General features: G+C 43.4%; 1 protein-coding gene across 3 annotated transcripts; it reads left to right on the top strand.

The window, feature by feature from the left end:
• The first annotated feature begins 116,441 nt into the window (after nucleotides 1–116,441).
• Nucleotides 116,442–243,528, top strand: LOC133018343 (receptor-type tyrosine-protein phosphatase F). Of its 3 annotated transcripts, XM_061084691.1 has the most exons (34): nucleotides 116,442–116,758; nucleotides 132,659–132,833; nucleotides 144,323–144,468; nucleotides 145,410–145,551; nucleotides 165,356–165,544; nucleotides 169,680–169,790; nucleotides 177,303–177,572; nucleotides 179,352–179,933; nucleotides 180,379–180,512; nucleotides 181,925–182,069; nucleotides 185,404–185,709; nucleotides 187,798–187,991; nucleotides 193,507–193,533; nucleotides 196,649–196,766; nucleotides 197,481–198,053; nucleotides 198,750–198,850; nucleotides 199,959–200,206; nucleotides 201,878–201,956; nucleotides 203,159–203,383; nucleotides 210,025–210,170; nucleotides 214,138–214,250; nucleotides 217,960–217,992; nucleotides 219,403–219,500; nucleotides 222,975–223,098; nucleotides 223,383–223,558; nucleotides 228,829–228,948; nucleotides 229,705–229,859; nucleotides 230,396–230,681; nucleotides 232,447–232,625; nucleotides 238,169–238,295; nucleotides 239,433–239,558; nucleotides 240,560–240,714; nucleotides 241,839–241,974; nucleotides 242,891–243,528. In XM_061084691.1, the coding sequence occupies exons 2-34, from the start codon at nucleotides 132,734–132,736 to the stop codon at nucleotides 242,957–242,959; spliced, it is 5,733 nt and encodes a 1,910-aa protein (XP_060940674.1). In that variant the 5' UTR covers nucleotides 116,442–116,758; nucleotides 132,659–132,733; the 3' UTR covers nucleotides 242,960–243,528. The 3 variants fall into 3 exon arrangements, with proteins under 3 accessions (XP_060940674.1, XP_060940672.1, XP_060940673.1); XM_061084689.1 differs by lacking the exon at nucleotides 217,960–217,992 and having other exon boundaries at nucleotides 222,975–223,110; XM_061084690.1 differs by lacking the exon at nucleotides 217,960–217,992.
• Nucleotides 243,529–251,973: the final 8,445 nt, after the last annotated feature.

The raw sequence follows: 251,973 nt of genomic DNA on the forward strand, positions 1-251,973 counted from the left end.
CTCAACAATATGTTTCTTCCGCCCGGGTGGAATTACACTGGCGACTCGGAGCTTTTAATAAGAACTTGATAAAAAAGGGGACGCTGGTCACGGCGCTGAAGGCGGAACAGCTAAATCTCAGATAAAGCGTATATTCAAATCCCAACCCCTGTTCTCGCCTTTCTTCCCATCAGGAAAACAATATTATGTTAAATCATTGAATTTTATGATTACACATAACAACTGGCCAGATAGGAGAATATAAGAGCAGACAGCGAACCCAATTACCGTGGACCGACACCTACGTTTGTTTGCTTTAATTTATGGTCTGGGTGGTGAGCTGGTGACGGTGGAGCTCCAAAGGCCACCAGCTGATTTATGGAATAATACCTGAAGTCAGATGACAGGGCGCTGTGGGGTTTAATTCATATCTCTGACCAGCCCCCTTTTGTTTTACCCTCATGTATACATTAGGTATTAGCCTCACACAGGCTTTAGATAGTGGCTGCTGTAGGATACACTCATATATTTCCCTCTAAGAGCCAGTAGCTGAGGGCTTTTGCGTCCATATGGAAATAATTTTACCTTTTTCACTTTTAGATAAGAGCTCAAATTAGCAGATTTAGCAGAGAGCCGTCTGGTCCAGCTGCCTAATCTCGTCCCTTGTCAGGGAAAGTAGAAGCTGAGCCTCCGGGTTACCAGGGCTTTAACCTCAAGGGCAACGAACCTTTTTTGGGGGTTTGGGTCTCATATCGCGGCGGATTAAAATTGTGTCCCGTATCATTTCAGAAATTTGTCTCACACTTAAATTAGACACCTGTAATCGCAGCTCCGTCACATTCCCCGGGCGTCCCAGTGGCGCGCGGCAAACCGTTTGCACTCCTAAAACGGGTCCGGGGGGCTCGGGGGGGCTCGGGGAGGGTGTGCGGTGCGTGATGAGCGAGAGGAAAAAGTGAAAAGGAATTCGGAACATCCTCTCGACACTGCAGGCCTTCATGCAAAGTACATGCTGCGCACCGGGTGGAGACAGTCACGCACCGGGTGGAGACAGTCACGCACACGGCCACACGGCACACACACGGACACAGAGGCTCCCGGTGGAATGCGGTGACCTTTGACCTCGATACTTCCAGACAGTAATTAAAGGCAGACAGTGTATTATGTGACAGTGTGCAGTTGGTCAGATGGAGATAGAAAGACACGGAGGGTAAAGGGGCCTCGGGACCGATGGGACGTCCGAAATAGACCTTGGAGATTAGGGGCCATGCGGAAAAGCACCCACACTTGTGCAGGAATGTAACAGCTTGCCACATTTCTCTTTCTTTTTTTTTTTTTTTTATGAAGGCAGCTAGCATCATTTTCCATAACGACTAAATTCCTGTGACCGTGAAGGCGAACAGGCAACTGCCACCGGCCGGCCCCTCCCTGAGAGTGGAGCACATTCCTCTGGATTCATCTCAATTGGCTCTGAAGGCTTTTCAGTGACTCTCGGTCTCGTCAGCGATCTGGAGGAACACGTGTGTCGTGTAACTTTTACTAACTTTCCCTTTTCTCCTCATTAACACATATTTTATATTTAATTATATAATATTATATTATACTGTATTACATTGCATATTGCAATTTGACATCTTTTGTCTTTTATATATTTTTATATAGATATGTTTATGTCTAATAAATGCTACCTTGTATAAATATTAGAAAAAGTGAGTAAATAAGAAGTAAATAGTGAGTAAATATATATTGTTTTTTTTTATTGTTATTATTGTTTTTCTTCTGTGTGGTGTATTTATTGTGTTTTTATGTTTCTATGTTCATTGTATGCACCAATAACCAGAGCAAATTCCAGGTAGGTGTTAACCTACTTGGCAATAAATAAATACCTTCTGATTCTGATTCTGAAAAGACATAAATACAATGTATGGACGTTATGCTTCAGATGCACAAGCTACTGGAGGATCTGCTCATTATTGGCTCCGACAAGGAGGCTTGTACTTTCGTCTGCATTTGTTTGTATCTAAATTTGCAGGATTACACATAAATTACCACTCAGATTCCTATGAAACTAGTCAATGATTCAGTCAAGAACTAATTACATTTGTTTTACCTTCTTTTAGGCGCTAATTTTACATTTTCTCTTATTTCCAAGGGAATAATTCAAAGAACTTGATGAAAAGGCTAAGGTACATTTATTGATATGTGCAATTTGGTGCAAAACTATTGAATGGTTCAGTCAATAATTATTAGGGCCTGAGCACTGATCAAAGTTCAGGTGAGACCCTATTGAAATTGTAAGGATTATTATTATTATTCAGGCAAATTAATTGGCTTTTTGAGGGCTTTACCAAGCTCAAATTCCTACCAAAATTTGCAGAAAGTGGTGAAAATGTACGTATTCTGAAGGAATTTTCAATAAGCGTCGCAAAATGGCTCAACGGTGCCCCCCGAGACCCCTGGAACGTGTTCACATTGACCGGTCTTCACAAAAATCAATATACAGGTGTATCATGACCAGACAAACAAAAAAAGTACTCAGGTGCAATTGGAAAAACACAACAGGAAGCCTGCTATTGTGCATTTAGTGGCCATTTTGGCCATATTCCACATTTTTACTTTGATGTACTTGTACCAGGGCTTTCATTACATTTGTTTTACCTTCTTTAAGGCGCTAATTTGAAATTTTCTCTTATTTCCCAGGGAATAATTCATGGAACTTGATGATAAAAGACCAGGTACATTTATTGATATGTGCAATTTGGTGGAGCTTGATTGATTTTAAGGGCCTCGGTGTAGGTCTGTAACCTACCGAGTGTCATTCTAGTCCAGAGAAGTGTTGCAGATCCTAATTGTCCTAGTTGCACAACCGAGGAGGATACTAGGAGTATACCCACTGTGCAAACCAGAGCATTTCTGCTTCAGGTCACCCGCTCCTGTGCATACAATGAGCTTCATTATAACAAAGTGCGTTGTTATATCTTTCACTGCTCCTTTGACTCGCGTTTGCCGGCGAGCATTATTAAAACTTGCAGCTGTTCATCTATTTGGCAGACAAAGAGTCATTTTGGGTGCATTGTTTCAGAGGGAAAAAAGACGCGTGGCTCCTGTTGGAGGATAATACAGAGCAGGATTGTATTGGCACAAGGGAGTGTGGTTAACTTCTGAGTCATGCTGCAGATTTGGAGGATTAGCGGGGGAACAATGAGAATCTTTCAAGGACTGAGATAAGCATATTGTGAAAATAGATGGGCAGCGATGGTGCCAGAAACGTTTATTTTTTTTGTCTTCCTTTTTTTAGGGACTGACGGATAAAAGACAAAGATATGGTCTAAGAATTTGTGTGACGAGAAAAATTAATTAAACACTGAGTGTGTAAAAGTCCTCTGAAGATGAAAAAACCTCTAAATGAAGCTAAAAAAAAATCTGATAACGACATCAGAATATTCGGCTGTGCAATCAAAGCAGAAGGCAGTAACTTTTCTTTCCTTTAAAGCAGCAGTCGTTTCCACTGCAGTGTCCAGGCTGAGTTTAAATGAGACAAGGAGCAGTCTGCCTGTCTCGCGGTGCACTGTGCACAGTATGCAGTCAAATACATCATCTGCGAGCAGCTCCCTGGGAAATGATATTCATTACGCGTGAGCTCTTCCTGGCACCAGATACATCTCTGTGTCTCACAAATTAACTGTGCTCCGGCCTACAGACTTGTTTTGACGCAATTTGTCATGCCAGTTTCATTTGCCCTGTTTAAAGGCGGCAATTAGAAATTGGCAGCACCGGGCGGAGCCATGGGGTAAGTCACACGGATCCAGTTCTTGACCTTCGCACCCGCCAGTGCTCGGTTCGCCCGGTGGCCTTGTTGATGATCAAGAGCGTTGCATTCGTGCACCCTGAAGGACGCTTCAACATGTGAGTCCCTCAGGTGCAATCCGGTGATGCATTCTGCTTCATTACCATCTCGAAAAAATGCAGAATTACCTGTCAGGGCTCTATAGGGAGCCAGTGTTGCAAGCACCCGCACACCCACAGTAACAAAGGGTACTGCCTCTTAACACATAGATTGTCATTAAACGAAACTGGAGCTATTTGTAGGTTCATTAATTACACCCTTTCACACACCGCTTCCCTTTCCCGGGAACAAAGGGAAGGTGAACGAGGACTTCCATTTTTTTCGCTGTACATCAATGTCAGATTACGGCCGTCCCGGCTTCGACTTGCTTCCCCCAGCCCTCTGTGTGTGTGTGTGCCCCAGAGATATGCGATTAATTATAACGAAATGTGGGGGTGGGGGGGAAAGTGACACTGATGTCAGCGTGTACACACTGTCACCTCAAACTTTATGCAAGAGTCACGGCCGTGAAATTGGGGTTTACTGACTCAGACTTTTTATGATTGTCTCGTCCCGAACTCGAGCACGAGGAGGTTTCCTGCAGACGCCCGGACGCGGCGACATTAGTCTCGTTGAGTCCTGGTTCCGGGATGGTTTGGCTCTAATGAGTAACGGGAACATGTCTGGTTGTTTGCCATGGAACGTGATACTTTACATTGCATTGCATTAATGTGCATTACTGTGCATTAGAAGATCAAACACTGCAACGTAAGGCTGTGAAATGGGCTCTTGAGGGGGAAAAGCCCTCCTCCCCCATCTTTAAAATTAACCAGAATTTCAATTAGATGATGCAACTGAATCACATATATTAATTGTGAAGTGATCCGTGACCAAACTTGACCAAATATCTTAAACTTAACTCTCAGGAGTAGCCACGCCGTCATTGGTCAAATCCCAGGAATGTTTCAGGACATCAAAGTGTGAAAACAAAACTTAATCATCTGTTAATAAAGGCAATATTGTGTAAAAAAATAAAAAAGATACCAAACAATAGCATGGTAAATCATTATCTATCTTTAAAAACAGTCATAATAGCCCAGAACTCATCAGGATTCAACTTGTGTCGGATTGTAGAAATGTTCTTATTTAGAACTAACGGGCACATGTAGAGTTGTGGTTTCATATTTACTTATTAGCTACTGTTAACTGGTCAGCTGTCGCTTTCAGAGCAGACTGTAGGGAAGATTTTCCCTTTTTTATTGGGAAATATCTGGGTGTTTGCCATGGAACGTGATACTTTACATTGCATTGCATTAATGTGCATTACCGTGCATTAGAAGATCAAACTCTGCACCGTAAGGCTGTGAAATGGGGTGAGGAGGGCTCTTCCCCTCTCTTCATAAATGTAAACTAACGAGCCTCTGAGAGTTGGCGAGTCAACAACAGCCTCAGCTCCGTGTCTTTGTTCAGATTGACTTCCTGTTTGCAGTGTGAAGCGTTCGGTTTGCTTTTTAAAACGCGACCGTTTGATACCGCCACACACATGCACACAGGAACATGCATCCCTGGAACCAATCCGCCCACTTTACATATGTTGGAATCGGCGTGTAATGGCCATGACAAATCTGTCACGTTTAAGATCTTAATTAAAACAATAAATCATAATACCCCCATGTGTCACAGTCTCTATTACCACTTGAATCCGCCCTCCTGTGAAACGAATCACAAAGCCAACACGGCTAATGAAAGTCTATCAAACTCCGTCCCCCTTGTTGAATGAGACAAATGTGATCCGTATCTTTCAACATGTGCCGGCTGTCTAGATATATCTGGGAGGTGTCACGGCCCCTTAATAGGAATCACAGAAGACAGGAAACCCTCGAATGGAATAAACATAGTTAAAAATCTGCGGTGTGTTTACACGGATAATAGCTTCTTTTGCTTGATCATAAACACGCCGGGCGTTTCAGAGGTCCTCACCCCAGATGCATTATGGGGGAAGTGCTCTGCCGGAGTAATGAACTTCGCTGTGTCTCTATCAGATAAGAACTGCGGTTTTACACTCGATTTATGGCTGTATTAATCTGTGAGCCTGGTTTTTTTTTGCCAGCCTTGTTAGATCTCGCAGAGTTATCTCGGAGGTGCAGATGTGCATTTAAACGATTCTTGATCCGTCTTCACTCAAGCTAAAGAACAAATAATCACATCAAGCTGTTGCGTAACAGCGTCGTGACCCGCAGCCAAACAGGGAGATGCTGCTGATTCAAATTCATTTCATACCTCAGTACTTACTGACACTGGCTTGCTGCAGGACAGAAACCTCCACAACCAGAGAGCAATCCTATTATTTTTTATGCTCTGATTAAATGATGGTTTATCAGCAGCATGGTCATACCCCGTGGTGTGAGAATTGGAAATGACATGAGAATCGCTGTGCTCCTGTCTTTCTCATCATCCCCACTAATAGGATGGATTTCAGAACCGCCAAACAGTAGTAATAATATTTATTCATAAATCGCTTTTACTGCAAAGTTTTGGAGAAGTGTTTTTCGCAGCAGATGCAGACAACACGACATCAGTGAAACAACAAAACAGCAGCACTGAAATAGGAACACAACTGAACTAGAAAAAAAACAAAAAAACCTGAAAGAAAATAAATCTTCTAAGATGGGACTTAAAACAAGGATCTCAGTGTTTCATCCTCTGATCTCCCCCCCGGTTTGTTGCTTCAAAGTCTTGCTGCTCTGGTTCTGCAACCAGGGTCACTTTTATTCTTCAAACACAGATGTTTGAATGACCAGTACGGCCCCATCTGAGGATCTTGGTGTGTGTGTGTGTGTGTGTGTGTGTGTGTGTGCGCGTACGTGTGTGTGTGTGTGTGAGCAGCTTTGCACTGGATCATATTGAGTTCAATATTCAGTCATATTATAGCTCGGAGATAAACTCTAACCCCGTTAAAATCACTCCACAATAAAAAAGGGAAAATCTGCCCTCAAGTCTGCTCTGAAACCGACAGCTGACCAGTGAACAGTAGTTTATAAGTAGATATGAAACCACAACTCTACATCTGCTTGTTAGTACTAAATAGGAAGATTTTTACAACCCGCCACAAGTTGATCCTTATGAGTTCTGGGCTATTATGATTGTTTTTAAAGATAGATAATGATTTACCATGCTATTGTTTGGTATCTTTTTTTTTTTACACAATATTGCCTTTATTACCAGATGATTAAGTTTTGTTTTCACATTTTGATGTCCTGAAACATTCGACAACAGCGACTCCTGAGAGTTATGTTTAAGATATTTGGTCAAGTATGGTCACGGATCACTTCACAATTAATAAGGTAATTCAGTTTGCATCATCAAATTAAAATTCTGGTTATGTTTAAAAGATCAGGAAGCAAAGATACATTAATATTGGGGGACTTCAGTAATGTTCTTTCAAAAACATCTTTCCTGCCTTTCCACACAATTCAAGGAACAACCGCCTGCACGAGTCTGGATCAGTTTGATCGATGGTGATTGCATCAACAACAGCACATATGGAAAAGCACATTTTCAGACGTTTAATATTCAAATTACATTCATCATGTCTCCTAATGTTCATTACAGCCCTGGAGGCAAAACATTTTAATAGAGATATTACAAAATGTGTTTTCCCTCCCTGATGTCAATCCTGATACCTGCACTTTGTGTATCTGTACGCACTTTACCAGTGCATTAACACAAATAACAACTTATATAAGGTGTTTTAACAGCTCTATGATACCAACCCTGTATGGAAGTGATGAATACTGTCAGTGTTGTGTGACCCTGCTCAGGTTTAACCCTTTGAAAAACAAACACACACACAGAGGATGAAGGTCGTAGAACTTCTTTTACAATCAAGTTTGAGTCGCATTAAATGTAAGCAACAATTTTCTTTCAAATTGCTGTTAAAGTGCACTCAGGCTAATGCTTCACCAGCAGAAATCACTTCTTCCTCACAGCTCTGGAAACGGTGCCTGTCAGTGGCAGTGCAGCACGACGGCTGTTTTTTGGAGCAGCGATGAAGAAGTGATTCCCTGGGGAAAAGGAAATTGCAGCTTTATCAGGGTGAAACTAATGTGCTTTAAAGACATGGCATCGGATCGGTACATCTACATCAGTGTAGGTGTTGTTTCCGATGCTGGAATCGCAAAATCTTAACCTATATCATCTCATATTTTAAATGCTCAACTCAGAAGGTGACTCTTGCTCCTCAGTATTTTCTCGGTTGAGGACTATAGAGTAAACCTGCACCTCTGGTTCACACATGAGCATGAGAATATGAGAGAGTGTTCTTAATAAATAAAAGCCCAGAGCTGAGCAGCTGGATGAACTGAGACGGATCATTGCACGGAGCGATACGTCTTCATATTTAAAGATTACTTAAATCCAAAGTCTGAGTGAAACTGGAACTACAACAAACGAGTGTGTAGAAGTTAAGACGAGTTGCTTTCCAACGACAAACAATTGACTGTTAATTTAGAGAGGGTATGGTTGCTGAATATAGGAAATCAAATAATTAATATAAATCTATTGTGGAGACTTTATGCTGATTTGTTTATTTTCATGAAGACAAAACACAGTCTGTGGTTTCAAAATTACAAACCTGCTTCCCCCTAAGTGAATAATGGGGACACATTTTACACCACTTGCTCTATTGCTCTGGCACCTATGAATATAAATACCTAAGAACTTAATGAAAGCACGTTTTTTTAAAGTTCACATAAGTTTAGCGAACTAAATCATGTGTGAAATTGATGTACAAGATGTTCCAATTGAATCCGAAGACTGTTTAGCACACGCAGAAGATAAACAGAGTCAAACAGAATGTACCTCCACTGCTCTGTGGGACAATTACAGCCTCAGATAATTTAGCAGAATTGTTGAATTTAAGTTGTCACAGAATATTACAGGCTTTTAAAAACTGATTCACTTTTCAGAGACATTTACGTCGAGGGATTGATGATGAATTGCATCAAAAAGACCTGAAACTTCAAGCAGCAACAAAGATTCAGCTGGAAGAACTTAACCAAATCCCCTAAATGTTACAGAGAATGAATCAGTTTAAAGTGACAGGAAAAAGAAAAAAATTTATGAAATGACCATCTTTATCTCCCAGTCACCTCCTGTTCTACATCAACCCCAACGCGACCTTATTTATAACCTGAAGCTAAATGTCCTCTCTTCAATCTGGGAGCAGCAGTGTCTCAGGTGTCCACGTGCAGGATTGTCCCGAGGTGCTACCGCTGGCAGGAACTTGCGTTGGCGTTCCATTCCCTCTCGCCGATGAATATCCCAAACGAATGTGACCCGCCCGTGACACATGACCTGAGTGTTGGTGCAGACGCCAACACTCGGCCGTCTTGTCTCATCTTCCATCGGGACCTTTCCTTCCTGCCTACAAGTCGTCCGCCTGCAATTTCCAACCTTGATCTTTGCTATCCGCCTCTCATCTTATGAGGTGAGTCTGCGGCGGGATGGAAGGTGATGGGGTGAATACTAGAGGCTGACATTTCTCTGTCATCTGACATCACAGGCAGCAGGTTTCTGTGTTGACGGTTCAGGTGTCGTCTGGTCCACGGCTCCTCTGCTCAGACCTTGAGGGACGGCGCAGGACTTTCATAAAAATTATTTTTTTTCCAGAGTTGTGATTAATTATTCATTGATGGATTCATCATTTAGTCTATAAAATGTCAGAAAATAGTAAAATAGCAGCAACGCATTGAACGATTAGTCAGTGAAGGTGTGAGCCAATAAAACTAGAATGACTTAGAACAATGACAACAGAGCTAATCAAACTGTTCAACCCTGTGATACGACCCGTAGAGGAATCTTCTGAATCATCGTCCCAGTGGCTGACATAAAGAAAATGATTTTGAAAAGATATGCAGGCTTTTACACTGTACAGCACCTGGCTCATGTCATAACTACTATGGCCACTAGGGGCCAGCTAACAAATACACCTAACTATCGTAAAAATGATTTTTTTCCCGAGTTGAGATTAATTATTCATTGATGGATTAATCATTTAGTCTATAAAATGTCAGAAAATAGTAAAATAGCAGCAACGCATTGAACGATTGTAGTCAGTGAAGGTGTGAGCCAATAAAACTAGAATGACTTCATCGGTAAAAGATTATTACATTTCATCAGTCAGCTTCATCTCTTACATGGTCATTAATTAATGTTATTATAGAACAATGACAACAAAGCTAATCAAACTGTTCAACCCTGTGATACGACCCGTAGAGGAATCTTCTGAATCAGGTCCCAGTGGCTGACATAAAGAAAATGATTTTGAAAAGATATTCAGGCTTTTACACTGTACGGCACCTGATTCATGTCATAACTACTATGGCCACTAGGGGCCAGCTAACAAATACACCTAACTATCGGCTTCACAGACAACCTGAGAGGCAATTTCTGTTTTCATTTACCAGAGAATAGTGTCAAAAATAAACATACTATGTTATGTGTGGGTGAAACCTAACAGAATGATTTACAGTCACACAGAGAACCTGGATTAAATGGCTGTAATTGAATGTGTCTCTCTAGAGCTTCATTTAATGGATGCTTCCCTCACTGATTGAGGTTTGGAGAAATTAAACCACAGGTTGTTTAAACTTTGCCAGGACAAATAAAGAAGCAGCTCTGTCACACATAAGACTGGCTGTTATTCAGCATTACCCCCCCTCCGTAATGACCCCTAAACCAGGGCCATTCCTCTTGTCACCTTTATCTAGTGCACCTCCTCTTTTTCCTCCTCCTTTTAATCTCTCACTAAACCAAAACTGACCCTCTCGGGATTTCCCCTGCATGCTGGAGGATTCAGATTTGTGTCTTGTCATCTAAAATGGAGATGTATGGGCTCCTGTCGCCGGCCTCGATCGAGCCTTGACGTGCAGCAGGGTCTCAGGTGTCAGGAGCCATTTCCCGGCCAGGGTCCCGACCAGAACGAGATTAGGTCCATTTATCTGATTCCAGATTGCGCTAAACCCATTTCAGCAGTCATTTACTCTCATTAGACCTACATCTGGTTTGTTTTGTGCAGAGGCCTGTGGCTCTGCGTGTGTGTGTGTGTGTGTTTGTCTGTGTGTGTGTGTGTGTGTGTGTGTGTGTGTGTGTGTGTGCTTGTGTGTGTGTGTGTGTGTGTGTTTGAGCTGATAATACTGAGCAGCAACATATGAACAACATGTTCTGGTCGTATTCTCACCGAGCTGAAGCCGGGGACGACTTTAATTGCAGCAATCACTGACTTCTGTGTGATTGCCATTGGGAAAATAAACCTGTATTTGAAGAGCTTTGGCAAAACAACTTTTGTCAGGTTTTCATACAGTAAAATAACAGTAAACATTGTGGTATTGTGATATTTTCCGCCGGTGATATTAGCGATTGTGTAGAACCAAATGAAAAGGTTGGGTCGTGGTGGATGTCACCTTTCTGATTCATCTTCCGTCTCCTTTTGTCATTTGTTGAATGACAAACAACACGCAGGCTGTGAAGTGAAAAGCTGATCTGCAGTTTAATCAAACCTGAGTGAAAAGTTTCTGCTCTGACCCGGCGATGCAAACACAACGGCATCTTTTCTACTCCAGCGATTCTTTTTTTGGAAGCGGCGAAGATTGAACTCAAGGCCGCCGAAGAAAAAACAACATATTCCCTCACTTTGGATCCAAAACATAATAAAAATCCACTGGAAATCACATTGATTTCTTCAGCTGGAGCCGGATTGATCAGCAGCAGAATTCAATTTTGTGAGGAACGAAACCTCCTCGCTGTTGTTTTAGATTTTCTTTTAAAAGATTACAATGACTGAGGCTTTTACAAACGACTGTGGATGGGTTTCCGCTCCGTAAAGTGGTATTGAACTTCTTTGTTTATTCTGTCACATCCTGTCATCCTGCATTAGCCTCACATTTTGATGATGGGCTTCAATCCAAATCTAACTCAAATGCTAATGGTAAACAGCTATTGTTTTTAGGGCCGCCCGCCTCCCATACTGATTAATCTGACAGGACTTTGCCGGTGGGATAACAGCAAGCCACCTCTCCTCCGATGATTATAGCATTATCTGTTTTTAGCCGGCAATTACCTTTCCCTGTGGATGACGTAACGCCGGGAGTCTGCCAGAAAGAATCATCCTTTATTCAAAAACCAGGGTGCATACGTTACTGGCAAACAGGCGGATAATCTGCCAGTGTGAGCGAGAAACAAACAAACAGACGTCACGGGAGCAACTATGACCAATCTCAAAGAAACGTGTCGACAAGTTGATGAATGTGGTGCAGAGAGACCAAACTTGTGAGGGAGAGAGGAGGAGGAGGAGGAGGAGGAGGAGGAGGAGGAGGAGGAGGAGGAGGAGGAGGAGGAGGAGGAGGAGGAAGCCAATGCGATGTGGGTTTTAAACAACCACCAAATCTAATGTTTCCAGAATGGACTGGCTCATTGTTCCTGTCTCGTGCAAACCAGTGAGATGGGCTGTTTCCACCAGGAACCGCAGAACATTATAATGACATATATTCTCACAGTGTGGGAGAGAAACCAAGGCACAATAATCACATGCAACCTAGATATAAAACAAGGGATGGGATCTGCCAGGAGATCTCTGCAGCAGGTCCAGATCCAAAAGAGACCAAAGAGGAAAAACCTGCATGAAAGTGAAGTGTCTGTTCAAAGGGAGCTAACAGGGTTCTAAGATTTGATTTAGATGCGGTTGATGAGAAACGATTTAAAGAGATTGAATCCGTCAGCAGCTCCGACTTCGATTCGATTCCACTGAATACAAAAAAAAGCCTCTTTTCCACTGGTCACAAAACCCAAGCACGCCCACTAACGAAGAACCAGAAGTTAACCTGTGTTTAAAGGCCCACGTCTACCTGCTGATTTTGGTATAAAAGAGTTATTATATCGTTCGGAGCCGTTATCCCCGGGTCACGGCTCGGCTGCTAATGAATGATCTGATTCTATTTGAACGTCTCTTTGGTAGCAGCGTGTCGTGGGCCACTTGAGCTGTTCCTTTTATAATTGGGCCCAGATTTCGCTGCCCTGAAGCCACGCTGCTGCCTTTCATCTGAACAGTGACAACACCAGACCCCCCCCCCCACCCACCACCGCCTCATCTATTACATTGAGATGGCATCACCTTGTGTAATTCCCATGCAGACAGTTGACATTAGGTCTAGCAATACAACTCAATTAGTGCTGTTTCACCAAGTCCTTGCATCAAGATATTGGTGGGATTGACTGATTTTCCTCCAATTCTTACCCTATCGTGATCATTTCACACATTAACACAGCAAACTGAAAAGTATGAGCCACATTTTTATTTTTTATCGGCTCTTGAAAGGCCCACGAAGTTTAGCCATAAGTTCCGGCTCCCATCACTATCAGCTGTGAGGAACCAGGACACTAACCTCCAATATGAGCTTTATCCTACACAGCCCTAGAATGGTTGTGTTGAGACTAGTTGTGTTGTATTTTGGATGTGTTTCGAGTAATTTGGTAATGTTGTGATTATTTGGTTGTGTTGTCAGTGTTTGGTTAGGTTGTGGGGTTGTGGTTGTGTTGTAAGTATTTAGTTGTTTTGTGTGTATTTGGTTGTGTTTGGAGTATTTCTGTTGTGAGTAATTTGGTCAGGTTGTGATTACTTAGGTGTGTTGTCAGTATTTGGTTGTGTTATTGGTTACTAGTTGAGTGGTGAGTGTTTAGATGTGTTGTGAATATTTTATTATGTGGTGAGTATTTAGTTGTTTTGTGTGTATTTGGTTGTGTTGAGAGTATTTCTGTTTTGAATAATTTGGTCAGGTTGTGATTACTTAGGTGTGTTGTCAGTGTTTGATTGTTTTGTGGGTTTCTAGTCGTGTTGTAAGTATTGTCAGATTGATGATTGTTTCCTCCATTTGTGTGTTGTGTGTATTTCCTTGTGTTTTCTTGAAAGGCCCTCGAAGTTTAGCCATAAGATCCGGCTCCCATCACTATCAGCTGTAAGGAACCAGGACACTAACCTCCAATATGAGCTTTATCCTAAATGTGTCCAGGGACAGAAAGAAGTTTATCAATAATCAATATCGTTTGATCCTTAGATTGAATCAAATGTTCACATGAATTGTATCACTTGTTGATTTCCAGCCTCTCTCAGCTCATTGCTGTAGTTTCCTGGCTCACGCACCCTGACCTGTCTCCCCTGTTTCCTGCACGAGGCGTCAGGTTTTATTTCACGCTGCCAAATTTCCCAGCTGAGACTCTCTGATAAACCCACAGCCGGCGACACGCGTGTTAGTTAGCGACCGGTTGGCAAACACAGTGAAGGGTTAGCTGCTGAAGAGCCAGATGTTCACCTCAAGAGTTGTTGGAAACCGGAGAAATGGTTAGATTAAAGAGAAAACTTAAAGGAATGAAGCTAATGCTGCTCCTGAAATTTGAGAAGCTGGAACACCAAAACCTTTTAAAGCAACGTGGATTAAAAGTTATTTTAGGATTATTGAAATATATACATCTCTGTTTCTTGACCAATCAATCAGGTTGTTGCAGCTCCAAGTGATTTTACAGTTATACGGCTGATGGAGGAACATTTTAAAACCATGATGCTTAACTCTGAGAGGACGGCTGCTGTAAATCTTCCCTTGGCTGTGGATATATGGGCAAATCGTTATATATGCAGTATTATACGTTAATGTACAGTACTGCAGATTCCAACATGGCTGGCTGAGAGCCGGCTGCTGCACGTACGCTTTTGTCCCGACTGCTGATAGTGTCCAATAAAACAAAAGTGATTCTGCACTAAAATGATTCCCACATTGATTTAGGTGAGAAGAGTGAACCGGAGAGCAAAGCAAGCTGGAGCATTGATGTCACTTTAACGATGCAAGTCAGTGCTTTGTTGAATATCACTCTGCCAAAGCTTGTTTTTTTGCCTTTGTTCTAACCGGAGAATGTGAATCCAGAGTTTCCGCTGTGGCTCCTCTCCCCTGCTGCTGCTTTCCAAGTTCCAGGTTTACAGTGACAGAGAACTAGTTTACTGTTACTGCGTCTGAGCCGATTTGGGTTCATGCCGATTTAGCCTCATTTCCGGATATGAGCAGATGTCGGTGCTTTACTTAGAAGCGATTCATCCGGGAGCTAAGGTCCCCGAGCTTGCCAAAGCCTATAAGGGCTTTTTTTTATTTCCCCCTTTATGTAGCTCTTCAAAGGGCAGCTGATTGTTTTGTAGGATTTTCTCGAGTTTTGTAAGAAAACTTTAAAGCTGCGAGAGACGTACTTGTGTTGCTCCTTTGCCTTTATTTTAATCTGTCGTCTAAATACGATATGTTAAATGTGAGAAAGAAGTAGTGTGGGAGTGGGAACAGGATTTTCCATTCAGTAATTGCAAACGAATATATATTACAACTTGTCTGCAGTCTCGTTCATTGTTCCAGTGTCCAGCTTGCACTTTCGCTTACTCCCCCCAATCCCCCCCCGCACACACACACACACACACTGAAGCCCCCAGTCTGTCCCTGTAATGAGGACATTCTTCCTGTTGGAAGGTTAATGGCAGACAGAGCGAAGAACCTGACAAATCCAAAACCTCCTGACTCCTCAGGCAATTTCACACAGAATCCGTCTTTTTTCTTTTTTTTCCCACTGGCGGCTTGAGTCCATTCAGCGTGTGAATGAGTCAGGTAAATCCAATTCCAAAAGGCAATGGGATTTGAGATGGGGAGCAAATTGCAGCAAGGTGATGCCGGACTGGTCAAGAGACCCTTGAGGAATAGGAGAGAAAAAAGTTGGCTGGTTCCAACACAATAGAGGACACTGCCGTTATCTTTGCTGTTAGTCGTGTTTTTATAATTGATTTCCCCCTTCGGCACAATGGCCGGGCAATAATGAAAGCTCTGTCATTCCTGTTTCTTTGTGTCGTACGCTGATGAGGTCATCGGTTCAAGGTGGCCGGCTCGGTGAACTGCGGCGTCCACATTGAAAGACGGTCAAAGGGTTGAGGGCATACAGGCAATCTAAATTCATAAAGAAATATATTTAGCTGAGGTAAGAATACTGTGAATTCTAAACATGTAGAAGAATGAGCAGTGGAGTATTTCCCAGTTCTGCAGACCTCAGCTTCACACTGTTACAGTTACACAGAGCCGAAGGGTTTTTGGGGTTTGTCCTTGTTGCCAAATGCTCTTGAATCTTGTTGTGTTTTGTAGTTGACATCTTCTTTGCTGACTTCATGTATGACACCTCTTTTTCATCCTGAGATATTTGTATGCTTTTCAAAGCACCCACTCACTCTCAGTGCATGTCACCTTCCTCCCTTTGCACATACAGCGTTTCTATACGCATCATTTTGACAGAACAACTGCTCAGACAGTTTGACGTGCAGACTGAAAGAGCTGGGGATTGAACCATTGACCTTCTGGTCAGTGGACGATCCGCTCTACCTCCAGCCTACATGCATCAAACTAATCATACTCTGAGCCACAGCTGCCCACGGTGTATTATGAGAGGGGTTGAAAGATGACCCCGGTCATGGTCTCACAAGCAGATTTCTGACAGAGTCGTTTGAAATCTTGTTTGATGATCATCTCACTCTGTGACTGCTGCACTAACCGACCAATAGGAGCGCACCTGGAAATGAAAAGACTCACTGTCAAACCCATGTGTAACATACGGAGCTTAATGTTCAGGATTCCAACAATCTCGATGCTTTGTGATCCAGATCCGTACTAACATGAAAAGATCTTTTCCCTGACACATGACTAGGGTTGCAAAATTCCGGGAATATTCAAAGTTGGAAACTTTCCACCCCTTTGCAACCCTACACATGACTCATCTCTCCACAGAGTCTCAAGGAAATCCATCCTGTAGCTCTTGCGTAATCCTACCAACTAAAAAATACACAAACCATCTAACACACTGACAAGAGGGGAAAAACAAACACTTTGGCCGAGGTAATCATAACCTTTTGTTTGATTGATTTTACCTTCAACAGACATTAAAGATTAATTAATAACCGCACCTCACCCGATGAACAATTCATTATTATTCTATGTTTTCCTCCACGGTCGGTTAATGTTTTAATTGATCAAATCATGAGTGTAAATTGATAATTTATAAATCTTTGACATCCCAGGTGTCTGTGTAATATGACGAGGTTTTCCCAGGATGAGGAACCGGACCCACAATGCATCAGTCAGACCCGACAGATGTATTTTTAAGGTTTACCACATCCGGCTTAGTGGCAACATCCAGGGATTCTGTTACCGCCACAGTAATACAGCATCAGGTGAAAGGCTACTTTATCTTTGTTAGTGTTGTTGCCTGTGTGTGTGTGCGTGTGTGCATGTGTGCGCCTGTGTGTGTGTGAGTGTGTGTGTGTGTGTGTGTTATCAAGAGCTCTGAAATTCAAAGGCATGAAAACACGGTGAACAGTCTCTGCGCCTGTGTGAGTTCAGCCCCTGTTCACCTCTGGGGTCGACGTGTCGCTGAGATTATCAGTGAAGTGAAATGATTGCAGCAAAACTCAATACAACAACAACAACACAACAGAAATAAGTGTAAAGTTTGTATCAAACCTTTTTCCATCTGATCGACTGAGCCCATCGCTGGAATCCTGCAGAAACCTTGTGACTGACAAGCAGAAGAGTGGATGTGACTCAGACTCAGATGCACAGTGCACAGTCCCGTGGGAACCTGAGAGGTCAATGCACGGCAATGTAAGGAAACACAACGCAAGTAGACAAAATGCACGCACATAGAGAAAACATCTTCATCAGTTTGACAACACATAGAAAACGTGGTGCAAATACATACAACCAAAATACTCTCAATACAGCCAATTACTCCCAACGCAACCAAATGCATCCACACAACCAAGACCAGTACCATCACAGCCCTAGAATGGTTGTGTAGAGACTAGTTGTGTTGTATTTTGGATGTGTTGTGAGCATTTAGTAGTTTTGTGTGTATTTGCTTGTGTTGTGAGTATTTGTGTTTTGAGTAATTTGGTCATGTTGTGATTACTTAGGTGTGTTGTCAGTATTTGGTTGTGTTGTTGGTTACTAGTTGAGTGGTGTGTGTTTAGATGTGTTGTGACTATTGTATTGTGTGGTGAGTTTTTTGTTAGTTTTGTGTGTATTTGGTAGTTTTGTGAGAATTTCTGTTATGAATAATTTGGTCAGGTTGTGATTACTTAGGTGTGTTGTCAGTGTTTGATTGTTTTGTGGGTTTCTAGTAGTGTTATGATTATTTGGTAGTGTTGTGAGTATTCTCAGATTGATGATGTTTCCTCCATTTGTGTGTTGTGTGTATTTCCTTGTGTTTTCTTCAGCGGCAGCACACTGTTCCCAGGGACACAGTCTGTGCACCTTGCTGCCTCCACTCAATGGGTTTGTCATAAAGTCACAACACAGGGATGAAGGAGAGCAGCTCTGATTTGCTGAGGAATCACACAGACGCAGGGTTTTGATCCACGGTCCTGCTCGGGATGCACCTGATGATGCACAGATTTGGGGAAGTGATAGGTTTTTCCTGGAGGTTTATATCTCCTTCCACCTCTATCTAATCTTTGCACGTAATCACTCTGGCCCGCTGAGCAGCAGCACATTCCACGGGTACTGTACATGAAAAACGAGGAGGTAAAACCGTGGTGACAGCTTGCAGCTCACTTGTGTGCACGGCGGCGCTGTACAACCCCGGCAAGCACGCCGGCTCCATATATTCATCTCTTTCTCAGCGTGACTCACATCTCTCCTCCGAACCAACACATGCATCGCCGGCCGTCTGCGAGTCGCAACCCGAGGTGACAAGGGGGGTGAAAGTGGTCCAGACGAGAGCAAAATTGCACTTTCTCCACTGGCAGCTAAAGTTCATTTGAATTCAGTTACACATGTAACGTAATAACTCAGCGGGCTCCAGCCGAGCTCTCGCCCGCCCCAGATCGGTGGTGTCGACCCGGGCGCCACCTCCCTCCCTTCGGAATTGAAACCTAGTCGTGGAAGGAGGTCGGTTCTGGGACAGAGCGGGCTGGCGTTCTTCTATGTGTGCTGGTTCATGGCTGCTTTGATTAATCGTGGGAGAACATACGTCTTGTTGAAACAGAGCGTGTGAAATTAACTATCCACTCAGGGTCTGCACTGAAATTAATAGCTGTGATGTTTAATCAAAATTTACATCAAACAGCAGGAAATGCCGCATGACTATTTGCTCATTCTGTGCCCTATCACCTTGACAACAGACTATACTCACCATTATTTCCCCCCGGTAGCGATAATACTCAAAACCACGGAAATAAGCTGAACCTGATCGGCTCTATGTGGTTTCAACACCTACCTCTGAGGTACACACTCTTTAATTAATTGAACAGTAATTAACAGTTAAAGTCGGGATCCTGAGAGAAAGTGAACTTGAAAGGCAAATCTGAACTAATGAGGTTCTACTTTGAAGTAATGAACTCTCCGGGTTCGGGGTAATCACAGGCTTCTGGGCTTTAGTCAATTCATCTGTGAGACAGCGAGCTATACGGGGATGCTCAGTGTTGTTCTGCTCTTGAACTTTCCACACACGACTTTTAGTTGCAACTTCACTCTTTTATTTACCGAGACGTCGCAGTTGAAGGAGGTTTCAGAACTCTGGGGAATTCTGTGTAACCTCTACAAACCATAGACTGTATATAATGATGGACGAGCCCCAAAAGTGAACTTGATCGCCCTCTGGTGGCTTGCTGCAGTATAAGTCTCCTCCATGTTAACAGATGGGACATTGCCTGTAGGTCACTTTAGATGAATCTTTCTCCAAGTTGGAATTAGGTGGCTCTTATCACGGTGATCTATTTTTCAACAGTTTTTTTTCCAGATAAGCTTGGTTTTAATCCGTTAAGATTTATGATGCAATAAAAACGTGTTGAATCGTCATGATTGACAGCTGAGACTGACTCCCAAGGAAGGTAACCTGAAGGTTGGCAGTTCGATCCCTGTCTCCCCCAATTCCATGAGCTGAAGTGTCCTTGGGCAAGATACTGGACCCCAGAATTGCTCCTGACGGCTGAACCAGCGGTGAATGACTGATGTATGATGGAGAAAGTGCTTCAATATGCACTTGATGATACGGTGGATGGCAAAGCTGTCCTGTAAAGATCTTTGAGAGGTCGTCAAGACTTCATCTCTGGATCGGAGGTGGAATGCCTCATGCAGATTTATCCACAGTACACGTGTCCAACAGTCGCTTCTACAGGAAATTTAAATATTTAATATCATTTGAGTGTTTTTTGAATATTTCATTCATTTTCAAAGCCTCCATAAACCTAAGTGACCTCAGAATGTGTTTTCTCAAAGCAACAGATCATTTACAATCTGGGTCAAGTGGTGGTGTTTTGTCTAATTAGCACCAGTAGGTTAGAAAAGCCTGGTGCTCCCCTCCTGGAAGCAGCTTCACAGCCGAGGCCAAGGAAACGTCGACTGTATCTACCCAACAATCAAAGACTGTAATTTGCAGGTCGATGGCAACGTTAAACGTTATCACTCCAATAATTGGTGTAATTAATAATGTTGGACATGACCTGGATGTGACACCTCAGAGGTCAAATAAAATTAGCCACATAATCTTTTTCCTCTTTTCTCACTTTTAGTATCTTGTGTTCTCATCAGGCCTGAGCGGAAATCATGTGCAAATGATAAGTAATAATAATGCAGCTAAAAGTGTAAAGTCATGTGAAAGGTCTGAGGTGTGAGATCAGACTCCTGGATCTCGGGAAAGAAAATGTGAGAGTGACGGGCCGGTCGTCAACAGCTGCTTCTGAATGTGATTGAAGAATCATCCAGAGACTCAGGCAGGAGGATTTGTGTTTTTGTATTTCAACTGCAAGGCCATTCAAAGAGCTGGTATCAAGACACAAAGACACACAAACCACCGATGACGATTCAAAATAAACAGCATTTAGATCAAGGGCATACAGAGATCTTTATTGTTGCTGTAAAAGTGCAATGACATGTTGTGAGGAGCAGACTGTAGATGCTCATTAGTAACATATGAATAAAGACTTTAAAGTAAAAAAATGGAATTTACAGGACAAGCTTAGACTAAAAAAACAGTGAAATAGAAAAATTAATATATAATATATCTAGATACAGGGAATTCAAACTAGGAAAAAACTATTCAAAATCGAAACAATAGATGGTACTTTAAAAAATAGATGGTACTTTAAAAAATACTATGAATTAAAACAATATTTAATACAGGAATAAAAAAAGGTACCTGATTTAATTTAATTTGAAGAATTGAGAGTCTGCAGTTCTCTGGAAGTTTGTTCCAAATGTGTGAAGCAAGAAACTAGAAGCAGTGAGTGATGCTTTTTTCAAATAAAATCTCAGTTTTCATATCGATACAAAAAATATAGAAAAATTCTCCCGTGCCAACAAAAATAAAAAATAGTGAGCACATCTGCCATCAGGGAGGAAACACACACACACACACACACACGCACACACACACACACACACACACACACACACAAACACACACACACACACACTCAGTACTCATACCAGCAGCCTGTCCACTCGACTTTCTCCAGACAGAGAAGTGAGAGAGGCACCAGTGGTTATTATAGCTCTGCTGTCATTAATACCAGTGTTACTGGGGGCTTAGTCATTGATGGTGGCGTCTCCACAGCTTGCCGGCTCTCCTCCTCTCACGTCTCTGCTTCAACAGGACACTAACAAACCTGCAGCCTCCGGTGAAGCATCCAGCACTGACGCCACAGCCAAGGAAGTAGTTAGTTACTGTGCCAGTCACCTGTGTGTGTGTGTGTGACACGGCCGAGCTCCACCGGGACAGAATGAACAGCCCCCTCCCTCCTGAAACATGAATGATGGTTATTAGCTCGGCTTCCGCCATGGGACCCGCACTTTGTGGTCATTACTTGTGATGATACGACCATAAACAATGGCAGCGTGTCGCGAGGCTAACTGTGACCGATAAATGTTTATGTACAACAGCATCTGTATTGGTCTGTTGTAGCTCAGTGGGCAGGGACGAGTTTACCGAAACCAGCAGGTTCAGACCACGGCCTGTGGATGGAGATGGACGACATGACGTCTAAAGTGAAGCCACGCCCCTGGTGGCTGGCTGCGGTACAGGTCATAAACTCTGCCTCATCCATGTTAGTTTACAGGATATGTTATTTTAAGTAGTTTGTTCAGGTGGTCATTTTTTCGGATAGTTTGGTTTTAATAAGTTATTTGATGTTTTTCAAAAATGCATTTCTAATTTATAGGAAAGCATTATATTAAGGTCACATGTTTGAGTGCATTACACTGAGTGATAAACAAGAAATCCATCATAGACTTAGTGTTTATAGATCATTTAAACCTTAATGTTACGATTTCATAGTCAGTGAATTGACCCAAATCGTTCCACTTGAAATATCCATAGCAAAAATATCCAAACATTGCATCCAGATAACATGTAGAACACATACATCCATCCAGACCCAACTGCCCCCTTAAATTTAAACCAACCTTGGGCCACATTTCACATCAATACTATGCAAAAATATATGAATAAATATTTATATTGCTTCTAACAAAAGGGTCAGTTTTCTTTTTAGATTGATCTTATTCATAGCGTTTTATTTTCACTTCAAAGGGTCGTTATAGGTTGTTCTTTGCCAAACTTCTAAGTTCCAGTAAATAATTGTTTTCACTTTTATTCAAAACAGTTGTCAGGGTCAGTCAGAAGAACAATCACATGAATATTAGTGTGTAGTAGTGGATTATAATGTTCTCACTCAAAAAACGTAAACAGCCCTCATTCTTACTTATGGTGAGTTAATGTAACGTGTGTAGATCATAAAGTGTTGTGCTGCTCTGCTGCCTCACAAACAAACACTGATGAAAACCTTCCTCCTTTAGGCGATAATTAATTCAGAGTTTTTGAATATGATCCCTATTCCACTCAAATGTGTTTAAAGCAGGTTTATATGATGCTATAAACTACAGAACAGTTACAAGTGATGAAAATAAAGCACCGCTCATGTCACAATGATGTTTACCTCCTCTCACACACTGACCCCCGCCTCCCGATGTGGCGCGGCCCAGTCCGGCACTTCATTGCAGGGACAGCAGTTTAATGGCCGGCGGACAGATTGCGTGGACTGGCGGTTTGCTGAGGAAGGCGAGGGGCGGTATTAGTCTCCATCCCCTTACGTCAGTGGTCATAACGTTTGCCATTACTTCCCCTGCAAGATTCAATCACCAGCGCACAAAGCCATGCTTCACGCGCACTGAAAGGCGAGCGCTTTTTTTCTGTCAGGCGTTCTGCAGAGTGAATCGCATGTAGAGTGACTCCGAGATAGCATTGTTTCTGGCTGCCATAAAAAATCTATTTAAGGCAAATCTAATCTTCATAATAATCTTCTCTCCCTCAGAGGTGGTGAACGGTGATGGGAGAGATTTCCATCCCAGTGCTGGGCGTCTGCTTGTCAGTGCACGGGACTCAAGGAAGTAGGAAATTGCCGGGAGCAAAAGGATATTAAACTTCAATTTGAGAACACTGATAAGGAGGGATTTGGTGATTTATTTGGGGCGTATTGTCATCTTTAACCACTGGACACAAGTATATTCATAAACACAACTCTTCTGCTTGCTTTACAATTCTTTTTTTCTACCTTTATATCTGCCATCTGAACTGCAGGGGTAAATACCGTATGTCCTCACACGAGTTAGAGATAGAGGTTTTTGAGCAGAGATAATTTTCCTAGCGATTAGTTGTGGTGTAGCCTAGCAACTATGCACGAGTATGTGTGTGTGTGTGTGTGAGAAGGGAGATGGAGACAGAAGACGGAGGAGCTTCCTATCTTTTCTCCACTCTCCTTTCTTTCTCCCGGCTTAAATGCTGTGGCCACTAAAGCGGCTCCGCACATCACCGCGCCCCGTGCGTCATCCTGAAGCGTGTAAATGGGCCGGTGTGGTTCAGGAAGAGAAAGGGAGGCCCTTCCTGAGTCCACAGCAGTGGATGAATTATTAATGGGTATAAATCCCAAACAGAGGGATGGGGCCGAGACTAATGTCCACTGGCGAGAGCTCTGTGGAGATGGGCAGCGTCTCAAGGATAAAGCTGAGCAGCCTGGCAGCCTCAAACCACTTGGAGCACTCGATCACTGCGGTGGAAGGGACGCTCGGCGAAGATCGTCCTCAGCGCCCGGGCCGTCCCCAATATCGTATTTGGGGCTCTGAAGCTGAAACAAGAATCTCCGGCGGGAGCCAAACTCATTGTAGATGTGTGATATGCCCGTTTTTGGATCATCTGGGGGTCAGCCTCACAAGTTCACACCCAGATGCTTGACTTTTTGCACATCTTGCTAACGCTGCTTTCGTTACTAAGCCAAGTGTCAAATGGTGGGGTGACTCACAAACAAGCAAGTGCTAAAATAAACATGTCCATGTGTTAGAATACATGCTAATAACTTTAAATTCAATATGAAATGTAAAACTATGAAATATTAAAACGACAGAATACTATAAAAACAATAAATATTGTAAACCTTTACATTCACACACTCAAAAATATCAGTTCCCTACATAAACCTCTGCTGGGGGGAAACTGAAAATGTGAAAGAACAACTTGTCTCCAAATGTTTAAGGAAGTGAAAACCAATTCCTGGATCGGCACCAACATTTAACAGGTTCTTTTCCCACCTTCTACAAAATCTCATCAGACAGGGGTGAAAACCTTACCTCCCTGGTGGAAGTAATTAATGTTGATGCATAATTAATAATGTTGAATAACTCCCTCTGCGTGTGGGACTCGTGCTAGTGCATATACAATGATAATAAGTATTACTGCATATTATTAAAGTATGTGAATACTGATTCGGGCATCGATTACCGTGGCAACGCAAGCTTCGAGGCACTCTGGTCATTCTGGTCCTTTCTCACTGCCAAGCTGCATTAGCATCACAGTGTATGAACGTGTGTGTGTGAGTGTGTGTGTGTGTGAGAGAGGAAGAGTGTGTTTGCGCTCTTATTTTTCTTCTGGCGAGCTTCAAGTGTCCTCTCAGGGATTCTTTGAGGGATTAGTTTATGCTCAGGATTTAGGTTTAAGGTTAACTTCAGAGGAAGGATTTATTTGAGTTTAAGAGGTGGTTGAGAGGTCGGGGAGTGAATCGAAGCAATTCATCTATAGAAGTGTAGTAACACGGCATATGATCGCAAACAGTTATTAATTGCTGATGCGTGGTTTGACTGTACACGAGCAGCTATACGTCTGGTTCTGCCTTCTTCAGTTTGCGTCTGGGTTTTTCTTAGAATCTCATCTGTGCCGAGGGAGTGGGAAGTGGAGAGAAAAACATTTTTTTTGAAGAAGAAGAATCTGCTAAAATAAAGGGGAAAAGGGAATTTTGCTACACCTGCTGTTTCTGTTAGCCGAGAAAAGCTCTCATATCCTCATGAAATGTCTCAGCACCTCAGGCGACCATTTACAACCCGTCCTCATGACTCATCATAATGAAAAATCTTCACGCCAAAAAAGTCTGTGCGGTATTGAAAAGAGGAAAGTTTCATTACAGAAGTGAAATACCACTCGGAACAGTGGGCTCGGTTTTTTTTACACAATAATAGTCGGAATAAAAGTTCAAAATGTGGATTGAAATGAAGTAATTAGCCAGGTCGCGAACTCTGGTGTGAAGATAGCGTTTGTGAGAATGGGATCATTTCATCATTAGTTTCAGGAAAATGAATGAAGGCAATTTAAGAATTAAAATCTTTTACTGCAGTTTGTATCTGCTGCTTAATTAAACAACTGTTAATGACTTAAATTCGTTTTAAATACAGATCCTCATTAAGTGAGTAATGACACTTGTAGATAACCCTGGTTCATTACAACGTAAACAAACAGTTCTATTATGACAACAGGTGTTATACATGTGTGGTGCTACACATTAAACTGTCATCGCACAACACAAACAAACACAAACAAGGGAAATACATACAATTGTAAACATTTTATAATTGTTTTCAGTAGAAATGACAAACTCACGCCTGCTGCTCTTTATCAACATGAGTCACTGCAGATTCTGAGAGAGACTTGGCGATCGTCAGAGGTTTTAATCAGATAAAATAAAAAAGTTTGAATTGGCGTCACTGAGGATGACGAAGAGGATGACGAAGCAGCTGACTGAAAGTTCAGATGAGACCAAGTTAGGAACAGATGGGGCGATAGGACTTCAGATCAATATCACGATATGATGAATCTGCTATAAACCTGATGTCCTGTCTGTGTGTCACGTTACATCTCGTGTTGATTACAGACTAAAATAATAATTTTGGTCCATTTCCTTTAAACTTTGTCCAAACATGTAGAGTCTCCACAGGAGGAATCCCAGTGACTTTATCGTGCGGTTTGTCTAAACTGGGATTTGTTAATTGCCTCCCATCTGCCTCAGCTGTTTACTTAGTGCCACTCAGCAAACGTTAGCATTGCCGAAAGTGCCAAACTAACAGTGAGTGTGGTAAATCTTACCTTCCACACCTCAGCATATTCACAGCGTTATCAAGTTAGCATGCTGACACAAGCAATTAGTTTCAAACCCTGCTGCACAGCCTCACAGAACCGGGACGTGCATTTAATTAACTTCTATATTATATCTGTTTGCCTCTTGCACGGTACAGTATGTGTACAGTTTGCAGTATATTGCAGTATACGTGCAATCAGAATCCCTGCGCTGTGCATTGTGCATCCTGGCCACTCCATTAGGTTTAGTATTGACAGGACAGACCTTGGTAACGAGGCGACTACAGGAGCCCGCTGTGCCTGTGGGGAGGTTTGCTTATTATCAGGCAGGGAGTCGAAACTCCCGGAGACAGGGATCAGTGAGGAGCTGTCCGTCATCAGGGAAATTGGTGCTGTCCGTATAACGCAAAAAAAAAATTCATCTCCACCAACGATTTCCTCATTTCATCAGTTGTAAGAATCAGAGCTGAGCGGGTGGGACCACCTGAGGAGAGGGCGACTCTCCACTCTTCTGTTCGTTGGTTCTTTCTTCTCTTTGTCCATCTGTTCATCGTGAAGATCTCAACCGCTCAGTTGCTTTGACTCGTTCTCGGGGAACTGACTCATCACGAAAATACATATTCATGTGTGTTATATTGAGTAAAATAGCACCTGCAAAACTGCCAATTTTCTAAATTACAGGTTTACTTTTACCTAATTTATCGTTGTGTTAACTTCACCCGCTGCCGTCAACACAGGTTCACTTCATCAGCTCTCGGTGCTTTTGACGTTCTAATCTATGAAAACAAATCTCTAATTGATTTTCTCTCAATTAGCGCTTTCTTCGCGTACATTTTTTCCATATAACGCAAAAAAAAATGCATCTCCACCAACGATTTCCTCATTTCATCAGTTGTAAGAATCAGCGCTCAGCGAGTGGGACCACCTGAGGAGAGGGCGACTCTCCATTTGTCTGTTCGCTGGGTTCTTTCTTCTCTTTGTCTATCTGTTCATCGTGACTCGTGTGCTTTGACTCGTTCTCTGGGAACTGACTCATCACGAAAATACATATTCATGCGTGTTATATTGAGTAAAATAGCACCTCCAAAACTGCCAATTTTCTAAATTACAGGTTTACTTTTACCTCATTTATTGTTGTGTTAACTTCACCCGCTGCCGTCAACACAGGTTCACTTCATCAGCTCTCTTGGTGCTTTTCGACGATCACATCTATGAAAACAAAGCGCTAATTGATTTTCTCTCAATTAGCGCTTTCTTCGCATAAATTAGATCATCGTTTAAAAAGAGCAGGTAAGTTGTACTTGCAGTGTTTATTTCCACAGAATGATTTGACATCAGTCATCACAGTAAACCTGCATCACAGGAGGAGAATAAAGAATGTTTGCTCCTCTTTCAGCTGCTGAGGATGCTGACGCCCGGGAGGAGTCTGAGGGTTTCGTGCCTCCACTGTCAGAACAGGCTTTAGAGATTAAGTCATGTGAAGATCCGGCTTCTTTTCCTTTTCCTGTTTTGAAGTGAAGTTATATAAGAACTCGAGGGTCAACACACACGTCATCAGGCTGCAATTATTTCCATGAAGCTGCTCGTCTGAAATGTGCAATGACGTACTAGGGCCATTGTAGGTTAAACTCACAAATATACAAAACAAATTGAAATTACAAATGTCTGAGATTTTATGCAACACAATGAACAGATTTAAAGATGGCGCTGGTTAATCTAGGGCCAATCAAACTTGGATTTGTTGATAACCCTTTAGCGTCAGGATCACCTCATGTCTCTCTAACCAGCTCCACTGATCTCCAGCTTCCCTCGGCCCACGCCGCCCCCCCCAGCTCGCTCCCCAGCTCGTCCAGTCACCCGGCCTCACTGGGAGCTCGGCCTGCGGGCCTCTCTGCTCCCGGCCGACCAGTCAGTCATCCGGTCTCGCTCACAGCTCGCAGCTCAGCCGACTCGCTGCAAACCGCCTCTCTCTCTTTCCCCTCGGCCTATCAGAGCCCTCGTGTCTCCCAGGAAGTCTTCACTTATTAACTCTCTGCTCTGTTTTAATAAGTGAAACAAAATGCAAAGCAGATTCTGGGACGATCCCCAGTGGTTTGGCTCTATTCCTTATATATCTAACGTTGAGCATCACCAATGGCCGTAATGCGCCATCGTAGAAATGGACCGTTGGACTGTAATGAAGTGTAAAGTGGCATCGACTCAGTAAAGTGATAATCACAGTTCAATAAATGTAACAATTACAATTAGGATGTTTTCATTGGGAAAAATTAATAATGCCATTATCGCAGTGAGTAATAAGGATGTGTGGTTTAATCCCGTTTTCACTCTGAAACTCAGACCAGGGAAGCAGCCAGTGATTATTTCTATTGTAAATTGATCGCTTCAACAAATTGAAAATATATATACATATATATATATATATATACGTATAAACTAATCACAAATCAACTCCCGGAGCCCAGAGGGGACATTTTGGAATTACTTGTTTTGCCTGACATTTAAAGAGCTGGAACCAACTAACATGTGCTGCTTTATATCATTTATATTATAAATTACAAGGAGCAGGGCTGCACGTTCCTAGAAGCTTTTCCTGGGAAACAGCTGTTCAATTATAACCTCGACCTGCTTCACGAGAGTCGAACTGCAAATTCACTCAGTAGTTGTTTTTTACATTTGAGACTTTAATGTTTGTTAAATTGTTTATGTGCGTGTGGAAATGTCCAATTCCTGTGTTTTCAGTGAACCTGTTAAAAATGAAGGATAAGGAAATAATTAATTGGAAATAATTAATCTAGATTTGCTAAATGAACTCTGTTTTCTAACAAGACCAAATAACACAGTTCTCTCCTGGTACATTTTTGGAAAGTACACAGGAAATTATGTTAAAAACTTTATATTTTGCATTTTTCCGGCATATTGCACAAGGTCGTCTCCTCCTTTTATTTGTCTTCTATCAAGAATATTTTCCGACTCGTGGGATCTGACTCTAACTATAAAGCTACATCGGCTAATAGAGGTCTTACCACGTTAAACCCGGGGTCTTCTGATTCTAAAATGACTTTCAGATGTGAGAGCTTCAGATTAGCGAGGTTTCTGCGCCTGGGAAACCGGGATAATGTCTCTAAAGGTTAACTTTTTTATGTAGGTCTAGGTTTCGCCGGCCTCTGAGCCGGAACAATGCGAGACCCAGCTTTGTCACTCTCATGGTTTTGTCTGCTCCCAGTGAGGCCCTAGGTGCACAGTGAAATGAATCTTGGGTAAAGGCTCAATTAAAAGGCGGGATCCCTCGGCATGCCTGAGGCGCTCCGCGGCCTCTCTGGTCTGAAAAGAAAGTGTCAGGAGGCACTAAAGCATTGAGCGGTGACCGTCAACTCGGACTGACAGCATGTCATCTCTCCTCTTTCAGCTTCACCAAGCAGGGCCCCCCTTCCCGACGCCCCCACTAATACAAACACACACACACGCACACTAATTCACATAACACACATTCCACATCCCTATCTGTACATACTGTACATACCAAACACACACAAGTGGAGCCGCCCACGCTTTAGCTGTAAGGCTTTAAGTAACTCTGGTGAGTAACTCATTGACTCAGACAAATATTATCATATTCTTCTCTCTCCTCTCTCTCTCTCTCACACACACACACACACACTTGTCCATGTTGCTCAGTGCACGTAGTGGCATGCACACACACACACGTGCGCTCGCTCAGGAATGCACATTCACACAGATGCATGCGTGCACACACTCCCAAAGTAATTAGTGGCTAGGAGTTCAGAGTCCCGGTGGTTTGTGGTCTGGTCGCAATAAAAAAAAAAAAAGAAGAGAAGCTCCAGTCAGCCTCAGTAATCTCGGTATCTGCACAGGGGAAGTTAAACCACCATCGTTTCTTTTCCCCTCACTGGCACCGGGTGAACGAAGCAGCATCCACAGCACAAACCATTGAATATCCACAAGAGAACTCAATAATGTCATCGTTGTGTGATGACTTGCAGCCGCACGTCCCGATCTAAAGTAACGGCCCCACGATTTTCATCAGCCTCTCTCTCGAATTTGGTTGCTGGAAGAAACAGAAGTGCTTTGTTCCCTTCCGCTCATTCATCGGGGTGAAAAGTGTTTTAAACGGTTGACCCAAATGTGTCCAACGAAAAGCTCAATTAGAAAGCAAAGTGGATCTGGTCGGGGTAAATAGCACAATCCTCTGTGATGCGCAGACGTTGGGTGCGGTGGCACGCTGCCGAGCCGGGGCCGTTTCTATTCAAACCGCCGGGAGTCACGTGTTCCCGGCCGTTTGCGCTTGGCTGAGCCCCGGAACCCTGGATTGGATCACCAATTGAAGGGCCCTGATTAGAATGCCGTAGTGGATCAGCGGATGATTCACCTTCCCCTGGCTCCAGCCTCTCGCTCTCCACGTGTCTGCGTCTCTCTCAACCCACTGAGCTCGGAGCAATAGCTTTACAGTACATATTGTGTCGGGGAGAGCTTCTGCGTCCGGGTGCAACGTGGTAATGAACTTGTTTGTTTTCATTATGGTGACACATTTGGTGATAAGCCATCGTTGCTCTGGTGCTTCTGCTCTGCGGTTTCCCTTTGGTGAATGAACCGAATATCTATGTCTGGTTTGCTCTGTTTCCTACATGATGACACTGATGCTTAGTAGGAGAAATGCATTCATCTTGTGTTTTTAGATCTGGGCTTCAGCTGCTGAAGAGCCTGACGTTGTGTCTTCGGTTTATATGCAACATGGGTAGAAATTCATTTTGATGCTGTGTATTTCCTCTGAAGTTTCTTGAGACAGTTATTTGAGTGGAGTTGAGATAATAAGCAGCTGCTGAATCCACTTGTAGATCCTCCTGCTCACTGAGGATCATCTCACTGTATCAGCACCTCACACTGATCCATCGACTACTTCCAAAAATCTCTGTGTGTATGTCGAGAGCAGCTCATCTTATCGACTTCATTCTCAGCATGTGTATTGTTAAGAGCAGAAAGAAGTTCAGTGTCGAATTTGAAATTTGGACATGTGACAAGTTCAATAGTAATAAACTTTGAATAGAGAGGTGACCAGGGGAGGCTTGGTCTTTCCTCACCACGGCTCAGTGGCTGCAGGTCACTTTTATAGTTTCAGAATAAAGCAGCATCACCACAGGCAAAGCAAACAGCCCATTGCAAACAGGCTTGTTTGCTCCAGTCACAGTTAATGCATTTAATGTTAAAGGATAAAAACCCCTGGGATGTATCTCTATCTGATCTGTTTTAAACTACAAGGCTGAGTAAAAAAGGATAAAAGCAGCAACATATCATTCAATAGAAACATCTATTTCATCTTGAAATTGGTTAGTCACTTAAATACATAAATGGGATTGATGAAGTCTTCTTCATAAAATACTTTTATCATGTGTCTATTCCATTATTACAAATGTTTCTGAATTTATATTGTAAAGCACTTTGATTGAATTACGGAAACCCTCATTTCCTGCAGTTGGTACCTGAACAGTTGAATCCTCGTTCTACCATCTGTCAGGTTTCTACATATCTATCAGTGCTGGAGAGAAAGGGCTAATGTGCATTTATTCACACGGAGAGATCGCACAGCGTCACCTGAATAAAGGTAGATCACCTCAACCCGATTACATCGTCCAATGAACTGAGGGAAGCTACAGGAATCTATTCTGTCAAAGCTCGGAGCTGTGAAATGTATTTTAGAAAAGGGAGATTTCACTCGCTCGTGTTTTGTCAGACTTTTTCCGATTCAGCCCTGTAATTGTAGACGTGCATTGTGAACGCCAGGATTATTCAGCTGGTTCTGACCCGACCAGCAGGAACGCATTGTCAATAATTGATGCCCTCAGAGTTGTATTAGTATAATCACTGACACAGTATTGCATTTTATCCAAGTTTATTTAAGGGCATCAGTTGTTATCTTTCTCTGACACAGCTCAACATGTGTTAACCAGCTCGGAGATGGACGACTGCCAAGCTCTCGTATCTCTGCTGGATTGAGTGGACGGGAAAACTGGTTTAATGCTGATTCGCTGCTGTTTATAAACCGAATAACAGCAACATCTTTTCTGGATATATTTCAATTCCGATGACAAGAGGTACTTGAATGTGTGATTCATAGAATAAACACAGAATCTTTTTCCATTTTGTTCAGGTTTTATGTTCCTGTCTTATTTCTTGTCACCGGAATGACAGTCCAGGTTGTGGAAGGAGCAGGAGTTGAGCAGCCGCGACCCCGGGGTCGGCCGACAGCTCGGACTCCACGGCAGCAGAGGGACCGAGCCAGGGAAGCGTGGTGTTATTCCGCGGTCAGCGAGTCCTGGAGTCGCTCAGGTTGGATGATCTGACTTTCAAGTTGGGGGATTTCTGTTCACTCAGCTGACAGCCTCCAGGGCAGAGGAGAGGTGAGAAGTGGTACTGATATAAAACTACAGAGTTGGTTGTGGTAACGGAAACACAGAGTCTGGCTTCACTCTGAATAAGTTCAAATTCAGGACACTTTCACACCTGAAAGTCTGAAGCAAGGTTCATGTCTTTTGTTGCATTGTTGACATTTGATGCAGGTTTGGTTTCAAATTGTAATTGATGCAGAACTAAGGACTCTTGTGTCCTGTGGTCATTGATTGGTTAACAGATGGCTGTGTGTCTTTTATCGGCCTGTTGATAGTGTGGTGAAACTTTTTTAAATAAAGTGCTTGGAAAAAAATGTGCTTTTCATTCAAACTTTATATTGTTGAGGTGAAGACAACAAACAATCCTGCTGCTTCCTCTTGTTCTCCTATTGTTTAAGGAATCTTCCTGCAGTTGAATTTAAGGTCTTAACTGTTCAAAAGAAAGTTTATCATCTCGAAACCGAACCGAACTATGGTTCAGTTTGATTCTGCACCGGCACTTGTGGGTCTGGGTTGTCTTTTTAAAGTTTATATAATATATAACAGTGAGTTAAACAAGCCGGCTCTAAAAAGTGTAATGTTAAAATTTGGCTTAAAATTGGAGGAAAGATTATTTGAGGACATAGTTCTGGGCGAACATGTTTCATTTGGTGCCTGTTGATTTGGAACATGCATTCACCGAACTTTATTTTTATGATTTCCCACATGCACAGTGAAGAAGAATCCACAGACATGGACGTTTCAAGAGGTGAGAGGTGAGCTGGGACAGAAGATCTGTAGAAATACAGTTCTTCTATAAAGGTGAAACCTTGATGACTGTCAAATGTTAAATATACAAGATCATCATAAAGTACAATCAAAGCACATGTGCCACAGTTCAGTGTTGCGACCTGACCCACGTCTGTCGAGACCCGTTGAGACACGTCGGGTTGAGTTTGGTCAGAAATGTTGATGTTATTTTGAACGTTCATATTGGCTGGTGATGGAAAACATTCGGCGCTGGTCGGGTTCGGACAGAACGCCGGATGGGTTGGAGTCAATTCATCTTTTTAAATTGCCTCCGGAGCCGAGCTCTAATGCGACTTCTCCGAACCGAACTATGGTTCAGTTTGATTCTGCACCGGCACTCGTGGGTCTGGGTTATCTTTTTAAAGTTTATAATATATAACAGTGAGTTAAACAAGCCGGCTCTAAAAAGTGTAATTTGGCTTAAAACTGGATGAAAGATTAATTGAGTACATAGTTCTGGGCGATCATGCTTCCTTTGGGGCCTGTTGATTTGGAACATGCATTCACCGAACTAATCAGAAATATCAGTGTATCGTTACAATCACAAGTTCACTATTAACACGTCTCTGCTCCAGAACCAGCTGCATCAGGTGGGAGCCACATGTTATCGAGAGCTGGGTTTCATATCCCTCCTTCCGCTCGGAGGGCTGAATAGTTCTTGTTGGTATTCAACTGATAATTTCTCTGACCCACAATCCTCTCTGGTTACCCGGCAACAGGCTGACCGACCACGTCCCCCAGGAGGGAGATTTGGTTTAGGAAGCAGGAGAAACAGGAGGAGGCTGGCCCGTGGCGAGAGACTGAGCGGAAAAGAGAGAGACGCTATCTTTTATCAAGTGTGGCCTGTGTGAGCCGACCAGCACCGGCTTTATCTGGCAGGGCCGCCGCAGGATGCCTCCCGGTCAGCTGCTGCACCGGCAGAAAGAAATGCATAACAGGAATCAAAGGTGCAGGGAACCGACTAGACAAAAAAAATATATATTGAAAGCAGCTTGGCAACGGGCGGCTGTGGCCTTCACTGGCTCCATAAACATTCCACAGCTCAATATGCTTTGTACAGTCATTTTCCTGTTGTTATGAAGAAGTTTTTCATGCAGTACACCTGTAATTTGTCTTCCTACCCCTACGGTAATTTTGCTGCATCACCTGATGTGTCTTGGAACAGAGTGAGAGCAGACTGTGATCTGGAGGGAGCTCGGCTCTCTGTACCTCTGAGTACCTGTGAACAACAAGCCACTGCTGCACATTGATCTGTTGTATGGAAATAGTGCCGAGCGTGATCGATTGGCTGAAGTCGTCGGCGCTGGGCTCATCATGTGCGGCTGAGCAGAGCCGGGGAGGTGTGATGGCTCTGTGAGTCAGCAGAGGCTGACTTTTATCACGTTGACCTTGACTGGGAGGAAGCAGCGTGTCCCACGGTGGAAGACAAATGGTCGACATCATTTAGTTAATTAAAAGTGGAAGCAGCACACTCTGGACAAACTCTGCTGCAGGTGGAAAGTCTTGCAAAGGTCTAAGTGCAGAAGCTTTATCTGCAATTTGTAGCTACGTTTTAAAGGGAATCAAATCTGGTTGACATTTTTCTTTGCAATAGCCACTTTCTTTTTATGATTTCCCACATGCACAGTGAAGAAGAATCCACAGACTTGGTGACTTGTCGACTTTCCTGCTCTTCGATGATGCTTTAATCTTTATAACGTTCACTGATCAAGTGATTAAAACACAACATGGACGTCTCAAGAGGTGAGAGGTGAGCAGGACAGAAGAGCTGTAGAAATACAGTTCTTCTATAAAGGTGAAACCTTGATGACAGTCAAATGTTTAATATACAAGATCATCATAGTACAACCAGAGCACATGTGCCACAATTCAGCGTTGGGACCTGACCCGAGTCTGTCAGGACCTGTTGAGACACGTCGGGTTGAGTTTGGTCAGAAATGTTGATGTCATTTTTAACGTTCATATTGGCTGGTGGAAAACATTCTTCTCAGGTCGGGTTCAGACAGAACGCCTGACGGGTTTGAGTCAATTAATCTTTTTAAATTGCCTCCGGAGCCGAGCTGTAATGCAGCTTCTCCCTCAGCAGAGAATGGATAGTCTGGTGAATTGCAGGTATTAATACTTTACCTGCCGTACATTTAATTGTTTGCTGAGAAGACTCCGCTATACCTGTGGTGGATTCAAATTGTCATTCCACTCACACACACACACACACACACACACACACACACACACAAACACACACACGAGGGTCGACGCGTATTCATAATCCAGCATCACTGTTTTTAATTTTCTCTCAGGTGTAAGCGCCTCAGTGTTCACTGCTCATTTCACTAACACCCGATCAGAGCAGTGAGAAGTTACAGCCGAACATTTCCTTCTCCTGCCGCTTTGCATCGAGAGCGTTCAACTGGTGAAAGAGCTCATTACCGAGCCGAGCAGCTTCCGTCTATGTTTGGTGATTGTATATTATTGGATTGTTATTGTTGTGTGAGCTGGTTTTTACTGCTACGGCCACGTTACAGGCTGTTGGGTAGTTTAACCCGCAGCGCTGAATCGTTTTTATAGCCACTAGTATGTTCTGTATGTGGAATTATATTCTGCAACGTGACTATTAACCACGGCTGTCAGATGAAAGCGGTGGAGCAGAGAGTGCAGTGCTTCCTTCTGAGATATAGTGTAGTAGAAGTAGGAGTACAGCACTTGGGTTTAACTTTAGTTCCTTTAATTGCACGTATACAGTCTCTCAGTGTCTTTATGGAAATTGAAAACATACAGCGCTCCGGGTCGGTGCAAACACAGCGATTGATTCCAAGTCACTTTGCACACATGAAGAAAAGCCCAAAACACGGCGTTTGATAATGATTGGATCCACAGGAATTCACCAGCAGACATCTTTATTGACGTGTGCACCTTTTCCCACTGTTACAGCCTTCCCCCAGAACAGACATTGATTCTAAATTCACCCTGCAGACAACTGAGAATCGATCTCTTTGTGTGTGTGTGTGTGTGTGTGTCTGTGTGTGTGTGTGTGTGTGTGTGTGTGTGTGTGTGTGTGTGTGTGTGTGTGTCGCCTAGATCTTCTGCCAACCTGGAAAATGTCTCCCTTTCAGATGAGAGAAAGCGACGTGTTCTGAGAGAAGAGAATCACAGCCGCCCCGATGTTTTCTCTCGTCTACGGTTCAGCGCCCTAATTGATTTCTTTAATAACGCTCACCAGAACGAGGAGAAGGTGGTTCGCCCCCCCCCTCAGCCGAGCCTCACTTCTGGATTTACAAGGCATTAACATTCTGGAAAGAATGGGCCGTTCTCCGTTGAGACGAAGAGGGGGGAAGAAAAACATTGTCAGGAAGCAATTGTCTGTAAATGAATGGCAGGGTCACCCACCACAGTGAAATGCTAATGAGGAACAGTGCAGAACGCAGGAGGGCTGGAAAGAGGAAGTCTTGAATGCAGCACGCCGCAGTAATTGAGGCGTCTGCTGAAAACAAGTAATATCCAAACATATGTCAATGTGAACCCAGTTTGACAAACCTTCTCCTCAAGGAGTCACTTTCCTAATAAGGTTCGACAATTCACATTTCTATATTCCAGCGTTTCAACTTTGGCTCTCGTGGGGAGTCGCTCGCTGAGGCCGGAGCAGAAAGGTCTGAATCTCAGATTAAAACACAGCAGCGAACACAGAGGTCAGAGCCACTGAGCTCCAACAGAAGATGTAAACAGGTATTTCTTGTGTATCCAGAATATTTATATATGTGTGACCAAAATACCTTAGAAGAATACCTACTGAAAATGAGACTTTAGCCTCGGAGGTGGGGTTAGAGATGCTGGGGAACGACTCTTGACTTTTGAACTTACACTCCACCCCTTGTTAGCAGAAAGGAAAGAACACAACACTGACCAATTGTAAGTGAGAAGAAGAGAATCAGAGAAACCTCTTCATCCCTTCTCGTCCGGGTCAACTCTCGGTGGTCTCTCCACGGTTGAAACGCTTCAACGTTTACGTGGGTCTTTGCCCTTTTGCTATTACGTTATATTATTTTGAGAACGTTTGTGAAAAAAGTATTTTCAGGGGCTAACAGTAGTTGTTGCATTTTGGATAAGACAGTTATTTGAGGACACTTTCTCCTGGTTGGGGGTTCAGCATCTTGCCCAAGGACACTTTGTCAGGTGGAATAGGTGAGACGGGGATTGAACCGCCGACCCTCTGGTTAGTGAAAGGCCGAGAAATTATAAACTCGTTTAAAATGTGACTGTTGGCATAAAGTGTCTATGACTGTAACTTTGGAGCTATTACCAGAATTTGCCAAAAATATCAATAAACAATCATTTTTGTTTTTGTAGCGCATTTAAGAGAATAATTACAATGTGCTCTAGAAGTTAAAAAGGAAAGATTGAAGGCAAACAGTAGGAAAAAGTTGAACAGCAAACAATTAGAAACAGTGGAAAGCAATTTGAAGATCACACAGCACAGATACAGAAATAAAAAAAATATTACAGATGAGAAAAGAGTAAAAACTAAAATAAAACATAATAAAATGATTAAAATAGGTGGTAAAATCAGAGTGAAGAGAAAGCACAGCTATTAAAAATTTGTCTTTAAGAGATTAAAAAGAGGATTGGGAGTTTGCCAGATGGAGCTGGATCACAGGCTGAGGACCTCAGATGACCACGAGCACATGTGGTGTCATAAGATCTGAAATAAAATGAGGTCCAGTCCAGAAGGATAGTTAAAAGTCAGCAATAAAATCTTTAAATCAATTTTAAAAGTTACTGGGAAAAGTTAGCAGAATCAGAAATAGCTTGACCCACCTTTTAGAATGTGTAATGCACAACGCGCTCATTACATGCACACAGCTTATATGTCTCCATTCTATAGAGTCTCTATGATGTACAGCTCTCACGTGCAGGTCGTGGGCTGTGAAGGACAAACGTCTCCTCTCGTCTCCGTCACTCTGCAGCAGGTGAGGAAGTGTCACTGCCACTGGTTTGATGGACACGTTACAGAAGCAGCGTCCTGGTGCTTCCATCAGCAGTTTGTGGAGATGCAAGCTAACGCTCTGCAAGATGCAGACGCCCCCCCCCCGAGCCGCGTCACCTCCGAGTGACCTGAATTTCAGTTTCACGTCAGGATAAAGTTAGATTCTCCTTGATGATGTGATCAGACGAATTGAAAACGAACTAAGGATCAACATCAACGATATTTTGGACCGAGTATAATTAGGGAGGAAGATAAAAGCTGGTGGCTCATAACAGGAAGTTCACATTTTTCAGCCTGTAACAGAGAATAGGAGCAAACCACAGGTGATCACAAGAGTGGGGGTGTTTTGAATTTGATCAGTGAAAGATCAATGACAGAAAAAAATCATTAGTAGAAGCTTATTTCTAAAAAATACTGAATTAATGACTACATACAGATGAGACTCTGATCCAGCAAATGATACATTTGTCATTACATATCTGTGGATCAATATACTACCTGACATATGACTTTCTGTTTTGTTTAAAATCTAGATCCCTGAAAATGACAATGAAAAAAACAAGGTAGAAGCTCTTGGGCAAAGCAGTGAGATACTTTATATTGAAAGCATTCATTTAGTCAGGGGACATTAGTTGAAGAAACCAGATGGTTTTTCCTCATCAGGGCAGAAACAGGTTGACTTAATCTATATCAGCTGTATTAGAATGTATGTTCCCTACTTTTCGTTTCATAAAAAGGTTAAAAGTTGCCCTCATTTGAGATGAAGTACATTTCTCCTTTTACAGCTTTTCAGTAATAGCCCACATGGATCCATATTTGCAGAAATATTTCCTTCACATTAAATCTGGACGTGTGAAGTCTAAGCCCGGCCAAAAGAAACCAGGGAAACAAATCCTTCTTCTGCTTCTAGTTCCTGTTGAGATGTTTTCGACTCTTCCATGTCTCTTTGGCCTTTCGGCTGAGATTCCTTCCACCAGGAAAACCGTGTTTTGAACTTCAAACTAAAAGCCCTTCCACCATATGCAGCACTTACCTCAGGGGTCAGTGGCTTCGTCGAACACTGTTCCTGGACAAGTGACGTGTGAGATCAACACACATGAGCGACGCTCCTGCAAACCGACCAAAGTAGCAGCTGAAGTCTCCCGACCTGCCTCGGATCCGTAAGTCTTTTTGTGAGAAGTAAGGTTGCAAAGGGGCGGAAACTTTCCGGTAAATTTCCGGAAACTTTCCATGGGAAGTTTAGCTCGGGAATTTTGGGAATTTTGAAAAAAAAAAATAGTACGCAAATTAAACACTGAGCAATAAAAACATCATTCAAAACTCTATTTTAAAGATGTATGGAATGCAGCACACACTGCATGTTGAGTTTCAACCCTCTACTGTGCATTCTTCCATCACATGCACAGATAACTCCCAGCATCCTTCACTCTACAGCAGGGCTGATTGAGGCCTGCTGTAGTGTGCAGGACTAGTCAGGTAAGTTTCAATGATATTACTGGGGAAATATATGAGCATGCTGATTGAGGATTGTTCATCTGTTCATCTAGCCTATTTCCATTCATTTATCCATCAATTGTAAAATATGTTTACAGACGATTCCAATTGTTTGGCTAACTATTTATATCTCTGGCATTGCATTAGTGTTTTTTTACAAACTTTTTTCTCATCTTATTCTACAGAACAATGCCACGTGCACTATCTCATGTGTGGAGACATTTCACCCCATCCAATGTAGAAGGAAAGGCTGTGTACATTTGCAAATACTGTGCAAAGACCTATGTTAAGAATGACACAAAGATGCAGAAGCATTTAGTCAAGTGCCCAAAGTTTCCTCAGGGCTCAAATCAGCCTATGACACAACAAAATGTTTATATTTATGTCTGTATATGACAAGAGAAATACAGTTAGTATAAATTACCCACAACATTTCCAGTTTATTCCCGTATATTCCCGTTTATTCCCGTTAATTCCAATGGAACGTTTCCAACTTTGAATATTCCTGGAATTTTGCAACCCTAGTGAGAGGTAACAAACGTCGGTCCGGCTCCAGTTCGATGTTCGTCGTGACTCTTCCACCGCTTCAGGCCCCTTTCCCTTAAATCCGTCTGCTCCTGAACAGACACTGTGCTTCGCCGAATCCCTCCACCTGCCTCACAGCTACCAGGGTCGAGAATTCCTCTTATAGCGATAGACTTCCTCGGGTGAACTCAGCCAATAACTGTAAAACGCTCTCCAAGGTGCAGTATATTGCATCCTAATTGTAAAACCCTGAGGTGGAGGTTTCTTTTCCGAGCGAAATCAATCATTTTCAAAAAACGAGTTATTCCGATGTGCTTGCTCTTAATGAACGCAATATCTATCATCTGTGGCTCATTAGGTTCCACATAAGCACAGTCCATCATGGACTCGTATTCAGATGATTCATGTCCTCATGAGAGGGGCAGTGCATCGTTATCTTTGCAGGATACTTTTCTTCACTTTTCTGCACAAACGACATCGTCCCCAAATTAGATCCAATTGAGTCGGAGGCTGTCTCTCTCTGTATCTGGATAATTATCATCATCAAGAGCCGAAAATCAAAAGCTCTGCATCATTTTCATAATTGCATGTTTTCTAACTGTCATCATTAAAAAACTTCTTTAAGAAACAACAACACTTGTCTCTGATGGAAATTGGTACAACTTCATGATAAACGATTTGAATGTCTTTAAATTATTCATGTAGATAAGTGTTTTTTCATCTGCGGAGTAAATATCCTGGTGGTTTTCCAGGCTGCAACTTTTCTGCTTTGTTCCATTGATCTCGTGGCACATTGGGATAAAAATAATAGAATCACACGATAAAAGCTTTTTTAGAGAGATGTGACCTAATAAGAGAAATAAAACAGGTTACTGATTCTGCTGGTTTAATCTCGTCTGGTCGATTGTTCCAAAGTGAAGGGGCCCTCAGGGCAAAGGCTCCTGGCTCGTAGGGAGATTAAAGATATCCGAAATATAGGGAAGGGCCTTTACAAAGTAATTAAAATAATTTAAAAATCAATCCTTAAACCAGGAAGTTAAAACATGGTTTACGTGACTAAATTGTGTTTGGTAGATTGTGTCCGTTCTGGAGCAACTGTTGTCGGTGGATTGATTTCTGAGTAAGACCACTAAAAGGCAGCTAAAGTAGTCGAGATGAGAGGAAATCAGGTCGTGAGTAGAGTGCGCTCGCTAAATGTGAAATAACAACAAACCCGATCACATGTAAACACAGTGATAAAGACAAGAGATGTGGAAATGCACCTGCACTGAGGCTAGCGGAGCATTTAGCAGCCGGACCGATTCTGTATTTTCCTCAGGAGTTAAAAAGCTAAATGAAAAAGAACAAAATATTGGACATTCACTATATCAACTTAAAAAGGTGAAACAAATTTAAAAAAAGTTGTGTTTACAACTTGTTATGCTGCTCCAGAGATGTCAAAAATAATAAATGAATGCAGGTTTGAGAAATTTTAACAGCACAAACTCCCCCCTTATGCCCACCAATCATTTTTACATGAGTCTGAGCGCTGGTTTGAAAACCAATGAGCTGCTGGGACGTGTCCGGCTGCAGTTTGGTTTGGAAAGAGCCAAACTCTCCGTTTCACTGCAAATATGCGAAGACTGAGTGATGTCAAACTCACACGTCTGAGATCATGCAGCTTTATTACCCTGAGGAGGTGAGCCAACTTTGATTTATACATTACAGAGGGTCAAGCGGGTTCGGTGGGTCCACACCTGTGTACAGTCGGTGTTGTCGGCGACACCGGGAGAGAGCCAGTCAGCTTTTAAGTGGTTTGGTCTGTAGTGTGTGCCATGACCCCTGGCTGGGCCTATTAGAGGAAATGTCTCTGTGGTCTACATGCCTCCAACCTCTCTGGCAGTCACCTAGCAACATCAATTACACCCGCAGCAGCCCCAGCCTATAGCTACACTAGTATATTGCCATCACCACAGGGGTAATTGGTCCACTATACACTTCCAATTCCGAGCAAGTCGGAGCCTATTTTTCAGTCAGTCGACATTGGTCCATGTTAAAATTGCTATTACCGCCTGTAGCTTCGCTGTGGGGTCCTGAGATTGAGCAGGACGGGGGGAGGAGCCCGGCCCCTCGCTCCGCTGGGAGATATCGATGCATGGAGGACTGATGCACTTTCTGTTTTGAGTCCTGAAAAGCTTTTTTATCGGCAGCGAATACAGAGCAGCCGAGTCGAGTAATTGAGAAGCGTCCTCGGAGATGGTTGTACATGCATGATGCGTCTCCAGGCCCCCCCGCGGCGAGAACGACTCCGATGTCCTCCTCTGCAGTGATGCACGCATAAACTGTTGTTGGTATTGGACCTGTGACCTTTTCATTCACGAGACAGTTTCTCTCCCCGCCGCGCCAACGCCGCTGCATAAAGCGAGCGGGCAGTTCTGTAACAGACAGGATGACAACAATAATTAACTCCATTTATTACAGAGTCCAGGATAATGTAAATGCCTCGTGTCATATCTGCTTATAATCCTTAAGTTGACTGATATTAGTTATGACAGCGAGTGTGCGTGCAGATACACACACACGCATGAACACACACACACACACACTCTAATGCCACAGCCAGACACTTGAATGCGTAATGTTTTATGCACATGCAGGGAAATTATGCACACGCTCTCTTTTTAATTCATTTTAATTCAATGAAGCTTTGTTGGCGCGACATTTTGTTGCTACAGCTTATACATACATTAATGAGAGTGACGGCAAAGGGAGATAAATAATAAATAAATCCAATAAATACTCATAATATGCAAACACATACTTGTATGTATATTAAATATGCATATTTACATGCGTATGTGTGTGTGTCTGTGTGTGTGTGTGCAGTCAAAGTCTATTTACACAGTCACATATGGGGACTTGTCTTCCTTATGGAGACAAAGAGCATGTCCCCTATAACATGCATTTTAAGACATGTTTAGGTTAAGGTGAGAATAAGGGTTCAGGTTGGGTGAGAAGTAACTATGGTCAAAGTTGGAGTAAGTCTCCAGGGTATCAATGTAAGACAATGTTATGTCCTCTAAACTCATAGAGACGTGTGTGTGTCTGTGTGTGTTTGCGTGTCCACCGCAAGTTGTGCAGCATTTAAAAGGTCAGTGGAGGTACGCCACAGCCCAAAGCATTCTATGTGGTATACATTCAAAAAGACAGGGACAGCAAGCGCCCCAAACACACACACACACACACACACACACACACACACACACACACACACACACACACACACACACACACACACACACACACACACACACACTTGAACACAACCATTTTTACACATTGAAAATACTAACATCCAGAGTGCAGATGTGCACCACACACACAGACAGATGCTCTCGGAGAAGCGAATATAAACACAGCGCTGAGTGCACCATGAGAACACAAAGGCTGACACATGTAGGAACTAGCATTGGCCACACACACATCCACAAAACGCCAGGGCCCCTGGCTAAGGCACTGGGGCCAATTAGGATGCCAAGGCCAATGCATCATGTGTGGGAGCCAGCTGTCGGAGGGCGGCCCTGGTGTGCCTGTCGTCACCGGCTCTGTGAGCCCTCTGCTCCTGGGGTCCTGGACCAGATCTGACACTCAGGCAATCTCCTCCCGTCCCTCAGCAAACAGGAGACGTGTGACAAGCAACAGGAGAGCAGGTCGTGCTCAAACAGCCTCTGCTGTGTGATTCAGTGTTTTAGTTTGAATCGCTATATGTTTGAACATTAAATAAGAGCGTGTTCAATATGATCCAGTATCTCCCTCCTCAAACTGCAGTGCTGGTGCTGGTGGGGATGTTTTTTCAAAAGCACGACCTTACTGTTGAGAATATTTGTTTTTCTCCATCTTCCTTGACTTTGCTTTGTTTTCATTTTACCACTGTTGGAAAATCTTGAAATCTGACCCACCGGCACATGAAGTAAAATGAAAAAGAACAAAGATGCCGGAAGAATCTGCCAGTACAACAGATTTGTTTGCTTTCGTCCTTCTAAAGTCTCAAGATGTGTCTCGAAACAACAATTTAAGGAAACTGTGAGTTCAACGCTTTATAATTGAAGAGGAATTCTGCCTAAATAAGTCAGATAGGAAACCTATTCTACTATTTCTCAAAGAGAGGCTGTGATATGGTGTCTCTATTTTCAGGATGAAGACACGGCTCAGAGTGGTGTTAGGGGCTCGACCTTGACCATCTGCTGGGTGAGAGAAGAGCTGATGTCTCCCAGAGGACGGAGGTGCTGCTGGGGGTGAAGGGGAGAGAACAAGCAAACACACCAACAAAGAACAGAGGACAAATGTGATTTGATATTAAAGACACTTTGAAATGAAACAAGTTAGATATTGGATTCATTTGATTTGATTCTTTGAAACTATAGATGTAGAGGAGCGAGGATTAAATGGACTGTTGCTGCAAAAATTCAGGTTTAAATAAAAGCTGACTAGTTACATCTTGTTCATTAGAAATAACCTGATAATAGATTTTAAGATGAGACAGACTTATCACTAGCTGGGTGATCTGAGAGCACATACTGCCCGAGGCCAATCACCTGCCTCCCCCTGTCAAAGCAGAGTTTCCCATTAATTAAGAAGACTGGCCGCTCTCCATATTCTCATTTGTCCTGCCATAGTTTCATAATTAACAGAAACATTTTCTTCTCATAAAAACATAAGCGCTCTCTTACTAAGTGATTTGCAACGTTGCTGCATTGAATAGCTATTTGCCACCTGCTTGCTCGCGCCATCATCCGTGAAGTCGTTACCGTCCACGCAGACAGTCAGACCTCGTGGTGCCTGCAAGTGGCATCAATGCAGTTCTCTCTCTCTCTCTCTCGCTCACGTGAGAACTTGTCTTCTACTCTTTAGCCTGCACCCGTAGCCCAGAATCTGTTGCACATGAGAGCCATGTTTGTGTTAGTCCACATGCACCCCCATCATGGCCCTAATTTGAATATAGTCAGTGGGAAACACTCCAGAGAAAGTCAAACAAAACTCCTGGGTCTATTCATTTATTCATATCCGTGCCCGAATTAAATGGGTTCTTTCCTGACTCGTACCACATCCTTCCACCGAGTTTCGGGATTTATTTGTCCAGTAACCATCTTGGCGGAGGTGACTATCGCAGTAAAACTACCAAACCTCAGCCAAACAGTATTTAAATCTCTGCCGGACGAAAAGTACTCACAAGTTGAGACAGTCGCAGTAAAAATGTATTAATCGAAAGTGAAGTACAGTGTTAAATCACACCTGTCAGCTTCTCAGCACGTACACATTCACCTGCAGAGTATATCTTCACCTGAGGGGTCACGTGGTGCAGTCATTAGCTGTGTGGCCTCACAGAAAGAAATCCAGTTTGAATCCTGCCTGGGTCCTTCCTCTGTGGAGTTTGCATGTTCTCCCTGTGTCTGTTCTTCCTCCCACAGTCCAAAGACATGCAGATTGGACTCTAAAGGGATGGAAGGTGTGAATGTGAGTGGGAATAGTTACTGGCCCCGTGATACGCTAGCGTCCTGTCCAGGCTGTGCTCCGCCTCTCGCCTAATTCAGCTGGGATCTGCGCTCGTTAAAACATATAGATAATGAGTGGATAGACATAATTCACATGGCAAACAAAGTCCTGCTGGAAAGAGATGGATGAATCTGCTTATGAGACAATTATTTTAATAAACAATGGAGATTCTGTTCATTGTGCAGCATGAGAGAGAGAGAGAGAGAAATGGACATCTCACAGCGACTACGGAGGCGAGTTCACAGTTACCACGATGCCACCCGGGGTTGCTATGATGGGAAATGGGCACATTCTCCTGTTATGAGCCCTTAGCTCTGCAGTGAAGTTGTCTGGGTGTAAAAAGCTCAGACTGGCGTTGTGTGAGCCAACAAACTGCAGGCACCAATTAATTGTCAATGGAAAAGCTCCAACTTTTGCCGCAGATCACAGACTTTCTCGTCCAGTTGGTTTCGGTAATTAAATCTCAAACTCCCACATCGTACAACGGATACATTCACGGGCAAATTGTGTTTTTTTTCTTGTATGTTTTTATTTTATACGAGAGAAAATCAGTTTAAAGGCTCATTTAGTGACACGACGCCGGGAGACGAGTTCCTCTCGAGGGCGAGCAGCACAGGGGATGATATCTGGCTGATAACTGGATGAAATAGAGATCGGGTCGGAAGCTCCTGTCACTGCCGGGCACGTCGGCAGGTTGACGGCTCGTCGCCCCGGGCCCTCAGGGTCTGGCTGGTGAGAAGGTAACAGCCCGTTTGGATGGCTGTGCGCCTTTTTGCCTGTAAACTGTCAGAGCAGGTGGGTTGTAACTTCACGTCGTCTTTTTACTCAAACACCTGTGTGCAATCTTTACTTCTTTTTCTATTTTTTCCCCCGACTCGCAAATATGCAGATACTCACACAAATTGGAGCTTCTAGCTGAATACAATTACACACACACACACACAGACACACATATACACACACTGAGCAGAAACAAAGGGGGGAATGAGAACCCTTTCAGTTTTAATTAGTCACTTCTGCTGTGTTTTGGAGGCGGGGCAAGGGTCAACAGTAATTGGGTTGTTTTCATATTGAGGCATTCAGAGCAGAACGGAGGGATATGGGTCACAGTGAAGTGATCCCTGAATCCTATTGCCTGCTTTCCACCATCTCTTCCTCCTCCTCCTCCTCCTCCTCCTCCCTCCTCCTCCTCCTCCTCCTCCTCCTCCTCCTCCTCCTCCTCCTCCTCCTCCTCCTCCTCCTCCTTCCACCCCCCATCCACCCTGGCACCAGCACGTTCACTGGGAGGACTTGTGGATCCTGGCAGGCCCGGCACCTGGAGAGGGGCCACGGCGCCGCCCTCCCAGCGCAGCTCCGAGTCACTTCTCATCAACACCAAATGGAGGAATCTGGAGAGCCCGGTCCCGGCTGTGCCTTGGAAGAACGGGCTTATGGGAACATGTCAAAAAATGTGAGGGGGGGGGGGGGGGGCGAGGGGCTCAGAGGGAGGAGGGAGGAGGGAGGAATCACAGTCCCTGGAAGTTATGCCAGGATTTTCTTCCCGATGCAGAACCAGGAGCGCCAAAGTGCGGCGTGCCAAGCCAAACCCCGAGAACAGCCAGCGTATGAACATAGAGAGGGAGATGATAGGAATGGTAAGACGGCGGAAAGGATTCGGTTAAGAGCGCCGCTGTGGAGGACACACACCATCCAGATGGTCAGCTCAGTGGCTTTCAATAAATTATTTATCAGCCTCTTTCCGTCCTGTGTGACGCCCGGAGCATAAAACTTTTCTTTTTTTTTTTTTGCTCAGTATTCACGGATCAAACGTGCAGCATACGTGAGCTCGCTTTGCTTTATGACAATTGCCCCACATTAATATGGAGAGTTAGCATCAGTTACAGGCAAATACATAATGAATGCGCATGGGCTCTACAAGCGGTGAAGTGTCTTCGAGGGGTAATATGATACAGCAGGACAATGACAGTAGAGTTACTGAGCTGATTGCACTAGGCGGCTTTGAGTGCTATCGAAATGATGTTGGAAGTACCACTTTCTGACAGACGCACATTAAGATGAAATGGCCTTGAAGGACTCGGATATTGCGAAGCTGGCCGGGATAAATTATAAAAACCAAGAAGCTGCCAGGTTTAGATCTGAGCCGAGGTACCACTCATGTACAGTAGGCGACTGCAATTTGTCTTTTCACGGACAGAATAGAGAATATTCTTTATTCTCTTTTGGGGGGTGGGGGTTCCTGAGCTTTTCAAAAGGAGCATACCGGTTCAAACTAATATTTACCCAGATTTTATGTCCCCAGGCACCGGAGCTTGATTGTGCAAAAGCCAGAAGGTGCTGAAAGTAAACAAGGCAAAACCAATTCAGTAGATCTTCTTTTCAATTACCGGAGCTCAATTTAAAGAAAGTGAAAGTGAGGAGAGAGGAAAAAGAAAAGAAAGTGTGTGTGAGCGTCTCACTGACCGTTTGTGATAATCCCTTCACCGAACAGCAATTGTTCAGTCGTAGCATAGCAGCTGTAACCAGGAGCGACAGGCCTGTCAAGCTTAGCTCTCCTCCACATGTCTAAGTGCTGTGGAGCTGCAGTGAGAAAAAAATACTTGGGAACTTAAGATGTCTTTTTATTCTTTTTTTTTTCACCTGTTCAAATCCAAAAATACAAGATGTCTGCTCGAGCCGGAGCCGCTAACGTGAGGTTGCTGGAGGCAGAGTTAGCAGATCTCTAGCTGACTGCTGCACTGTTGTGGGTGAGGAGGTTACTTTGGAAAAACTTCATTCTGGACCAACACGTTGCCGGGAGTGTTACACCAGTCCTGTAGGATTCAACTGTTATATCAGAGGTCACGATAACCAGACATTTTACCTGGTTTGACTTTCCCGAAACTTCAGTTTTTCCTCGTCCTCGGTTGCTTACAGACATCTCTGAAAACAGTTTTCTGTTTTCTTAATATTTAAATACTTTAATACACAGAAAGTATTTTAGCCTTATCCTCAGTCGTGGGTGGGACATGTGTCCGGAGGAGTTAAGGTTCATATAAGCTCCCTTTACAAGGTTCATATAAGCTGCCTCTTTCTTAAAGAGATATGAGATATGTCTGTTTCAATGTCCATTTCACACCAGGGATGGCGACATTCACTAGATCTCCATTATTATAATTCTTAATCTCAAGGCACTCATGTGTGTTTCTCTTTTTAAAACCATTCAAATGGAAATAATACAAGTTTAGAACCAATTATTAACCAACTCACAGAGTAAATGTCAACTGCTTCGACAGTGATTGGCTAAAAGTCAGCTTCTGCCATGAATCACCACAAATTATGTGCCACCGTTTTGTTCTGTTAACTGTGTATAAACACAGTCAAAAACTTGACATTGTTGCTATAGCGACTATAGCGACAGGAGGGTCAGTGCTGGACCAATTTGAATTGTCCCTCAAAGCAAGTTTAAAAAAGCAAGGTCAAAGTAAGATTGGCTGTGTTACGAATAAAGAAAATCGGATTTTCCTCATGAGTTTTGTGTAGTTGATGTTTCTACAGTTATTCTTAACTATTAAAACATACTTTTCATTTATTCTTTAATATTCTATCAGCACCAAAAAGCAAAAACAATGGATCTGCCTCTGAAAATAGATAAATAAATAAATGCCCTTTTATGTGATAGTTTTAAATGAAAAATAGATATAAATGTTTTATAAATAAATAACCCAGTTTTACTAGCACACAACGGTAAACACACGCCGCTTCCACTTCCCGATCAGAGAGCGGCGCTCGCCACAGCACAGCGGCGTCCTCGGCGAGCTGCAGCTGGAAAAGTTTGTGCCAGGGATTTTAACATCTTTCCACTCGCTGGTTCTCCTCTCTAATTCAAAGCCAAACTGCCACCGCGATATCCTCACATCTCTCAACAGCCCTGCATGCTGTATTTCACTTCCAGCATCCACATCAAATTATTTAAAGTATTATGTTTGCCGGAATTCACTGAGAGGAAAAGCCCGATGCAGATGGAGAGATTTCAGTTTTCGCAGAGGAAGGAGAGGAAGTTGTTTCCACTTGGCGCAGTGGCGAACGCTTTGAATTGTCATTAGCGTGATTCATTCTCCCTCCTGTCCTACAAACCTCATTGGTGATTCCCCTCCGACACTTTGGCCACGCTCTGCACAAGTGACAAATGTGTTCCCATGGAAACAGACCTGTCACGCCGTTGTCACCGCTGGCCTGTCACATGAAATCCAGCTCTGCCAGAGAGGAACCAGCTGGCGACCTGACTGATCCCACATCAGTGCACCAGTGTGAGTTTTGACAACCGAGTTGTATTTAAAACAATGTTTGAGTTCCTCTCCTCTCTCATTGTTAGACACACGGGTAACAGGCTCTTTGTCTCCTAGCCTCCCTTCTCCTGCGTTGTCTCCATCCGTCGCTCATCACACGTCCGTCTTTCTCTCACTGGGCCGAGGTTTGTCTTCTACAGAGGCTCAGCACACATCAGTTTGATGAGACTGGCCAGTTGAAATGCAGCCGCCTCAATAGTCCAGGCAAAGTAGCCCATTTTGGAGCCAAAAATAGAAGTAATTGTAAAAGAATTTTTTTCAGCATAGATTATTTCTATGAGGTGTCCAGAACAACATACTAAAAGTCCTAAGAAATCCTAGTTGAGGAAATATGTTTAATTCTCATCAATGTGTGCCAATAAGGCCCGGCAACAATACACTTTACAATACAATTTATGTATGTATTTGTAATACATATGAATGGTGTTTGCCTATGCAAATTAGGACATATTCAATAAGTGTGGAGCTCATGTGCTTGTCAAATTCATTTCAAAAGAAACTTGTAATACAAAAAATGTTACGTTTCATGGTTACTTTCATTGTGTAAAGTTTTATTTTGATTGGAGTAAAGGAAAAAAATAGTCTTTTTGGGGTGTATTGTTGCCGGGCCTTATTGGCACACATTGCTGAGAATTAAACATATTTCCTCAACTAGGATTTCTTAGGACTTTTAGTATGTTGTTCTGGACACCTCATACAAATGATCTATGCTGAAAAAAATTCTTTTACAATTAGTCGGTCGTAAAACGCTACTTTGCCTGGACTACAAGGGGAGAAGAGGGTTTTTCGATCATATCCGTCCAGAATGGTCAGGAAATGACTTTGCTCACAAGGCTCAAAAATACAGAAAAAATAAGGCCCAGAAAGTTCCCAGCAATCAGGAAGAAGGTACAATGTTATGACAGACAAATAAATCTTTCACTTTGTTGAAATTGTCTGACCCCACTGGAGGGGAAAAGTAATTATCTTACAAGCGAGTCACTGTGGCAACTATTGGTATTAATTATAGAGCAGTTGTGATTCACAACTTTCTCCCCTCTCAGTGCGACTGAGTAATGTGACTTCACACTGAAAAACAATCTCGATTTTAATTTAAATAAATCACCATCACTATTCATCATCACTCGAGGTAACACGATGGTGATTGAGCACATTTCTTTTGGCGGAATTTTAGTGTCAATGTTCCTGGAGGAAAATGCTGCAGTAATTTGCTGCTCATGTAAGAATGTCCTGCTGCTGCAGCTTCACATTAAAAGTGCTGAACAAGTGAAAGACCTTTAGACTTTTATTATGAAGTAGTGTCAGGAAATGCAGCGGGTTAGCAGTTGCTGCTGTCGAGCAATCAGATCACAGTTGTCCACAGAATGATGGAAACGAGCTGCGGTTACTGGCATCGCTAAATCAACCAGGGTTTAAATCTTTGGGGTTCTATCATTATAAGAGAAGAAGTAAAGCTCTGTCGTCGTTGTGGTGCAGGACTGAATTGTTTGATAAGTTATCGTTACCTGAAAGTGGCAGTTTTATAGAAGCAATATAGAAGGAAAACCTCAATAACCTTTTAAATACTAAGTCTTCTGCGTTGTTTCTTATCTTTTGAGACTATTGAACTTGCTTCCGGGGAATTAGCTTAGCTTAGCATTAAGACTGAACAAAGAACTACCATTGCTATGTCCAAAGTTACAAAAATCTATTTTAAAATCTCTATAAATTACAAATCTGAATTAGAAGTAGAAGCAGAAGTTATGTGCTGATATGTGCTAGTTCTTGGTGATTGACAGTTGGCTGTGACTCCCCAGAGTTTTGTTCACGTATATACTCCACAAAGACTTATAAAGTGTCCATCAAGGAAAAGTTACAGTGAGTCACCTATTCTGAAACATAAATACATAAAATACATAAATTATATACAATGTCCTATAAATTCTCCAACCGAAACAACTATCAGATACAACTCACATAACCTACCTGCGTTAATCAGACTAACCCTTTGTCATCCTAGTACACATTCCCCCTATTACAGGCCTGTGGAGCATAAAACATCAGGCTGATAGTCTTGTCAATGTGACCGAGCCTAGACCTCCGGAAGATACTGAATATACAAAGTGTAAAAGTTGAGGATCTGGAGGAAGCTGGAACGTTTACTGCTCAGTTTTGATATGAGTCAGTCTGTCACACACACACACACACACACACAAAAAGAGCTTTCATTTTACAGCTATCATAGTTTAACTGTTCCCTTTGGCAACAGTTGCTAAGAACCCAATGTCTTTATAGTCAAGGGGTAAAAATCCCTCTGATTGTTAAGTCCCTGTTTTTCTACCACCAACACTTCAGTGGTTAAAATCATGGCAACAACACAATGGCAAAAAAAAACAACATTAATATTCAAACAGAGCACATCTTAAGATTCTGACCAAACAGCCGATGCTAGTTGTTTTCTGCACACAGCAGCTGATCCTTGAATATATCTTTGAATATATCATACACTGGAAACACAACACAGCCACGTCTGTTTAAACCCAACGCAGTGCAGCGCCGTGGTAAATGTGATTAAGGCGTAATGAAAGTAGCGGCAGTGTTTCTCGTGTGTTCCCTGCTTCGCTGAGCAGGTACGGATCGGCTTCATCTTCCTGTGTTTGTTGCCATCGCGGCAGTGGGCAGCGGTTTAAGCGCCGAAGAATGCCGGCCGTGATGTGAACACCTCTCTCCATCTGCTTCTGTTCTAATCAGTCTCATTGTGCACCGTCTGTAGGCTGTTTATCTGAGTCTACCCACCGCTCGGCTCAGTGGAGTGCATCCAACACGTCGACCTGGCGTCTTAATCCAGCCCCACGGTGAACGTTCCCCCCCCGATTAGACACGGCTCTCAACATGTGTGTCTTTGCCTTCATGAGGTGGGAGGAGGTAAATCAATAGATTCCCAAAAAACTGTTTCTGGATTTGAGAAATAATGGCTCCTGTGTTTTGTGTGTGTGTTTGCGTGTGTCTCTTGTGAAACGTCTTTTCCACGATGTTCAGACCGAGTCCGGCTTCATGTCCATGTTAGCATCTTACAACCAGACAAATATTGATGAAAGAGTTACATAACACTTTCCCTCCTCTCCCTCAGCTCGCTCTCATCTTTTACTCTTTTCCCAAAACAGTTCATTAAAAGAGGCACAAAAGAGGAAGGCAGCAATTTCTCAGACGAAAAACCACGGGGCTACTGACACTGGTGAGATCCTGCTTTTAATTCTAATGCATGTGCTGTATGCGCAGGCTCACGTCTGCCAGACCTCAGCTCTGCAGTGTGTGATGAACTGATTAGGAATATCTGCATGAATTATTAATGAGACGTATTTAGGAGATTGTTCATATTTGAGGGGTCATGAAGCTCCAGGAGTGGTTTGACAAATAATCATGTGGCAAATTTGAATATGTCTCTAAAAATTTTTTACTGCAGCACAGAAGAGAAAATTGACTCCAGGAGCTGCGGAACGAACCAATTCGGGGCCGATGTAAATCTTTATAAGATGCATAAAATGAGAGAAAACCATCACACGGGTGCAAGTTCTACAACTTTGACAAATTATTTTCTGGGCTGTATGTCCTCACGGTGATGGAGGGCTGGAGGTCAGAGTTTACACCCCATTATATTGCTCCTACATGACTTGGAAAAGATGGATGCAGCTTGACAGTGGCTATCAGGGCTCCCTGTGTGTGAACTGTTGCGAACGCGGCCACAGAGAGCGGACACGGAACATATTGCTTTGGTTAATGACTGGTGACACTTGCAAAGATTTGTGATCTTTGAAGGTCGTGGCCCCTGCTGGAGTCACACGAGGAGGGGAATAAGTCGTGGGCCGATCCCCGCTGAAAGCTGCAGGAATGGACATAGGCCGTGATTCATCTCTGTCTCATCGCCCCTGCTGCTCCGAGCCTCCGTGGTCGCTCGCGCTCTGTGACACTTTCCTTCGCTGGCCAACTCTCAGCCAGTGACAGGAGCCATGTGCTAAAATGCGAGCAAGTGTGGTGGAAATGGAAGCCGTCTGTCTCGCCCGCTCAGCGTAGTGTTCTAATAAAGGCCGAGCATAAAAAATCATTTCACCATTTCCTTCTATCGCTATTTAGTTTTAGTTTTCTTATTTAGCTAGCTCCTAAATGGTGGAATGAGCTCCCACTAGACATCCGTACATCTGAAAGTTTACACATCTTCCGCCGAAAACTAAAAACACACCTCTTCTGACTGTACCTTGAATAATAAAAAAAAAACAAAAAAACAATAACCACTTTTGAAACTAACTCTTTGGTATTACTAAAATGGCACTTACTTATAGCACTTTGTAGTTTTGCTTTATTTCGAAGAAATTGTACTGTCTTGATTCTTGTTGTTCTTGGTTTGTACCCTTGGGGTTGAATGCACTTATTGTAAGTCGCTTTGGATAAAAGCGTCAGCTAAATGAAATGTAATGTAATGTAATTTTGAACAACATTCTTATTGGTCGTAAGAGCATTAAAATCGATTGAACGTCAAGCAACAAATGAGTATGTTTGGGTGATGCTTAATATTTTCCTTAGTGTCGATCAAATCAATCCCACGAACCAACAATCTACTGATTGTATTGATTGTGTCCGCTTATGTTCAGAACAATTATTGTGCAAAACACATCAATGATCAACTCATTTTAAAGGTTTATGCAAAGAGCATATTTCTACATACATAATGCTCATTCATTTTTCCACCTCTACTGTACCAAGCACCATTTAAAATTAAAAATCGATAAACTATTTTACGAGAAATCAAGGACAATTTTGGAGATCTTGATCATGTTAAAGAAAGTAAAACTAAATATTAATCCTGGAGCCGCCCATTGATCCAGATCCACACCATAATGTAATGGTCCAACTCTACCCCTCCGCTTAATTTCATGGATATCGATTGAGTTGTTTTCCATAATCCTGTCAACTAACAAACAAACACAGTCGAAAACTTCTCGGTGGAGGTACAAATTTACATTTTATTTCTTAACCTAATATTTAGTGTATTGCACTCGCTTCAGGTCTCATCTCCAGCTACAGTGGTTTGGATAATCTAGTTTTAAAGTGATTCTGACTCATTTACGACCCCTGTGATTACCTCATGTTTACACAGTTACTTTTTTACTACTGTATTACCCCGCCTATTGTGTATTCATATTTATATATATTTATATTTTACCCTGCTCATAGTGTATTCATCGTCCTCATATCCTACAATTCCTGTTAATACTGTTATATTCCATATATATTTCTTACTGTACAGATCTTATTTATTTACATTTTTCACTTTAATATGCACTTTACTCTGCACTTTTACTGCCTTTTTTTTGCACTTCTGGTTAGACGCTAAACTGCATTTCGTTGTATAAGTGCTTGTACTGTGCAATGACAATAAAGTTGAATCTAATCTAATCTAATCTCTGCAGTTGCTCTGGTCATGAATCCAGTGTTTCTATAACACAGAGAAACACAATCAAAAAGACATTGAGCAAAGTGGACTCCTCCTTTAATCCGACTTCAACTGCAGCATTAGATAGAAAACATGATCAATATGTGCCAGCCACTTCCCATTTGCAGTTCTCCCTCATAGACAGAAATGTCTGTCTTTTATAATAGTCACTCATCCATGCACGGTGAAAGAATTAAGATTCACGCTGGGATTCCAAGGAATTAACCATGGTGGATTTAAACAGCCTATCTCTTGTGTGCTTTGTCTTCATTAACCCAAAGATCAATATGTCATTGGCTCAATTATGGCAGACATTGATGACATTGAGCCCGCCATCCTATTTGTTCCGAGTCACTTCATCCCGCCCTTAACCCCGCGGTAGGGCCTTCGTACAGCGGCTCGACATGCAGCCGCTCCCGCCATCTTGGCTCTCGCCTCCTGCAAGCCAATTTTCATAATAGTGTTTGTAGAGGAAACAGAGCTTGTTACGACCGCCTGTGCAAAATTCATACACGGACCCCCCTGGGAGAGGGGTTATAGAGATTAAAGGGTGGTAAAGGGAAAACTAAAATGTCAAGAAAACAAGCAGAAGGTATAACGAAGCCGGAGCTCGGAGAAAAGTGCTGCAGGCGGAGAGATGTGATAAATTGGGCGAGTTCGAGGTTCTTCAGTCCAGCGGATTCTTCTCCATGTACCTTGATGTCACGCTAATTCAGAGGCTGTGCTGTGTTATGCAAAGGATTTTTTAAATGTGCTCTCCTAAAAAAAAGGAAGGTCCTTGATGGAAGTGCGTTTTCTAAAGAAGAATCACAAAAAAGGACTCAGGGCTGTTCTTAAACTTTTTGATGACGCCTTTTTGGATGATTTCATGCGTTTCAAAGCTTTTTTTTTAGCTTTTGCTTTTTGCAGTTTCTCTTTTTTCTTTCAGTGTAGAACCATTTCAGCCTTACTTCCATAAAGACCCATTTCAAAGGGGCTTAACAATAGCCCATTAGATTTTTCAATTTCATCATACAGGCGCAGACAGAGAAAGGCTCTGATGTGGGATCAGGAAAGTGCAGAGCAGCGCCCCTGATGAAATACTGGCTTTAGCTGCTCTGTGCTCGTCCGGCACGTTCCGCACGCTGCTCTTCATCTGCGGTTCAACGGCACGAGACAAAACTCTTCCGGCGCGTGTGATGGAGATGCAGGTCAGCAGAGCCAGTCGTTTCCTGGTCGGAGCCGAGAGGAGCAGGTGACACCAAGCCGTGTTTAATAGGATCTCCACAAGCCTCTTAGACCCACTTTCTGAATAACATTACCCCTGGTATAAGCACGTTGAGAAATATTCCACTGTAATATTTTGTATCGAAAGCAGAGAGGCCCGGGCCATAGCAGGAATACAATTATTTTAAACAGGGATTTACTCACTTCTCGCTTAACGTTATAGATATATTTAATTAAAAGTCTCCCTGCGCTTCTTATCTGCTTTTCAACCCCTCACTTTTAAAATAGCGGCAGCCTGAGACTGTAGCTACCTGCCGCACATAAACAACAACAAAAGGCAGGCGAGCTATTCCCAGGGCAGGACCTCGGGAGACACACAAACAAAACCCTAAAACACACATGGCTGCCCGGCTCGCGACCTGCTCAGACGACCTGGCACAGCAGCCGTCTGCGGGTTGTACGGTCAGCTGCTCATCACAAAGCCTCTTGACAGCTTTCGTCTTTATTTAGCTCCGTCACCTAACTGGCTGTGAGTCAGCTCTGGCTCGCAGAAGGGGCTTATTTCCTTACTTAGGTTGCCACGGCTCGCATCCCCGGAGAGACAAAAAGCCATTGTAGACTTTCTGTCTTCGCCGCTCACCGGGGCTGCCCGCTGCGTCCGGGAGCCTCGGCTGCTGGGTTGGCAGTTGTGGCGGAGAGGCAGAGATCAAGGTTTGGCTGTGGTTAAATTTAGATATTAAAGTCATGGGGCCTCTGTTGTTTTTTACCTGAAGCTCGTCAGAAGGCCAGAGTGGACTATCTGAAATGCCCTTGGAGATAACTGTGCGATTTTTATAGATTTTAAAAGAACAGCTTGAACTTTCGGGGACTGCAGTCATTTCTTTTTGTTTGTAAGAGTTTAATTAGAAGTTTGACACCAGTGTAATATTTCTGCTTCAAGTTTTGGAGCTGGATCAATCTCAGAGCCCAATGGGTTGCAACACGTTACCCTCTGGGGGCAACGGCTAATATTTTGGGGCTTCACACACAAGCTGAGATACTATTCTTAGGCCCAGAAGACATTAGCCAAATTTATTATGTACAGCTATGAAGCAAAAAGCCGACAGCCGATGCATCTCGGTTCTTATTTTCCGCCTCTTTTGCTTGTCACACAAACTTTTAACCTGCCTTATAGATTCAGCATATTCATACACAGTGCAGAATCTGTTTTCCTGAAATGTGAGCTGGAGCTGAGAGTTGATTACATAAAGATAAAATAATACGACCACCAACTGCTCAGAAGTTCATCAATTGACACATCGTATCTCTTATGTTTGAATCGTACGCTAGTTATTTCATACGCTTTCAGTGTTTATGCTAAGCTAATCCAAGCTAATAGCCTCCTGATTCTTCCTCTCTACAGATATGAGAGGGGTAAGAAAATGATTAAATGTCAGAAAAAGTCAGGGCAACTTTTCACATATACAATTTCTTGAACTGTTTTTCTTTCAAATTGCATATATGTATGTAATGGCATTGATAGATGAAACTTATGTTGACTCTGCCGACTGTGTTCTGTAAAAATAATAGTGGGGAATGCAGTAATTACTCATGATGATGGGATTCCTATACACGGTGCATATACAGTATGTAACCTAATAGTTGCAGAACCCTGACTAGCTCCATATAGCACTTACTGTGGAAGCGTCTCACCCCGGCATTAACCCCCGCTCGGCTGCCACCGGGGCGAGCATGGAGATTGTTATTTTCAAGGCAAACACAATTAAACCTGTGGGTTGATATACATCACCAGAGGCGATGTGAGGGAGATGCGAGCATCTGTGTCCTGACATGTTGCTCGGCTTCCTGCCTCCTCTCACATAATGCTGCACATTTGTCACCCCCGCTGCCGCCTACACGCCGGGCCGCTGATGTGCAGGAGGGTTCACGCTCTCTGGAGTGGCAGCCGCACTTTTATAGCAGCAAGGTGGTGCAGGCCGGGCGCGCTCGCTGGTCCAAGCATTCGTTATTCAATAAACACTTTTTACATATTCCCAGTTATGGAAAGCAAAACATCGGTTTGGGTGCGATTATCCTTTGTGGCTGCGCACTCCAGGACTTCAGGAGAAACAAACCAGCGATCAATGGCTCCCAGGAAGGGCAGTAATGATCTGTTAAGTAGGAGTCAACAGAGGGAGGTTTTGAATATTCTGTCAGTTCTTTTAAAGTCTTAAAGTTTCAGCCGACCTCAGATCGATGTTGGACTGGAGTGCACATTATTTATTTTTAACAACATTGATTTGACCCGTTTTAACCCTTGTTTTGTGTCGACTTTAATTTAAAAAAAATAAGAATTGTTACCACAAACAGCAGATTACATCAGGAAAGGAATACTAAAGGCACACACATTTTACATGTAATAGGCTTACAATCATTACAATCAGGTCACTGCCAGCAGGAATACTGTGCAGTGGGTGGTTTCACAGTAGAATTGGGTTAGGGGTTAAAGTAAAGGGTTAACCATGTAATACTGAGGCTGTTAATGCATGAACACACACCACCGGGCTATCTTTACACTCAGTGGCTTTGTGTATGTGTGCATGTGTTTATTTTGTGCACGTGCATCTTTATCTCTCTCTGCAGCGCTACGCTATATTGAAAAGATTATCTGTGTTTTTGTGCCATTGCTGCCAAAAACTGTAGACTGATAACCTGATTTGCTAGTAACCTTACACTTGGGGGACACTGATGACAAATACCTTCCTGGGAGGCCTTGACAGCCGCAGCCCATATATTACTGAAGGGTCACCTTGGCCCGGTCCCCATCTCATCACAAAACAGCGCTCAGTGCCTCCTCACTATGGACAAAGCCATACTTCATGTAGCCATATATCACACCTGCTGCAGCATCTCGGGGTGTATCAATATAAATAGCAGAAAACTGATAAACTCAGTGCGGATCCTTGCAGTGTTCTGCAAAAAAAACGATAATATTTTCTCCAACGTTCCCGGAGATAAAGAACTGCCTGCTTCCTGTTTCACATGAGAGATTGGACTCTCCGTCTGCACCACGCACACATCTGCATGGAGCCAGGCTTACAAACAGACATGGGAACAGCCATGCAGAGGATCATCTGCGACAAGTATAATGTAAGATTAAGTATTGATGTGTCACAGCACCATAGCCTGAAGTGTGCAACCGTATCTGGCATGCGTTTCAGTAACGACAAAAGACAATGTTCCGAATGTGGAACAGGCCTTGTAGCGATTGTGGGATGCAGCAACTTAATACATGTACAAAAAAGTACAATAAGAGAAAAGGGGGGCTGATAAGTGCCGGTTACCTAGCAACAAGCGGCTTAGAGAGAGCTCAAACAATAGCTGCGGCCTGGCTTCTGTGGGCAAGTGTCATGTCATTTGTTATGATTAAGCACAGAGAGGCAAGTCAGATTCAGAGACAAACAATCATGGTGGTGTTAATGGCTCAGCTGTTTCTGCCAGACCATTAGCCCAGGCTGAAACTGTGAGTTATTGTTGTGTTGGAGCAGCTCCAGATACACAATAATCTTTTTTTGAAAACTTTTGAAAACTAACACTTTGGTAGCACTAAAATGGCACTTACTTATAGCACTCTGTATTTTTGCTTTATTTCGAAGAAATTTTACTGTCTTGATTCTTGTTGTTCTTGGTTTGTACCCTCAGGGTTGAATGCACTTATTGTAAGTCGCTTTGGATAAAAGCGTCAGCTAAATGAAATGTAATGTAATGTAATGTAATGTAATGTAATAATCAAAAGATTGTTACAAATGGTTATTGATTTGCGTTGTTAGGGGTGTTGGTGAATGTGTCGCCTGTGACAAAATATGTAGTAAAGCCACACATCTACATTCACGGACATGCGATCATAAGAACAGTGTGTGTGTTTGTGTCTGTGTGTGTGTGTGTGTGTCTGCATCTATGAGTGTGTGTCTGTGTGTGTTGCTGAGTAGGAGGAAAAGTTTAAGGACTTGAATGCCAATAAGTGTGTGTTAACAGCTTTTATGAGTAAACTTTGGTTTCCTTGTGTGTGTGTGCGTGTGTGTGTGTGTGCGTGTGTGTGTGTGTGTGTGTGTGTGCGCGTGTGTGTGTGTGTGTGTGTGTGATGTGTGTGTAGAATCTGATAGTTACCTCCTTCTCCCTCAGTGTTTCACCTCCGATCAATGCCCTCCCACAGGAGACCCTATGACTTCACTTACAAAGAGATTCTGTTACCTTCTCCACCCCCCCCCCTTTGTCTCGGAAACAAGACCCTCGGAAAAGTCTCCTGAAGCCAAAGAGGCTTTTTTTTCAGCCATTTTCCTTTTTTGGGGAGCCTCCATTTCATTATCCAGTCCTTTGTGTCGGCCGCTTATCTGTTGGAAGGCCCGACTGATAATGCACACAGAGGAAAGAGAGGAACACAGGAAATCACACCCGATGAAAGGTGCACTTGTCCCCCTGCTAAATGATTCCCATCCGAACCGTGGGGCCTTTCTACCCTTTAACTCCAATCTGAAATCTTTAACATTTTAATTAATGTGTCGTTATTGTGTCCTTCTGTTTGCCGGCCGGCTGCTGCTGCTCCTCCTGTGCAGCTGTAAAAATATCGATCAGGTTTTCACGAGTTGAATGGAAACTGACGTCTAATTTCATCACTTTATCTCCAAATGACACGTTTGAATTAACATGACGCGGCCGGTCGATGGTGTTGTCGCTTCGCACTAACGGCAACAAGGTGGAGTAGAAGCAGGTTGTGTCATGCTGTGTCATGTGCAGCGGTGGAAGTTGTGTGAGACATGGAAACAGCGACTCAGACGTATTAACAGTAATTTTTATGCATGGTTTCCAAACCACTATACTACTTATCCTCACAGGGAGCTTGAGCCAATCCCAGCTGACAGTGGGCGAGAGGTGGGGGGGGGGGCACCACAGGGCAAAGACAAACAACCGTTCACACCTACAGACAAAACCAACTCACATGCAAACTCTACATAGAAAGACCCGGGTCGGCCGTGAGCTGCTAACCACCATGATATCTTTCCAATTCATACAGTGTAATGAAGAGTTTTCTCTATAGGCTTAATGCATCATTAGCCTACGATAATGTTATCTGAGTGCATATTTGTTTTTTTTAACATAATGACTGGGAGATGAAGATAATTATCCACCCATCCATTATCTGTTCCGACAACCAATCACCCTCCTATGGACAATTTCGATTCTCCATTAACCCCAATCTGTGTGTCTTTGTACTGGAAAACTCCACAAAGAAAGAACCTGATTTGAACCTAAAACGTTCTTGCTGTGAGGCGCCAGTGCTGTACACTGCAATTATGAAATATACAAAATTTACAATCAGCATTTTCGGTAATAAATACTTTATTCTCCTATTCTCATCGAAATGAATACGGCTAACTTAGCTTTCTATTTAAATCAGTCTGATCTTTAAACTATTCATTTGTTGACCTGTTAAACTTATGATATCAGCAATTAACTCAATATGTGTATTGTTATTAACACTAATAGGATGATCCATGACGGCCTAAACTGTACAAAAGAATAACATGCCTGTTTTAATCACACAGAATTATCCCCTTAAGGTGCCATCACATTATTAGAATCTGTATACCAGTACTTTTACAGGTTACTAGTGGGAGTCAACCAGCTACTCTGAATTATTACAAGCACCTCGTTCAGCTCAGCCCTCTGTATGGGAGCAGCTAGGCTATAGATATATTTATACCCAGTTACATAAAGGGAAAAACGGTCTGTTTTATCACTTTTTCCAGTGTGTTAATGTTAAAGCCCTGACGACTGTATAAGTAACAATGGAGGCAACCCGTGCACAAAACCAGGTCAGAGAGCAGGAGGGTTCTGGACACTGTTTCCATGACCGGGTGGAGTGGCAGGTCGCGAGGCTTTGTTTCGCTCCGGCGCTGAAATATTCAGGCTGACTGTAAAAAAAACTGCAGTTCAACAAGTTTGTGCTTACAGTAGCATTTTTAAGGGACTTCTGAAAGTGGCTGGCGACTGCAGCGGGAGCAGGTTGACAGATTGATGATTCCCAGCCTCTCAGTGCTTAGCAAATACAGATGGTGCAGTGTGTAAACGGAGGCTCGGGGTTGGCGACACACAGAGGGAGAGAGAGAGGAGCGAGCGACGCAATGAGACGTGTTCGTCCAAATTGAGATCGCGAGCGGAGCCGAATGAAAACGGAGTGTGTTGGAATTAAAGGGGGGGATAATGGGACAGAACGAGGGAAAGGCGATGAAGAGCGGCAATCGAGGTGGAGTGAGAGTACATGGGGAAGATACAGTGGATGGGCAGAGAGTGGGCCGCGCCGAGAGAAAAGAGCTGTTTACCAGAGAGGGGAAGGCAGCGAGCGAGCAAGAGTCTGCAATAGAAGAGAGATAGATAATCGACGTGGGTGAGAGGGAATGAGAGAAGGGGCGGTCGAGAGTGAAACAGACAGTGACAGAGTGCACAACGGGTGGAGAATAAGATAAAGGTAAGCAGGGGGCGGAGGTTGTGAGGGAGAGGTTTCCAACAAATGGCCGACAGCTGTAGAGAAAATAAAAAAAATATTTAAAAAAAGGTAAGGAGGGCTCCTGTCTCTCCTTGTGGGTGCAGCCTCTCCAGCCGACCCTTGCTGGGGCGACCCGGTCGAGGGAATCGGGCGAGACGAGCACTCGCAACGGGCGACATTAACAAAGCGTGAAATTAAAACTGCCACGCTGCCGGGCCCCGGGTCCTTCACCCCTGTGAGGTCTGCTCGGAGGCTGGCGGGAGGCGGTGGCGATGGGGCAGTGCCGGGCTGCGGAGGGGTAATAGAGCCTGCTGTATTACTGTAATGATGTGTGGAGAAAGGACAGAGGAGGGAGATTATAGAAGGAGGCTCTAATCACCTCTGCGTGACTGCATGGCTCTATCTGGAACCACAGGCTGGCACACACAGGTGGCCTGTTCATGGAGTGACAAGCACCTCGCTGCTGTGTGTAGGGGTGCGAATTAAAAAAATGCTGACGAGGCCTGTGTGTGTGTGTGTGTGTGTGTGTGTGTGTGTGTGTGTGTGTGTGTGTGTGTGTTTCCCAATTGGAACAGCCGTGCACCTTGCCACTCTCAATTACACCTGCATGTCTGTTTTCCTCGGCGGACTTCAGCTGACAGGATAAGGTGACATCCTGGCGAACGCATTATTTGGCATTTCGATTTGTAGCTGACACCCTGACATGAAACGGCCGTGGACACAACCACAGGTTTCCACTGCAGTTGTCACCAAAGTTTCTTTCTCCTTTTTTAAGCTAGTTATTCTTCTGCAGTTTCCCTGCAGCTCACAGCTTCTCTCTCTCTCTGCGGTGTGTTGTTGTTTGACCAAACATCACAACAAATTCTCTGGAGGATTAATTTAGATGATGCTGTCGTCCTGTATTTTTGAGTCCTTTAACATTTTGTCAGTGAAGATGTAATATAATTAGGGTTGCAAAATTCCGGGAATATTCAAAGTTGGAAACTTTCCATGGGAATTATCGGGAATTAACGGGAATATACGGGAATTAACGGGAATTAACAGGAATTAACAGGAAAAAACTGGAAATGTTGTGGGTGATTTATACCAAATGTATTTACCTTGTCATAAACAGACATGAATATAAACATTTTGTTTTGTTATAGGCTGATTTGAGCCCTGAGGAAACTTTGGGCACTTGACTATATGCTTCTGCATCGTTGTGTCATTCTTAACATAGGTCTTTGCACAGTATTTGCAAATGTACACAGCCTTTCCTTCTACATTGGATGGGGTGAAATGTCTCCACACATGAGAGAGTGCACGTGGCATTGTTCTGTAGAATAAGATGAGAAAAAAGTTTGTAAAAAAACACTGATGCAATGGCAGAGATATAAATAGTTAGCCAAACAATTGGAATCGTCTGTAAAAATATTTTACAATTGATGGATAAATGAATGGAAATAGGCTAGATGAACAGATGAACAATCCTCAATCAGCACGCTAATGTATTTTCCCCAGTAATATCATGGAAACTTACCTGACTAGTCCTGAACACTACAGCAGGCCTCAGTAGCCCTGCTGTAGAGTGAAGGATGCTGGGAGTTATCTGCATGTGATGGAAGAATGCAGAGTGGAGGGTTGAAACTCAACGTGCAGCTTGTGCTGCATTCCATACATCTTTAAAATAGAGTTTTGAATGATGTTTTTATTGCTCAGCGTTTAATTTGCGTAGTTTTTTACTTTCCGCCCCTTTGCAACCCTAAATATAATAGAGTATTGGCTTCATTGTCCATGATTTGTCTTGTTTACTAAAAGTCACGCACAATTCCAGTTGCAGCTTTTTGCAAAAATATATTTTATTACCATTTCATTCACTGATTGAATATCTTTCGTCACCTTGGGCTCAGTCGAGCATTTCTCACAATTATATCTCACATTTTATAGACTAAACAATTAATTGTTTCATTAAAAAGTTTATCGACGAATGAATCTAAGATAAAAAGTAATTGTTAATTGCAGACCAATAAGAGTTTATGCGAACGCCGTTTCCATTCTCTCTCCGTCACCTCATTTCCGCAGGTAAGATGTGCATCTAAATAGATGTTTTCCATCCATTTGTATTGCTAAAGAAAGTGATGTGGCAGTTTGAACAGGAGACAACAACAGAGGAGGGAACAGATTTCAGCAGAGCAACACATGCTATTCATCATAATTGCACTGACTTGACGTTCCCAGTGAAGGGAGTCAACACGCTTTCTCACAGATCTCAGTTAATTTCTGTCTTTAAACCTCCTTTGAATTCCAAAATGCCGTCATCAGTCCTCTGCTCTCACCCCCGCTCCGTTGGGAGATGAGAGGGACCCGAGGACCGTGTTATATTTCATTCATGTACGTGTCACTGTCAGGGGGGGGGGGGGGGGGGAGGGGTGTGCTGGTGCTGTGCAGCGGTGGCGGACAGTTAATAACCCCGGTGTGAGGTCTGGTGACGGGGTATCATCAGCCGGCTCTGTGCTGTTGTCAGGAGCCATTTACCCCAAGCAGCTCCTCGGCTAATGGAACATCAGAGTCAATAAAAACAATCATCACTGCCAATCCTCCTGAAAGCAAGGAAATTATTTTAGGTGGTCAAGGAAAACACGGCTGAAGCATTTCAATCTATCTGTCCAGAGAGTGTCTTGATGTGCATTTAGCCCCACAGCCTATTACAGTGGCAATCTTCTGTGTTTATGCCGCTGCAAATACGCCGATGATCACAGCGGGGGGGCTGTTCTCCTGCAAAAACAGTGATCCAGCCATTGTATTACCACACAGATCCTTCATTTTGATCTCTCTTGGTGGGCCCGGGCAGTGGGTTGGTGGGAAACAGAAATCTATCTCCGGCTGCGTTGGGATTGGGCACAGACCTTATCAACAACAGTGTTTTTTACTCCCACCGTGGCTTAATGAACCGCTCCCAGCATCCACTCAATATCTCTCCAGTGGGGACCTCCATTGTGCCTCTGAAAGGTCAATAGCTGGACAGTGTGTCTTTGAGAGGCTTTCTTCCTTACTCCGAGACTCCTAATGGTGTTCAATGGAGAGAGCCACACTGCATTCCCGTGGGTCTGTTCCCAGATATCCGCCCGTGATACCTAATCCGGGACCATTAGCTCTCCTCCCAGCCATGAAAGAGCGCGGCTCCCTTTGCATCCCAGGAATTAAAAATTAACCAGCTAATATCCATTTGTCTGATGGGATGCTCTGCGAGGTTGAAACAGCAGATTCCCCCAGCGCTGCTCTGTGAGGGATGACTGGTGGAACCCAATCTGCTGCAGGGAAAACGCTGACAGGGACGGCAGGAAGAGACGGAGGGATACTGTCCGTCCATCACATCCATCACCACTGACTCACGTCTCTAACAGCTGGCTACCGCGAGATGACCTCCTCCATAAAAACTGGAGTCTATTCCTGTGCTGTCATGTAGCAGCACACATTACTCTGTGCCGCATTCGGAGCAGCACTGCATCACGACCTTGCCGTTAGTGTCCTTACATGTGCTCCCATGACACGACACACACCTCACGCAACACGCTACATGTTCTGCCGTGTCATGCAACATATAGATATATTTAGCATTTCATGAATAATTAGGGAGGGAACACACGGAATGACATGTTTGTGGCCTCTCCACGTGCAAGGGAGCCGCCGCCGTCGTGTCAGCAGCGTTCAATCCTCCACATTGCAGAATAAAAAAACAAATTTGTGCTGTGTCGTCTCCTGTTCCTTCTCAGATCTTCGTGCTCAAGGGCCTGGGCAACCTGCTGGCTACCGTAGTGGAGGGAAGAAAGAAACAAAGAGGGAGAGGACAGGCTTGTTTCTCTGCCCCCGTCCCTCTGCAGGAATTTTCCTGCCTTTGATTCCTTCCTTTTTTTCAATAACCAAGGGCTCTTTTCACTGTTGCCAACTCAATGAGAGCTTACGTGTCCTTCATCCATTTCCAGCCCACCACTCTCTTTCTCCCTCTCTCTCTCTTTCTCTCTCTCGGCCTCTCTTACCGCTGCTGTCTCTTCCTCTTCGTTTCTCCGCATGCCCCTTTTTAAATATAGCTTCTTTGAAAATGCTGTGTGTTTCTTGTAGCTCCAGTCTTTGAAGGAGTGTTTCAGATCATTCATGTCTCTCTCCCTCCCTCTCTCTCTCTCTCTCTCTCTCTCGTGGCTTAAGAGGTGCGCTTGTGATGCAGTGAAATGTTGTCTTAGCTGATCACTTCATATATAATAGCGCTCTTAAAGGGAATTCATATTATCTCAAGCCTTCAGCTGATAAATCAGTACGGTGGATATCAGACAGGAATATATTATAGATATTGGACGTGAGTAGCATGAAAGAGAGAGGAGGAGCTTTTTGAAATCGGTGGGATCACTAAGAGAAAAACATAAAGCTCACATCTCCTCCTCTGATGGTAAAATGATATCGATTTATGAAGAGTGAATATTAGGAGGTTATGTTTTCACCCATGTCCGTTAGTTCTTTTTACAGACACTCTAGTCTTGTATTTTAATTTTAACTGTTGCACTGTTCTCACTATTTTTAAATACTCTTACATCTGCTCTACCGTAATTTTACAAGCTATGTTCGTCTAATGCACAACATTGTATAGCTTCAGGTATTTATCTTTAAAGCTGTATTTAGATTTGGTTTCAATACTCTGCCTCGGTTACTTGTGTGTTTCAATCTCCATTTATTTAAAACATCTGTATTGTCGATATCTCCATTAGCACATCGTTCTCTCCAGTGACAGCTTTGTAGTGGTTCTGGTGGCTATGGAGACTCTCATCTCACTGCAGTGAACTTATTCTTGACTAATTTTGACCTTTTATCATTCTTATGCTCTTGTGTTTTATGTGTTTTGTGTGCTACTGGAAGCCTAAATTTCCCTCAGGACCTGTAGAATATCTATCTCTCTATATATCTATCTATCTTTACCAATTTAAGGTGACTACTGGGCCTTTGCGGGGGTTTTTCTAGTTAAAAATGTCTCATTATTGTTATTTTTTCTATATTACTGCTGCTCTGAGAAATAAATCGTGCACCTTTATCACCATAATGTCACTGTTTGTTCAATAGTGGTTGTAGTAGTAGTAGTATTTCATCATCAACAGTCGTCAGCCTTACAGAGGATCTGTAGCATCAGCTGATCAAAGATGAATGAAATGTGCAGCAACACAGACTGAATTCAAAGCTTTGATCTGTTAAGAGACAACTATTTAACTGTGTTAATATCACGCAGATACACCAGGAATATTCCAATGTTCATATCTCCTGCTCATTTGTGTTGCTGCTGCATCACAGGCATCGACCTCACGCCCCCCCGACTGTGAGACTGAAACCACATTATCGTGTCCAGTTATCAAGCTGCTCGATACAATTTGCAACAGAGTGCGAGTGTGACTTTTATTCCTCCGACCATTTCCTCTCAGGAAGGGAGGTTCAGCAGCGGCTCGACGAGTGCTCGCCTCAAATTGGGTCTTCATTCTGTCCGACTGCTGAGACGGTAACCGCAATCATTACCATGTCTCACTGCGTGTTGGTTAATGATACAAAGCTCTGTGTGATCTCATCATTAACTTCCATTAACTGTTTTCCTGCCTCATTGAATCCTGCGTTAATTGTGCAACAGTTGTAAGATGAAAGCATCCTGCTCTGGAGACTGGGTTCGGTCCCTTGATCATTGTGTATCAACAACATTTCTGACTTTTGTGTTTAACCTCTGAGCAAAACACCTTTGATGAAAAATCCAATTAATAATACATGAAGTATGCTTAGAAAAATATCAGCACGGCCTTTATTACAGATTGTGTTTTTTGGGAAAAGGTTTGATCGTGTGGCAAAAGATAGAGGTTTTTATTTTGTATTTATTATATTCTTGAATATATTGATGAACTGTCCTATTCGTGAATGTTAAATCAATTATTAACTACATTTTACCACTTTAGAATTCATTTATATTCTAAGAGAGGACAAAATACATTTATGAGGTTAACAACATGGTAGTTAAACTGACATATTTGTTTCCAATAAATGTTTTTAAACCATAAATATTGTAAATAATAATAATAATACTAAAATGAACGTTTGTGCTGGGCTCAAATTGGCCAGTTTTTACCAGCTAACAGTCAGATTCAAGTTTCACATCAAATCCAAGATGTTTGTTTTGCTCAGAGCTGTTTCCCTAGATTCAAATTTTCCCTGATAACCACGGCCAGACGTGTAAGTGTACGTCTGCTGAGTCTGAGATTTCATTTATTAGATTAAACCGGGGAGACCAAATGTTTTCTGATGAAATGCAGATGGGCTGCAACACGGTAACACGCTAACGACTGCAGGCGGTCTCCTGGGTTTACCATTTTCTGGTAAAAATCAAGGAGGAAGCAGCATTTAACTCGGTTTAATCAACTGATTAAAACCAAAGATGCACCACCAACAAAATACAAATAAAGGATTGGCAGAGACGGCTGAGAAACAAAGATTTCCCTGAGCTGAAATGAGCTAAATTCCACTTCTGAGAAAAAACATGAACGAGAAAAAATACCACCCATCTCACCAAAAGGGATAAATTGAAAAGGCTAGTTAATGGGAATCCTAGGGCAAAGGGGAGATTAACCGAGGACATCTTTCAACAGTTGCTCTTTTTCCTTTGTAGAACAGATTGCAATGATAAAAATATTGTTCAAATATTGAAAAATAAATATTTTTTCTCTTTAATGAAGACCATGAAAACTGAATATGTTTACTTAAAAGCCTTAAAATCATTAATGCATGGTAACAATACATTATTATTCTGCCCATTATGCAGCAGGACACATTTGTTATTACATGAAAACTACTGGTTGTCATTTCTGTTGTGAAATACAACATGACGCTGGAGCCAGCTTCTATAGATAAATGTTAGAAAGCCTGTAACTTATCATCGTGTTGATTGAACTGGCGAAACAACTGGCAAACATCTTCACACTAGTAATTTTCTTGCATGTGCTATGCAATTTGGTTTCAGAACAAACCACAGGAGCAGCCGCTTGGTAATATATGTTGTTGTTGTATGTTGGACAGCAGAATATCACTCCAGTGTTGTTTTACATATTTCGCGACATGAATCTACATCACGTATTTCAATCATTTCTCATTGTTCAGATTTCAATATTAGTCGATTTCAGCTCAGTCTCCACAGGTGCAGATCTCTGTGTGCTCTCTGGTTCTCTTCCTTTTGTCTTACTTTGAAGCAGATTAAACCGTGAATAATGACACAATTATTATACAGCTCATGACTCAAGTGTAAACAAAAGACTTGGCCCCGCCGCTCAACGTTAAAACACAAGGTTGGAACCCTTGACTCCCAAATGTTTGATGGACAAGCCTTTTTAAACGTGGACTAGTTGAGAGAAAGGACTAAATAGAAGTCAGTAATCCTTTCTGATGCAGTGAAAGACAGTTTTAATAAAAATGCAGCATTTTCACCACTAATTAGATTCCTCAGGTTTCATTAAAATTTCTTAAATTTCTCATGGCAGTACACGAAACCTGTGTATGTAATATTTATCTTTTGGTAATAAGGTACACAATATCATCACCACACTAAATACCACAGGTAATGACTTCCTCTGCCGGTGAATTTCACAAGTAAACGATAATCTGAACACCAATCAACACTGACTTCTGCTGCTTGTGTATGTTCTGGTTTCACTGGACTTCAATGCTGTGTCTCAATTCAGGGACCAGATATTTTGGAGGACCTGGTCTGAAGAGCGGTGAATCATGGTATATGTTGGGTCTGGAGGGATCCACCTGGTAGAACCTTCATCGCTCTGGGGTAGATGGGGGCATTGGTCTGGAGGAGCCTTTGAAATGGGTCTCGCTGCACCACTGTGACGCAATCGGTATTGAAAATGTATCCTCTGAATGAGTATTGATGCCATATTACGAGAATAATGTCAAAATCGAAAGTTGTAATAATACAAGAATAAAGTCGTATATTAATGGGCAAAAAAGTTTAGGTAATATATTCCACTCCCTCTTCTTCCAAGTATTGTTATGCTACTATGGTCCACATTCCTCATTTGATATATGATGATATATGACATATGATATCCCCCCTCAAAAGTTACATGTACCAGATAATCCATTCAAAATTACAACTATATATAATACACAAAATGTCACTATAAGCAAGTGTTCTCATCATTTCTCTGCATCACCTTTGGTTTCCTACTCAGTATATATGCTTTTTTAATGACACTGTAATGTAGACCACGCTATAGTTTCTGCTTTATGTATTTTCTTGTGTCAACAACCTCTCAAAGCCATGAATCCCATTCACACACATTCTCTACAGCGATTGCAGTGTTTTGACAGAGGAAACTTAGATGGGAGGAGCTGGAGATTGAACCACCGAGCACTTAGTGGACGACCCGCTCTACCTCCCAAGCCACAGCCGCCCCACGACTCAGCAGGAAAGTAAATGCACCAGTATTAAATCCGCCTTCAAACCATCAAGTACTAACTGAGGGGCTTCTCGATAGAAATGAATCTCTTTACAAGTAATTTCTCTCGGCTGATTTCCCCATAGAGTTCAGTATAAAAAATTAATAAGCAGGAACAGCTGATAAAGGGACCCATGTATGAGGCTTCATTCCAGGAGTGTTATGGTTAGAGGATGATTCGGTGCTGTAGACTCTTTTTGATTTGCAGTAATTTAGCCGACCGTTTATTCCAAGTTACGGCAATAATTAATAACAGGGAAAAGTTAAAAGTGCGAGTATTGTTCCAATACTCAGATGGATATAATTTGTTAAATTGGCTGAAGAAAATATGATTCATTATTCTATATGTCATTCATTCCTTAATGAAACATCCCTGCTCAGGAAGAAGCATATCTCCTGTGTTACATTCAATACGAGGATAGTTCTGTGAAACCTGATTGGACGAAGTTTATTCGATGTCTGGAAAAGACAAAGCCCGGTGGCCCTCGAAGGACTCTTTATCGCCATGACTGCCAATGTCATATGATGTGTGAAGCTGAAAAACCGGCTCGGTTCGGGCCACCAGAGATGCAAAACAGCGTTATTGAGCACATGCGCCAATTTCTCTGTCTGGCACCTACATATTGACGATCGTTTTATCAAAACAATGGCCTCCCGCTAAGTGTAACAGTGCTGCCTCGGCCTCTTATTTGTCTGAGAGGATCCTATTCCTGGATCATTGTGCCCTGCACAAGGTTATCGTTTGTCCATACTCAAAGAAAAAGAAGACTCCTGCAGGCTGTCGCTCGATAAAGAACATTTTATACAAGGCTCTGGTCAAAGACCTTCTGTACACATAATTGTGTACATTACAATCTCTTTCATTCACTTTGAGGTGGCATAGCAACTCTTTTTGTGACATGAATTAGGGGTTTATGTGTCCCTGTGTGTGTGTGTGTGTGTGTGTGTGTGTGTGTGTGTGTGTGTGTGTGTGTGTGTGTGTGTGTGTGTGTGTGTGTGTGTGTGTGTGTGTGTGTGTGTGTGTGTGTTGAATGGAGGACCTACCTGGTTGCCCAAATGCAGGAGACATTAACGACAGGGTGAAACCTTGTGTAAATGTAATTTGTCCCCGTTATTATGGAAGGTGTGGTGGAAAGTCGGGCGACAGTTCAGAGAGGGGGCTCTGCCAAGCTAACGATTGATCATGGAGAGGTTAGAAGGCGGAGTAGATGGGTTGTCAGAATCCTAAAGATATTCAGGTCCTCATTACCCGGGGTCACAGTGTCCATGCCCTGCACGTTCAGCCGAGTCGCTTGAGTGCTCATGCACTAACAGTCAAGCTGCACTGTAAGCAGAGCTCTCTCTCTCTGTCCCCATTACACTGCTTCACTTGTGTATTCTGCAGTTACTGGACTCCGGCCTTGGATGCCAGTGTGTTGTGATTCAGCTGGACATGTCAAATCTAGATTTGTAGGTATTGATACCTTCTTCAAATTTCAAAATTGCATTTTCGCTGCAGGGGCTGTGCAGCAAATGGTCTCTGGTCGTACTTTTCTTAACATTTGAACGTGAGCAAACTGCAAAGTCGTTGCACTTCTCCCTGTAAAAACACAGCTTGTTAACATGTTGGTGTTGGTCACTGAACAGCGGGGGAATATTTCCTGCAACCGTCTCCCAAGGCTGTCTTAAAAAACAATTTCAAGTCCAGGTGAAAGAGCCAGAAAGTTGGCCTGCACTTATAAATTATAGATTACAGTCTTGTCCAGAGCCTTCACAAGGTGAGAGCAAGGATGAGGGTGAGGACTGGGGGCTGGATGCGTTTTATTTGCTCTAGAAAATGAGGATAATAGGGCAGTATTTATAAATGTTCTATTCTCAGGGATGATACATGAAGTTGCTTATTGCAGAGGTTGCTAGTGGGGCCCGGGGAGCACCTGGACGAGCTGGAGGGGCTCCCCAGGAAAACCAGGAATATTTTAATTCCACTATTTTAATGAGAGAACGTTTTTAACAATTCTGTATTTAATCTTCCCTATTTGCCATCATAACTCCATGACCATTCTTTTTTATTCAATCACAGTATATTAAATAAATAGTTTTTGCAATTTAAACAGCAGATATTGACTCACACAATCTGGAGGGAGTGGTGGTACATGATGGTTTAAGATACATTTACACACACAGGCATCCAGAGCCACAGATGCATGCATGATACATCAATTCATTATCTATACTGCTTATCTTTGTGAGGGTCGTTAGGGGAGCTGGAGCCCGTCCAGGCTGACATTGGACAGGTGGCGAGCATATTGCAGGGCCAGCAAAGAGAGACAAACAACCCCTCACACTTACATTCACACGCCACTGTCAGTTTAGAATCTCCAATTAACCAAACCCCGATGTGCACTCCCAAATGTCTTTGGACTGTGGGAGGAAGCAGGAGGACTCGGAGAAAACCTGGGTAGGAACATGCAAACTCCATAGAAAGACCCAGAACGACCTGGGATTAGAACCAGGAACCAAGTGACCCCTGAATCACTGTGTTGCCCATGATACATGTATGTGACTATATTCAATTGCACACACACATAATAGTGTACATGAAAGTGGGAACAACAACATGCATGCTACCGTAAATCTCAAGAATCTCCTGACAATGTCCCAGTGATCAAAGTCTTTCAGGATAAGCCAGGTCCTCAACACAATAAGTATATGTTGACCTTTAGACAACATATTTAATACATACACAGATAATACAAACAGAACAAGTGAAATTAAAAAGAATAAAGATAAATGAATAAAATGGATCAGTACAGATATTATACAACATCATCATACTTTTTATTATAGGGGGCATTAGGTAGTCCTATAATAAGAAGACAAGGCATTTTTTGAACACATGGAAAGATGATATGGAGGAAATATTCGCTGGTATATTAGAAGGAGCTTTTAACATAAATGCTTTCCTGGATATTGGCTGAAAGACTGAGGGAACAGAGAAGAAGAGCTGCATAGAGTGTCTCAATAGATAATTGGATGAGTAAGGCCCCATCGATAAGTGAAATGTACATGATTAAGGGTTTTGTACATTATACAGTGGTGCATTGTAATGGGCCAATAACAAATCTACATGGTCGATTATAGGAAATGTCTAGAGGAGGAAGATGAATTTTAGATGCAGTCTGATGAACAACATCAGCAGAATGAAAAATGTTGGTAAAACAAGTTTATTTCTTAGAGCGAATGGAGAATAGTGTCTTGATCGAAAAAGAACACTTATACTAGAGTTCTTCACAATTTGGTCAATATGTGATCAGTAAGTTTTCAGAATGGATCTTTAGATGATTGTATTGCAACACATGGATTATTGAAGAATTTCTGTATCGTAATGTTATCGTTATCCCAGGCCATGTATCGTAATGTTATCGTTATTCTGGGTCATGTATCGTAATGTTATCGTTATCCTGTGACATGTATTGTATGTTATCGTTATCCTGGGACATGTATTGTAATGTTATCGCAATGCATTGCATGGTATCTTTGTCCTTGGACATTTATCGTAATGTAATCGTTAAGCTGGCCCATGTATCGTAATGCTATCGTTATCCCGGGTCATGTATCGTAATGTTACTGTTATCCTGGGTAATGTATTGTTATGTAATCGTTATCCTGGACCATGTATCGTAATGTTATCGTTATCCTTGTTCATGTATTGTAATGTTATTGTTATCCTGGGTCATGTATCGTAATGTTATCGTTATTCTTGGCCATGTATCTTAATGTTATCGTTATCCTGGGTCATGTATTGTAATGTTATTGTTATCCTGGGTCATGTATTGTAATGTTATCGTTATCCTGGGACATGTATCGTAATGTTATCGTTATTCTGGGTCATGTGTTGTAAAGTTATCGTTATCTTTTGCCATGTATAGTAACATTATTGTTATCCTGGCTCATGTATGGTAATGTAATTGTTATCCTGGGACATTTATCGTAATGTTAACAATATCCTGGATTATTTATCGTAACATTATCGTTATCTGGATCATGTATCGTAATGTTATTGTTATCCTGGGACATTTATCGTAATGTTATCAATATCCTGGATTATCTATCGTAACATTATCGCTATCCTGTATCATGAAGTGATTGAATCGTGAGTCCTGGGACATGTATTGTATCATTATAATTAGCCTGGATCATGTATTGTATCGTTATCCTGGATCATGTATCGTAATGTTATCGTATCCTGGGACATGTATCGTAATATTATCGTTATCCTGGATTATTTGTAGTAACATTATCGTTATCTGGATCATGTATCGTAATGTTATTGTTATCCTGGGACATTTTTCGTAATGTTATCAATATCCTGGATTATTTATCGTAACATTATCGCTATCCTGTATCATGTAGTGATTGAATCGTGAGTCGTGGGACATGTATTGTATCATTATAATTAGCCTGGATCATGTATTGTATCGTTATCCTGGATCATGTATTGTATCGTTATCCTGGGACATGTATAGTAACGTTATCGTTATCTGGATCATGTATCGTAATGTTATCGTATCCTGGGACATGTATCGTAATATTATCGTTATCCTGGATCATTTATCGTAACATAATCGTTATCTGGATCATGTATCGTAATGTTATTGTTATCCTGGGACATTTATCGTAGTGTTATTAATATCCTGGATTATTTATCGTAACATTATCGCTATCCTGTATCATGTAGTGATTGAATCGTGAGTCGTGGGACATGTATTGTATCATTATCATTAGCCTTGATCATGTATTGTATCGTTATCCTGGGACATGTATAGTAACGTTATCGTTATTTGGATCATGTATCCGATACATAATGTTATCGTATCCTGGGACATGTATCGTAATGTTATCGTTATCCTGGATCATGTATCGTAATGTATCGTTATCCTGGGACATGTATTGTAACATTATCGTTATCCTGGATCATGTATTGTAACATTATCGTTATCCTGGATCATGTATTGTATCGTGAGTCGTGGGACATGTTGCTTTATGCTTTTCAACTAAATTATCTCTGGCAGTGTTTCCTCAAGAAAAGAAAAAAAACGTGCACACGCGGTTCCAGTGCCTCTCTCCAGCAGGTGCTTGGTGTGAAATCAGAAATAAGAAAACGACAGGTCCGAGTCCCCCAGGTTCCGGCTGAGTCGAAGGGGCCACGGCATCGAACACATCCGAGTGAACCCGACAAAAATCCCGCTGATCGACCTGTGTTTGTTGTGTCCACAGAGGGAGAGAGAAGCGTGACTGCGAGGGGGGAGAACCGGAGAGAGAGACAGAGGCAGAGAGAGAGAGACACACACACAGGGAGAGAGAGAGAGAGAGAGAGAGGGAGAGAGAGAGAGAGCAGAAGTGAGCTCTCTCCTCCTTTCTGGGTCTGTCGTGTTTTCTTCTTCTCGCTCCCGCCGCCACACGCAGCTCTCGGATCACCGAGGAGCTTCCACGAATAGATCCGGGATCCAGAGCCCGGAGCAGGGTAAGGACCTCGTGTTCCTCCGGCGGCTGGACTCGTATCTTTCCACCTCTCCTTTCCACCTCTTCTCTCTCTACCCGGGGACTGTTTTTTCCTTCTCACCCCCTTTTTTGGTTTCTTCTTCTTCTTCTTCTTTTTGTTAAACACGAAGTGGATTTCTACAAGCTGCAGCCGGGACTCCACGCAGCGGGACCGGGGGAAGGAGAGACATGCCCACGGCGGAGACACGGAGGACACTGAGTGAGTTGCACCCGGTTCTCCGCTTCCCATGTCCCCCATTGAACTTGAGACAGCAGCTAACTTTGTGTGACACCGGGGTTAGCTAACGGTGTGTGTCCGTGTGCGTGTGCGTGTGTGTGTCGTTGAGACACTTTGAATGAGACATTTATTTTTTAAAACGTGTGAGAGACATGGAAGCCAGGTCCCCGGGTCGGTGTCTGTGGCTGCACCGGGCTGTGGGTGACGTCAAGGCGGCGGACACTGTCCGGAGGAGCCGCTGCTGATATCTTTTTTAAAAATACAACACAAAATTGCGGTAACTCTTGAATGCGCAGCTAGCAACTTTTATTTGCGAATGAGAGCAGATTCTAAGGAGGCTCAAAACACACACACACACACGCACGCACACACACACACACACACACACACACACAAAACACACACATAGCCTTTTTTTCAACATGAAGGTGTGTGTGTGTGTGTGTGTGTGAGGAAGATGATGAAGATGAAGATGCTGAGTCTTCGTCACTTCTTTCTCAAGTGTTTTTTTTTTAAACCTCCATCATGCAGCAGAATCTGTGCAGAATTAAAAACACAAATCCACAGGAGCAGGTGGTGTTGGTCCGTGACGTCCATGTTCTTTTATTTTGTATTTTAATTGCATTGTTATAATTTCCTCTTCCATTTGTGGCCTTGCATTGGAAAAAACAAGTCGCCATAAAGGTACCACAGCTCCCCCCCCCCCCTCTCAGGAAACATGCAGGCTTTGCAGTGTCTTTATTAATCAGCACCACACACACACATGCATCCTGAGTTTCTCTGAGCACACACACACACACACACACACACACTCCTATGTGGTGCATGTGTCATTCATCTGCCCTCGGACATCCACCACTGCTGCTGCAGCACCGGCTGCGCACACAGGTTCGATGCCATGACTGGGCTCCTTGCAGCTGAGAGGCTAGAAAAGACAGAAAAGGGTCAGACATTTTTTTTCCAGCAATCATCGGCAAAGAGAACTCAATTGCCAAACAGTTTCCTGTGAAAGGTGTGTCACTTCACTGAATAGCAATAAATCCCTCTTGAGGTATTGAACGGATCTGAAAGGGTGCTGGTGCATGGGAAGGGGGGTGTAGGTGGGGGGGTCTTTCACTTGGTGGATACACAGAAAAGGTTTCCAGCGTTGCATCCAGCCCCTGCAGCCCTGTCGAGTTTATTTAAAGAAAGGATTGGAAGCAATTTTGCAGGGTGAGTGACATGCCGAAGTAGCCTCATGGCCATCCTTTATCAATACACGAATCCGATTATGGCTGTCACAGGCACAATGAAGAGACCTTCACCACGAGCCAAACTGTAACAGGATGATGCAGGGTGGGTTAGTTTCTTGGAATTGCATCAGAAGCTTTTCTGCAAATAAACCCCCGGCCCGGCTGCATGTTTGGGTTTTTAACCTTAAGCTCCTGCAAGTTGAAAAGAAGGTGTCATGGTGTATTTCTAGTCCAGATTGAGGGTAATTTGATATTAAACTGTCCTGTAGGCTGAAGCCCCCACTGTGCTACTACTGTATGTGAGTGTCAGTCTACTGTAAAGCATTGTGGGTTTTACATGCAATTTCATCAACACTAAACAATGAATGCTGATTAGTGGAAATATGCTGATTTATTCCCTAAGCAGGCACCTCTCTCTGGTGCTTTGTGAATCAAGAATTCATGGTTACCTGTGGAAAGGATATTTTCAGCTTATGAAGATCAGATCCACTATCGTATATTGTCAATACTCAAGTATATCAACCACACACTGATCCAGATTCCATAGTCTGATGTTTAATTCAATCATAGATGTATACAAATAAAATGTAAGCAAAATTAAACACAAATTGATTGAACTTGATTAACTACTCAGTAATTAAACTGTGCTACAAGGACCCAGGGGCTTCCATTTTCTTAGTGCTTATGAACTCATGCATGGAAATCTACTATTTATGCACTTGATTTGTTCAAGTCTATATATTGAATGAGTTGCCATATTATTTTGCATATATTTCATATATATTTTGCTGTTGTGTAATTATCTACAGCCTCATGTAACTATATATAATACCAACAACAAATGTTAATCATATTAATAATACTATAACATTTGACAGTATTGGAGTCTGCACCAGTTGTGTCAGATATACAAACTCAGGTATTGGAATTGGATTTGAAGGAGAAAAATTAAAAGTGGATCTGTACACGTAGAAGAAGTTTTATCACTAAAACCTGTGTGGACAGGCCTGCTCGGTGCCATGCTGCTGAAGCATTATGGTTATCTTCAATCATGTCGGCCATGTACTGCAGGGAAGCTCCAGGGTTTCCTTACTGTGTTCATTCTGCTTTATCTCCCTGTTTATTCTCCATTTTAGTGGGCTGTGAAAGACATTATAGAAAGAATCACATTTTTTCTTTGACTGTTTTGTAAAAAGAGAATATTTCTCACCATGTTAAGCACTCGTGTTTATTTACTGAATTTTGGCACATTATCTCAAGCTATGCGGCCTACTTTACACTGAAGCCACTTCAAAACCAAAATGATTCACGAAAATGTATTTGATTTACTTGACCTAATCCCCACGAACCCTGGGGGATTATAGGGTGGCCCACAATGGATCAGTGCATATTTATTCTTTTTGTTTCTTGCCGAATGAGTCAACAGTTAATTTGGAGTTTAAAACAGTTCCTGGGCCTGTTGCTGGTGACGTCATCTGCTTGGCATACATACTGGGAAAAGCTCGGTTACACAGAAACAATAACCAATCGTCAGCAGAGAGACATGTATGGACTGTGGTGGTTTAATTCTGGCAAACATAGAAACTCAAGTTTAATTTTCAACAGATTGTTCATTGTTAAAATGCTAATAAACCAAGATATTGGCCTTATTACTATATCTTCTTTTTACAGCAATTCTGATGTGAATAAACCTCAAACAGCTTAAGAAACCATCCTTGTTTCCTTGTTGGTTGTTGTTCCATATTCTGAAAGATTTGTTAGATAGGTAACACATTTAACCAGATCATTCTCATTGTTTTATGCTGAATCTGTTATGAATCTGTTGATCTGGGTGAGCCTTTGTATGTATTTGTTGATGGTATTTCCTAGCAGGTTGTGGTCTAGGGAAAGTATCCAGGGCATCTGCCTCAGCTTCCTCATTTGTCTGCGTTCCCTGGCAAGGGCCGGGGTGAATGGCACTGTTAAAGGGCTCCAGCTCCTCTGTGGCCACACGCTGAAAAACCACTCGGCACAACCCTTTCCCAGCTGACGCTTTCTCATGCTTTCCATATGGGTAAATTCTTAGTAATTTCAGGGCCCTGGAGTTCTAATGAGAGGTTATGCCCACAGTGTGCTGGTCTGTGGTGGGCGGGATCTACGTTTCTCTGCTTTATGGGGGATTATAACTGCTCTTGAGATGCCTCGCATTGGCCCGCTGTCAGGGCGTTGGCACAGAGAAACCAGAACTCTTTTTAACAATCTGGCTCATACTGGTTTTCATGGGGGGTTACAGGACCCAGGCATGAGGGTTACATGGGACCCGGGCTATAAGCTGATCTCAAGCATGTAAATCTGTTAGTAAGTGTAGGTTTCAAGATCAAATTCTGCTACAGATGCAAAATATGCTGACTTTGTGCTGAGACATCAGGATGTTTCTCATGTTCATCTTTGGGCCTGGAGCAACGGCTATTGTCCTGTTTACCAACCCATCCCCACTCGGAGACAGGGTGCTCTTAGCCGCACGCTTGGTGGAGTTTTAACAATGCTTGTTCCTTAACGTCAGCAGCGTAGAGGCAAGGAGTGATTTACTACTCTGTCTACGAGGGTAATATAGGAGCAATTTGACTGCTGATTGAAACCAGGTCTCTCATTTCAGAGTCCACTGGTGGCATTATAAACCATTTACACCAGTGTTTTATAGGACAACCCTGCTATGGGCAAAGTGGAAACAGACGCAGCCTAAAAATGGCCTACGCTAACACGCGAGGCCTATTTTTACCCGTTCCTTGTGTGATTTGTTGTTTTACCTCAAAGAGTGTTAGTGCTGCTGAGTGAAGTAGTGAATATGGATGAAACTGAAAGGTCATGTGTTAGGTTAATCAGTTCTGTCTGGTTTTCATTTAAGCACAAGGACCTCCTAGATATAGGAGACCTTCTGCTTTGAATTATACAACCTTCTCTGCAAGTGTTAAAGCGTTTTCAGTACATCTGAATCAGAACTATCGCCCTGGTTCTGTGAAAATTGCCTCAGGCAAATTGCTGTGTCTGCTTGGGACATTTTTGCACTTGATCTCTATCAACATTTGTTAGGAGGCAGCCATTAGGCAAATGGACCGAGCAGCCTTAATTATGTTTTTACCACCTAAGTCTTGCAAACACACACAACTCGTCAGTGTCAAAAGGTTGGCAGACTTCTCTAGAAGAAAGCTGTAAAAGACTAATGGGCGAAGGGTTTTGTAATTTGAAGGCTGTTTTAGTTTTAGGAAGTCAGTACCAGCCACTGTTATTGACTAAAACTCAACATTAGCTAGCTGCAGCTGCTTTACAGTAAAAGCTTTCTGGCAAACATAATTGACCATGGCTTTATTGTGAAGCAATATAAGTATGTAATGTAATAAGCTATGGCCCTTAGTGGCGCCACATCATTTTTATTAGGTTTGGAATAGTGTTGGTTTGGTAAAGAAAGATTTTTTGTCTCCATTTGGATTTCTTCACTTTTTAGTTTTGTGAACTGATAACCACTTTGTAAGTGCAGATCCCATTGTCAATATAACAGCAGCCGGCATTAGAAAGAATTCATGTTTGCATAATTAAATTGGGTTTTTCTCACACGTTCACAGTATAAAAATCGGAGATGAAAAAGTAAGTAGTTTCAAGTCCTCAGTTTATTATTTGCCGACAGCTCAAACAAAGCGCTGCGCTCACTCTTTTTTTTGCCGTTGAGAGATTTTTTGATGTGAGAAATGGAACTTTCAGACAACTGTGGAATATCATGCACTCAATGTGCAGTTAGCCGCCCATTGGTATTCATAACAAAGTCTGGAGTGAGATCTAGAGTTTGTTGCTATTCGTCTGTCGTGCCTGTGATCTCAGATGGCCCAAGATGGCTTTGCATTCTTACCACAGACACCATCTAATTAAAAAAAGCACCAAATAGTCCACAAAGTAGTCAATTCTTTAAGGTGTCGTAGTTTTATAATACTATTTCTCCTTGTTTTCCAGATTTGGATGCATACATGTCTTACTGTGGTATTTCTCTCCACTGGCATTTAAAAGTAATTATGTGAATCATTTCATTCAGCTGCAGCTGGTATAATTATCTTTTATTATTATTTTTCTATTGTCAGTGATTACAGAGGCCTAAATAGTTAAGTATCAATAACAATGTGTTTAGCAAACCAATATTAACATCAATGGCATTGCTAGCTCAACCATGTGAACATAAATGATTGTTTTTGTCCAAACATGGTAATTGCAGGTTTGAGGGGCTCTGATGAGTTGGGTGCTTACTCATAACATGGCTGCTGGTGGTGTAGGGAAATATTTTTTCATATGTTTCTATTACATACAATTAAAATGAAATAAAATGTAGAGCGTAAATAACTGGGGAAGTAGTTGATTGACATTTAATGAACAGAAAAGCTTAAATAATTGATAAAAAGTTCTTACTTTGCTGCTGAGTAATATCTTATTGTGTAGTGAATATTTTGGCAATATTTTGAAATTGGTTGGGCCTTAACTTGATTTGCTTGATCTGGTAAATCTGATGAATCCAACAATTGACCATTCCATTTACTCAATATCTGCTCAACAATGAAGTCACGTGATCGTTCTGCTGGAGTGATGTCTCCTGTTTTGACACCACGTCGGGCGGCTTTTGTTGCATTGTAAAGCACCGCTTTTGTGTTGTGTCATCCTGCTGGGAAACCACTTGAAATGGGACAAACATCCATTGTTTAATTTGTTGCTCTCGAAAGTTGTACTTTTATACTTTCAGAAAATTGAGTGTTATAGTGAATTTAAAAAAGAAGGAAATGTGAGGATCGTGTCACGCTGTTCTTATTTCTGCACCGCCGGAAATATGTGAAACTGTGATGCCACTGTAATGCATCAGATCCAACTGTGAATTTTATGAATCATTAGATCCCAAATAGCTTCATGTCCTCTACAGTTGTCTAATGTGTGTGATTTAATCTTCCGTTTATGGACCTCACATAGATTCTGTATGGATGCTCATCCCAGGTTATGGCACATACGACAGTTTTATCACATCTTGTGTATTGGCAAATTTACCAGCGAGTTGATGGGTGTGAACATGTGACATACATGTAAGACCTTGGCGCCTTCGCCGTGCATTTGTCCAGTCAGCACATGTGCACAGATGACGTACTCTTTCATTACGGTCGATTGGAGCGTCAGCAACCATCATTCATTTTCCTTGGCATTGTCAACCTATCCTTTTCAGGTTCCCATCTAATTAAAACACGCTTACACACGTGCACACACACACACACACACAAACGTGCACACACAGAGACACAAGCTCTGCCTGAATTGATGCAGACCATTACATGAAGGTCGAACAGTCAGACGTCTTATCAGGCTAGACTTAAATGTCACACACTCCATGCTTCAAAATGGAAGGAAAATGACAAATTCACATAGGTTATGTAGATTAAACATTGCCTGCAGTGAACAAAGAGACAGTCTTCACATAGTTTGACCTGGGTGGTTATCAGGAGTCATTTATACTAGCAGGGTATGCTAAGAAAAATATCCTCGGGAAACATGTTGTTCTAATCTAACATACCCTATTACTCACTGATTGTGACATACGTGCATAACATAACTGTTGCATAATTGATGATGGGATGGAAATGTTTGCAATGTGACAGCCATATAGTTATTCTTTATTTTTTTAGGAGAAAGAATCATGACCTTTGCCTGATTTAGCGTCTTTCATTGGAACGATGTCAGCACCCCATAGCCTTTCCCAGTTTTATTTTTTTCTCTTTCTAAAAAAGCTCCTGTCCTAGAGGGAATATCTGTCCGAGCCATTAACGGTTTTGGCGAGAAGACAGTCATACAAGCAACTGGAGTGAGGTTCTCGTGAGTACTTTCAGGTGCAAAAAATCTTGCTGACTGAAACGGATTTGAAATTGGCATCGAGACATTTTTTTCGGGGACCCTCCACCAGGTGGCTTTCAGCTTGTGGAAGCGGTGCAAGGTAGTTCATGCCTGGCAGCTGGAGCACTTAAGTTTGGCAGCATTATGATAACTGAAGACGGCCTAAATTCAATTTTATGCATGGAGGAAAAAAAAAACAACAATGACAGCTCATGTGTTGATTGTAGCCAGCGAAGACTGTGACACAGGAACCGTGGCTGCCAGTAGCTGGGTGTGCTAAAGCGGAACAGTGAATGGCAGAAAAGTGCAACGCTTGCACTCTGTCTGCCCTGCTGGTATGGCAGATGGATGGGGTTTTAGCAAGTGGGGGGGGCAGGAGGGGGGGCTTTTGGTAGTGAGGGACGGATATGACAGCTCTTCCTCCATGGAGGGCTACTGATGGCCTTGGCTCTGAGCGCCTAGCGTGTCGTCAGAGCCTTGACGCCATCAGAGACCATTAGGGTTGACAGCATGTCATTGTGTCACACTAGACCTCATGGACAAGCAACAAATGAGTCAGAAGAGTAAATAAAGATAGCCCACTTAGAAATGAACGGGAGTTTGTTAATGGAAGTCGAAAGATCTCTGCCCTCTTGTCGAGAGCAGTTTTACATATGTGCTGTAGAGATGATGCTTCATTTGTGATATTTTCCCTGCTGTCCAAGTGCTTTCATGGCCTGTGGCCTTTGCTTTCAGCAGAGAGCCTTCACAGTTTGTGTTGGGAATGTTTTTCAAGATGGCGTGATTTGATTAAACCCAAATATATGACACAAGTGAAGATGAGTGACTCCAATATAGCCATGTAATGCAATCATGCTGTGACTGATTTAAGGTTGAGCAAAGCCAAAAAGAGTGCGGCTTCCGCGGCACTCTTTTAAGCATTGCTCACCCTTAGATGAGTGACTCTATTAAAGCCAAGTAATGCAATAATTCAGCGGCTGATTTAAGGGTAAGCAAGGCTGAAAAGAGTGGTGCTCTCACAGATGGGCTCAGATTGCACAAAAATTTGAGGAGTTTAGTGTGAGGCTACTTATTGTAAATAATTTACTCTGTGGGCTCCGGTCGAGCTAGTGCCTTTCAAATGCTGAAATGTGTGAAAAATGCCCACATGGACTCCAAAGAGGACTATCGTGTACCTTCACACTCTGTGGTCTTATCAGGTTAACTTCAATTTTACTCAGTAGACCAGACAAATTTGCCCCAAACATGCATGTTGGTTTTATTCTCTTCTCCTTGATGACATAGATATTTAAAACATTTCATCAAACAAAATAGTGAAGAATTTGACTCAAAGGAATGTGTATGCAAATATTTTGTTGTAAATTGAGATTATGAATGCTTAAACTAACACTGAATTTAATTTGTTACACTCATTATCTCAAATAATGTTGGACATTAAGCCCAACAATATTTGAGATATATCCCCTCTTGCATGCTTTTTTTTTTATACCTTTCTCTGAATAAGACACTATACTCCAGTTATATGTCAAGCCAAAGTGATATTACTTAGAAAACTGCCAAGAGATAAGGCTGAAATCCCTATTATTTTCCATTGGGTCATGGTTTTACTGCCCCACTCTCGTATCTCTGAGAGTAAATGAAGCAACGGCGAACGAAGGAGCACTGAAACTTTTGAACTTGCTGTAATGGAATGTCCGTGCAGTGACCGAAATGATAAGTTGGTTCCCGTATCCTGTTTGTATATAAATATGGGCTATGATAATATAAATGACCCAATATGCAGTCGCACATAAGCAGCATTCATCAGGCTGACAATAAGTGGGTTTCAAGGTTACACACCATGGTGCAGAGCTGAGATCATGTGGAATTTTCCCGACTGTAGTCAGAAAGTAATGGAATATCACAGCATGAGGTCATGGAGTCGCTTTGGTGGTGGAGGGAGGGAAACTCATTTGGCTCTTACTGTAATAAATGGAATTTATTATATGTTTAATGTTTATGGACACTGGATAAATGGCTGTTTTCCATTCCAACAGCGTCTACACTGTATTTTCCATGGCCACACATGAATGAATGTGATGAATCCTCCATAGAAATATACATGTTTTCATTTTTATGTTTATTTTTATTGCGACAGATGAATAATTAAGGAACTTCCATTAAAAAATGGCTAATACCACATATCACAGCATTTACAGCCTGAGCTAATTTGTAATGTTTATTGCTGAATTTCTAGTAAAAGAAAATACATAAACAGAGCCTGACAAATAATATATGCCACTATAAACATAAACATAAAATACATCAAATAAATGTGTTATAAACGCTTTTAAAATTGTAAGGGATGACACCTGATCATTCATAACTGTTTGACTGATCCGATTCAGAGACGTGGAATTAAAATGATCCCAGGTTTGAAGTTATGCAGGTGAGGAATTTCCACATATTAAAACCCTGAAGAAACAAGCTGTCTGTCCAAAGGACTGTTATATGAAAGGATATTTTACAAGTCCCCTCAGATCAACCTAGAATAAGTGAGTCTGAAATGCTGAGATGTTAAACTGTATCACCACACCGTAGGCAATCCTTGTCACGTGCACATTTATAGTCTGCAAGTCTGCATTTGTAATTTTAATGATAGTATAAAAAAGGAATGTATATAATGTCGTTAGACCGAGGCCATAGTGACATATTACAAACTCTCAGTTCCAAAACCACATGGTTATATAGCATCTTAAAAAGCTGTATGCAGCCATTTAATTTTTGCAAAATAGTTTTAGATTTACAGTCAATATATATATTAGATAATAAAGTTAGTCTGGAGTTAAAAACTTGAATAGGAATATAAAGATACAACAGAAAGAAGCATATTTAATAAATGTCTCTTAAACAATTTTTATAGACTGAGCTTAACAGTTTTGGTTATTAACTTGTCGGGGCTACATCCTTACTTATCATGGATGCACTTTTTGTGAGGTTTGAGATAAAGTACTTCCCCTTAAGTTATTTGGCGATTTTGCATTTTTATCGTGTATACTAACTATAGTTGACTTACAGTTGGCAGTGTGAGAAACTAAAACCTGAACCTGGTTATTGACAGCGCCTTTTGGAAGTACTTCTTCAGAGTTCAAACATTTTCCGTCACTTCCTTTGTGTCTGCCTACCAGGGAGAGTCAGGAGAACCCTATGGACGCAGCAAGGTGAGATCCGTGCTGCTGCTCCTCTAAAAGGGCAATGATTCATGAGGCTGGCCCCCCCGTCCCTGGGGCTGGGAGGAATAGCTGGCATTATCTTCTGCAAATGGGTTTGAAAATGCTCTTGGCCAGGTTGACCAAGGCACTGATTTATAGCTCAAGATGCACTGAGCAGTTACGCTCTCTTTCCAAGCATAGGTATGAGCCCCCCCCCCCAACACCGCAGCATGCCTGAACATGCACACAAACTCACATGTGAGCTCAAACCTCCCTACTTCACTGCTCACAATCTGTGCATCATCAGTTTAACTTTGTCCTGGCCATGTATTAAGAAGAAAAAGAAAGACTAAAATTGATGACACCAAAGTTGCAGAGTGAAAGAAGTAGCCCTATTGTTCTTAATGTGTCACGCCCAAGGATAAGCAGTTTTTCCCCCTTTATCTTTCTTTGTCAAGGCTTATATATAGATATGAGCCTTATCCGTGACTTGAAGAAGAACCACTGTCAGAAAAATAGGAACTGCCTCCTGAAAATTGTTCCTTTTAATCTTGAATCTGAGGAGAAAAGTCCTCCCTCTGAAATAGTGTGAAATAGTGTGGTCAAGTCCTGCTGGATACTTAAATCTTCAGAAAGCCTGCTGATTGCTTTGTCTGTCTTCCTCCCTAATAAGCTCTCTATCCCTGTCTGAGCTCCCGAGCCTCCCAGCAGCTCTGAATTTCCACTTTCAGGAAGGTAATATGGCCCACAATTTTGGAATTAATTAATTGACAGAGATTTATTTAAAGCCTTCGATTGTCACGAAGCAATTAACACGGCAAACAATTTCACTGAGCCTGTCAGAGGGGCTGAGAATCTTCTAGTCCTTTTTAAATCAGACAAACTCCTGATTCCCACGCTGGTTCCTGCGCATTACTCATTGATGGTCTCGTGCTTCCCATGCAAGCAGGTACCAGGCTCATTATTAAATCAACAAGGATTTACTAGCGGACGAAGTGTAAGCAATAGAGTGTAAGCAATGACGGAAATGCCGGTATGTTTTCACATCAAGCATGATCTCCTGGTGATTGTGCTTAGCTTGTTCTCATCAGAATTGCACAGCCTGGCGGAACAAGGGGGTGGGAAAGTCAGACTGCAAACAAGGGTTGCACAAACCGGTTTGGACGTACTTTGTGAAGCGGTTAAAATGCAAAGTGACAGGGAATGTTTTAGCCAACATCACCTGCTTCTAGTATTGCAGTCCATCCCATTAGCAAATACCCTTTTCCGTCTCACCATTGTTACGTAAGATCTGAAGAGAGGCAGCCTGCGTCCCGTCGTTCCAAGGATCCGCTGGAGCTCCTTAGAGGATCAGCAGTTGCTTTGGGTTTTAATGAGTGGCATCTACAGCCTGTGTGTCTCGTAGGTCTCCACATGGTGTCTGTACACACTATCATCCATCTTTGAAACATTCTGCGCCCCCAACCAGAAAATCTCCTCTCCCAAGATGGATGTTAATGTTTCTGAAGGGTGTATTTAAAAGTGGATTATTTAAAGGCAACATGTCAGATTGATCTTTATCTGATGGCTTTGCAGCTTGACTCGAACTCACTTGGTTATTCTGTCTTTGCATGATGATTAGCTTGTTTTTCTCTGCTTTCCTTGCTTTAGCTGTTCGGTCTTCTGTGCTAACTTACCTCATGTGATTTAGGTAGAGAACTCCCAGGGAATGGTTAATCCCTTTAAGTCTCGTATGGGAGTGAATGCAATAGAGTAACGACTAGCCGCATGTTGTGTTCACAAATTAGAGAAAAGAATGATCTTTTTGTATTTGTCTCTGCAGAGGGTATACTCTTTTTTTCTACCCTTTTGAGGTGTTTAATTTGTATTTACATTGTCACTTTTTGTGGTTATTGTTCAGGCTATCTTCCATTTCACGTTTGATCACTTTGAACCTTTTAATGAGCCTGCTGTGGCTTGGCAAGACAATAATTGGCAACTCCACCCTCGAGTATGGTGATTTGGAGATAAGACAAAGCTACGTGATAATTGGCAGAAAAAAAAGTGCATTCAGCGATATTCAGGTATTAAAACTTTTTAAGAATACCACATCACGGAGTCTCTGTGCTACATTTTTGCTTTCATTGAACATTTTCAAAGTAGACGGAAAGGTGCATTGGTAGTGGTATTCGAGATTGCTTCTCATATCTGAAACTCTGAAGTAATAGAGTGAAAAGTCGAGACTTGCCCACTCATACAAAGCTTAAAAGATGGGGTTTGAAGTGAAAAGCAAGAGACAGAACCAAGGCAAACAAAGAAAGCTGTTGAAGTTTTCGTTATCCTCCCCTCTCACAGGGTGAAGATCATCAATCTTTGATTTCACAAAAAACAATGTAATATTTCAACGGCATTTACAAATGTTTTCTAGGATTTTGTCCTTGTCTCTTTATTTCGCGGTGACTGTCATGACACAGGTTTTGTTTTGTATTAATGTCTTTGTTCTAAAAACCGGAGAACACACATACGGCAAAGCAAAGTACAGCTGCTTAACAACAAGACAATTTCTCACTTTTGTTTACTGCAAGTCTTATCTATGCTTTTATATCTTCACAAAGCCAGGTCACTTTGATTTGATCTGAAAGTAACGCGAAGGCAAACTTTATCTGCAGAAGGAAGCAGCACAACCCAACAAACATACATCAAGGTAAAGTTTAGCTGGCTGGGAAATAACAAAGATTATTTTAATTGAAATATTAATTGGTGTTCTAATTGAGTCCTAATGAGGTGAACCTTTGGTTGATATCTGATTAGAAAGCAGGAAACCCATTACGACACAGAACAGTCACTAACTGATAAAAGTGCTACAGCTTTAAACATGTTAATCAGGTTCCTAATTGATATAAAACATGATGATTACAGGACTGCATTTACGTTTTGTACCAAGTCTAATCCTATGATTTTATACCACTTATTCTTGTCTTTGTCCTCGGACAATGCAACACGATACAAAACTCCAATCAACAAACAACCTCCTGTATCCAGAAATCCAAGTTGGTCTGTTTGGAATCAGTAAAAACTAAATTATTCAGAACTTTCATGCTGCCAATTTAAGTAAGTACAACTGGAACGGGTATTAATTCACAGTTAGTGTACAAGAAACACTGAAAAGAGTGAAAATGTATATATTTTTTACATAACTAATATTGACCTATCTATAAAAAATGGCTGGATAGGCCTTGATCCCAACTCCGGGCATTGGTCTAGCCACAGAGGAAATCCTGACTGCGTCTGAAAGCAGCTGGAGTGGTCTGAACCTAACCCCAGTTGTGATGTATTAGGAAACTTTCCAGTCATGAATGGGAACAAGGTCGTAGACACAGGAACTTTCCACGTCTTGGGGTTAAGTGAATTAAGGAGGTTTTGGTTGAGAATTAAACCGTCTCCTCGGAAATGCAAACAGACAAAATATAGTTTTATAAGATAAGCAAAAATAATTTGTCATCGTCTGCAAATTCATTGCTGACTTGTCCCATCGTTCAGAGGTTCATTTACATTTTAAGCAGCATATCATGGTCAAGGACTGTGTATACCTCCACCCAACAGCATCTGTAGCATTCCAATGAGTCTCTGCAGCAGGAGATGAGCCACTTGATTAGAGAAAGCCTGACCTGTGGTGGTAGCAGATGAGCAGTCACTTAGTTCTAAAGCTTCAAAGAGAACCACGGCAGAGATTGACCTTGTTCTAAATTAGGACAACAAACACCTTTGTGTCTATTTTGTAATCAGCGCTTAATATGCATTAATAACCTAATTGGATTTGTCAGATCAATGGATTTATTATTCTTTGAAGTTTGAAGGAAAAGCAAGCCTTTTGACTTGCGATGTGAGTCTTGCCAATTAGCTGTCTCCCTCAGGCTTTCCGTATGCAGGATTTTTTCTTTGTGTCACAGATTTTAAGTGCAAGTAAATGTTTGTCAATAATATGTCAGTCCATCTGGGTTGATGAATGTACGGCATGTGTCGCTCTGCATGTGTGACAACGTAGATATCAGCATCAAGTGTCACCGGCATAAACTGTGAAATGTCTAAGTGATTGGTTTTTAGCCAAGGAGAAAAAATATATATGTGCATTGCTTTAATATATACTGTAGATTCTAGCTCAATCCTTGTATCTCCAGAGAGGCTTCGATATGTTAGAGATAGCTTGAACATCCATATATATATATGTGTAACATGGGAAAGAAAAAGCAATAAATTATCCACAAAGGAAATCCACATGAAAATGTAATTACCAACATATTATTTTTCCAATTATTCAATTTCAGCAGGTAATTGCAACCAATGGGATGATATCCGGTTGTTTTGATTGAGGTTTTTTTTTTTCTCTCACTATGTTAAGCAGTTCCTGTGACTAGAGAAACACTTTATTGTATTTTTCATTGGGAAATGCTGACGTGAATGTGGTACTCAACATTTTGGGTGAGTGCACCCCTCTCTGGTGCTGCTGAGCACCCCAGGCTACAGAATGATAAATTCATTGTTTCTTCTACTTCTTCTTCACTGTTGCATCTTTAATAACAGTGCTCAGAGATCACACTGATGTTTTTGTTTAAAACCCGCTCTAAAATGTTTTTCAGCAGTATACTCATTATAGAGTATATATTCCTGCAATCATCGAGTAACAAATAAGCTGTTTTCCAAATAAACCCATTCAGTGAAATAGTTATATCCATCGAAGGGAGTTGAAATTCATAAATCATATTACCCAGCATTTTCTCTGGCGCTGGCTGCAATTCATCTGAATATATCCAAAAATGAACTGAATACAAATCCTGTAAAGCCTGTTGAGCACCAGACAAATTGCCCATATCCAAATTAGAGAGGAAAAGCCGTGAAATTAAACAGTTCCTCGTCTGTGCGATACATTCCAAGGTTATCTCCGTCATTAAACGACAGGAGAGTGACACTTCAGGGTTCAGGCTGGATATGAAAGAGCGCTGCGGCAGCCACGGGACCAGAGCTCAGTAGGTGTCCGACCTGAGGCTCCTCTCCCCTCTGGTGCACTGCTCTCATGTGAGCATGTGCTTCTTCCCATTAGCAAGAGCAACGCTGCAGCTGCCATTTGACTGAACTGTTTAACAGGCCAACACAGTGTTTGTGTGTGATGCTGACACAGGGCGACAACAGCACACGAGACCAGATCCTCCAGCACAAGTCAATAAACAGCCGGAAAAGACGAGGATTATATTGCTCGTGTCAATCTAGAAAGATAGGAAAAATAGCAGCGTTGCCCGAGGCCAAACTCCAAAGAATACGTTACAATTTGGCTGCTATATATGTTATTGATCTTCATAATAGGGATTAGACTCAACGGCAGTGTGTGACAGGTAGAATGGTCCTGTCGCTCGGGGGACAGTTGCTCCAGGTTTTATGGTTTTAATATTTTGCCCAGTGATAAACCTGTTTTCCTCTCTGCTCTGCTATAATCCCACTCACTCCTCGTATCCTTTGTCAAAACACTGCATCAATTCATAATGCAATTGTCTTAAAGGTTAAATTTGACCATGAACTGACTGAAATTGTGATATTCATGTGCTCACTATTGTCATTTTTGTGTCAGAAATTCACAACAGTGCAAAGTAATGGATGATTATTTTGTTCCCAGGAGGAATTTCTCAGATAAAACATAATTTTTTTTTGTGTAATTTATGTTCCTTTCAACCACCTAAATCAAAGAGACACGCGGTTTGGCCTCTTATTTTATCGCTGCAAATCTTCTCATGCCCTCACCTCATTTTTCATCGAGCTAGAAGCATGAGTTCAAATCGACAGGTCGTGCTCCTGCTACTCAGATGAAGTCACTTAAAACTTGTGTCAGACCTTTTATTGATTATAATTTGTAGAGTTTAGTGAGGCAGTAATTAGATAGCTGTCCATTTACACAGAATTATATGTAGAGATATTTTATACATTTAATTACTATTTTTGGGATGAGCATTTAACATATTTTACACGGCCATTGAAATCTATATAACATCCATATGAAATTACATATATTTACAAATAAACCATTGAGGTAAATGAGTTGATGCTATCCACAGTTATAATTATCTTATCTGTCCATGGTCACCCTGCATAATGATAATCCACACATCCCTCTTGGTTTCAATTATGAATATTCATTATTAAGTAGATTTTAATTATGGTTCTGTTGTGGGTGTTGCAATCAAAGCCCCACACCGACCTACTTTTAAAGTTGAAAGAATATCCACTGAAGCTCAATTATTCTTTAACTTTAATAAATAATTACTCTGGTAAATGGTAGGTTATGCAATTCCATGTGCTGTGTGAGCACTGATGATTTGTTGCATGATCAAAAAACGGGTTTGCAGGCTTACAGGCTTATTTTGTCACTGAAATTAATAAGGAACAAATTCAGTATCTTGCATGAAATGAAATTTATAATGTTTTTCATTTGTGGATGAAACTCATGCAAGCTGCTTTGGACTTAATGTCCCTTAGCTAGTGATGCATTGAAGCAAGACACAATGAATGTTTAACGTGTTATAAATAGAGTTGATTCTGCACACTCGACCTTCCACAGTTTATTTTCATGAAAGGTTTTAAATTTGTATAACGTTACTTTGCCTTCTACAGCGGAAGGGACATTTTTGTTACTTAGAAACAGATTGTGTTATTGCAAGAGAACCAGGAGCAGGATGTGCATAAAATAAATAAAAGAGCTCCAATTAATATTGAGATGGTTTAATATGACGTGTTTTCACATCAGACTCAGATTTAAATAGTAAAATTGGTTCTGACAGCCTCTCTGGATGCCACCTCGGAGTGAGTCAGAGCAGCACTTGATGATACGTCAGGAAGCAACTTTGACACACAAAGAACTAGCGTGTGTTGTTTGTTCCATTGTGTAACCACGAGTCAGGTTTAAAATGATAACCATCACCGTCTTCACATTATGTAAGGGAGGTATCATGTACATTTTAGAAAAACGACTACAAACACAGATTAAATGGCCACGGTGTAATGAGAGCCAGCAGCACTGAGTGTGTTAGTTTGGCAACGGAGCTCTGACGCACAGACTCACACCCATTAATGTTGTGGCAAAAATGGATGTGAAGACTAACCACCCGCCTGAATAGCTATTCTCTGTGGTTTCTTTCCATGTTAGTGCTGATTACATTTAGAGAAAGGCTTCTTTCTATTAGGTAAGAGGGCTCACTCATGAATACAAAATGTTCTGCAAGGGGCCAATTAATATTATGGAGTTGTTAAAAATAATACATTTTAAATTATTCAGAGTCAGTTAGAGGAACACTAAGGGATTTTCCCAGGGATTTTCCCCCAAAGGCTTTGCTTTGCCCTGTAAAACAGCTAATGTTAAGCAGAATGGTAATTAATGAAAAGATAAATCTGGTAGGACAAAATAATGAATTCAGTTTGTAGCCTGTCCGACCCAAAACACCCAAAAGTTAAAATTTGAGGGTTTTTTTTCAACCCTAAGAGCTCTCCATCATAAATGTTTTTGTCAAAGTATTTTTACATTTGTTGTTCTCCTTTCGGGAGCAAAATTCTCACACTCACCCATTCTGTCAACCAGTAAGATATAATTATCCTGCAGAGCTGACCCAGCTAACACACTGAAAGCATTTTAATCCCCCACTTGACATTCACAAAAGTTTGTTTTCCTTTATTATTATTCTTTTTTTCTCTTTGAGTCGTTGCTAAGCTTCTTTTCATGTCCACTGTCGCTCCACTTCGCACTCATCCCGAGTCGCTTTCGCATTTCAATAAAGAAATGAGAATGTTTTGCAGCATTAAACACAAGAAAATTATTGTTATCCGCTGGGGACAAATAAAACTGAAACTCATGACAGTTCCTAATGGGCTTCTCATGGTTGAATGGCAAAAAAGAAAAACCTTCATCTACAACGAAACAAGCAACAGATACACGCTCTGACACAGATTGAGGTTAAAGGCCTGTTTTCAAGTGCTTTCTGACATCAGAAATTTTTTTTATGGTATGTTCGTCTCGATATGGGGACGCCTCATGAACCGCCCCAAGATTTGTCCCATCAATCTGCGATGAGAGAGAGTGGGCTTCTTCTAATGTATCACACTCTGCCATTCTTTCATTCTGGCCCTGTTGGGAATGGTGATTGGATCCCAGTCAACCAGCAATAGATGGATTGGCCCTCAACCAGGATGATGGAGTGGCTCGGCTGTCTATGCACGTGTATATAGATTCATGTGTGGTGGTGTGCGGTTGTGCGTGCTTACCCTGTGTGCATGCTGCTCTCGGCGAACAACGGCACATCTGTTTCACTCCATCTCCTCTCTCTCTCTCTCTCTTATTTGAATTGTGAGTTCTCTCAATCATTGCCAGTGCTGCTGTGCTCACTTCCCAGCTTCTGGGCTGCAGAGGAGGACGCTGTTCCTGTGAACAAGTACTCTTGACATGGCCATCAAATTATTATCAAGGCACAGCGAAACGTAATCCCAGTGGAAATGAGCATTCAAGCCGGCACCATTAGAGCATATGTGGTGTGAGACGAGGTAACGTAGGAAATGTGAAGTAGCAGGCTAACTTTGTTTCACACTTGAAAGTAGAACAGCACTCAGTAGAGCGCAAACCACCACCAAGGTCCAACAGGCCCCTTATATTCAATCAAGCTGCAACAAATTGCACTGACTCATTGATATCAGTCCCCGCATTTTCCTGATTTTTTTTCCATCAAGATCCATGCATCCGTGAAAATGTCACAAAGAAAAATCCTTTCTTGCATTTTTAAAGAAAATCATATACAAATTCATGTATCTGCTCTAAAATTGAATGGGTTCTTTCCCCTGTCACATCATTCCACCAAGTTTTGTGGATATCCATTCGGTAGCTCAATCTAATCTAACCGGACAGGGGCAAAAATGTGACCTCCTTGGCGTAGGTGATATCAGTGCAAATGTTCATACAGTATGCACAGATAATAAGCAATTATCTAAAGTAAATCCACATAGTTAGTACACACAAGTAAACACTTTTTATGAAAGTTAAATATTCACACAGGCGGATCTCAAGGCACGTCACTCATACTTGTGTGCACCATGTTTTATTAGTCTGTTCTCTTTTTTTTTAACGACTTGTTAATTGCTTTGTCCCTGGTTATTGAGATGACTGCCATGCACTATTACACCAGTTTAATGGCGTGTAACTATTCCTCTTAACAAAGCCATCAATCACAGGTGTTGCTATGGTAACAGCATTAGCCATTATGCAGATGTTGTAGTCAAATGTATGTCACACCTAGAGAGGTCGCACTAATACCACACACGGGTTCCAGGATCTGTGGAAATCAGTCTTTGTGTAAATAGCAACTATACAATTTCTGTGAAAGTCCTATACATTCTATGGATGCTATTTATAAATGGTAATTTTCACGCACGGTTTGCAGAGCAATCATCAGAAATCCAATCATCTTTTGTTGTGTAGAAGGGCCAAGTTATTACAATCAGAGCAGCTCTTTTCTTTTTTACTTCACACTGTACTTAATTTCCATCTAAACTCCTAGCGCCTGTTTGTTGGCCTTGAAGCTGCAGAACGAAAAATAGAATATGCTAACACAGATGTTCTATTTGTCCTTTGGACAGACGAATGGCCGCTGGAGACGACTTGGATCTCACACTGTGCATGGTCAGGTAAAAGCACTGTGTGGTATTGAACCCTCTGGTGATAATAGTCATGACAAAGGTCTAGTCGAGTGTCTCTGCTTCAAAAGAGGTTGTTCAAGATGTTTTCATTCAGAGTCGTAGCCTCAAGCCTGCGAAGGTGAGTGAGAGTCCAGCAGGCTATTTACGGCTAGTACCCACTCCTCTGCCTTGTTAACGGAAGGTCTCTGTGAAATGTGAATATAATCCAAGCATCCTATAGAACAGGGCCATGGGAGGTTTGACTTCACAGGAATCCTTGGGCAACTTTATCCATTCTCCAAAACCAATCAATGCACATTGTGTTCCACCGCGGCCCCGAAGTCGTTCATCCATATGATTACAGCAGTGGTAAGATCGTAAATGGTGACCTCCACATCCCCAATAAGATGTATGTTTAAACAACCTGAACGATTTTCAGTACAAGCAAAACTAAACAAACACAAATATGAAACAAAACCAAACCACCACCAATGACATTAAATAAACAGTTTGTTTATTATTCCCAAAGAATTCAGTTCAGCTTGGTTTGGTGAAGTATTCTTGTGGTTACACCAAATAATGATCTATATTGTGGAACACAAATCAGAGACAGAGATCCACTCAGACTGTTTGCAGTGGTTCAGTTCTCTTACAGTATATTTACGCCATGCTAGTAGCTAGTTGGGTCAGATGTAACTGTAGCTTATACAGTGCAGGGTTTCCCCCCCCGCCAGGCTAAGCGAGCATCCGTCACTCGCGCACATCAACAACACTTCACTTTCTCATTGAGCCCCGATCACAGACATGGCCCCGATCCCCAAGCAACCATCCTATTGGTCCAAATAGTCACATGTCCCACCCAGACGCCTTCACTGACCCTCGGACAACAGAATGCTCCTTCAACACAGTGTTTTACTGAACATACGTCGCCTTCACTGATCCTCAGACATCAGAACGCTCCTTCAACACAGTGTTTTACTGAACATAAGTCAAAACCGAACATAAACATAAACCTAGTCCGTTACACGATTAGGCTGCAGCTATTTGGTTTTATTTATTTAAAAATAGGGTACTTCTTATTTCATACATTTTCCACAAATATGAGGAGGACTCAAATAGCCCTACAAAGTTCTGTGTTTAATTTATTTCAAAGTAGGCCGACACTTGCCTGTGTATTTTGTTTGTTTGTTATTTTGTTGCTTGTCTGTTTGAGTAGCTGGCTGAAAGCAAAGAAGTAGTACGCTTATCTTTTATTGGTAACCAAACTGTTACGGTTCATTGTTTCTGAAATAAGAGGCCTGACTGCTATGTTCACAGCAAACTTGAATTTTTTTTAATATTAAGTAGGGCTGCCACTAACGACTATTTTTCTATCGATTAATCTGACGACTATTTTATCGATTAGTCGATTAATCTAAACGATTAATTTTCCTCCCAAAAAATCAAATTGACCATTTCAATTCAGTTAATTTTATTTTGATAACAACAAACTGTATGTCACCATATAATGCAGCACAAAACAAAATGTAAACAAAGGCTCAAATATTAAAGTGCAAAACTGTAGGTTTAAACTAGCAACTCCAACGTGATAAAAATAAATAAAAAAGAGGGCTTATAAGTTAAGTCAGCAGTGCAACTCAAAAAGATATCAAAGTTTCTATTTAACCCCTTATCAAAATTAAAAAGTTCGGTGTGCATATTAAACAAAGTGCAACATGTTTAGAGTATAAGAAACAATGGTGTCCAGCTCAAAATCCGACTCAACCCCCCCCCCCCCCGCGGGTGCCTTCCAGCAGCCCTACCACCAGGCTTAGCAAGTTTTCTGGGGGAAACCCTGCAGTGAGTGTCATTGGTGTGATTAACGCCCGAGGGAAACCAGAGCTGGAAGAGCCTCCAGTGTCACTTTGGAGCGCTGTGGTTTCCCAGTATGCTACGGCTACTGGGGCAAGACTGATAGACCGAAACCGTCCGTCCACAATGTTGAAAGGAGGCTGGGCACATGTCTCGAAACACTAGCAATCAAAATGCTCAACTGCCAGATTTGTGGCCGGTGAGTCATCATTACATGTTTAAAAAAAAGTCAGATTCTATGATTCCTTTGTTTTCCCTGCAGTGTTAAAACTGCGTCCGACTGTGACCCCAAATCTGATGAACCGTGAAATCTGTGTGGCGTTAACAACACTGCAACACATTCATTCAGCATAAACTGTTGAATTTAGAAAATCAGCAAAGCCTTCCCTTAAACAAACGGCACATTGTCGTTCTAGCTCGTGAGTAAGAGTTGTCTTTTGAAGTGGCTCGTTGGGGAGAAAGCTTTCCCACCCGTCATGTATATATTGAAAATCTACTACGGTGCTATGTGACGGGTGATCTGGCGGCCTTGGAAGTTCTTCGGCTTTGGCATTATGACAGCGTTGGCTTTGCCCCACTTACCTCCCACCCCCCATCCCTTGACCTCTCCATTAGATAAATAGGGCAGCCTATTCTCTGGCCTTCACTTGTGATGGACAGCATCTGGCTGTTTCCGATACCCACCGTGAGAAATGGGGAGACAAAAGCCTCCCTCTCCTTCCCTTTCTCACAGTTTCCTCCTCTTCTCTTGCCCCCTTGCTCAAGTGTCTCAAAACTGAGCATTGTATGATATCATATGTCCTTGAATGGTCCGCAGATATGAGAGAGGGCGGGACACAGCAGATGCCCATTTTCCCCACTCGCCGTGTTGTTTTTCAGGCGGAAGTTAAATCGATTGGTCACGCTTTGCACAAGGACGACGGTAATACGTCCTCCTACGGAAACAATGCAGCACTGGGTGCCATTTTTTTCTCAGACATATCGTCATGCATTCCTTTGTGGATTTAGACACATTAAGAGATTTATTTGGCGTGTCAAGTCAACGCACCAGTAACAGCTCCTCAGCTGATGCTCTCACCACATCCTATACCCCTTCTTTGCCTTATGCTTCCTCTTCAATTTAGTTTTAAGAAGAACTGAAAGTGCAACTGCTGACTGAGAGGATGACTAATTCTAAGTCTGGGAAAGAACTTGGAAGAGAACAAGCTGTAAGTTGCATCATCCACCATGTTGGGAACGCAGGCACTTACACTTTTTCAGGATGGGTGCAGGGAACAGTGAAGTGTGTGTGTGTGTGTGTGTGTGTGTGTGTATGTGTGTGGAGGGGGGGGGGGGTCATTGGGCTGCAACTAATGATTCATTTCCTTGTCAATTCATCTATTGATAATTCTTACAACACATCCATTAACTGATCAATAGTTTATTGAATAAAATGTCAAGAAATCCTGAAATATGCCAAACATCACCATCTGTGGCATGTTTTGTTCTTTCAAGCCCAGAAAAAAAACATTCTCACTTGTATGAAGATCAAACCAATACATATTTAGCAGCTTACCTTTATAACTGACTTCGCAGTGATCATAACCTCCAACAGTACTTAAGATCTCAGACTGTCTGGCCTTTAACAACCAAGACAGAAAAGTAAAAACCTTCATTTCTAATGTTTGAAGCTGCATTTTTCTTTTAAACACAAACTTGATTCATTTTGAGTTTCTGAAATGTTGAAGAAAGTGACAAACTGGGCCTGCGTGTTCTAATGTGTCTGAAAGCCAAGCAGAAAAACATTTTATCAGCACTTTGTCTCCTTACCGTGTGTGCACTAGTGCAGGCAGACAGGCAATCCATCATCAGGCAAATATAGTGTGTGTCACTGAGGAAAGTACTCCGACAGCAGAGTGAGTGCCACACACATCCATATTTTTTTATGTCCACATGCAACGTTAGGTCTTCCTGGCTTGAAATTCAAAACCTTGCCTCTCTCCTTCCAAGCTTAATATGTCATGAAGTGAAAGCTTTTACCACTGAACAGCATTTCACTGTTGTTATTAGACATTTTTAATTACTTAATTAATCATTTCTTTATTCTTCGATTCTAGAAATGGGTGTTTGAAAGCATACCTATTGTGATACGTGGGACCATAATTGCTTTTATAGTTTTCTCTCTGATTCGTGTCACACTTTTCACAGTTGGATGATAATTTATAGGGCACGGCATTTCAAAAAATACATTAATAAAAACTGAATTTTCCTTTTTTCCGTATTCAACCAGCTTCACTAAGATGGCAGATTACCAAATGAGGCTTATGCTTATTGTTAGATTAGAAGTGCTTTCTGAAAGAATGTTTGCGCCCTCCTCCTTTGCAGCTCATTTGGTGCAGGGCAGGCTGACAGCTCTGCAAGAACAAGCCGGGGGGAATGCAGTGCGCACGTCTGATGTCGTATCTCCTCGGTCCAGCACTTGTTCTTTTGGAGCTCTGCTGAACCAATCCTGCTCCCAGTACTCACCAGACCCCCAGGCCCCACTTTGATCTCCCTTAACAACCAGGACAGCAGTTCAAGCATCGTGTTATATTTGACTGTTTAATCCATCAAATGTGTTTGTCTCAGCAATAGGCTAATGAACATCTCTATCTAGGCCTCGCTTCTGTTGAATAACTCCTGTGATAACAACTGCATGTAGGATAAACTTGCATGAAAATTGAAATGGGTTATGGCTTCTATCTGGACATTGCTAGTGTCCTATTGGTAGGTTTGATGCTTATTTTACACCTTGATTAAAAATACAATGACTATGCGTAAAGAATGGACATTTACTCTGCTTTGGCAAAGTTTTGCACAGGTTTAGTAGAGCAGAGCTTTAGTCGAGGATTTGGACCTGAATCAGCCGTTCAGGTTGTGTCCTTCTGCTAGCATGTCCAATACAATCTCCTGTATCAGCCCCCCCCCGTGGCTGAAATGCCAAGCCACTAAGCAAAATGTCTCAACTCATTAGGAGCTTAAGAGTAAAGCTGTGGAAACCTTTTTTTTCCAGTCCCACTGTATTCTCTCATATTTTACGCTTTACGTTTCACTAAAAGCCTTAAATGTTTTTATCTTAAGTTAACTCCAGCTGAAAGGCTTTGCTTATTTTGTATGATTACAGGTAATGTCTCCAATTGTAGTCTCATACTTTGCAAAATGAACAAATGGAGAATGTTTGGTCCTCGGAAATGTTTGAACATTTTATGCCTCAGAAATACAAACCTTAATACATTAGGTTAGTCACATAATGCAAAAAGCAAAGAAACCCCACATAATATTAATTATATCTGTAATTTAAGTGTAGTGTTCATGAGTTTCCTTGGTAACATACGGCTGGACAATCTGCTGGGCTTCACAAGGAGACATGTTGGACTATCAGCGGGAGAAGACAAATCTTGAATTAATGTGTTTGAACTCAAGTGAACCAATATCGACTCGTGTTTGCCCAGATTCAAAATTTGCTCAGATTTCTACCATTATTTAATTTTGTATACTAAAAAATGATCTGCTCTTTTAACTGCACAAATTTACATTTTTATTGCATTTGACCTTGGCACCTCCACCAGGAGGCCTTGGTACTAATAAAAATGACTTCTAAAGTAATTTTCATTTTTAATGTGAAGTTTTTTCAAATGAATATCACATGGGTTGCCCCCAATCAGGCAGAATAGTATTACATTATTTTTACTTCGAGATTTTCAGACAAATATATCTGGTCTGGGTGCGGCAGTTTACTTAATCATCTTCTGGACGTAATGATGTAAACAGTGTCATGATAGATAGGTCGGTAGATACATAGATACATAGATACAAAGATACATAGATACTTTAATGATCCCCAGGGAAATCTAGGCCTCCAGTAGCACCACTGGGCTGTTTTATCACTCTCATTCAAAGTGCAGTAGATTACCAGTACAGATAAATGCATTTTGTAGCACATCCTTGCTCTCTCCCACACTTCTGTTGTAAAATCCCACTGGAAGCTGCACGTTTTTGCAGCTTGTACAGTTTCTGCACTCTTCAAGGTCTGTTTCAACTCCTTACAGACATTGTATTGCTTCAAGTTCTCCGTGCCACACTCCCAGATGCTCAGTGCATCGGATCTGTATTTCATAGTCGTTCACACAACTCAAAGGACTCTCAATTAGCGCTAACTATTTTTATATATCTTCTGGGTGGTGCTTCTTTCATGTCTTTTATTGTATGAAATGGAGCCAACCAGATTGCATGTAAAAAAATCTATAAGGGGTGGACAGCGTGGACAAGGATGTGTCCTGTTCAGGAGGATGTATGAACTATCACAAGGCTTGTCAGTTTTCATTTGTTTATTTCATGGCAAGCAGTCTGGTGACACAAACTGACTGGTTCTCCTTGAGAGTATCTTGTGCACGTCAGTCCGTATTATTGATGCAGCGAAACATGTAGAAAGATTCGGCCTCAAGGATTTTGGTCTCTTGTAGGAAAAACCTCCGTTGCCCTTATTTTCTATCCTTTTTCCAAGTAACAAGGACGGAGCAGGTAGGTAGACACTTCTATGCAATTCCCAGTTTGCATCAAGTGTTACGAACATTTACATCTGGAAGTAGGGATCCTAATGCTAATTACAACACATACAATGAGATTCCAAAAGGTTATCTAACACCATTGCTCATCCTTTATCTTTAAGATAAGTTCATTTCACATTGTGATACTCCCTCATTATTTAACTTTGAGTAAAAAATGATCAAGCAACAAAAAACAAGTGTTTATTGAGTAATCATGTGATTATTTATCTTAGTATTGCATGAACTCAAAGATATTCACTTAACAATAATATATTGGAAGGAATGGCCACAGAAATGATTTGAATAATACAATTTCAGGAATAAAATTAACGTTATATTACTTTCTGGCCAGGAAACAGTATTTACAGGAGGTTCGTTTTCTCTGATTGTTAAATACCAGCATTAATTCGGTTGCTATCAGTGCCGATCCGGTGCATAGCTATCTGTAATTGTAGTTTTCCTCTGTTGACAGTAATCAGTTCAAATGAAATGAATAAGGTTAAAGACTTCCTCCTGCAGATTTCTGTAGCTAGCATTCAGACCAGTACAGCATACATAACCTCTATTAGACGCTTTCAGTGCGTGTTTCACTGCCTATTATATTCAGGACTGACACTAAGCTTGCTGTGGCTGGTGGTGCATGCATATAATGCTGCTATAAGGGGAGATTGATAAGTTTGTGGCCTAAGGTAGAAGGAGATGAGTTATACCCCTCCCGTTACATGCACTCGCAATTCAACTCTTTGAGTGATTGTGCAGAAAGTTTGAAGTTAATAACTTTTGTGGTATTTCTGTTTCGAGTAATTGAAGATTGCAAGTCAGCACTGTCTGAGGAAATGGACAACATCGGCCTTCGTGCAGTCATCCATTCGGTCTCAAGGGCTTATCACCCGAGGAGGTCTGTGAGGACATGGTGGAAACACAAAGGGGGGGGGGGGGTGCCCCATCTTACAGCTCAGTGAAATAGTGGCCTCCACTTTCTGGAGGTTCAAGATGGCAACTTCTACACAGATGAGATCCATATGCTCCTTGACATCTTGAGTACATGTGTAAATTACAGAACAAACTATGGGAAATAAATGCTAGGATTTCTAAAATTGTGTCCTTCTACCTTCTATGAATTTATCATCACCCCTCGTACTCATAATTTCAATGTGGAGGCTTGTTACCTTGGCCTCACACAACCCTTAAATTATGTTATAATATTTAATATATATAATAAAATTCAATATACGAGCTAGCGAGGCATATTTTCACACGCTGGATTTCATGCCCCTTAAGTTAGGACTTGTCTATCGTCTGTAGACTCGGTTTTACTTTGATTCTTCTTCCTCTCTCCACCTCCGCCGTTTGTGTCGAGCTTTGATAAACCTGACACCAGGAGATGGATTTCCCAGCCAACCTAGCTCTAAAGTAATGGGAACCCAGAGCGTAACAAATGGTGGTGCCAGTACAGAGCTGGCTCCACTGGTTGTGCAGGTGGTCCGCCATTCCCCTTGTCAAACCCCCCACTGCTCCCCCAAAGTGGCCATGGAGACTTGGGCAAGATTATTTTAGAGTTCAGGTTACAGTCCAGCTCTTTCACTAACCATTAGTCACACTCCAATTTCTGTGATGGGAATTTTTTTTTTTTTACTGTCCCCTCACATTTTGTAAACGTATACACAGCCTTTCCCCCTCAGACTTGAAAGGTCACAGCTTGTTTTTGTAATTTCATGTCTGCTCTGATTATTTTCACCTCAACTGGGGTGCAGCGCCTGTGGAAAGCAGATGTCATTTAGCTTTTACACTTGGAAAATGTAGTGCGGGCTCCACTTGACATGAATGATAAATAGAAGGTGTGCACTCAAGTGACCAGGAAATGTTCATTTTAAATATCAAGTTAAAAGGGTTTGAAGGATTTCCCCCCCCTCCCGACCCGTCAGACTGGGTCTTTGTTTTCTAACAAATCCTGGCCGTTGCTGAGCCAATAATGGGTATTGATTGGATTTTACTGACCTGTTTGCTCTTGCAAATGTGTGTTGTTTTATTCAGGAGAAACTAGAGGGTTTTGAATCTGTCAGCATATTCAGAAAGGAGAATGTGTGAATCACGTGGGAATAGAAATAAATTGCACACAGAAGGAACCCATAAATCTGGGTTAAAAGAAACATTGATTTAACCTGGATCATATCCTACGAAATAGCTGGTTGAATAATACAAGCTAATAGTTTACCCTTGAAATGAATATATTAACTTAATGCGACTCCCTTGTCAGTTTTAGTTGTTAAAATTTGATGTGACCAACTTGCTACTCAAAATTTGAGTCATACTTTGCCCCGGAGACTGTTCTCATTCCCCCACTTGTATTATTTAGTTACAGTTTAGCTGCTTGATTTAAATTGCCAATTTAGTCTAGGGTATTTGACATGTAGACTAATTTGCATAGTCAATTTAGGGACACAGGGTTAGTTTAATTCTGCAGTGAACATATTTCGCTGCCATGGTGGCTTGTCCGCCCACAAGCATTGGCCATCTGGTGATACAATTTTGGAACTGCTCCCCAGGAAAATTAGGCTTAGGGTTTCCAAAGGAGTTATTTTCCTCAAGAAGCCATTTGTATCGCCATGGTGCTCTAGAGGGGGTGGACACCAGAACATAAACACCTGTATAGTGTAATTGAGATTCACACAATAGCCCTAAAGTAAACACTGTTATCATGGTCCAAATTAGCTGCGGTTTTCATGTGTGCATGTCAGTCGTGTGAAGGATATTCACTTTATTTATCCCTCTGCATGTTTATGACGGGAGGACGAAGAAGCATTTATTATTCTAGTCGGCTGCACTGGAAAATATGATTCTATGCTGAGCCCTCCAGCACGAGAACAGCATAGCAAAATATTGATCATTTCTTTATTTTATATTCCTCTGGTGGTTGTTACCTTCTTAGCAAGTTGCCCGTATTTCTAAAATCTTTAAAAGGGGGTGCTGAAATTGGGTTTTTGGAATAAAGTAAATAAATAAAATATGCTCTATATACAGATAATGTACAAATTTGTACTGGGGTTGTTACATTTGTATTTTTGTCATTAGCTACCACACTATGTTTTATTAATGTGTGTTGTTGAGAGTCTAGAAGTGGCAAGTATTTGTATTTAGGACAGATCGCATTATAAATCCTCATGCTGAGTTCACATTAGCATATCAAAGCTATTATCAGACGAGTTTCCAAACCCAAAGGCCACGTTGATGGAAAGGTGGCATTTGTCCACGGCAGCACTGTTCCCTAATTTTGTCAGAAATATAACTGCAGTGGCAAAACCAGTTACTGAGATCAGAAGTGATGTGAACATTTTCCTGGTGGGAAGCCTCTTCATAGGTGAACACCGGGCGAAACGCATCGGGAGATGCTGGAGGAAATTACATCACGGTTCACCGACCATTTCAGTTGGGGTCTGTCCGATGGGATCAGCCACATGGCTCAGAGCAGGGGCAACGACTGGTGGAACAAGTAGGCGCCTTACCTTTCTGGACAGTCTAACTTTAAACATGCAGCACCTCTTAAAAGCTGACCTGTGATCATGAAGGCATGCTGTGTTTACTGGCTCGCAGCCCCCCTAGCGTGACCTAGAGTATTGCTCTGACCTCAGTCTGAAATATTTGATAACTGTGGGAAGAGGGGGGGATTGTACTGGGATGCTTCAGTGTTAGCAGCATGGTGGCCCCATTAATGCCATGCTGGTGGGTCAGACAGTAGGGAGCCTTAATGGAATTTAGTAACTCTGAGAATGCTGATCCCTCAGCCGCACCCACTGCGAACACTCGGCTATAAAACCTCCGATAAAAACGAACCTACTTAATTTTAGTTTAAAGTTTAGTTTCATAAAGTCTCCTGAAGATCATTAAAATGTTGAATTTGTTTAATATTTCTGTCCTCAGGAATTTAACTGAGATCTTGACTCACAGTGGATTTAAATGGTGTTGTATCTCTAGTTTTTTTTCTAAATATTAACCTCACTATACACAAAGTTAGATTCTGAAAGAGAAACAAAAGGATACAATGTAAGTGAACCAGTAATTTGAACATAAGATAGTTTTGAGTGTTGCCTTTCTTTAACTTTGTTTTGGGTTGCTGATCACATCCCTAGGTCCCCCCCGACATGATCCACTGGTGAAGAGTGAGCTGACAGTTGTCCTCACTCTGCTGTCAATGTCCCAGAGCTCTTTGTAAGCCGGGACACTTTGCTAAAAGCAAGAGAAGCCAAACATATAGGGGGACAAAACCTGCAAGGAGGTCTTTGATACCATGATAAATTTGCCAATGAAATGATGTGAAAGCTGTCAAGTATTAGTAGAGGGATATGCCTACGGTGTTTAAAAAATGGAAATCCTTAAAAGCTTGATGGTTGGAATTCTCTTGCTAAGTAAGGCAGGGATGTGCAGGTTTTTTTCCCAGACGAGGTTTCCAGGGACAAAACTGTCTCTGAGGTACACAGTTCTTTTTTTTCTTTCTATTTGCGCCTCAAAGAGCACTGCACTTTAGCACTTTACATTTAGCAAAACTTCCCCATCAAGAGGTAAAAATGGCACCGAGATCTCTGAACTATTTGAAAGAAAAATGTTCTTCCCTCCTGGAGCACTCATGCTCACATCTTTTTTCATTATTAGCTTGCTTCTTTAGCCACAGAATTCTCTCTTTTATAACCATGGAGACCAATGCTCTGAATCGAGTTCTCCTGATCTGTCACGCTGCAGAAATCCCTGAGATAAGAAAGAGAAGGTGTAACTCTTCAAGGGCTAAATGAAGTTGAATGGGTGGAAAGGGAAATTACTGTCTTTCTTCTCCATTAGCACTCAAATTAATCCACTCGTTTCTTCTCTATAAATTTATGAGGCACCGATGCTATAATAAGAAGTTTATGTTGAATATTTAATTTCCTTAATTATTTTGGGCTAGCTTTCTAGTCAGCCAGTTGAAGTCCATTTGTTACGCCCTGCTATGAATGGTTAATGAAGAGCAAAGCACCAACATTTCCAGTAAAGCTGTGGTCAGCTCGAATTTCTGTTTAGCCGAAGCTATTTAGTCATTATTGAGTGTATTTAAACTTTGTGCTTTCCTTTTTTCAGGAAACTTATTCCCTAATGCTTATCATTTAATATCGGAAATAGAAACTATCCAGTCTCACCAATAAGTACCATGAATTATACTCAAAATTAAGACTCAACATTTTGGCAGGAAGGAAAGCAGTTAAAAAATCACCATTCTTTCTGTTAATTGGTTGTTTTCTACCACTAGTCGTTATAAAGTTGGATGCATAATATTCATTTACATGCAAAACGTCATATAATTTTAGTTTCCCTGTGCCGTAGAATGATGACTCTGCCATTGTTCCCCCATGTGTCGACTGTTTTGGTCAACAGAGGGCCCTTATCTTTCCCTGTCAGTCAAGCCATTGTTGAAGAGAAGGACCCTGCAAATGCAAAATGGCACCAGTGATGGATTACTCTTTTATTTGGCAGGCTTTTCATCTGTTGAAATGGTTTGTGTGTGTGTGTGTGTGTGTGTGTGTGTGTGTGTGTGTGTGTGTGTGTGTGTGTGTGTGTGTGTGTGTGTGTGTGCGCGCTCAGGCATGCCTTATTTGTGTTTGTTTGGGAGAATTTGTTGGTGCAGTGTATCCCTCAGATTTTTTTCTTCTTGTTTGGAAGAACAGAACTGTTGCTGAGGTTGCAAAAAAAACAACAAGAAAACTCTATTGTTTACTTTTAAATTATATAACGATTAATTGATAAACAAGGTAGGAATACCATGTGACAGAAAATCTCGATGTTATTGAGAGCAGTCTCTTCTATTCATTGTATGTAAATTATCATAATTTATTTCAATATATTTATTTTACAGTTGGATAGTCTAACGATTTTGGTATATTTTCAAGCTTTTAAAATATTTATCTAGTAGGGATTTGTGTGATTATTTAGCTAAACAATTAAAATTTGCTTATCTGGCCAGTCAAACTAGAAATACTGGTCAAATAAACTAATCATCAACGTTTTATTCCTGCAGATGCCAGTGAACTGTTGTGTTTTATTTATTACACATCTGCCTGCCATTAGGCGGGGCTCTCTCACCGCACTAAACATATCCCATAAAACAAAGTGGTTTGGCAGGATTTTCATTAATTAAGTTTCTCTGCTGGCTCTGTCAAAATAAACTTGTGTAATTAGTAACCACATTCAGCACATTCATGTTGACCAGCAAGGAAACAAGACTGCTGATGCTAGCAATGCTAGCATTAGCCACACTCAGCAAGCCGATTTAAAATTGTTGACCTAATTATTTTCCGTTAATTACCGAGACGTTATTGGCCTGCCACTGTGGACGATCTAATTTGTCCCACCACGGTTTCATAATGAACAGAAAACATTTATACACCTCTCATAATAATATACAAGTTGTATGGCTAAGTAGTTTGCACCATTGCTTCGCTCAGTCCCTCCTTGCCCATTTCGGAAATCGTCTAAATTTATATTTATGTTTAGTTGAAATTAGTGGTTATGAATATCCCTATTATTTACACAGCCCAAGCCATAGAGCATGCAGCCCATCTTCAGTTATTCATGCAAGAGGCTAGCTCGTAATTTGTGGTTTATTTCCTTTTAGCTGTGGAAGTAGCCTTCTCCAACAGAGGGAATAATTTCATATCCCTTTCCTTTTGATTGCAGTAAAGTGAGGCACTCTGGTGCAAAGCTTGGGGAGATTTCCTAATGAGAGCCATTAACAATGCTAAAGTTGATTTGTGTGTTTTTGAATGCATCCCTTTGTGTCCGAGTGTTTTTTTTCTGAATGCCACTGGGACTTTATTATTATATTATAACTTTTTATGATAACTGCACCAGTTTGTTCTGCCAGAAGAAAAAAATAATTCCTAACAATTTCGAAAAGCTCTTCACAGACTCGTACTTTGTTGTTTTTGTGTGGTTGAAGTATAATACATATTGACACTGAACATCCGTGAAGCTTAGAGTGTATTTGAAAAGCAGTTGACACTTTTCACTATAGCCGGTCAGGCTACTTATCTTCCTGAGTGCTAGCACCTTATCCTCTGTGTGAGGCAGAATGTATTGAGGGAAAGCATCTGGAGGGCTGTCTTGTCAGAGACAAAGTGTAGCCTTGGTTCTGTGGGGCTTTTATTAGGAACCTCCATGAAAGTTTTTCAGATTTATCAAAGTCTCCTCAGTACATTCTTACTTACTCTGTTTGAGGCACTGCACAAAGTAGTGGCCCCTGTTTACATCCACTATTTTCTGTACAGGTTTCAGGTTTGCTGCTGGTATCTGAGTCATATCCACCTCGAGTCCAATCTGCCTCAGAGTCAAATCCCCCTGAAAACACTTGTGTTGTGAATTGCGTTGTTAATCATTTCTTTCTGTTTGGTCGTGACTGTTTTCATTTTCTCGAGATCCCTGGAAAAATGTAAATTATAGATGTCATATAACAAACTGCTTATTTGTAGCAGACAATTTCAAACACTGGATGAAGACGAGGTTTTGCAAACATTCGGGAATAAATACATTCAGAAGGATGCGGTGGTATCAATTTCCTCTCTGAAAATAGCCTCTCAAAACAGGATGCATTGTAGAAACAGCTTGCTTCTTTGCAGGTCTGTTGACAGTAGCCTGTGAAATGTAACACTGCTCAACAGCTGCTCTGTGGCTTTTCCTTGATTGGAGAACTAACTAGGCTGCTTTCGCTATCACTCTTTTCGCTCCCACAGAAGGTGAGATGTTTTATGTTATCCTAGTCTCGGAGCACTTTTAGTCAACTTGAAGGGGGGTGCAGATGAATGAGATTTGTGTTGTGTGCCGGTGCTGTCAAGCTGTCAGCTCAGAAATAAAAAAAAAAAAATGCTCCTGACAGGAATCTCTGCGGATTGATCATTGATCAAGAAAAAACAAAGCGAGATCTCGGTAAATAGAGCAGAGGAAGACATATTCAGGTGAGAGAAGAAGTGGGCTGATCCACGGAGGCTGGAGAGGAGGGCGAGGATGACATTGAAGGTCAACTGCTAAGACATGTTTGGATAAATGGAGCCAGCATCCATATCATCGATTGTCAGCTCGCCCTTTTGAAGTTGCACAGAGTTGCGTTGAGTCCCCTTGTCTCACTCGCTGCTCTTGACCCGGTTCTATGCGTTGCCATAGAGCACCCTGGGGATCGCCACAGTGCCGGAGCGCTGACTCCCACTCCACTGTAGGAGTCTGCAAAGAATTAGCCATGCAAGATGGAACAAAACAAAAATGATGCCACTTCACTAGTGCTTGCCTCTTATGAACATTGCCACCCCCTGGTTTTTGCATATTTCAGCTCAAAGCGACTTTGCTGAGCCACCCGCTTCTTTGCATTCATTGTCACCCCGTGCCCATCACCGAGTGCAGTATGCAAGGAAGTCTCTCTCTGGAGAGGTCCAGGGAGCGCGGGGGGCTAGAGGGTAGAGAAGGGGGCACAATGCTGTAAAGTGCCTCAGTGTCGCTTCATTTCCCCATTTTAATTGGGCTATCTAAATGCATCCCCGGTTTGTCAATACCCGCCGGGGTCCCAGATAAAAATGATTTGTCTCATGCATTCTGCGGCATGCTCTGCTGTTCCCCTCAGAGAGCGTGCCCTGCCAGTTGTCAGCAACAGAGTGTAATGGGGAGCGCTCGTTGTTTTAGACTTTCAATGAGTCTATGAACAAAAATAGGCACCTGCTCGATCACTGGTTTTCTTGTTACCAGCGTGTAACTAACATGTCAATACAGGCACAGAAGCACGTCCACCTGAACGGACGTATATAGCGTCTGAGGCCTCAGGACACGGCCACATATCTGAACAGGCACGTACACATGCCAGCACTCGCTGAAGGTCAACACCGTGAAGCCAATCTTATCTGTGTTTTTATGTGCTCGGTTTCCCACTCTCCTTGTCGTTTTCACACCCCCTGTCGCCATGTTCCATCCCCTTCCCTCTCGGTGCTGGAGCCAGTGTTATCTGCAGTCCTGAGAAAAATTCATGGCCTAAAGTGTGCTGCTCGTGTTTGGAATGTGGAGCTCAAGTATGATGTGCACAGTGTTTGACATTTTCATTAATTCTGCACAGGGATGCATTACTCTGCATGTTTAAAGGTTCTTATCTCTCACTAGAGTGCTGCTCTTTTTATATTGTAATGGATGCTAATGTTGTTCGTTAGGGTAAAATAAGTGAGAAACCATTTAAATGTTTAATTGCTCCCTCCAATCCCTGTAACGTGTGCTTCTCCAACCTATATCAGTCATAACATGCCCCATGCATGAGAAATAAATAACAGCCCGATTACAATCTGGAAGTAAATTAGTTAACAAACAGACAACAGCAGCAGCCAAGTCTCGATAAATTGTTGGCTGGGAATTGGGAGCTAACAGGTGTTGCCCAGCTGTGCTTTTGGACACGATGACATAGTGCAAGTCTTAAGAGCCCATCAGCAGCAGCACACTGACTTTCACAGCTCAGTGTTTACGACACAGGTCAGCATTTTTTCACTGGCCTGCAGCCAGGATTGTGTTTATCAGTGACCCATCTGAATGGGGAGATAAAACACATCTATCTGGATGCCATTTAAAGGAGGCCTTTTCTAATTTCATCGTTATAGATAATAGACAATAGACAATTGGGCGCTGAGATGTGGTCCTTCTAGACAACTGCAGACTGCAGGGTTTCAAACTATAAAAAACAAAGTATGTTCCCGGTAACTCGTATATATCATTCAGTCGATGGGCTTGTCTGTCCCTGCACCAAAAAACGCACTTTCTTACCTCAATGCTGTAACTTTCTAAAATGTGTTTGGCAGACTTGTTCGATGGTGCAGACAGTTATATTGATAAAATCCAGGGCCGGTATGATTCATCTTCAGGAGCCGGTGCACTCTCCCAGCGGATGATGACTGTTGGTGTCTGGCTTGATCAAGGTGCTCTACACCTGCAGAAAACCCTGGGGCTGCACAAGTGATTTTGTTTTCGTGCAATAACTCAGAGAAATAAAGCTAGAAAAACATTGATCGCACCAAATCAAAGCTTTCACTAGAATCCATTAACTGTGTATTGTTAGCACACTGGCTTAAGTCTGGGAGAGGCCGGCTGCTGCAGATTGAAGAGGTTGTCAACCTTTTTTAAGTCTAATGAAATTAGTGGGGGATGGGTGGTTGTCACAGTGTTATAAATTCTCAGACTTGGCAGGGGGGGTGTTTTCAACTCTTTTCAAGCATGTGGGGGGTGGGGCAAAAGATAAGTCTTAAAACTGCCAGGGCTTGAAGAAGTGGCTCGCGGCAACAGTTTATAATCTTGCACAGGGGGTGACTGCTCAATTCCATCTGTGTTTTGAACTTAACAGCAGTAAAAATTAAGGAAATCGTGTCGTGCAACTGACACATTACACACGAACATTACTGTATCCAACTGTTCATGTTTCTCTTCCCCTCTGCTATTAAGACTCCGAGTCAATAATCTTTACTTCTACCTATTAGTACCGTGCAATTTGTTCAGCAATTTGATTTTCAAATGAATGTGACATTTGAGCTGGTGCAGACTGGTTCCACCCACAAAAATACGTTTTCTCCTCTCCTCAGCGGCGTGTAGGTGAAATAATTATTCTCCTGAAGGTTCCCTCAAAATCTCATTAGTTTGCAAAGGATGATTGGTTTTAGAAATGTCCAGATTGGTTGTCCCCTCCTTTTTATTTTTACTTTTGGATGTTTGTGTCAATGGTGGTTACGTACTATTCCATTTGTACTGGTAAGAGTATTGCAGGACAGCTGGAATATATCTCATTTATATTTAAGGGTGTTAAAATTGAATTACTTTTTTATAAGATGACCCAAATCCCATTTGTGCTAAACTAGAATGAAAGTTAAAGATAAAGCTGTTCTTTTTCTTGCTGAAAAGTCTGTTGTGTGCACAGATCTGTAGCCTCCAGTAAAATGTCTCCCATTGTTAACAACAAAGAAAAATGTACTAACACATTGCACTTTGCTATTTTCTATTTCCTAGTTTAAGCCAATAATACATTCAACAGTGTAGTAATGCTGAAATATTATTTCCCCGTTCAGAAAGCACCAACATATTATGATATAGTTGTTATGTATAATTTAATTATTAATGCAACACAACAATACGAAGTATGGCTTCATCTAAGAACATTGGTCTCGGTCTGGGTCATTGCTTGCAGCGTCAGCAACGCCACTGATATATTTAAAGTAACATTGTTATGTGGAGGGCGAGTTACAGTCCACACAATATTATTGGGATAAATGAGCAAACCTCTCCCCAAGGTCCCGCGGCTCTGTGATCTATTAAGGCGCTGTCGTCTCGGATGGTGAATCTCAGAGAGTGAGGGTATTTTTTTGGGGAAGAGAATGGTTGTGCTGACATCCTCTCTCAGTGCAATCCCTTGTCCTTATAGAGCGGAAGAAAAAAACAGCACCAGAGGCTGACTTGGCTGTTCCTCTGAGCTCCGTCATAAATCCGACCGAACATTTCTGAACATCTGTTGTGGATGATTAGCTCCATGGCTAGCTAGTTTGACCGCAGGGAGTGAGAAGCAGTGTGTGTGTGTGTGTGTCTTTGTGTGTGCGTGAGCGTGTGCATACTCAACGCCTTTCTGATTTAAGAATGAGAATTTTCTCCTGCTTATTTTCTTCAAACCTCTTTCGGGAAGAGAGCGCGAAGGCCAAATTATTTCTTGAAACTGTTTCATTAGCAAACTAAATGTGGTGCTGGACATGTGTTAAATTGTCACGGCCCCTTGGGAATACTTGAATGTTTCAAGGTCAAACTTTGTTAACCCGTTTGTTTCTGCGATAATGACATGGCAAATTGATTTTGAAATACATGCAGGAGTTCCATTTAAAATCTGAATTAGAGAAGTGGGCGATGTCAGCCAGCCGTCAGGTTTCTGATTAGACGGCATATGAGCCCACATAAGGTCGTATTCCTCCCCTGGAAGGTGGTCAATAGATAAGCCCTAATGTAGTCTCTAAGCAGCGGGAATACATAACATCACGTGTCCCTTTTTTTTTCAGCATGCAGGTGAACTGCATAGTTATCTTTCATTGGTCAAGGTTCAAAAGGTAAGGCCCCTCAGCCTCCTCCCTCTCCACTCTGAAATTTGACTCCTGTGACATCACACGGTGGGTTTGGCTTCTTGCAGGCAGTCCCCGAACACCCGCTCAGTGTGTGAACAAGCTCTGCCTCTGAAGGATCTCTCCCCAAGCCATATCACTCTCCAGCCACAGCTGGAAACATATTGCTGTGGGAGCCAAACGATAGTTCCTGAAACGCTGAAAATGGAATAACTGAGCAGGAACCGGAGACTACTTCCTCTTAAAACTCTTTTTTTTATAAGACTTCGTTCAGGGATAAACTTTCTTGGATCCCGCTGGATTGTCTTTTCTAGGATTTGGATACTGCTTCTCTCTCTCTCTCCCTCTCTGGAATAAGAGCCTCACACTAAAAAGGAATAGGAGGATTTATTTATAAGTGGACCTAATTGATATGCATTGGTAAGTGTGAATTTTGCACCACAGCAATATTGCAATGTGCCAAAAAAATTTAAGTCATTGCTGCTCAAAAAGCAAATGAGGCATGGGACATTCTTGGAAATTGACGGAGTTGCCCTCGACTCTGAACTTAATCTGTCTTTATCTGCCGCTGTGTTTTATTTCATCTCGGGATACACCTTTCTCTCCTCTCACAATAAGAGTAACAAAGTAAGTTGATGTGTTACACTTAAATGGTCAGGTATTTTCTTACTATTCTTTTGTCCCCTGGTCTTTTGTCCGTGCTCACTCTTGCTTGTTAAGCCAAAACAATAGTTTAACCTCGTCTAGGCTTAGCTCTATTGGCTGGCTCTCTGGCAAATTGCCCTGTCTGGTGCAAGCCCTCCCCTACGTATTCAGAGGACTTTGAATAGAAGGGCCATAGAATGTCCCCTAGCTACCGCTGCTAAGGTGAGGCTCCCTGCCGTTCTACTGCATTAGGCCTACACTAAGGCCAAACAACCTGTTTTTCCAGTTGTCTTTATCTCCCTGGGCAATCTGGAGGGTAAAGTTTCAGCGACAAGAATTCCAGCTCGAAGGAGACACTGAAAGGCTTTGAAATCCCAGATAATTGTAGAGCACAACTTTTGGAAGTCACAAATTATGATTTTCGGGGAAATGTTTGTGCCTTTCCCAAGTACAAGTAGAACTTGCAAGTCCTGTTTCTTGAACTATCGAAAGGTTTAAAGTTGTTTTTCTGTTACTGGAATGATCAGACGACTCCACCTAAGACACGTAAAAACCTTCAAGACTAACCAGCTCTAAATGTCTCCTTCGGCTTTAATGAAGTCTTAAATCCAATGCATCTTCTTTTACTACGACATAAATCTTTAGCTATGAGAACATTTTGCACAGAGTTCATCTCACTCGTAGACACAATAAATATGCACAGAACAAAGTACAAGCAGCCATTGTCAGCTCGAGCAATATTCTTTTAGCAATTTTGCTCTTTCCCATCAAAGGCGTCTCAAGTTTTCAAAGAGCTTATTGTAGCCAACATATCTGTCTGGTTTTGTTTGGCTGTTGAAATTACAAGACTTCCCCACAGGTCTGTCTCACTGCCATGAGAACTTTGTATTTTCTCTTCCAGTCAAACCAAAGCATTCTTTCTTTACTGTTTATATATATATATATTCCTTTTGAGTTAAGTTTCAGTTTTTCAAACCTCACTGTCGAACACACCCTTTCATGTCTTGACTTGAAGGGGGAACCCAGACTTGATTTTTAAGTAAAGTAATCTTGAGATAAAATTATTATGGACTCAAGTGTTAAGATGTCTGCTCAGCTGCTCGGCAGAGTAAACAAACGAGACAAAAGACGGTCGGCCACGGCTATTTGTTCAAATAAAGCCAACTCCTGTCCACACTTGCTGACCTGTAGGTCGCCCTCCTTCACCTCTACCATGCAGGCCACTGACCCTCCATTCCACTTTTATGACTGTGCCTCAGTCCCTTCGTCACTGGCAACAATCCAGAGAAGCATTAAGTGATTTCTACGATGTGACCTGAGGAAATAACCATGGCCATTTGTGTACCACTGCTCTTTATTATAGTCACTCACCAAACATACAAATGGACGTTCTCTTTAATGACTACTTTGGCTAAAGTCTTTCCTATTGAATTACCCTGTATGGAACAGTCAATCACTCACTCTTCCCCCCATCGGATTGCTCAAAAGTAATTATAGGCTGAACATATGGATCTTTCCATAGAACTTGATTTCTCATCATTGCTGAATTGGGCGATGTGTAATGGCCTGTTAATGCATGATGGATCTTCTTAATCACTCTCGTCTCAGCCGGGACATGAAAGAGGTTGCTTACAATCACCGATCAATGTCTGTGAAGGCGATTGTGTCAGAGGAGCCAGACATTTTGTCTATGACTCATACTGTAAGCAGACAAAAAACCCCTCCAGCTTGTGTGGCGATATTAAAGTTCAAAGCTTGGTCGTTGTAGTGACGTGTTTTTAAGAAAGTACCAGGAGAGTGGGACCTTTTAAACTCTCTCTTCATTTGTCCGACTGTCAGGAGATGTTGCCTGATGGGGACAAGGTCGCGAGTAGATGTTTTATGATGACACGGTCTAATTGTCACTCCCCTGTTCTGTGCTAAATAACATGTTTATGCAGCGCTGGGTGAGTGAGCAAGTCTCGTCCCTTGTAATGTGCAATGTCACTCAGCGGCCACGGCCTGTGTGAAGTGCTGGCTGCGCTGATCGTCACTTTCTGGGCTCAGTTGTGACACTTCTGTCTCAAAGACAGTCCATCATTCATTGTGACAGGTGCTGAGGAGACGGATTAGAAAATGGGGCTTTTATTTCCAAAGCACTGTTGTTTTGACAATAACACTTTTCCTCAGCCGCCCCGAGCACAGAGCACATTTGATAGAACTAGGTCTGTGCTTTGACATCTACACCAGCTTGTTTAACACGGGTTAGGGCTTCGGCTTGAGATCATATCCAAACAGCTAGACAGGTTTATTTAAAGGTATGTTATGTTATTTTTGCTGCCAATTAGGGATGATTGGAAATTGTCTCGTGAAAACCTACGATATCAGCGGGAGTGCAGCTTCAGCTCCCGTCTCTTACAAGTGATATGAAAATAAGTGGATCATAGTGCTCAGGCTTAGATCATCTTCAGCTCTTACTTTCCTACAGCCCTCTTCATTTTTCTATTCTCCTACTACACGTTCTATTCTTCTCTTTAAAAAGTTTCTGTCTGCATTTTATGCCTGGTTCTAGCCCGGCCATCAGAGGTCTGTTATTTGCTCACAGCCTTGCACCTTCCATTTAAAATCTTAGCTCTATGCATTACAGCCATGAGTTCCTCAATGGGAACACAAATCCGCTTTGTCAGAGAGGACATTTCCCTCCTTGCACAAAACTCATTTCAATTCCACATCATCCCATTACGCCTCCACATTGATTGAAACAGCCTCCATTTTCAGGGGCAGCTGCATTTTTATGTGCTCTGTATGTATGACAAGACCAAAGCTTGTGCTTGTGTGTGTGAAATGTGCAGTGATGCAGGTTGGACACAAACAGGGACCATGACAAATAATTCACAAGTTCTGCTTTGCTTTAAAGTATTTTCTGAGCACCGGAGAAGTCTTTGGGTCACTGCTCAGTGGTCACTTGCATGACCCTGTTTACCTCCTTGGTGTTATATAAGTAAATGACTGTAAGGCACCAGGCTAATATCTTATACCTTAACAGTTTACTTATGCAGAAATACAAGGTCAGCGTGTTTGTGTGTGGGCTGGTGTTACAGTAGAATTAAAGGTTGCTGCTTTACCTTGGTCTTTAGTGTGAGGGTATAACTGTGATGCTAAACTGCAGTAAAGCAAATAAAATGGAATGTAGGCATGATTTATTTGGTGCTTCGTTCTGGGAGCATCATCGTGTGGTTGATTTATACTTCTCCTTTCGCCAGCACCCTTGTTTGCTCAGCTTCCCTATTTTTTTCAAATGTCTGGCTTAAACATGACATTCTATGTGATTACTTTACCCGCTTTCCTCTGAGTTTCTCCTGGATTATGACTTTTTCTGCTTCTCGCTGTCCATAAGATGGCATCAACTGGTCTTGCTATACACAGGCTTCTATGTAGTCATACTAGCACCTGAGAGTACAGCACGCGTGTCGCATGTTTCAGACCGTGACGTTCAGCATCAGCTTAACATTTAGCTTGCGTTCGTCTTGCTCTTCCTCCTGAATCACAGACAATGACTTTACCTCCTTCAGAGGTCCCTGGCTTGTTTTGGGAAGATGGATGGAGATTCATTTTGTTTCATTATAATGCCTGACTTATTTATAGCCTGCCTTTGCAGCGCCTGTTTGGCCCACTGTGGCCCTGTAAGGATGCTGGGGGCCGAGGCGTTGATGAAACATTCCTGTGTCCAGGGGGTATTCTCTGAGGAGAGCACTGCTTGTTTAAGGGAGGGCAGCCGGGTGACAATGTAAGAACCACGGGCAAGGCCAGTGAAATCTAATTCTACCAGCCCTGCCCTAGCTACAGCATTCCTCTTTGAGAGCTGTACCCTACCAAAAGTCTGGCACTGTGGGGGTGTCATGCCATGTAATGATACTTAACACCCCAGCAACACGGGAGGAACTATATAATTTTATCCTGTCCTATGAATGTCGTTATCACAAAAATAGCATAAGGAAGAATTTGATTTGAAAAAAATAAAAGACACTTTCATATTTTACTTGTGCACAGTTTGGAGTTTGGAGTGCCACAGCACCAATCCCAAACCTTTATCTGGATCTCCCGCTTCAGCCTCAGAGATTACTGCCTCACAACCCTGGAGCAGGGATGCTGTCTGCCTGGTAATTTGATGGCTAATCCCCTGCCTCTTCCCTACAAATCTCTTCCCTGATAAAGGGGTTGCTTCTACATTAGTAAACATGGGAGACTTGGCTGCCTTGGCTGACTGTCAGACAAGGGGAATGGTTAAGGGAAGGAGAGAGATCACCAGTTGCCCCTTTTAAGTTAATAGGACAGGCCCTTTACTTATTGTCCAGTAAACACATGAAGTCGATTTCTTTATACAAATGAGGTAAATAATGTTTTTCTGCACGTGTTGGTTTTAGCATGACAAAAATAATCCTCTTGCTGAGTACCTTTACGGGGATGGTATTTATTTTTTATGGATTTTAAGTGAGCTGCCAGTGTCTCAAAGTTTTACAGAGTCCATTGTTAATGCACATTCATTCTCTTTTCGACCCAAATATTTGATCCTAATGATCAGTGTGCTACTGTCACGGCTAGACACGATGGCTCACTTAAAAGGAATTCCCTTCCTCAGATCTTTCTTCACAGGCTCACACTGGGCTGTAGGGACTGGCTACATGACTGAGCACCGATAGATTCCCGCCTGTAGTCCTCATAAGACTTTTATTAGGAAATGTTAGCCTATGCCCCTCACATGGTTTCTGTTTTCTGGCTGTCTGCTCCCCTCCTGTGATGGTGCATCAACAAAACACGAAGCCCGAGAATCAAAACTGATGCCTTGTGCCCAAACATGCTCAGCCAGGTTTAACTGCACCTGGCAAGACAGCGTAGAACCAATCTCTGAAATAACTTCAACTTGATGACTACAACAGTGGCTGTGATGGCTTCTCATTTGTCGAGCTGACAGAGGCATTTTAGGCTTCAGGGTGGATCTGGTTAGGTGAGTGACGGGTCCTGTCCCTGCGTGTCTTTCTGTGTGTGTAACGGCCTGGTGTTCACTCTAATCAGTGTCAGGGAGTTAGATGATATGTCAGGAAGAATTTGGTGAGATCTCTGTTTTCAGCACATTGCAGACCAGTCAAACATCGCAACTAATCAAATGAGTTGCGGTGAGGATGCCAAGTTTTGCACGCTTGTCCTTTTTTTATTTTGTAATCAATTTTGCCGAATGCGAGCGCCACGCTTTCCCGACTCTTCTAAGACGTCCTTGAACAACTTATGTATATTTGTGGGTCCCAGCACAAGTTGATTTATTATTGAGGATTCATAATTAACATTTCAACATGTGCTTTTATTGCTTCAAGTGACCCAATTTTTGAGTGTTACTGATTTTCCTTGAATGCCACTTGTTTTTATTTTTCGAAGATTAAATCTCTTGAATTGTTAAAAAATGGCAGATTTCCTGATTGGATGAATTTTTTCACCGGCACTGAATCACTAAAGAAGCTCTTATGTAGATTTTGGATGAAGTGGATTTTCATCTAACTATTTGATTAGTCAGTAAAATCCTATGACTCACAATCAACCAAGAATTTCTCTAACTGAATGTGTCGAAGAGATTTATGTGTGCACGCGTGTGCATGTACACTGTGAGAGAGTGTCTGTGTGTGTGTGTGTGTGTGTGTGTGTGTGTGTGTGTGTGACTGTCTTGTTAGCCGAGCTACAGAAAAGCGACTCTACACTGGTGGTAATTGATAGTCTGGAGGCTGTCTCAGCTGCAGGTAAATCCTATCTGCAGCTGTACTGTGAGGCAGAGGGGTGGGGAAGGGAAGGGAGTATAAATAAGTCTTTCAAGGACTAAGGATTTCAGAATAACTAGAGGGATGCTAGGGGGGTAGGACAAGAAGAGCAGATAGCATAGCTGAAAGACAGAGAGATAGTGGGAGAAATGTTTAATATGAGGTTGTCGTAGGCAGTTAAAACTTCTTCCGAGATAGCACCGGCTTAAATGTACATTGGGGCTGTAGTTTCTCAAGAACACCGCTCTCAAGAACAGCGTATTAGCCCAGGTCTTCTTTGTTCTGTATCCACTGCTTGCCTACACACAAAGCAAAGTGCAGGAGCTTAGAGGTGGCTTTTGTTTCCACCAGATTCTTGGAGTAAAATTAAGTCCCCTGCTTTGTCAGGGGGATGTACAGTTGAGAGAAATCAAGAGGAAGCCAAAAAGAGGAGAGCCCGATGGAGAGAGATTGGCCACGCTGAGAGATTCATAGGTAGTAATGAGGCCGTTGGAGGAGTGCAGGTCGTCGTGTTGTGGCTCCGGCCTGTCAGTATAATGGACCTCGCTAGTCAGCTGGCAATCGATTGTATTGCTCACAACCTTGTCCTCCTGTTGTTCCTCGCTCCCGCTGTCTGTCAACCTGCCAGGCTGAGATTGAGGACGAAGCAGAATCGTCTCCCAGACGACAGATACAGTGTGCAGTTACTTTCTCATTACCTGTGAGGTGGCCTGGGGTAAGATGTGGAGGGAGGCAGGCCTGACTCCACATTTACAGCCGATGTAACATTGACAGAAAGCCACCGGAGTAGCATCCTAATTGATTCCTTATTGTTTATTTATTTTCCGTTTTGCCCATGGCCAGTTACTATCAGCATTAGCGATGTTTTGAGAACCGATACATCTACACCAAGTTGATGCTTAAATTCTACGTCACAAAGGGGGGGGGGGCTTGCACTCGAGGAAATATAGGTGTTAGTACATTGTGTTTGTAGCCCCTGCTATTTTCTTACAGTCATTTTTGCAGGCTTCCCAGGGGATAATTCTTGGATCTTAAAGTTTTAAATAGAGAACTGATATTTATGAATGTGTGCAATTTGGTGCAGATTGAAATCAAATTCCTAATCTGGTGAATTTAAATGTGATTTCATGAGGGGACTGTCGGGCCCTGGTGGAAGTATGCGCTCTACTGAATGACATTTTGCTCTTGTATCCAATTTGGTTTTTGACTATCATAGAATTTCAATGGTATTTGTACCAACCACCAAATTTCTGAAATTTTGACATCCCAGTCATTTCCCCCCCAGTAAACATCAGTTGATGATAAATTAGTTGTTGTTGGAATTTTCGATCCACAGCACCAGAGAATTATTGAATGAATTCCATTACTAGCAAAATACAGTTTTCTGCGGATGGTCAGCGAGGACAGAAACGCCAAGTTAAGAGTCTGCATCTTTAGTTTATTTCTCTTTGGGCACATGTGCAGTCGTTAGAGGCATTGTACTCGTCTGATGAACGTGGTCGAAGCAGAGTCACCCAGCTTCTCGTGCCCTTCATCCACTGGCCCCTGCCTATGCCGCACTCATCTCTTTTACATTTTAAATCCTCAGGCCTCCGGAGAGCGATGGGGATATATGGTTCCATCTGCTCCAACAGACTGGCTCATGGCTCACACAAAGAGAAAGAGACAGAGAAGGAGACATGGCCAGAGAGAGAGAGAGGAGGAAACAGGGGGGATGGAGAGAAACACTGTCAGAAAGACAGAACAGCTTATTAGAATCAGCCTTTTTTCTCTAGTTAGACAGGGACTGAGAGGATAACTGCCTGGAATAGAAGGCAGGGAAGGAGTTGGATTAGGGCCTCAGGGATTCTCTTTTTCTACATTTGCAAAAGCAACTAACCCATGTTAAATCTCTTAGGACTTAACTGTTTCAGTTACACTAGTGCTCTCTTTTCTTTGTGTAATACATCAGGTTTTTTTTTTATTGTCTCGCAACAGCATTTGTTTGTGTACCTTTTTTAATTCCTCCAAACACGTTTCGCGTCGAGGGGTCCTCCTTTCTAAATCCGACCGTATGCTTTGCCTCAGACACCATCAGGCAGACTGTTTCTGTTTCTCACCGCAGATGCCTGATTATAGAGGAAGTGCTTTTCTCAGCCCTGCCTGCTCTTAGTTCATCCCTTCCCTGTGTAAACACTAGGTTTATTCCTCTGTAGCCTTAAACCAGGGCGGATTTGGCCCTATATTTATCCACTTCATCTCTAACGGAAGACAAACAATCCTGTGTAGTATAAAAAATGCATTCTGTCATAAAGTGAATGTAAGCTAGTTACATGACGTCGCCTCTGTGTTTAGTGGTTGAAGGGAATACGATTTGTGTAAAAGGATGAAGTGAGATAGTGAGCTGCTTTCAAGATTACAGGACAAGCACAGACATTCCGCCCAGTGCTCATGAATGAGTGAATCATCTCGACTATCTGACAAATAGTTAATAGTTGCGCTCTGGCGAATCCATTCATGAAACATTTGAAGGTCAACGGTAATGGGTTCTAATCTCTGTAGAAATATAATAATGCACATGTCAAGGTATAAAGTATATTTCTGTCAAAATAACTGAAATCAAATGGCATAGCCCACTGGACATGTGGCAGAAGGCTATGCTATTTCATTTGCATCATTTTCTTGCAATGACTATGCATATTAAAGGAATAGAAAGGCCACAGGGAAAAATGTCTAACACTCTTACAATATACATCCTGAAATAGCCCAAGCCCCAGTGCAAAGTACCGTGGCAAACAATCACAGGAGTTGCTGCTTTGTCACCGAGCACTGAGGCCACAGCTTCTTTCACATGTCAGCCTCTGCAGGGTCCCTGCTGGCCAAAGAGCTTCTGTCCCAGGCCGTTACAGTCACTAATCTGGCCTGACACCAAGCTGATTTATAATACCCCCTACCCTAAGCACTGGCTGACTAGAGGTAATTGATTTAGAACAGTGTAGACACCTGCTGAAGAGTATGAAGCCCTCCGAAGCCCCATCCCATGCTCCCTCACAAAGTTAGGCTCGAAACTCTCACCTCGATGCTACCTGTGAGAAATATACGCTTAAAAACCGAAGATAAAGGGAAAGCTTTCACTCAAGTTGGGCAATACCACCGAGAGAGCATACTTGCACAGTGTGTTTACAGTTTGTATTGTATTCCATATCTTCCCATGCTCCGTTGTAGTTCTCCTGTGCCTAATTTTTCTAATACGTCAGCTCTCTCCTGCTGCTGAAAATCCACCCGTGATAGATCAGCGGATTGAGCTGAGCCCGAACAACTACCTGTGTTTGGCCAGCTATTGATCTATGAAGCCCTGTATTTGCCAGTCTCTCTGCTCACATACCTTCACTGTTTGTCTTCTACTGCAGAGACGAGGCTTTCTGCCCAGGAGGTGGCGAGGGAGGGGGGGGGCTGAGGTCCTCTCTTTGGTGTAAGGGGGGGGGGAGTCAGTGCCTTCTGTGTTGCCTGCCTAGTCATTTTATGGCACCATCTGTCCATGAGCAAACTGTCGAGTGGCGACGTCTTAGCCCATATCTCTTGCTTGACAGTGTGAATTTCCTTTAGATATATATATATATATATATATATATATATATATATATATATATATATATATATATATGCACATCTGCTGTTGAGAGTGCATCTTGGTTTATATTGCTAATTTAATATTGCGCCATAGGACATAACCATCCTTATGCATTTATTCATTTTAAAAATTCTGTCAAATTAAAGCAAAAATTGAATAAATAGGTTTAATCTTTTTCTCCAGTCTGTGAACTAGGACCGAGCTGTTGGCTTTTAGAGAAACTGAACTTCACTTAATACAAGGCTTTGTTGTTTTGTAATTGTCTCCATTTGTTTTATTTAGGCTCTAGTTTTGAGGAATTAAACGTCAGCTTGAATAATAACATAAAAAGACAGATACGTTATAACAAAAAATGTGTATATACAGTAATGATAATTCCTATGAATATAAGTAGATGTGTCAAAGCAGTCCTGTACACATGTCAACAAATAGGATGAATTGTATAAGCAACATTCCTATTCCATACAAAAACCATTGGAATTTAAGTATTCTTTAACCAAACTGGTTTATATTCCGTCGACATGGCTTCTAAGATTGGTATCACTTCACAATGAGCAGTTTCATACAGTCGATTGTTCCAGGTTTACACAGCATTGCTTTTATTTGACGAATGTCTGTTTTGCATTGAGTCTGCTTTTTGATTTATTGCCGGCCCTTTGCCCAGCACTTTGTAGTGCAAGCCATTTTCTCGTTGCTCCGCAGCTCGACAACTCCAATAATCACTCTCCAATAAATTCAAATGGAAGTGGCACTCTGGTATGTCTCTTCTACTCTGTGTAATACACATCAGAGTAATACATATCACCTTTCATTCCCAGATTGTTTTGTAGCCGCAAAGATTGGTAGCCCCCCCAGAGGTGATTGTAAATCCCCCAGTTCAGTTCAGAGGTAATTTATGAAGGTGCTTGAGTTTTGTTAAATGTTCACTCGACCAGACTAAATGCTGATTGACGTCGAATCACGTGGTTTTGAGCCAAAAAGCCACGGTCTTTTCTTCCTGTTGAGAGGCAAGTTGTTGCCTGTATCAGGAGATTATCAGGAGCATGGAGCATGACGACTAAACCCTCAAGCGTCACAGTTGACGTCACAGTGCGTCATGTTGACTCGGTCATTTCTTCTAAATACATGCTTACATTTCAAATGGCAGTTGTAAGTTATACGTAATTATTGACGTGTCCTATTTTAACAACCTGATGGATTTCTCTGAGTCATCCACACAGACAGACACTCTACCCGTGTGATTTATAACCTGAGAGCTTTCATTGTAGGTCACCATAATCAGCACTCCCTACTTTCTATTGCTCAACTTGAGGATGTGCACTCGCCTGTTACGGGCGTCTTTCAGTTTCTCAATCTTCCTCTCGGCATTAAAGCGTTAACAATTAACTCGGTGGAATCAGCTTGTAAACAGAAGTGCTCTAGAAGTCAATAGGTCTCAGGACATTACCCTTTGTTAGGTGGATTTCAGCGTAGCTCTGTAAAAAATTCATGCACCACTGAGTATATGTGGATAGAGCTAGGCTTTTCAGAGTAAGAGTGAAAACCTAATTTGGTTACTTAACACATTTCATTTTACAGTATGTGGCTCACTAGTTTGCAGCTATTCTCATGGGGTCTTGGGGTGTGCATTCGCGTAGACTTGTGAGGCTGAGCCTTCCAGGGCATGGGGAACTAATCAAGGGCCAAAACACTGCTGTCGAAATTCAGCTTGTAACTGTGTTTATGGAGCCGTTGCCGTCTGTGCCAACACAGACCTCGCTGGTCTTGGTTTATCACCTCCAGAGATGGCCGTGATTAGCTCCACACACTGCCAGCCATATATCTCCGCTGTCCCACCTCCCCACGCCCAGGATGACCCATTAAATGGAGATGGAGAAAGAGAGACAACGTGAGTAGGAGGGATGGGAACTGTGGAGAGCAGAGATACTACCTGTAGTTAGTGTAATAGTAGTGTTTACTCAGCTTCGGCGTGCTCTGTGCGCAGCTCTGTTGCATTGTTTGTAGCCTACCACCTCCAGTTGGGTGGCCACTCCCTTGCCTCGCGCAAACACAGGGTAATAACTTGAATGACAGGCACCAGATGTTTGTGGCAAACAAGCAAATGGCATAGGTGTGTACTTTTCATTACACTCCCCACAAAAGCTCCATTGTCCTCTAAAGTTCACCGTTGGAAATGTTCACAATCCATTGTTCTGCTTTTAATTTGCTCACTAAACCTCTTCTGCCTGTTATGCTGTATATATAGAGCTTGTATGTTTTGCTCTGCAATACTGAGACTCCCCAGACACTCGAGTCTCCAAAGCCTCTTCTCAAAGGACTTGGAGAGTGGATGCCCTCCAGTGACTGGACATTTAGGGTTATTTCCTATTTACCTTCTTATCTCTTCCACAGTGTCTTTGTGTTTAGATTAAACACTGCCACCACAGAATTCTCTCTCTCTTTCTCTTTCTCTTTCTCTTTCTCTCTCTCTCTCTCTCTCTGTATATATATCTATATGGTTAGGATATATGATCTTGACATCTTGACAAATTGGACTGAAGCCCCTGAGCTACACCATAAATTGTTTTTAGCCTGGTTGCAAACCTCTGAAACACCACATACATCTCACATTTTTTTTGTATGGCAATTCAGAGTAATGATTTCGGTGCTGCTGGTTGTGAATGGCTGTTCCTCAACAGCGGTTAGCGGGGCTACGAAGCTCCAGGCTTGAATTTATTAAACACATCCTCCCCCTTTGTTTCGTCAATACATGTCCAAGGCTTAAGTGATAATGAGGTGGATGGATCAAACTAATCTGTGACCTTGCCTTTTCTTATTTTCCTATATTAGGGCCCTCTAACCTGGGTAACCATCTAATTGGGTTTGCATAAATAAAATATATGAAAAATTCAGTTTTCCCCAAACTTAGAATGCCATAATTTCTGCTGTTCTCTGATCTTTGGCAGATGTTGTGAAGAATAAATTATTAGTTGAGTTTGTGCACTACAGTTTTAAACTATTAATTAAGATCATCCTCTGAAGCTGTAAAATAATTTAGCTCCTGAATTCATCCTGACTAATTATTCATTGGGGTCTGAGTCTCTGCAAGATAATCAGGAAGATCGTTTTAGCCATAATTATACTGGGGTAACTCTTTATCTCACACACACTTCCTTCTCTTACTCTTACACATAAAGACAGTTTTCAGAATAAATCATTTACAAAACATCAGCATACGCATGCAATTTCCCGAGGGCAGACATCCACCCCTACGTGATCTTGCTGTTTTTCTCTCGCTCTCCCACATAATGGCAAACAGTGTCTTCCTGTGCTCTGAGCCACTTGCTCCGATTCTTTGGATCAAACTGCACCATTTCCACGTTGATGCCCTGTCCTTCCCTCCCCAGCTCCTCCACCGCAACACAAATGCACATTGGGGCTCGCATTGTCCCGTGTAGTGTGTTTGTGTGGGACTGGGAGGCACCGAGCTGCACTGGGATGAATAAGTAGCTAAATAAATAAAGAATGAAACCTCGCTCTAGGAATTTGTCTCATTGAAGATGAAAAGCATCTCCCTCTCTCTGGCATCTGCTGTGAAAGATATCCCTCCACCGCCAAGGGTTTGGAGCACGGCAAGTAGCCAGCTCTATCAGCCTCGCTCACTCTATCTACCCACCGACGTGAACCAACGCTACACTGGCATACATAGAAATGAGTGTCAAAACACATTTGTCAGCCAACAAACTTGATGTGAGTTGTGCTCATTTTGCAGCGCGAACTTAGGGCATAAACGTTAAATAAAAACGGGGCCTGAATGTCTTTAAGATCTGGCTGCAGAGTGGGGGTGTGATCCAGTTCTCTGGCACCCTGGCCGGGGTTTTGTTTATCTCTTTCTCCAACAGACTGCTACAGCTTAACACACCAACAATGAGCTGCAGTCTCATTATCAGTGAAGGTGAAGACACGGATGGAAGGTTTTTATCTGTGGGTTTTAAATTATTAGTACTTCCTGAAAAATCATGCAGGGAAGAGTGTAATACTGATTGATACAATCCTAGCATGAACCTTCACTGACAATTGATGATGTTGGCTGCATTCACCGTTTTAAATTCATTAGATGCAAGGCAGGTTGCTTTGGAAATAGATCCGGTAGACCTGAAGCCTAGAGGCCCATTCCTGTGAGGATCAAACAGTGATGAAGACGTAGCCGGCGATGATACCTGTCTGCAGCTGCTCATGTGAGGAATTCTCATCATCTCAGCCATGCCTGTCTCTTCCTTTGCCAAGTCACTGAAGTAACTTCTCTTCAGATGGAGACAATGAAACACGGAACGGTACATTGTTACATAGCCAATGTCAGCCAACACACTACCGGATTCATGGGGAGTTTAGCATCAACTTCAGCAACAGCAGTTTAATTTCTTCATTCTCCAAGATCTGTTTCTAGAGGCCTAAAGCTAAGTCACTGTTGCCCCGGGTTTTGCTTCTATTTCCATCACTTCTTTTATTCTACTTCGGCTAGCGTGCTAACCGGTTAGCCCTGGCGCATCTTGTCACTTTCTGATAGTGAGTCACCGCAGCAGCCAGTCCGCCCTGAAGAAGAAACGATGCTCAGAGGGCGTGTTGTATCCTCTCTGCCTTTAAACACAGAGACTGCTGAAGCTAATGGCAAGTGACCATCACCACCATCCTCTCCCGGCAGAAACACACACATTTGGCGCAGGAGAAAACGAACATACAGCGCCTTTAAGACTTTGCTCTCCCCCAGAACTATGCCTCACAGAGTGTTTTCTTCATTTCACAAAGAGGGTGGTCGAAGAGGTGCTCGGTGTGTTTCCACATCACGCATTGAAAAACACCACGTGAGTAATGGGCTGCTCAACACCTCCACAGGCTTAAGAATGGAAAGGTCTTTTTCCACCAGATACTGGAGGCATTGTGTTCCTGACACTCCAACTTATTTAGCCGAATTGAATAGACCAAAGCTGACCGGCCACCCAGCAAGCCTGGAGATATTGCACATTGTGAGCGCCTCTCTTTCTCTTTTCACAAATATCAGTATTGTTCAGGCAGCCACTATAAACTGGGCAGTGAAACTGAACAGATGAGCTGAGAAAGTCTTCAATTCCATTCCAAAAGGCCTCTTGTAAAAGCTCTGTACAGAATCATTGTCGGGGAGCCCTTGAAGACAAAAGTAGGGCTACTTTAAAACTTTTGAAACTTTTCTCATTTTGGTTCGTTTTTTTTCTGTTGACTTCTGGAGATACTGATTTAATTCCATCAAAAGAGAGATCTCTATCTTTACCATACAGCGGCCTGCTTGACTGTGTTATGATGACTCATCACAGATGGCCATGGGCTAGAGGGTCGGGATAAGAAATTTAGTTAGCTGAATTTATGGGGATGCACAGTTACTTTGTTTGTAACAGTATTAGACATCTCAACTGCAGGCTATAACAAACTGGAGGTAATTGATCTAAATCTCATCAGTGGGCTTCGTCATTTCCTACATTAAATCCAATTTCTTAAAAGACACAGCGTCAGTGCGTGTGCTGTCTGTTTTGAAGGATGGCCTTTTTTGTTTTTGTCTCCACCTCCTACTTACAGTGATGGAGTTGTGCTCTCTGTTTTATGGTTTGGTCAGTTATGGTTCATTTGTCGTACACCTGCTCCTCCTTTGTTGACCAGTCGTGTGTGTGTCCCCTGGGCTGTGTTGCGTGCTTGTTTATGTATGCATACATGTTGTCATTGAATGAGATCATGGCACTCTGTTGATTCGAGCCCATCTGGAAGACACAGTTTCAATTTCTTAATGGGGAACATTAAGTGGGCGGCGGTCCCGTGGGACTAATGTTCAGGAGGTCCTCTGGGTTTTTGACTGATCCTCACCGGGAGAGGAGGACTGAGAAGCTTAATCCCGCGTCCTGACCTCCCCCTTTGTCCCTGTTATTTCTTCCCATGAATTCTCGCTGCGGCGCTGCCCTGCGTTTCTTCTCGAACTCTTCTGCTGATGTAGTCTTTGCGTGTTACATTCGCTCCACTTGTATTTTCCTCTGCCCCGAGCAGGGTTTTGTTGTGGTTATTGGGCGCCTTGTTTATCGGGACCAAAGATCCCCAGTGTTGTGCGCTGTTGTTGTCTTTACAAGTATACAAAATTCCAGTCTGCTTTGGTTCTGCCTTGCGACTTGTTTTTGATATTTTCTGCTTTACCGTGTTATTATGTTCATTCAAATATATGCAAATGTACGGTGAGTCTGAATACTAATGTTTTCTCTCCTTCTCTGCCTGTGTTTGCTCTCGCAGGTGTTAGTCTTTGATCCTGTCGGAGTGGGACGCATCGAGCAAGGGACTGAGGAGGGAGCAGTGCCGACTTGGAACATGGTGCCTAATATTCACCTGGCAGTGCCCCTCCTGCCCAGAGGGGCGTTGCTGTTCCTGCTTCTCTTCAGCTGCATGGTCTTCTCATCTGTGGCAGAGAGTAAGTCAATTCACACAGGAAATCCTTAATAGGCTTAATAGGCTTAATAAATTGCACTTTGCACTAGTTCCTTTTAACAGGGACCAACATTATCAAAGCTAAACTTAACCCACTACATCATATTAATAAGTTGCCAACGACAATCAGGTTTGTTCATCTACTTGTTTGTTTATAAATTAGGAGGATTACGCCAAAAACGACTGAAGGGATTTCTGTAAAAACTGTTGGTGCAGATAAAGAGGAAGGATCCTTTATTTGCTTTCACTTTCTTTAACATCATGAGATATGAGACATAACATTGTTCTCAGAGAATAATTCTAGGATCTTAATGTATTTACTAGTGTGGGCACTTTGGTGCAGATGCAAATAAGATATGCCCTTTAATGAGCACCATCCTTGGGTTTTCACTGTTTGTTAGCTCGCAGGATTACTCAAAAACGACCAAATCCATGACATTTTGTGAAGGGATACAACTCAAGGAAGAAACTGTATAATTTTTGAGTGGATCTGAATAAACAGGCAGATGCAGGATTTATTTTTACTTTATTTAATATTGAGAGATAGGTATGCACTCTCCGATTGCCATTCTAGTCGTGGATTCATGCAAATTCTAAATAAAATACAGATTCTATTTAAATTAGGTGTCTTTGGTGGATTCCAGGCGAACAGAAATATCTCCCCCTCCAATGCATGCCCCAGAGTATAGAGAGCCTTAGCATGTGCTCCACCGGCCTCTGTGCTCGCCTGTCAATCTGAATGAAGCTTTTGGCTGGAAGGAGTACTCTCAGAAAGATGTCTCGCCATTCCCGTGCCTTTGGGTCCCGGGGGTAGACAAGAGGCACTGCCCTGCCTGAGACGGGGTCAGGGACTGAATTAATTCAACACATGACCTCACCTATAGTGCTGTCACTGGGTCACTGTAATTCAATTATACTCCAACCCCTCCCATTCCTGCACCCGGCCACGCCAACTGCCCTGTCCTCTCGTACATGGGCCCAATAGGATTTGTTTTCCCGTACCCTTTGCCTTCTCTCACTCAGCCCCTTGTCTCTCGCAGTGAGTCTGGAGTTTTGCACAGTTGAGAGTTGTGAACCTGACCTTGTAGAAATGTTTTGCTCTCCTGTCTTTGTTCTGCTGGTTCAGCGAGACTGTCTTTGTACTGCTCTAAATGGGATTAGACCAAATCCGACCTTGACTGGAGTAGTAGTGGTCAAGTAAGACGAGGAGATTTGCCCTGAGATTACTTCATACCTAGAGTTGAAAGTGCCATGTATCTGACTCATGTACACGGGCAGTGCCTTTCCCTGTGCACTCAAAACCACAGTGGTGTGTTGCTAAACCTCTGATTCTTCCCTGATTCAAAATAACAAACTCTGAATTGCTTTAAAATTCACATTAAGAATAAATTGCTGATGATTAATAATCTTTAACAAAGAAATTGATTATCTGCAAGGTATTCTTTGGGCTATGAATAAGTGGCATCCAACTTCTCTTGACAAAGCAAATAATCTGCAAAAAGATCTGCTTAGTCAGTTATTCATTTATTTATTCATTCACTCACCATATTTATTGTCATGTTATGATGTGTACCTGTGCTCCTCTTTACCTTCATTTTAATTGCCACCAAGGGAGGAAACAAAATTGATTCAGCTGCATTTGCTGTGTAGAGATTGTGGAGGAAAAGGTACTGTCGGGGGCATAGAAGGTTCCAATACATTATTTAAAAGTGCTGAGTCTGTCAGATGCACAGTGCACAGTTTGGATGCGACCTTGATTATGTAGCTGTAATGCTATTGGGCTGTTTTTAATCTTTATTGTGCAGATATGTCCAAAGTCAATTATTTAGCAAGAATGCAGGACTGCTGAAGTCATTTAAATTATGAGGACATGTTTTGTGACAGTATGTTGTGCCTTCAGGACATTTTGAATATATATACACTTCATTTCCAGAGTTAAATATACACATACACCTGAACATGCAGGAGTTTGCTGGACAAAATGTTTACGTGTGTTCAGCTTTTGAACAATGGCTTCGTGTGGACAATGTTTTACTCAATCCTTTGCTCTCTGTCTCCGTGAGAGCAAAGTCCCCCCCCCCACGGTCTCTAATTTCAGTAATCGTATCATATACCCATAAAAACACAGAACCAGGTCTCTTCATTAACAGATAGAGATACTCTGCTGTGTCGTGCTGTGACAAGCCGGGACGAGCCTTTTTTCTGAGGAACCACCCGGACACTGATACGTGGATGCGGGCTAGAAGAAAAGGAATTTCATCTTAAAAGGAAGATAAAAGAAATAATAAGTTGGTAAAAAAGCCTGGCTCTGGTCTGAGGTTAAACTAGGGTTGTAGTTTAATGAAAGCACACGTTGGAAAAGATGTAAACCTGCCATTATGATAAAGGAGTCTGTCTCTAAAGCCAACAGACATAGAATTAAAATAAGACAGTTGGGGGGCAAAAATAACACCCACCACTAATGGCAGGGTTGTGTGCGTTTGGTGTCTGTAATTTGTATTCAACTTAGTTATGTGAACTTGATAGTTCTGGTTTGGATTTCCTGTATTACAGGGCAGACACCAGACAGATATTATGGGCGGACTGTGCCTGGCAAGGCTCTGATTACATGGGTTCGGTCTGGTGTCCTTGTCTCCCCGTAGCAAAAGCTGTCACAGATGGCAAATGTGCGAGCAGGGTTGAGCCATCTCCTCTCATAAAAACGAAAGGTTATTCCATTTACAGTGCAATGTTTGCTGATTTAGGATGGCCACATTTCAGAGGCTGTTGTCTTACTGTTTGTTAGGCACGATTCCCCAGCTGCGACAATTCATAATGATTAACACCACGAATACAGAACGTCCGCGACCAGCAGCACCAGTGACGCTCTGTGACATCATTGATCCTCTATCGCCATTAAGTCAGCACAGAATACAGTGTGATTACTGCGAGTGCTGATCGCAGACGTCTCATCGATCCCGGGGGAGCTCGGCCTAATCAACCAGCTCTCTATACACATGGTACACAATAGGCCACTGGCCCCCAAGGTCAGTCTCAAAGTCACACAGAGCCAGCACTTAAATGAAATGGTTATCTTTTTGTAGTGCTGTCATTGTGAGTTATTCCATCGGCTTTAATAAGCTTTTGATGAATGTGGCGCCTTCCCGTGCCTCACATGTTGTGATGTCGGGCGGCTTTTCATGTGAGGTGCAGCAAGGCCGTCTTAGGTTTAAAGTGACTTTTCGTATCAAACCACACTAAGACTCTCTATTAGCATATTATTTGTGTTTCCCTATGTACCACAAATAGACTACTGGCAGTTTCTTTCTTCTTTTTTTTACTTCTATAGACAATATCTTAGCCTTTGTGTTTCTTTATCCAATCACTAGCCCACAAAGAGGTGTCCCATGGGGATGCTATGCTAAATATAAATGTCTGTAAACGGAAATATCCCCAAATAACTAATAAAGTTTCCATTACGAGAATTCTAACAAGAAAAAAGGGCTTTAAACACCTTGAATCCTAAAAACTGCCATGTACTACACAAACCCACAAAACAAGGTTCATGGATTGATCTGGCAATTTCTAAAGTGACTTCGCCGGACTGGTGTGATGGACGTGCCAAAGCGGTTTGGAAAGCAGCGGACAGACGGGGGGGGACTGGGTGGCTGCAAATTGGATTGTATTTTTAAGTGTCCATATGGTCACCCAGTTCAGAAAAACTGAAAGGAAAGGAATTGATTCTTTTTTAATTAAAAGTAACCATATCCACCTTGGAGAGCCACTCGGAGACTAATACAGTTAACACACAGCTGTGGTCCACACACGTCATACAGACAGTAGCACAGAGGGAGGCTGAGGAGGAGATAAAGCTAAACAAAGGAAGATGTTCTCCTCGGGAGCAGCGGGAGAAAGCAATATATGTTTAAAGGAAACATCTGCAAGATAATGTTTTGGAGGAATGCAATTTAGAGGCTGGAGAGATTTGATGGGAAGTTGTTTTCATAAGCCAGTGCAGCAATGTCGGAATAGAAGGAGGGAGGGGTCACAGGGGGTTAATGATGTGAGATTAATAGTTTAATTAGGGAGCTCAGTGGCACGGCCGGAGGCACTCACCCAAACCCTCGGCTGGGTCCTGTTTTCGGCGATGCCACAGGACAACAAGAAGCGCCCGGTGTCCTTCCAGAAAAGGGCAGATGGGGAAAGACATTTTAATTTTCTGCTCATACTGACGGCGTTATTGACAAAACACGACTAAATCCCTCACTGCTAATTATAAGTTATTGTTTATTACAAGCTCACTTAATCTCGGGGTATATGTATTGGTATAATCCAGTATTAGCAGAGATTTGGAAGAACTGATTTTGATTTAATTTGGGTTGAGAGATATTATGTGGGAAATGTTAGAAGCACTAAATGATGCCCATACGCTTCCCGATGTGTGATCAGACTTCAAGATAGCTGCAGTTAAATAGGGCATAATTGAATATCCTTTTGGAACAAAGCACCCATGTATTGTTTACTTTTGCAGTTTCCTCTTAGGTACTTTTAAGGCAGTTAACTCAACCCAAACAGCCTGAGGACACGGTGCAGTATAAAACGTAGTTTGGTCTCTAGTGGGATCTCCTGCATTTCACGGATAAATGGTCACCTTAACTTTTTTTGAAGCTCCAAATCGTAAGGGGAGCTACAAAGAGCCCTTTGGCGCCTGTAAAGATGGAATTCCATTGTTGTTTTATGTCCCTACAGTAGCATAATTTAATTTCCTCCTCAATTTTAGCTTGCGGAGAGTAGAATTACTTAAGGCCTCTGCGCTGTGTGGGTGAGAAGATGAGAACAATGGTGGGGCTTCTTTGTGGTCTCGGAGGGAGGGGTAATCAAGGGGAGGTAAATTAATGAGGTTAGAGGGGTCACAGGGGGGTGCGTGGTGATGGATGATGAGCTAACCCCAAAATGGAAGCTAGGAGAAGAAGAAGGGAAGCATCTCCGCAGCTTAGCCCCTAACCCGCCCCCTCCCGGGATCGCTTAGCACACTTAACATTTTGCCTACTCTGGTTTATTAATGTCAGAGTCCGAGCTGGGGTGACCATTGGTCTTGGCGCTGCACCATTAACAAACCCCCCCCCCCCCACCAGTTGCCTGAGTCTTCCTTCCAACTCCCACCGCAGCTTTACAGAGTGGTTTGGATTTCCATTATAATGCTGCCACACTATATTCTTTATTCCATATTCAAGCCGCATTGAAAATGCACTTCTTCCCCCTCTTCGCAGTTTTTTGTTTTGCATGCAAGTGTCCCCAGATTGACATGCAAATAGCCGCCCACACATGCCTTCAAATGCGGCAGTCATTCAGTCCTTCAGTTTCTAGATGGAGAAAACACTTAGTATCACGACGGCGCAAATGAGAACGTTTCATCAAGCGAGCTAAATGAACATCGGAGGTGACGTAGCCCCGGGGTTATGCAGATGAGCTCCGCAGCTTTGGCGACACATTAGCAGCCTTTCTTGGAGGTTCGGGTCACATACAGTACGGATTTGGTTTTGCATTTCGCATTTACATTCTCCACATTGTGTTTCAGACTTCACAGCGGTTGTTTTTCAGTTAATTATATGGTGGGGCTCCAACCAGCAGGCAATTATGGTGGATGCATCGAGAAAAGGAAACCCGTAAAATGTAAAGTATGGTTTGCCCTCATTTTATTACCATAATTTCAAAACAGTATGAAGTTGTATATTTTTCAATATTTAATACAACAACACAAGCAGTGGTTTTCTCTTAAGAGCGGACAACAAAGACAACCCTGAGCCGTGTCTGCCTTTATCTAATGGCTGTTGAGACTTTCCCTTAAGGAATGAGGTGGGTTGAAAGCAGCCACAGGTAGTGAGTCATCTTTGAATAGATCTAGGTAGGGCGCCAGTTTAAATACCACAGGTAATATAAAACCTCAGACTCCCAATCGTGTGATACCAGGAACACCCACAATCCGCGCCATCAAAAAAAAGTACACAATGAGGCGTTTGTTCTTCGCGTGTTTGTTAAACAGTCGTATTAAATGTTCCAGGCTCAGGTCACCGAAAGCACATTGTGGTTTTCAAAAAAAATAAAAGTCATACACTGACTGACAGACGAGAGGAGAGAGAGAGAGTGCAGAGTTGAGAGATGCCTCCCTCTTTCATAATCGGCTTGAGAAGATGAAAGCCATTACATTAATGTTGCTCACAGTGGGAAGAGAGGAGTGAAGGGTAATTGCACTTAGAGTTCCTGTTCTTCTCCACTGTCTTGAATAATTCACACAGGGCTTGAAGGCCTGATAGAAAGCTCGTCTTCGAGGTCTACGGGGTATTGAAAGTTTCATGTTTTTCTTTTTTTTTAATTTTCCTTTACAGGTTTAGACATTTTGTCTTAAGTACAGTATCCCAGTGCTGATTAATCACATTGCTCTTGTGATTTCACCCCAAGTTCCGATCAAACTTCAAATATTTAGACTGAAGTTATTTTCTCAATCACCTTTCATCTTGTACGCTCAGCTAGTTCACAACGAGGCTGACTCAGCGAAAAGCAAGCGGAGGAGTTGATGGACTACGGTGAATGGGCGGCTCATTGCAATTGCATCGCTCTTTATGACTCTTTAGAAGGTGATATCAATTTAACAGATTTAAGAGATTAAAATTTAAAAACTGGATAATAAAAATAAATCACCTTGACCTGAAATCCCTCAACTAAAGTGAGATGAGTGTGTGAAACCCTCCCTCAAATGATTCAGTCCTTTGCTCGCTCTACAAAAATTAGTGCACATACACGAGTGTTTTGGAAAACAAAAAATAATAACAATGCTCCATGGTGTAAAACAGAAGTTCAGATAGCAAACATGATGTTTATTGGTTTAAACAAACAGCCTGAAGTGCAGTTGACTTTACCGGGGTAAATAACTCGCAGTGGAGGCAGCTTTATACGGAATTAATTGCAAACAAGTTGCATGCTAATGGCCTGAAAAGGCGTTAATGGAAGGGTTCCATTAAAACAACCACTGCTGATGCCATCAGACAAATTCCCTCTAAGTGTTGCCTCGTGAAAATGATAACTTGCTGATTCATTATTAATAAGAATTAATGGTTTTCTCTCTGCCCCGTGTGTATCGATCCCTGATACTCTACACTCACACAGTAGCTCTCACCGGGCACTGTGGCGGGCCTGGGAATACACTAATTGTGAGCCACACAAGAGCTATTTGTTTGGCTCTCCCTGCTGTCTCTGCATTTATTACGAGCCTCGCTTTGAGGCCCAAACACACACACACACACACACACACACATACACACACACACACACACACACACACACACACACACACACACACACACACACACGCACACACACACACACACACACAGAGACGTGAGGTACTCATCGCAGAATAACAACCAAAGACAGAAGAAGAATAGAAGTAGGATGGTCTCGTCTTCACTTCATTCTCGAGTGAATGACGTCCACAGCAGAGCAGCAAGCAGAGAGACCTGATTCCTGTGTTTACTGGCTAACGGCTGCTAGCTCCTTTACCTGGAACAGTCCCATGTTGTCGTGTGTGGACTGAAAACATCATTACACAAGGCCAGTTTATTTGCCCTTGACAAAGTCATCTACTGTTTACAGTGCAGGAACAGTTTGTCCTGACCATCTGTCCTGCCTGTCTAGTGCAGTGTCTGTCTGTCTGTTAGAAGAAAAGCACACCTGTATCAACGCTGGAGTTTGGGAATCCCCCCCCACATCTTTTCATCGCTCTAATGATCTGAAACCCCACAGATAGAGCTGAAGGCATGAGGTTAACTGGGAGAATCTGTTTAATCCCACACATGGAGCAGTCAGCCGCTCTGTAGTCTCCTTCAGTTTCGGTCTAAACCAGAATCTATACACACTTGTCAATACCGTGCCCTCAAGGTCAAATTTGAATTCCATGTCAACAAAGCACACGTATGCATATTTGTGATGTGGGATATTACTCCTGCCTCATGCACGCACACTAAACCGTCTCATTTTGTACTACGTTTTTTAAACATTAAGCATTAACATGGGTTAGAATTAATTTCCCTATTTACTCTATAATTAGCTTGAGAATCAGGATCTGTAGCCTACAAGAAACACCTTATTAGTCCCACCCAAAAAATTGGGTTTTCACTCTGTATTATTTTTGCCTAGATTAAAACAATCATTTCATTAGTTTTAACATGAAAGCCTTTTTGCTCGTGTTAAAAATGTGTTTGTGTTTTTTTTTTCTACTCCAGCAGCCATGCTGCAGTTTGTGTACTGTTTTGCATGTGGATCACTTTTTGATCTTTCTGGTGCATTAATTTGTTAATTAAAACCAGTCGTTTCAATGATTGAGTTGTAATTCAGACATGTTTATCTGCTTTGATAGTGATGAAGATAACCCAGTTTAGGTGTTTACGTGCTAGTTGCTGTAATTAGAGTGATCCCTTGATCTGGTTGGTGTGAATAAATTACTCTGGTGAGCAGGAGGCACTCACGTGTCGATAACCTCAGCCCTGAAATCCATAGCACCTCGCAACCAGCGCTGGGCCTGACAGATGTGGCAGCGCCTTCCACACTCTGCCAGCGAGAGGAGAGCGTGCGTTCAAGCTTTGTGTGTCAAGACAGGAGTTTTCAATGTGACGTATCAAAGCTTGGGAGTGTGGCTCAAAGCTTGCAGTCGGTGGTAGGGAGAGGGATTTGCATAGGTTGGGCTGATGTGTTTTCCACCTCGTCCCTGCCATTGTTTTCATGTGACAACTGCCTGACAGCCAGGAAAATGGGACACAGGCAGAGAAAAGAAGGCAAGAGCCTGGATTTTGTCTCTCTAAGAAAAGAAACTGACAAACCCAACAGTTCACTATCCTCACCCACCAGTGGTGGTGGCACAGTGATGGAGGAACTCAGCCGAGTCTCTGTCGAAAAAATAAGTACCCCTGCCCTTCCACTCAAGTGTGTGAGGACATTATTAACCCTGTCCACAAGTCTGGGGTTTGGGGTCAGCGCAGACCTTTTTGAGATCGTGTGATTTGAGGCCTGGCAGTTCCTGTATTAACAACGGACAGCTCAGAATGTGCCACATTTTCGCCTCAGAGTCATAGGTCAACTATCAAAATGCAGGGGAAGCTTGTTTAAGAGGATTAATACAGGAAAGGCTCAGCAAGGGCCGGTTTGCCCCTTTTCCTCCACTTATCCCTAAAATCCTGACAATTCCTAACATCCACTGGTTCCTCAGTTAAATGTTTGTGGCAGTACATGAGTCTGCATCCTTTAATTTGAAGCATGTGCTGAGAACTGTTTAATGCTGCTTGATCCCCTCGCTTAGGGGCAGATGTTAGCAGGAACTACTGCTGATAATCAGGTCTCTGGGATTCCAACTCACCATCCATGCATGCACTGATGCATTCTCAGGCACACACTCTTAAAAGCTTATCAGGCCTGAATCATTAGCAATGCTGCCGGCTGTGTGCGCGCCCCAGTCACATTTTGACGTTGTAGAAAAGGATTCATTACTGTGCTTTTGCAGTTTTAATCTGGTCCCTGGGAGAAGCAGAGGTAAAATATCATTCAAATGTCAGGTGGGATTAGGTACTACAACGGGGTCACAGGTCACAGATGGGTCGATGAACGTGTTGGGTTACTGAGCACCGCCAGGCTCGTCTAACTGCACTGCAACACACTACAACTTATCACCGTGGTGTACGATGACGTAGATTTGATGGTGTTTTTGTTTGTCATGGTTAGCTTATCGTGATTGGTTTTAAAAAGACCCCATTAGCTTTAATCTGTTTTTCTAATATGACACTTATTTGACAGTGGCTCTGACACATAAAACAGATTATAAACAGAATGAATAATGCCAGATAGATGCTTTCATTTTACTTTTTAAAACTGGGAGGAGGTGGTGTATCACAGTGCATCCCTGCTGTTACGTGTATTATCTTTAATCACATGTGACAACAGACCTGTCCAGATACTTGTGTATGTAATTAATGTGGCTTTAGATGTAAGACAACTGCCAAAAATGTTGTGCTTTGCAAGACTGTGTATGTGTGTATGTGCGACAGAGCTTTAGGACCATTTAAAGGGAAAATAGTCTCATATTTCGACACTAAGGTCGTACGAAAATGAAACTGTAATTTTGGGCTAGCTGCTATTCTAGAGAGGGAACATGAGGGAACAACCTGTTTCATACCTCTGTTAGTACATCTGTCCATCTATCCAGTTGCATTCATAGATCTTCAAGCATTTCACATGAAAAGAGGGTTACGTACGTGCACAATCCTCACTGCCTGCACCCCCCCCTCCCTTTTGTTGTCCACTGAAAGCTCCTCTTCAGAGAAGTCCTTAAGCAAAGACAGCAAGCACCGCCACTCTCTCTACAGCCAACCAAGGGCAGAGAGGGATAATATAAGACCTGGAGAATGAGCTCACTAACAGTCCCATCTATACCACAACCTGGTACAGTGTTATCCCAACTAGATATTGACCCGACACCCCACCTCTACCCGATGTTATAGTAGAGGACATAAAAAAGAAAAGAATGGTGGCAGCCATTGCTGGTTTTTCCCCAGCGTGTGCTCAGCGAGGGAAGGCTGGCGTCTCCTCTGTGTACACAGCATAATGATTCACCCGTTTGTGCATGTCTCTACGGGGCGGTCTGTTCGTCATAACTGCGGGTTAGGTGTTCCCCACCTCCCTCTTTAATGACTCTGGAGATGAAACACAAGCTGACAGAGCTGGTAATAAGGACACCGAGTTATGTTTTTGAAGCCTGGCTTGTATAATGCACATCTGAGGGTGTAAATACAACATAAAGCATTGAAGCCACAGCCTGGCGCATAGGTGTGCTTATTGTAGCCTCATGTCATCTAAGACAGGGGCTGTCACTGAAACACGCACGCCATTGTCCCGTGAACAATGGCGTTGGGTGTGGTGCCGGGTAGAATCACCCTAAAGGCAAACACAGGAACCACGGTTCACCAAGGTAATCTATAGTGTTTTTTATAAACAAACATTACCTAGAGTAAACTAATAGACATTTCAGAACCAAAACACAATAGATGCCTTAATTGGATCCTAGGACACCACGTCAAATAACCTGGTTAACTCTGAAAATGTCGAATTAACAAGCAGTTTTTATATTTCGGGGAAGAGTATTATCTGATTATTTAACGTGTTTTAAATGGTGCTGAAGCGAGAGTAAGAGATTCATGGTGATACAGTGACAGGCGGGAACACAGAGACACCAAAGGCGTGTGAAACAACAAAACCTGCGTAGGTTGCCTCATTTGTGCGGAGAAAGCGTTACCCACAGATAACCAAGTTTTTATATAATGACGTGACTAACATCACCTTCACCTCTCCCCCTCCCTTCTGCTCTCCTTTGTCCTTCCCTCTCTCCCCTCTCATTGACTTCTTTCCCTCCCTCTCCAATTCCCTCTGCCCCCGTTTCTCCATCCTCCTCAGGCATGCCGAGTTTCGTGAAATCCCCGGAGGACCAGACGGGTATCTCGGGCGGAGTTGCATCGTTTGTGTGCCAGGCCACTGGGGACCCCAAACCCAGAATCACCTGGATGAAGAAAGGCAAGAAAGTCAGCTCCCAGCGCTTTGAGGTGAGCACTCATGCGTGATTCTCAGATCTCTGAACACTCCCGGTGCTCAAGTAAACACGGACACGCACAATCACAACTCACGTGACAAAACATTGTACAGACGGGGGCGTCAGACAGCCTCGGTAACCCTCTCTCATTAATGACTCGTCCACATGTTCATCTACACATGCACATGCGCTCGCAGCGTGCACACAGAGTCTCCTCTCCCTCAACACACACACTCAATCGCCCGGTTATTGAGCATCATACCTCTTCTTCTTCTCTTCTCTAAGCAAGAATAGACAGGCCTCCCTTCTCCACCATCTCCTCCCATCTTGATTTATAAAGTCCGCTTCATCTCTTTCAATCTTTCCACACCCTCACCCTTCCCCTTCTGTTCCTCGGCTCCACCATCTCTGGCCTTGCGCCCCCCTTGATGTATTACCTGATGTATTTTCCCTCCCCCTTTTGAACCCGTAGGAAGAGCCTTGGTGGGATCTCACACTGCTTCTGACCAGTGTTTCCTCTGTAATGTAATGTAGCCATGGCAGCTGGGAGGACTATTGGTTTAAGCCCCTGGTTGGTTTTCCTGGATATGATCTAACTTGTGGCTCTGCTGTGCATCGATATTTTCGAATTCGATTTCATATCATCGTTCACTCTACATATCACAATTGATTCCCACTTGTATTCAAGATGAATGTTTTTGGGAAAAACATAATTTCGTTTGCCATTTTTTCTATGGGAAGAGACAGACTCCACTCTCTGCTTGAAAAATCTAATTCTGCAGCAGGAAATGAAAACAGGCCTTTAAGAAACTGGTCAAGCCGAAACACATGCAAACCATAATATCAGTAACACGGTCACATGAGGTTAGAAATGAATGTTATCTACATTTTGCAATGATGCGATATTCTTGGAAAATAAATAACATGCCTGCCTGTTTCCTCTGGTTCTCCTAGGTGATTGAGTTTGACGACGGTTCGGGCTCCGTGCTCCGGATCCAGCCGCTGCGCACACACCGAGATGAAGCCATTTACGAGTGCACATCCACCAACAGCGCCGGCGAGATCAACACCAGCGCTAAGCTCACAGTGCTTGAAGGTAAGATAAGCCTTTATTTTTTCGTCTTTCTCCATCTTGCTTTCAGTCTCACTCTTTTCTTTAACTCCTTCTTCTCTCTCTCTCTCGCTGCTGCTGCTGCAAAGTTCTCATTCCACTATATTCAAAAGCTAATGTTGGCGTTTGCCTTATGATACACACATAAACATTTGCTAACTCTGAGGATTCCTGGTATTGGCGGTGTCTTAGAGGAGCAGATATATCTTAATGTTAACTCTACAAGGTGAGAAACATGTATGGAATGGGTTTTTAAACTATATTTACTATATGAAGCATTTTGGGGGAATATATTGGCTCATATAAATCCTTATAGTAACATATGAGAGTCAGTGTCACTGAGAGCTTAAAGAAAAATGCACTTCTTCGCCATATAAACAATTCTTATAGTGTTTCCCCCCCCCATGCCTGCAGGCTGCTTTGACATCTTTAGACCTTCATCCTCATCCCACCCATAATAAGTTAATGTGTGTGATTCATGTGGACAGGGGTTCTGCACCTCTCCCTGCTCAGCCTTCCATATCACTGAGCCGTGGACAGGAATTTCCCCTTTAATTGATTGTAATTTTGTCATGTGGGCGCCAGTCACCACAGGAGTTGATTCCATTAGAAACTTTCAGGAAAGGACTCTCCAGAGCCGGCCAGGGGGAGGATTACAGCTGTCCATAGCCATTACACTGGTATTAAAGCAGATCCCCCCCTCATTCAGATACAGCCTTTCTGTCCCCAGTTTGAATTCTGTCCTCATAACACCCCCCCTTCCCTTTTTCTCTCCGTCCACGATGATTTGATGATATCACTGGCCGGGCTTGCGTAATCCTCCCGAAGGGACTTTTCTCTTGCACAAAGAAAAACTTTTTTTTCCTTCCATCTCTACCCTTCCTTTGCACTGTATCATGAGGAAAGCTGTCTGCATAAACAAACAGCACTAACATGACATGTCGTTGCACATGGATGAGATGAGATTAATCACAGTGTTAGTGTTGGGGGGGGGCAAAGTAGGAGAAAGTACACATTCCCTCTGTAAGTGCAAGAGAAAGACAGACAAGCGTCTTACTCAACAGTGAGCAACTGTTGGAGCTGCTAATCTCAGAGTCAAGTAACACACCGACACATGATGGAGTTTTCTATTTGTAGGGCTTTGCCACTATGCTACACGTTCACTGTGTATTTATACTTTTAACCATGGCTACACCCTAAACCCCTCCGTTTTTTGGCTGTAGCCTCATGTTCAAGTATAATATTATCCATCCATCTATTATCTATACTGATTATTCTTTTGAAGGTTGCAGGGGAATGACCCAGCTGACATTGGCGAGAGGCATATCATAAAGACACATAGATACTGAGATACACACTTATGGTTAATTTAGTATCCAGCCCCAGCCGAACCGGATTTCAAACCAAGACCCTTCTTGCTGGGAAGCGACAGCGCTAACCACCATGTGCCACCCTCCAGTTATTACACAGACTTTAATCTCTCAACAAAAAGAAAACCTTCACCATTAGTTTTTCATGTCATACATATATTTAAAGCTGCTTTAATAAGCACCGTCTGTGATAATCATCACCTGAGTGGGCTCCTCTACACAGAGCTGAGACACTTTTTCGTCTCTCAAAACCAAAATAATGTAGGTTCATGGGGGGAAGAAAAAAAAAAACTGTGGACAGCTGCACTCAGCCTACGAGCTCAGGCAAGTCCGCTCCACGCTACCTGCACCGGGTGACATGGCAGACAGCCAAAGCAAACGAGTGGCTGGTGGAGTTGTCGCCTGTGTTGTCAAGGCAAAGTTAGATCCACACCAGGAGGCTAAGAGGACCATGTCAACTTGTTATGTGCATCGCAAGTAAACAACCTGTCAAAACTGATAATAATAATCTTAAAGGTCTGTTGCTGTGATTCCATTTTTGAATCTTTTTTCACACAATCCTCACACAGATTTGACCTGTAACTGTAAGTGTATGTAATTGTTGTAATTGTATTCATCAGCTAGCAACAGATACACACGATTTGACAGTCATTCTGTCACTGGTCATTAGCATAGCCTACTTTAAATTACAAATGTTAAGGAATATGTAAAAAATGTGTCATTACTCTTCAGTTGGAGGAATATTTGTGTATTTAATGCAACTACAGAGGCCGGAAAATAACCTCACATCATATTTAATCACAACAACTGCTTGAATCGGCTCACCCACAACCCTGAGGATGTGCTGGACAACTTGGAGTGTGTACACACGTGAACACACACACACACTCACATCCATGCATGTTATATATTCACTCACACAATCACGCAGACACGCACTCCCTCACTGAGCATTGCCGTCATTTGGGCTCTATTTTTAGACTATTGTTTGTAACGCAGCGATACATCAAGTTTCATATCAGCCGAGCTACACAAGAAAACGGTGGGGCAGCAGCAAACCGCCTGAGACTAATGATCCGCCTCCTTAATGGGCTCGTGATAGCCTGGAGGTTTGAAAAGTCACGTCAGAATGTGTCTGCCTCCGATCCCGGACAGAGTGATCGACTGTGGGGGGAAGCGAGGAAGAAACCGCAGGGAGCTCTCCAGGTGTGTGCTCGTGTGAGGGAAAGAAGAAGAAGAAGAAAAAAAAAGAGCTGAGGATTAATGAAAAATATGCAACTTCTCTGTCAACCTTCCCTGAATAAATAAAGAGTGAAAAAGTTCCCCTTTTCATTCAAAAAAGAAAATACCCCCCCATGTGACTTAAAGTGCACGCGGGTTTTTTTTCCGCATCTGCATGAATTTGTCATTGAGCCGCCCCCCCCCCACCACCACCACGATCAAGAGAGGCAATAAGAATGGCAAAGTCATTATACCACTAAGTCGATCTGGATTATAGGTTTTAGCCGAGCAAAGGCAGATTGCACATTAATTATGATTATTTCATATAGTGGCTCTTTATTTTGTAATGCCAATCATGCAAAACATGGATTATGACAGTCACACTGGTGCAGCGTTACACTGGGTTTCTCAGAGGAAAGCTAATTTCAGAAACAGATTTGAGTGTCTAGATCATTTGCTTGTAGTTTGTGGTGTAATTCAATGCATCTATGCTTTATTTTTTTGTGTTTGCTGTGTATGTAACACCAGGCCAATAAGTCCACTTAAAATAATGAGTTCACACAATCTATTTAACTTTACTTCACCTCCTGTATACTTGTATGGATATAAGTGAGAATGCTTGTTGTACTGAGCCTGCTCCTGACTGTAGGCCCACAGGAGACGTCTCCCGGGTGATGAATGGTCTCTCTCTTGTTTACCTAACCTGAGCAGATGATTCAAGGCTGTGTAGTCTGGCCCGTCGCTCACCTGTGTGAAGCTGCTCCGGCATATTTTCATACCAGCTGAAAGCTTTAGCACCTTTCCAGTCATGAGTCTCGAGTCACTCTGTAATTCTGTCACGCCGTAACAGCCCCGCTCTTTGTTAGTCTTGGTTCTCACGCCCGCCCCCCCCCCACCGCCCGCCCGCGAGGTCACGCCGCTGAGACTTACACACAGGCCCAAAGTCAGCTCAGCAATTCCTCATTATTGTGTGTGTGTGTGTGTGTGTGTGTGTGTGTGTGTGTGTGTGTGTGTGTGTGTGTGTGTGGTAGAAAACCGAGTTGTGACTTGTGTTCTTTTAAAGTTGTCACACGTTCCCAACTCAACATCTTAGGATTGTTGTCTTTAATCATCGTTTTGTTTCGAATAATGTTCTACGTGCAAAACCCACTCATCAAACCATCAAACGTGTGTGTGTGTGTGTGTGTGTGTGTGTGTGTGTGTGTCTGTGTGTGTGTGTGTAGGAGAGAGAGAGTCAGTCAGCTGTGTGCAGGTCTGACCTGTATGGTTAAATAATGATGCAGACGCCTCTGAGACCAGAGGGGAGGTGTGATGGAGAAATATTGTCCCCATCAGTCTTTCATTTCTGTTTCTCTTCCCCTCTCTTTTACCTCTATTTCTGCCTCCTCCTTTTTTTCAGTGTGTATCTACCCCTGTATCTATTCTCTGTGTCTCCTATCTTTGATGAACACAGTGGACAGTGTGGTGGCGCTGGTGCTATGACGTCGTAGAGTATTATAGAGAGATGACCAGAGGGAACAATGAGTCATTACTCGGGTAACGATGCTGATGTTCTGACCTTGAGCGCCCCTCTTGAATTGAACTGCCTCAGTAAATGTCCAGGTAAATGGCGCTTGTCTCTGTGATGTATGAAATAAGCTACTGCTGGCCAGAAAAGACATCTCTGCTCACGACATCAGTCTTAAAAGCAGAGTGCTGCCGGCCTCTCCATCTCGAGGCAATGGTTCATACTCTCACCGCGGTTAACATTTCGAGGAGCATGTAAAATGCGAAATGCAATGACTCAGATCCAGGAATGACCGAGGTGGTGTCAGAACCATCACACAACACTAATGGTGATGATGAAACTGATGAGGGCTCTGTGGTGCAATGAGCAGAAGGATTGTTTGCACATATGGACGCCGAGACTTTTCTTTTTCACAAAACCACAGTCAGATTCTAGTGAAACCGCTTAAAGCGAAATCCTTAAAAGAACAAGGTTTTAATTGGCCTCTATCAGCAACCGGGGAATTACAGCATTGACAAGTCCTGGGAAACGTCTCCACAGAATGTCACTGGTATCTGGAAAATAATAAGTCACATTTTTCCAAGTAAAACAAAACAATCCTTCCGAGTGAGGGGATTCGACACAAGCGTTTAATTGCACGTCACATATCAACGCTGCTCGGACACAAATGTTGATTTTTATTTCCCCTTTTATGGCTTGAGAACGAAATGGCTCACATTACTGTTTGGTCTGCTTTACTTCTGTATTTTCACAGCAATAATGCAAGTGTTTGAAAGCCATAAATCTTCACTCCAGCCAAAGCGATTGGAGTCATTTCAATAATCCAAATATCCCGTCAAACCCCTGGAAAGTGAGCATCCTAACCCTCACCTGCTGACCCGCTCTCTTGGGAAGTCTCTCTGGCAAAACCCGTCCAAAATAACATAAAAAAGCTCAAGCTAGAATAAAATTGTCAAACTGATTGCTGCGAAACTCGCTGTGACTCAAGGAAATTCCTCAAACATGAGCAGAAACTAGGTATATACTCCGTGACTCCTGTGCTGCGCTGGAGAACACGGGCTTGTCCTCTGGGAGACAGCGGACCTGTCTCCGGAAAGGAGGAATGTTATCTAATGCTACCAGATCAAAAGCGCCCCTCATTACTGGAATCCTGCGCTGTCTGAATGTGAATCAGAATGCTTCTCCTTCAGACCAGCTGCACACCTTTTGCTGAATTTCCCTGGCAACTCCTTTCCTGAACTTGTAATGTCGAGGGGAACGGGGTTTTTTTTAATGCTTTTAAAGGTCAAACAAGAAATATGCAAGAATTCAAAGATCCTCCTTTTGAAAAAACAGCCCTTTGCTCGTTGAAAATATGTCAACCATCAAATAATTGCCCCTTGTTAATAGAGAGCGCTCATATGAGTCCATTATAAACATCTTTAGCTTTAAGAAGGGAATGAACACCATAGCTAAGCACCAGTGTTGACAACTTGTTTGTTTTCAAAAGGATATCTTAATTGAATTTAGTTTGGCTTTAATGTCTTCCCTGTATTTGCTGTAGAGGACCTGTGTTTGGTGACAGTAAACAAATTACAGCCTCACCGGTTAGAAAAGGCCTTCATTTGCCTGGCATGCATTATAGTCCCGGGTGCATAGGCAGAAAATGACTGCGACACAATGCCAGTAATAAATATCTCAGGAGCCAGGCAAGTGTGGACAACAAACCCGGCTGGATAAACAGCATCGAAATCTCATTGCTCCTCTTCCCAGGCAAGATAAATACACACAAGCTACTGTATATCGGAATGATTTAATACTACGCCATGCTCCTCCGACAACTTAATCCCCTCCTTTCCTTTGCGCTATTCAAATCATCCACAATGACCAAAATATAGTCTGTTGTGCAACGGCTATTCCCCCACATTACTTTTTTTCCGCTCTCTGAGTCTCTCTCTGAATGCTCGTGGGTTTCAGTAAATGCGTGTGCTGCCGTTTTAATAGCAGATCCCTCACTCTGTTAAAAAAAAGGTGAGTGTTCGGTTCATGTTTAACATTAACTACCGTGGGTTGTTGATGACAGTGGTGCAGGGCGTGAACGTTTGTTGGAACAGGTTTTGGCTTCCATTTTAGGCAGGGCTGTTATTTGTCCAAACAGGCAGGGAAAGGGAAACAGAGGAACAAAGTTGCACGCACACAGAAGCTCTCAGGGACGAGTTTCTCTGCGCACACGCTCCCACACCAATCTGCAGGTGGACCGCCGCCACCTCCCAAACACTGTATTTCCAAGCTCCATTGTGACGGTCGGTGTCACAGATTTAATTTCTCCCACCATCTGCTGGCTGGAGGCCCGGCGTCGTAGATCATATCCAGGCTGACAGATACAAACTGCATCTGTCTTTGCGTGCTTCTCTCAAGGACTCACACAATATGGCGAGGTGAAATCACTGCGCTGGCCACCCAATCTGCATCCTTACATCACTGCTTCCAAGGACAGGCATTGAATGGAGGACAAATAGTGTTTTAGTTTGGTTCAGGGCTGGTTGTCTTTGAAATAATAACCCTAGTCTCTTAATATAATGAACCAGAAAAGACAGTAGGATATAAGAAAACAACAACATTGTCCCGGGTCAGCCAATCATGTCTTTCAGTTCAGTGCATCGTCATATCGATAACCGGTTTGTCAAGATAATAAGGGTTTGCCAGAAACCAATTATATTAATTTCTGGCAAAACTCCAGTCTCTGCTTCCTTGCACGAACATTTTCACAATGGGCTGTAACATGTTGTTTTGTGGCTTTAATCAGCAGCAGCCACCCTGACTGAGTGTCCTTGAGCAAGACATTGAAGCTCGAAGAATCTCTCACGATCTGACCTTTAGCTGTACTCCTTCTCTGTGTGATCGATAAATTATCATAAAAAAAACTAAACTCAATTGTTTAATAGACCCCTCAAGGTTATTATCTTCAGTTGTAAGGTATGATGGGTGTGCTATGATTGATGATAAACTTTCAAACGATCAATCGCCAGCCACGCTGATCCCGGCTGCTCGATCTCTCCCGCACAACTTGACACCGGGCTTTATTTTTTTTTTTTTGCGAGTTATATGTAAGACATCTGGATGGAGCCGTTCTTCCTTTGAGGCAGCATTTTATCATCTGTACTTGTCCATCAATTGCTCCGTGCTTTTGGAAAGGTGTATCTGTAAAGACGGCGATGTCTGGTATGTCTGCGTTGTCAGTGCTGATCATGTCTGTAGCCTCAGGGGAGAGAGGGAGAGAGAGGTCAAAGAATGAAAAACAGCAAAAGAAAAGCGGTTCCTAGAATAGCAGGACCCAGAAAAATAGTGTGGAAATTAGTGCAAAGTGTGCACAGTCTTTGTTTGTCTTAGCACAAGCAATGAATTACAGCTGTTCTGAAAGAAGTCATGTGATCAGTGCAGCTTGTTATGGTTTCCCAGAATTTTCTAAATCGTCGAAATGTTTTGATTGCATGTAATTTGTTTCAAAACCTCAAAACAAATCTGCAGACTGTCGAAATAACCAAACTGTGATTTTACATTTCTCGAATTTATCCCACACTTTCTGCCACTCACTGAACTTCCTGATATGTCAAGGTAAACCTCACGCTGGGACATATTAATCCCAATTTAAGTGGGCCGCTGAGTTTCAAAGAGTGCTGTAACACTTGTCTCTCAAGAACACGTTTGCTACAGAAAGCTGGAGCGAGAAAAATGCAAAATGAGCACAGATGAAATCCTCCGCCTTTTAGTAACCCGATCCATTCATGATGCTGATATCAGCTCCTGCTAAGTATCAGAACCAGTCCCCTTGCTGGACTCGCCCCAGACTATGCCTTGTTAAAGCTATACTGGTTGTCTCTTGTGTACTCCAGTAGACTAACACGAGCCCAAGCGTGATGCGATGTGGACGAGCAAGGTAGCAATAAGGGGCAGTGTGGCCTAGGGTGTAGAGTGGGCGTTCTCCAACAAGAAGGTTGCGCTCTCCAACAAGAAGGTTGCCGGTTCAATCCCCACTCTCCCCATCTGCATGCTGAAGTGTCCTTGGCAAGATACTGAACCCCTAAATGGCCCCTCATCAATGTTGAGTGTACTCAAAATGTAAGTCGCTTTGGACAAAAGGGTCAGCTAAATGACATGTAATGTAATAACCAGAGTGTTTCAGTGTTTGAAGCAGTTTGATTCGCTCCGTACGTCACTTAACACAAGAAGCCAAATGACTCCCTAGTGTTAAAGATTTAAAAATGTGAATTTGAAACTGTTAGCTTGTACGATAACTCTTTTTTCTGACAATCTATCAATTTCCCTCTTTATAAGAGCCAATCTGAATAATAACAATTCACAAGCTGGAGAAATTATTCAAACAAACTCTCTTTTCAGAGGGCGAAATCTTGTGCATAAAACATCTCATCCAGTCATCACGCTTCAGCGCTCGTAGTTTATCTGGACAAATATTTGTGCTCCATCTCCGAGAGTCCACTTGCCTGATCTATGTAGGGAAGAAGTGTAACAGCCCCTTTGTTTTAAGATAACAGTGCTGAAAAAGAAAGAATATGCTCATAATATGTCATATGTACATAACCAGTATAACTCTGCAATCAGTGGCCATGAAAATGATTAGCTGTGTATTGGTAATACCTCTTGCAATGCTATTATACCGTATTGCACAGTATTGCATAGGTGTTCCTGTTGATATATCCACTCTACATAACGTGCACTGTCACACAGTGTTTTTCTCTGGCTGCTGTCATACATCTATTCCGAGCAGAGATGTCGTCTGTCAGTGTTTAGAGTTGAAGTTATGGCCACTGTTGATTTTCAGGACAAATTGAACCGCTCGTCTGGATGTTGTCTCTGCTTTTGAGGAGATATTGGAGATGTGACAAGACACGCACATCTGTTAATATCTGCACATTGTCAAGAGCAGAATAGAATGTCCGTGAATTGACATCTGCTATTAAGCATCTGCCACAGGCAACTGCAACAGGCTTTCATTATTCAATTACAGATTTTACTCAATATTATCTAATATTTTAAGGGGTTAAAAGTCGTATGCTGACTTTATATGAGTGCTCTTAACCCTGCAGGCAGCCACAGTCAGTGCAATATTGCATCATATTCAATTGTTCATTTCCTCATTCTGTTTTTCTTACTTTAAAATTGTTTGTGCACAGCTAAGGTACAAGCTGTCTCTCAAACTTGGTGCCGGTAACCGTTGTTAATAAAGAGTTTTTTATTTTTTTTAAATATTCAATTTCCTCTCCATGGCACAGGAAAACCATAATAAAGTATATCATGCATCAGAATGGCACCGGTATGACTGAACAGTGGAGAAAAGCAGACTATTTGAAAAAGTACAGAATATTAGAATATAATCATATTAAATCTGACACTGCTGTAGAGCCAATACTTCTGACTTTCATCTGCATGTTGATCATGGGCATGGTGACCTAACAGTAAAATTGCTTTTGGCTTCATCGCTATCGAACAATTGCTTTATATTATTAGTCTTGATTTATAATTGCACTCTGCATTGTACGGTGCATATAGATGATTTCATGTGAATGCTCAAATGCTGGATACAGCTGCCTGCGGCTTTCTCCTTTCCTCTGAGTCATACAGAACCAAAGATTACACAACACTCGCAGCAGGAAAATAGAAATCCCTTGCACAATACAGCACAATTAGCAATCTTATATAAAGCTCTGCAAATTAATTGACTTCTTTCGTCAATTATAGGTGTTTCTAATCTTATGCCCCCTGCATTTGTTATCAAAACACCTCAGAAATCATCAGACTAACACTTGTATTATGATTATATAATTAATAATTATACATTTCCATCAAAAATGTGACATCATTCACTATTATTTGACTTTAATTTAATTATTTATTTCAGATTGAATTGCAGGATAAACCCCTAGAGATGTGTACTCCTGTTTTAAGTGGGGTACTTCTCATTAGATTAAGATACAGATCAGGGTCTGATCCAGGATGTTCTTTACACTGCAAGGTTTTTCTTCATGATTTCCCAGAGAAAATATCTATGATATCTATGGATGTGTTCAATTTGATGTACCTTGATAGAATTCAAGTTGACTGTTGGACCTTGGCGGAGCGATGGGTTCTACTAAGTGCGTTTCGCGTATTGGATCTGTGTCACATTGTCTTTTTATTTCCGTACAAGGACGATGAAATATTGTCTCTGGCAACACGAAAAAAACCACCACCTGACAGTTTTATCTTCTTTGATTGGTTAATAATAAGAGCCAGGGCCTGTGCTCCTGCAGGTAAAGAGCAAGGTCCTCATTGCAGCTCTGCAGGCCAACAAGTCAACGACTCCCCAGGCCCTGACTGGATATAGATGGATGGGCCTGCTGCATGTTAGGGGGGGGTTGTATACCCACAGTCCATGAGCTGGCTAATGGGAGTCCTTTCACCCTGACCCCTTTTCCTCACACATTTGCACACCAGGCCCTCTTGGCTTACCTACTGGGCCAGAGGAAGAAGGGGAGAAGGGCTCGACTCAACGTCAGGCGAACGCTTGACATTTTTGTCATGTTTAAGAGGCATGGGCCAATTTCGACTAAGCTGCTAAGCTGTGTTTCTCAAGGCTGTGGTTGATCGCTCTGCTTACAGCTGTCAAAGGCACTGTTGATTTTGCATGCGTTACGTCTGCATCAATATTTTTTAACCTCTTCTGCAAAGGGAAGGTTGACTCAACAAGCACACTCCGACTCCGGTATGCTGCGCTGCTCCACACTCGCACTGTCAGGGCATGTTCACCAGTCAGTGGGATGTACACATTCCTGTGTCTTTATTTCTAAGGCAAGAAGGAGACCCTTTATATTTTTGTAGTCTTCCATTTATCAACTGTGACTGTTGGGGAAAACAAGTCCCTGATGCAATCGTGGTGTGATTAGAACCAAGATGGTGATCGAATCAACGTCAGAAAACAGTCATAACTAGGAATGGGGGAAAAGATCGATTCAGTTACAAATCGCGATTCTTGTGAATGACGATTTTAAATCGCCATGCTGCCTCCCAAATCGTTTTTTTTTTTTTTTTTTTTAAACATATTTATTGGTTTATACGGGGGGGATATATGGGGGGAGCAACATCAACCCAGAGCATGTTGACCAGCTCTTGTTTTTGCACAAGAATCTAAACATACCCAAGCACTAGCTTTGTATCGGCTACATGCAAACAACAATAGCCTACTTTTTGTTTATTTCAAAGTTTATATTTTAAGTAAACTTTTATTCATTCTCTTTAATTTACCTTTTATTTATTGTTTAAAAGTAGCCTAAGTGGCATACATTTCTTAATCAGTCAGTTTGTGTGCAGTTGACAGGGGCTATACAATAATAGGGAACATTTTTATTTATTTTCTCTATTGGCTGCCCGGCAGACATTAAGTTAATGATAATATTTGAAATAAAACTTGTAAAGCTCTAAGTGAATTTGACTGTGTTGTATTTGAAGGTATGATTCAACATTTTTCCATGGTCCAGTATTTAAAAAAAAAAAATAACCAAAAGAAATCCCAGGAAATCGCAATATCGAATCGCAATACTTACAGAATCACAATACTTACAGAATCGCAATACTTACAGAATCGCAATACATATCGTATCGCCACCTAAGTATCGTGATAGTATCGTATCGGGAGGTCCCTGCCGATTCCCGTCCCTAGTCCTAACAACATGTTGGGCTTCCCCACAGGTAGTAGAGTCAGATCCCTTTTTGACATAAGCATCATAATTTGTAGATGTTGCTATAACGAGAAATCTGTACCTGGTCAAAGGTCTTGTTTCTCTCGCCTTTTCCACTGATGATCAGCATTAGCAAGAAGTATTGCACCCTGCCAGTTTGTTTTTCGAGGTGACCACTTAACAGGCTGCAAAATGTGATAATTGCAAACACCCAGCACTTCAGCGAACCCCTACATAATCAAAGTTGAGGCTGTCGACATTGACTCACAGACTCTGTGTATTATTCATTATCTGTGACGGAGGGAATAAGTAAAGGCTGTCACAGGAGCCCAGTCAGTGAGGATTTAATTAACAGAACCTGCCACATTTCACTGCAGCCACTGCCTTTCTCAGAACTCATAAAAGCGACCCCTATCTGTCGTCATTACACTAAACACGTCCCAATAAAGCTCTGCTGGTGATTCATTTGAGTTGTGGAGAGGATCAATTAATTCATTTATTTGCAAACGGCCGCACTGCTTCCGTTTGTAGAACCCGTTTCATTAATCGTCACGCTTCCTGATTTTTGGTCCTGTCCTTTTTCTTCTTTCCTTCCCTGACACCTGGAGGAATAACCCGTCTTATTAGCCACATCGCATTACCACAGACATTTACCATGAGCCCCGAGGTTCTACCATCGTAGAGGCAGTTACATTAAAATGAGCTGTAAACCACAAACCGTGTACCCTGTAATACCACAATCTCAAGGGTCTTCAATCAAACTGCTGTTAGTAGGACCACCAGGCAGGAAGTAGAGCTGTAATCTCAAAATGAAAGCCTACAGCTGTGCTACAGCTACAGCGTAGTTAATGGAGGATGTGATTCTGTGCAGCAGCGCTTGTCCCACAAGGTGACTCGGTCAGCAGAACCGTGTGAATTCAGAAGACCACCCTTGGGTTTGCAGTAATGGGTCGGAGGCCATGGTTATGTACTAACCGGTGCGCCGCCGCATTAATAACAGGCACGGGGCGTCTGGCAGGGCCGTAGATCATCCTGACGACAGTGGAAGTATGATATCAGATCGGAGAAAGAGGGAGAAGTGGAGATAAATAGGAAAGTGGAGATGGTAAAAAGAGAACAAGGGGGGGGGTAAGAAAAGGAAGGCATTGGGGGGGGGGGGGGGGGATTAGATGTCTGTTATTGATTATCTGCCTGTAGGCAGGAAAGTAAGGCCAAATGTTCTGCTCAGCCAGACAAAAAAAAGTGTATTATTTCAAAGGTCATGGCATGCATTACAGCCTTTTACTCTAAGTACGCTTGGTTAAACAGCAGAATAACAGCACCCGGATTCCTCCTCTAGCATGTAGGACTAAGCGTCTGAACAGCCACATTAGCCCTGTTTTTGTTATGGCTGTGTTTCTGCGATGGTCCGTGGCGTGCGGGTGTGTCTGTGCACGCCGGTAATACGCACCGAGGTCTGTTTGCCCGATGCACCAACATCTCCATGGCAACTGCCGTAACACCTGCTCTAGGAGATAGCGTGCCAGAGACAACAGGCTCGACAAGGAGTGCGCACTATTTAGATGCACATTTCAAAGCACATTGTACATTTGCATTCATTTTCTCGCCGCCTAATCCCGACTGTAGTAAATCCACTCGTCTGCCTGATAAAAAAAAAAGCTGCTGTTGTGTAATTGTGGACGACGTCACTGTTCACACGGACTCTGTGATTTCTTTTTTTTTTATCTTGTTGTCTTTGTTTTTTTTCTTTCTCTTCTTTCTTTCCCGTGGAGATTTTCGCCATTTTCACGCCATTACAACAGTATTACATCAATGGCCTCCTCGCCGGGGCTTTGATGTTGCAGTGGGGAGTTCTGCCAAGTGATATTGCTCTGAAGTGCAGGAGGGTCCTGCTCTCATGCCCTTCATGGCAGAACATGTGAGGAAACTCCTCGCCCTCCGATGCTTTGCAAGTCAAAAGAGGCCGAGGTAGTTACAGGAATACCACTCGGGGTCGGGCTGCCTCAGTCGCTGGCGGAATGTCACAGGGTTTCAGAAAGAAACACCTGCAAGAACCAGCGTATATCAAACCCTCACACACTGCACCACAGGAAACATTCACAAGGAACAAGGAACAACTGGGACAACTACTGTAAAGGGGAAAGGTTGTTATTTCCGGATTCGTTAATGTATAACCACTATCCGATCTAACACAACCATTACCTTTGTGTTCCCCATAAACCCTTTGCTGTTAAACATTTCTCATGTGAACCCGCTGACTGTCTTTACACGCGTCAATAATCAAACTATTCCGAGGGCTCCTCAGTCGAACTCAGGTGAGCTCCGGCTCTTTGTTTGCACCTCCAGCCGTCGCTGACACTTCTCACATTCTTCCGTGTCTCAGGCAGATGCAAATGTCTGGGTTTGACGATGTTCTTCGCGAGGGAAACAGCCGCGGGCGACTCGCTCGCTTTGTCTCCGCCAGACGACCTGTCTGCCTTCCAGAGCCAGATTGACTCGGGACCAGTTGAGACGCAACATTTATTGCTCTGTATTTAGTTTCCCCCTCTCAGGTCGGACGAGCAGAGAGGTGGATGATTAAACGTTTATCGGTTGGAAATAGAAAACACACCGAGGCTGAATCTTTGGGGTTCTCACGCCTAACAAATTTAACAGAACAGATTCCGCTTTCAAACATTTAGCGATCACTTTAGAGCTAAATGCGTCACAGCCTCACACACACGCAGGCAAATTGAAATAGCAAAAATGGCAGACATATTCCCAAGAGCTGCACAAACCTTTCTCCCCACCCCCCCTAATAAAGACTGCAAGAGTGCACTGATGTATGTTTAAAAGAGGGGGATTTTAGAGCAGTAATATTTCATGAGGCGAGTGCTGCTGCCACTTTGCTTTGCACTATCAAAGGAGGTTTCACCTGTAATTGTTGTCATCCATCACCTGGCACACGTGGAGATCACAAGGCCTTTTACTCCTTTTTTAAAAAAAATTATTATTTCAACTCGGATGTTTAATCTAAATAACTTAAGAGAGACTCACTGTATCGCCTTAATTTTTGATGCCGCAAATTGACGGCGAATTCGATTAACTATTGATACAGAGCCAAGCAGGACGCTTGATCGTGTATCAGAGATGTTTCCTCATGAATATTACCAGACACGCCGTGTGCCCCCCCACCACCCCCCCCTGCATGTCTCATGAATGTATGTTCACTCCGGAGGGCGCGCCTCCCCGGTGAAACCCTCACTTAAAACATTCATGGCAGAACATATCATTCAGCACTTTGTGTACTCGAGAGCGTGAGGTGGAAGCCTCGGAACACTGGGATGGAAATGAGGCAGGCGGTTTTTTTTTTTCATGCAGAAGTGCTGTATCTCGTGGCAGTATGTCAGGGGCTCCCCTGTTATGAAGGGGATGGGGAGTCTGGAGTGTTTTCCCCCCCGATTGAGATGAGTATGTTTGGGCTGAGGGAGAAATCGCTGGCTGATGTTGGTGTGGGATCGAGCTCCTGCAGCCTCCCAGTGGGACGGGGGGGACGGGGACGGGTCTCTTTCAGCAGGGCTCTGATTAGACCCATCGCCCTAGCTGCCACGCTCCACTCACACTGGTAATTGGAGCTGGCAGGAGGTTGGCATGCACCCCTCCTCCTCTCCTCCCTTCCTCTCTCCTTTTTGAGTTTTTTTCCTCCCTCTTCTCTCATTTAAGTCGTAGCTCACCTGCCTGTGGCTGTTACAGCACAGGCACACCTCCTTGACACAATAGTTTATGATTACGGTATCGTGTTTTCTTAATTTTTTACCAATTACCATATTACCAGTGCCTCTTCTCTGTACAAATGATGTTGCCAGTGTTTCCCCCATGGCTTTTGTGTGTAGTTGCGGCCCCCACTGCGATCCTAATTGAGTAGTGCCATCAGAAAAGCACATTAAGACTTCCCCCTTCTGCCCCCATCTTCTCTACTAACCTCTGAAAACAAGTTCATCTGCTGAGCTGCTCATATTGCAGTTGGACTGTGCGTGATAAACTGCTGCTGGGAGAACAATGGTCCTATTTACCTTCCAAATCATGGAGGAACCAGTTCGTGCATACCTGTCTCTCCCTCGGAGGTGTTTCTGGCACTGCCTGTGGCCTCACTCATTTGCAAACCCAGGGCGTTTCCACTATTTTTCTGCGCTTACAACCGTCTGCATTGTGTTAGTTAAGCAGTGGAAAAATGGTTTGCATGCAGCCTGCGTAATACAGGATTGTTCACTCTGCATATATACAAAATAAACCACTGGTGTGATAGTAAGATTGAGAAGCAGAACACAATAATGTACTTCCTTGCCACACATGACACAAGTATTATTTTCTGCTGTTGTTTTCCCCCCTCCTCTAGCACTCTTCATCTTGGTAATGGAGCGCCTACGTGACATTATCGTCGGATTTTCTCCTTATTCGTATTTTCTTGCCCTGCCTAGACAGAGGAGTGGAGCTTTTTTTTTTTTTGATGAATTACACTCCAGCACAAGAGGCCCCTTGTTTTATTAAAAATGCCCCCTATCTCGACAAACATCAACTTGCATTGCCCGCACTATTTCATTGGATTCTCTCCAAATTTCCCCGTGCTTTTTTGTCTTCCTTTCAAATTAAAGAGGACTGAACAAAGGCATATCTTTGTCTTCCTGGGATGACAAGGCCAGCCACAGGAGTTCGAGTCGTAGGAATAGACAGGCAGTGCTCAAACCTGACACAACGGCTCGGCAAGATCTTTGATAAACACATGGAGAGAACTTTGAATTTGTTTTCCTTTTCTTCTAAAAGCCAGGGACAATTTTAGAAAGCTATGTTTATAATAAATGTATAGTTTCACCTTTCTATACTGAGCTGGCAGTTGAACCAAGTTCTAATGATTACCTGTCAGCTTTTGTTCCAAAGGTTTTATTATTGGTGGTCTTAAACAGCCTTTCATCACATACTAAATATATATAAAAAAAACATATTTTCTACAGTTTGACAGTATATAATTTCAATGCGAGCGAAATATCAGTGATTGTGCAAACAGAGGCTGTGCTGGCAGGGTGCTTCAACATGTGGGAGGCCAGCGTGTCACAGAGTTAATCATGGCTGGTCTGTGGCCCGGCCTCTGAGAGCACAGTGTTGTGTTGTGACAGGCAGCCAGAAAGTCAGCTTAGCAGTTAATATTGAAAACAAGAGTGACCTAGAGTGACTAACTTTGGAACTTTCCAAACAAGCACCTCTCTGCCTCTCTCTTTATATAACTGTACTTACAGCGCAGCCACACTTTAATCCAATAACGTCCCAGAGTGGACATACCATGCAGAGTCGTGGTGCAGGTTCCACTAATCAGACACACTGTGAGAGAAATGTCCAGCTGTTGTAATAACAGTTCACCTGCAGTGCAGACATTAAGCAGAGGTACTGTATAGGGGATAGATTTATATAAGAGCGGTGGAGCAGCTGTTTGCCTTTTAAATTATTCCCCGTTTTCCTGATATGACAGAGCCGCTGACTCGTGTAATAACTCCTTTGGGGTCTCTCACCCTGTTTTCCCAATGGTGTGCATTTTTCACAGCTCCGGAACATTTGCCAATAATCCTAATCATAAATATCCTATAGGCACCAACACGTGGCGTTGGTGAGAAGTGTCCTGATATTCCAGTTGTTGCCTTCTCACAGTTACACAAAGCACCATTGCATGAATAGCCGTTACCAGCTGTAGGACACGACTCTGCTTTCTGCGCCTTACTCTGTGTTGTAACCCTTGAAGAAGCTGTAGGTATATACTGGAGGAAATCAAATATTCAAACATTCAACTTATGAATATGGTATGTCAGACTCTCCTGACCTCTTCTGTACTCACAGGTAACTGGCTCGCTGTGATTGACAGCACAGTGCCACGCCTGATTCATTCATTGGTTTCCACCATGTACTATATATATATAGACTCAGAGTTGAAGCTGCACCTTTTTTCTGCATTTTAAATTTTAGAACTCCAATCATGTGTTACATACTCGAACAGCAGGTGTCAGATGATACATGAACACTGGGAATAAAGGTGATGTACACAAAGAGTTCACATCACCATAACAGTGACAGTGTGTGGTAGTTTATTATCTAAATTATCATTATGCTTTACGGATAAAGTTTATTATTATTATTATTATGAACACACTGTATCTTAAGTGAATTATAAGCAGGTGATGCTGAGGTGTAGCTCTTTCTGGGTTTGGTATAATTCCCTTGTTTCCTCCTCAAACCCGACAGTTTGTAGCCACACATCTACAAGGTATTATTCTTTTTCATTCTTTTCCCTTCCCCTTCTCAATGTCTCGTCCTCTCTGCCCTTGTTCCCTATCTCTCTCTCTCTCTTTCTCTCTCTTCTCTCTTTGACTGTTGTAGAGAGCACAAACCACAGAGGAACACAGGGCGCTCTACTGTTACCATTATTCATACGGTGACAAATTGTACTCTATAATTTCACTGTGCTTTCAGTTGTGTCTTTTGTGGAGGTATCCTGATTTCGGTCTGTATGTCAGACAGGAAGTTTGCCTTCGCCACAGAGATAAGACGCCACGCAGCGAACTGTCAACTGCATTTGAATATGAGACGATCCGGGCTGCAGGCCAAACACAAGGGTGAAAGGAGGAACAACTGCTCCGCATGAGATCAGAACAAAGAACATCACAGACACTCGTATTCACACGCCAGACATATAGTTTACTGAGTGTTTACATGTGGGTTTTTCGACTCAGACAAACAGACGATGTACTGTTGGCGTCGGCCTGGAAAGTAGAATAAAACTAATTAGATGGACACTTGTGAATGAGTCAATAGATGTTTTACCAAAGCATTTGCTGTTTTTCTTATGAACAGCTCAGACTTTAGACAGTCCCGCTAACAAGAGAGCAGTGTGTGTAGTTAAAACATCACCGAGCTCCTGACAACAGGTTCTGACAACAGACAAGATCAAAACAGCTTTTGTGTTTTCCCTGGTGAATGGAAAGAAAACAGCATTTTACATACATTTGAATTTTTGAGTAGACCACTCTGTTATAACCATTCAGCCTTAATTTTGTATTGTTTTGAAACCCGTTCGAGGCACAATTTCCCCTAATGGTTCCTAAATAACCAAAATTCACATCTTGTATTAATGTTGTTCGTCCATCCAAAGGGACTAATCTTTGCTTATTGTTAACCTGCAGTTAGATATCTTTTCATGCCGAACCGTATTGGCAGCAGCATGTCATTACCACGCCGAGAATTCATCCACATACATGGAGGAAGATTAAAGAGATTACATGTTGGAGAGCAAGCTGATAATGATCCCATGCCAGGGCCATCGGCTTTCCTCTTTATTAAGGTTGTCCAAAGGTGAAATTGGGATTCATTATGAGTGTGAGGGATCCGTTTGTTTCCCTTTGTTGAAAAACACGTGACTGATGTTACACAAAGACACGAGTGAAACAGCGGCCGAATGGCGATGGTCTGTCAATTTCAAAATAACTGCAAACCCCGAGCAGAAACACTGTATATACGAAGAGTTGGATTATTCAAATAGGTTGGTCGAGCTTGTGGAGGCGGCTCATTAATGCAGGGGCGCCCAAAGGCAGACTGTAACTATCCTTCCTCTGTTCAAACCTGAGACTCCCCATGCTGGATCATAAGCTTGTTATTATCATCAATCAGGGACCAATTTTTTTTTTTTTTTTCAAATCTAAATCATGATCATCAGATCTAGCATTCCAGAGTCGGGCACAATGTTTATGTGTGTGTGTTTCCTGATCAGCGTTTGGCCTGCAGCACCTGAAACTAGCTGCTCTCTCTCTCTCTCTCTCTCTTCTCTTCTCTTCTCCTCTCAACTCAGCACCTCTCGCAGCACCTGAGAGCCTATTCTGTCAGATTCTTGTTTTTCCTCTTATTTTTATTTTGTGTGTGTATGTCTGCAGCCATACTAAAGTTCTACCATTGCACATTTTCAGAGAACCAGGTCCCCCATGGCTTCCCCACCATCGACATGGGTCCCCAGCTGAAGGTGGTTGAAAAGACCAGGACCGCCACCATGCTGTGCGCCGCCGGTGGAAACCCAGACCCAGAGATCACCTGGTTCAAGGACATGCTTCCTGTGGACATCAGCAGCAGCAACGGGCGAATCAAACAGCTCCGCTCAGGTACAATCGATTTCCACCTGATTCAACTTCTTTAAGATGTTATTCTACATGACATATGGAACATGTTAATTATAGCAAAGGCGCGTTGAAGGCTAAGAGATGACATTAAATGCCAACAGACATAGTGATAGTCGTGTTAGACATGAGAATGATGTGAAAACACAAAGGGCCTTTGTTGTCATGTGTGACTTAATTTATTCTCTTTCATCACCGAGCACATGAAAGTTTTATACAGCTTGTCATTGTCGCCGCGATTAGTTGGCCCGGGTTCTCAGACGATTCTATTTCTCACAACAGCTGCAGCCACTTTTTAAAGTAGCACAGAAATTGCGATGAGGTTGTTCGTGCGTTCCTGCAATCTCTGACAGTGATACATGAGCTCGTAACCTTTCACAGTACAGAAAGAGAATTCCTCACCGCATTAAATATTCTGTAATCCCCTCTTAAACATACGGCTGGGTCACAATGAGGCCAGCCGGTGATGCATTAGCTCGGATTCAACCTTGAAAAATACAAAAATCAATGAGGTACCCTTTGTTCGCTGTATCAGTGCACTTGATAAATAAACAGCGCTCGCCTGACCTGGATCAGATTGAAAGATTAGTGGCTTTTGACCAGGTTTGGTCTTGTCACTCCTTACTAAATCTACCTCACTTAGAGCGTGTCAGGCCGGGCTGCAGGTCTGAGGCGCCGAAGATTAAAGAGGCGAGCTACTCCAGAAGAAGCCAGGTGCTAAAGCTGCCCAGTGGACGCTGAATACAGGTCACTGGAGCACACGCTCACTCGGCCTGTGCACGTTCTCGCAATATTAAATCCTGGCTCTACTACGAGAACAACCCAAATTAGATTCCTCACAAATTAGGTACTAACAAATCTACTAATTGTTTGATAATAGTTTTTATAGCAAGGAATAAATTGTGCCTAATAATACGGTCTTTTCTATCTTTTTTCTTCTTTTACTCCCGGCAACACACGTTTAATTAGTTTTCTTCCTTGCTCATAGCGAGAGTGTCTGAAAACGTGCTGATATGTAAATGCCCTCAAACTTCTTTCTTATCCGCCACCCTGCTCTTGACATCTGCCGCCATATCAGCATCAGCCACATGACCTGAAATTAGAAGTGCATTAATTTGCTGCCACAGTGTAATGGGAAAAGCCAGAGCCCAGTTCCTCATATTGCATCGCACATTTGCAGTTAGCACACATTAGACACATTAGTCTCTCTCTTTTCACGCCATCCAAATCTAATACCTCTGACCTGAATACGTTTTGCCCTGCGTCACTCCTAATTGCTGTGGATTACTGTCGTTCATTTCTCTTGCCAATTTCATAAACTGCGATCTGCACAAAGAATAGGGGGGTCATCTTAAATTGGAAATTTTAACTAAAAGAAGAAAGCTTAATTGTAGCAAACCATTTAAACGCTGCTGTGAAGTCACATGTGAAGGGATATAGCTGAAATAGCAAAGGATATCTAAATGTTTGTAGTTTCCGGTAATTTACAGACATCGTGTACAGTCCAAAAAACGACACCTACTTCATAGCGTTGATGAAATACTATGTCACATTGCACCAGTTTTTTTCCCTGTGGCAGAAGCCATGTTTTACTAACTGATCTCTCAACCCTGTTTGCATCAAAATTACTCCCACCTAGGTGGTACCCCAATTAGAGGTAAGGATGATGAATAAAGTGTGTTACAAACTATCACGTTCAGACCATTTCCCTCACATCAGACCCCTGCATCCCCACCAGCTCCACATTACCAGGTCCATTCACGCTGTTACAGCAGCCACCCGCCCTCCCCCACTCCCCCCGTTCGTCTCTACCCCAACATGTTCTGTCTGATCATGTTCTGTCTGCTCCTTAACAAACAAATGATCACCAACCCTGATGCCGGGAGAATGGAATTGCAAAAAGATGGTCCAAGGTGTTATTACGTAAATGAGCTTTTTTCCAGTCTCCTGTTTTTGCTGTTAGAAATGAACCCTGTTTTTGAGTGAAACACAAACACACACACGTTCACACACGTTCACACAGAAACAAAACATCTCTCTGCTGCAGCCTCTTCTCTGGCTTTTCAGTTAAAAAGGGGCAATGAGTTGCATTTTAAACTAAAGGCCACAGTCGCCACTAGAGGATCCACCTGCCTCCTCCATGCAGTTAATGTAAATTCAAATGGCTGCATTTGCATACAGCCGACGCAGCATTGCCCCCCAGCATGGGAACAGGATGCCTGGTTGAGATTGTTAAGGGCGAAGGTTTCCTTTTTATGGAAATCCTGCTTTTCTCCAGAGTAAAAGCATGATTTCCAATCAACAACAGAGAGGTAAAAAGTGGCCGTCTGGGTCAAGCTGCATACATTTGGGACCGCCAGCAGTCTGTCTGAGTGTTATTGCGTCCACGGCAACTAATACAGTCCATATTCAATTAGGTGTTTAACTCTTTATGAGTTCTGATAGCCTCATGACAGCCTCTGTGTCCCTCCTGCTCGGTCAACGACCTTGTGGAAGCTCCAGCGTTCCTCAAGTTGGGAGTAATTGAAGGAGTTTAGTGTGTTTCAGCTCTGGAAACTGTCACACCAGCAACCTTCTACATTCCTGTAGTTCTTCCACAGTTTTTTCCCATGGGAGAGTGGGTAGAGTGACAGATTTGTGACACCGACATTAGTATGCGGTTGCATGTCAGCGCTGAATCCGACAGCGATGAGCTCAGCAAGCGGAGCAAACACCTTGGAGGGACGTGTTGTCATGAGATCTGAGGTGGTGCTATCACATGTCACTGCCCCGCCCTGTTCCGCTCCTCTTTTTTTTTGGTCTCGCCTTGATTCGAGTCCCTTTACGGTTGGTGGTGAACCTGTTTGTTGCATTCATCTCATACTGCATGATGTGGAAAAAAAATGTGTATCCTGACATCATCGTACACTGAGTATTTTTGTCATTTTCAAACCGCATGGTGGCAGACTGCCTCGTACCATGCTGTGTTGGAGACATGATATCTGTTTTTTGTTCTTTTTGAGAAAAAGTTTTCTTTTTAAATGTGTATTTATAAAATCACGGGAAACCAGGTAAGTTTGGTGTTGTTGATCTTTTTTTTTTTCAAGTTGTCAAATTATAAAATGGCCTCATCTGTCGGCCGTTGGCAAATCAGTAGCAATGATTCTCTGATGCTCCTGGTCACGGTGTGTCACTGTGACCACCACAGACAGGACTCCTGGGCTTTCATGGTTTGTTAGAAACAACATGTTAGCCTTCTGTGTGATCACTACAGCTTCTTGGGATTGTGAATACTAATCCAAGCCATCTGGCGGAGGAGTGTCCCCCCTTGAGGCTTTCAGTGAGACATGGTCAGATAGTTTGTAATGAAAGAACACGGAAATGGCCTCCACTGCTAAATGTGTACTCACAGGCGGAAGGAAGTCTATCTGCCCTGGAAGCAATTTGGAGCAATGTCTCCTGTTATGTTTACATTTGTGTTGTACTTAAATATGGTCACATTTTTATTTAATGTCACCATTAAGCATCTCTGAAATGATATTCTCAGCTCAGAACACTTCAGAGTAACGTCCCTCCTGAGGGTCTAAATAATGTCCCTTCAAACTCAAACAGTGTTAAACACATTTTTGCACAGTTGTTGATATTAAGCCGCAGCAGTTTGATGGCTTCTTAAGATATAACATAAATGCTGCTGCTTCTCTCGTGGAGTAGAGCTTAGCTGGGTTCTAACATCTGGCTGAGCTAGATAACCCTCAGTGACATAAACACTTTGGTGTGTCAATTAATTCCATAAGCAGAAAGCCTAATCAGACTGGGATTGTTGTGACATGTTATTCAGATGATTAATTGACCCTCAGTCATGGTCTTTTTTCTCCTTGACACGACTAGGCAAAGATTCTGTTAGCACTTCCTGTAAACTTGCCAAATAAGCAAAAGGCTTGTGTTGCTGTAAGCATTTTTATTTCTTTGACAAAACCACGTCCGTGTCTGAGACACTTAATTACGCCGGAACTGGGTTAAACTAATTGACTACAGGCTCTCAAGCGAGTCACTGCACAGATATCTGCTGTGGTTTCATGCAAAGTTACATCTCATATTCCACAACTGTCAAGACAGCTAAATTTGTTAATCCTCCATGCAGGAGCTCTGCAAATTGAGAACAGCGAGGAGTCCGACCAGGGGAAATATGAATGCGTTGCCATGAACAGTGCCGGGACTCGTTACTCTGCTCCTGCCAATCTCTACGTACGAGGTAAAGTCTCTCTCTCTCTCTCACTTCTACCATTTCTGTTGTGTCATGTACTTGCAAAACACAAAGAGCTATGTTTGCCCTTTGAAAATTCTTGGCTGTTTAATTCTAAATGTTGTTCACTCCAGCAACCGTGCATCTCTGTGTCTAATCTCCCTTTACAGACCCTGAATCCCCGTTAGTACAGCTCTTCCTGTGATTTGTTTTACTTTAGTGATTTTAGGTGATTAAAGCTCTTCTCAGGAGTGCGTCGCCGTGTGTTATTGACATATTTCTCCTTCTAGCTGTGTTGCACCTGCCAGGGTGGGACAACTAAAACTCTTTATAATAATGTGACTTTTGCAAAAGGGTAATTCCCTCTGTCCACCTTTAAACCTGAGCAGAGCTTGAATCGTCCTGGATGAGTGAAAAACAAACATGCAGGGCCTTTCATTAATGTCTAATCGTCCCAGTTACACCACTTCTTCTTTCTTCCGCTCACCTTCAACAGCTTCTCTCACCATTATCCGTGCAATGCGATTATTCTCACCAACTGTCTAACCTCAACGTCCTGTTTGGCCGCCAACTCGACCAGGTGCGGTCTCTGACAAAACAGCTGCATTGAAACAGATTCCTCTGCTGGCACTGGAAGCTGTGACAGGCCTTGTTTCCTCTTTTTTTTTTTTTTACTCTTCTGACTGTATCGAAAGGCTCCATTAACCCCCCCTCAGCATAAACCCAGAGCACCAAAAGGCATGGAGGTGCCTGGAAGTTTCGTGGTTTGTTTTTGTTGTGGTGTGTCTGTCAGACTAATGCAGGACAAAGGCACCACTCTACCCGTCCTGGAGAGTGCTGGTATAGGGGAGAGAATAGTCGAGGTCAGGCCCTGTGAATAACACCACCCTGTCTGATATACATGAAACACAATAGCTGCTCCAGTTGTTCCTGTGGGTGGAGTTGGGTGTGAGAAAGTGTCGGGGGAAGAAAGAGACAGTTTAGCTATGACTTTTTTTTTTTTTGATCCCTCATAGATTTGAATCAAGATGACGATCTTATCCAGACAAATCCCCCCTCTCTCTCTAATAGCAGTATCAGTATTTACCTTGTAAAAAAAAAAAAAAATCCAGGGGAAATGTTTTTTCAGCCGACAGTTGCTCGTGGATCAGAGGAACCAGAGGTAAAATCATCTTCAAGGACCATCGCAGCGTCACATTTACAGATTAAACACCGGGGGCTCCAGAAGGTTTAGATCTTAAATCCTGACAGAGGGAGGTAGTCAGCCAAACAGCAAAGGCGAGGGATGGATGTAAGCCTCGTCTATTAATCAGGCCATGTCTGTCACAGGTGCAGACACGTCCTTTTTTTTCCTCCACAGAGGTAATTACAGTAGTTGTGTGGCGTGGCGCCAGCAGGGCCCCGGGGCCCAGCTAGTCTGTAACACACCACCCAGGTAGCTGTCAACCCATTGGCCCCAGCACCGGCTCTTTCCACCAGCCTCACCACACCAGTGGAGAGATAGAAATCAAACCAACCGTAACCTTTTAAAAGTGTTCTTGTCTGCAGTGGGGAACAAAGGCTCACGCCATGTTTTCACTCTGTCTTTGTTGCCACTGCAAAGAATGAAGAGACAAGACCCGGGGCTGTGTTATCACTGGGCTGCTTGATTGGGTTTAAAACATGAGGGACTCCAGACAAGTGGCCTTTGACGCGACTCTTCCTTTTCCCCTCTCTTCCTTTTCATTGAAAGACACCAGAGGGAAGATTTAAGCTTTCAATGTCTGCTCCAACTTGTAAACATAACAAGCGTTGGAAGCAAACGAGTCATTGGTCAAATGTTACATTTTTACAGCGTTGATGTTTGGCAACAGGCTGTTAAAATTGAGCCGATGTCAAACTTTTAATACAATTTTAAAATGACGTCTGGGCTTTCAACAAATCAAAAACAATGGTGTTACAGTTCTTAATACCTTGTGATGCCCAGATGGACTATTTCAATATTCCACTCTCACTTACGTAGTGTATTCTTTAAGAATCTATCACGGGATTATATGTTTTGCCTTCCAACAATATCTTCCTCCCCACGTTTATTGCCTTGAAATGTCAATAACCGCAACTTGAAGGCGACATGAAAAGATAAGCAAGGGAGAAAGAATTGTGTTATTGTTCTCCATCAACAACCTTGTAACACCCGCCCACTCATACATCCCTGTCAGACGTCCATTAAATGGGCTCGTTACGGGTTTGGTGTCTGAGAAAGCGTTTCAGGTTGTTTTTTTCCACTCTCCGTCGCTACCTGATCCAATTCCTGTCTGCAGGTGCACCCCCACGCTGCGAGCGCCACCCTGGTCTTGACATTTTAGAGCCGCCACAGAATGAATGTCCTCATATTTCTGTGTGGGTGGGTGGGGGGGTCTGCTCTGCTCATGGATTGTTTTCCTTCTTCCTGTCTATATATCTATTTATTGTCCTTCCACTTCTCATCCGTTTAGAGCTGCGTGCATGTTTATGTAGGTGTGTGTGCTTGTGTGTGTGTGCGGGTGCCTTGTTTGTTTCGGGTTGCTTTCGGTGACCCCCCCCCCCCCCCTCTAAAGAAGGACTCCATCAACATTGGCAGAATCACAAGCACACTGTGATTGTGCATGAGCGCTCATTTGTCAAGCGCTTATCCCACAACGGAGGAGGGATGTCAGCTTCTGTCTGCCGGCACTCCCTCATATATCCATGTGACACGTCAATATGTCACAGAGGATAAAGTGCTGCAGCTGGGCTTCTCTCTTTACCAAAATGTCTTCATGCTGTTCTGTGTGTGTGTGTGTGTGTGTGTGTGTGTGTGTGTGTGTGTGTGTGTGTGTGTGTGTGTGTGTGTGTGTGTGTGTGGGAGTCAGGGAGGGAAACTTACAATTATGATCAATCTGAATAAGTTCTATGAGGAGGAAGATGAGGAACAGGATCGTGGGTGCTCCTGAAGGATTGCATTGTGCATGAGGCATAAAGAGTCCAGAGTCAGAAACTTTTTTTATTTGATCTCTGATTCATTCAGATAGTTATTCAGATAAACATCATACTATAACATTGCTCATATAATGGAGCAATAGCATTTTGAGCTGCACAGTAATTGTTTAGGTGTGATATCAGACAAATATATGGAGTAATTGAATATGTCTTGATATTTTCCACTTAGGAAATAAATAAACAAAATATAACTTTTTAAAATAAAAAAACAATAAATACATTGAGTGAGTTTCCCTCCCTGGTGCTGTATGTTTGCATTTTCCTTCTTATATCTGTACCATGTCACTAACCTCCACTGGGTCTATGGAAAAACACTGTTGGGTTTCACTGTCTTGTCTTCCTCCCCACTGTCTTTTCATTCCATCGCTCACCTCCATCCAAATCACTTCATCCACAAACAGATCAGCGGGAAGGTTTGTCATTTTCACTTTCAATCCCTTCCCTTCAATTAGATGCAGATTTTAGACCAGGTTGCCCCTTCCCTTCCCTTCCCAGCCCCTTGGATCAAGACACAGATACCCTAACCTTGAAAAACCCCCAAATATTATTTTTAGCTCCCTCCCATAACCCTCCTAAATGTTTTGTCAACATGTTTGCATGAAACCCTGAATAGTTCTTGCATGCTACACATTGTCACTCCCACAAACCGTGTTGTGATTAGTCTTTGTGAACCGTCCCTGTGCAGCTTACCTCAGTCATTATTAGATCTCTGTTGTGTTGTGTTATTTTTCCAACCGCACCCTCAGTGTCACTGTCGGCGTCATGCACCAAAAGCCAGAGCTCCTTTCACTCTCAGACTTTCCAGCCCTGCAGGGACATCAGGTCTATAATAGATCACTCTTGTATTCAGATGGCAATGGGTTGTGTCAGGTATTTAGGCAGCAACACCCCTGCTCTCCTCCTGAGAGACGGAGGTATCAGAAGGGACAAAGCTGCTCTCAAGAGACTGTCTTTTATTTTTTTTTTACTGCCATGGATGTCCTCCACCCAGAGACTGGAGGACGTGATGGGGACATGTTGGTGTAATGAGAGGACAGCCCCCGCATCTCCTTGTAATTTTGCAGCAGGAAGTCAAGCAGGAAAGAGAAGTTTATGATGTGGTGCTGCAAGACTTCTTTAAGAAACATAAACTCTATTGAAGTTACTGTAAAATAACTAATTAATTTGATAGTCTTTGCTCCTTTATCCACATGTTTACTAGGGGTGGGAATTGGAAAAAATGTGACGATTCAATAGTATTGCGATTCTGCGATATATTGCGATACTGCAAGTATTGCAATTCGATTCTGCGATATATTACGATTCATGTCCCCCATATTATTCAAAGGCATTACAAAAAATGAGGAAAATAAGACTGCTCAACTCACTTCAAATGTCACCTTTAATTCTGTGAACAACATTGTCTTCTACACATTAACTGAAGTGCAAAAACTAAGAAAGGGTAGTGCAATACAATACAGTAACATAAAGCAGACATAATAGAGTAACATAAACCTGAGAATAATCATATAAATAAGAGTAACCTAGAGCTTCAATCAAATTGAGAAAAATAAACAAATGTGTACTGCTAGAGTCCAGTCCAGTTGGCTGCAAGGTCATGACCCAAAATGTTAAATTCATTTGGGAATATTGGCATTTTTGTACAGAAAAAGGAGTTGGTCAACATGCTCAGATTTTAAAGTGCTCCTCTGGGCTGTTATATATATAATTGTAAATAAAGTATTAAAAAAATATCGCGATACTGAACAGAATCGATTTTTTCCCCCACCACTAATGTATACAAGTAGAATCTCTGCTTTAGTGTTGATGAATAACGACATTGACACCGTCCACGGGAGGTTATGTTTTTGGAAGTGATTTCTTCACTTCGCACCTTCTCCAAAACACAGCCCCACAAAGAGCTGACCTATGGAATATCTAAGAACGAGCTGGCAGGGTGCTGACAGGGGGATGATCAGCCATCATGGTTCGCCCAGTGCTGCTGCCAGGAAGCCGGGGAGGCTGCTGACTCTGTGCCAGTTTGCACAGATATTGATTCACCGAACAGGTTCTGCTATCCTTGGGCACTTTGTCAAGGCAGTTAAATTTATAGGTATCCAGCAAGCGGACAGGCAGAGTGGAGACAGGGCTTATTTTGTGGTTTTGATAGAGTCCTGGAGCTCGTCTCTCCAAGCTGCTCTCAACAGGAGAGAGGCTTCGGGGGAATCGATAACAATTACCTGCCCTCTAGTCATTTTGTTCCACAGCACCTCTCCAAACTTAACCGCACGCCATGAATTATTCACAACATTAAGTGTTCAATATACACAGGCCCCATTGACTGACTGCTTTTAGCTCTGTTTAGTCTACTTCTCCACGGTTTCACTGTTTCATAAGCGTATGTTGTGTGAAAAAATAGCAGCACTCGGAGAAGCTGCCAGGCTGTGAGAAGACTCAGGCATGAGTGGAACACTGAAACCCTTTTTTTTTTTTTTACTAACTCATCTGTTGTGCATTAGTCACTGTGGAAATCAGATGTTCGCTGATTTTTATGAGAAAATTGGACCAAGTCGTTCCTTTATCTTCTTCCCCCAGCGTGCGCAGGCTTCTGATCCCATCCCATATCTTTTCCCGTGCATGCTCTTCCTGAGAATGCTGTCCTCGCCCTGTTCCCAGGCTGGTAACACTAGTCGACCTGTCCCATCCAAGCATGTACAAATCATCCCAGTCCCTGTGAACTCCAGAGAGCTGATGTCATAGCAGATAATCTGTTAGTCTGTCTGTCAGTGTGTGTCACTTTATGAATCCCTCGACATGATGTTGTAACTTCCTAAAGTTGTTCCCTCCTGTTCACTGAGTCATCTTAAAAACTTTAGATTTTTATCATTTATCATGTATTAATAGTCACTGGCCATCGTTACTGAGACCTCAACTTTGGCTGAACTCTTTGGTTTTTTCTTTTTCCACAAATCTCTCTGAATAATTAAGTCCTTCAGAAATAAATTTACTTTTGATTTATCCCTGGAAATTGTCGAAAAGTAAGTCAAAGACCTAATTCCACAACATGTATCAGTCTGTCAGTTTTGCGGCACAGACATGGAATATTAATCATGAGACACTGACATATCGAGCCAAGAAGTTCAAGCTCACATGATTGTATTAATTAAAAACCAGCTTCAGGGTCTACTATATACATCCACTCAATTATTTTGGGGGGGGGGGGGGGATTCGGATGAGTGTGAAGCGGGTCCGCCTCCTTGTTACAGCACAGTCCACGAGAAGCAGCCTCTTCCTGACTGGAATCTCAAAACGTGCTTTTGTGTTTTTCCATTTCACCACATAATGAGGGGAATAACAAGCATGGCTGTAATGACGTTCCGGTTCAAATTAGATTCGGGAGGGGAGGGGAGGGAGGGATGAAGGGTAGGTGGGGGTGGGAGGGGGGTAAGGGAAGGTGGAGGGAGACTCGCATTTTTAAAATCCATTTTCATGGGGACCGGTGCAAAAGAGCAATTACAGTGAGGTTTTTTTTCTCTTTCTACAGAGACACAGAGATGTTGTCGTGCATTAGGGGAAACAAGCAGCATGAATTCTGCAGGGAGAGCTTCATGCCTCCATGTTTTGAATACACACAAGCAGCAAGTAGCGAGGTGGCAATAACGGCTTCTCGCTCGGGAGCTTGACGTTTGGCTTGTCCTCACTTTCGACACAATCAAGGTCAAAGGAGTCAGAGCTCCTCCTTCCTCCATGTCGCACCGCACACTACGACACTGTTCAGCCTGTCATGAAATCCAACAGGTCTGACACTGATGGGCGTTCACACAGCCGCGTCAAGTTTGGTTTTCTCTTTACCGTGTCAGGCAAGTTTTTGCTGTCGTTGCCAAAACTTAACCAGAGGAAGATCTTAAGTGTAAGCATTGCCTGGGTATCTTTATTTAGCTGGAAAACAAGTCGTATGTAAATGCCGGCTGCCTGTTTATTCTGGGCCAGCTTTTCAGTATTGCGTGGAGCCTCTGCATCGGTGTTTGCCTTGTCCCTGGCGACGTCAACGGGCCCTTCTTGTCTCCATGGGAACCCCCTTTTTAATGTCAGCCTATCTGCATATCAGAACTGCACAAAGAGAGGGAGAGAGCGAGTGAGAGAAAGACAGGCTGAGCAGAAGGAGCCGGCGAGAGGGAGCAGGAGGAGAAATCAAACAATGCCATCTCCACAGGGTCCCTCGATGATGCAACTCTCGCCACCATTTGACACTCTGACAAAAGAGGGCCAGACGTAGTCTCCAGCAAAACTGGGCGATTTTTTTCATTATATTCCCTTTTGTAGGCAAGCGGATAAAACGCCCCCTCTAAGTTTTCTTGCGGAGGTTCCACAGCCATCTTGTGACAGTCCTATTATTCCCATTGTGCTCGCCCACACATTCGGACAAAAGCAATCAAGCCCTCCATTTTGTCAGCTGTTCCGAGTTTTGGAGTTTAGCATTGAACATTATATATTCACCTTACATATCCAAACGTATTCACTCCTTTGTCCTGTCGCTTTCCGCAGTGCGAAGAGTCCCACCGAGATTCTCCATCCCGCCCACCAACCAGGAGGTGATGCCGGGCGGCAGCATCAACCTGACGTGCGTGGCCGTGGGCTCGCCGATGCCCTACGTCAAGTGGACCACGGGCCAGGTGGAGCTGACCAAGGAGGAGGAGATGCCGCTGGGACGCAACGTGCTGGAGGTCACAAACATCCGCGTGTCGGCCAACTACACGTGCGTGGCCATTTCTTCCCTGGGCATCATCGAGGCCACGGCCCAGGTCACTGTCAAAGGTGAGAGGGTCCGAGCGTTCAGACTGGGTCCGTCAAGCTTCCTCTGAGGATCCTGCTTTAATGGGAATTATGTTCATTTGAGTCTTGGATTTAGAAATGTAATATGATTAGGGTTGCAAAGGGGCGGAAGTTTCCGGTAAATTTCCGGAAAGTTTCCATGGGAAGTTTAGCTCGGGAATTTTGGGAATTTTGAAAAAAAATAAAAAATTAGCAAATTAAACGCTGAGCAATAAAAAACATCATTCAAAACTCCATTTTAAAGATGTATGGAATGCAGCACACGATGCACGTTGAGTTTCAACCCTCCACTGTGCATTCTTCCATCACATGTACAGATAACTCCCAGCATCCTTCACTCTACAGCAGGGCTATTGAGACCTGCTGTAGTGTGCAGGACTAGTCAGGTAAGTTTCGATGATATTACTGGGGAAAATATATTAGCATGCTGATTGAGGATTGTTCATCTGTTCATCTAGCCTATTTCCATTGATTTATCCATCAAATGTAAAATATTTTTACAGATGATTCCAATTGTTTGCCTAACTAGTTATATCTCTGGCAATGCATTTGTGTTTTTTTACAAACTTTTTTCTCATCTTATTCTACAGAACAATGCCACGTGCACTATCTTGTGTGTAGAGACATTTCACCCCATCCAATGTAGAAGGAAAGGCTGTGAACATTTGCAAATACTGTGCAAAGACCTATGTTAAGAATGACACAAAGATGCAGAAGCATATAGTCAAGTGCCCAAAGTTTCCTCAGGGCTCAAATCACCCTATGACAAAACAAAATGTTTATATTTATGTCTGTATATGACAAGGTAAATACAGTTAGTATAAATTACCCACAACATTTCCAGTTTATTCCCATTAATTCCTGTTTATTCCCGTTAATTACCGTATATTCCCGTTAATTCCCGTATATTCCCGTTAATTCCTGTTAATTCCCATGGAAAGTTTCCAACTTTGAATATTCACGGAATTTTGCAACCCTAAATAAGAACAAAACAAACCACTTAAGTCAACTCAAACTTAAACATCTGTGGTTTTTGTTTATATACTCAGAGGTAAAAAATACAGACTGCTGCTGTTTGCAGTCTCTTTGTCGATGAGCATCGATGTCTTTTATGCGTCTCTGTCTTCATGTTTGTTCAGTTATTTTTCTCTTGTTCGATGCCCGAGTGTTTGTTTGAATGTGGCTTTTCCCCGCCTGTGTGTGTCTGTCACGGTGCGGCTGTGTTGTCTACCCGCTGCAGCCTCTCTTATCAGTTGTCGTAAAAATTGATCCCACTTTCCACTCAGCTGATCGATACACAGAATGTCACAGGCATTTAGAAGGACCACAGCTTGCCAGCCCCCACCCCCCATCTTCAAGGAAATCATAATGAAGATTTCCTGTTTTTTTTCCCCCCCGTTGTCCTTCAGTCACAACAGGAACCACTCTTGCAATTTTCTCATATTGTTTGTAATGGCCGGGCCGGATATAAAACACAAAATTGTGATTTCGGTCTAGCTTTTCTTTTCATTTGGGGATAATGGCTGCTGAGAGGACTATAAGGATTAGCTTATAAAACAATCATTTCAGTGCAATGAGTTACAGAACGGAGCGTTATGGAGTCGTGTCTTTTCTCCACAAGAGCGAATTCAGCCCTAATGTGTGCTTTCTGAGAGTTATCCTGTCAAATGTGTCAGACATCCAATTTTTTATCGTATTACCCACAAGTCCTAAAAGTCAATTTCTGATATCCAAGCTAATGCCGTGCTTCTCCCTCCTCAGCCCTGCCAAAGCCCCCGGCCTCCCTCATCGTGACAGAGACCACCGCCACCAGTGTGACCCTCACCTGGGACTCGGGGAACCCAGAACCAGTGTCCTACTACATGATCCAGTACAAAGCCAAGGCCTCAGACAACGGCTTCCAGGAAGTGGAAGGCGTGGCGACCACCCGTTACAGCATCGGCGGACTCAGCCCCTACTCCGAGTACGAGTTCCGGGTCATGGCTGTCAACAACATTGGCCGCGGACCACCCAGCGACCCCGTGGAGACCCGCACCGGTGAGCAGGCCCCCTCCTCCCCTCCGCTGCACGTCCAGGCCCGCATGCTGAGTGCCAGCACCATGCTGGTCCAGTGGGAACCGCCCGAGGAACCCAACGGGCAGATCAGGGGCTACCGGGTGTACTACAGCTCGGACCTGACGGCTCCGCTCAGCGCCTGGCAGAAGCACAACACAGACGACAGCAGTCTGACCACCATCTCCGGCCTGACTCCGGATATCACCTACAGCCTGCGGGTGCTGGGCTTCACCTCTGTCGGTGACGGACCCCCGTCTGACGTCCTGCAAGTGAAGACGCAGCAGGGAGGTGAGCAAACACTGTTTATGGTTCTGTGTGTTAATGTGTGTTAATGTATGTTCTGTGTGTTAATGTATGTTTAAAATGTCTTTCCTTATTTTGTATCAAATATACTTTCAGATAACTTCAGATAAGGTTTAAATTAGACTACGGAATCCTTCCTATACAATCAGTTTTTGGGATTACATTACATTATTACATTATATTACATGTCATTTAGCTGAGGCTTTTGTCCAAAGCGACTTACAGTCATTTAGGGGTTCAGTATCTTGCCAAGGACACTTCGGCATGCAGATGGGGAGGAGTGGGGATTGAACCGGCAACCTTCTTGTTGGAGAACACCCACTCTACCCCCTAGGCCACACTGCCCCATCATGTGGTTATTACTAATGACATTTGGCTTTTTATTCTTTAATTTATTCTAACCTCTGACCTCTCTCCTCTCTGAACCCAGTCCCTGCTCAGCCGTCCAGCTTCGAGGCCGAAGCCGAGCTGGACACCCGCATCGTGCTCACCTGGCTGTGGCCGGTGCAGGGCCCCATCACCAAGTACGAGCTGCAGTACTGGGAGGCCGGCTCAGACAACAAGGTTAGAATAACAACACGGAGATATAATTATTTCATGACCTGATTCTCTCGACCACACACTGAATCTATCTCTGTATGTCTGTCTATCTATCTATATATCTTTATCTATCTGTCTGTTTCTCTGTCTGTGTGTCTCTCTGTCTGTCTCTGTCTCATTTGTGGTCGTCTCATATTTTACTCTGCGAATGAAGACAAATGAATCTCTGCCTTTTATGATGCAATTTCTCTGAATGGGGGAGCCTCGGCTGAGAAGTGTTATTGTAGTTCTGCAGTCAGCTCCCCAGCTGATGAGAAAGATTCAGTATTGTATCAGACAGCCCAGTTGTTCAGTGCTGTCTCGCAGTGTTGTTGCCCTTCATTCAACTCTGCTGGTCCACTGCAGCAACAGTAAACCAGAGGACAAATTGTTTTTTTTGTGAGATGCTCTCAAATGTAGCTGTGTTCTCTGCATGAGAGTAGGAGAACCAGCCAGTTTAGGATTTCAATCCAAGATTATTATTCCTGTAGCTCAAGATGTGAAGTAGGGGTGGGAATTGTCAAAAATGTGACGATTCAATAGTATTGCGATTCTGCGATATATTGCGATACTGCAAGTATTGCGATTCGATTCTGTGATATATTGCGATTCATGTCCCCCTTATATTCAAAGGCATTTCAAAATTTGAGGAAAATAAGACTGCTCAACTCACTTCAAATGTCACATTTAATTATGTGAACAACATTGTCTTCTACACATTAACTGAAGTGTAAAAACTAAGAAAGGGTCGTGCAAAAACTTTGTCCTTGAACATTCAGGACACAGGACCTTTGTAATTATTTTCTGAATAGGAGACCTCTCACATGAACGCTGAGCTCCCAGCACATAAGTTAAAATTATTTAAATACAATACAGACATAGCAGACATAATAGAGTAACATAAACTTGAGAATAATCATATTAATAAAAGTAACCTAGAGCTTCAATCAAATTGAGAAAAATAAACAAATGTGTACTACTAGAGTCCAGTCCAGTTGGATGAATGTTAAATTAATTTGGGAATATTGGCATTTTTGTTCAGAAAAAGGAGTTGGTCAACATGCTCAGATGTTAAAGTGCTCCTCTGGGCCGTTACTATATCTCCTGCAGTGGAGAACATCCTTTCCGCATACACACTAGGTATCTTTTAAACTCTGAAACTCTCCTCGTCATGCTTTGCCAGCCAGGGGCTGTTACATATATAATTGTAAAAAAAAAAAAAAAAAAAACATTGCAATATTGCAATACTTTGTTTTACAGTATCGATATAATCGCGGGCGCAAAATATCGCGATACTGAACAGAATCGATTTTTTCCCCCACCGCTAATGTAAAGTGACTTAACTGTCTTTGATTGTGATTCATTAGCAAGTTTCTGTCCGATTCCCCCCCCCACAGATCCACGTGACCTTCAACCCGGCCGGCTCTCACTCCGTGGACGCTCTGAAGCCTGACACCTTGTACCGCTTCTCGCTGGCCGCCCGCTCTGACATGGGTTTAGGAGTTTACACCCAGCCCGTGGAGGCCCGCACCGCCCAGTCCAGTAAGTCCGACCATCTTCTCTCCTCTTTCCTCTCCTCTGACTTCCTCTCCTCCTCGTCCACTAACCAGCGATTTCCTACGGTGACGGTCACCCACAGCCGATTAAGGTCATTATTCTCAGAGCAGGACAAAGTTGACTTTCATGGAGCTTTAAACAGAGATCGTGGGCAACTTGAATGTCAGGTCAGTTTCAGCACGACCGACACAAAGTGCTGACAGTGCAGTCGTCCCTGCCAGCCTCACCCTGCCACCACCCCCCCCTCTGTCACCAACACTAACCCTCCTGTCCGTCTATGTGAGGCCAGGCCCTGTATTCACTGTCAAAGGTAAGTTTAATGTGTCCTGGTCCCACAGTTGCGTTACTTTACCTCATATCATTATATGCTTTTAAAGAGCCAGCAGCCAAAATGTCCCTCTGCCACCTGACTGCTGATGTTTTTGCTGCAGGTGCTTGTACCACTTTTTTTATGTAATTTTAAAACACTAAAGTTATATAGGTGCATATTTCTGTAAAAAAGAAAACTATTCCATGGTGTCGACGAAATTCCAAAATCACAGATGGACAGTAACAATTCACACTTAAAAATCCATGTCCAGTCAGGAGCGTAATTGCTGTGGCTGCACCATTAGAACAGAAAAGATCGGAGCTGGGTGCATGGATATGTCTTTTTAAAAACACCCTCCCCATCGGGACAGACAAAATCATTGAAGAACTCACACCTCTGCCAACCCCAGAGTTCCATAACCGTCAATCAAGATCAGGCGATATGATGAGCCTTTGTCCTCGTGCCTCCTGCCAGCCGCAGCAGCAAGGTCACACAGTTTGGATTTACATGCGAACGGTCGGACGCTGTGCAGGAAACACACAGCGACGCCTCGGGAAGGCTCAGCAGCAAACAGACGCTGGGACAGAGGGACATTTTTTTCCAAAGTGCTGCATTTCAATGTTCACTTTTGTTTTTTATTAGGATTCAGAGCACTGAACATAACTGAGCTTTATTCAAACTGCAACTCTGCCTCTCAGGGAAGAGACTCGACAGGTGGACAAGTCCCATGAGAGTTTACCTAAAACGGAATGAGAAATTATTAGGGCTGGGCAAGTTAACTCGTTTTAATCGAGTTAACTCAAGTGATGAGTTAACTCGATTGTTTATCCGCCAATTATTTTCTTTTTTCCTGTTCTGCAGCAGTCAGCAACAGACTTTCACAAAATAAAAGCCTGACTTTCACAATAAAACAATAAATAATCAAACCTGAGTTAATGCGAGATAAAATAATTAATCGAGTTAACTCATCACTTGAGTTAACTCGATTAAAACGAGTTAACTTGCCCAGCCCTAGAAATTATACCAGTAATATACAACTATAAACAAACCTTATCTCCATCGTGAGAAATTTGAAGTAATCAGACCTTCTCATCAGTTATACAAACATTGAACAACAACTATACATACGTAATTGTATATTAGAGTTGAGTGTTAACCAGTAATGTTAAGGACATCAGTAAAAGAGATAAATATTAGAGAAACAAACGAATATATAACTTAAACTCTTTAACTATGTGTGTTTCATACTTTAAATGTACAATATATGGTCAAAGAGACTTTATCTCAGAGGGGTGTGTACTTCATCCCCTCACACATCACATTATTCACCAGGACCTGGATTTCTACATGTCCTGAGCGACTCATCTGCATTGTTGTGATGAACAGAAACACACGGTGTTCTCAGGTCCTGGTAGTTTTCTCTCTCGTGGATCAGCGACCACCTGATGTGACTCTCTTCTCTTTTGTTAAGCCTTAATAAACTGAGAAGGTAGAGTTCCATGTCCTAACATTAGTTTATTGGATTTGCATTTGAGCTCATTGTCCATTGCTCTGCTGATTAGAAGAGAAATTTCATGGGCATGCTTTGTGAAAAACCCCCGGCCTCGAATTTCCCTTTTCCTCAGTTTCTCATTTTATCCCTTCTTTTTTTATAGTCGAGTTGAATAAGTTTGTGATTGTGTCAGATGCATGGAATCCATGAATGCTGTTCAGTTTGTTTTTTCTGTGTTGTACTTGTGTTCCATTTTAGAATTGTTTATTATTTTCTGCTTTTACCTCTGGACTTGAGAGATGACATGTTTTTATATGGCTTTTTTTTTAAGCTGTTAAAATTTGAATAATAATTGAATCTTTAAATCTAATAAATAAATCTTATTTTTTTGTGGTAATCCTATTATTCCAGACTGGAGGTGTAGCAAGAGATTGCCAACTCAATCTCTGGGGGCGCGCACCGGAAGAGTTTATGATTATAGAATGTAACAGGATGAGGTAGACAGGCTATAACTCCGTCCAAAAAATGTTGCGTCCCCCAAAAAATGAGAATTTCTAATTAAAATAATAATAATAGTGGCTTAAATTGTAACTGCTGATTATGAAATTATAGCTTTATGTATATATAACCTCAGTAGTAGCTCAGTGTGTCTCAGCAGCGGCTCTGACCGGGTCTGACACCACTGTTAGGAAACTCAGAGCTTCTGCATTGATGTGCGAACGCCGTTTAACACGGTTAAGCGTTTGTTCACACACGGGCAGATCTCCGGTCAATTTATTGCTCTGTCTGAGCCCGGCGAGAGGCAGCAGAGAGGGCGATTAAGGGCAAATTACGTCTTTATAAAAAATAAAAAAAACGCTACCTTGTAAAATGTTGGCACATTTTATGCTTTGTTCTCACCTCACCCTGTAGTTTCACGGCCTCTCGCATAAATTCAGTGCCAAACACACATTCAGCAGTAGCCCCGGTAATGTGTTTTTTCCAGCCAGTCCCTCAGTCCAGAGGCAGCACCTTGTTTAGTATGGAAGCTTTTTGTATTCAGCATAAAAATGAAATGTCATATTCACTTTTGCAGTCTAATATTATTGAATTTATCAACTACAGTATGCATCCAGAGAAGATTTCTCAAATATAAAATACATTGATTGGACATTGAACCCTAAGACTTTGTCTGGTAAGACACATGTATCTTAAACCCAGCTTTGTTTACTTTTAAATAACCTTAAATAATCTCAATAGCAGTAGTATATAATTACAGTATTTATTTTCCAAGCTTAATTTGCACTGTCTGTCTCTTTCAGTAGAGATGTGCAATGCAATCAATTAGCATTTTCAGTTTTCTTATATAACCTGATACGTTTTATGACATTTTATCTTTATATTGACCACTGTACAAAAAGCTTCCTCAGTTTTGCCTTATGTTTGCCTGAGTTTAGTTTTCTTTTTTCGTTTGCTTGATCCGTGCCCCTCCTCCGTGTGGTTTTGCTCCCCCCCCCTCCCTCCCACCCTCCCTTTAGCCCCGTCCGCTCCCCCTCAAGAGGTACACCTGTCCAGCCTGAGCTCCACCAGTCTCAAGGTGAGTTGGGTGGCGCCGCCCGCCGCTAGCCGCCACGGCGCCATCGTGCGCTACACAGTCAGCTACCAGGGCCTGGCTGGGGAGGACACGGAGCGGCACGAGGTGACTGGCATCGGGGCAGACGCCACCAGCCATGTGCTGGTGGGCCTGGAGAAGTGGACTGAGTATCAGGTGTGGGTGAGGGCACACACTGATGTGGGCCCGGGCCCTGAGAGTGCCCCAGTGAAGATGAAAACCAAAGAGGATGGTACGTTGACACCTGCTGAGAGACATGAGGGTTTCTAATATTTACCAGAGAGCGTATGAAAGAAATTTCACCAATCTCACACTATGCAATTGTATATCACACTTTTGTATGCATGCATCACATTAATTCACATATACGCATGTTTGCACAGACGTAATTGCAAATATGTTTAAAAGCTTTGTTGGCTCTGCTCCCAGCACTTGTGAAGCTGTTTAAAAACCCAGTGCTGGTGTCATAACAGTTTATTTGGTTAAAAAATACCGTGAAAGTTGTTTTTTTACTCTTTCAATAAACTACTTCAAAGCAAATCATTGATTTCCTTCGTTAACATGTGGCCTCGGTGTCAGAAGGTTGAATGTGATCAAGCACGAAACCGTAAGAAAACAACACTATCACGTAACCTCGGTGATGGTTCCCAGTAAACACCAGTACATGTTTTGACAGAATCCAATTAACACTTGATAAAACTTAACGTTGGTGGTGTAACCTCAACAACAGGTATAACACGTTTTGCTTCAGTGTTTCGTGTTAATTCACAAAGGCTGAAACAACGTGCGCTGATGGAGCTGAACGCTTCTCCTCCTGACGAGCTCACTGCACCTGTCGTCTTCTGATCCGATTGGACGGTTTGACTGATTGAACGGTCAGAGGGCAACGTCCCGATTGGCTCATAGCTTCAGTGTCACGTGCACAGATAGGAAATGTGTGCATCAGTCTGTGAAACTGAGTGAATCATTACCATAGAAAATATTGGAATTTAACTTCTCTACAGCTACACACACACATTAAACACATTTACACACATGTATATATCTTTCACACACACACACACTTGGTTGTAAACATCTGCAGGGTGTGAGATTATTTGTGACGGATCATTTCATCAGCTCAAAATATGAGGGACCCTTGTTTGACTCTGTAGACACCTCTCCTGAAGCCGAGTGCTCTCAGACTCTCGCTCGCGGCTGTTGTCACTGTTTTCTCTCTTCAACTTCCACTGCACATTTCTCTTTGTCCTGTTGATCAACTATGAGTTAATCAGGCAGCGGTGGTGGAAAACGGGGTCAACTTCTCTTTTTTCCCCTCTTTCAAGCTTCTTCTTTTAAGCTTTAACACTTTGCATCCATGGCAGGTTGAAATCACCCCCAGGCCTCTGCTCTCTGCGATACTCTGCTCGGCTCTCACTGTTTAAATGCTTCCTTATTTCCTTTCTTCTGTTGTGAGGAGCAGAAGTGGAGCACAACTCTCCCTCCTTCCCTCCGTTTCTCTCTCTCACGCCTTCCTCGTTTTGTTTGCGGTTCGATAGAGAGCGGCTGCTCCTCAGAGAGGAATCGTCTATAATTAATGTGTTTGAAGTTTGCTGCAACACAGCTAATTTCAAACCGGAATTAAGGACATTACAGACATCGCTAGACCACATGCTGTAGCTGCATCGGGTGTTTTGGGGACACGGCCGTCACAGAAGGTCTAAATCTGAGTGGAGATCATTTTGATTCATGGCCAGTTCTTGTCGCACTTCCTGCTACGGAGCACCAGAGTCTATAAAAATCTCAGGAGTCATTATTTTGATAGTTTTGGCTCCTCATCACAAAACAAATGTGGAACTTAGGAAAAACACTTGCTCGGCATTTTTTTAGCTCGTTCCTCCCTCCCTCACTAGCCCCGTTTTCACAGCGCTTGTTTTAGGCGGGAATGTTAAACCTTTATTTTGTCTTGCAGTTCTGTATAAAGGGTGGGTGGGGGGGTATCGCTGCCTTTATGCCTGCAGCAGATGTAGTCACAGAAGCACATCGATGTCTGTGCAGAAGGGAGAACTGGCAAGGCAGAACAGAGTCGGAAGCTGTTGCGTTACACGTCACGCCTCTGATTCCAGAGAGCCACCATCCTCTCTGGAATCACCCCCCCGAGCAGCGCTGCTCTGGCTTTGTTTGGCTCGGTGTGGGAAAGCAAAGCTGGACTAATGAGGGGGTCTTCTCAACATAGCTATAGCAAGGTCTCTCTTATTCTAAAAGGAGCTGCTGTCTGCTGTGTGTCTTACTCTTGCAATCTGCCGTCCGTCCCTCTCTCTTCCCTTCTCTCGATTCCTAGTGCCAGGAGCCCCCCCCAGGAAGCTGGAGGTCGAGGCCATCAACTCCACCGCCATCCGGGTCACCTGGAAGCCGCCGCTGCAGGGGAAGCAGCACGGCCAAATCCGAGGGTACCAGGTCATCTTCTCCCGGCTGGAAAACGGAGAACCTCGAGGGCAGCCGAACATCATGGACGTCGCTCTGCCAGAGGCACAGGTACTGGATGATGTCTCACTTCTGTCCAGTCTCTCTCTCTCTCTCTCTCTCTGTCTCTCTCTCTCTCTCTCTCTCTGTCTCCCTTTCACTCCCTGTATCTGTCTTATGATCGTTTCCCATTATTTTCATTCTCCACCGCTCTCCGAGTTCACACTTCATTTCCCCCATACTGGGAGACACACATGGAATTTTCTTACTGTCGACTGCAGTAACCCCCAGCACCCCCCCACCACAACCACACACAAACACTCCTCCGCCCCTCTTTTTTTTTTTTCATCTCTCTCCACATGTGACACTCGACTCTAAATTGGTACCCTGCTCCCACAGCTTTGGATTAGCTGTCGTAACAAGATCCATTCTAATTCTACAGTAATAGCTATTAAATATTTTATATGTGTTGCATCAGGACGGAGCTTAGCGGAATCAATGCACCTCTCGTCGCGAGTTGAGCAGTAATACATATGCACTGCCTTGTTACCATGTTTATAAATTAGAGTTATTTTCCTGACTCCGTCCTTTACACATTAAAGCAGGCGGCTCTGAATCGCCCCAAAGCTGTGCAGCGTCGTGAGATGGATGAGAGATTGTAATCCTTAAGAAGGATTCACAGATTCATGAATATCTTAAAGCCAGAAAACCCTACTCTTACTTTCCCCGCTCTTTGGGTGAGGAGAGACCAGCTTAGGAGCCTTTTTTTTCTGATTGTTTGCCGCGAGTAACGTTTGCGTGAACACGCATTCACTCGCACCCTGGATGGCCTCCAACAAAAACATCTAATTTGAACAAGTACACACTCTGTGGCTGCAGGAGCATCACATGAAGAAAAAAAAAATCAGAGCAGCATTGTGTGTTTGCTGATAAATCCTGAGCAGCAGCTGCAGGGAGACTGGCAGGTTGCTGGTTCAGATTCCAGGCGGTGCACACTGCTGTGTCCTTGAGTGGAGCTATTAACCCTCATTTGTGTTGGCCACCCCCCCCCCCCCCCCACTGTCTCTCGTCTTATCTCTACAGAAGAGGGAGAACCGTCAAAGTCACCTTGATACGATGTGTCATGTGTGGTAAATCCCCAAGTGATGCAAAGCAGGAGTTCAGTTGTGTGACAGGGCCGTCAGTGATAAGTACAAGAAGAAAACAAAGTTGTTAAGTGACTCAGGTCAACTCACCTGAGACTCAATTTAAATTTCTGGGCGTAACATGAACATAGAGTGAATGTAAGATGCTGAATAACTGTATAACAGAGGCTGTGGGAACTTTCTGTCTCTACATCTGGAGAAAGAAAGAGTTTGGCTTCAGCTCTCAGTCCAACACCTTTGTTTCCCAGCGCTAGTTTCTGGCACCTTTCTCTGACAGTTCATTGTTATCTAACCGTACAGCGGATCGTTGACAGCCCGGGCAGCATCCTCTGGTCTGGAAGAGCAGAACACCACGGTGGCTGCTCGTCTTCCTGGAAGTGTTTTTCTTCATGTCGACATGTTCGGCATGACTTTGTTTTGCGTTGGGAAAAGTGAACTGAACACGACCCGGCTTGTTGTGCAAACAATAGTCCTCGCCATGTCTCACTGGTGCCGGGTTCACACAGCAAACACAAAGACACGCTGCAATCTGGTGTTCGGGATAGCTCTCATGTTCCCGTTTGGCGCCCGGGACACCTCTCAAACTGGCGGTCCCCTCCCCAGGCAGAAACCTGAAGACCTCGTCCCTTCTAGTGTTTTTCTGTCCTCCCTCCCTCCTTCTGCATTCCCTTTCTCTCTCCGCCGCCTTTTTGCACTCCCGAGAAAACCAGTTGAGTAATGACCAGAGGCTTGCGTGCGAGTGTGTTATCCTCGATGGCGTCACCTCCAACAGATTGTTTTCTGCGGGACGGCCCTGCGTGACCGACCTGCACGCACCTGCCCCGATGTCACAGGCCACCGACGCTCCATCGTAACACGTTTGCCAAACTGGTTTCGGACCAATCCCTTTACTTTTCTCAAATAAATTTTCCATTCACATACCCCAACAAGTGGGAAAAACAAGGCAGATACGTGAGCAAACATGCCTAAACGTAGATCAACCGAGTGGTAGGCGTTCCAGCTGGCTGAGAAGAGTTCATGACTCACGCTTGAGTCATGCAAATCCCTCAAACGCACACCTGTAATTGATGGTGAAAGAAAAAGGCACTTTTCTTCCATCTTGGCACGTCCCTTAGTGTTTCTCTGAGTAATTTACATAATTTGTTGTGAAATGAGCTCCATAGCCACCTTTTCACCTGCATTGGATACACAGCATGCCCGCCAGCAGGGAAAGAAGAATCCAAGAGTTTTCAGCATTGACATCATACCAGAGACTTCAATCACAAAATCTTAAGTTGATTGCCGTTTCTGTCAAAAATCGGTACCACCTCTCTTTCCCCTTTGCTTTGTCTCCCTGTTCCTGGCTCCTTCTCTCCGGTTCACTCTCTCTCAGGGTTGGCTGAAACGCCGGGAGGAGAGCTAGGAAAGCTTGCCTGTGCGTGGGCGGGTTTAAGCGCCTCTTTTCTTTTCAAGCAGAAGCCCACACAGCGCCCTCATTTCCCTGCTAAATTTAAACCAGAGGCCATGTTGACAGTGTGATGGTTTCGACCCCTTTCCCAGCCATATTTCTGCTGGGAAAAGTGGCCTGACCCTGAGTGGGCAACACCACATGGCCGGCTCCATCACGGTGGAGTCACAGCAGCCTCCAGGCTCCTGGTTTCATATCGTCATCCATACAACCTGGGACGAAATGGCGTGATCGAGTTTAAAGTCATTAGCTGGAGCCTGTACACTTTTGCTGTACTGCAGAGGTTTGCCTTTTTTCCCAGGTTCATTTCGTTTGACCACTCATGCGTTTTCTTGTGGTCGGTGTGTTTGTGTGTGTCTGTGTGCACGCGAGGTAATGCTTCACTACCTCTGAGGCCTTCAGATTGGAGTTGGATGGGAATGGGTCGAAAAAAAAGGGGAAAGAAGCACCTCAGCCTGCATCACTCCATCAATCCTGACAGCTCCTTCTCTTCCACATCACTCGTTCCCTCCTCGTTCCCATTTTAATGGCCACACATCTCAGCCCATGTCATCACATTTGCATTCACCCATCTGCAAATTATACCGCTCCATTCCCGCAAATGACGCTTATCAGCAAATGATGTGTTTTCAGCTTGCGTCGGCAATCGAAATATAAATGAGGGATAATTTATAATTCTCCCTCAGATTTAAGCAGAAAGCTCAAGAAAGTTGCAATAGAAAGGGATTAAGCCCCAAACGAGATAGGAATAATGTGAGCCATGTTCGCTGATCTGTTGACATACTGTGTGGAGTCGACGGTAAACAAATTAAGCAATTAGGCACGTCGCAAACTGTTATTCATGGAGTTAAGTAGCAGCTGTTCTTAAATGCTATACTCTTTAATGTCCCGCTAAGCCAGGGGAGCGTGAGGCGGCAGATCCTGATGCACCAGGTGTCTCGACCAGTTGCAGCAGGGACCACGCCGAGTCCTAGCTCATGCTTCAGTTAGCCAGTTGGTGATGAAGACCCTTCCGGAGCTGGGAGGAGAACCGAGGGTCTTTTGTCTTTTCAGGAGGATGATGAACGCAGTCTCTCTTAAGCACAATGGATCAACAGTGTGTGAGGCTCGTTCCCTGTGTTTGTGAGAGTCTGGAGGAGAAAGGGATGATAGATGAGGAGAAAAGCAAGGATCCCAAAGCCCTGTCTTAAAGGGCACGTGTCTAATGATAAATAATTGGTGCTCTCATTTTTGCAGTAATCCTCAAATGAACCTAACATTTAAATAAATGCCTTAATTACAGTCTGATTGTTCAAGCAATGAGCAAAACTACCAAAATGTCATTCATTGAATTAGGGAGTCAAGAGAGCCAGAGATCTCTAAATCCAGGAGAGTAGAAAACCGTCATACCTCGATCTACCACCAGAGGTCGGTGAAAAATGTGTTTGTTGTTAATTCGCTTTTTACCTAGAATTCTCAAGGGTTAAAATTTAGTTTCTGGTCTCGTAACTTCTCCCACTTGCCGAGTCCTAGCCCATGCTTCAGTTAGCCAGTTGGCGATAAAGACCCTTCCGCGTGGAGCTGGGAGGAGAAGCGAGGGTCTTTTGTCTTTTCACATCCCAACAGTCAATTGGAGGATGATGAACGCAGTCTCTCTTAAGCACAATGGACTAACAGTGTGTGAGGCTCGTTCCCTGTGTTTGTGAGAGTCTGGAGGAGAAGGGGATGATAGATGAGGAGGAAAGCAAGGATCCCAAAAGCCTTGTCTTAAAGGGCACGTGTGTAATGATTAATAATTGCTGCTCTCATTTTTGCAGAGGTCCTCAAATGAACCTAACATTCTAATAAATGCCTTAATTAGAGTCTGATTGTTCCGGCAATGAGCAAAACTACCAAAATGTCATTCATTGAATTAGGGAGTCAAGAGAGCCAGAGATCTCTAAATCCAGGTGAATGGAAAACCGTCATACCTCGATCTACCACCAGGGGTCGGTGAAAAATGTGTTTGTTGGTAATTCGCCCATTTACCTAGAATTCTCAACGGTTCAAATTCAGTTTCTGGTCTCGTAACTTCTCCCACTTCCTCCCGTGATCCCCTCATGTCCCAGCATTATCACTCACTAATCCACTCCCTCTCGGGTCCCTAGTGGTCCACCGGCAGCTGTTACAGCAGCCATGCGCCCTAATGATCAAATCAAAATGTTTTCCATCATCACCCATCGCCCACCGCTCCTCCTCCTCCGCCCCCGAACCATCCATCCCGTCCTCCTTTCTGTCCCTCATCAGTGTCACCGGTGTCACCACCCCCACTGGCCCTTGTCAGCCGGGCCACCCATCAGCGAGCGCCTCTGCAGTGGGCCGGGCCGCAGAGCGAGTTGCTGGTAAACGCCGGGCAGTAGCGTTCTGCATCGATGGGGTTTGATGTCACGGGGCTAGCATAGCGGCACTGATAATAGGATTTCACGCTCTGCACCAACGGAGCCCCACGGCGCAGAAATGGGCTTTCACTTCCCTCAGGAATCACTTGGCCAAGCACAGCAAGGAGCAACATTTTGAAAACATATTAAAATCTAATGAATAAAAGCCCCACTCTTCCACTTTTGTAACGAAAGAGGAGATATTTCATCGATTCTGCGTTTGGTTTACGTCCAGTGAGATTTCGTTTTTTTTGCGATTGTGCAGCAGAGGAAGGGGAAAAGTTTTATTTGATTCGTAGGAAAATGACAAACAAGGCAGTGCATCATAAACAGTACTGAGTTTCACAATCATTGCTCATTGCTTGGGTTACACAATTTGTTTCATGCCACTCAACATGTCTTCATTCTGTTCTCTACTCCCTCTCCTCCATCACACTCTCTCTGTGTTTTTTTTTTTACACTGCATGACTCTGACACCAACATTCATCTGTCTCCAAGCGAAAAAAAGACCAGTGCTTTTTTTCCGTGTCTGTTGTGTTGTCTCTGACTCATTTCTCTCCCCCCCCCAACCCTGTGTCCTGTGTCTTCTCTCTCATCAGTGGAATATTGAGGAGTCCACCGAGCATGTGAGTAACCCTCATGTGTGCTGCTGGGTTGTCTTGCAGGGCAGGCCTTATATCCGCTCTGACGTTTTTTTGCAGGGGGTTTTGTGTGTGCGCTTGAGTGTTTGGATTATGAATTGTGTGTGTTTATTTCTGTGCAAGCCGTGCCTGTAATCCACTCGGGGCGAATCCTCACGACAGATCATAACCCCATCATAACCACAGCAAGAGATGTGTGCTCTAATGGCTCCGGGTTTCTATATATCCGTGTGTGTGTGTGTGTGTGTGTGTGTGTGTGTGTGTGTGTGTGTGTGTGTGTGTGTGTGTGTGTGTGTGTGTGTTTGTGTGATGTTCTCTGAGAGATACTTCAACCACCGAGCATGAGGATTTCTCTCCACCGCTGATTGCATTCATGTCTAATATTTAAACATTTTACTGCAAGACAAAGCTCGAAGTAACAGCTGGGCAGTCACTTGGACGGGAGGCACTTACTGCAGAGAGCATGCAGAGCCCCCCCACCATCCCAACCCCTCCACCCCACACCCCCCCACTGAGCGCACGGTGCAGTCGAAGGCTGTGTGTCACTATCCGAGTGCGGCGCTGACATTAATCAGGCTCACCTAACCTGCTGTCTCCCCCACTGTTCCCGATGACATGTCTATCTGAGGGGAGGAGCCGTGTGTGTTTTATCAGCTCCACACATCTCCGAGATTGCCACCAGCCTTTCATGTTCTTTTCATTTGCCTGGATGGCAGCCCACTGTTCCATGGCTGTCACATAGCCCCTTTTGTTATGGCTTATTACTTCCCAGACGTCAGATTGCACTAGCTTAAATGCAGTCACTTACTGTTCCCAGTCAGAAATTCAATAAAAAAACCTGCCTGAATAACAAACACTGTTTTTCAGCATCGGTACTGGGGCAGATGGATTGTTTAAGAAGGAAAAAGATAGAAAAAGGGAATAATCCGATTGGCGACCGCCCGTAAAGGTTGATGGATGCTCTATCTGTTTATATATCAACACGGTGTTTTTTTCTTTATGTATAAGGGAGCCGGTGGGATGCGTGCAGATCATTTTTATTTATCTGATGACATTGAGTTAAATAGAAAAATCGGGATGCATGGCACACACGGCCAGATTCCTCCAGCTACACCCACGCCGCGTGAGTCAGGCTCGCCTCCCCTCCGAACGTGTTGATTAACACCTGACAGACAGAGATGTCTGAGGAAGACATCTGTTCACACGTCTGTATTATTTCTTTAACAGCCATGTTTAGGCAATAGCAGCCTGTGAGCCAGTTAAATCATTCCGTGTGACTCGCTGCAGACCAGCGTCAACAACAGCAGCGTCTCGTCGACCCGTGGCTCCTTCACAGAGGACAGAATTGATTGAGCTGAAGCCATATTCATCTATCACATAATTATGACAGGTTTAATGCAAACAACACATGGAGAACATCAAATGTTGGGCTTAGGCAAAAGCTTATCTGAAGCAAATGTATTTGTTTGAACAAAGCTGCCCATTTTTCCCCTGGCACTTTCTACCCCGGTGAGGATCGTGGTGTAGGGAGGCTTGTGGAGAAGAATCCATTTCTATAACTAGTCGACTTGATAATCTCTGTAATGCCCTTTGGTGCTGCTCTAAGCATTTGCTCTGAAGGAAACTTTGAAGCCCGGCTTCTTTATTTTCTGCTGAGTTTTAAAAGTGCTACTGGACCAGATTCGTTCCTGCCAGAATAGGGAGGAAAAAAGATGTCTGCGGCTGCCTCGGCTGAGACTGTGAAAGCCATTTTGTATGATTAAAGTAATGAGACTTTCTCCATAAAGTTAAAATGGTTTTATGATTCAGTAATTTAGCATTTTTCCTGCCCGTCCCTCTTAAAGGCGAGTACGGGAGCACCGAATGTCCCTTAAAGAGAGGGGCAGTAAAACCCATTGTCAAACAGAGCTGGCTTATATAGACAATGTTCTTCTATGGTCAGGAAATTAATACTTCATTAGTTGGAGAAACAGCATTAGGATGGAGCCATATACCGTTTTCCGAGGGTGTGGGAAGTTTTGCAGGAAGTTCCAACAGGAAGGCTCGTAGGCATCGGTGCATTCGTCCTCCCAGTGGCCCCAGTGTGTGTGTGCTCAAGCCACAGGCGCTCATTTGTTCTTTGTATCGAGTGTGTGCACGTCTGCACGTAGCATTGTGTGTGTGCATAGGTGTATATTAAAGTGTGTATTTTATATACAGTACATATAATGTACACAGGTGAGTATGTGCGTTCCCATATGCGTGTGTGTGTGTCTGTTTACATACGTTCTTTGTTTAAGCTCAGGGTGTTTGATTCCAGTGTGTGTGTGGGTGTGTGTTTTTATCCAGTCTGATGCAGTCTGGTGAAGTGAGTGCCAGCACTGCAGCAGGTTACCAATAACAGTGTGTTACCGCGGTTGTTTGTTCCTCACTGCTGAGTTACTGATTGGTTCAACCACCTCAGTGTGTCTGTTTTCGTGTTCGAGCTGCGTGAATCTTTGCCGCACTTGAGAACCCAGAGGTCGTTAAGCTAACTTTAAGGATTTAAAAACCAAAATTTCTGATGTTTATTCATCTTTAAGATTAATCTTGAAGAGTTTAAAAACACGTCCCACAGTCGGACGTGTTCTGTTTTGTGGGCAGTGAAGTGATGATCCTAAAATCCTCTGGGTATAATCTGGTGCTTATCCACGCAGCAGACATGAACACTGACACACCGGTGACGCTCTGGTTCGTGTGGTTGGTTTGTTGGTTAACGGGTTGTGCGTGTGCCTTACGACTCGGGGTGAGGAGCTTTTCTCGACTAAGAAAAGCTCCTGGTCCTGTGTGTGTGTGTGTGTTTGTGTTTGTGTGCCTTCAAAGTAATTGAATGCCTAATATTTTTTCCTAATAGGCAAATTGATCAACAAGCCTCCAGTGGATGGAGAACGGGGTTTTAATCCTATCATGGCTTCTTTTGGTGCTGTGTGATTTTTCAGGGGCTAGGCGCTTGTGTGAAAAGGGTTTTTGTTACTGGGGGGATGGGGGGCGGGTCGGCGGAATGCCACTGAGGCGGTGTCATTCTGCTCGCTGATTCCTTTTAACCTCTGATCTTGTGGTTTTTTTGTTTTTCATTTTGCAGGAGGCCTTCATCGCCGGCCTGCACTCTGAGACCACGTACTCTGTCACTGTGGCAGCGTACACCACCAAGGGGGACGGCGCCCGGAGCAAAGCGAAGGTCATCACCACCACGGGGGCAGGTCAGAGTTGGTTTATATCATCAGAAAAGTTTGGTTATGTGCCATCTGTGAATACAGTGGTATTGTCCTTTAGGCTTGAAACCTCTGTCTTCCTCATTCGAGACAGTGTTATCATTAGAAGATTGTCTACCACATGTATGTTAAAGGGTTCCTACGGTCGTGGAAAACCTGGAAAAGTCATGGAATTTTAAAATGTGTTTTCCAGGCCTGGAAAAGTCATGGAAAAAAATTCAATCCCAAAAGTTTTGGAAAAGTCGTGGAAATTTGTTATATTCATATTTTCATGTCGTTCATTTACGCTGAGTTTTAAATGATTCATATGCTTTTAAAGAAATATGCTCAAAATATAAGCAGGCATACTTGGGTTTGTGTCATTAAAGGTATACTGTATGCCGTGGAATTCTCATTGTTGGTTTAAATACTACATTTTGTCTCTTTTTCGTGTATACATCGAGATTTCACAAAATGTTCGGTCATGGAAATTTGGTTTAAATTATTAAAAAGTCATGGAATTCCATTGGTCAAAATGTGCATGAACCCTGATGTTAGCCTCACGTATGTTCGCTATAATAGTTAGAACTGCTGTTACAATGGTTTTAGCTCCCTTTCATTGTCTTCTTAAATCTGAGTGCAGTTTGAAATAGATCCTATGTATTTTGAAGAATTAAAAGTCACTCGTTTGTTGTTTTCGCTCTTCTTAAATTTGTTCTTCAGTGCCAGGCAGGCCGACCATGATGATCAGCACCACCATGGAAAACACGGCTCTGATCCAGTGGCAGCCTCCCAAGGAGATGGTGGGCGAGCTGATGGGCTACCAGCTGCAGTACAAGCGCACCGACGAGGAAACCTTCACCTCACGCGAACTGAGGAAGATCGATGACCACTACACCGTCACCGGACTGCACAAAGGAGCGACCTATATCTTCCGCCTCAGCGCTCGCAATAGAGCAGGCATCGGCGAGGCCTACGTGAAGGAGATCAGCACCCCAGAGGACGTGCCCACGGGCTTCCCCTTCAACCTGCAAGTCACAGGCCTGACTCAGGCCAGCACCCAGCTGACCTGGGAGCCGCCGCTGGTGGCGGAGAGGAACGGCAAGATCGTTCACTACGTGGTGGTGTACCGGGACATTAACAGTCAGCAGAACAGCACCAACCGCACGTCCGACACGCACATGACCATCCTGGGCCTCAATCCTGACACCACCTACGACATCCGTGTGCAGGCGTACACCAGCAAGGGCGCGGGACCCCTCAGCCCGAGCATTCAGAGCAGGACCATGTCGAACGGTAGGAAAACATACATTTGTATATACACATAGCTGAGGTATTTGATTTGAATACATAACATCAGAGCCGCACCTTTCGGTTTATACAAACTCTCCACGCATATATTTGTGAGCGAGAACTGTTTTGAACGCTCACTAACCGACTCTTCTTCTTGTCTTTATCAGCCGCGTGTCTTCCTCATCTACCACTCAGTACTGTACAGCACTGTTTATTGATTTCTAGAGTGCTAATCGTATTACACGCTGCAGTCACATTACCATGCCTCCTCATCCTCCCCCCCCACTTCACACAAATCTAACGCGTACGCAGCATGTACCTCCTCTTTTATAATCTTATAAATGTAATGTATTTTTTATTTATAACCAGTGCGATGCCTATTTTGAGACACACGTTGCCCTTTCCCGCTGCAGTATACATTTCTCTGTAATAATGTTGTTGAGTTCGGCTCGTTGCATATGTCTTGTTGTGAGAAGCGGTGTAATAAGTGAAAGGCTTAAGGAGATGAAGGCTATTTTCAGGCTATTTTCTTGATCAACTTGCCCGTGGCGTGTCAAGTCTGGTCCCATTCACATTGTTTACTGAGAGGGTTACATGCTGTACAGTGCTGTGAAATTCAATTACACACAGAAATTACAATGTGGTGTACAAGATTCCTCAGTTAAGATATTAATCAAACCATTTTTTTCCCACCCTCAGATTTTCCAACACTAAACTTTGGCGTCAAAGCTGTGATGAAAACATCCGTCCTCCTCAGCTGGGACCTGCCTCCGAACTACAAACCCCAAGTGCCTTTCAAGGTGAGTCTCCTTCCAAATACTCAAGTACAGGTACAACATTTGACCTTAAACACTATTAACATTTACATAAACCTGAAATGAATGAACATTTTACATCGGTTACTTTTATACCTTGCAATACATTTAATTATTACACTTGAATAATACCAATCGCAGAAAGGCATTGTAAGATATACATATTTTTAACCACAAAAAAAAAATACAATATAGACTCAATCTACTGAGAAAACTCAACAAACACAGTGCGGCCGAGTCTGCTTGTCTAATTGTACCACAATCTAGAGCATCCTGTCTCTTTCAATTGCTATCTGATGTGGAAATGCACTTAAGGGTGAATAAAAGAAAATGTACACAATTATCATCGGAGCATCACAGATCAGAGTCGGCTAATTCCTCTCACTGAACTCCATCTGCACACACACAGTGTATCGTCTCAGGCCTGATGAGCCTCTTCCCTCAAGGAACAGGCAGGAGGTGGAGGTCACTCGGAGGCAGGAGGGAATGGAGCTTCTTTAAATACACAACACGACAGTTTGTCTGATAAGTGGAGTCGTGCACCAGACGTTTGCACTTATGCTGATACTTTTGATGTCTTTATGTGGTTTAATGTTACAGCTATTCCATCTGTACTGATATTAATTCCACCGTGTGGCAATGAGGGTAACTTTGAACTTGAAAATGTACATTTACATAACGTCACATCATTGAATCGCAGCCCAACACTATAAGTGGTGAACACTTTCACCAGCGTGTCATGCTGTGACTGCTTATTTGCTCTGAAAATCAAAAAAATAAAGAACAAGAGAAAAACAGACTATGGTCCACTTATGAGGTGTTATAATCTGTCAAAATGATCGATCAATTCTCACTCTGTGGTAATGCAACAAAGACAATTTGAAGTGTAAGAAAATATTAGATATGCACCGATGGGAAAGTGGGACCCTGACGCAGATGAGAGGAGGTGTCGGATTAGATGGACACCTCCCTCAAGACTTCACTGCTTCTGTCCGTGTGCATGTGTGAATGACATGATTGTGTTTGCCTAGTAGATGTGCTTTACATGTATAGAACCCATTAACTCGTACCGTTTCCCCTGGTGTGCTTGCAGATCTTATACAACCAGCAAAGCGTGGAAGTGCAGGGAAACCTGAAGAGGAAGCTGATAGCGCAGCTGCAGCCGGACACAGACTACTCCTTTGTGCTGACGAGCAGGGGCAACATGGCCGGTGGTCTGCAGCAGCAGGTGTCCATACGCACTGCTCCTGACCTGATCAAGACCAAGCCCAGCACGCACCAGGCCGAGGGCGGCAAGATAACCATCGAGCTGCCCAAGGTCCAGACCACCACACGCGTCAGGTCAGTGGTCACAGGCAGTGGAGCGAGCACACAGGGTTCCTCTGACACTGGGCACAGATCCACCGACAGATCCTGACTCTTGTTAGCCAGTCGACCTTTTTCTTAGATTACCATAAGGGACGACGTGGCTTTATGTCTGCTTGATTCTTGGCTGATGCAGTGACCCAAGATTTTCCTCCAGCGATTAGTGAAGCGTCTTGTGGTTTATTCAGTCTACTGCGAAATCGACAAACCCACACGGTGGCAGTTTGAACATTTTAAATTAGAAAACGTTCATTTATTTGTGCAGAACCACAATCAAACAGCTGCTACTCACGAATACATCACATCGTCTTTTTACAGTAAATATATATAATCACTATAAAAACATCAAATTGAGTGAGTAAATAAATATAGACATAATAATGACGGAGGGAATTTAGCGTGTAATTTCTAGTTTGTAGCCTCGCTCCACTTAACATCCACTTATTTGTTGTCATCATCCCTGTGGAGCTAAATCACCGACAACTGTGAAACCTGAACAACCTTTCTAAACTGCAACCACAGTACGAGTGGAACAATTGTACCTGATCAATACCGAGCCTATTTTCAAACTTTAAGTTGCAGCTTCTAATCTCAGCCAACTTTATCGCACAGCAGCTGATTATAATTGTGACCTTTAACATCAGGGTGGGCTGTATTATCTTTCGACTCAAATTGTCAAGAGCAGAATTGTGGCTGACCCTGACGAGTGAAGCTTTTCCTTCACACACACACACACACACACACACACACACACATGCACAGATAAATGTGAGGGTGGGGAGTGCACAGGGTTGATTGGTAAAAAGATTACAGAGCTGTCAGGCACTGGCCAAGTTCTGGCTTGGATTGACAGGCAAAGAGCGCAGGTGATTGAGGATGTGGGGATGGAGGGGTGTGTGCGCGCGCTGGTAAGAGTGCTGGGATGAGGAGTCTTGTTATACATGTCTTCTCCCACTCCCAGACTTGACTGACTGTTGAATCGGAGTGGAGGCCTGGAGAGAAGGGGAGTGAAGCAGCTGCTTTCACTGTCAGCAGCAGCTGATTTCACAAGTGGCTGAATGCAGCAGTGGGGAAAAAACTTAGAGCTGAGAGAGGATCCGACTCGGGGAGAACACGAGCGAGACAGCAAGAGAGAGCCAGCACATAAATAAACACACACACAGATGTTTGTACATTGTGAACACACGAGTGCGCTCAACTTCTCAGTTTGAGCAGAAACTACTAAATCTCTTTCTACTGCTTCTGTTTTCCTTCTAATTTTGGTGTTAACAATGACGGAAGTGAAAATACACATGAGTAGTCACAAAGCTGCTCCTATTAACCTGTTGGAATCCCATTGGGATCTCTATTAACTGAAGGCTCTTCTCACTGGGATACTGTTTGTTCCAGTCTGCATGGCAGATGTTCTCAGTGATTAGCCATTAATTGGAGAACGCAGCGCCAGTCTGCTGCTGCTCGACCTTGGTTGTACCAACTTGTGTAGCACTTAAGTTTTCAAATCTGCCCAGCAAGCCACCAAGTGAAAAAAACGGTCTTTCTGAAGGATTTGACTGCGTTGTTGTGTTAATGTGCCCGGCCGGCATTGATCTCAGGGTGCATGTGCTTTACTCAGTCTGTCTTAAACACTGGCTTTATTATTCTTGGCAGGTGGTACTACATCGTGGTGGTGCCAGTTTCCCAGTCACAGCAGCAGTGGAAGAATCCAGACGAGATGGACCTGGATGAGGTGAGTGCCAGCTGGGGGCTGATTGGCTAATGTGCCAGGTCAGGGGTTTCCAATAGTATCTCCCTCTTCTCCAACTGGGTGGGATGTCATGGGTTGCAGCTAATTAGCTCCACCCTCCATGGCTCAAAGGGGGGGGGTTGGCAGGACAGAGAGATTTTAAACCATGACTCATTGGGGTGGGCGGAGAGTCCTGATTGGACGCCAGGTCTGAAGACAGTGCCCTGCTGTTGAATGCAGCACTTCTATTGGTCAGAGAATAATCTTAAACTTGTATACCAGAAATAAAACTTTATTTATGTGGCACTTTTTAAAACAGTTGTTCCTAATTACCCGTTTTATGTCTTTATTAATCAGGGTTTTCCAACTCCACACAAAGTTTTGCACAAGGTATTCAAATGAGGATAAAGATTTATTGCTGCTTCATTATTCCATTGAATAAACATCTTCTTGGTCCATGAGGGAATTTAGAGTTAATGACATGCCTAAATATTAACAGCATGATTTTCAAGTAAACTGCCGGGATCGCTGGGTTGAGCTGCTATTGTTCAAGCATTGTTTAGACATAACAGAAGAGACCAGGAGAGAGGGAGAGAGATGGGATTCCCCGAGTCATTAAACATTGAGCAGGCCATTGTCTCCTCCCCCCCCCGACATAATGATTTAATAAAGCTACATCTGAAGCGGCACGTGAGACAGCGCTAACAGAAAACAAAATGCCGCTGAAAACACAATGCCGCAGTGCCGTGTGCTCCTGCTCATTTATTAACCAGGCTGGCAGTCAGGCTGGGATTGTGTGATGGAGCAAGAGTTAATTGCTCACTTTCGAAGCTCGGCTGTATTGTTAGCAAACTTATTTCAAAGAGCAGAGGAGCAGTTTAGCTGTGTGGAGTCATTATATCTAATTTGGAGTCATGGTTATACCCAGACCTGGACGTAGTTTAGATTTAGATTTAATGGTTGAGGATCCAGTTCCTTTTTTGTACATTAATTACTGAGGATTTTACACAACCCACAGTCTTTATTTGGGCCATAAAGTGGTTGCTGTGAAGAATTAACCCTTTACCTCCATGTCACCAAGTGATGCAATAATTGAAGCCTTTATTCTAATTAGATAAACATGTTTTTCTTGCTTTAGAAATAAGAGGTCAGGGTCCTTTGTAACCAAACTTGACCTTAACCTTTAACCTCGATGTTTTCCACAGCTGCTCAAGGCGAGTGAAGGTCCCGTCCTGAGGCGTCGGCGTCACCTGGATTCCTCCAAACCTTACATCGCTGCCAAACTGGCGTCGCTGCCCCTCAGCTTCACCCTGGGGGATGAGAAGAGGTACAACGGTTTCTACAACAAGCCTCTGACCAGTCCACAGGAGTACCTGTGCTTCGTCCTGGCCATGCTGCGATCCGACGGGACGGAAGGCGCTGCAAATTATGTAAGACACACATGCATAGATACATTTAGTAAAAATACTAATTACCAATCTAAGACAGACAATCATTCCTTCAACATCACACCTCATGTGAGAGTTTGGGTTTATTTAATTCATCTGATCCGTTTCGGTACATATGTCACCTTTTCTTTTTTCGTACAAACTATTTAGGTTTTATCACCGGTCCTCAGGCTGTAACTACTCTGCCCCTAAAGCCTTTTCACAACGGCAGTGGCGAGCCAAATTGTTGTTCTTTTTTTTTTTTTACTACCATTTAGCCTTTAATACTGCTGCCTATAAAAGCCATTGCAGCCTGTCCTGATAACTCCCTTATCAGCGGACAATTAAATCAGAGATCCGGCTCGGGCCATTTCTGCAGCCAGCCGGGCCCCGGTGCAGATCTCTTTACAACGCTTATACAAGACTCTTGGCTTTCTAAGTGGAGGCCTCATACACTCATCAAACAGCAATAACACGCAGGCCCGGCTCTCCATTGGATGGTCAGGGGTAAACTTCACTGCACGAAGAATGAGACTCTGCGATTGCTCTGGGCTCCTCCGCTTCCCCGGACATGCATATTCAGTAGCTGGGGCCTCGGGCAGCCACAGAGGGAGAGAGAGAGAGAGAGAGAGAGAGAGAGAGAGAGGAGAGTGCTGCATGTCCGAAACCAAATCCCAGACATTTCACCTATTTCTTTCCACTTCGCTCTCTCTCTCTCTCTTTTTCTCTCTCTCTTTCTTTCGCTCGCTCTGTGCTTATCTGTGTGTCTCTCTCTCTCGCTCTCCCTCTCTCTCTCCATCTTTCTCCACCGTGAAGAGAGCAGAGGAGATTGATTAGTGCGGCTGGAGTTAAGAGGGAGGACGAGGGCCTGGTTACAGGGCCTAGGGAGTCTGTAAAGCAGGCCTGATTCCCTTGAAATGCTGCTTTAAATGTCTCTAAAGCCACCCTACCCCCCCACCCCACCCACCCTCTCCCCCCGTAATCCCCCCACTCCTTCACTCTGAGTGGGGAAGGGAGGTGTGCGGGGGGGCTACAGTGGGCAGCCATGATACACTCCACTTCAAAGGAGTTGCTTAAACCCCATCGCAGCACAACACTGTTCCTGCACCTGCCAGACGCTCCACGTTGGATCAGCAGGCGCTCACGATTTGTCTCTTTCCGTGTTCTCCCCCTCCTTAAACTGCACAGCACCCTCCCACCTTTAAACCTAATCGCTCGGATTAATCAGGCTTCGCTCCATGAGTCAGTCCGTGTGTGTTTACCTTCACTTCAGTAACCTGGTTATCGGCAGCGCTAGGTGCTATGCACTGACCCAATTTAATCAACTTGATGTAAACAAGACTCCTGGTTTCCGTTAGCTGGCGTTAAGAGAAAGCAGCTCATTAAAATCTTGATCTCTCATAACACCTTCATGCGTTATCATTTATAATGAAGATTCTGCTGCATTTGAATTAGAGACAAAAGCTGCATTAAAACAAGTGCCACTTACCAAAGAACCTAAAATTCCCCATAATGCTACGTTATCTTAGCTTTGTCCCTCCACCAATGACAACATGCTGTTACCCCATGTGATGCTGATGGCAGAAAACCAGCAATGAAATAGACCGAGTGAGAAGAAGCAAATGACAGAGAGGAAAAACAGAGACAAGTTTGTATAATGGATGCATGAATAAAAATGAACCCAGTAGAAAAACCCTGGAGAGAATCGTGATTTCCTTTTTTGTTCAGTTTTGTGCAGCCCCAGTTTAGCGTTTAACACAATGTATTAAATGAACTTAATTTGCTGGACAAACCATAATTTAGACAGAGAGGGAGATGCTGTTACAAGGATTGAAAGAAGGTTCCTAATTTGTAGTAGTGCCTTCACACCCAAGACCATTGTATCTAAGTTTGAATAAAGAAACAAAAAACTACCATTGAACGACAGATCAAAGCAATTAAACTTGGTTGGTTCAACAATACTGTAGGAGATAGGACGAAATCCATAAGTCAGCTACTGCATTCAGTATAATTACCACAGAATTTACAGTAGCAAGATTATTAAAGTGCATGTAAACAGATTAATTCTCTCATTTCTCCCAATAACCTGTTTTTTTAGTTCTACATCTAAATGTACTTAGCTCTTGATGTGGCAACTACCGGCAGGATTTCATTGATTGCTGCACAAATCCCCTAACCGCACTCTTTGGGAATCTCAGCTACCACAGCAGTGTTTGTTTTTGTCACCCCCAACACGGCAATTGCAAACATTTATTACCAAACACAAACGAGTACGGAAGGTAAAGCGAGCTGTGAGACCGAGCAGTCGCCAGAAGCTGCCTCCAGCAGGATCTTCACCAGACCCGGGAGAATGAGACAAGAAGTACTGGAGTAAATGACTTGTGTCTTTACTGCACTTCTTCGCCACCACCCAAACTCCCCCAGCGTGGCTCAAAACGACCGCCAGGGTTTAATAAGCCCTCGTATATCAATGGCCACAAGCAGCCAGCACTGGTTGGAGGGAAGAAGAGAAGGAAGGAAGGCAAAGGGGGACGAGAGAGAGAGAGAGAGAAAGAAACAGTGAGTGTGCCTTCATGTCTCCCCAGCACCCAAGGCAGATAAACAAGCCGGGGGAAGTGTGAAATGGGATGATAGATGCTGGGTGTGTATAAACAGTATCGTTTAATGCAAGAAGAGAGGGAGGGAGGGAGGTAGCATGAAATATTGTGTGATGTGAGACGAAGGGGAGGGTGGTGATGGAGAGAGGAAGAGAGGGAGGCAAGAGATTGTTTTGTCTTGTGTCCCGTCCAGCATGTGAAGCCGGGATGAGAGAGAGTGAACTTGTGGAAGAAAGGGTCGATTTGTGCCTATGTGTGCTTTTCTTTTGATAAGGACGAGGTGAGAGTGGGGCAAACGGAGAGGAACCAAAAAAAACAGAGAGTGTTCAGATGTGTTTACCAACGTTTTCCTTTTGTATCGTTGTCCAGGAATTTATATTCAAGTCATTCTCAACAAGATTTGGCTTAGTGGCTCTAATGTCTGTCACTGCCCTGGGCTCAGAAACACTCTTAACTGGCTCATTCTAAATGTAAGAGCCTTTGACAAACAATATCAAAAGAGCATCGTGGTTTTTTTGTTTTTTTCCAAGCCCAACCTTTCTCCAAGGGTGGTGAAAAAAAAAATAGCGAACATTGACAGGATCCTCTGTTCAACCTGCTATGTCACTTCCTCCTGGAGGCTTCTCCCTCCAGTTACGCCTGGAGATATCTGGGCTGCTTTGTATTCCGAGACAGCCAAGGAGGGAAGAGAGCAGGATCTGGAAAGGAGGACATGTTCGGATAAAATGGAGCAGAGACAAAGGGAGAGAGAGAGAGAGAGAAGTGCAGGAGTGTGAGGGAGAATGGTCATCCTACAGGATAGACTAGAGCCTGCAGCTACATTTCTGTTCTTCCCTCACACACACACACACACACACACACACACACACACACATACTGTACCATCTTTCCCATTCAGCTTTTCCACCTCTGCTTTCTTCTCTCTCTTCCTCTCCTTCCCTTTGCCTACGTCGAGCACCGATGAGGACGTCGGCTCCTCAGCCTCCCCGTGGAGGCAGAGACAACAACAGATACATAATGGAATCCTTGCATGTTTTTTTTATTTGTGTGTCTGGCGCACATCCCTGCGGCTAATTCAAGCCTCTTTTTTTTTTTGGAGAGACGTGCGCTGGAGGTCAGATGCGTGTTCAAACTAATGTGCCGGCTCTGCACATCGCGGGTTCTATGCTCCGGGGACGGCGGCGGCGGCGCAGCGGATGACTGAGGAAGTTGTGTAGCCCACGGGCCAGATAGCAGACTTGATATACTGCTGCTACCACAACACCTCAGCCTCTCTCTCTCTCTCTCTCTCTGCCTCTCTGTTTCGTCACTCTTTGCCATCTCTCATCACCCACACACCCACTCTCTCTCTCTCTCTTACTCTTTTTCTCTCCCTCTCCTGTTCTCTTACTGTGTCTCAGACAAACACTTACAACCCACCCGTACGCACACGACTCTGAGCCGCCGCGACCCCCGACAAACACTCTGGAGTTTCAGAGCAGCTGGAGAAAAAAGGCTCAGAAAAGCTGGTGTTTTGTGTATTTTGTGTATGCTCTCACACACACACACACACACACACACACACACATGCTCACTCCTACACACATTTGTTTAGTCTTAACACGCAATCATACACCTTTCCTTTCTCGCACTGACAGATGCGCACGCTTCCTTACACATGCAAATACGTTTTACTATCATTCACACACAATGCTTTGAATATACAGCATCTGCTTAACAGTAGTAGATCTCAATCGGAGCCTTAATGCTTATTTCTCTCCTCTTCTCATCATGGACGGGGTTGTTTTATAGGTCATAACGAATTAATTAACTTCCTTTATGAAGCCTGTTTAGAGGATGTTGCTTAAAAAATATTATAAAAAATGTCAGAGGTCAGAAATAACGAAAAACTCTAAAAAGAGATCTGTCATCACTTTTTGTTCTCTGAGTGACACTTGCAATAAATGTTCAAGGCAGAATGACCTCAATCTTTTATATGCAGTTCTCTGCTCTATAGGTATTTTAAAAAGATTTTATATTTGTTGTCCTCTGAACTGAGGGAATTCAGGTATTTTATCAACATGCAGCCAACTCTGCTTCTCATCCACACAACCTGCCCACGTGCTTACTGTACACAAATACACACATACACATAACCGTTACTTTAATGTCTCTCACTTTCTCTGACTCACACATTCCATCACTGCACCATCGCTCCATTGTGATCCCGCTCTGCGAGGGCAGAAGCATTGTGGAGCCGCGTGACTGAGCCTTTATCAGATATTAGAGCCGTTCAAATGGATGATCGCAGTACTTCGCCGTGACCAACAGACAAAAAGCCCCCTCTCTCTCTCTTTGCTGGGCCCTCTCCTCTCGCTCGTCCGCCCCTTACTCCTCCCTGAAAGCACAGCTGCAGTCATTTGTTACGACGGGAGAAGAAGAAGAAGAAAAAACGTTCTCTCTTTTCCCAGGATTCCCAGCAGGGCCACTTCCTGCAGCCTTTTTTGGGCCGTCCCGAAGGAACAGGAAGCCTGGTGGTTTTGTCACATCAGCGGCGTCCTCTCTCTTTGTTCTTAGATAATAGGTTCCTCCCGGAGGCACGCAGGTCCCGAGAGAACTGGTCTCATGTGCCTGATGTGTGTATTTGTGTGTTTTAAAACACAACTGGAAAACTACCGCAGCTGTAAACCACAGCTTTATGACACCAATGGTGAAACTTTTTATTCCCTCACTGGAGTTATCTGGCGTCCGGGCCTCCTGCAGAGTGTGCCGGTCTGCGTGTACATGATTGAGACATGCTGTACCATTAACATTTTCTCTGCCACTTGCCCAAGAGAGTAGGAGAGAGATAACACAACTATGTGACAGAGTGCAGGAGTCTTTGAGCTCATCACAGCTTATCTTTCTAATTAATATCTGCCTGTGTGCCGAGGAGCCGGCTGCTGTGCGGCTAATGATCCGGATTACTGCCGCCCGCCGCCCCGCCACTCCCGCTGCATGCTGGGAGCCCAATTCCCTCGGAGGGCTGCGATCTGTCACCCATGCCCCTCCTCACCCCCCTGCCGATCTACATCTCCCATCGTCGTTCAATAGGAGACACGCTGAGCTCTTAACGACAGAGGCCTCACACCTCCCTCCCTCTCTCTTTTTTTACCTGTCACCTTGCTCTCCCTCTTCTCTCAGAACACTTTTTTTTTAAACGCCACACTGGCTGCGTCGCCTCGTGCACCCACTCTTCGGATACACACTCGCACACACACCCCCCCTTCCTCCTCCCCCCGCCCCGCACCGTCATTTGTAGATGAAGGAGCGGGGAGGGAGATGTCTCATTTACAGCCAAGGTGGAAGCGCACCCTCACAGTCACCTCCTCCTTCTCCTCCTTCTCCTCTTCCGTCACGGTGTGAACACTAATGAAGAAGAGATGAGTCCTCTCCTGTGCCCCCATTTATCTCAGTGGCCAAGGGACATGCACACTAATCCTCTCCGTCTCTACCTCTCTCATCCTCCTTGTCTCTCACTGGCTCTGTCAGCAGCAGTCGCAGTTTCCTCTAATGTCATGCTAAGCTTTAATAGAAACATAATAATAACGTCATTAGCCCGAGATGCTTATTGTTTTTGGGAAAGAGTCCTTTGTGTTTTCTCGATGGTTTTATGCATTCTTCTGCTGAGACCCATGAACCCGGCTCTATTATTCAGGAAATACATATTTTTTCAACATTGTTACAGGTACAGAAGATTCTGTGTAATAAATGTCTATTATAAGATGTTTGGGATAAATTGTTGTGTTTTTCTCTCATTTAGAGATATAAGAGGCTGCTTACCTTAATATTGTGACATTGTTATACATTAAAATACCTCATATGGTTCCTTTACAATTAAAAACTACACAATTAATGTTATAATTATCGTAACAACATGCTCACATGGTTCTTCTCTTAAATTTCAGCTCTCCTCAAATGTGGAGGCTGTTTTTAATTCAACTTTTCAGAATCTCATAAAATGTCTTAAGTGAAACCTTTGCAGACTCTGAAGTTGTCTCACGCCTTCTGTTTTCTGTCTCCTCACAGATGACGTTTTCAGCCAGTCCCTACTCCGACCCGATCCAGGTCCCAGCCAGTCTGAGTGAGCAGCCTGAGATGTTGTGGGTCATGGGCCCAGTGTTGGCCGTGGTCCTCATCGTCATCATCGTCATCGCCATCCTGCTCTTTAAGAAGTAAGAGGCTGTGCCCATGTGTCATTCCTCGCTTATTCCTCTCTGTGTTTGTTTGAGGTTAATTTGCAGCGAGTGTGATTGTAAATTTCTTTTAGTTGCATCAGGAATAATAATGAGACATGCTCCCTTCTCCCACTAGCACCAAGCTGCTCACACGCCAAACTGTAACATCCAATTTCCTTACAATAATATCTGGCGTAATTGCAAAGGAGCCAAAGGCGAATTGATTTGTCTTTCAGAAAACTCTCATTTCTCCCTGAGAGATTTTGGCCCCCAGTTGGCTGTCCTGTAACAGAACTACTATATGAGGTGTCAGCTGGAAAGGCAGCTGACATTGACCTCCTAATGAAAAGTATAGCTCGGCTGTCGGTAACTTTTAGGTAGGAGTGGGAAGTTTGCTGTAGCCAACGCCACTGGTCATTTCAGGTAACAAACAGACGGCTGCAACAGAGGGCTTAGCTAAGAGCTGGAGCTGTATCTCTTCAAAGCTCCTCAGGTGCCCGTGTGCAGCTGAACCACAAACAGACAAAGAACTGGGGATTCACAGACAAATGATATTATTATACATGTAAAATAATACAGCAAATGCTTCAGTAATCAGTTGGTTCATATCTTCTTTGTTATTTTTTTATTTTTTTTTTTAGAACTTTATTGAAGAGAAACACAAACATTCCTTGACAATATCACAAATTATATATGACAGACTGATTAGTGAAAAATAATAAATAAGTAAATAAATAAATGGACAGTTAAGACATTCCATCGTACCACAGGATTCCCCTCAGTTAGAGAGGTATCCTGCAATAGGTAGCCACCTCCTCACAAAAACATCAGACCTTAATTGTAATTGAGCAGTCAAAGCTTCCATTCTTCTTTGTTATTTTTGATAACTGAATAATCATTTAAGTAATTTATTAACAAAAATGTGAAATATTTTATAGCTGCTACTTATATATATAAAATGTGACGGTGACTTCTTCAGAATAAACAAAACAAAATAAACGTATAGACCAAATGATAAATTGATAAATAAAAAATGAAAATAATAATTTGTAGCAGACCTAAATACAACCATCCATTATTTAGGTTTGTTAGTATTAAACAGTTGTTTATATGTTGATATCACCTCATTAACGATAACATAATGGGTTTTAGACACTATAAAAACACCATTTTAGGAATCTTATTACCTACATGTAAGCCATTATTTACCTCAGTGGACTTCCTCCTGATTAAGTCCCACCTGCATATCTTCTCTTAATGGCACCGTTACAAAATGTCCCATTTCCCATCACACGAGCCTCCAACCTGCCATCCACAGCCTCGCAGAGAGCCGTGTGGCTGCCATCTCCAGCAGACTGAGCAAAGGGACTGGTTAATAATAGGCCTGGAGACAGCTCACTGCTGAATAGCACGTCCTCCGTTTGGAAGCCCTTTCTCCGCACAGACACAGATTGACAGAAGGAACTGTGGGAGGTGGCTGTGTGCCCTTGTCACAGTGGACTGGCAGCAAATGTGCAAAAGGAATAATCACTCTCTCAGCTTGGATTGTTATTGCTACCTGCATATTTCACCAGCGCCAACCGCAGTCATCATGAAGGTTGTGTTCAGAAAGTCTCCAATAAGTATAAGGATAACTTTTCTATGCTGTGGTTTAAATGTCTGGAGGACGTACATTCAACTTCCTGAAAATAGCACAGAGTCAGAAGAGCATTGAGTGAGGAAGTTATCGGTCCGTGTGAGAAAGAACTACATATTAACCCCCCCACCCCATTCTTTTTGTCCTCTATGAAAGCAGCAAACAGGAAAGGTGGGTACTGTTACTGTTATGTCAGTCACAATCTCATCCCCCCCACCCATCACCACCCAAGACCCCTTCATTTGTGTTGTAAATTGTTGGTGTCCACCAGCTCTTAGTGGTTGCAGAGTCAGTTTCCTCTCTCTCTTTCCTCCAATTGGTCTTCCAAAAAAAAAGAATCACTCAAATATAAAAACAAGAGCTCGTCTTCAAACTGAAGCCTGATCTGATTTGACCCGTTTTACAAGAATTACACGAGAAGCAACGGACTCTGCACCCTTTGTATAACCGGGGTTAAAGGAACCCCAGGTCACATCTGTGTACCGGTGCATGCTCCACACCTAGTGCCAGTGTTCCCCCCTCAGATCGTCCTGTCTGCCGTGGTTTGTCTCCGTGCTGTGTTTTCATTATCCAGCCAGTGTCAGCGCACCCCCCCCCTTCACGATTGGCCCCATCTGAATATGCCAAGGCATCACCTGCCGCTGAATGGGCCATTGTGAAGTAAATGCCAGACGAGGAAACTGCTGAAAAAGAAATGTTCCCATCTCTTAAGCTGACATTTTCCACCAAGACCCATTCCTCCACTTTTAGCCGCCTCCCCCTCCCCCCCCGCCTGGTTCCACATAGCAGGAGTGTTAACAAAGGGCCCTGTCCTACCCTCATTAAGTTCTCCCCGTACGACACACACACACTGTGTATAAGTCTGTGTGTACTTACATTCTTACACGTCTTAACCCTCACTTTGAGCCTGAGGAGAATAATCCCATTGAGATTGCTGCTATGTTTACTTAAATCCGGCACTGAAGTGTCACGTAGATTGGCAACTGATTGGAAGGGAGAGTTGGAGATGAGGGTTGTGGAGAACAGATTCCAGATGCCCACATATTTCACACACGTACGCACACACACACACACACACACACACACACACACACACACACACACACACACGCAGCCACCCCCCAGCACCAGCAGTGGGAGAACCGGATACGCTCTGGCTCAGCTCTCGGCTGGAGAGGAAGAGATGCTTGTCATAGATTAGCCGTCACGCTGCTAGCATTAGCTTAAGCCTTCGCTGCAGAAGTGAACAGGTGGCAGTGAGGCCCAGGGCCACGAGGGCTGAGGTGGGCCGGGTTAAGGCTGCGTGTGCACCCCCCAGCTTTATGTATTCTCACCACAAACAGGAGGCCCCCTGCTCCTTCCTAAAACCCACGCTCGCCACTTGCAAATGGAGTGCAATGAGATGTGAAATTTCCACAGGGCACCCTGATGCTTCCTTCCGCCCATTTCCATTCGCAGTCAGGAGGCGTGTGAGTCTGCAGCTGTATCTGTGTGAGTCTGCAGCTGTAAGTGAGAGAGGTGGGAACGTGTACATCTGTGTGCACATGTCAACAGATGCTGCCTGTCTGAACATCAGACTACAGGCAGGATGGGTTCTCTACTCCCTCTCTCCACCCGATGGACAGACTCACGGCCGACTGAGCCGAGCCAGGCCGAGCTGCACTCTCGTGTCTGTGCCGTGTCAGACCGATCCGGGCCAGGCCTGGCAGTGCAGGTGCCGCAGAACCGGTCTAATTACCCAGTGTTGTGCCACCCAGCTGATGAGCTAATTACAGCATCTTTCCTCTCAATCTGGAAAGCCAGTAAACACAATGTGTGGTTGCCCGCACACACACACACACACACACACACACACACACACACACACACACACACACACACACACAGCTAAGAAAATCACACATTCAGATCTTCGCTACACACAAACACACACGCTCAAGTACACATTCCCACACAGCAGCTGTCACCTATCCAGCAGCAAACAAACTCAACTTAGCCCACTCCAGGAAAATGATGGCGTTTCTTCAAACACATTAAACTCCAGTTGGCAAACTAATGGGGGTAGAACCCTGCTACCTACTGTCTCTTCAATTGCTGGTCCTCAGAAAAAAACAATTTGAGAACCATTAACTATGCAATTAACCTCATCAAGTGTGCAGCACAGTGAAGACGTTAGACTTGTTTTCCAACCAATTAGAAGAAACATGAATTATTCTCAGCGAGTAACTTTTGATGTTGACGGCCAAGTCCCCGCCCCTGTATTGAGCGATTGGCTCGTCTCACCACAGTGTCCTCATCGCTGTACTTCCATGTTTTTTGCTACCACAGGAAACGGGCGTCTCCTCTACCCAAAGACGACCACTCAGGGGGGGTGAAAGACTCCCTGCTGCCCAATTCCTCCGACCCCGTGGAGATGAGAAGACTCAACTACCAGACCCCAGGTAACAAACGATGGTCTAACAATCATAGCTTTATCTACGCATGGTCAAGTTTGCTTCGCTTTCCCTCAACTGCCCCTGAGAAATGAACTCATCCTGCATTTATGTTATATGGGATTGATGGGAGAGGCTGGAGAAATCCCCATCTTCAGGACTGTGTTCATCACCGAGACAGTTTCAGATTAAAGAGCTGATTGTGTGGTTGACTTTACATTAAAATGAAACGACATGTCACAACACTGAGGGATATATGTACTTGAAGCAAGTGCCAAGACGAATATATATTGTTTCCCAGCCCTAATTAGGACTTGGAAATTGATGTTAACGCTTCACCAGTCAAGGCACTTTACATGGTAATGTTGAGAGCTTTCAGTAGAACAGAGAAATCCAACTGTTCTGAGCAAACGCTTGGCAACAATGGAGATGAAAAGCTCCCCTTAAACAGGAAGAAAAGCTTGAACTGAACCGGACTCAGTGTGGGCGGCCATCTGCCTTGACCGGTTATTCTGATTGCAACTTTGGAAACTCATTATAACAGTAGCTCAGACAGGACGTGAATGCAGAATAAACCTCCCATGAACCTGTATAGTTGCCCATGGGAGAGCGAGTGAGAAAAGTGTGTTGTACTGGGCTGGTTTCTTGAAATGTGTGACTTTCTACTCTCAGTTGGTGCATTTTAATCAGAGCACTGTTGGAAAAGGTTCAGGTTCACTCGACAGTTTCATAAAAATGAATAAAAAAGTACACTCTGCCTTTGTGACGAGGGATTTGAAAACACAATCGCTATGTGGAATTCATCAGGCAGTAATTTAAAAACAGATGATTTCTAAAGGTGACTCATAACTATAATAGTGTTCTTTAATATATTTTATTTCCCCCCTTTTTTTTAATGGTGGATATTTCATTTTCTTTTCTCATCTAAACTCTAAACAGCCTCTCCAGAAGCAATCTGCTCCTGCAATGAACACCTGCCTTCCTCTTCTTTTCTTCTAGACGGGTCTCTTGTTTATTAGTGCCTTGTAACAGATGTTGCTGTGTGCAATTTATGTGTCCTGCTTATTTTGTTATTTCTCCGTCGGCTAAAGAAATTCGACCAGTTCTCAAAAAAAAAAAAAAAAACACACAAAACAAAAATGGGTCGATAGGAGAGAAAATAAACGAATCGTGTTCACCATCATATTCAGCTCTGATCAGAATCACTGGAGTCCGGCCGAGTGATTCAGATTACAGCCGCGTGCGTTAGTGAAGTGGGGTGGGTTCTGGTGGAGGTGATGGAGAAGGGGGGGGTGCCCGCCTCTGCATCAGCCTTCTTCATTTTTCCTCCTAATCCCCCCCCCCCCGGTCCTCGCTCCTCCCTCCTCCATGAGCTCCTTTCATTCCACCCAGCTGGTAATGAGTCCTGCTGCCTCCGATGTCAAGGTGAGCCAGGCAGAGGGAACAATGCAGCTGAGAGAAAATGTCAACCCGGGCGTCTGTGCGCTTCTGTGTGTTTAAAGATCCCATTCGACGTACACACACACACACACACACACACACACACACACAGACACACACAGACACACACAGAAACACACACAGCCCCTTTGAACCCCTGCAAAGGAATTAAGCAATGCTGCCGCTCTAAAGGAGGACTGTTCTTCCATCCTCCCACTCCACCTCTTTCCTCTTTCGTCTTCCATTTCTCCCTGTAGGGTAATCTTTCTCTCTCTCTCTCTCTCTCTCTTCATCTCCCTCTCTCTCTCTCTCTCTCTCCCTCTCTCTCTCTCTCTCTCTCTCTGGTCTTCACACGTCAACATTTACCTCTTTCTTCCTCACCTTCCTGTTTTGTGACTATCAAAAATCTCATGTGTGAGACTGAGCTGAGTGAATATTGAACAGGCCCGTTCCTCTGTCTCTCGCCCCTCTCTCACTTTGATTCGCCCGCAGCAGGTGAACATGTCTGCTCTGATTCTGATTGTTGTTAAGTGGTCCGGCAGATTCTAGCATGTTGGTTTTGTTAAAGGGTATTTCTGGTACTTTAAAACGTGAGCCCTATTTCCCCCATTTCTGCATGTAAATGATTAATAGGGACAAAAATGTTTTATTGAGCGAGACCACTATATATGGAAACTGCGAAGCGGCTGTAATGTAATCCCACGGGGCATTTGTCCACGTCAAAGTACTGATGCCATGTCAACAGAATACCTTAAGCTAATAACATTACCTCCACTGCGTCTGCCGCACTTCTCTCTGCTCTTGAAACCGCACTTTCCTCCAGGAGTAAGTGCTTTAGTGTTGGGTTTCTTCTCCTGTTTGACCGGCAGTGGTGGAAACACTGCAAACATGATGGTAACAAAGGTGCAGTGTATGGACCTGTTGCACCAGTAGCCACAACTTCAACATGTCCCTATCGACTAAAATAAGCCTGTGAAAGCTTTGTAAATTGTGGTCAGTCTTTTTTTTTCTTTTTAAGTAAGTTACTCCTCCTCAAACTCAGTGTTGTTCCTCCGCTCTGTCGCAGCCGGCCCTCTGTAACTCTCGGTCACGTTTACATATTGAGTTTCCTGCAAAAACTCAACTCTCATGAGATTTCTGCCTGAACGAGACTCACATTTATCTCGAGGAATCCAGACTCTACAATCTAAACATATGAGAGCACTTTTAAATTGCTGCCTTTTTGAGGTTATAACAAAATATTCAGCTCATTCAAAACATGTCTTTTTCCTCATGAATTATTTATAATATTTAGACCCAGACAGATTTATAATTTTGACCCAGGTGTAAAAATACCAGAATAATCCTTTAAACAGACCTGGGCTGTAGCTCCTGGCTCTCCAGCAGCAGTTCTGTTGTTTTATTTTATTCATCCGTCCCGGACCTGGATCAGATTCTATTTGCAAATACCTAACTATGATCACTATGTATTTGAACGCTTCAGATAAAGCGTGCAGTGCCATTTACAGCATAGGGCAATTTGCAGTAAGTATTCACAGGGGAGCATTTCAAAAGGAGTTTCCGGTCTCATAACCTGGGTCGTAGTGTTGGGCATCATTTATTTCGGTGAAAATAAAGTTGTACCCACCAAGTCCAATGGAGCAAATAATGCAGGCAATCAGACGGTAATACAGGCTTGAAACAAACAACCAGCTTAGTCAAATTTGGAGTCAAAAGGTAGAATGATCACCCAAACTTCCATGTGTGACGAGACACCATCTTGGCGTCGGATGTATTATCCCATCTAAAGGTCGTTGAGGTGCAGCCAAGCGTTAAAAATACACACAAACTATCATAGATATAAGATAAGAAAAATACCTGACAGATGATAGGATGACAACATGAGGAGATAAAGATTAGTGAGAGTCACAGATGCAGGACAAAGTGCTTGTGTGGCGCCGTGCTGACCCATGTGTACTCAGTGGACTTTACTCCTTTGTACTTATGGCTCGGACCACACCTTTCCTCATTTTGACCTGAACTACACTCCTGTTTGTGCTTTATCTTGCAGTGGAAAAAAACACCCAAATACTCCACGAGCCACATTTAGCTGTGAAGGCTCACTCTTACAAATCCAAGCTTTGTATGCTCGTCTGTGTCACAGCCTTACGTACACTACTTGAATTGTCCTAAGCGAGCAAACACTAATAGCTTTCTACAAGGCCCTGGTCTGATCCTGAGCCGTCTCCATTGATTGAGTGTTCTTCTTCCTCCTTCCTTCACTCTCCTCTCTCCACAGGTCCCAGCTCGCATCGTTGCCCCAACACTCCAAGTTAGTCTGCTCTCTCACCTACTGTGTATTTCCCACACATGCAGTCTCTCCTCTCTCACTCACCCCCCGATCCCATTCCCATGTCGCAATCCTGACAGACATCACAAGCCCACAAGCTTGATGCCTCTGGCACTTCAAGGATGCAGCGAGGGCCACTCTAGGCCGTGAACTTCCCACAACACCTATTTGGTGCGAATCCACGAGACTAGATGGCCTCACGGATGGTTGAGCAATACGGACAGTTACACTTGCTGTACATTAGCCTTGTTATCTATGACTTCGCTGGCCATTTAGCATATAATGTGGCTATAAAAGACCTGGCCGAACAAACACATACACATTAATGTGAATGTGCTCTTTTGTGCCCCCATGCGATAGTATTAAATTAGTCTAATTGGTCAGGTCTCATTTTGTGCAGTGGCTGTAGTTACCGAGCATTAGCCATTAGCATTGCAGCAATAATGAGGTTTCAGCGGTCGCTAGTCTAAAAGCGTGACCCATGACCTCCCAGATGCGCTCAGCCAAAGGCTCTAATGTTAATATTTCCAGCGTTTTAAAGTGTTATCCTGATCTCTGTGTGACTTCAAGGCTTTATGTTAGGTTAATGATGCTCCGTGTATAACTTGAGGGCGTCTTCATGCGTGTCATACAGTTAACTTTTTACACATAAGGCAAGTTCCCGGCAATCCGTTTAAGCACAGAGCCCTGCCAAGTTCACAGGCACAGGGGGAATTTGTGTCGGTAGATTAGCAATAAATCATCCAATAACCCGGCGATGAGAAATCTCGAGAGCGGCAGGGAGGTTGTTTGAAATTAATCCAGCCCGAGCGCTCCAGGCTTGGCCGAAAGATAGTCTATTGTAGGGAAAGAGATTTTCAAAGAAACGAGTTTTGGCTGGTGACCAGTGACTTTTTTTCTTCTGCTCCCAGGGAAGTGACAGTGTGACTGATTCGTAGAGACTTGTGGGTTCTTGCTCTGATCCCACCTCTGCCACCGATTGAGCGTTGTGGAGTCAGAGATGTCTGCCTCCTGCTTCCTTCCAGGAGCATGCTCACCCAGTCACTCATGTGCATCGCAGAGCCAGCCCCACCTCTGTCCTCCTCACTTAGCATGACGATATCACCAAATGTCACCAGCCTGTTTCAACCTGTGTCCTCTCTCCTCTCTCCTCTCTCCTCTCTCCTCTCTCCTCTCTCCTCTCTCCTCTCTCCTCTCCCTCTCTTCATGCATTGTTGAACAAAGTGCACTCTCCTCACTGTTGTACAGCCACCTCATGGTCCCACCGGCAGCCTCACTCACCCTGTGGTCCAACCAATGTTTGTGTGAATGTCTAATGTAGGAGGAACAGCCTGGTCTCACTCTCCTCTTTGTCCTTTTCCCTCCTCTTCCCACCTCCTCTTCCTCTCCCAGGAATGAGGGAGCACCCGCCCATCACTGTCGTTGACCTGTCTGACCACATCGAGCGACTCAAGGCGAACGACGGCCTCCGCTTTTCCCAGGAGTACGAGGTAAGAGCCGTGTGCTATTGTGCTAATGGCGTATCAGTGTCTTTCAAGCGCATAAATGTGTTTCTTTGTTATCGTGTCTGGGAGGACATTTTGTGTTTATGTCTCTTTGATCCCATATGCATGTATTCAAATGGATTATAGAAGACTTCTTTCGCAGACATTCTTCAGTCATTTTTACAGCTCTATTACCAATCCCACCAGGAAACCGACACTTACATTAAATGCTGCAAGATGCTTTTTCACAAAACTAGCAGGTGGCGAGTTGCTTAAGCAATCTGTGTGCGTCCTGATGTTTCCCCGAAGAATGTTATTTCGCAGGCGGTCTCTGCGATGCGGCTCTGTGAGGGATTATCTCTTGTCAGTGTTCTTCCTCCAAAAAAAGGGAGCACATTTGCATTTAAAGTGGCACATGGTTGGTGTGGGGACTAACGCAAGGCCAGATCAAGAGACGAGGCATCCTTGAATGCAGAAAAACAAGGGGCGTCTTTTATTTATTTGCTGTGATCGTCGGATCCGTTTTGTCCGATCAAGTCTTTCCCTTAGATTGATGGATCGAAACAAGGCAGCAGGAGTGACTGTAGATCTTTTTTTATATTCACCATAACCTAAAAGGTTACTCGATTGCCTCTGTCTGTGACCAGCGTGTGTTGCTACAGTATGAAATTGGCAGTGCAATTTCACACTCCAGAGAGAAGCAGAACATTTATTTCAGTGGCCTTGTGACCTTTCCCCGAGCATCACTACAAGCCCCAAACTTTAGCCAACATTTCATAACTGTTGTGCTTTCTACTCTGTTCAGTGTTTGCTGTGGGAAAAAAAAAACTTCTATCTGAAAGCCTTATATAACTGTTCTATCATTTAACAAGTGTTGCCGGTTAAAAAAAAAATACATTTACAGCTGTAAGTGGTACTTTATTTTATTAGTAATTCATGTTTGTGCTTTTTCTCGTACATGATTTAGACCTTCATTCCGATTTGAGATGTGATTACATTCTCAGTTCCAATCTAATGCGCTGTAACGGAACCGCCATGCATAAATCCAACCCTCACAAAAGGTTGTTAAATTAGTTTGAGAGATATTTATTCAACTTCACGGTCATTATGGAGGATGTGGTTTGTTGTGCTGTCAAGCTGTATTGTGTTATACAGATAGGAGCATTTCATCCACCCCATTTATATCAATGAAGACGGATTAAAACTTTGGTCTTCAAATCTGAGAGGAGCCATTACAATGCATGAGAAAGAAGTGTTATGATATATGTTTTATCCATGTATGCAGAGTTGCACTTTGTTTGAATGATTTTTGATGTGGTTGGCTGTGAAATGAGCAGCTAACTGGAGAGACAATTAGTTCTTGGTTGTGCTGCTCAGTGCCTCTCCAGCACTTTGCCCTCACGGCCTGTTGAGTTAGTGTAAACGAATCAAGCCAGAGAAGTGGTTTGTCTGCCTGCAGGCCACCAGCTTGGCCCCCTTCCCTCCTTGCACCAGTCATTCCCGAGCCAGGGAAGACCCCCTCCATGCCCGGCAGATGGCCGCCCGTCCCCGCGCCAAACAAGGCGCTGTGGCGGAGCTCATGGTGCTTTGTCACACTCACGTTCGCCGGCTGCTCCCGCCGCGCTTCACCATCATGGCTTGGAAATTGTTGAGGCTGCACCGCTACGTCTCCCTGATGTTTCAGGCGGCCTGACACTTCCTATAGCACCAACGCCAGTCCGTAGCACGCTGAGCCATGTGCACACTGGGTAATGAGCAGGATTTGTCAATCAGGCCTGCTGCAGCTCCTCCTGACAGGAAGCAATATCACGCTGCACTCGTCATAGCGCCATCATTATATTCATTTGAAAGCATTTCCAGTGTAAGAGCGAGAATACCTTTGCCGTTTCCTTCTCACCTCTTCCCACCACCTCTACCTTACTTGTTTGCTAGTTGTCATCGGTGTAGCATACCCGCTGCGTTCACCGAGCTCTCATATGGATATGACGCGTTTTGACTGCAAATTAAATCTTTCTCTTCACGCTGGCAGGCATGGACAGAGAAATTGGCAGTGCCGAGCTCATCAGCAGCAATAGGCCTATGCCCACATGACTCTCTCCACTGAGCAATTTGGAGCTGTTGTAAAAGTTTCCTGCATATGAGCACTCCATATTTTTCACATCTCATTTCAAAGTCAAATAGCACGTACAAGGCTTTCTCTGGTAACTTAAATAGTCAGATCTAAAACCGCCTGTTCCTAATGTATCTTTGAGATGTTCACTTTACTCTATAGAAATATTAATGAACCAACAAGACCAGGACACTTTTGATAGTGCTGCTTCGCTGATCATTTCATGGCTCGGAATTCTCCCCAGACCTCACCTTGATCCCTTTATTCGATCCTTTATCCACTTATAATAATTATTATGTTTTATCTGTCAAGCTTTGACCAAAAAAATCATCTCTAATAATTAATTTAGTGCCTCAGCCACATCAAGTAAGTGAAAGAATTCCAAAAGGAGTCGTTCAGAGTCCTGCTGGATTTGCGAGTCCAAAGGTCCGGGGAATTAGTGGACAAGGTTCCGGTGTGAGCCGGTGGAGATCGATACAGAATAACAAGACACTGTGACTTTATTGAGCCGAGGGATGGGAGGCCGTCACATATCCCCCCCCTGGATCGATAGGTATGCAGTCGGCTGTCGTCTTAGCCCCGAAAGACAAATGACATCAGATGGAAAGGGTTAAAAGCAGAGAGGAGCTGAAAGGGAGAAGGTGAAACAAAAACAGAGCATAAGGAAAGGCAACAGAAATAGAAAAATGAGAAAAGACAGAAAAAAGAATGAGGAGAACAGTGGTTACCGCGAGCAGCCGGGCATGTGACTTTGGAGAATCATGTAATTCAATAGGACTACCCTGAAGGGACAGAATGAGTGTTCGCGGTTGCCTGCAACTCCTTAAACCTAATTTCGTTCTCATAATGTTGGTTTAGAAGCTGGAGGAATTCGCCGGCTCTCTTGCATCAATTGATGGAGAGCGAGAAAACGAGTGCTCTTATATTTCTGCCTCATTAGCATTCGAGACATCAAGTGCCGTGCAAATAATTAACCGGCTAATGCACCAACAGCCGACGCCGTGTAGCAATATGGCACTTTGTTAACTGATGGCTTCAGCCGGGGCACAGTGTCCCACACAATTTAAAACCACTTACCTGTAGCCCTCCGCTGTGGCTTCTGAAGGGACACGTTGGGGGTGTACGTTCCTTTTAAAGGCTTTGTTGTCCTGCTTTAGAAGCGCTGACAGCAGACAGCGGTGTAATTTTGTCCCTTCCCTTCCACCAGTGTTAAACACAAGAGCCTCCCTTTGTGCTTTTTTTAATCTTACCCCTTGCTTCTTCTATTTTGTTTTGCTCTGTGTCTCTCTTTGTCCACTCTCTTATAATCGTCCTCTCTCCATCTTTTTCTGTTTGCTCTCCCTCTATTCTATCCCCGCCCGCCCTCACAGTCCATTGATCCCGGCCAGCAGTTTACCTGGGAGAACTCCAACATGGAAGTCAACAAGCCAAAGAATCGCTATGCAAACGTCATCGCCTACGACCACTCCAGAGTGGTGCTCACCTCTGTGGACGGTAAGAGCTCATGTAAGCACTTAACCCCTCAGGCAGCCATTGATGGAGGCCTCCTCCACCGGTTCCAAGGACATTGTGTGTGAAAAGCAGCCGCTGCTCAGAAATCTCCCGTGCACCCACTTCCCTTTGATACAGAGTGTTTTGATTTGATCGGAAAATACCATTCAGAGCCCGATTGTCTGTTCAATGAGTGTAAAAGTCCTCGCCACCAGTTCAATATTATCAGATCAAATAACCGCACTGTGTAACATATGTGATGGACGCCCTGTGTTTTCTGTTTGCAGCTGTTCCAGGCAGTGACTACATCAATTCCAACTACATCGACGGCTACAGGAAGCAGAATGCCTACATCGCCACACAGGGGCCTCTGCCAGAGACACTCAGCGACTTCTGGAGGATGGTGTGGGAGCAGAGATCCAACACCATTGTCATGATGACGAGACTCGAGGAGAAGTCACGGGTAAGGAGAGACCCCTTGATGCATTCATTTATTGATTTGAACAGACTCAAATGATTTACTTACATTATTTATCAACAATAACAACATATGAATGATTACTGCATAATTTATTAGTGAGAAACTTACTCAAAATCCCCTTTGCTAGGGGTAAACAATGACATCCCCTCAGAACCAGCAACCGACACATTTGGATTATGCAGTTACTCAGTAGAAATGCATCTTTTACACCATTTTCCTTGCAGTGAATTAGCCATTTTACTGTCAGTGTTCCCCTCCCTGTAAATGTTCCACTTAAACAAGTTCCTCCCCGACACTATTTACAGGGGCACCGCTCCTGCGTCCTGGGATTAGCGTCACCTCCGACTGTAATTGGTGAAAGAAATACAAACAAGCGAGGTTGGGTTTTTTTGTTCCCTAGAGCAGAATGATAGAAGGTGTGCAGCCAGACCTTTCTCCAGCGCCGTGGTGATAGGTCTGGATTTTGTGAGATTGGTAATCAACTAGCGAAAGAAAGAAAAACCAGAAATACATTTCCTGTCGGGGAAATGTCATCAAAACAAACTTGCTCTCTGCAGAGGATGATAAAAAACGAGGTATTACTTTTATGTCACTTTGCATGTGATACGACATCCTTCACCTTGTTCCTCAGCCAACCATCAGGAGGCTGCAGTGAATGAGGACAGCTGCAACACAAGAAGGGAAAAACAAATTCACTTTCATGTAAAACTTAAGACCATTGAAGTCGACAGTACAGTGACACATTAGACAATCTGAGTCGCTGAGAGTTGAAATGTGGCCAGAAATTGAGTTTCCTAACATTCGTATGTATATATTGGTGTAGCTCGACAGCAGAGGAGGAACGTTACACCCAACAAAGCCTGGAGGCATCCAGACCCCCAGCCCTACTTTAAAGCAGGATTTGTCAGCCTGATCAAAGTCACAAGCACTTCAAAGAATATTGTGGTTGTGTGTGGACAGTATCGCTTCATGTTGCTCCTCTTCTCCTGAGTCTTCAGCAATCTCTAAAAACTTCTCCATGAACTCCTTCTCAATCTGTTTGCAGACTAAAATTGCATAAATAGCTTTTTTAGCATTTTTTTCCCCCCCGTAACTTGTCAGAGTTAACCTTGCATGTGATGACAACACTCACATACCCTCTAATGACAGTACGGAGATGGTTCAATGCATATGACAGTGCATTTATATTGAGAGGCTCATAATAATGCACATTCTCTTTCATTCATTATTTAGAAAATTGCACATAGAGTTCAAAACTTGATTGTTTAAATATAATACTTTGCAACACCGTGCCAAACTTGTATAAACCTGGAGTGTCTCTGTGTGCAGTCTCTGAATCTGGCTCTTGAAAGCTATAATGAAAACTCTGAAGTTGGAGTTTAGAGGATTGTCACCCAACAACTCGTGTGCTCCTAAAATACATTCAAGTTAATAAAAGCAGGTTTAAAAAAGAAGCACATGGGAGACTTGAGATTCAAAATTATTTAATTACCTCTACAAAATCGTGTTCATGAATTCCTTTGAGGTAATAAATCAGCGTGGGTCCCTGCCAGTATGTGGTGCATTATTAGTGAGTGCATACAACTCCCTGATGGAAGAGAGTCCCCAGAATAAGACGTGGAAGTAATAGAGATTGTAAATAAAAGATTTAATTTCCAGAATCTTAGATATTGATTTGTTATGGTGGCAGAAAAATCATTACCTAAAGTTGAGTTTCATTTAAAGTGAGTTAATAAAGAAACAACCCAGTGTCAGGTAAAGAATTCAAAATTACATCCTTCAAGAAACAATCATCAGCTTAAATTTTTTTTTAGTTATTGATGATATCAATCATTAAGTCAAATTATGAGTCTTGTTGGAGCAGAGCTCATTTAATGTCACCTCTGAGAATACCTGCAGGGCCGGATAGGACGACCTTTATTACACATTCAGTCGATCTCAGTGAGGATCCATCCTCCTCTCATCCCTCTGTGTACAGTCTGTAATGTGTGTGAGTGGCAGGACCGAGCGCTCGTGCTTCGATCCCAGAGTCACAGCCGCACGTCTTTCCACGGGCACAAAACGATGGAACCCTCCAGAACATGGAGGAGACTTGAAACATTTGCCCGGCCTGTCCCCACTTCCTACACACTTCTGAAAATCAATTGGCTCTCCGGCGCTATGGAGAGTGACTCAAAGAACCGAATCTGCCCTGCTCCTGCTGGGGGCGGAAACATTTTTGCCAACTTATAATATCTGAGTACTTTGAAATCTTTCATGTGACATCATTTCACGAGGCGTAGCGGCAGCAGCAGCAGTTCCAAACCAGAAGATGGTGACTAACTCCTGTTTTAATCCCTTAAAACAGTTTCCAGTTTCATGGCTGACATTTATTCGACTGTAAATAAAATAAATTAATGTTAGTAGCTAAACGTTTTTGTGTATGTACATTATATTACTCTTTAAACAAAATTGTATATTAATTAAAATCATAATATCCATTATTCTGAAGAGTAATTGTGTAGTTGAATGACAATTAGCGTAATGCGATTCAACAAACAGTGAATTGAAATGATTAAATTGCCTCTGCGTTGAAAATTACATTATTTAATAATTACTAAAGAAGAGGAGCAATACTATCAAAATGCAAATTACATCAAACAAATAATGTTTGCAAGTTGATAATGAGGAGTCATTTAATAAGATAATTGCAGAACATCAGTTATTGCTGCATTTTCAGGGATTCCTGCTATTTTGTCCCGGCCCTTTCCATAAATACACATTCTGCACTATCTCCCTCTCACACAAACACACAGACACACACACAAACACACAGACACACACACATATGGTGAATGAGTCAACCTCCCACCACCCAGGCCGACTGATGTCTTGTGCCAAACAGAGCAGGAGCTTGACAAACATGATAAGATCCGGAAGAAGGAAAATTTCAGTGCTATCATAACAAGTTAGTAAAACCCTAAAAGGTCAGAACTTGAAATGAGACCAAATATATTACTCACTTATGTGTGTTTGTGTCCCAAGAACCTGAACTTCTCTCTTTGTGGGGACCAGTTTGAATTACAGACCTTCCAGAGGACATGCTGGCAAAGTGGGAACATTTCACAATTTCGTTTTTTCCGCAATTTCCCAAAAGGGCATTTTGAGGGTGAAGATTTGATTTTAAGGTTCAGGTCAGTTTGAGGGAATGCATGATGTCAATGAGTGTCCTCACAATGATAGAGGCGCAGGTGTGTGTGAGTGTGTGTGAGTGCATATCATCTGTGCATCCTGCAGAAGGCCAGGTGATGACACGTGAGAGGTTCAAAGCAGAATCTGTGTGTGTGTGTGTGTTTCCGAGGGAGAATATGCCACCCAACCTCAGACTGCACCGAGATATTCATTACTGGGGTGACTGCTAATCCATATGTTTGTACTGCGAGCGGTCCCCTATCAGTCAATTGAGTTTCCCCTGCAATGTCTCCCTCTGCCTCTGAATGGAGGCTTGTCACCGGACGAGGTGAAATATGAAGGGTGAATTTCAGCGCGTTGTGTCTGTCGATTTGCAGCAGCTCGCCGAGACAGCCAAGGTCCTTCCAAATGTCAGCTCAGTGCTGCAGTATGGATATGATTAGCTTACCCGCATCGCATCTCTTCCCCTCATGTGATCTGAATCAATTGCAGCAGGTCCTTGTCCCAAGAAATCCTGACGTTAGAACTGAGCGTCCACTTTCTATACGGACAGAGAGATATAGCAGAGTATAATGCTAGTGCTTGTTTTCCAGAATGACTTTTGGAATGATCTGAGACCTGTGGTGTTCAGGGTTTAAAGTTCACTGTCACTACAACGGATTTCTGTCAATTGTATTTGAGAGTATGCATTCAGAGTAGATTTGAAGGGGAGAGAAAGGAAGCTCCAAAAGTGCTTAAGACCATCCAGTCTTAAGATTAAGATTAAGATACATTTATTTGTCCCAAACACATGCACAGACATGCACAAGCACACTCATGCAAGGAGGGAAATTTAACCTCTGCTTTTAACCCATCTGGTGCAGGACACACAGAGCAGTGGGCAGCCATGTACGGCGCCCGGGGAGCAGATGTTGGGGGAGTAAGGTGCCTTGCTCAGGGGCACTAGACAGGGTAGGGAGAATCCTCTTGGATTTTTGGACAGATCAATCCAGGTTCGTCTTTTTGTTGTTTCTCCGTGGAGTCGAACCAGAGACGAACCAGAGACCTTTTCTGCCCATAGTCCAAGTTTCTGCCACTAGTCCACCGCCTCTCCAAACAGAGACAAACACAAATTCACACTCAGTCACACCTACGGACAAGTTAGATTCTTCCAGATCCAGTGCTACCCACTCTACCACCGTGCCATTGGGTGTTTAAGACATATCCTGGAAATGTTCTGAACCCAAGAAGACTCATCAGAGCTCATCTGCCTGTGCAGAGTGTTCAGATAATGATGCGGCTCACCTCAAACTTCCTCACCTTATGAGAAACTATGGAATTAGGTGTAAAACATTCAAATGAAGCACAGTCGTGTGCTTGTTTCCAGCAAAGACATTTTACTGTCGACCAGAGCCAAACTTCAGAGACAGCCAGTGGTCGGTTTTCATCACTGGGGTGAATAAGGTCTCTTTGTAGAAATCTGAGTAGCGACTGTGGCCAATTAAGCCGTGCCAACCACAAGGAGTAAAAAAGATTGTAGCAAAGGCCAGTGTGTCACTCTCTAACACACACAGTGGAGTAAGTGCCAGTGTTTGGAGGCTCTCGACAGATAAATGTGTTTTCTGCTCATGTGGAGCCAGGTGGCTGAACCTGCTGTCCCGTCACCACACACCAGAACTGGCTTTGAGACACGTCTCCCTCCACAGTGCAGAGGCCAATCCTCACAAACGCACCAAAAGCATAAATGACAAAGGCTTTGCAAAAACCACCTGACAATTAATTCTTTTTGAAAATGATCACAGGCTGGTAAAAAGACAACGTCTGCTTTTTTTTAATGCCCTTTTGATTCCTGTTTCAGCTGCAGACACACACAGATGCACTCGCCTGATACGCTGGGGCTTGTTTTTTTTGTTTTTTTTTTAAAGGCGAGAGGAGCTGACTCAGAGTCTCCAGCTTTTAATTAGTCTGTGGACAAAGCCTGACCTCTCTTCTGTTCCCTCCTCGCTAATCAGTGTGATCCTCCGAGCCTCTCACCTGCCTCACGCTGGATGTGGGACGCAGTTCACTCCTCACACTGTGCCCTCTCTCTCTCCCTCTGCCAGGTGAAGTGTGACCAGTATTGGCCGGTACGAGGAACCGAGACCTACGGGATGATCCAGGTCACCATGCTGGACACTGTGGAGCTGGCTACTTACAGCGTTCGTACATTCGCCCTCTACAAGGTACAGTGCTGCTTTTCTCTTTGCAGTTACACGTGTAGCATGGGATTGTCATGAAGGACGTGTTCCCGGCAGGTAATTGCGGTTTATCATTAATGGGGTCATATTTTAAAAAGTAATTTCTTATTTTTCTGAAGGCCGATAAAGGCTATTACCACTGGAATGGTTTTTTTCACCGGTGTAATTGGTTTTTAACGTCCGAGATTTGTCTCTTGCTCTCGACAAAGCCAACGGAAGATTTCGTTTTTTCACTTTGATTCACAGACTTCAGTGCTGCACTGATGTGACTGATACCTGTAATTCCTCTTCTTCCCATTACTTGCTTATAATTTCAAAAACATGATAATTCTAAATTAAAGGAAGTTTCCAGCTGGAGCAGTTGCTTGGTTTCAATCAGGAGTGATGAAAATGCCACGGAACTGTTTTTTTGGAGTTCAACCCTGAAATTACACGCGTTTATCTACACTTACACTCGCAGAATAATCACAGCCATGAAAGTAGAGCACGTAATGTGCTGCTATCAAAGTTATGAGCCAAACCCAGACCTTTGCTTAAAATAGCTCCATTTCTGACAATTAAATTACTTGTTCTTTTCAAACTGTAACTATTCCCCTTCATCAGACAGAGCCACCTTTACCTGTTCAAAACATTTGTTCCGAGCATGACAGGTTTCCTTTTAAAAAAGCAGCCAATTACATTTCACAATGTCACAGTCTCCTTCCGAGCTCACACTCACATGCTTCTCTCGCTCTCCTGCAGAACGGCTCCAGTGAGAAGAGAGAGGTGAGACAGTTCCAGTTCATGGCCTGGCCGGACCACGGAGTACCAGAGTACCCGACACCCATCCTGTCCTTCCTGCGGCGGGTTAAGTCCTGCAATCCTTCAGATGCAGGGCCCATGGTGGTCCACTGCAGGTTGGTGCACACAGGAATGAATTGGTTCTTTTTCAAAATGTCTCTTAGTGCCATAACACATGTAAATTCAATATTATATAAAAGTGCAAATAACAATTATGATATCAGCTTTACTACATTATCGATTTAACCTATTTTATTTGTCCCATTACAATTTGAAGGAGGAGGAAAGAATAGAAGGGTTTTTAATATACAATCATACTTAATATAATGTGAAGTCAGATCTTGATAGACATCCATGTACTGCCTATATTCAATAGAGGTAAACCCAAGGATAGGAGAAGCTTACAGAAATTACATAAACAAATTTATGTAAAGAAAACAAGACAACTTATATTTATGATGTTATTTGAAGCTTAAATGATATTGACTCTTTGTATTTGCAGTCCAGTCCTGTGATTTAGATTTAGTTTTGTCTTTGTGTTTTCAGTTGACCTCATAATACCATGTAAACAGACGTAAGACATTACCTGCTACACAAAAGTGAAACATTCAATTATTTACCCCTCCTCTCTCTCCCTCTCTCTCCCCTCCAGTGCGGGCGTGGGCAGGACCGGCTGCTTCATCGTGATCGACGCCATGCTGGAGCGCATGAAGCACGAGAAGTCCGTGGACATCTACGGCCACGTGACCTGCATGCGCGCCCAGAGGAACTACATGGTCCAGACCGAGGACCAGTACATCTTCATCCACGAGGCCCTGCTGGAGGCGGCGACCTGCGGCAACACCGAGGTGCTGGCACGCAACCTGTACGCACACATCCAGAAACTCACCCAGCCCCCGCCCGGCGAGACGGTCACTGCCATGGAGCTGGAGTTCAAGGTGACTGACGAGCACACACCTCGGTCATGTATTACTCTGTTTGATTCCTCATTCAGTCCACACTGAATGAGCCTCACTAGCCGTGTGTCCTTGACTCCTACAGGAGGAAATGAAGCGTGGAACTCAACAAAAACACATTTCAGAACAGCTTGTTTTTTAAATTTTAGTTTACTGGGTAGTTCACAGAGGTGAGACTGGACAGGAAGTGTTAATAATTAAGAGTCTTTCCAGTCTGCCTCGGTTTCTCCATCTCAACTGAACTGAAAGCAGCAGACTGGACTCTTCCCTTCATTGTCTCCACTTGTCAAACTACAACAGGCCGACCTTCAGTGTGGTGTCGCCGCATGTCAGTGTCAGAAATAATGAATTCGCCCCAAAAAAAAAGTCGATGCAGAAAAATTTGTATTGGCACCGGTCCTGTAACGTCACAGCAGAAGCATCAGAACACTGAGAAAAACACTTTTCAGGCCCCAGAACACAAACACACAAACACACCTACACATGGAGAATTAGAACGTGACTGGCACTTACACATACGCACAGCTGCTGTTCAAGGTTACTGGAAATCACACACACACACACACACACACACACACACACACACACACACCGTCTGTCAATAGCCATCAACTGTGATGTTATTTCACACTTTCCTCCCAGTGCAGCATCAGCCCTCTTATGTCCATAATCCATTCTGTTTGAAGTAATAATAACATCTACACTTCTGCCAAAGACGGAGAGAATGGAGAGAGCGAGAGGAGGATTGTGGCGTGTACAGGGGGCCGCAGCCTTTCCGTGCCCACACAGTCTGGCCGCAAACACACAAATTCTCCCGACGTAACCATGACTGTCCGTGCTCGCTCCCGTGTCGTCCATCTGTCCTCTGTCCACTGCCAGCTCCGAGCACTGTCCTCAGAGGAAGCTCTGGGACGCCTTGGGAGACAAGTCAAATGCATGTTGTAGATATTTAATTGCTAGTAGACAACCACCAAAACACAAGACAAAGGGGGTTTAGGAAATAACAAAGTAATTTATACGCAATTAAATTAGCAAAACGACAGAAAGGAAAAACAATCTGTCGTTCTGGGAGCGAGCGAGCGAGTGTAGGCTGAGCTTTAACAACAAAGCTTTAAAAACAAAGAAAAGGAAACAATGACCACAGAGCAGGGTTGTCAGGTAAGGAGGACTGAGGCTACATCCTAACTACTACTATTTCGTTTTAAAACGTCCACAAACCTAATCTAATGACTGGGTCATCATTAACAAGTGTTTAAAACTAAAACAGGGCCAGCAGCAATTCCAAACTTCTCAGTTTAAGTGTCTCTAAAACTCCAGAGTCGTGTGGACGCAGCAAATCTGCAGCAGAGCTGATGCATTTTTTAACAATAACGTTAAATTATGGATGTGTCCAGACTGACCTGGGACTGACAGCTGCTATGACTTGACTGTGTTGGGGCACAGTGGACCTTGGTTTGTTCCAAAGCTGCTGATTTGGCCCCAGAATGCTTTGCAGCCCTGGTGACAGGAAGCAGAGTAAACCAAACAGAGGAGCTGTCACGCCTCCTCTTGACTCCGATGCCTCCTCCTCGGCTGAATTTCTTATTTATCTTGACGGAAAAAACCTTATGTCTGAATAAAGACTTGTCAGGGAAACGTTTCAGACTTCTGCCTTTGTTTACTTCAGGTCACGGGTCACTAATTTTTTTCCCTCTCCATCTCTCTCTCTCTCTCTCTCTTCCTGTCTGCTTTCGTTAAAAATAAACAGAGACTGGCCAACTCCAAAGCCCACACGTCACGCTTCATCAGCGCCAACTTACCCTGCAACAAGTTCAAGAACCGCCTGGTCAACATTATGCCTTTTGAGTCCACCCGCGTCTGCCTGCAGCCCATCCGGGGCGTGGAGGGCTCCGACTACATCAACGCCAGCTGCATCGACGGCTACAGGTAAACTTTGAGAGATCTGAGCTGAATGCAATGACTTCTTTATTCAAAATAATGTTCCTTCTGGATTAGGGTTGCAAAATTCCGGGAATATTCAAAGTTGGAAGCTTTCCATGGGAATTAACGGGAATATACTGGAATTAACGGGAATAAACTGGAAATGTTGTGGGTAATTTATACTAACTGTATTTACCTTGTCATATACAGACATAATTATAAACATTTTGTTTTGTCATAGGCTGATTTGAGCCCTGAGGAAACTTTGGGCACTTGACTATATGCTTCTGCATCGTTGTGTCATTCTTAACATAGGTCTTTGCACAGTATTTGCAAATGTACACAGCCTTTCCTTCTACATTGGATGGGGTGAAATGTCTCCACACATGAGAGAGTGCACGTGGCATTGTTCTGTAGAATAAGATTAAAATAGAGTTTTGAATGATGTTTTTATTGCTCAGCATTTAATTCGCGTATTTTTTTTTTTTTTTCAATTCTGGATATCCAAAATGTAAATGTTGTTATCTGAAACTGGTCAATGACCCAGAGGGAACGATATCTCTAACGATTGATGTATGAATAATTGTGGATATCTGAAATTCAAATAGGATTTTTTGATATTTAATATTTTGTTTTTTCCAGTTGAATATATCTGAAAAAATGTTACTTAGAGATTGCAGTGGGGTTGGAATACATTTCTAAATTGCTTGCTTAAATCGAGAGATAATACTCGACAGTGTTCAAAGTGACCAATCAGAACAGCAGAGTGGTGAACGTGTAGGAAGGTCGAGTCGCTGCTCGTCACAGGAAGCATCACCGGGGAAATGTTCTTTTGCGAGGATGGTTTTTCCTCTCGCGGATCCTCCTCTGCTCATATCACATGAATGCTTGTGGCTCTCATGTGTGTGGGTTTGGAGACTGATCAAATGCCAAAACATCCTTTAATTAAATCAGAGAGTCAGCATTTTAACCTCGTTGTTTCTATAATGTCAATTCTAATGTCACGGAGCGAAGACTCGACACGACAGGAAATTGCATCACTGTCCTGACACTTCCCCGACTCTCTCTGGATGTGACAGGTCTGTTCTCTGAGAGATTGCTACCGGTGTGAAAAATACAGCAGGTATCCACAGCGGAGCAGATAGAGATGTATGGGTGGGGGGGGGGGGGGACTGAGGAGGATGAGGCTGCAGTGGCCAGTTTCAAGTTGCAAGAATTACTCCTTTGCTCTGTTGATGTGGCTCTCATCCGCCCGAGCCGCTACCACTTTCACATCCGAGCTGCCGCGTGTCCTCGTGTGCTCCGCGAGTCCAAATTGCTTCCTAGAGGGAAGAAGATGAAAAGGCAGCTCTCTGTTTTATATCTATATAAGTACAGGCCGAGACAGACAGAGCCGGCTCTTCTGCGGGAGGAGCGTACAGCGAAGGAGATGGATTTAGCAGCCATGAAATGCCATTCTGTCCACGGGAGGCTTTGCTTCATACGGGTCTGTGGCAGAGACAACACCTCCAAACCCCCCCCAGCCCTAAGCCCCAGGCCCCCAGCTCTCAGCCCCCAGCTCCCTCTCTTCCTCCGGCCCTGTTGTTAAAGAGGAGGCCGACCCTCTGTTGTTGTTGTGTAAATGGCATAATTGCAGCGGGAGAGAATGTAATGAACAGTGTTTTCTACACTCCTCCCTCCTCTATGTTCTCCGCTTTCCATTTTCCCGTCCCTTTCCCTCTTTATTTCTACTCCCTTGCATCTCTGTCTCTCTCCATTCTCCTCCCTAATCTGTCTTCTGTGCACTTCCTCTCTCTCTCTCTCTCTCTCTCTCTCTCTCTCTCTCTCTCTCTCTCTCTCTCTCTGTCTCTCTCTCTCTCCCGCCACCCTCTTCTTCTCCCACTCACCGTCTTAATTTTCTATCCCGACATCGTGGCAGAGACAGACACATCCGGGTGGGGACCTGTTGTGTGCACCGGCGGCTCTGTGTAATTAAGCCGCTTTTAAAAGCCCGGGCATAAATAAAAACTAAACAGGAGCCTCCAGTGCCCTTCACCCCGGCGCCTTCACGGAAAGCCAATAATATGCTAAGCTAATGAGAGGCGAACCATTGATTCCAGCTATGCTATCAGGGGCGCGAGCCTGGATATGCTCCGGTGCAGGCTGGAGTTTCAGCATCGTAATGAGGTTGAAATGAAACACGATGTCCTCCAGCGCTACAGTCATGTGGGATGATGCAGCCAGCGCTCGTCGGGACAATGTGCAGAGAACTCCGTACTGTGTGATACGCTTGGAATTGTTTTTGTTTTGGCTGGGGGCTGTTTTCTTTTGGAGAGGTTAGAGGGGTCCGCCCTATCAATTTGAAATTAAGCATTCATCCCCTGCTTAGCTTTGCTCTCGTCCTCTTCACTGCCTGACTCTGTTATTTAATTCCCCTTCTCCTCATCTTCATTCCCTTCCTTTCCCTGGCTTCTTCTTCCTCCTCCTCTCTCCTCATCCTCCTTCCCTTCCTTTCCCTGGCTTCTTCTTCCTCCTCCTCTCTCCTCTCCTCTTCCTCATTCCCTTCCTTTCCCTGGCTTCTTCTTCCTCCTCCTCTCTCCTCTTCCTCATTCCCTTCCTTTCCCTGGCTTCTTCTTCCTCCTCCTCTCTCCTCTCCTCTTCCTCATTCCCTTCCTTTCCCTGGCTTCTTCTTCCTCCTCCTCTCTCCTCTAGTCTTCCTCATTCCCTTCCTTTCCCTGGCTTCTTCTTCGTCCTCCTCCTCTCTCCTCGTCCTCATTCCCTTCCTTTCCATGGCTTCTTCTTCCTCCTCCTCTCTCCTCATCCTCATTCCCTTCCTTTCCCTGGCTTCTTCTTCCTCCTCCTCTCTCCTCTCCTCTTCCTCATTCCCTTCCTTTCCCTGGCTTCTTCTTCCTCCTCCTCTCTCCACATCCTCATTCCCTTCCTTTCCCTGGCTTCTTCTTCCTCCTCCTCTCTCCTCATCCTCATTCCCTTCCTTTCCCTGGCTTCTTCTTCTTCTTCCTCCTCCTCTCTCCTCTCCTCATCCTCATTCCCTTCCTTTCCCTGGCTTCTTCTTCCTCCTCCTCTCTCTTCTCCTCTTCCTCATTCCCTTCCTTTCCCTGGCTTTTTCTTCCTCCTCCTCTCTCCTCATCCTCATTCCCTTCCTTTCCCTGGCTTCTTCTTCCTCCTCCTCTCTCCTCTCCTCATCCTCATTCCCTTCCTTTCCCTGGCTTCTTCCTCCTCCTCTCTCCTCTCCTCTTCCTCATTCCCTTCCTTTCCCTGGCTTCTTCTTCCTCCTCCTCTCTCCTCATCCTCATTCCCTTCCTTTCCCTGGCTTCTTCTTCCTCCTCCTCTCTCCTCTCCTCTTCCTCATTCCCTTCCTTTCCCTGGCTTCTTCTTCCTCCTCCTCTCTCCTCATCCTCATTCCCTTCCTTTCCCTGGCTTCTTCTTCCTCCTCCTCTCTCCTCATCCTCATTCCCTTCCTTTCCCTGGCTTCTTCCTCCTCCTCTCTCCTCTCCTCTTCCTCATTCCCTTCCTTTCCCTGGCTTCTTCTTCCTCCTCCTCTCTCCTCTTCCTCATTCCCTTCCTTTCCCTGGCTTCTTCTTCCTCCTCCTCTCTCCTCTCCTCTTCCTCATTCCCTTCCTTTCCCTGGCTTCTTCTTCGTCCTCCTCCTCTCTCCTCGTCCTCATTCCCTTCCTTTCCATGGCTTCTTCTTCCTCCTCCTCTCTCCTCATCCTCATTCCCTTCCTTTCCCTGGCTTCTTCTTCCTCCTCCTCTCTCCTCTCCTCTTCCTCATTACCTTCCTTTCCCTGGCTTCTTCTTCCTCCTCCTCTCTCCACATCCTCATTCCCTTCCTTTCCCTGGCTTCTTCTTCCTCCTCCTCTCTCCTCATCCTCATTCCCTTCCTTTCCCTGGCTTCTTCTTCCTCCTCCTCTCTCCTCTCCTCATCCTCATTCCCTTCCTTTCCCTGGCTTCTTCTTCCTCCTCCTCTCTCTTCTCCTCTTCCTCATTCCCTTCCTTTCCCTGGCTTTTTCTTCCTCCTCCTCTCTCCTCATCCTCATTCCCTTCCTTTCCCTGGCTTCTTCTTCCTCCTCCTCTCTCCTCTCCTCTTCCTCATTCCCTTCCTTTCCCTGGCTTCTTCTTCCTCCTCTTCTCTCCTCATCCTCATTCCCTTCCTTTCCCTGGCTTCTTCTTCCTCCTCCTCTCTCCTCTCCTCTTCCTCATTCCCTTCCTTTCCCTGGCTTCTTCTTCCTCCTCCTCTCTCCTCATCCTCATTCCCTTCCTTTCCCTGGCTTCTTCCTCTTCCTCCTCCTCCTCCTCCTCTCTCCTCTCCTCTTCCTCCTCAGCAGCCAGTCCTACTTTGCAACTCCAATGACCAGCCGAGAGAGCAGTGCTTTTCATCTCCTCACGTTTTTTTCCTCCTTACATCTTCTCTTTGTACTTAGCACAACCTCCACTCTTTGCATTGCACCCCCACTCCCTCGTTTTCATCTTTTACATTTCATTCCCCTCTCTATGCTGCCTTCCCCTCTTCTTCTACCATCTCTGCTCCTCTCCACCAATCTGTTGTTTCTTTATTTGTGCGAGCGAGACCCTGAGCATATTCTAATCTCCCGGTTCCACATTAGCACTTTGCCTGCAGCACCTTCATTAGTGGCTCAGCCGCGGCTCAGTGTGTGACCGAGTGTGTGCGTTTGTAGTAGCGTGTCTGAATCTACATGGACACAACTGCTGCACGCGTAGATGTGCACACCTGGATGCAGCTTACATGTGCCACTAACATGTGAGTGTGTGCCTGCACGCCCACGCATGCATTTGTGTTGGATTACTCAGCTCTCTCTCTCTCGCTGTCGATCGGTGCGCTGCTGCCACCTGCTGTTTGCCAGAGTAACTGCTCCGCCGGACCAAAGTCACGTAGGACACAAGCACAGCTCCGGCAGCTCGGAGGATGAGCTCATCTCTAGTTCTGTGAGCATATCAAGGGCTGGCTCTCTCATTCTGGGTTGTGTTACAGAGAGGAAGGAGGAAGAGGGAGAGGATCTATACAGGCTTAAATAGCTCAATGATGAGCGTGGCTGCCAGGGATTATTTGCTATCTTCATTAAATGTGTAGAAATTTGTCGTCCGCATTATGGCAGAGACGATTTGACAGACAGTACAAGGACGACGGAAACGTTTCTTTATCTTCAGTTTGCAGCTGAATGCTTTTAACAACGTGTCTTTTATGGGTTTTGAATCAGATTCAGTCTGTTGAAGGTGCCTCATATATAAAAAATCCCCCAGATGGTGTAGGTTGCTTTCATTGAACAAAAGTGGACTAAGAGAGAAAGCTCTGCAGCAATTCAATTTGAATAGATCTGTGTCAGAATGTGTTTGATCGTTTAATAATAAGTTTAGTTGCTAGTCTCATATCCTCTGTATGTCTCTTATCACGTTGAGGGTTGTAGTGACACCCTTTGTGAACCAGTCAACCACAAAATCCTTTACTGGTCATTACTTTGTGCTGTAAATGTTATATTTATTCTGTCTAATGTTTAACCCTCTGCCTCCTCTGTGTGAATCTGTGTCCTCAGACAGCAGAAGGCTTACCTGGCCACCCAGGGCCCGCTGGCCGAGACCACCGAGGACTTCTGGAGGATGCTGTGGGAGCACAACTCCACCATCGTCGTCATGCTCACCAAGCTACGAGAGATGGGCCGGGTAAATACACACACAATGCACGCTGCACCTACATGTATGATGAGACCCACTGGATCATTTCTATGGAAGATAAGGATCTTTATATGCTGAGTCGGTTCAGCTCTGCTCAAATATTCATTCATTCCAGCTCTGAGCACTAACTTAAATAAAAAATCAGCTTCCTTATCAGCATGGAGGGAATGACTCAGGTCTGAAACATGCTACTCGGCCCATTGGTCACTATATTATGCATTCCAAGGATACAGATACTTCCTGCTGTATTACCCTTTCATTAAATCTGAGATTAGTTGTTTACAGGTATATGCTGCTCTTATGAAAGTTGGGAACTTCTTTATGTGCCTTTAAGGCTGCTTTGTACAAATGTAGTTGGTGTCAGACCTCCACAGACCTGATGCATCTTGGTCACAAATTTGGTTTAGCAATATTGCTGGAAACCGGCAGGAACTAGTGGTGTGCCAGACGTGCAACCCTGTACTTTCTTCTGGTTTCCTTTTGATTCCACCTCTGCTGGAAGTCGTAGCCTGGCTCTGACTCTCCTGTGGCTTCTTGCCTGCCTCAGCTCTGTCTACTGCCCAATAAAGGCTAAGATACCAAAGGAAAACAAACAAAGAAGGTTCTAGTCAACACATGTTTTTTACCTTTGGGGCGAGATCGCATCGATGTTCCACGAGCAAACAGCTGCTGACTCCAGCTTCGTGTTTTCTCGGGTCTCAGATCTCAGAAAGCAAATAAACGCATCTCCCAGAACGCTACACGTTTTTTTCTTTCAAGGAAAAACAAACATCGCCGCATTTACATCTGTACCTGTTTGATTGAATCCATAATGTCTCCGACTGGGCTGTTCTCTCCTGTTAATGCTTATGATTCCGACGGCACTCGACTGCCTCTCACAGCTTTTATCACCCTCTCATCCCATAATCAGAGTTTATGAAAAGACATCATCGCTTAAGAACACAAACAAATTATGTAAATATTTTCCAACTGAACATGAATCAGAGCATATTTCACAGCCGCAGATAATATGACTAACATCGTACAGTAACCTTCTCTAATAACACCCCGGCAGTTATAATGTAAAACACTTAAAATGTAAATGCTTAATGTTTTCTTCTTCTTCTTCTTCTTCTTCTTCTGTAGGAGAAGTGTCATCAGTACTGGCCGGCAGAGCGTTCAGCCAGGTACCAGTACTTTGTGGTGGATCCCATGGCTGAGTACAACATGCCCCAGTACATCCTCCGAGAGTTCAAAGTCACAGATGCCAGGGTATGTTGGAGTCGCTCTACGTGTGTGTGTGTGTGTGTGTGTGGGAGGGGATGAGGATATATCTACATTTTCCCTCAAACACAACCATCCAACCCAAATCCATCCTAATTCTTGTTTTCATTCAAACGCTGACAGTCGCTCTAAGTGTTAAGAATTACACCTGTGACTCCGAGCTGGAGAAGATGTGAATGCATCGCATGTTATTTCTTCGACAGGTTGACATCCAGTGAATGTGCCATCAAACATGTTTATCCAGATTCAGTAAACATTATGCCAGCTCCATGGATTGTATGTATGTGTGTGTGTCAGTGGAGGTGTGTGTTTGTGTAAGTGCATGTGTTTTTTCGAGATCACTGTGAAAATACATGAAAAGCACAGCCTCCTGTCCCCGAGAGCCAGTGCCGAAACTCCCTGTGATTCAGGAGTATCAACCAGATATAAATACACTATATACTGTGATCTCACGGCTCCCAGTGCAGCAACACACTCATCCCACTCCTTCCCCGACATTTACATATCTATACTGTGTGTACATACATTTAAACAGAGGGAGATTTGGAAAGAAAGTCTAGATTTGTACCCAAAAAAAGCGTTTGAGTCCCACAAGCCGAAGCCTCGGTGCTGTGAGACGTGTGAAACGTGTCTTTGGCTCTGGTGGTCGGACGCCATCCCCCCCGCTGGCTTTCGCTCCTTCCTGCCTGTCAACTTCATTCATATCACATCCCAGGTGTAAATGAGGTGATTAGATGGCTGCTGCTAAACAAACCAGCAGGGTTCCACACTCATGGTACAACCTGAGAGACACGGCTGAGGTGTTGTGTTGTGTTTGTTGAGTGCACATAAGAGCAAAAGGCCACAGAGAGATGTGTGTGTTTTATCTTATTAAAGAGATGAATGGAAATTGTAAAGTGAGTTTAAACACACAATTCACATCAATCTAGTTTTTCCTCTGGATGTTCCGCTGCCTTTCAAATGCACTTAAACTTCACCTTCTCCCCCAGGACGGCCAGTCCAGAACAATCCGCCAGTTCCAGTTCACTGACTGGCCCGAGCAAGGAGTGCCAAAAACTGGAGAGGGCTTCATTGATTTCATCGGACAAGTTCACAAAACCAAGGAGCAGTTTGGACAAGACGGACCAATCTCTGTACACTGCAGGTTAGACGGCTCAGATTCCTCCTGAAATTAAAACACAGCCGACAGACACAACGGATGGAAGAGACTCCGGTGCTTTGAACAGACTCACACGTGTTAGTGTTGTTGCAGAGCTCCCTAACAATATCACTGGTGTGATAAAGAGCATCCAGTGATTCTCATATACACATATAGGGTGTTTTCTAATAAAAATAGGTATTATAATTAGGGTTGCAAAATTCCGGGAATATTCAAAGTTGGAAACTTTCCATGGGAATTAACGGGAATATACGGGAATAAACTGGAAATGTTGTGGGTAATTTATACTAACTGTATTTACCTTGTCATATACAGACATAAATATAAACATTTTGTTGTGTCATAGGCTGATTTGAGTCCTGAGGAAACTTTGGGCACTTGACTATATGCTTCTGCATCGTTGTGTCATTCTTAACATAGGTCTTTACACAGTATTTGCAAATGTACACAGCCTTTCCTTCTACATTGGATGAGGTGAAATGTCTCCACACACGAGATAGTGCACGTGGCATTGTTCTGTAGAATAAGATGAGAAAAAAGTTTGTAAAAAAACACTAATGCAATGCCAGAGATATAATTAGTTAGCCAAACAATTGGAATCGTCTGTAAAAATATTTAAAATTTGATGGATAAATGAATAGAAATAGGCTAGATGAACAGATGAACAATCGTTAATCAGCATGCTAATATATTTTCCCAGTAATATCATTGAAATTTACCTGACTAGTCCTGCACACTACAGCAGGCCTCAACAGCCCTGCTGTAGTGTGAAGGATGCTGGGAGTTATCTGTGCATGTGATGGAAGAATGCACAGTGGAGGGTTGAAACTCAACGTGCAGTGTGTGCTGCATTCCATACATCTTTAAGATAGAGTTTTGAATGATTTTTTTATTGCTCAGCGTTTCATTTGCGTATTATTATTTTTTTCAAAATTCCCGAGCTAAACTTCCCATGGAAAGTTTCCGGAAAATTCCCCCCCCCCGTTTCAACCCTAATTATAATCCATTATTTGAAATTACATTGATGTTTAATTCCTGTGTATTGAACATAAAGTCCTAAAGAACTTCTGACAGTATATGTGATGAATATGTGTGTGTGTGTTCCTCAGTGCCGGGGTGGGCAGGACCGGAGTCTTCATCACCCTCAGCATCGTGCTGGAGAGGATGAGGTACGAGGGCGTGGTCGACCTCTTCCAGACAGTGAAGACACTTCGCACCCAGCGGCCGGCCATGGTGCAGACGGAGGTAAGGACGACAAGCACAGACAAGGATGTAAATCCCACAGTGACAGGACGGGTGTTCAAAGTCAGGGTTGTATATTTTGAATGTGTAAACAGGATGTTATCTTCGTGTCCTTTTGGTGTAAAGCTTCTCTGAAACAAAGACTTAGAGACAAATCCTTCTTTAATAGAGGTTTTAGAGGCGGATCAGAAACCACACAGCAAACTCATCTGGTGTCATCGCAGAGGCTCAGCTGAGATTATTATTTTCTAGGAATTAAGGATTGATAAATACTTCATATAGCAAACAGGGAAAGGAGATAATAAAGCCGACCAGAGAAGAGAGTCATGGTGTTAATTTAAAATGAGTTCACACTCATTTAAAAGATATAATATTGAACTTGTGTTTATTTTAAATGTTTCCATCAAGGTTCAAACTCAGAGAGATCCACAGTTTATTCAAAGTAATAGGGCGATTCATTTCAGCCATCATCATGAAACTAGGTTGTTCGCTACTGATTTTATTCAGAGGGATATTAAAGGTTAAAGAAAATGAAATTTAAAAAATTGATTTCCACACATGTAGACGCAGGAAACTGAACTTTCATTAATGCCTGAAGTTACAGAGTCACTTTATTAATTTGGTTCATCTTAATTGACCAAAAGATAAATGTCACTTTATATACACTTGCAATAATAAAGTAAAGTGTGTCAGATGAGATTTTAGAGTAAAAAATATTAAAATGTGGTTTCCTTCTAAAATGAAGCGATAAGCACAAGAATGAATGATCTTTAAAAGATGCATACAGATGTCCTAACTCTCTTCTTTCTCCTCCTCCTCCTCCTCCTCCTCCTCCTCCTCCTCCTCCTCCTCCTCCTCCTCCTCCTCCTCCTCCTCCTCCTCCTCCTCCTCCTCCTCCTCCTCCTCCTCCTCTCCTCAGGACCAGTACCAGTTGTGCTACCGGGCAGCGTTGGAGTACCTGGGGAGCTTTGACCACTATGCAACGTAACCACTCCCTCCGAGCAGCCTCCCTGGTCAGACCTCTCAGGAGTGTGCCAAGTGTCCCATCTCAGCCACCATCCACTCACTTGACCCCTCCCCCCCGTCCCCAACCAACCCCCGAACCCCCAACCCTGCGAAGAAAAAAAAAACAACAGCCCCCCCCCCCGCAGCTACCGGAGGGGAGGAGAATGGCACGTGCTTGCAGACCCAGTGACGGGTTTCAACCAATCACAGAGATTCGCGTCCACGACTTGTAACCAACCACGTGAACTTCTTTTGCTTTAAGAATAACGGAACCATCACCAAGACTCTGACTCTTGTACAGACGCGACGGAGCCGGGCGACGCCCCCCCGCCCGCTGGGCGACGCCCCCGCCCCCCCCCGCTCGGCTCCGTCCAAGCCAAACCTCCCTGATTGTCAAAGGCTACTGGTAGCACTAAGAGAGCTCTCTCTCACTCTTTCTTTCTGTTAGTCGACTTGTCAATATTATTGATTCATTATGTCATTATCTTATTGTTTGGTATACTTCTTCTTTTATTTTTTGTGGATGTTTTTAATAATCATTTTAACATCAGACGTTTTTCTCCTGTCTTAAAAACGGCCCAGCCTCGGGCGTGCATTATTTTCATAATCGGTACTTTTTTTATTTTATCTTAGGGTACTTTAGCACAAGGGACATGTATTTTTAACACGTTCCTAGATACTAATACAGGAGGACCACTGTTCTCTGAGCTGCTGTCGGATTTATTTTATCATATCGTTTTATTCATATCATTGTGTCATATACGTTGTGTTTCATGGTCTTATTCAGTTCAACACGTCACGAAAAAAAATTGCCTTTTCACTTGCCATTTCCGATTTAACAAAAAAAAAAAGTTATAATCAGAGAAAATTGACTTCCGAGCACAAACTTGATTAAGGTGTCCTTCTGCAAACCTGGTAGCTAGCTAGACAAAAAACCAAGTGAATTGGCGAACAAGAGACGAGATAAGAGGTGTACAGAAATGGAAAGCACATGATTTCTACGTTTTTTCCTTTTGGTTGTTGTTGTTGTTGTTTGTTTTTCATCAGAAGCCAATGGCATTGAGGCCTTCATGCTCCACGGCGGAGAACTTACCTGAGGAAAACAGACTTTTATACCCAAAGGGTAGTCGACAGAAAAAGAAAACTCCCTGATCTCTGAACATTAACGCTCTTCAAGTCCCTCCCTGTCTCCTCGCTGCCCATTGGCCTGGACAGTTCGCTGGAGTCGAACCCACACGCGCTCACACACACACACACAACACACACACACACACGCACACAGACACACACTGAACGGAGCGGGAGTGGTTCGTATGGGCTGAGAAGTGGAGCCACCAACGCTGGCACCTGTACAGAATCAACCATTCCTACCCGAGGGAAAGAGACTCAGCCCTTTGGACTGAACACCTGATATTATTTTATACAGAAATAGAACTATAAATATATATATATATATATATATAATTGATGATTGATTATATATATGTACAATTACACAAAGATATATACACAGCTTCAGAAGTATATTGTTAAAAAGGATTAATTCTGCTGATCTACCAACACTAGAGACACTGCAGAGAGCCTGCTGTCCTAGCGTGTGTATTAATGGAAACACCATTGTATCTACTGTAAAACCATAGTAACTTTGACAGCTGGTCGTCCATCTGAATGAGCAACAGCAGCACAACCCCCCCGAACACCACCACCACCACCACCCCACCCATCCAAGAGACGGACGGGCGACTCCTCACTCAGCACAGGCCACCGCACCACTCAAGCACACGTCCTCAGCCGCAGGAGGAGGAAGAGGAAGAGGAGGAGGAGGGAGCGTCCGATCCAAGAGGCCTATATGTCGCGGTGGTGCTGGCGGCAGCGGTGGGGGGGGGGCGGCGATGGGAGGAAGAGGGGGGGGGACTTGAAAAACGCTGGCGAAAAACACAAATGTTCATTTTTACCTTGTGAATGCTTAGTGCTGTAGGGGTTCGATCTGTTGTACACACAGTCTGTTTTCTATTTGTTGATAAAGAACTGGAATTTAAAAAGAAACTGTTGATGAAAAAGAAAAAACATTGATGTTAATAAAGTTAAATAATTCGGTTTTTGTACAAATCCCCGGCTTCTGATGTTTTGTTTCTTCAAGGTGTTGTTTTTTTTATTTGTAAGGACGTTTTGTTTTCACCCGTCTGATGTTGGTTTGTTTGTTTCTTACACGAAAACAACTGAACAAATCTCCAGGGGACGAAGTGGAAGGATGTGGTTTGAGTCCGGGAAGAACCCATAAAACTTGTTGGTGCTGATCCAGGAATTTCTTTGCTCTTTCTTCAACAATCATTTATTGACGTTCTTAATGATTTCTAAAGGAATAATTCATGGATCCTGATGAGAAAATTAAGGGATATTAAGGGAACTAATGTTTATAAACGTGTGAACTTTGGTGCAGAGGTAGATTCTCTTCTGACTGATTTCTAACTTGTTCTTTTTTCCTTTTCCATGAATCTCGCTTCATCTCCTCGAATGTCGCCTGTTATTCTGCCTGAATATATCATCTGATGTATGAACACTGTGATTTGACTTCAATATAATGTGTCATTTGTTTCAAGGCTTTTCTGAAACTTCTTTCATCGATGCAACTTGATAATTAGACACACGAGTGGAGCCTGGTGTATAAACTTATAAACACAAAATAACACTTAATAACACAAAATATTTAATGAATCCAAGTCTCTAGGAGGAGATATTATTGTTGAAAAACATTACACATTAATCAGACCTTAAATATGCTAATATCTGCTTACAACTACTTTATAGTGTGTTTTAAACATGTTGCCATGGAGACCTTTGATCAAACCTCAGCCGCCAAATCCTGATGGATCCAACTCACACACAATGTAATTATACGGTACCTTTTTAGTTTCTTAGATATGAAAGTTTATATTTGCATTTTTTAAATGATATTAACAGTATTTTCTGTTATAAATCCTTTCAAGCTCTGTCTCATTTTGTGGATTTAGATATTAAACCCTCACATCAGTACAGTTGATGACGCAAGGAAAGGGAATCCGCTCAATGAATAGTGATGTCATACACAACCTAACAACAGTTCTTTGCTTATGTTGCCATGGAAACTACTATAAAATAATAACTGCTAAGTACTAAGTATATATATTTAGTTTTGAAGTCTAAAACTTTGAGGATAGAACGAACCAAGGTTGATTTTAACTAATTTTGACTTTCACTGTTTCTCTGAGCGTGAATGTAAATATCTGCTCTCGTGGTGAAACTTCATTATCTCCAGTCCTGTAGATGAAGATTCTCCTTCTTGATGAAAACATAGAAACAAACTGATCTTCTTGTATCTGATGCATTTTCACTGAAAAGACTGATCCTGTTGTTTTGATGTGTTATGATGATGATCCCGATGCACCAGAGTTATTTTGTGATAATCTTCTGTTTCTGAAATAGGATTCTGTTTGTGAGTTTCGAGGTTATGATGTGAAATGTGGAGATTTCGTTTTAGCATCTTACAATTTTATTTTGGATCCCAAGGAACCGACTGACATCATCATCATCCTCATCTTCATCATCATCATCTGGTGGAGCATTTTTAATCTTCAGCTCTCGACCTGCTGTTTCTTTACTCCGCTAACAAACTATCCTGCAGCTCAGTGTTATTTAACCTGAGGAGATGATGTGAACAATCCAACAGGAGACTGAACAATCTATGCTACAGAACATCATGATGCTGAGTCATGTGTTGTCTTGGAGCTGAGTCAGAACATCTGCGTGAACTCGAGCTGCTCTGCCTCCTTGTTGAAGCCCATTTGTTGGATTCGTAACCTGATGACTTCCTGCTCGGACCTGCAGAGGAACCAGCAGATCCTCCAGCTCCTCAAACTGGGCCACAGCCGGGCACGTGACTCCAAACTGGAGGAGACGGAGGGCTGGAGCTACTTTCACCTTCACAGAGGATCATCTAAACCATCAGTGGACAAGAACTTCACAACGTCACAAGGTCTGACAGCTGAGTGGCAGTTCATGAGGCCTTCAGAGTCCAGAGGGAAGGATTGTGTGTGTGTTGAGCCTCTGGAGACCTCAGCAACACGTCAGCACCGAGGACTCATCAGAAGAAAAGAGTGAAACACATGCTCTTCAAACCTCAGCAGATTCAGACCAGGTGGAACCTTCTGCTCCAGTTAAACTTCACGAGGAGATGAGGAGACGCACGTCAGCTCCAGAACACTTTGATCAACTGGACTCAGAGAAGCTTCCAGCAGATCTTCTCCAGCTGCAGAGACCGGGGGTCCAGTGGGATGAGCTGTGGCCTCTGGGAGTCCAGAGCACGTGCACACCTGTACGTGCACTCCTGGATGCTCAGAGTGCTGAGTCAGCTCTCTTGTTCCTGACAGCAGCAGGAACAAGGCAGAGAGGATGCAGCAGATTGAAAGAAGAGGAGATCAAACTCTTGCCTCCATGGAGCAGAGACACCTGAGCTGCTGAGTCACTGTGGCAGATTAACAGAGTGTCCACTTGTCTTGAACGCTGCTGGAGCAAATCAAAAATATTTGTTGTATTAAACCTACAATTAAAGCTTTTTAAACTTCTGAAGGCTCACAGGCAGAGAGGAAGCAGCAGATTAACAGAAGAAGAAGAGATGAAACTCTCGTCTCCATGGAGCAGAGACACCTGAGCTGCTGAGTCACTGTGGCAGATTAACAGAGTGTCCACTTGTCTTGAACGCTGCTGAAGCAAATCTAAATATTTGTTGTATTTAATCTACAATTAAAGCTTTTTTAACTTCTGGATGCTCTATGGGAGAGGCTCTTTATAATGGGTGACGTGCAGTACCGAGTCTCTGGCAGGTGGGGGCAGCATTAAGCCGTGTTCTCAACCGTCTCGTTCCAAACACTCACATGTGGTTCTCATGTCTCCAGTGTTTGTGTGTGAAGCAAACGCATTGTAGGGCATGTAAGTGGAGCATGATAGAAAGTAGCTGAGGGGACAAATTGTAACACAAACTGAGTTGAGCTGGAGTCAAAGGGTCTCTCTGGATCAACACCAGCGTCTTGTGAAACCCGAGGGGCCCCAGCCCACCCCACCCCCCCCCTCCTCCTCCCGGGGCCCCAGCTCACAAACTGCACAAATTGCGTTGTATATTTGTTCTGCAGCCGGGATGGATTCTACCTTGTGACCACGTTCTCCCAGAAGGAGGTGTTTGCTTTCACCGCTGCGCAGGAAAAAAAGAGACCCTCATTGTCCGAGTGCATCTTTTACACAAACGCCTGTTTAGATTCGGCTTCTCTGAGAAGTAGTTTTCCACTCGGCGAGACGACGTTTGGCTGAAGGATCTTCGTCCAATCACCGAACCACATCTTGTGCAAGACGAGCGTAGTAGCAACATTTGTGCCTTATTTCCAGCCGTTCTAATGACACCTCCACTGGAATGGAGTGTTTATAGTGTAACTGATTGAGGGCTTCCTTAAAATCTTGCCCAAACCTAAACAAAATGTGTTTCTTCACTCATCCACGCCCAGTGGAAAAGGCTCAATTCGATGTGTATGGGATTCTATCTCGTTCAAAATGGAAACACACTGTGTTGGGTTCTTTTCCTCTTGTATATGCCGACTGTCTCCCTGACTAATGCAAGCGGAGCTGCCGAGTGAGACTCTTGTATACGGATCAGATGTATCACTCTCTTGTCTCTGACTTGATTTAGCAATTAACAGCTGTTGGGGTTTTATTACAGCCGAGGTCGGCTTATGAAAACCGTTCACATCTGTGAACAATATGTATAGAGTCGAAAAGGTTCCTGCCCAGTGTCAGGAAATGTTTCTACGCCGAAGTTTCCTTCTCAAGGCCAAGAAAGCTCGATGTCTCCCGCTCACTGGAAGTCATTATGTATTTACGCAGCTTCCTCTGGCCCATAATTGAGGTTCATGTCAAACAAGTTAGTTCTAATAATTCTAATGATTTCATTGATTTTTTTTCCGTGTGCACCTGCCGAGCTTCAAGAGCGAGAATCTCCTCTGGATTTCTCCGGGTTTAAGCGAAGGGGAGAATGTGTGTCGGCTTTACTTCGGGGTTTACACCTAATCTCGACTTTAGGTCCTGAGATAACAAACCAAATCCGTCAACGCACATTTCTGGTGCGAGACAACGTTTGGGGAAAGATTCCTTCGCTTTTACTTTTTGCATTTTTCTATTCGTCATCACCGAAGGAATTTGAAGTCGTGGAGAGTTTGCTTGTGGGTTGGGGTTTAAACTCCACACAGTGAGATTTGTGTTTAATTTGGCGTGAGGTTTTCCGAGTGACTCACGATATCAGAATGAGATATTTGTGAGCAAATGATTTTTTTCCTGTTATGATGCTGCGGCGGCCTTCACCGGAGGTTCCTGCTTTGTGTCGGCTTGTTTGTCTCAGATCTGATCCGTCGGTTGTGTTTGGGTCAACGTTTTAAATCTCGATTCATCAGACTCCAAAGCTGCACCTGTATCCCCCCCTCCCTCCTCTCCTCTCTCCTCCCTTCCATCCCTCCGCTGGTCCCCAAGCAGATTGGCCTTTGTATACATACCTGACGACCCCACACACCTGACGCATTTCCTCCGTGGACGGGCTATTTATTTAGATTCCGGTCTGGAGAGCCTGATACCTTCCCAAAGCACAACCATCTGTTGCTGGTTTGCCGCTCCAGGCTCAGGGGCTCACACTCCGGTTTGTATTGGAGGAGACGTGAACGTGAGATCCTGAACAACAACAGCCGCCGTTTTATCCGCCGCCAACTGTAGATTGAATCATCATGAAATACCTCTGCTGTGATAATTCTATTTAACTCGGGGTTAACGCTGCATTAGCACCATTAAACCAATTGTACACTTTCCTAATTCCTCCTAAAAGATTGGAAAACACTAGCTTGAGCGGACCGATCTGCCCAATTGAGGCTATTATCAATCTCCCGCTTAAGATGGCAGCCTCCCGAGCGGCAGAAGGTGAATGTAAGCCCTCGCTCAGGCCAAAGCATCCTCTAGTGCTCCTGGAGCTCGAGCCAGGGAGATTATCATGTCAGGAGTAATCCGACTCGGCCCACAAGCACAACTCTGGAGGAGGAGGAGCAACAGTTGAGGGGGGGAGGCAGGCCGAGGCATCAGAGGAGCTCTGTGCTCCACTTACAGTCTCCACGCTCTCCCTCCTCACCCTCACCCATCTTCTCGCCCCGCAGAGTTCCCCTGGCTGCAGCGGAGGAGGAGACCTGCTGCTGGAGAGAGGGTAAGGAGATGAGCTTTTTTTCAAAACCTGTTTCTAGAGGAAGGAGAGAGAGTTTCCCAACACGTGGAGTAAATCTTAAAGAGTCCTCTGCTCCCTACCTGACTCTGTCCCTCAGCTCCTGTGTCGCAGCCTGATCCTCCGTGGAGGGAAGTCGTCGAACCAGAAGTTCTGCGATGATGATGACGATGACAGGAGTTGTCTGAGGTGAACCAGATGCCAAGTCGGGGGGGGGGGGCTTCTCTAAACAGCCGCCTCTCGTCTGTCTGAGTGGATCGACCTGCCCGTGAAGCCATGGAGCCGTGAAGCCCCATGCCAACATCTGAAGGAATGCTGATAGTGATCTTTGCCACTTAACAGCCGAGTTCCTCTGGAGGTACAAATGTGATAAAAGAGAAACTCAGCCTGGACCTGAATCAAGTCCGGACACCTCCCCTACTTGCAGGCACAGGGAGTTGTGATGCTTTTCTGGGGAACAAGCGGGATTCCTGTCCCAGCGCCTCGCCTGTGATGATGATGGACTTACCTATCCAGCACTTGCCTGTGGAGGTCAGCTGAAGACGACGCCACGCGCAGCTAAGTCTGGATTAGCCGGCCGAACGGTAAGGACGCCACATCTTCTTCTGTTAGTTTAAGCCAGCAGCTTATGGGGAAGGCGTTAGGTTGCCGCTGACAGGGGAAGCCTCCGAGCGCCCGAGTGGCAGAAAGCACACGTTAGATTATCGGTATCAGCAGCCGGCGCTCGGCGTGTCAGCGGCCGCGTCACGAGAGGTTCGATGGCGGTCGATGACGCCAACGATGTCGGGGAAAAACGGCGTGAAAAAGAAATGATTTACAGTCTTTTAATCTCTTTTACAGGATTTGAATCTCTCGCCACAATGTTTATTTTTGCAGGGAGGAATATTTTCCTTTCGTGACACTTATCCAAGATGGTGGTTTCCATCATTAACGAGTGTGATTGCCTCGGCGCTCCGTTCCCAAAGGTTCGAGCGCCACTAATTCCACCTAATTATACTTCTCCCTATTTATCAGTTCTAAGGTTTAATTTATTTTTTTTGCAGTGCTGCACCTTTAACGCTGTAAATAATTGGCTCTAAACTTTTTTTTATCTGAAATTATAATGGCAAGTGCCCGGAGGGGAAACTTGATGATACTCACTCTGGGCATTTTCCTGAAGTGATGATCCCCCCCCCCCTCACTAAGCCCATATCATACGTAGAGATTAAACTGTATCTCGCGGAGCCCCCGAGAGGCCAGATCGAGGTTAAGCCTAAAGTCAATTGAGCTGCTCAACTTTCATAACCTGCCAAAGCTGGTCATAACTGCAGGAACCTGACGGGATAAGCTGCTCCCGTGCACCGCTCCTCATTGTGCAGCATTCGTTTTTGCAAGATTTCTCATTCAAACATTCACTGTGCACGCATGAACATTTGTTTTTGCACCGAGCAAACCACAGACGTTTAAAGATGTTAAAACGTCGTCATACTTCAGATGTCTGGACTTGCTTGTGCTTGCCAGCGTGGGTCATGTTTGGAAACGGCATTCAACGTGTGCCAGATGGCCGTCAACCCTTTTGTAGCTGCAACATCAACATGTTGAACATGGGTTTAGAGCCGGAGCTGTTGTGTTAAAAGAGGATCTGGCACGGACAGATTAGCAGCCGGCCGACTCGTCCTCACAGAGCAGAAGAGACGGCATCAATCTTCTGCTGAAACCAAACCATGAAGTGAGGTGACGTC

Source organism: Limanda limanda, chromosome 13 (assembly GCF_963576545.1).
Source record: "Limanda limanda chromosome 13, fLimLim1.1, whole genome shotgun sequence".
NCBI lineage: Eukaryota > Metazoa > Chordata > Actinopteri > Pleuronectiformes > Pleuronectidae > Limanda > Limanda limanda.

Excerpts from the sequence above, each read along its gene's own strand:
- LOC133018343 (XM_061084691.1), top strand. The coding sequence starts at position 132,734 with ATGGTGCCTAATATTCACCTGGCAGTGCCCCTCCTGCCCAGAGGGGCG. Across the intron at positions 193,534-196,648 it reads TTGAGGAGTCCACCGAGCAT|GAGGCCTTCATCGCCGGCCT; the intron begins GTGAGTAACCCT and ends TTCATTTTGCAG. Across the intron at positions 196,767-197,480 it reads CATCACCACCACGGGGGCAG|TGCCAGGCAGGCCGACCATG; the intron begins GTCAGAGTTGGT and ends TTTGTTCTTCAG.